Source organism: Podarcis erhardii (assembly GCF_964252035.2).
Source record: "Podarcis erhardii genome assembly, chromosome: Z".
NCBI classification, from domain to species: domain Eukaryota; kingdom Metazoa; phylum Chordata; class Lepidosauria; order Squamata; family Lacertidae; genus Podarcis; species Podarcis erhardii.
Window position 1 is genome coordinate 12,233,843 of NC_138504.1, and position 288,358 is coordinate 12,522,200.

A 288,358-nucleotide genomic window follows, 5' to 3' on the forward strand; every position below is an offset into this window, starting at 1 on the left:
TTTGGTTTCAATTAGTGTGTGAACCAGGCCTGTATCTAAGCACATAAGAAATATGCTGATTTATGACCAATCTGCATATTACAAACAAATGTAAGACAATCAGGCTGCAGTCACATGGGCCATCATGCGATGTGAAATCTGGAATACTTTCTGTCCCAAATGAAGTCTATTTAGGCTATGCCAAATCTAAAATTGAAAGGTTTCTTTTACTGGCAGTGAATTATTCAGCGTAGCTGTAAATCCCTTGAAAAAATTCATTCAGCTGCTTACCAGGCATTATTTTAGAGAAACATATTTTACAGACACTTCTTTTTAATGAAATAAGTACCTCCAAAATACAGATTAGTATGATGGTCAGCATCTCCCAATCCAAATAAATTTTTTGAGGACCACATTCTTTGGGCTTTAACATATCTTCCACATCACTTCAGTTCCTAAATGAAGTGGATCTTAAGGGTAAATACAGTTCAATATGCTTGGCTTGCGGGGGATGACGACGATTTCCTTACTACTCTTTCTTTTTGCACCATGTCAGGAAAGTAGGGGAAATGCCCGCTCTGCATTCCCCATCCCCCAACTTTAAGACAAGGCTATAGACTTCTAGAGATGCAGACTACACAGCCTTTTTATTTCAAGCACCATAAAAGGGAATAGTTTTTCAGATTATTATTATTTTTTTAAATCCACAAGAACAAGCCAACAGAAAGCTTCAAGTATGATTTGCTCACACCCCCCCCCCACAAAAAAAATAGGCCTGGGGCGCTGTGTGCAAAGAGCAAAGGCTGCACACAATTTAGCTATTCAAAGCTCTAAATAGGGGTATCTCTGCTTCCTGGATTTATTAAAACCCCCTACAAAGACAGAAAATTAAACATTTAACCTATTACGTCCCCTCTCTGCCAGAGAAATCATTACAAATTAGCTGGAGAGGAGTCTGATTTCCAGACACTTGTTTTTTTGTAGGCAGTCCATAATTTTATTTTCCAGACTGGGTCAATAAAGAACAATCTCTGTGCGCACAGCTGAATTGATTTTACTGAGTCTCAATGGCCCTTGGTTTAAGGGTGTGTGTTTCTTAAAAACCCATCCAATGCACAAGTTATGGGTTGCTCTTTTTAAAAAGCACAGTATGGGCCTCAAACACTCAGGATAATCCAGCCAGAACAATTCAACACCTGTTGTTTCTCCTGATATATCCATGGCAGTCATACACAAAGCAAAACAAGCCAGTTGTATTTTTCCAAACTTCAATTACAAATCAGCTCTGAAAGCCTTCATCGCCACCCCCCTTTCAGCAGTTCTTGTGAGTGTGCTAGTCATAAAAATGGTGGGATACACTTCTGTGGAAGCTCTTGTGTTGTACGAGAACATCATTTTAGATGCAAAACCCACATAAAACTTAACCTCGCAGCCCTTTTATGCTGCTGCAGACGTGACAATTTTCTCTTGGTGCTCTTGACTCTGCTCCCAACCCACTTCTTTCATTATAGACATAGATGTTTAAAGTCATGCTAACGAACTGGTGTTTCTATCTGCTCCTCTCCATCCTGTATTGGTCGTAAAGACAAAACTGTTTGGTTGAAATAGAGGATGGATGACACATCAGGTAAAAAGCTGGTTTCTTTTATCAAAAGGAGAGGCAGAATTTATGTAAACGATGAGAATAACAGAACTCCAGCAAGGGAGTCAGCTATACAGCTGCAAATGTGATGTTTTAAGTGCATTATAAAATGTGACACTAGATGGTAATGGTGAGCTTGTGGCAAATTTGATATATTTCCCCAAACCCTTAAAAAGCAAGCAAACATTTGCACAGTGTTTTTTGTGGCCCTGTTTTTCATTGCTTTAGGTGTAGTCCTAGCTGCACCACTGCTTGGGCTGCAATATTCCCTAAAGCTTATGAAATAAAATAATGAAATAAAATAAAATAAAAATATATTAGGTGTCAAAGTTGACTGAAGAGGACAAAAGTATACGACAGTTAGAATTACAGTACAGAACCACCTGAATAAGCAACACACACAATGATTTACGACCCATTGAGAAAACTATTGTTTATTTAGAAAAAAAGGTTACACTGGTAGAATTTCAGATAAAAAAATTGTTTTACTTTTCTTAGAAATGTCATTGTGAAACGTTTTTTTTTCCTGACTAAAGTCCAGCGATACAAAGCTCCTGTAGCTGTAATATGAAAACCTAATTCTTAAATTTCTGTTTGGAATGAAGTATTTCCCAATTTCTAGAAACATTATGACAAACATATAAGGTGTTGCAGGGAACAATAAGTGAGGGTTCCTTTTTTTTTTTCAACTGGTGAAATGCTGTGCACATAATATACAAATAATTCTTAAGCACCGCACAAAAACAATGCTCCCACTTGGTTTTAGTTATTGATATTAGAAACAATAAATAAAAACTGGATTTTAAATGAGGTAAATTCCAAAGGTTCAACAACTGTTTATTTGTTGGGTTTTCAAACACAGCAAATGTTTCAATTCCATCTGAAAAGGATTACTGAAATCAGGCAGTATTTGGGTAACCTAATGTGAAACTCTGTACACGTATAAACCTCATTTGCACGATGGCAACAATTTGCAGCACATTGTGCTAAAATATGGAACATGTAACACTTTCAGCCAGGTACTGAAAATAAATGTTTAAGAAGCTAACCAACAAAAATACAGTAATGTACAACTCAACAATCAAATCTTCAGCAATGGGAGGGAAATAAAGCAAAGAACTGAATAATTTAAGGAGATGCAGATGGGTCCTCTTCATTCGCAATCTTCTGTGCAATGTATATTCCGGAAAATACATATATGGTCACACCTCAGAATCTTCTCATTTTCAAACCTGCCTAAAAAAGAGAGAGAACATCAGGACAATTAAATCTATTTCATAAGGATCAGGAGCTGAAACTAACAGAACTAAGATTGCAGAATAGCCTGAAGTTGCTCTCACTCAGATAAACAAAGTGCATAAAAAAGATGCCCAGTTTTTACAGTGGCATGAAGCCCCAAATGGATTAGCATCACTCATAACATGATGCTATACTTCCCATAGATGAACAGGAGAGAATTCTCCTTTGAAGAGATGCAACACTGCACAAAACTAAGCACCACGTGTCCCCATTGTGCAGTTACAGCCCTAGTATCAGCCCAAGAGCAAACGTAGAAAAAGGAGTCTGTGGTAACTTAGGGGAAAATTACTTGATACAAACTGAATTTAATTTAATCTGAGAGCAACGCCATCTGTAACAAAAACCTTCTTTTGTATATAGTAAGAATGCAACTTTTATGTTAGAAGTGAAACGTGACAAGCGGTAAGATTGCCAGTGCCCTTCGGAATTCCTAAATTAGATAAATGGATTAAGAATAAAAAAAGTGAGATAGCTCCCTTCACCTCGTGAATGCCCAAAGTAAGCATTGTTTTGACACTTACAGAATACCTGGGCAGCCACTGATAGCTGAAGCAGCATGTTAAAGCTTGACATCTGAACATGTTGACTTTTAATCAGAAATGGACAAACTTTTACCATTACTATTTCAAGTATTAGCATACATAATTCTATCTTTTGACTGAAATGGAATTCATGATATACAGTAATCTCAGCATTTATCGAAATCTCCATGACATTTCTTTAAATAAGTCCTATCCCCACAAATACGTATGTGGCAATACAAGGCCATCCCATATATGGGGTAAGGTGAGACAATAACCTCAGGCAGCAGGATCCACAGGGGCAGATCTCTGCTGCTGCTGCAGCCAGAGTGGCAGCTACAGATGTGGAGTGCTCCTGGAAACCAGATCTGTTGCCTCCTCAGCATCCTCTTGGCAAACAGGAGGCACTGCTGGTTTCCTCCCACCCCTAGCAAGAAAATGGTGGGGGTTGCCCTCTGGGGTCACCTGTCCAGCATGTTTGTTAGTAGGCCCTTTCTTCCAAACAACAGCCTTTGATTCACACTTCAACCATCAGATAAGGTTGCTTTTTTGGGGGGGCGGGGTTTACCATTTTGTGGTTCACCTCAGGTAACAAAATATATTGGGCTGGCCCTGCCACAGTATGGTCATTTCTAATAATAATAATAATAATAATAATAATAATAATAATAATAATAATAATAATAATTTATTTATACCCCGCCCATCTGGCTGAGTTTCCCCAGCCACTCTGGGCGGCTCCCAATCAAATGTTAAAAACAATACAGCATTACATATTAAAATCTTCCCTAAACAGGGCTGCCTTCAGATGTCTTTTAAAAATAGGATAGCTGCTTATTTCCTTGACATCTGATGGGAGGGTGTTCCACAGGGCGAGTGCCACTACCAAGAAGGCCCTCCGCCTGGTTCCCTGTAACCTCACTTCTTGCAATGAGGGAACTGCCAGAAGGCCCTCGGCGCTGGATTTCAGTGTCCGGGCTGAACGATGGGGATGGAGACGTTCCTTCAGGTATACAGGACTAAGGCTGTTTAGGGCTTTAAAGATCAGTACCAACACTTTGCATTGTGCTCAGAAATGTACTGGGTGCCAATGCAGATCACTCAGGATCAGTATTATGTGGCCCAGGCGGCCACTCCCAGTCATCAGTCTAGCTGCCGCATTCTGGATTAATTGCAGTTTCCGGGTCACCTTCAAAGGTAGCCCCACGTAGAGCGCGTTGCAGTAGTCCAAGCGGGAGATAACTAGAGCATGCACCACTCTGGCAAGACAGTCCACGGGCAGGTAGGGTCTCAGCCTGCGTACCAGGTGGAGCTGGTAGATAGCTGCCCTGGACACAGAATTGACCTGCGCCTCCATGGACAACTGTGAGTCCAAAATGACTCCCAGGCTGCGCACCTGGTCCTTCAGGGGCACAGTTACCCCATTCAGGACCAGGGAGTCCCCCACATCCACCTGCCTCCTGTCCCCCCAAAACAGTACTTCTGTCTTGTCTGGATTCAACCTCAATCCATTAGCCACCATCCATCCTCCAACCACCTCCAGGCACGCACACAAGACGTTCACCACTTTCACTGGTTCTGATTTGAAAGAGGTAGAGCTGAGTATCATCCGCATATTGATGAACACCCAGTCCAAACCTCCTGATGATCTCTCCCAGCGGCTTCATGTGGATGTTAAAAAGCATGGGGGAGAGGATGGAACCCTGAGGCACCCCACAAGTGAGAGCCCAGACTTATCCCTCAACACTACTTTCTGGACACGGCCAAGGAGGAAGGAGCGGAACCACTGTATAACAGTGCCCCCAGCTCCCAGCCCCTCTAGACGTTCCAGAAGGATGTTATGGTCGATTGTCTCAAAGGTCACTGAGAGATCCAGCAGAACTAGGAAACAGCTTTCCCCCTTGTGCCTAGCCTGCTGGAGATCATAGACTAGCGCGACCAAGGCATTTGAAGGGATTACAGGTTAACCTGGCTACCTTGGTAGAATTTTTCTATTAACTGATCAACTTGAGAGTTCTTTTTGAAAAATGACTTATGTTAATAAAGCTAGAGTGACAAAAACTCCAGTCTGCACAGCAGTTTTTGATGGTATAGAAAGCTTTCCTTTAAAACAAGTGACAGAACGAATCCATGGGTTACTGTATGATTTTAGTCTTGGCTATAGAGAAACCTCTGAGACTACTATTTGGGATTCGGCACTATTTTTTTACACATATAATGTGGTTTGACATTATATTTGTATGCTTTTTTACAGTCATTCTCTATGAAGGAAGAGAGAGAGAGAGAGAGAGAAGGTTTGCCTTTTTTAACATCAATATGATGTTAAAAGAGCTGGATTTAGGACTGCTGAGTTTTTCAGTTGGCATTAACTTGGCTATCAGCAATTACGTCTGCCACAGATCCACAACCCCATACAGTGGTACCTCGGGTTACAGATGCTTCAGGTTACAGACTCCACTAACCCAGAAATATTACCTCAGGTTAAGAACTTTGCTTCAGGATGAGAACAGAAATCGTGCGGCAGCAGTGGGAGTCCCCATTAGCTAAGATTAGCTTCAGATTAAGCACAGTTTCAGGTTAAGAACAGACCTCCAGAATGAATTAAGTTCTTAACCCGAGGTACCACTGTATTTAACAACTCGCCTAGAAGCTATAAGCAGTCAGGAATTTCATGCAGGTGGGTAAGCAGGCCAGAAGAGGAGGAGCCGATTGCTCCATCCCTCCTCTGCCAGTCCACCTTATTTTTGTGCTAGCTGCAGAGAAAGGAAAGTATCTTCCTCCACAAGAAGCCCAGAAATGTAGCAGACTGGCAAAGGAGGGAACAGATCACTCTGTACCTCTTCCATCAATCCACTTGGCAAGGAAGATTCTTTCCCATCTCCAGTGAAGAGAGAAGATGAAGAAGTTATTCTCACCTTGGTCAGAACATTGTTCATTATCTGTGTTTGTCTGAAGACTTATGAGTAAATCAAAAGATTAAGGGAAATTTGGTTGTTTTAAATTTTTGGGAAACCAACAGACACAAAGACTAATGGCACAGTGAAAGGATATTGTTTCTTTTCTTCTTTTCCTCCAGTACTATCCCGTTTCTCTTTTTTCTCTGTTTTCTCCTTATCATGTCTGGACTCCTACACAAAACAAGTTTAAAACATGAGGAGAAATAATAACTTATACATAACACATTTGATTCTTCTTTCACAGGAGTGGGAAAGGCCAGGTTAGTGAAAGGAAAAAAAAGAACAAGGTATTTACTCTTCCTAAACAAAATTTCTGTTTGTTGTACCCTACTTCATACATTAAAATGAAAGCTTGCATTCACACATACACACACTCATTAAAAAGCTACTGATCTCAACTCTATATTCAATGCAATTATTATTATTATGAAGGACAAACTTCATATGCTACCTAAAATCCACTGAATATGACAATGATTTTACTAATGGGGGGGGGGGAGTCTGACTTGCCTTTTTGCTACCAGAGCTTTTCTCCATCTTTTCAACTTTTATTGAGTCTCCTTTCTCTTTGCCGGAAGATTTTGATTTGCTTTTGTCCTTTTCCTTCTCATTGGAGTGGGGAGAATCTGAAGGACTTTCACTCTTACTATGTTTGGAAGAACCAGCTGGAAAGACAAAAGCTACATAAATAGAGCCACTCATATCAGCACCTAGGCATTGTCAAAGAAAGAAAAAGCAGGAGAGAACGTACTTGTTCCATTTTCCTCTTTGCGACGTTTGGTTGAATCCTGAGGCACTTCCCGATCACTATTTGAATGATCCTAGTCAGATACAACATTAATAAATTTAATACACATGGATCTCCAAAACAATAGTTTAAATATTATGCTTAAAGAGAGCTGATTTGTTAAAAGCTGCTTCTTCCTTTGAAGTGCCTCCTTGCACCACAAATTGTAGTAATTTGCTTCCTGTTTTGTCTTAGTGAAATCAAGAAGCAGTCATTAAAAACTTTGCTGAAACCTGTCGTCATATTTTAAGAACCACAGTTTAAAATTGTTATGTATAAGTCACAAACCCTTTTTCGATCTTTCCTTTCCTTTTCCTCTTTCTTCTCTCTCTCTCTGGATCTTTCCCTTGACTTGTCCAAATCTTTCTTGTCCACTTCTCTCTCTTTACTCTTGGACAGTGTTGGAGTTGAGTGGTTAATGTAGTGCTGTTAAATTAAGGCAACATTACCAAGGATTAAAGCTTATCTGTCAAGACGGGTGCACTAAAATAATTCTCTTTTGCAGAAATCCAGAAATATTTATTTTTCATCTCTGGCAGTCTCTCTGCTTTTCCTTATGTACCACTCTGAAAAATTCCTTGAATATCTCGAATTCAAAGTAAAGCTGGAAAAAATATTTTCACAATTTTATTTTTTTACTCAGCATTGTGACTTACTACATACTGGAATCCTGAAATTTCAGTAACAGAAGGACAACAGACAAAAGTGGTGTTCAAGCATGCTTGCATTGTAGAACTCCAAACTTAATTGTGAATCCAGTCTATTTAAATAATGAGAAACATTAATGATGTAGACTACACTTGCTTCCTAAAAGATTTGTTATCAAGCTCATTTATAAAAGGTACATAAAACTGTATGCTACCGTTTGCCTTTATTGTTGGTGATTATATGAAATAACTAAGCTTCGGTAGCAAGAAAGAAGACAGCACATGGAAATGTTGCATGAATATAATTTTTCATTCAAGTTCGGAGATGGGTTAGCACAGAACTCATAAAATTACTTACAATAATATTGCATAGTAGCTATTTCCCTATTTTAAAAATAACTGCATAAATTACTTAGAAAAATAGAGCAAGCCGTGTTCCAAACTTAGTACGATATAGAAGATCTGTAGTTAGGATATATCAAAATTTTCAAAAATAAAATAAAAGCAGCCACACAACAGGGGCAGGTCAATCTGATCACATATTTAAACACATATTTAAATATGCTCAGTTTTTCTCTGTTTAAACTGACTGGCCTGGCATTTTCCCAGTTTATATTCCCCACATACCTATATGGTTTTTTTTTTTCCCTGCAGGGCAAATAGCTTCAGGGAATGAGGGAATTTAAATCGTAAAAAATACATGAAGAGAGTTATCAGATTTTCCATACCTGGCACCAGTCTCACTTGCTCACTTGCTCACTCACTCTCTCTCTCTCTCTCTCTCTCTCTCTCTCTCTCTCTCTCTCACACACACACACACACACACACACACCCTTCATGGCTGCTTTTAAACAAAAAAATTGTGTGATCTTGTTCAGGGATCTTCCATATCCACCTAGTTTAGTCTTCACATTCTGCATTTCCCCAACTTTTGGGTTTTTCTTGAAATAGCATTCCCCACGGGAGCCATTCAAGAACAGAAATCTTTACCCGGGCCTGCTATTTCTAACTATATGCAATTATTCCCCAAGAGAACCTATTATTTCTGGCTTTTCTGAAGTACAAAAAAACCCCCAAATAAAATATACTGGAAGCAGAGGGTTGCAAGTTTAATCGCGGATATATCCCTAAGCAAATCAGCAAGTCTCCTCCCTCACCTGTCAAAGCAACTTTGCCCCTTCCTAATGAAACCATAAATGTTGCATCCGTTATCATCTCATACTGACTGCCACACCTAAATCAGTGTACTCCCCATTCTTTCAAGAACCTAAGAGCAGCCCTGCTAGATCAGGTTGGTGTATCCTGGTTTCCCTAGAGGCCAGTCAGATGCTGCTCAGAAAACTGCAACCAGGACCAAGAGCAACAGACTTCTGCTATTGTTCCCTAGCAACTGGTATTAATTAATACAGCTATCCCCCAAGAACCTGTCTAATGCCTTTTTAAAGGCAACAGCCATCACATCTTGCAGCAGGGAACTCCATAAATTGTTTTAACATGTTTCTGAAGTGTTGTGTACTATTACTGTTGGGTGTTGGGAAGAGAGAATGGCTTACTGGATAGACTATTTAGATTAAGAGGGAAGGTACAATGTGGGAGGGAGGTCCAAATGAGATTTGTCAGTTAAAAACCAGTTGATGGGACTATCAGGAGATGGAATTGCTGGGTTCAGCACTTATCAGGAGGAGATGGAATTGCTGGGTTCGGCATTCAGAATTACAGCTTCTAGGTGATTCTGGGTCAGACAAATCTACCTGCATTTTTAATTTTTTAGGTTACAGCACTGGCCAGGTCTGCTTTTCACCCAACCCCAAAGCAATCCTAGATTTCTGATTCAGGAGATTGCTTCCAAAGCCACTAGCTGCAGTAAACTTGCCCTTTGAAGGGCAATCCTTGAAGACAACATAGAAGTTTCAGCTTGTGCACGTAGATGGAACTGTCGCTTGCACAAAGAATAAATGCTTTTTCCAACTAAAACCCAGTGAAAAATAGAATATTTTTTTAAAAAAAACCCATTTCATTCAGCATAGCTGGCAGCTGAGGAAAAGCATAGGGGGAAACACATGTAACTGCAACAATTTGGGACAGAAATGCTAGATGCTGCTTTCCTAACAAGCAAAAACTCTTTAGAAAAATATGGCACAAATACATTATAAAAGCTTAAGTGCAAACAGGGGGATTTAATGAAGTGACAGGAGGGAATAATCGTATCAAAAGTGCTGAATCATTCCAACCACCTTGGTAAAAGACAAGCCCCCCTGGTTGCTCATATGCCACAGTGGTTATCAAACTTTTTTTGCCTTCAGGGAATACTTTCAATATTGATCAGACTATTGAAGAATGTCTACCACAGAATAGTTGTAGAGGATTCCAGTGCATTTTCTAGGGCTGACTGGGGGGGGGGGGCTGACGTGCCCCAGGGATGCCCTGCTTTAACTGAAAGTGTGACCTTGAAGAAGAAGCCCCAAAAAGTTTTGTAGGGCTTCCTAGAACACAGTCCGAAAACCAGTGGGCATATTGCACTAAAGCAGTGCGGCATGTTGCGGTAGCCAGGTTTGCACAATTCATACATAGCTTGCAATGCATCTTGCGGTGCTAACGCAGGCAGGGTCTACACAGATATTAAAAATGCTATGAAAAACTCCTATATATCAATATATCCAGTGCTTTTTTTTCTAAAAATGTTTATAGATACTCTCATTTTCCTACTCATATTGAAATACTGCCCCACAATGAGGCCAAACTTAGATTCACAAAATGTTTAGGGGTATGTGTACCCCTGCATACCACCCCCCAGAAAAAAGCACTGTCTATAGAGAAAGAGAAAGAGAGATCCCAATGCAATTTACCATTGATTTTGGATTGCAGCGCTACAGCACCACCTGGTGTCATATTTTTATAATGTACCCCATGTTATAAAATTGTCACAGTTGAACCTGCAAAAACCATTGTTTTTTATTTATTTTCTGTGAGTGATTGAAAGATTCAAACCTTTGCTGAAGAGTCCTTGAGTTCGCTGAGGTTGTCCTGTAGAAAATGAATGGAGATGACACGTAAGGTCGCACAGTTCTCAGAAACTCAGGAACTTGGGGAAGCAGGGCCATACCCTTGAAACAAAAAACAGCTACTCCTTCTGGGAATAAATGAAGTATTAATACTTCTCATATGCACTTAAATAATAAGAACAACCTAGCTACAAAATAATGTGTTTGCCAATTAGTTTTTTTTAAGCACCCAAACCCGCATTATATCTTAATCTTTTTTTTTATTGAAGTGCTATATTTACAAGTAATAGCTATACAACTGGGTTGAGGTGGGGAGAGAAATTCTCTACCTTCCTGACTTAACATTAAACATGTGAATAGCATTCCCCTAAATAGCTATAAATGCAGCTATTTAAATAGATGCATAGAAAACAATACTACTATAAATGAAAACTGCAATCTTTGCCACACGTTTGCCTGGGACCAAATTCCACTGATACCGATGGGACTTACTCCCAAGCAAACATCCCGAGGATCAACATCCCAACTATCTATTATTACTCAAAAACTTTAATGAAATTGTACAACTCCATCCAGCTGCTCTACACCTCATGCCAACGTCTTAAGAGAAAGCTTTTTTTAAATGTTGGCAAGATGGCGACACACCCACATAATCCATCCCAGTTTCTCTGATGACGCATCGGTAACTTACAGTTTTAAAGCTTCAACGTACTGCAAATTCAAAGATTCCATGAGCTTAGTTGGTTTAGAAATAAAATTATAAACATGGAGCAAGGAATTGCTACCCTGAGTCTTCAAGAAGGCTACAGCCATGGTTTTGTGCTGCACTCGACTGCTGGGGGTTTTCTCTTTGCTGGGTGGAAGGTTTTGGCTGCCGCATCTGGCTTAAGCGTAACGCAGAGCTCAACAGGGTGGGAACCCACTGGAATATAAAAAACCTCGCAGGAAAGGTGCAACAGAAGCTGCCTGCTCACTGAATATACACAACTACAGGAGAACTGATCACCAAGGAGACTTTAAAACGGGGCTCCTTTTCAAGGCTCCTCCTTGGAAGGCACACCGTGGTATGAAGCTCATCAAGAAGCCTGGTGAATTCAGAGGTATCGCATATCCCACAATCCTCCAGGAACTCTTCAGTGCTACAGATTCTTCAACATTAGTGCAGGAAAAATAGGCTCCTCTCTCTGCGTGCTGCAAGACACTCGTTTGCTTGTAGCTACCACTGCACTCCAAAAATATATCTGACTGTTTAAAAACAGTGAGGCACTTTTTGTTTTTTTTAAAAAAAAATTCTTGACACTTCCAAATTCTATTTACAACATTTGTGCTAGGTCCTTGAAGCTTTTAATTTCTTTTTCTAATTTTTTTTAAAAAAATTTTTAAAAATTTTAATATGAAAAAAGAGTCCACCAAACCAAGAAAAATAACGCATTTCGTAATGCAATATAAAACCTCCAATGGCTCCAGTTGGCACAAAACTTGAAGGAAGTCGAACACTGGCATTCCAAACACCGAGAGCCTAAAATGGGCGCTGCCTTCCTCAGGCTATACTAACCTTTACTGTTGAGGAATGTGATGGAGAAGAATGGGTATCAACTTTGCGACGTTTTTGTTCTAGAAAAGAGAGAGAGGAATGAACTAATTTATTAAATCGTTAAAGTCAACGTGAGTCAGGTCATCAGTGCTTGGAGCCTCAGATATTCAAGATGGTTTACCAATTTTATGGAACTTTCCCACGAAAAACAAGTAATGGCTTAATCTGTTAACTGGCACGCAGCTTCCATTAAAAAAATCAAAATCAAAACCTTCTACCCTATTATGTGTTACAGTTAAGAGAACAGAAGACCACAAGAAAGGAGGTGAGCTTACCCCTTTCACACTCTGTTGCTTCTGATCGGGGAACAGGTGACTTCAAGGACCCAGCTACTGGAGCCTTCTCTCCTCCTCCTCCTCCTCCTCCTCCTCCTCCTCTAATGTTTTCCTTGGATTTCACATCCTTGGTTACTTCTCTCTCTCTGGACGGCTCCTTCTCTTTCTCCTTTTCTGCAGCTGACTTTGACTCAGCATTGGTCACAATGATCTTGGATTTTTCATCCTTTGACGACTTCTCTTCTCTCTTGTTCTTTTCCTTCTCTTTATCAGACTTAGGTGTCTTTTCCTTGCTATCTCTTGCTTTGTCTTCTTTGTTCACTCTTTCTTCCTTTGGTTTATCTTTCCCATCCTTCCCAGGTGTTTTGGCCTCAGGAGTGGCAGCTGGAGTTTTCTCTTTTTTCTCCTTATCTTTTTCCTTCCCACATTTCTCTTTCTCTTCTTTTTCTTTTATAACTTTGCTACATGAAATAAAAAGGAAATCAGTACTAATACGAAATGCAGTTTAATCATCCTTAATTTTAAACATCCCTCTCTATAGAGTGCAAAAACCCTTTTAAGTTCTGCTTTTCCTAAACATGTTAACAAGAGATACTCTCACTTTTTAAATTTAAGTGGTGAGTGGCATCGAATTTTTTTTCTGGAGCAGTGGTTGCTTCAGTTAGTTAAGTGGGCTATCTCTCTACCTTGTTAATCCCAAAGGACCTGGTGGTCTTGACTGCGCCAGGGATCAGCATAATTGAATTCTGTCACATCCCTACATTAGAGGCCCATAAAGTTGCATTACCCCTCCCTACATAGCCTCATGGTCATGTCCATCAATGGGAAGTCTCCATTTCATCCCAAGCAAAATGGAAACATTTACCCCAGAATTCTGCCGTCCTTTGAAGATACAGTCAAGCAGTTCCCAAATGGCTTCGTTTTGGAATGTTTTGGCTCCCAAACACCAAATACCCAGAAGTAAATGCTCCAGTTTTCAACGTTATTCAGAAGCTGAACATCCAGTGTGGCTTTCTGCTTGAGTGCAGGAAGCTCTTGAAGTCAATCAGAAGCCGCGCCTCTGTTGTCAAACATTTTGGAAGCCAAAGGGGTTTCCAGAACGGATTACATTTGACAACCGAGGTTAGACTGTACGGATCTTTTCCCAATGTAATTTGAATTCTAAAGAGAAAATGGCGGCAGTTACTCACCTGTTGGAAGCATTGCTCCCATTGCTCGTGGTCAGCTTTGGTGTTGCACTGGCAGCTTTATTAATCACTTTAACAGCACCCTGAGATTTCTCCTTTAATAATTTATCTGTTGAAAGAAAAAAAAAGATACTGACAATGAATAAACCAATAGACTCACTGAAGTATAAAGTCTTCAAAACAAATTATACTGTGCTTAACACCCAAGTAAAATCGTATTTGTTTTACAGAGAAACAGTACGCATCAATAAGTATTTGTCAGTAACAAAAAAGTTACATTGCGGATAATAATAATAATACCACTCAGATTAACCTCAGCAATTATTATTCATACAGTAGTTATATGCATAAAGAACTATTATGAACATTGATAGTACAATCCTATAAATGTCAAAAGTTAAATCTCGATGAGCTCAACAGTGCTCGCTCTTGGGTAAGTTGGTGCTTAACTTTTTCACCACAAAGAAGGCAATTTTATTTTAAAAAATCAATTCAGAATTATTTAGTGTATAGCACACATGCATCTTTCCCGTCCTGTTAATACTGAGCTAAACAAGTAGTGGGGCAGGTTCGCACATGTATGTGCATAAAGGACCAGAATTCTATCTATGAGAGCATTAACTCACTATCTCAGTCATAAAGTGTTTCAACTGAGTAATTTCTCACTCTTGCAGATCAGCAGCAGTTTAGCTGATGATACAGGTATGCATGTGTGAACTGGCCCTTATCTATTCTTGTTTTTAAACTAAGAAAACATCAGTGTGAATTCCCACAATCTATACTACTACTTTTATGGTAACTGACATACCAGTCTCCTCAGCTGTGCTTTCTTCCAGTTTAGCTGCATTTACTGTGAGTGAAGAAGTAAGCCCAGCTCCTCCGGGCCCATTTTGCACTGTTGTAGGTACTGCATTCTTGGTGGGTGGATCCTTGTGGTGGAAATCATTTTCAGGGATCATGCAATGTTTTCTACTTTTCAACTGTCCAGAATAGCTGTAAGTCGCATAAAGTGTTAAATATGCACAACAAACACAAAAAAACAAACACAAGAAGTGGATAGCCGCTTGAAAAGATAAAGCAAATGATTTAACTGTGGGTTGTTTAACTAAGCCAAGTTAAATACAAACATTTAATTTTGTAGAATCGCATAACTCTCTTCAAATCAACTGTAACACCTTAATCCTTATCGTGATCCTCAAAACCTCTGCCACCAAAATATTTTCCCCTCGTTCTGAAAAGAATAAGCAATCACTGACACTATGAATGAAATGCATTAAAAGTTTTTTCTGGAACATAGAAAGGAGGTTAGCATGTATAAGAATGTGGTACAAAATGCAAAATACATGAGGATTTAATCAAAAAAGTCTGAAAGTTCAATATGTACAGAACAACACTTTCTACCCTATCTTGATATTATACTTTTAATCAACTTGCTCTTATCTGACAACTTTGTTAAACCCTAGATGTACTATCTAAGTTCACACAAACGTTTTAAGGACAGAACTTTTGATTTTAATATGCCCAAGAAGGTTCCTGACAAATAAGCCATCTACAATAAAAACCCAAAGTTACTCTGAAACCAACTGATACACAATGTTTCAAGGTAAGGCAAAGTCAGCCTAAAGTAAAAAGCTGATCTAGAAAAAAAACCTCAGGAATGCTTTCCTTGTATTATTTAGTCATGTTTTTAAATGAAGGATTTGTTACCCCATCGCTAATGCATATAGATCAGGTCTCTTCTCTTTCTCCTCTTGGCAGATCTTATGGACTCTTCTCTCCAAAGCCTGGCCCAAGTTCAAAACTTTGGGGTACCATGGAAGGATTTTGATCAGCACTATCAGGATATTTCTGATGTGTGTATATTCGCCGGTTTCCAGGCAGTGTACAGATGCCTAGGAAAGGAAGAGAAAGATGTTGCTAAGAGGCTCTCAGCAAAACTACAAAACCAACAAGCTTCATAGTGCCGTCAGGTTACCTTGGTTAACTTATAATGCCACTTGTGTACCACATGCCGAAAATTTTCATAATCTAACTGGTCAGCTTTGTTCCCACCATCAAAACCAGTTGCCCGTAATATGGTGAGGAAGCCAGGATAGTTGCCACACTCCTGCATGTACACAAATAAGATATTTAAGCTTATTCAAGAAGCATGTTAAGATGAAAGTGGTTTATACAAAGCTATTGAAATATGAGCCTACTTGGGGGAGCAGATATTGGTATGGCTAAGGCTAGACAGGGGAAGTCAAGATCTCATGGATATATTGCTACTTAAAAAACAACAATAAGTTTTCCCCAGGCTAGGATTTAATTGCAGGCCTTCTAGAGAAGCCACTAAACATAGTTTAACACTTTACAAACAGGTATCAGTTTTTAGTTATGATACAGTCCTTCTGAATGACACCAAGCTCCTATTATCTGGGCCGGCAAAAGTTTCTACTTCCTTTAGGGGGGAAAACACCTGCAACACTGATACTTCTCTAAGTATGACAGGTTTTCAAGTGAGCATTTTGAACATTTTACATACCTTTTCATATATGGCTCTATCACTATGCCACCGAGTTACAGTATCAAGCATGCAGCAGAGAAACCTCCCATATCGACTAGCTTCATTTTCAGTACAGCTGGCTACAGTATAGATTATATCAGAGAATACCTGCAAGAAAAAAAAATTTATTGACACATTACAATGCTATGAAACCAAGTTTTTATACTTGAAACACTGGATTTTATTCCAATAATTTGTTGAAGGAAATGAAAATGAAATGGCCAATTATCCTCCCCCCTCCAGTCAGGTTTTGTTTCTTGTGTTAGTGTAACCTGATGTCAAAAAGCCTTACTATTACAAAAGTTAGAGAACAATAATTTTTTAAACACTGAAAAATTAACTTTCCTGATTTCATTAGTATCCTATGAAGGCAACAACTTTCTCAGTCTTTTAAAGCTACCAAATCATCGGATAGCTTTCTGATCCAGAAAGATTAGGATTCTTTTTTTCTTGCAACCACTCATTTCAAGTTTCCATAATATGTTTCATCTCTATTAGCAAAGGAATTGACATTATTACCTATACTCTATGAGTTACAATTCAGAGAAATACATCTTTCAGCTAGTGCATCTTTACTTCCTTGATGGAAAGGGTTCATCACTACTTCTCAAAGAATCATAATAATAAACAAGAGCTACTTACTCTGTCATAACAAAGAAGTGTTGAAAAGTTTGGTGTTTTCTGTTGATGCACCAGTTCCACAAAGCGAGCGCAGTAAACAGCATCAATAGCAGAAAAGATACACCGAGGAAATATACACAACTGCAGAAATTTTGTTATAGTCTCATTTTTGGTGGACTCTAATAAACAAATAAGAGGTCATCATTACGTCAGTAAAATTAATTTGCCACATGCACCATGCACAAAAAGGCATTTACATTTACTGATAAAGGGAAGAAATAAAGTGGGAGTACTTGGGTGCACAGCATGTCCTTGCCTGATGAAGCCATCAGATTGAGATCGATAGCCCTCAACCAGGTATCTCTATCTTCTCTCCAGAGGAAATCCCCCCTCCCCAATCTTGAAAAACTACTAAGAGATAAATGGGTACCAGTGATAAGACAGTTAAGCCTAAACCAGTAACCTACTTACTGAAGACAGGTTGAAGTTGGGCTGTAAAGGGGGATCCTATACCCAGTTAACACAGGATGAGAGAATGTGCTATAGGAAGGGCAAAAGTTGCAAGGCTGGTACTCAATCTCTTGGGCATAATTACAATTGCATCGGCATTAGATTTGCAATTGCCCTAAGATCTGTTTACAAGTAAGGGAAACTGCCACCCAAAGTGCCAAAATTCCGCCAACTTTTGGGTCTGCATTCAAGTAATGAATTTTATATACATTACAAAAAAGTAAGAATGAACAGTCACTCATTTACAAATATTTAACAAATCATTTACACAGATGCTGCCAAAGTCAGAATGCTGCAATTCTGTGTAAGTGGCTGGTGATGAAAAGGTCTATCCTACTTACTTGCAAGAAGCCAATTATCCTTTTCCAGCTTCAGTCTCTGCAGCACTCTTTGCACGTGCTCTAACTGCTTCTTTTCCTCTTCAAGAAGCTTGTCCTGAAGAGCTGTACAGCGTTCTTTTTCTTTTTTCTTTTTGTTCAGAGGCTACGGAAAAGAAATCATGTGTTCAGATTTGATAGTGTGCATACCGTCCTGCGGGTGGAGCTGTGGTCTAAACCACTGAGCCTAGGGCTTGCTGATCGGAAGGTTGGCAGTTCAAATCCCTGCGACGGTGTGAGCTCCCGTTGCTCAGTCCCTGCTCCTGCCAACCTAGCAGTTCGAAAGCACGTCAAAGTGCAAGTAGATAAATAGGTACCGCTCCGGCGGGAAGGTAAATGGTGTTTCCGTGCACTACTCTGGTTTGCCAGAAGCGGCTTAGTCATGCTGGCCACATGACCCAGAAAAACTGTCTGCGGACAAAACACCAGCTCCCTCAGCCTGTAAAGTGAGATGAATGCCGCAACTCCAGAGTCATTCGCGACTAGACTTAACTGTCAGGGGTCCTTTACCTTTTAAAATCCTGCTAAACTGCTATTTGGGGGGAAAGTGAGCAAGCACTTTATCTTGCAGCCCACTCCTTTTCCTTACAGGTGATCTGCAGAATTTTAACATTCCTAGATGGGCTCCTTGTGCTCAGTTCTGATTGTTGGATCATCTAAAGGAAGGTGTGTATGGTTGTTGCTTCTGTCTATGATTCCCCATTCAGTTAGGTAAATGGTTATGGAAGCCTACTTCTACCATAGTGCCCCTAGCCCCTAGCTGTCAGGGGTCCTTCTCTTTTACCTTATACCATCTGACCACATGGATAGATTCAAAACTGGTCTTTCACAAAGAGCTGGCTTATTCCTTATATTTCTATTCCACAAACCATATCAACACAAATCACCAGGGTTTGATAGTCTCCTATGCAAGGTCCATTTAAATGGCTGGGAGCTAGACAGGACCAACATCTGCTGGGTTATGCCCAACACTGGCACTCCTTGTAAACCTACATACCAAATTCCTCTGCCATTATTCTGCTGCTAACAGAGCCTTGTAAAGCAATTCAATGCCATTGGAAAGCTAATAGAGTCGTGCCTTGGTTGTCGAACGCCTTGGCTCCCAAACGCTACAAACCCGAAGTGAATGCTCCGGTTTGCAAACATTTTTTGGAAGCTGAACATCCAAAGCAGCTTTTGATTGAGTGCAGGAAGCTCCTGCAGCCAATCGGAAGCTGTGCCTTGGTTTTCGGATTCTGTTTGAGAACCAAGGTACGACAACTGAAAGGCACTACAACTGAAAATAGTGCTATTCTCTTGTGTCTAGTCACTGTAAAGCTTAATGGTGGAGAGGTCTAGAATGGCCCCAGAATTGCAGAAATGCAGTGCTCAGGCAGAATTCTATGGATTTTTTTTTAATTTAGAGAGAAGAGCAAGGTAACTAAAAACTTTACAGCAGAAAATGTAATTGCTTAAAAAAAAAAACCTGTTATCTAATGCTGTCAACTGTTCTTGATCAATGGTTTTCATGAACTGATAAGACTCTAAAAAACGGCAAGCGAACATACATTTAAAACGATACATACCATTTCCGGATTGTCATCAATAGCTTTCATCTGGACTTTGAGTTTGTTGACTTCCCGTTCGTAGCTACTATGTGGCACAGCAAGGTCATACATTGTCAGTGACCAGAACGTAGCATAGAACTGTGGACTGATATCATCCCAGACCTTTGGGATGTGCAAGGAGATCACCGAGTCATGAACAGGGGCCATCACAAGCTCACACGCTGTAATGTATTTGTGAACTTTCTGCTGCTGTTTGTTCCCTTTCTCAGCCTTTTTCAATTCATCATATTTTGACTAATAAAAAGAAGACACAAGTACTCAATTATCCACTTCTCAAACAGAAAACAAAATCCCTTTTTTATTAACTCTATTAGATTTAAATACAAAACTAAGTCCAAGAAATTAAGTCAGCTAGATTTTAAACCCAGTCACTGAATGAGCAGTGCTTTCAATCTCAGCGAGGCCCCTTTAAAAGATTCAGTGGAATGACAGGTTTAATTTTCAATACAACTGTGTGTTCCGGATATACAGACTGCAAGCTAACTGAACATCTGTACTTACTGAAATGTGATGTGCATACATAGGCCGTGAAAGGAAAAATGCAGCATCATGAGGGGTGTGGAAGTCATTACAGAGAACATCAATGGAAGGCACTCGCTTAATATAATCATCTGTGCTTAAATTGGAAGCCAAAAATCCACCGAATTGTACCAGAGTATCATGGCACTGAATAGAAAAATAGAGAAGTATTAGATCAGACTTTTCAATGAGATTTAAATATAATGTTAACCTTATAAAAATCACGAAAATAGCTGAGAAATCACTACCTTTTGTAATAAACATGCAGTAATACTAATGAGAAAATGTTCCTCAGTAACAAACTTTATGTATTTCTTATGAATACTCAAGGCAACTTCAGATATGACAACACCATATAGTCAACTAAATCTGTAGTGACTTCTGAATCTGGTTAGCAGTACAGTACAAGATCACACCTGAAACAGAACTTACAGAAGCTATGCAGGCTAGTGGAATCTTGTCAAACAATGTGACAGCATTATGGATGGTAACGGATTGCCATGACTGAAGCTACTTAGTTTTCCTTTTTGTAAATTTCATGAAGAACCCAAAACACAAGTAAAACAAACATCTATACCACAAAATATAAATTCAGTTTTCTGAATGCAGTATACATGGCATTTCCATGGAGGTTTGTTTAAAACAAACACAAATGTGATCATTTTACTTGCCTGATCATAGAGTTTTCCCACCAGCTTCAAATGTTTCTCTCCTCCTTCTTGAAATATCACTCCATTTCTCTGTTGAGCCATGAGAAGGCACAATGGAAGAGCAAGATCGTGGTCCAAAAGTGCATCTTTTAATCTCTGGGAAGATTTCTTAGTGTTTCTGATCTGCCCAAAATATCCACCCTGCCCAAAGAAGTAAGAAATGTAGTTAAGATACCTAAACTGAGAAAAACAGCAGAAGATGTAAATTAAGGTGTACAGTGCCAAACCCTGTCAGTAAATAGCCTTCAGGAAACCTTGAATTAGAATGTTTCTTCCTCTCCAATTCCCTAGCATGCTTAGTGAAATTTGACATTTCGTGGCTTACAGTAGGATCTGGGGTTGAGAAGCTTTTTCAGGCTGAGGGTGACGAACTTTCTCCAGTATATGCAGGCCCTGCTTTCCAAACACAATGCATTCCAAGCATTTGCATAATGAGCTGATGATTTCAATTATTTCTAATCTGTGATCTCTCTCCCCACTCCCACCATGGTTTCTTCCTAAAATGGCTGCAGCCAACCAGCAAAAGTGAGACAAAGGAAAAACTGCTTTGTTTCATCTCTCTTCACACCTCCCTCTCTTCCATGGTTTCTGACCGAAAATGCACAAACAAGTCAAGTAGTGGGCAAAGTCTGGCTGCTTGGGTATCTCAATCAGCCATGCACTTGAGGCTTGGGCATAATTCTTTATGTTTGGATAACTGAATCTGCAGATGAGCATTCTGATAGCAGCACTTGCGTGTTCTGAAACTGGAAGGCCATGTTAAACATGCACTTCTCCTCCTTTCCTATGCTATGCAATGGTCCAAATACCAATCTTAACCACCGTTGAGGCAAACAGGAAAGTTCACTGCTAGCCAGGATTTCACAACACATTTGAAGGCAGGTTTGAAATCCCTGGTTAGCAGCAACCCCCTTGTTTATTGCTTTGGTAAGAAGCAAATGTTAAAAAGGTAACTGAACAATGAATTGTTTATTTGTGATTTTGGATAGTTTTCTCTCTCTATGCCATATTTAAACTAGTCCATCGTTATACTGGTGGCAGGCTGCACATGCTCCAGGGTGGGTGAAGCATTAGAAAGGTAGTTGGTGGGGCGAGCAAGGAAGCGGCCAAGCAAGCTGGGATCACAGTTTTGGTTTAAAGTAGGTGAGTGAGCTGGGTTTGTGAACTAAATGACAGGAGCTGTGTGGGCAAGTGGAGCGGGTGAGTGAGCTGGGCTTGCAGCAGTAGCAAGCTGTGGAGGTTTGGTGAGGAGTAAGGGGAAGGGGAGCTTTGTGGAGGTGGGGTGAGCCAAGTGAGCAGGTACTTGAGCCCCAGTAAAATAATAATTTGATTTAAAACAAAGAGTTAACCATATTTAAAGATGGTACCAGTTAAGAATGCTTAAGGCCAGCAGTGAGAAACTTGTGTGTGACACAAGAGGAATAATCCTGCTAAACATTCCTGTTTAACTGCTGCTAAGAATCTGAAGTGTTACACGTAGATCAGGCACGTGAACACGCTGCTCTAGATTGCTACTAAAATTATTTCCATGGTTGTTATTGTATTAATATACCTTTCAGAGGTGTATCAATTATTCATCTACCTTAAAAAATAAATACAGTCGTACCTTGGTTTTCGAACATCTTAGTTCTTGAACGTTTTGGCTCCCAAATGCTGCAAACCAGAAGTGACTGTTCCGGTTTGCGAACTATTTTTGGAAGCCGAACGTCAGACGGGACTTCTGATTGGCGAAGCCGTGCTTTGGTTTCCAAACATTCTGGAAGTTGAACGGGCTTCCAGAATGGATTCCGTTTGACTTCCAAGGTAGGACTGTACAGCAGGTGAAACATCCTAAGCTACTATGTATGTATTTTTTGGGGACATCTATTTTTCTTTTCTCTCTAGCTTCAAACACACCTCTGCTTTCAGCTGCTCTCCACCAGTCATGGCCTCTAGCTGGTCCATTGTCATCTCTTCAGTGATTTCTATTCCAGCCATTTTTTGTACCACCTCTTTCAAAATAAGCAGGTCAAAGCTATGGAAAAGAATGAGAACAAAAATGGGCGAGGGGGCGGGGGGAAGAGAGAAAGAGTGAAACATAGGCAGGTAAAACCACTGCTCTTGAACTCTATTGAAAGTATTGTGAAAGGTCTAAGACCCCATTACAATATCTTTCTGAAATTACTTGCACATGAAGCACAAACCACCTTGTCTCCAATCCAAGTGCATCAGTGTCAAGATGTTGTAACAGCAACATGAACAGCAGACCGTATACATGAGCACTTCAATGCAGCTTCACAATGTAGTAGGCACTCTGTGCAATTTCCCTGGGAGATGTGAATGTAACCTTGCTGCTCAGTGCAAATTACCTAACTGTTTATGTCTTAGTGTATTTTGAATCCTAGGATTTTCAAAAGTTTGCAAAGTTATATTAAACACAACTTATTAAAATATGTTAAAACACTCCAATGAGGGCAACAACTACCAAACTGGCATAGTTTTTGAGATCTAAAGTAACCATGCTCTACTTACCTTTTCCCAGCCTTTAGCTGGTTTGCCACATACTGAAGTAGACCAGCTAGTTCTATAGGGTATTTTCGAAAAACGGCACCACAGAAGCTAGCTAAACCTAAAATAGATGGGAGGAAAACGAACTTGAATTACTGTCACTGAAATATAAGCTTTCCTATGTCATGCACATTCAGTAACGTCATATCAATAGACTATTTCTCATGCATCAAAAGCAAGTTACCCTTAGAACCTGTTTTTCACACTTCTTGGTGTGCAAATGACATTCTACCTGGTCCCTTCCCCCTGCCCTCTCTTCCTGTAATTAAGGAATCGTGTCTGCAACCATACATTTCCTGGCTCCAATTTTTATTCAAGTGCCGTGAATTTACAGGCAAGTGGCTCCCAAGCTGTTGCCAACAACAGAGGTTCCTGGAGGCCCTCTCTTCTACATTCCTGCTCTTTCTGAATTGTACTAGGGGCTACTCAGGCCTATGGAACTCCCATCCTAGAGTCTTGTTGATTTTCAGACAGGTGGCTAAAGCACTCTTTTTTTTTCCTGTAGCTATTTCAGAATTGTATTCCAGATGGCTCTGGAATACATTTGCTCTGTGTGTTTTTTGAAATGCTGTTCCCCCTTGATTTGTGTGTGTGCGCGCACACACACACACTCTAACAACCATTAGCCACAACATGGATTTTTTAAAAATAAAAAGGCAAGATACAAATGTTTTAATTAATAAATTAAACACGTTAGCAGGTGCTAAGTAACGAGAGGACTGCATTTCTAATTAAAAATAAATAAAACCCAAGTACTAACTTTGAAGCCAACTGGAGATTGTGGTGTCATCGTGTTTCATCCTCTCCTTCTCAGGATTAGCCAGTGCTTCAATTATGCAATCTTTGCTGAGGCTAAGGAGGAATTCTTCCCCAAACATAATTACATGCAGTATTAAGCATTTAATTATTTTGCTTTGTAAATTTAACAATATTTTGAGACACCTGGCATACACTACTACCTGTGATATTATAGCAGAAACCTAAAACAATGAACACTTCAGGAATATATCTCTGTGGTTCCGAAGTGTTTTGAGTTCTTGTTCACTCCAATTCCTTTTTCTCACACACCTTTAACCACAACTCAAACAGGATAAAGCAAAGTTACAGATGGGTAGCCGTGTTGGTCTGCCATAGTCAAAACAAAATAAAAAAAATTTCCTTCCAGTAGCACCTTAAAGACCAACTAAGTTAGTTCTAGGTATGAGCTTTCGTGTGCATGCACACTTCTTCAGATACAGATAAGTGTGCATGCACACTTCTTCAGATACAGTGTGTGTATCTGAAGAAGTGTGCATGCACACGAAAGCTCATACCTAGAACTAACTTAGTTGGTCTTTAAGGTGCTACTGGAAGGAAAAAATTTTATTTTGTTTTGAGGATAAAGCAAAGAACAAGAAACACCCTTAGGAGTATTTATTCCTCTTCTATCAAAAGCTACAACTCCCTAAATCTATGACACATGGCCAAATGAGCAGTCTTAATAATTACACTAACAGCAGTTCATGAGTCTGAATATTTAGAAATTTACAATATATGATAAATCAAATCGAAATGTTTATTCGGCTTTACGCCCATCATGAAACACAACACAACAAAACAAATCAAATAAAACAGCGAACTCGTACAAGCCACAAGTAGTATAACACAGTTTACAACTCACAATATATGATAAAGGGATTACTACTACTGTGCTACAATGGCAGGGCGATTTTTTTAAAAAAAAAATAAATGCTTTCAATTATTCAATTTGTGCAAGGAGTAGGCCTGGGCAATATGGTGATAGATTGTTGAAAACTAGCTTTAAATCCACACGTGATAACCCGTTCAAAATATTTGGTAAACCATTCAAAGCCAGAGGATGCTTTTGTCTCAGCACTCCCCTGCCTCCCGCAGAGGGCAGCAAATCACAGAGCAGGCACAGGCCAGGAACTTTCATCTGGCTAGAAAGCAGCTTGCTCAGCTGAGCTGTTTAAGAAGCACCCCTGTACAACAAAGGCATTTGCTCAGCTGAGGCAATAATTCTCATTGGAGCAGTTAAAAAAAAAACTTGCGTAAGATATAACCATTGGGTAACTAGCAGTTCTAGGAAGTTAGCAAAAGGATACATGCCAAGACATCATAGTTCAATGAAGTGAGGTATTTCAATGAGTCAACAACGGGGGTGATTAAATTATCATACTTCTGTATCTGAGACAAAATCTGAAAAAGAGCAAAAATGAGTTTCCCAAGTATAAGAAGAAGCCAGAAGTCCTTAAAAACTCTTAAAAGAAACTACTGTTATGGATTTCAATCTGAAGAAAAAACAAGTAAATAATGAAACTTAATGCACACATCTGTATTACATAGTTAATGTGTGCACTTTTCCTAACGTAATATATGAGAAGAGCCCTGCTGGATTAAGCCAACGGCCCATCTAGTCCAGCTTCCTTTTCTCAAAGTGGGCAACTGGACGCCTATGGGAATCTCACAAGCAGAACCTGAGCACAACAGCACTCTCCTCAATTGTAATTCCCTGCAGCTGGTATTCAGGGGCATACAGCCTCCAAAAGTGGAAGCAGAGCTAAGCCACCGTGGCTAGTAGGCATTTATAGCCTCATCTGCCATGAATTTGTCTCACTCCCTTTTAAATCGATCCAGGTTGACAGCCATTGCTACATACTGTGGGAGTGAATATAGGGTCTTTGAAGAAGCACCTTTTTCCCCCATCCTGACAACACAGCTTTACTGGATTGCCTCAATTTCTAGCATTTTAGAGGAAAATTATCCATTTTCTCCACACCATGCATAATACAATAATACTTCTACCACGTCCCACCCCCCCCACCCCCATATAAAACACATTTTAAAATAGTCAACTTGTTTTTCAGAATAAGGTAACTTAAATGGGGCTACTAGAAAAGCAAAGGTAGTCAATACTTATCTTGCCACATACATAATCAAATAAAATGGTTGGGTTGCTGTGGCTCAGTTTTCCTATTTGTCTTCCAGATGGCTTTACGTTTTCCTTGGTTAGACGCCTACAAGAGTACATTCACATTTTAGTTCCTCTCTTTGCAGTCTTATATTCACATTTTTTCTAGTCACAGCTTTAGATTAATCTATTTTCCTGTAAATGTAGATAGACCTTCCCAATCCCCCCAGGGAAAACTCATGTTACAGGCAACTTTCACATACGATTTCTGTATTCAGCTTGGAACAGAGGATATAAAATACAAATAGGCAAACTGTAATGAATTAACGCTCTGGGGCAGAAAAGATTCAACAAAGTTGTAAAGCTAGTGTATATTCATTTTATTTAAGCTGGCATTATTTAAAATAGCACAGTCCCAACAGCTAAATTTTCTGACACACCTACTACTCCTATGGTAACCACCAGGGCCGTAGCCATCACATTTCCTTATGGGGTGGGATAATTACTCTCTTCATGGAGCAAGCTTCCATTCATGAAAAGGGAGCTGTGTTCGTGAAAGGACCCATTCCATGAATCAAATTCTCCTTCTGTAAATGGAAACTTCTTCGTGTACAGTCATTTATCTAACCATCTAATGAAATTGATTTAATATTAAATTGCAGAAGTCTTGTCAGGCTGCCCAGCTTTCTAAGTTAAGGCAGTATTTTTTGTTAAATATGAATTATATTTTAGGAAGTTTCATTTAAAGACGATATTACTTGGTAATAGCAGGTAGCATTTCAATCCAATACTTAGGCTGCAATCCTAAGGATACTAATTGTGGGAGCCAGCTTCATGGAACCCAATGGGACTCACTGCCCTGCTACAATTTGTTCTATAGTCTCATCAACATTCCCCAGGAGAAAACAAGTTTCAACATAACTTACTTCATAATGTATTTGGCTCGGTCAATTGTCTGAGCTTTAACTCTCACCAGTAGTGGGTGACTATTGTATGTTTCATTCTTCCACTGCCCATAGAGGCGATACCTATAGGAGGTTCCAAGAAATCAAAATATGTATTTAATGCCTCTCTTAGATAATTTGATGAAGAAATTCTATTGCCATATAGTTTTTACGGGTAATCACTCACCGATACTGGTATGGAAATGTTTTAAACATCCCCCAGAGTTCCTCAGACATGCATGCATTACAATCCATCAAAGAAAGAGAAGGAAGCAAAACCTGGTCGGTAATACTCAGCAAACAGCTGAATAATAACTCCTGAAGGAAAGGAAAGGAGTTATCTTATTTGAAGGCAAAATCAAAGGGTAGACATTCTACAACTTTATGAAGCAAAGTCTATGGTTACTAGTTTTACATTTAAAAAAAGGATTAAATTCTGTCAGTTTTCTGTTATATATTTTTGAATTTAAAAGACAACATTGCTTTAAACCATTAAAATATGCCAATATACAGAAGCTGCTGTTGCAGTTCATTTCCATCGCACCTTCCCACTAGACTTGCAAAGAAAACAAAAGAGCAAAAATTAATGAAGTCACTGTGGCAACAGTGGGGTCATCTGGTTTTATTTTTTAAAGACAGGTGTTAGGTGTCTACAGTCCCATTATTCCAAGGGAGAAGGTTCACCACAGTCTTACTAGGCACTACTAAATCAGGACACATTTGTCCAAGTTGACCAATCACCTGCTTTTTCTATTCAGGCAACCAAGGTAGAAAAGCTGTATTTGGCAGCTATGACATGTGATGTACAATAGGAATAGACATTGGGGAAGGTGAGGGGGTGGAGGCAAGAAAGGTTGGTGCATATATAACATCCTCTCACATCCCCCCACCCTGTTGGCGAACTGCTCTAATAACACAAGCTCTGAAAACTTTCTGCACTGAAATGAATGGACATTGTATGTGACTATCTCAGTGCACATTAGAGGCCAGAAAAGTGTTTGGGTCTTCAACAGTACACTTGAGCCCTGGAAGCTAGAGAGGCTTTAGAAGAATTGTGCCTCTTGCATACTTTGAAATAATAGTATGCCACGCTTCAGGGTGAAGCCCATCTAAAGTATCTTACAACATTAAAAATGTTAATACAACAATTAAATTATTATTATAGAAACAAAGAAGTAAAACATATTCAACGCTTTTGAAACCTTCCTTGGCCTTCCAAGACAGCTCGAGTGGCAGGCCAAAGGATCAGCACTGAGTTGCAGCTTTTATTATAGCTGTTCCACCTTTAAGCCACATTACATAGACTATCCAGATATATGGTGGTCATTTCTGCCACACTTATAATCAAGATTGGAAGGGGAGGGAATCAAGAATACATTTTAAAACAGCTCACCATTTTCTCTTTTTCCTCTTGCTTGCCTGCATCTGCTTGGTGCTAAAAACAACAACGAACAATCAAATACTACTAAAATGCAATGGTTTCATATCAAAGACAATCTTGAGCAAGTCAGGTTATTCCCCCTTCCCAAGTACAGGGATCAGCTGAACTAGAGCGAGGTCTGAAAAATTGGATTCCTTGGTCCTCTGCTGCTGAAGAGAAAGTGGGGTACTGAATAAGGTGAATACAAAGCTGAGTAGTAAGGAGCAGCTCTCTTTACTGCTGAACACAGGAGGGGAATGGTGCTGCTCCAGCCACAACTGTCTGTAGCAGCTCTCCGGAGCATGAACAACCACAAATGTCTGGACACTCTTGTAAGTATGCTTCCCTCCCTTTAGAAGCCAATAGCCAAGTTGGGCTTAATACTAAACCAGTTTAGAATTACATGAATGGGCCTTGGGTTTGTGAATTCCCTCCTTCCCTCTGACAAGACAGCAAGAAAATTAGAAGAATCTCATTTCTGCTTTCAACTAATCATTATAAATTAACCTATGGTTAATTACTTTAAGTAAGGTCGGTTGACACACACTAGGATCAAACTGTAATTTAAGACATGACTTCTTCTTGTTAAAAAAAATATATACCGTTTAAAATAACCAGAGCCTGCAGTTTTTACATAACAAGAAAACTCTGATTAGTTGAATCCAGGAACAGATGCTTCCAATCTCCTTTTTGTGGAAGCGCACCAAAGGAGAGGTTCATCTACTCTTAAATAATGGTTGGGCCAATGTGTGAACTGCAACCTTGTCACTGTGAACTGTGCATAACTTGTTTTTTATTGAACACTTCAGACATTTTACCACCACTGGGGGGTGGAATCAAGTCTCAACAGAATGCTTGATGCTTTCTGCAAAAGATATTGTGCCATGCAAGTGATATTTACAGAGACATTTGTCAAAAACTGCCAAGGATTTAGATTTGCAAGTGCTTATCCAAGTAGTTAACAGATGCTTAAAAACTTGCAAGGGTTAGAAGACATATTTTACTGTACTTTCCATGGAAACTATTGTGAATATTAACAAGGAACTACTGTTTCACAAGGAAATTACACAGGGCACTTTTCTGTAAGAAAAGGGTTAACATTTTCTCTCAATGGATTGGCAACAGTACATTATTTGTACAAACAACTTCTTATAACATAATCCCAAAGAAACACTCACAAATGGCATAAAAGCTTCATTTTGGTACCTGTTTACGTGTTTTTTGTTTTGTTTTGTTTTTTTAGTCAGTCGGAAATAGCATTTTAAAACCATGGAAGTGTGCATTACTCACAATTTACAATTGAAAAGATGAAAATTAAAAAATGGGGTGGCAGGTTAGAGAAAGAATAAGTGTTACAAGACTTACAGACACCTTGTTAGCAAACTTCCTATATCCCAAACATCTACTAAAGTTCAATTTTTTTTAGAGCAGAGTTGCCAACATTATACATTAGCATTACTAGAGAAGAGCAGGTGTGGGCCTCTGGTTTGTAAACTCCCTTCTCCAAGCCCTTCTTTGCACATGGCAATTAAAAACTTCCAGTCATTTTCTTTGTAGCAAATCATAATTTGCTATCCAAATCTGGAAGACCAGAACATGTATACATAGCTGTGCTTCAATTACCCAGGCCCTGGTATCCTCTTATTTGGATTACTTCAATATGTTGTATATGAGGCCGTCTTTAAAACAGTATGGAAACTTTAGCTCACAATCCTGCTGCCATACTCTAAACTAACTAGGATTGGGCATTAAAAAACACATTATGCTGAAGTTTAGTCATTTCCAGCAGCTTCCATTCCGTATCTGGGCCCAATCTGAAGTGCTTGCCTATCTATCTATCAGGATCTTTGGGGTTTGATGCTAGAGTAACCAAGCAATGAAGGGCTCTAAAGGACTTCAGGGCAGTTCAAAATCACCTCTTACCGCATGTGCCAACTCAGATCCTGACATCTTCTCCAGAGAACTTTTTAAAATCCTGTTTTAAGTATTACTATTTTACTCTACACATCTTGTTTTTTAGACTGCATCTTCTATGCTACTATCATGTAATATTTAGCTAGTTGTATTTTATCTTGTAAGTTTGCCAAGGAATCTTTCGTTATAAAATAGCTTATAAAGGCTGTAAGTAATTGTTTCTTATTTGTGTTTAATAAGAAATATATTCTCCTATCGTTATTCAACTTTCAGAACGCTAACACCTTTCACTTTAAATAGGGACAAGATTAGGTCATCAACATTTTCCTTTTAAAATCTTTTCAGGAACTCTTTGATCTCCCACATATGCATGCTAATATGTACAAAGCTACAAAATATACCTCTGTAGGGCACAGAAAGAGTTCTTGGGAAATTTTGTTCATTAACTATAAGGTTACCAACCTCTTTCATAAATGCTTTTCCAAGACGCACTACTTTTGCAAACAATATGGGGTCATGAGAGAGATGAGGGCCAAGGTAACAAAGCATGTTGATCACTTCTTTTCTTAAATCTTCAAAACTTTCTACTTGCTTGGGTGCTCTCTTGTTTTGCAAAGGAAGAATTGGTGTCCCTTTGGCACCTTTGGGTACTCCAACCCTGTAAATGAGAGGCAGGTTTTACAGTTAGGAGCAGTGGAAGTTGCTGTTTACCGAGCCAGACCATTGGTCCATCTAGCTCAATATTGCTTACACTGACTGGTAGCAGCTCTCCAGGGTGTCAGGCAGGGGATATTCAGAGATTCCAGTGATTGCACCTGGGTCCTTCTGCATGCAAAGTAGCTATGGCCCTTCCACAGTTTATACAATGCACTTTAAACATATCAAAGTACTTTCTTCTACAGTTTCTGTGCATTACTTGTTACTGCCACATCAATGCACTTGTCAGATTTCCTCCATATAATGCACAACCAACCCCCAATAGAGGACCTGGTGAATATTAGGCAAAGGGATATGCATTCAGTTAACAACTTCTGCAAACGATTTCCATGTAGCACAAGAGGTGCAGGTATAGAACGAATTTTTTAAAAAATACACCAGACCAAGCAAAAATATCACAACAACAAAAAATCATACTGTGAAAAAGCTTTTCTGCCAAGACCTTTTCAGCAACACTGCTATTGTTGCCTACTAAGGGACCGAGCAGGATTTTTCTCTTTCTTTTGGATCTCTTTCCATCCACCTGCCCCTTTTATGGCTTTACACATTAGGAAAATAGAAAGTTTGAAATTAGGCCCTAACACAGACAATGCCTTCCTAGGTATTAGTACATTTGTTTTCATTTTAAGACTTGGCATCCCTAAACAAGCAGCCTCATTGGCCTCCTAGCTTTGGGCACCACGTGTGAGCTTTTAGAAAGTTCATAAACATTTCCTAACATCTCCGCAGATGAATCAAAGGTTAAGAAGAGCTCATTTCAATCAATCACAGCCAGACCTATGCATGGTTAGCTTGTACAAATATTCTCAGTGCACATATCATCTATTCAATTTCTTTACCTTCGGTAGAGAGGTTCAATCATCACATGAAGAAGCTGACAAAGAGCAACAGCAATAGGTTTGTGCGAAGTTGCATAAAATGGAGGCATCTGATCCATAATGTTTTGTGCATGTTGCCAGTCGCCAATTTTTAACATTGCTTCTAATAAGCCCAGTTTCTGGTTATCAGGTGGCTGAAAAGATAAGCAGGCATGCAAGGTTTTTTAGTGCAGAAAAACTTTTTATCCTCCCAAAGTAAGAGGAAGAACTACCGTACCCATGCTTTCTATGTACACTTGCATCTCTTACATACATGATAACTGGGAGGAAATGTTAGGGCTGTCACTTGTTTAAAGGAAATCATAGTTTATTAATAGCATATGGAAAAGTAATGAGTTTTAATCAATTAAAGCTGCAACCAGACTTCTAGCGAGACAAGATGGCGAGCATCACGGCCGCAAGGAGCTCCTAAGGACCGCCGGCACCAACTGCGCTGCCTAGCTGGTCCCCACACCACCTCCACTGGGGGGGACAGGGGTGCCCGGCTTCACAGCTAGGGAAGCTGTGAGGAACCCACAGCCCCCCCATGGCCTCGACCATGCAGGGACCAGGAGCACCCGGCTAAGGGGCCTGAAGGCCGCTGGAGTCAAGAAGAAAACAAAGCAAAGAGCAACAAGGAGCCCCACCCCCAGTCGAGCACCAGCCTCTGAGCACCGCCTCTGAATATACAAATAAAAACATCATATATCTATATACATATATCTCCCCATCAATTCTCAATAATGTGTGTGTATTCATTAATATTCTTGTCTTTTATCTCATGCTATAACTTGAGTCCACAATACACGATATTTTTTCTCTTCCTTTTCCTTCTTTTAATGACAATCCTGTTAGCCTTTATATTTTTAATTCTTCATGATGTTTACATACGTGATGATGCGTACGTAAAGACCATGAAACCACACATTGCCTTCCTAAAAGAAGTATACAATCCACCCAAAGGAAGCAAACCCCTGAGCGAACCCCGCTTCAGTCAACAATGGGTGGCACCTAACTCAGAAAAGGCCAGCAGAGTAGGCATAATACTCAGTAGAGACCTAAATTTTAAAGCCAAAACAGTGCTAAAAGACAAAAAAAGGAAGATTCATTTTTCCTAAAGCGATATGTACTAGATGGCAAAACAAAAGCAACAAATGGCTCCATATATGTCCCAAACACAAAACAACTAGAGTTCATTCAGAAAACACTAAACCAATTCCTCTCCTTCTCCAAAGGAGAAGCAATCCCCCTGGGCAACCTTCCTCAGATGGAAACCCCAAACACTTACGGACTCCTACAAATTACTGGAAATGCTAAAAAACATATGCCTTTATTGACATCTAGGGAGAAAAGAACCCGAGAGACTCCAACCACACATTCCAGTCTGGATGCCACGGCACAATGTCCAGAATGGAGAGCATTCTGCTTACACAAGGCCTGACCCCCCTAGTAGAAACAACAAACATTAGTAACATTAAAATCACAGACCACACCCCAGTAGAAGCTACCCTCAAAATAGGAGAGGAAGCACAAACTACCCCATCATGGTCTTTCAGCCCCATCCTAACCACAAACCAACTAGCTAGAGAGCCTCTTGAAAACTCTCCAAAACTACTTTAAGGACAATGATGTGGATGACATAACAACTCCCTTCCTCTGGGACACAATGAAAGCGGACATCTTCTCCTGATAGCAGAGGGACATGAAAAAGGGATGGCATTCACGGTATACAAAATACTGCTCCAAAATCCCAGAAACCCCCTTGACGCAATCAAAGAATAATATGAGCACAACTGACTATGAAATTAACCCCATCCAATCGACTAGAATGTGGTCTAAACCTCCTTTTAAGTCCATATCAGCCAAAAGAAGGGAGCTCGCTCAAACTCACCTACAGGAGATACTTAACACCACAGAAACTGGTACTGATATGCCCAAGGCCTTCCACATGTGGTGGGAATGCCCTAAAATCCAAGCTTTCAGGACAGCAGTCCTGCAAGAGGTATTCAAAATAACTAAACAAGTATTAGAACTCACCCCAGAACTGGCCCTACTGAACATCTTCCAAGATCATAATGACCACTCACATTATACAGAGCTTATAACCCTCCTACTCTTAGCAGCCAGAAGCCTCATAGTCAGACACTGGAGGGACCTGTCAGAATTAAACACGAACCAATGATATCAAATTGTATGGGAAACGGCCTTACTAGAAAAGCTAACCAATAAGCTGAAACTGACATGGGGACAAATGACAAATAGAAAAGGATGCCTTCACCCCAGTATGGCTCCCCTTTATCACATACACAGCCCAACAAGACGACAAGAATCCACCGACAGCATACAAATCATTCTGGCATACCTGACCCAACACGTCCTTCCCCACTCACAAATGCAAACAAATCCCACTGCAGCCAACTACACCCTGCCCCCCAATACCTCTCACTACCAAGAAAATGTAATAAACGAATAGACAGAACCTACCCAGATGACGCTGACACAAAACTCCACAGGCACACTATACAAAAGAATATAAGCCTCCCCACCCCACCCCTCTTCTCCCCCCTCTTCTTCCCCAACCTTATACTGTACTCAACACCAAGGTCTCATATGTAACTGATCTGTAAGACTGTAGAACCTGAAAAAAGAGGCAAGGCATGTTCTTTTGTAAACCGAGAAAATCTTTAATAAAAATGTATTTAAAATAAAAAAAGCTGCAGCCCTATGGCCACTGGGAGTATGTTTCAGACCTCCCTCTCCGAGTGTAGAGAGAAATTTGCCATCAGTGAAATCTGACCTTGTGAAGCTGCTCCCTGCTGCTATGGAAACCTTCACATCTCTTGCTTTACCAACATCAGAGCTTTAACCTCAACAGAAGTATAAAGAAGGCTTGGCTGAGGGCAGACTGGAAAAATGACCCCTGATATGGCCACAAAATGGAGGAAACATACCAGCCCTGGAGCTGGCATATTTATTCTCCCCTCCCACTGTTTCCAATGGGCGCAATACTGCTAAAGGAAAAATCAAAACCTTGGAAAGAGGATCAATAAATGCCACTTTGTTCCTGCTTTTGCTCTGCTGCCACAAACCCAGTAGTGTGTTTGGGGAAACTGGATTGTCCACCTTTGGTTCTCCCCGCCCTGCTTGTTGAATTGTTCCGTAATGCTGCGAACACCCGCACACTGGTTTTGAAGACTGTACAAAACTCTTTCCCTGCCCGCCCATCTACTCAGTATTGTCAACTATGTCTCACTGACAGCAGCTCTGTCTCAAGTCATTCCTTCCTCATTATCTGCTACCTGATCCTTTTAACTAGAAATTTGACTTTTGTCATTCTGCATGCAAAATATATGCTACGCCATACAGTCTATTTAGAAAGCATCTTCTTTTTTAAAAAAAAGATGAATATAGATAACAGATAAACAGATATAAATACTGAATTTGAACTGTTCATTCTAATCAGAGTTTGGGTTTAATGGACACGCAGCTTAACAGATTTGTCCAAGAGCTCTGAATTAGTTACAAGTGCTTTTGTTTTTCAACAGCTGCATATCCCCCCCCCCCCAATCTCTCAGCAAAATAGATTTCTGTAACTGCAAAAAATGTGCTATTTAACTAAAGTTCTGCTGAACTGAGATGTCTGGATATCTCTGCTAGATTTACAACTCTAAATATCCTTAGAACTTACTTTTTCCGTTTTCTCCTCTTCCTTTTCCTTTTCCTTCTCTTTCTCTTCAGTCTTTTCGGAAGACAATACAACCACTGTGAGCTTCCTCACAATTAGTTTGGCTTCTCCAATTTCTCGTTTATGTTCTTCAATAATAGTGTTGTCTGCTGGAAGAAGCTAAAGAGACAATTTGGAGATTCTTATAAATAAAGGTGTTTTACTTAATTGTGAATAAAGATGCCTACTGTAATCCTCAGTAAAACTCCACAAAACAGATACTTGAAATACCGGAGCTGAAGATTACGAGATTGAGAACAAGTATTTTGTCTCTGGGCTACATCCTTACCCCTCCCCCCACATGTGCCCACTTTCAAGTACATATATGGTTTATTAGTGTCAGTTCCTCATGATGTCCGTGCCAGAAACCAGTTTAAGCCAGGGTGGATAAAAATCAGTGTTTTTTAAAATAATAATAATAATAATAATAATAATAATAATAATAACAATCAGATTTTTTTATTTAAATAGGATTTTTTTTATTTATGGTGAGGCGGGGCAGATTGATGCAGAAAAATTCAATCTCATTTTATGTAACAAAAATGAGTCAAGTGATTTTTTTTGTTTTATGCATGGCATAACTAATCAATATTATAATAGCAATCAAAAGAACCATTAAAGTTAGAACATAATGAGAATATAATGACTTGAGTAAAAAAAATGGGTTTTGTATCATTCTGCCCCACCTACGGGGCACTTTGATAAAAAGCATAAATTATATGAGAATCATAATTATTTACAAAAAATTAATTAAAAAAACATTTTTTATTGTGAGAAATCATAATCAGCCTTACCATTTGTTACTTAAAACCTAAATTATGTAGCAAAACAAAGTGTTTCACACTTATCATAGACTTTACGGCAGGTTTTCTTAACAAAACATCAAAACCTCTCTTAATCTTTCCCCAAGACCCATCCATTTAAAAAAAAAACTTTGGAAAAACTTAATAAGAACTCACATTAGGTAGTCAAAAAAAATAGTAATTTAAACAAAATGCTTATAAAAAATAAGATAATAACATTTAGCTTCTATTGCACATTATATCCACTGAAGTCAATAGAAATAGTATAAAGAGATGATGTTTGAGATGTGCCCTTAGAGAAATTTGTTTTTCGCAACTGCAAAACAACATCCCTGAAATCAACGCTTGCCTTATCTTCTACAATGGAGAAGACAAACATACAAGATCCTAGTTTTCTCCTGAGATAAACTTACCATAACCAACTATATGAACAGTCCAGAATACAAATGTGCACAGAAATTAGCAATGAGATGCTGTTTTTTTTGTAAGCCACAAGTAACAATCTCAATAAAATAATTCATATGGAGCAGTTTTCACTTGAAAAATAACTTACATGGACATAAAGGTCTTCCAAATCTATCAGATTGCTTTGCAAAAGTACTGCAGCAACTCTATACAAAGAAACAGGTGTCTCTCCATTTGGCTCCTAAAAAGAAAAGGCTAGCTTTAGAAAGGCAGTTCAGAGTGTTACAGAACATTAGAGGGTCCTCCATTTTAATACAAAGGTAAAGAGGACGGAGGTTTAACAGAGAAGGCATCTCCATGCAAGAACTTGCACAGTCGTGCAATGAATCAGTTGTTATATTACCACTGCTTTTAAAAAAAGTCTAAGAGCTTAATCTTCTGACAGTTCAATTCTCCTTAATTTTCTGTAATAACTTCTATAATATGAAGTTTCTCTCAAATTAGCCTAGTGTGACTGCAAAAAAACATAGATCCATTGGAGGGGGAATCACAAGAGGGTAAGAACAGAACAAAGAAGATTACGTTCACCTCTCCCTATACCCACGTTTTTCATCTCCTCCGTAGAGCCAGTTATGGCGACAGCTGCCCCTCTGCTTGAGCCAGAAACTGGCTTCAGAGGCAAAATGGTATTGTGACGGAGATAAGAATCAGCCATCACAGGGACTTGTCAGGCTCAGAAGATAAACAACCTTCACCACAGGAGAAAGATGAGCTCATCTCCCAAGTACAAAGCACTCAAATCCTAGCAATGCCAACACTGGGGAGGGAGGAGTTTGCTTCATCTCCCTTTTGGTACTTCCAAACATATTGTGGGTTGGGGTGGGAATGTGATAAGAGAATGCACGGTATGATGTCCTCTGTGCCAATTTCACATGGTTTGATGTTTAAAACTATCCAGCACTGATTTGCAATCTTAACGCAAAAACACTCCATTAAATATGTATTAAATTTATCTCAATGTACAAATTTTCAAAACATTTTATCCTAAAATAAGCATTTTTAAATTTATTTTTGTACTGTTTAAAGGCAAGAACTGTATAAAACAATTTGAAGGAGTGGAAAACACAAAGGGTATTTATAAACTGATCTGCATAGAAGCTCATTAAGAAGCATGAACATTTAAGGCTATGAGGCTCATTAAAACCTTAAAAAGGTAAAGGGACCCCTGACCATTAGGTCCAGTCATGACCTACTCTGGGGTTGCAGCGCTCATCTCACTTTATTGGCCGAGGGAGCCAGCGTACAGCTTCTGGATCATGTGACCAGCATGACTAAGCCACTTCTGGCGAACCAGAGCAGCGCACGGAAACGCCGTTTACCTTCCCGCCGGAGCGGTACCTATTTATCTACTTGCACTTTGACGTGCTTTCAAACTGCTAGGTTGGCAGGAGCAGGGACCGAGTAATGGGAGCTCACCCGTCACGGGGATTCGAACCGCCAACCTTCTGATCGGCAAGTCCTAGGTTCTGTGGCTTAACCCACAGCGCCACCCGCATCCCTATTAAAACCTTAGGTCCAAGTAACCAAAATGTTACCCATGTTTACCTTTTCACAGTCAACTCAATGAGGCTTAAGTACAACTAACTGGATCCAACACAAAATTATTTCGACTAATGTTTCATATTAAGAAAATAAGCATCAGGTAACTGAAAAACACACTAATACCAATGAATTTTAGACTACTAACACCTGCATTACCTGATAAAACTTGAATTTGAATCCAAGGATATGGCAGAGTGTTTGAGGTTCACACATGTACATGTAAGATTCTATCAAAGGTACAAAGAATTCATCATACTCTGGCCTGCATTCATAGACTTCTAAAATAATATCCAACACTCTATTGGGATCAAGGTTGAAACACCCTACAAAAAAAGGAGATTTAAAAAGTTATCACTGCCTAAGGCAACTAAAACAACCCTTTTAGCTGTATCAGAAAATGTTTTCTATCAATGTCAAACAGAAATTTATTAACTGTATTTCATAATTAGGCACACCAATATCAGTACATTTACAGGAATATGGAATTTGCCCTATGTCTTTACAGGACTAGATATAAGAATTAAGGGTTGTTTCTGACTAACTTAAGTTACAGCGGGCCTATTCAGAGTGTGACTTAGGTCAGATACCACACTTAGAAACTATAGAGACATGCCCACAATTTCAGTTGGGCTGAATGTTCAAAACCAGGTAACATTCTTTTGGGGGGGGGGGAGCAAGTGTTTATAAATTAAAATTAGCATTGGGTTAAATCCAAAACATATCATAGCTATCCAGGAAAAATGTCAAACATGCCAGTGTATTTGCCTTACCTATTAAAGATTTGATATTTTCTAAGATCAGTTCACTAGTGATATTGCCAGATAAATCTTGGCCCAGTTCAGCAATCAGTTTCGCATAACCTTCATTCTCTTCTCTTAATAAATTGAATTTCTGTTGTTTATAACTACAGAAAGAATAAAGAACAAAAATAACATGTTGACGTTTTTAAATTAAAGCCGTCCTTACAGTAATACTGAACTGATCATATCTGCATTTATTTCTCTAGGTTTTCATATTACGTTTCCATAGATGTGAAACTGAATTCAATTTAAGAACTCATTTATATGGTCTATTTAACCCAGGTATGGAGAACCTTTGGCCCTTCAGATGTTTGCTGAACTACAATTCTCATCATCTCTGGCCCTTGGCCATGCTTGCTAGGGCTGATGGGAGTTGTAGTTCAGCAACATCTGGAGGGCATAAGGTTCCCACTCCTGATTTAACTCTACTGCGTACAAGCTACACGCTGATACAAGCTGCTTACAGTGAGGGGGGAAAGTATTTGATCCCCTGCTAAATTTGCCCATTTGCCCTCTGATGAAGTAATGACCAGTCCATAACTTTAATGGTAGGTTTACTGTAGCTGTGAGAGACAGAACAACCACAGGAAAACCCCCAGAAGACAAAAGTCAGAGATTGATGTGCATTAGAATGAGTGAAACAAGCATTTGATCCCCTATCAACCAGCCAGATGTCAGGCTACCTGGTATCTTCACTGTATGTAACAAGCTGAGATTAGAAGCACCTGCTGTAAGGAAGAGGCCTTACTTGTAATCCCAGCTCATTTCAGTATCTGTACAAAAGACACCTGTCGACAGAAGCAATCAATCCAGCAGATTCCAAAGTAGCCACCATGACCAAGACCAAAGAGCTGTCCAGGGATGTCAGGGACAAGATTGTACACCTGCACAAGGCTGGACTGGGCTACAAGACTACAGTGGTACCTCAGGTTACAGACTCCGCTAACCCAGAAATAGTACCTCGGGTTAAGAACTTTGCTTCAGGATGAGAACAGAAATCATGCTCTGGCGGCAAGGCGGCAGCAGAAGGCCCCATTAGCTACAGTGGTGCTTCAGGTTATGAACAGTTTCAGGTTAAGAACGGACCTCCGGAACAAATTAAGTTCTTAACCCGAGGTACCACTGTATTGCCAAGCAGCTTGGTGAGAAGGTGACAACAGTTGGTGCAATAATTCACAAATGCAAGAAACACAAAATAACTGTCAACCTCCCTCGGTCTGGGGCTCTATGCAAGATCTATGCAAGCAGCCCAGAACTACACGGGGGAATGATCTCAGGGCAGCAATAGTCACCATGAAAACAGTTGGTAACACACTACACTGTGAAGGACTGAGATCTTGCAGAGCCCACAAGGTCCCCTTGCTCAAGACAGCACATGTACATGCCCATCTGCAGTTTGCCAATGCACATCTGAATGACCCAGAGGAGAACTGAGTGAAAGTGTTGTGGTCAGATGACACCAAAATCGAGCTCTTTGGCATCACCTCAACTCACCGTGTTTGGAGGAGGAGGAATGCTGCCTACGACCCCAAGAACACCATCCCCACCTCCAAACATGGAGGGGAACATATTATGCTTTGGGGGCGTTTTTCTGCTAAGGGGACAGGACACCTTCACCGCATCGAAGGGACGATGGACAGGACCATGTCAAATCTTGGGTGAGCACCTCCTTCCCTCAGCCAGGGCACTGAAAATGGGTCGAGGATGGGTATTCCAGCATGACAATGACCCAAAACACATGGCCAAGGTAACAAAGGAGTTGCTCAAGAATAAGCACATTAAGGTCCTGGAGTGGCCTAGCCAGTCTCCAGACCTTAATCCCATCGAAAATCTGTGGAGGGAGCTGAAGTTTCGAGTAGCTACACATCAGCCTCAAAATCTTACTGACTTGGAGAGGATCTGCAAAGAGGAGTGGGACAAAATACCTCCTGAGATGTGTGCAAACCTGGTGGCCACCTACAAGAAACGTCTGGCCTCTGAAATTGCCAACAAGGGTTTTGCCACCAAGTACTAAGTCATCTTTTGCAAGGGGATCAAATACTTATTTCACTCATTATACTGCACATCAATCTCTAACTTTTGTCTTCTGGGTGTTTTCCTGTTGTTATTTTGTCTCTCACAGCTACAATAAACCTACCATTAAAATTATGGACTGGTCATTTCTTCGTCGGGGGGCAAACAGGCAAATTTAGCAGGGGATCAAATACTTTTCCCCCTCACTGTACATACCTGGAGCTCATTGAAAATACTGTATGCAGATAGAAGTTGCAAACTGCTTCTTCCAACTGCATTATTTTGCATCTATTAAATGCTTATACTGTATAGAGAGGTTCACCAGTCTTCAAGTAGTGGCTTTCTGTGTGGTGTCTGTGGGAGAGTGCAAAGCACTAGGGGGGGGGTGTGCGTGTGTGTGGATGAAAATCTTTTGTCATCTTTGACATGGATGTATCTCATGACTGTAGGAATACCTTGCACTGTTTCAAAAATAAGTTTCACTTTTTATTTTGTAATTAATGTTAAATGGTTCTGTGTTCGTAATATTGTACATGGGCACCAGGATTTTGTACTGCAAGATCAGGAAATTAAGTTTCTTCAAATATCTGAAAATTTCAGATATTTCATCTTGAGCATGATGTACTACTGTATGTGTCTCTCTGGCTGCATTTTAGCCAAAGACTTGAAGCATTTAGGCCAGGGGTCTGCAACCCGCGGCTCCGGCGCCGCATGTGGCTCTTTTACACCTTTGCCGCGGCGGATACTAGCGAGGGGAGGAGGCGCATTGTGCGCCCCGACACTCCCCACTGTGGCGGGCGCTGTACTGGCTGTGACGTCGCATGGGGGCGGTGCGTGCGTTAGTCACGCACCGTCCCGACGTCACCTTCCCGCCCGCTGTCAGATCGCGGCTCCGGAGATATATTTGTTTTAAATGTCGCAATGGTTTTGCGGCTCCCAGTTTTTTTCCTTCGGAAACAGGTCCAAGTGGCTCTTTTTGTCTTAAAGATTGCAAACCTCTGATTTAGGCTAATAACCTTTCTCAGCGGCCACATTCAGCATGCTGGGCTGAAGCTACAAGTTGATACATGCAGCTTAACACTTGTATTTCATTGTACTTCATTGTTGTTGTTATATTATTGTTACATTATTATTATATGCAGTGAAACAAAACATGGAGCAGCAGCAGACTTCGTGTCTGAACCAGGGTTTGTTTCTCTCCAACAAACTACATTCAGGAGCAAACCACAAATACAATTTTGGATTGCTGCTGAGACATACACTCAACTGGAACTTAGTTTTGTACTTACAAAAGTTTTGTCTTGATTTTCACAGATTTCTGATTAAACTGCTGAGACTGCTTGATGAGCCCTAATGATTCTAACGTTTCTGGGTCCAGGCGTTCTTTTAGTATAGTATCTGAAACCAAGTACTGAGTGGGAAAAGAACACAATAGACATTATCTATTGCAGCATCTGACCTTTGGTTATCTTACAATGAAAACAAAAATAATTCAAATTAAAGACATGAAGATTCAGGCCTGGTGAAAAACCTGTACTTGAAGCTGTACTGCTTCAGGCTGTGCTCATGCGACTGAACGTTACTTGGTACAAAAAAGCCTTCCTAGCAAGAAAATGGGAGGAGGTTTCTAACCTAGACTTCTCTCTATAACATGGTACTTCTGAGAGAGAGAGAGAGACGACAGAGAAACATTCAGTCACTTGGAACCCCACTTACAACCTAAAGAGGCACAGCTCAGACACAGGTCTAGCAGTGAACTGAGAACTAAGCCTAAGTCTCAGGGGGGGGGGGGAATTCTACATTTCACATGTGCAGAACTGTATATATTCCACAAGAGGGCAGCAAAATGAACTTGAGACTAACTGTCATCTTTTCACAAATGTCATGTCTCATATAAATGCATCAAATCTGGATAACGAAAATGTAGCTAAAATGTAGGGGTCAGCAAACTAATTATACCTTGCATAGAAATTTTAAAACTCAACTTTTTCCCTTTTTTAAAGCAAAAAATATACAGAAGCATAACTTACCAAACATGCTGACACCAACTGCATGAACTGATCCCTCTTGCTTTTTTCTTCTAAGCAACTAGTTTCAATGTCTTAAAAAACAACACAGGAGAGGAATTGGCATAACATAGCAACAATATTTGCCTGTTTTCTGAGTCTTCTGTTCTATGATTTTTCATTTCAGAAAATATCCTGAAAATACGCCTATCAAACAACTACCCCAGAATTTAGCGTTTCTGGAGTGGTTGTTTGATAGGTATAGTTGGCTCATAGGAATAGTTGACTATTCCAGTAATAAGGATTGATATTAGAGGTTTATTATTAAATAAATATAAAATTAGCTCATTCCCCAGGCTTAAATTAGAATGCTATTTCGTGTAGTTTTATTTTAAATAAAGCCCAGAATTATTTAATACCTCGGGTTTCAAATGTAATCTGTGAGGGAGGCATGTTCTCAACCCGCAGTGCCTCGCCTGCGCACGCAACACAATTTGGCACTTCTGCGCATGCGCAAAATGTGATTTAGTGCTTCTGCACATGTGCAAGAGCCGAAACCCAGAAGTAACCTGTTTCGGTACTTCCAGGTTCGGCACGGTCTGTAATCCGAAAACGCACAACCCACAGCGTTCACAACCCGAGGTATGACTGTAGTGCAATCTTGTGCATGCTTCTTGAGAAGAAAACATCACTGCATTCAATAAGGCTGTCCTATGTAAGTGTGCACAGGTTTGCCAACTGCAATCTAATGATACTAACACTCTTGTCTATTCACAGATCACACGATTGTGACCAAATCACAAATCTAATCATTATTTAGCTCAGGCCTTGATAAGACAGAAATAATTTCAGACATGATTTACAACCCGCCTACATCTAGATTTGTAGCATATTTTCTCTCCCCTGCAATGTTTTAACACAACTAGCAAACATCTATGCCTATAAAGAGAATCTATCAGCAGTTAAAACAGAAACTGCCAAGCTTGCAAAAGTCTAGGACTATTTTATTTTTCATACACATGCCTTCCTTTTAATAATTTTTTTAGTTTTTTCTCCTTTTTCATATTTCTAATTGGAACCATTTTTCATAAGCAACAGTTAATACATTAATTAGATTAAATTTGAAAACAGGAATAGGAAACTATTTCCCATGAACTTGCTTTGAAAACCTTTAAGGCATCAAAACTGTAAATAATAATGGCACCAAACTTAGCATATAACTAATTTCGTTTATTTATAGCATTATTACTCAGATATAAAATACAATGTGTTCATTGCTGAATAATAACCAAGCTTTAGAAATCACTAAGATAGAATGGTCCAAGATAGTCACATTAAACCTCAACAATTGTTTGGTCAGTGGATCATCATCCTCTAATTTTATAATAGCTAGGAATTTAAGCTTTAGGATAGGCAATTTATTCTATTAGTATAAGCATATACAGTACTCAGATGTTGATGCAGAAACTTGCTTTACATGTACAGTGGTACCTCTGGTTACAAATGCTTCAGGTTACGAACTCCACTAAGCCAGAAGTAGCTGCTCCTGGTTGAAAACTCTGCCCCAGGATGTGAACAGAAATCACACACCAGAGGCGTGTGCACAGTGGGAAGCCCCATTAGGAAAAACCGCGCCTTGGGATAAGAATGGTTTCAGCTTAAGAACGGACCTCCGGAACAAAGTAAGTTCGTAACCAGAGGTACCACTGTACAAGCAACAATGTAAGCTAACATATGTGATTTTTGGACTGCTTTTCTGTGCAAAATACTTATCTAAGCATAATGCATGGGTAGCAAATTTCTTTTCAATATCTGCTAAACCAAATTAAAGTAGTGTGTTTTAAGAAACTGGTTAAAAAACAGTTTGAACAACAAAAAACTTGCCACAAACACAGCAATGTAAAGTTGTCCTGTTCAAATTTCCAGCCAGACCTGTTCTCTTTTAGGACACTTTGATTCTGCATCTCTCCCCTACTGCCCTCTCACTCATCAATAGACATGCAGCGTTCCATAATCACTGATCATACTCGGTCCTCATTGGACTTGTGTGGGTGAGTTCTCCCCACCCCACCCCGTTTACTATACTCCCGCAAACCTTGAGGTTTCTCCAAGCATAATGATAGTCCCTCTTGCATGTGAATGCTCCTGTTTTGGCTACACAGTCATCAGCACTAAGCACCTGAGCTTGCTATTAGAAGAAGTGATTATTTCAAGAGAAGTTAACCTCATCCCTTCATGGTGACCTGGGTGCTACATACTAAATGTGACAGTGCTTCTGAAGGTAAAGGAGGGGTGGACTTACCTAAAATACAAAATACATCTGCCAGAATGGAAGGCATGTCATCACGAAATTCCTATTAAAAGAAAAGAGTTTGATGAGTACAGTAAATATGTTTTAACTGCATACATCACAGTGTCTCCCCAACAGCTAAGGAAAACAGATACAACTGTTAAGTCTCACATGTTTTTGGGTTTTATCCAAAGAGCAATGGCAAACTGCCTCTGCAGTATAATCCAGAGGTCATCAGCTATAAGCTATTATAAAACACAGACTATTTAAGAACAGTGACCACAGCAGTCCCTAGAAACACCATTTAAAGCACAAAGTGAAATCCCCTTCACCCTCAAACTCAAATGTAGGGCATGAAACTGGTTAAATTATATTTTCTGAAATCCCACTGATTTCAGTGGAGAAGTATGAACAAGTGTTCATCCCATAGACATCAATAGCACTTAAACATGGGCTGAATTAGCTTGGCTCAACTGTGCCCTTAGTTGTTTTAGACCGGGGTCAGCAAACTTTTTTGGGAGGGGGCTGGTTCACCATCCCCCAGACCTTGTGGCGGACCGGACCATGCACATGCAGCAGAGGAGGTCTCTCTCTCTTCCCCTCTCTCCCCCAGCCCCTCCACTCCCCCTGCCTACCATCGGCGCTGCGCTATCCCAACTGCAGCTCCTGTGCCTACCCTTGCAAGAGGTGGGCGGCGGCGGGACCAGCGGCAAGAAAGGGCTCTTTTCGGGCCACTCGTTCCTCCACTGCCCGTCTCACTCAAGTATAAGCCGAGGGGGGCTTTTTCAGCATAAAAATATACTTATACAGTGGTGCCTCGCAAGACGAAATTAATCCGTTCCGTGAGTCTCTTCGTATAGCAGTTTTTTCGTCTTGCGAAGCAAGCCCATTGACAGCTTAGCGGATTAGCGCTATTAGCGGTTTAGCGGCTTTTAGCGATCAGCTGTTAAGCGGCTTATCAGCAGATCAGCTGATAAGCGGCTTAGCTGCTTAGGAAAAGGGGGGGGAGGGAAAAAAACCCGCAGGAACTCGCAAGACATTTTCGTCTTGCGAAGCAAGCCCATAGGGAAATTCGTTTTGCGAAGCGCCTCCAAAACGGAAAACCCTTTCGTCTAGCGGGTTTTGCGTCTTGCGAGGCGTTCGTCTTGCGGGGCACCACTGTACTCGAGTGTATACGGTAAATAGTATAATTACATCAAAGTGAATCAGAAACAGATTTTGTTATTAGTAGACAGCCTGACATTCAAACCTCCTACTTAGAACATTCTGGCACAAGGAAAAGAATTGTGGCCGAAAACCATTCTCCAACTTGTTCAGTTTCATTTGGAAATTTAAAACAGCATTGAACTAAGAAGGCTAAGCAAGAAGTTTTGGTAACAGGCACCACAAAAATATACTTACTATTACATCATTAAAAACACTGGAAGCTTGATCGTGCTTTAGGTTTCCCTTGACAACATGGTATGCAAGCTCATATAAAGCCTGCTGGATACCTGCAAGACATTGGGGGGGGGAGTTGCACTGAATTATGTAATTTTAAACTCTGATGAGGGTATTTTATAGCATTCCTATACAATAATTTCACAGAATTCATTTTGTTACTTCCAATTATGTTCTAATTATGGCCGAACATTACCAAGATAGATTTCAATCCAATTCTTTTTTGCCAAAACCTGTTTTTTGCCAAAAATGATTTCAAGACAGGTTTTTGATAAAAGGTGAAAAAGTCTAATATATAGGTATCAGAGCAGTGTGCTGTTGCACAGTTCCTATTAGTTTCAAGAAGGCTTGCAAAAGGGAATGTTCCAAGTGACTGTGCAAGAGCTCTGATCCAAAAGTAAAATTTTATCTTTTACACACTCAATGATCTCTTTTCAAGTTTATCACAGTTAGTATTGCAACATGAAAATATCGCTTAAACCAAAAAGTGCAAAGAACTGTGATCTGCTCAGAGTACTAATGGATAAGTTTAATTTAACTCATTTTGAACCTTTTGCACCGTTACTATATCCTCAAGACTCTTCTGGAGGAGTGAAGGAAGCTCCTCACACTTATTAGCTGTATCCTACTTCCTTCCACCATAGAAAGAAGCAAATTAAGTAGGCATACCTCAGGTTTATTTGAATATAAAGTCTCTTCTCCAGGATAGACCCCACAGCACTACTGAGTACCTCCTGAGTAAAGTATAGGGACAAAGTATTGCCCCAGCATCCCCTCTTTTATTCATGATAAAGTTTGTCCTTTTAACAGTAATCTAGGATGAGTGATCACTATCTCAGACAGTCCAAGGGCTGGCATACAACTATTTGGACTGTATATACTTTCTTCTTTGAATAAACTTTCCCATGCATATGTTAAAATGTTTTTAGTTAGCTATGTGGTGTGGAATGGCTGCTATACAAAAATCATGTTTAAAACTAGTTTGAAGGCACAGAACTGGTTTTGAAATTTTCTAGATCCTGACCTCTATAAATAGTTAACCTCTAGTTAATGTGTAAGATTAATTTCATTATTTTTAATAAAAAAGCCTTAAATGTATTTACTTACCTCTGAAAGTTACATTTTCTGACAGATTACGGCAAAGCTGCAAGCTAAAACAAATGAAATGGATTTTTTAAGCATCTTAGTTCCCAGAAAGTTCACCTACTGAAAATTTATTATTTTTGATTGTGTGGTACAATATTCAAAATTTTGTAACTCAGTAATACATTATACTGAAAATTGATGCTAAAGACAGGATAACGGATAAACAAATACAGTAATACCTTTGTCCTATAACCCACTCACCGAGGCAGCAACTCCAATCAGTGGTGGAGGGGAGTTTGCAACCTGGCCCTCCTCCACACCCGCTTGAATTCTTCCTCTTGAGGAAGCCAGCCTTTTCCCACTTTTGGCTGGCAGAGATAGAAGTTGCCCTACTTCTCCCACTGCTGACTTATTGACAGCCCATCTGGGCTCAACCTACCAGGGGAGTGGGGACTATATAAAGTCCAGGGCTGATGCGGTAATTGGCACCCCAGAAGGGGCTGAAACCAAATGGGAGTCATCCCCTTGAGGAGAGCAACTTCATGGGGAGAACAAGAGTAAGGGCTACCTGCTTAACATCATCCTAATTGTTTTTACTGTTTCTTAATGTGTTTTGCTTTTGGAGGGAAGAAAAGATGTGTGTGGGAGCAGAGGAGCTGGGGAGAGTAGGAGGAGCCCCAATCACAAGGGAAGCCTGGTGTGTGTGGTGGGGCAGACACGGCACAGGAAGTTAGTGGCTGTGCTATGTGCCAGCACCCACACCCCACAACCTGGGGAACTGTGCTTGCCCTATCAGCTAGCCCTTAAGTCTGAAGCTGCTACTGTTGAATGCCAGGTAGACAACCATGATGCGATTGTGGACAATGGGCTGATCAGGTCTGTATTACGGAGACCTAGGTGGGTGAGAAAAGAGTTGTTTTCACCCAGATATGCCCACTTAGGTACTCAGGGCAGCATCAGTGCAAACTTGAGGGTCAGGGAGCGTGAACTGTGGTGGTTCGAGTCCTACTTGGATTGGATGCTTGGGGAGTGTTGTTCAGGATCATGGAGCCTTCAAGGCAGGGGTGATGGTCCTTAAGGTTCAATTTTATATTCTATGCTGTTTAACATCTACATGAAACTAGTCAGTAGGGTCATCCCAGGTTTGAGACTACATGGTCACACAGCTCTCCTTCTTCTTTACATTCACAGGTGTGACTGTGGATATGCAGGACCACTGTCTTGCCTCAGTAATGGACTGGTTGAGAGCCAATAAGCTGAAACTCAATCCAGCAGTTAGGGGGTGGTCCTCTAGACCAGATGGATAGGAGGTGGCCTGCTCTTGATGGGGTTAAACTGCCTCTGAAGGAGCAGTTATGTGGCTTAGGGCATTTCTGGATCTTTTTCCTGTCACTTGAGGCTCAGGTAGCCTCAGTGGCATGGAGTGCATTCCATCAACCTTGGTTGCTGGCTCAGCTGTGCCCCTACCTGGAAAGTGAAAGCCTAACTTCTATGCTCTGCTTCAGTTCAGAAACTTAAGCTGGTACAGAATGTGGTGGCCATATAACACCAATCCTGGTTTGACTACACCAGGCCCAATTCAAAGTTTTGACTTATAAAGTCTTAAATGGCTCAGGACTGCAATACCTACAAGTACCACCCTCTCCCCATATGAACTGACCCAGACCCTATAATCATCTGAGCCCCTATTTGTGTCCCCACTCCTCCGAGCACTTCAGAGGGTAGCAACACAAGAACAGGCCCTTTTTTTGTCCCCGTTTGTGGAATGCTCTTCCCAGGAATGTTTGCCTGGTGTCTTCATTGCACAGTTGGTTGCCAGGTGAAAACATTCATCATCAACAAGGACTTTGACTGCTAAAGAATCTATGGCCTTTTAAATGTGTCAGGGGTATTTATTATTATGTTTTGTGTTTTTATGTTGTAAACCATTCTGTGATCTTAGGATGGTGGTATATATATTTAGTGAACAATAATGCTTATAGGATGGAGATAAAGGTTTCTCTATGTTCACAGGGTTTTGTTTTTTAAAAAGATATTATTCTCCAGCCTCTTGAATAAATGCCTGTTTATGAAGCATCCAGTACTTTCTACATTACGTTGACTACAGGTAGGTTGTCACTGGGCACAAAGGTCTACCAAGAAAATCACAACAAATACGCCTTCAAGAAGTAGCTCAAAACACAGCGATCAATTTTTTATGAGCCAGAAAAAGGGTTCTGGAGCAGGCTCTGTACACTGATTTTGCTCAAGCAGCAAACTGAGTGAAAAATAAAATCAGTATCTGTTTACACTCATATCTACTGCTGTGATAAACACTACAGTTTAATTCTACAGAGAAATACTAAAACTGATTGATGGTAAATCTTCCATAACAATTTCACATAACAATCACACAGCCACGTCTACACAGCTGCCATCCAACTGTTTCACCAACTGACCGATAACTTAGCAAAGAGAATGGTTCAAAACATTCTAGAATATGAACCTTCAAATACAAATGTAACTGATTCTATCAATAGGAAGACCAATGGACCTTGACCAGTTTTTGTTTTTTTAAAAAGCCTGTAATTTCTTTTTTACTGCTAACCATCTAAACAGTAAATGAGTACATGCAATTACAAAGAAAAGAAACAGCAAATGGTATCTGTAAATCATGAATGGTCTCTCACATCTCACTTCAATAATGTATTTTCTTCTTTACAGTCTTAAATATGGTAATATGTTCCCTCTCTCTTTCGTTCTCTCTTTCTGTATGTATTTAAAAATCTGTTCTTTCAGCTGTTACGAGCGGAATGTATATGAAAATATAATTTTTAAACAGCATTCATTTATGTCTATTAATTAAGTGTATATGTAATGTAATAGCCCTTAGTTATGCAATTCAGAAAAACCTTCAGCATTTAGGTCATGACATAGCAGTGACATAAATGAGCTTAGGTCATGCACTCCCCTCACCTTCCACGTAGGGGGAATGGTTTGGAAGTTTTGGCTTCTGCTTTTTATCATTCTGTTTTGAGCTGATTTTTGAGCTGTTTTATCATTCTGTTTGAGCTGATAAACCAAGATAAATATTAACATGACCTAAAACCTTGTTTCAGATAAGAGTAACCAGTTTATCAATGCACATGAAGTAACAAATCATGTTTAAGCAAAAACAGAAACAAATGCTTCCAACTTCCTACTTCTGTACACTTCGGAGAAAATGTGAGCTTGAAGATCTCTGAGCTTAACTATGGCTTAGTGTAACAGCCTGATGCAGCCTTATCCAAAGGCAATGTTAGCAAGGAAAGCATTTTCGTGAGTCAACAGTCCTAGTTTTTCCTCACATCTTGAAGAAGTGAAGTTTCAACTAAGGCAGATTTTTCAATACTGCAAGAACGGCTACAAAACATGTATTTAGCGTTCTAAGGGGGAAATGGCACTGTAACTGATAATATTATTACTGTTAAAAAGCAACTGACTCACAAATATATTTCAGTCGTAAGCCTCAAGTGGTAATTCTACTTACATAAATATGGCTTATTCTCAAATCACTGTACTTTTGACTGGGGAGTAAACAACCACTGTCTGGCATTCTCAATAAAAAGAAATTAAGAGTGAGGAAAATAAAAGGAATCCAAAAGTCACCACCAGAAAAACCAAAAGAAAACTACAAGGTATGAAGAGTAAACAAAATAATGTCTTAAAGTTCATTTAATAATCATTCATTTATTTTACTGTTTCCAGTGTACATAGCATGCAACAAAGGATACAGACCTCCAGTTAAAGAAGGAAAGAGGTCTGTTAGTTTAAAACAATTGCTGAAGCAAAGTAAATATGATTTACATTAACAGTCTGCAGGCAGGCATTTGTCTAGGCATTTAAGATTAGAAGCATCTAGTCTTCGAGAGACGCCTGATAAATATGAAATAATTACTGGCAATGAGAGTGATTTTATTTTGCTCTTTGTTCCTTTTGAAAATTCTGTGCTTGATCTTTTCAACTTTTCATTCAAAGAGGAAATACTTATGGTATCAGAATCAAAGGATTCACCCAATAAATTCTGGCAGCAATCCTTTAACATTAATTCTTGAAAAATCCAACTAACAAGTTAAAGGCAACTCCCTCATACGAATCTTCATTGGCAATATCACAATCACCAGGAGATGATGCCAAATAAAATACCATTCGGCAACTCAGAATTTGTATACCACCACAAAACAACGCAAGCAACCAAACCAGCCTAATGCTATTATCTGCCCATTTTCACTCCTGGAGTTTAGATTAAAAAGGTAAAAGTAAAGGATCCCTGGACAGTTAGGTCTAGTCGTGAATGACTCCGGGGTTGCGGTGCTCATCTCACTTTACAGGCCGAGGGAGCCGGCGTTTGTCTGCAGACAGTTTTTCTGGGTCATGTGGCCAGCATGACTAAACCGCTTCTGGTGAAACCAGAGCAGCACACAGAAACACTGTTTACCTTCCCGCTGGAGCGGTACCTATTTATCTATTTGCACTTTTTGGCATGCTTTCCAACTGCTAGGTGGGCAGGAGCTGGGGCAGAGCAATGGGAGCTCACTCCGTCGCGGGGATTCGAACCGCCGACCTTCTGATCAGCAAGCCCAAGACGCTCAGTGGTTTAGACCATAGCACCATCCGCATCCGAGTTTAGATTAAGAAAACACAATTTTGTATAAACCTGCTCTGTTATTATATTTTTGTCAATGTTAACTAATCTGTTATGTTAAATATGCATTTTATGAAATAACATTTCCTATTGTATACACTAAATCTACTGCCAATCAATTTCATTGGTTGACCAAAAGTTTTAGTGCTATGAAAACTAATTCTGTCTCACCATGGGCATGCCCCATGGCTTACTGTGCAAGTCTGATCCCGTCCTTTTTTTGTGCTTGGGAAATAAAACATGATCTGTTGCCGAAGTATGTTGTTAACATACTAATCATGGTTTATTGGAAACTAAACAAACCATGATCTTTGGATTAACATAACATGAAGCCAGGAATTGTGGTTTGCTTCGTCAAAGCATGAACCAAGAGCAGCAAAACAAACTTGCTCATACACACCAAGTCCCAGTTCAAGTAAGCCATATACCACCATGGCTTAAGTCACATTCAATTGTGGTCACTGGCTATTTTATAAACTTCAACACATTTTCCCCATGTCATCTTTTTTTTAAAGGACACATAGACAGGCTTCATTACATGGTTGTTGTTTTTTCGGCAATTCAATTATATAATGTTTACCAAATTACTTGTATCTATACCAGACTTTCCCAACTAATGCCTTCTGCGTATTTCGTACTACAACTCTCATCAGCCCCGAACAGCATGCAGATGTTTGTTGAGACTAATGAGAGATGTAATTCAAACATCTGTAGGATACCAATGAAGGTAGCACTGCACTTTGGGGCTACCTTTGGGGCACCACTTTAAAAATGGTGAGAAAAGCCTTTTCTTTGCAGAGACTATTATTCTTCCTCTTCAACCTTATTATTCTATATGTTTGATAATTGCAGCTCATAGCTCAGGGAAGAACCAAAGCTCAGTGATGGAGTACTTGCCTTGTGTACAGAAGGTCCCAGATTCAATCCAGGTAGTGCTGGAAATAACCCCTATCTGAAACTCTGGACAGCTGCTGCTGGTCAGAGCAGATCATACTGAGCTAGATGGATCAATATGGACTTCATATAAGGCAACTTCCTAGGTTCCTATGTAATGCTTTTCACTCATTTGCCTGGGAGAGACTTTAGGCTTATGAGCCTGTAATTTCTTATCTTCTCTGACCCCGTGCACATTTTAGAAATTGTTGTAATATTAATACATGACTGACTGAACTTTAAGCTGGTCCTAACAACTAGTTTAGAATGTAATTTTTTTTCTAGAAGATATTTAAAGGCACAAAAATACAGTAAGCAGCAGAGCAGATAATGAGGGACCTTTGGGGAATAGCAGCAGTCATGTTTATGAACAGAGACACTACAAAAACAAGATATTTTTTAAACCAATTTAAAATTAGTTAGGAACTTCTATCATACACGAAACACACATCTAAACAGGTTTTGAACTCTATGAAGACAAGGGTTTCAGCTAATATTCATGCCTGACAGCAGGTATTTCTGGGAAGAGGTGAACACAGTCTAACCCAGGGGTTAGCAACCTTTTTCAGCTGTGGGCCGGTCCACCTTCCCTCAGACCATGTGGTGGGCAAGACAATATTTTGAAAAAACCCACCAACGAATTCCTATGCCCCACAAATAACCCAGAGATGCATTTTAAATAAAAGGACACATTCTACTCATGTAAAAACACGCTGATTACTGGACCATCCGTGGGCCGGATTGAGAAGGCAATTGGCTGCATCCAGCCCACGGACCTTAGGTTGCCTACCCCTGGTCTAACCTATGCTGGTACACTTTGAAAATGGAAATCTTCTGTGACCCAAAAAAATTAAGATGTTTTCCTCACAGGTATATATTTGTATCAAACCCACATAGTGGGCTACTGAAGTCTAAAACTGTGTGGATAATTGAACCAGCACATCAAGATGTTGCGGCTAAAATTTTATGGACCTGGAAATTTCAGGAAGAAGGAGAAGAATTTATTTATACCCAGCTCATCTGGCTGGGTTTCCCCAGTCACACTGGGTGGCTCCCAATCGAATGAGAACAGCTCTTGCCCCTGGATCTCATTTCTTTGTTAGAAAGTGTATCTCAACTAGATTGTTTGCAGTTTTGAGGTGCCCAATAGTTTCAGCAAATAAATTGGACCGACTGTACCTAACTGGATCTAAAAATTATTTTGTAGTAATATCCTAACTACACTGTCAAAAGAAATCAGAACTGGGATGGCCACTGTCATACTTAGGTACATTAATACAGAAGGATTACTTAGAATTTGTTCATTCCAAAAACAAGACTTGTACTTAATACCTACTGAACTATTACAAGTCGCATTTGCAAACCCATCTGCACATGAAGAACACTTGCAGGATTGATAATATGATGGGACCACATCATGCATATTCCAAGAAATAGACTTTCTAAGTCTCAGTTTGGTGTGTTTAGTAAGATGTCCCACCAAGATCAATGAGAATTTTTTCCAAGCAATCATATACAAAGAGTGGGATCCTTACAGTCTTCATCCCTCAAAAGTAAATTACCTGTATTGAATGCGAGTTACCTTCAAGAGAGTACTGCTCACACTGGGGTGGTCCAACATGTGGCCCTTGAGGTCTTTTTTGGCGGCCCTTCCTATGAGCCCCTCCCTGTTAATGACCACCAGCAGCAGAAGCAGCAGCAACTAAGTGTTGCACTCCATTCCCAGCTGCGGGCACACCAGGTGGTTGGACGGCACTGCTTGGGAGGACAAGAACCTGTGGTTGCACTGCTGGCTCCCTCGATCCTCCCCTGCCCCAACCCTCCTCCCTCTATTAATGCACTACAATGCTAATAATTATTGGCACATTGATCAAAGCTTAAATAGCATTCAGGTGAGGGTTGCTCTGCTTGCACCTGAGCTTGGCTGCAGCCCCATCACAGACAACGGATTCTCATTACAAAGATTGGGCAAATAATCAGCTGTGGCATTCTAAGGGGCACTTCGCATATCACATGATATGTGTGTGGTTTTATTGCTGTGTTGTAGAGCTGGGGAGGCGGTGCAAGAAGGGGGTGCCAAGAGGAAAAATACTTATATAAGAGGATAGGAAAACAGCCAAATTCGCATTCAGCTTCCCTATTTTAGTTTGCTGCTGCTGCTTCCTGTGTCCTCCTGGATAGGTTTTGATCCTGGCTGCACATAGCGCAATGAAGGTGCAGTTATTTTCCAGGCTAGTTGGCCACCCCCTCCCCACCTCCTTTCTTTCCTTCTTAAGCAAAAAGTTGGTAATCGCACAATCCTATGCATGTCTACATGCTCAACTGGACTAAATCATCCTAGAATTGTAAACATCCCTGCAAAGAGGAAGATCTGTTCTCATTTTGCTGCTTAAAATATACAAATAAATCCAGATTCCTTCATTGCACTAAAAAAAAAGTGATGCAGCAATTACTGTATTTTCTGGTCCTCTCCAGTCCTTTGGCCAATTTAAAACTACACTCCAGGATTTTTTGGGAAGGGTTGGGAAACAAGAGTTCCACCCTCCCACAATATTACATTTAAGTTCAGGTATTTATTCTTCAAGCTTTTCAAGCTTCTTCACAGGCTGCATTTATTTACTGACTTCACAAGAGCTTTGAATTGTTTTTTTATTAGAAGCCTTCTAAAATGATTTTATTTTTATACCCTGCCTGCTTATGCTGACAGGAACTCAATGTCTTCATTGTTAAAGAAAGAGACAAGTGTTTGTGTATTAAATTTTATTAAATAAATGTATTTTTATTTAATTGTGTATTCATTTATATATCCATTTGAATATATTGTATATATTAAATATAATTAACTATATTGCAAGCACTTTAATTTACAATTTGGAAATTAAATTCTGTGTGTGGCCGCATGTTCTGCATTGAAATACTCTTGTATCCCACTAAGTCTGAGAGGTTGGACCACACTAGCTCAGGCTATAGGCTGCAATCCTAAGTAAATCTGGAATTAAATTTAATTGATGTCAGTATGATTTAGATATGAATAAACATACTTGGGACTGGGCTATAAATCGTGGTCTGGGATACTGCATAGCAGCATAGCTGCTTGATTTCAATTCAATTCATTTAAGGAATTTATATTCTGTTTAGTTGTTAGCATTTGTAAGTTGATAACTGAAGTACAGTGGTACCTCAGTTTACATATGCTTCAGGTTACAGCCTCCACTAACCCAGAAATAGTACCTCAGGTTAAGAACTTTGCTTCAGGATAAGAACAGAAAACGTGCTCTGGCGGCGCGGCGGCAGCAGGAGGCCCCATTAGCTAAAGTGGTCTTCAGGTTAAGAACAGATTCAGGTTAAGAACGGACCTCCGGAATGAATTAAGTACTTAACCTGAGGTACCACTGTATCTGCTTTCTGCATAATGACAGCTCTCGATCCACAAAGTCTTCAAATCCCACTGCAGCTAAACTACAAAAGGCAACTTTTATAGCATGATCCTACTAAGCACGTTTATTCAGAAGCAAGCCTGACTGACTTCAATGGAACCCACTCTCTAGTGAGAGGGATTAGGGTTGCTGTCCAACCCCATTACACCTTCAGCAAGCGGTCCGATTTTATTAGCAGAAACACTAAGATGTACAAAACTGGAGCCAGAAAGACCATAAACCTCACTGGGGAAGGTACCAAAAGGCAGCCCCTAAGCAAGCTAAGATGGTGGGGGAAAGGCTTACACTTACAGCATCCAAGCTTCACGCTTCTCTAAAGATAGCTTTCTATTCAGATGGTTGAAAGAATAAATTGTTGAACAAACGAACAACAATGCAACTGCAGGAAGGAAGGTCCAGCTATGGTGGGGAGTGGGGAACATTACCAAAAGGCGAGGGCTGGTTAACGTAACAATAATGACAATAATAACGGGGGAGAGAAAGAAAGGAAAGAAAGGGAAGGAAGGATGGGCCCAGGATACCTAACATCACACAGCTTTTGACGAACGTCTGCCTCACGATGGAAACGGGAAAGGCGGCGATCGTAGGGGAGTGGGATGGTTGGGGGGGGGGATCCCACCGAGAGACAACCCCCCCCCCCCGTGAGCGCGCCTGTCCCGTTTTCATCGCGAGGCAGGGAAAAGATCTCAAAGCGATCTGATCTCCGAGCAGAGCGAGAGGAAGAAGGGCCGAGATCTAAAGGTCTGGGCCGGGGGGGAGGATTAGCGCAAGAAGAGATGGGGGCGGGCGCGGCGCTGAAAGGAGCGAGGGAAGCCTGGAGTCACCTCAGGGCCTAGCGCTGGGAAGGGGCGGCGGAGATCGGGGGAGGGGGATCGCGCGCGGGAAAGGGGGGATCTCGTCCCCACAGCAGGAGCCGCCGATCTGAGGGCTTGGGGGAGTGGGATCAGGCCCTCCATTGCCCACCCTCGCCGATCTTCTACCCAGCGCACCTCGCCTGCTCCCCCTCCCACCATGTCTTTACCCCCCCCTTACCACCCCCCACGCCGCTGCGCCTCCCCCCAGACCCCCACGCCTCCCCGGACTCACAATTCGATCTTGCCCGATTTGTCCCAGTTCTTGATCCACTCGGCAGGGAGCGCCGCCGCCGTGGATGCCCCCGATGTCGATGCCACCGCTGAGGCCGCCGCTCCCGCCGCCATCTTCCTGGTGTAGTGCCGAAAGCCCGGATGCGAGAACGGCGGGCCCGAGGTCAGAGGGGACGGTGGGGGCGGCCATGACGAGCATGACGGGAAAGTGGGCGGCGATGGAGGAGGAGGGCGAGGACGAGGACGACGACGGGGAGGAGGAGGAGGAGGAGGAGGATGCTTTTGAGGGCGGGAGAACCTGGGCTTCCTTGGCGGCATGGCGCGGACTAGGCGCAGGGGCAGTGCGGGGCTCCGCCGGGAGGAACGGAGAGGGCCGGCAGGCGCAGGGTAGTAGACCATGCCTTCCCTTCAGTACAACTGCAGACTTCTTGGGCCGAGGCCTGCTGTTTAAATAGTTCCCGTGCGCCGGGGTCATGTGATGGACTTTGCGCGGGGGAGGGGGCCTTACGTGGACGGCGCCCCGCCCCGCTTTTAATTCAGTTTTGCACACCTGCGCTGCTGCTCTGGGGTTAAAGTGACCCACAACAAGTTTCCGCACGCTAAGCACAAAGTCTATCTCCCCTCACCCTTTGCCCCACTCATTCCAGGCAAAGGATTGCGCTTTAACATTCCATGCCCTAACTTTATTATTATTATTATTATTATTATTATTATTATTATTATCCCAAGCTTTTCCACGAAGATCTGCTCTTTAAAACTGAATTGGAGCAAAGGTCAATTCAGATTTTCCACGGTTTTCTTTCCATTTGCTCTGATTTAGTGTTAAAAAGAGGGTTTTCACATGGAAAGCTTTGGAGCAAAAAACAACACAGGGCTCCGACACAGAGCTTTAAGAGCACAGGAGAAGTAAGTACTGTATGGATAAGCCCCCAGCGGTAAACAGCCGGTTTTCCCCAGGGAAACAATGGGTTAAACAATAAACCTCTCAGACTTGTGCTTAGGAAACATGGGGCAAGCAGAAGTGTGGCCAATGACCAAAGATTATGGGAGTTGTAGTCACATGAATTTCATATGTGTCTTGATTCCACCCATGTTAGCTATCCCAAGGCTCAGGAAATGTGCTTTAGGCACATAGCCTTAATTTTATCGTATAACAACAGAGCCATGTTGCACCTTGACTTGTCTCCGTTAGCTTGTTCGCTTTACACTTAACACCAGATACAGACTATAGATGTGCAATTGTTTGCATGAAAGAGTGTAAACTAGTTGATTTGTGAAGTTGAATGGTTGCGTAAAAAGGTAAAGGTAAAGGTACCCCTGCCCGTACGGGCCAGTCGTGACCGACTCTAGGGTTGCACGCTCATCTCGCTCAAGAGGCTGGGAGCCGGCACCGTCTGAAGACACTTCCGGGTCACGTGGCCAGCGTGACAAAGCTGCAACTGGCGAGCCAGCACCAGTGCCGCACATGGAAACGCCGTTTTACCTTCCCGCTATAAAGCAGTACCTGTTTATCTACTTGCACTTAGGGGTGCTTTCAAACTGCTAGGTGGCCAGGAGCTGGGACCGAACGATGGGAGCTCACCCCGCCGTGGGGATTCGAACCGCCGACCTTACGATCAGCAAGTCCTAGGCACTGAGGTTTTACCCACAGCGCCACCCGCGTCCCTCCGAATGGTTGCGTACACAGGTATAAAGACTGCTCACTCATAGAATATAACATGTGAATGCCGCTTTTTCTTTATAGCATTTAACAACTTTGATGTGCCTCTGCTTTGCCCTCTATGCCAGCAGGGAAAGGCTACAATATTAATTCTACTGAATTTAATTCATCTTCTGGGTATGTAGATTGCATGTAACCCACCCACCATGGCACCCCAAGGTAAAATGTGATCTAAGAATACTGTTACAGAACTGGAGGGCTCCACTTAAACACTAAAATTACCATATTTTTCCATGTACTGTATAAGACTAGGTTCTTTCCCCTAAAAAATTATGTCCAAACTTTGGAGGTGTCTTATACATGGGGGCCATCTCCCCCCGTTTTCTTAAATAGGAGTCTTAAATGGAGGTGTCTTATAGATGAAAAAAATACGGTAAACAATGCTAGGATTTGGGGTTATTTGTGATAGGAAGGGATAATATAAGGAATAAGCAAAGGAATTCCTGGGTAGCTTAATAAAGCAATAGAACTTCTTGCACCAGGTGTGACCAGTGACTGGAGATTTGGAAGGTTGCCAGTGAACTGCTCTGGGGAAGGGGAAGGGGCTTCTGGGAAGAAGAAAGAGGAAGAAAGGCTGAGATCCATCTTGTTGAGGGAGAAGGAACGGCTGCCTGCAATGCTTTGGGTCATGCAATAACATTTGAACCCTGTTCACGCAGACTGAGAGCGTAAATAGACAAATAAACCTTATTTCTTAAAACACTAGAGTCTCCACAGTGTCTTCTATTCTCCACACAGACCCTGGGGTATTTGTGACCCCATGCGCTCTGGCCACTGCTTGGCAGAGAGAGGGAGCAGACACCTGGCTTTTGTAACAATATAAACAAACATACTCCAGAATGTAATCATTTGTTGATTACAAACCAGTTTATCATTTGGAACATTAATGAGCCTTTGAAGATGTTTGCCAGAAGCAGAGAACAATCCACATCATACATTTAAAGCACATTTTCTCTGGCTAAATGTGATCTGGCAGGTGGTTGTTACAGGGCCTTTTCAGTCAATTATGGCAGAGGTTTTCAACCTTTCTGGGTCCAAGGCTGCCTTGACCAACTCCATTCACTCTGCAGCACTCCCATGGGGCTCAGGAGCCCAGCTATGTCACCCCTTGCCTGCAGAGCTGGCATCCTCTCACCCCTTTTCGAACACCCTCCCTTACAGTGTTCCCTCAGCTTCCTCTCTCCTTGGGAGTCCTCTGGGCAGCTGCTGCCGCCCCTGGCCTCTGAGCAGCACCCCCCCCCCCTTTCCAAAGGAGAGGTGTCTCTTCACACTGCTCCACAGCAGTGTTGCATAGCTGTCAACTTTTCCCTTTTCTTGTGAGGAATCCTATTCAGAATAAGAGAATTTCCCTTAAAAGGGGGAAAACGTTGACAGCTATGATGTTGGAAGGTTTTTTGGCAAATATATGAATGTTGAAAGTAAAAAAATGTACATTCATTCATTTACCACTTAACATGGGCAAAGCCAGGGGGGCGGGGAGGCAGGTGTGTCCTCTAAATCAAGTAAATAATAAAAATACTTAACTAACCAAGGGCAAAACACTGCGGGGGCTCAAGGTCCCTCCACACAAATCCACTAAGTGACCTTGAGTGATGGAAAACACGATACGTGGGATGGAAGAGTTCTGCCTGAGCATACATTTACTAATGTAGGGGTTGTCATATTTCAGAAATCAGGACATCCCGAAAGTTGTTGATATTTTCGTAGGTAATATATATTTTTAGATCGCAGCCACAATTCTTTTATTGCCATTGCTTATGGCGACGTGCCTCCTTCCTTCATTTCCCTTTTTTCTCCTTTTTCATGGAAATGCAGTCCGCAAACACACCAATAAACCAACATAGGCAAGCTGATCCTATATGACATCCTGCTCGATTTTGAGTCGCTGTCTGTTACAAAAGAGCGCAGCGCACCGCCAACCAAGGCAGGGGATGGGGACCTGACTACAATTCCCATCACCGCTGGTCACTGGCGGCGCAGCGCTTGGGGACTGACGGGAATTGTAGTCCGCCCGTGGCCTCCACCGCATTTCCCCGCGGCTACGCTTCCCGCCCTGGCATCTGAGTCCCGCCAGGTGCCGCTCTTCCGCGAGGCGCTTCGCCCGGCATCGCGGCTCCTCGCCGAGGCCGCTGGGTGGCGCATCCGCCCGCGCCCGGCCGCTCTTCTGAGGAGACGAAGGGGAGCCGCCGCCATTTTCCCCGCCCCTCTCTGAGGCAGCTGACGGTTTCTCGAGTCACAGGAGCCGCTTGGCCTCGCGAGTCCAAAGGTAAGGCCTACGTTGCGGGGCCAGGCATGGCCTTCCTCGGCGAAACGGGCGGGGTGAAGCGCCCGAGGCTAGGGTCAGTGGCTAAGCGAGGAAAGGTGGCGAACCCCTAATTTCTGGAGCGGGGCCGCCAAAGCCGCACCTCTTGCTATAATAAGCAAATGCAGAGGAGGTGGCCTTGGGGAAGACTCAAGAGGGAGTAACTTGGCCCACCCTCTCACGATTTCAGCCCCCTTTCAATAGGATTGGCGTGGGTAGGGGCGGCCCACCCCATGAAGCAAGGTGAGTCGGTTGCCTCAGGCAGCAGGATGCACAGGGGCGGCAGATGCCTATGTGGATCTTTCTTCCCACCTTCCCACCCCGCCCCCGATGCAGATTATTGCTTGCCTATCAGGAAGGAGGGGCGTTTTGAGGTTCGCCTCATGTGCCAAAATGCCATGTACTGGCCCTGTGTGCGGGTGTCCCACACACAACCCCCAATTTGGACAGTTCCCTCCTTGCTTCTCCACCTTACCCCACAGATCTGTGGGACTGTGAGTGTGTAACTTCACTTTTGCACTCCTGCAGCCTTTATCCTGTAAGACTTGAGTGTGTGCATATGTGGAGGGAGGAGAGTGTGCTATCTCGAGCACATCCCCCACCCCACCCCGCTACTTTCCTGGAAAAGGGTGTTATGAGAGCAGAGTAGCTGCAGTAATCTCGGGGTTTTTTTTATTATTATTATTCCACAATTGCTTCCCTCATGCTGAAGATGACAGGTAGCTGGGTGGTGGCACTGCCACATGCATGTCATGTTTTCTTTGGCTTCTGCTTCTTAGGTGGCTTGCTCGGTTTTGACACGTGGAATAAAAGCTGTGCAGGATAAAAGCAAGATGTTTCCTTGTAGTATGCAAAGAAACAGTGCCCCCTGGGAACCAAGATGGTTGGGTGTGGCTGCTGGACACACCTATACACATGACAAACTTCTGATGCTGAATTCTCCTTTGATAATGCAACCCGAATCCTTTTCTTCCTATAGTACAACAGGAATGTCGATTACCCGGCATGTAATTGCTCAGGTTTTTAAATAAGTTGTTTGGAAAATGCAGCTTAGCTAATTTTTCTTCACCACTCAAATTGCTCAGGTTTTTAAATAAGTTGTTTGGAAAATGCAGCTTAATTTTTCTTCACCACTCAAATCTGTCAAAGCATGGGAAAAAATAACTTCCATTCCTTTGCAGAGGGGTGGGGAACCTGTGACCAGCCATATGTTTTGTCGGCCCCAATCAGCATGGCCAGTGATCAGGAATGATAATGCTGGAGCATGACATGCTCCCATCGCTCATCAGCTGATAGCTAGTGGGAGCATGCCTAGCTCCAGGTAGGAACAGGTTTACAACATTTGGGGCTTTTTAGCTTAGGAGAAAAGGCAACTAAGAGGGCACACAATGGAAGTTATAGAATTATGCATGGTGCAAAAAAAGATTTTTCTCCTTGTCTCATAATACGAGGACCTGGGTCATCTGATGAAGCTTAATTGTAGAAGATTCAGGACAGACAGAAACACAGAATTGTAGAGTTGGAAGGGACTAAAAGGGCCATCTAGTCCAACTCCCTGCAATGCTGGAATCTTTTGCCGAACATGAACCTGTCATTAGGAGTCTCATGCTCTAGTGACTGAGCTATCTCTGTTCTTCTTCACACAGCTCTTAACCAGGAGTGGGGAACTCCTGACCTATGGGCCAGACTAGACCTACAATACTGTTTTCCCCAAAGCACACCCATCTATAATGTCTGGTCTGCTGTGGGGTGGATAAATATAATATTTAAAAGGAACAATCCAGTGCTTAAAGTGAGCTGATAATTGTTTCTTTACTTGGAGCAAGATGTAGTTCCATGGTGAGAGTGCACCTTGCTCCAGCAGCATTTTGTTAAGAGGAACTCCTACATGATGCTTCTCTACCCACACCCCCATGGGTGAGAGAAAGAAGCTCTTTGCCAGCCCTATGCCATGTGCTTCCGAAAAGTGGCTGTCAGGTCAAGTGCTTGGAAACTCCTCACAAGGGATTTTGACAGATGAGCCAGACAACCCACCTGTCAACAACCCACCTGTCAATAAGGTGATGCCATATTGATGTCATGTGATTGAGAGGTGGGTTGCGATTTTGAATCGAGGCCTAAGATACTTGACTCTTGTGACAACCGGCAACTGATGGGCATCGTACATCTTGTCAACCATGTGAAAGAGTGAATAAAGCAGCTGAAGTAATTGAGGTTGCTATTGGTGCATGCGATGTTAAATTTGATATATTGAGTGAAGGAAATAACTGGATGTCTCTGATAATGCCCACCAACAACTTTAGTATTTGAATGCTGTTTAAAATCTCTCATTTGTAACATGTCCACCATGACCAAAGCTTTTAATTTGCCGAGAAATTATGCACACACAGCTGCAGAAAAGTAAAATGCATCAGTAAACAATTTTTGAACATTTTTTCCTGTGGATGGCACATCACTGCAATATTTGAAAGACACTAATGAAAAAGTATGTGTAGTATGCTTTCTTAAAATTTTAAAACAGAGGTCAGGTGTGTATTTGTCTTTGCTCCTCTTTCTTCCAGAAATTTTGTAGACATAATGATTTCAGAAAAATCTTGTGCCATATTTGTGTTACCTGTGTAAACCAAATTATTTATTTATGTATAAAGTTTATCATTTGCTTTTCAGCTGCAAGTTGCCCAAGGCAGTGTCCAATTTATAAAACTAGACGAGCTGGAACAATAAAGCCATTAAGCTAGCACCATTGACAGGGCTATTCTATGCATGTATACCCCGAAGGAAGTCCAGTTGTGTTTAATAGGACTTTCTCACTGGTTAACCCAGTGTTTCCGAAACTTGGGTCTCCAGGTACTTTTGGAATACAGTTCCCATCATCCCTGACCACTGGTCTTGCTAACTAGGGATGATGGGAGTGATAGTTCAAAAAACAGCTGGAGACCCAGGTTTAGGAAACACCAGATTAAACTATTTAGGATCCCACATGTTTAATTAGTTAATTAATGTTTTAATTAGAAAAGTGCCCACAGGTTAAGTCAGCACCTGTACTATCTAATTTCAATGCATATGCTAGCAAAAGCTACAGCTGCTGATGGCATTTTAGAAGAATTCAAAATATTTTTATTAGAAATTTGCAGGTTAGACCTATTTATGTCAATAACAAATATTGAGGTAAGCTACCTGAAGGCTAGAAGGAGCAATTATTAACTAAGAGCTCAATCCTCTCAAAAATTAGTCCCATTAAAGTTGTTGGGATTCATTCCTACTAAGGGTGCAGGCTGAATATTTGGAAAGTATTTGGAAACCATCTTGGCTTTTCCCACCTGGCCTGAGAGTGAAGGGCCCTGATTGACTCCAGCTACAAAAGCTGAGACTGCTGAAGAGGCCAAAGGCCATCTTGGTAGTCTCTTAAGTGCAGAACCAGGCCATCAAGCCTGAGCTTCCACAGCCGCCAGTCGCCATGAGCCACCATTGGCAGCATTAGCAGCAACAGCTGCAAATATGTTCTATACATATGATAATACTTTGTTCTCTTGTTAATTATGCTGTTTTAAATACACATTTCATATTTGACTTCCTTTAGTAATATTTTCTTTTGAAAAGTTTAAGGTAACTATGCGAGACTATTATTTGTAGACTTTAGTTTTGCATTTAATACTATTCTTTTTTTAAAAAAAAGATATTTATTACTTTTAGAGCTTACAAAATTGGAAAAGAAGAGAGAGAGAAAAAACACAAGGAAGAAAAAAACAAAGGGGGGGAGCAATACAATACACAGCCTAACTAAACACATTAAAGTAAACAAAACCTTATCCCTAACCCTAACCCTAAACAAAATAAAAAAACAAAAACAATTTAAAAACATACATCACACCTTTCCCATACTCTATTTTTCATTCCCTTGTTTCATCGACCTCCTCTCACCTCCCTTTTTGTGTTCCACTTCTGTTAATTATTTTAGCAAATCCTTTTCATCTTTCTCTATTTTCTGTCATACTATAAATATCTTAACATATTTTTAACCTTATTTTCCATTAAGACTAGAATACTTATATATGCTTAACTCCTTATAACATTTCTGCTAAGGCCATAAAATTTCATTCCAACATTTTTCTATCACTCATTAATTTTACAGTGTTTCTATAAATAAACTTTACATTTTCCAATCTTCTTCCACCATCTCTTCTCCCTGGTCTCGGATTCTGCCAGTCCTTTCCGTCAATTCCATATAGTCCATCAACCTGGAGATCTTATGTCCGAGGCTCTTAACTCTTTTCCAAGTCCCTTCTGCAGGTCTTCTTCATATTCTTTAATGCTAAAGAGCAGGTCTCGGGGAGACTCCAACCTAACAATGCTTTTGTTCCTTCTCGACAGGTCATCCAAATTTCCATAATTAAAGTTAAGATCCATAAAGCATTTCAAAACATGTTTCAAGCTTCCTCCAAATCCAAAGGCCCCCAGAACTTCAATCTCCTCCTGACCCAAGTCCATATCCCAAAAGTCCATTAATCCCTGCATAGAGGGATCTTTCCAACTTTCCTTCTCCAGTCCAAGCCAGTCTCCGATCCTCAAAATCTGACTTTTTCTAGATTCAATCATAAAAGGCCTCAACTTATAGTCCTCAATTTGCTTCTGTAGGGCTAAGGATCCCACTTGTATTACTTTAGGTTCGACAACAACAGCTTTCTCCTTCTCCTCCACAGTTTGTCCTGCCAGAGTAGATTCCTGTACCAAGTCCTGAGTAATTTCTGTGTTGGTGCTCACTTTTTGACTCAAATTAATCGCTTTTTGTCCCAAGTTGTCAGTTTTAGTGGTCAAATAATTTATCTTCTTATGAAGCTGTTCCAGCGAATAGCTTATCTTACATAATGCGGTCACTATGGCTTCTCCTGTCAACATTTTTAAATGGTCCAAGGTCAATCCCTGGTTCCCACAATTTCTTATCCTACAGCTGGAGATTCCTCAGTTACACTCCTGTAACAGTTTCAAAAGCTCCCTCTAGAGGGAAACAGTTCCACTTGTATCAATCCTTTCAAGCACAACTCAAGCAATAAAGTTAGTTTCAATTTTCAGTTACTTTCCTCCTTTTTAAACGCAGAAGGGGACAATGGAAACAGTATCTTTCTCTTATTCAGCTAGCTGTCAAATACGTTCTGTTTACAGTCAATGAACTCTCCCCAAACGTCCCCCCCCTCTTTTTTTTTTGGCAGCCCGTTTCCAGGTTCAGAGCAGTGGTAATTTGATTTTTCACTCTCTCCTGCAGGCTTGCTAGGTCCAAAATCCCCCCCCTTCTCCTGCTTCCAAGGGGGGGTTTGATAATTTTAACCGATGGAAATGTAATCCTTTGCCAAAGGCTTTCCAAGACTTTAGCTTGTAACGTCTTTGCTCCAATCTATTTACAAAAGAGAAAGGCGGACTTCCTGTTTAAAATCTTCCCGTTTCGATGCCAAATTAAGGTATTTAAAGATCCATTTTTCCATTCTATTCACGGGTTGTTGTTTAAAGTCCAATTGTCCACAGGAAAAAGTCAGCGCTCTCCGGCAACAGCAATGCGGCTTCACTCCGTGAAAGAAGCAGTCGATTCAAAGCACCGCGCCGCTCACCCCACGTCGCTCCGGATCCCCAAAACAGGGTTTCCCCGCGAGTAGGGGAGGCGCAAAAGGTGCCAGCCGAATCCCAGGTTCACAAGCTTCTTCCGCCTGTGATTTCAGTGGGTCTCCGCCTTCGCCGTGGCGGTTCAGACCCTACTTTCCACGGAGCAAGTTCCTCCCGATCGGAGGAGCTCCGCCATTGCCGGAGGCGTCAACCCAGAAGCCTCATTTAATACTATTCTTCCGCATAGATTGGTGCCCAAATTATTAGGCTTGGGACTTCCACCATGCTTGTGCAGGTGGATATTAGATTTTCTATCAAACCGTTCCCAAAGGGTCAGGTTGGGTTCCCACGTCTCTGCAGATCTCATCACGAATACGGGGACGCCGCAGGGGGGCGTGTTGAGCCCACTTTTATATGCACTCTGTACAGCTGACTGTGCCCCCAAATACCCCAGTAATAAGATCATTAAGTTCGCAGATGATACAGCGGTGGTTGGTTTAATCACGGCTGGAGAGAGGGAGGCGGCCTATAGGAAGGAAGTTGAGCAGTTGAGGGAGTGGTGCAGGAAAAACAACTTACTCCTTAACTTAAAGAAAACAAAGGAGATCATCGTGGACTTTAGGAAATGTAAACTGAATATTCAGCCACTTATTATTGAGGGGAAGTGTGTGGAACAGGTCTTGGTGTTTCGATTTCTGGGAATGGAGTTGAGAGATGACCTAACCTGGGGAGAAAACAGCAAAGACCTGATGAATAGAGCACAGCAGAGGTTATATTTTCTGAGAATCCTCTGCAAAAACAATCTCTCAAAGGACCTGTTGATGGCATTTTACCATTGCACTGTGGAGAGTGTATTATGGTCTGTGTGTGTGGTTTGGGAGCTGCACGGCCAGGGAAAAAACAGTGCTGTCCAGGGTTGTGAATAATTGGGTGCACTCTTCCCACCTTAGATCAAATCTATGCTGTCAGGTGCCATAAGAAAGCGGCAGAGATAGCGCAGGATAGTGCGCACCCCAGAAATGATCTCTTTCAGCTTCTGCCTTCTGGAAGAAGGTATAGGGTTATTAAGGCCAGGACTAGCTGCCTGAGAAACAGTTTCTACGCAAATGCAATTCTGGTTCTAAACGCAGCATAAGGGGTCTCTATAGTAAAGTGTATTTTAAAATGGGGTTTCTGAGTTTTTAGGGGTTTTTGAATGCTTTATGTAGTTTTTCAATTTCATTGTTCTGCGTGGGACAGTGACAATAAAGATATCGTATATCGTAATCCCCTCATTAGGTTTGCAAGTAAAGAAGCTATGATAGACTCAGTGTTTATTTTCAAATCTCATTATGCTGGTCCAGATTTAACATTCAAATAAATCATTTTAACAAATGTATTTAACAGCTGTTTAAAGATAACACAGTGAATGGTGTGTCAGAGCCTACCTTGAATTTATAGTATCTGAATTAAGGCTTAACCAGAAGTGTCACATAAACCTAAGAAACTGTTAAGTTCTTGAAGATCAGCCCTACACTGTAACAGCAAGTGATTACTTGTTGGTGTTTTCTATTTCTTCAAGAGTGCGACAACATATATTTCTACTTCTGAGAAAGGCTTTTAGCAGTCAAGGAATCTCATCAGTTACCTAAGTACAGGTAACCCCCAATTTACGTGGGGGTTACATTTCAGTGAAATCACATATACAGTGGTACCTCGGTTTATGAACTTAATCCGTTCCGGAAGTCCATTCTTAAACCAAAGCCGTTCTTAAACTGAGGCGCGCTTTCCCTAATGAGGCCTCCCACCGCCGGTGCCCTTCCACCATTCAGCTTCCATTCGTAGACCGAGGTAAAGCTAACCAGAACACCTACTTCTGGTTCTGCGGGGTTCGTAAAACGAATTCATTAACAGGGCTGTTCATAGACCGAGGTACCACTGAATTTGAAACACCATTGAAAAAGCCTGCATAGACCCAATTCTGCCCCTTTTTGTGACATTTGCAGTTCAGTTCTGGCATGATGCAAGCAGTCACACACATACCAGACACACCTAAAACAGTCACTGCCTGTAGTCTCAACTACTCACTGAACGTTAAGGGTTCATTCACCACCTTACATTATGTTGGTATATGCCAGGCTTCCTCAGCTTTGGCCCTCCAGATGTTTTGAGACTACAGTTCCAATCATCCCTGACCACTGGTCCTGCTAGCTAGGGATCGTGGGAGTTGTAGGCCAAAAACATGTGGAGGGCCAAGGTTGAGGAAGCCTGGTATATGCTGTTATCTACAAGACATACCTTTCTACATTCTGCATAAAACAAACAGGTTAGTCCTTAGGGAAGTGAATCAACTCACACAAATCGGGCACATAGCTGTCAACTTTCAGATTTGAAAATAAGGGATCAGCAGCCTCAAAAATAAGGGATCAGCCGCCTCACCTGTCCTGGGGACAGTCTTCAGGATATCTAACAATCCGGGATAGCAGCGGGAAACGGCTCTGGAATAAGGGAATTTCCCACCAAAAAAGGGAAGGTTGACAGCTATGATAGGGCATCAGGAGTGATACTTAGCTGCAATCTCTAAAATAGAAGGTAATAATGGAGACGTTTATAGGTTTGTTTTAAGGATTACAGCTGGATCTGAGGTAGCCAGTGTGGTACCCTCCAGAGGTTATTGAACTACAACTCTCATGATCCCTGGCTATTGACCATGATGGTGGCTGGAGTCAATGGGAGTTTGAGTCCAACATCTGGAGGTCGTCATGTCTACTCTGAATATGAAGCACTTTGAACTCTCAAAAACCCATATAAAAGTTAAGTATTAAATTTCATACCTTTAGAATTCTAAACTTAAATGTCTTCTTATTTAGGAAAACGCTTGAAAACCCTTTTCTTGAAGGAGGGATGACATGTAATGGACCAGATAACTGTGAAGCTCGTGCCACTCCAGAGGATGATCCTGACCAAGATCTTGCTAAAGAATGCTCCAGACTACAAACATTTACCAATTTTCCAAGTCACTGTCCTATCTCCTCCTCAACCCTAGCCCAAGCTGGTTTCTTCTACACTGGAGAGGGAGACAAAGTAAAGTGTTTTAGTTGTCATGCAGTCATTGAAGGATGGCAAAATGGGGACTCGGCAGTTGGAAGACATAGAACTGTTTCTCCAAGCTGCAAGTTTATTAATGCTGTTAAGATTCTGAAGAATGATACACATTCTGTTTTCCCAAACTGTTCACACAGAACTGAAATCAGCCTTGCAGCTGACTCTCCCCAGCCCCCTCTTGATCCATCCTCTGATCTCTATGCAGATTATCTTTTGAGAAGTGGGCAAGTAGTAGATCTCTCTGGTTCTCTGTACCCCAGAAATCCTGCCATGTGTAGTGAAGAAGCCAGGCTGAGATCTTTTCACAACTGGCCCTCCCATACTCTTATCACTCCGAAAGAGCTGGCCCATGCTGGACTCTATTACACTGGCACTGGTGATGAAGTTGAATGTTTCTGCTGTGGAGGAAAACTGAAAAACTGGGAACCTTCTGATCGTGCTTGGTCAGAGCACAGACGCCACTTCCCTAGGTGTTTTTTTGTCCTCGGCCACGATGTGGGAAATGTTGGAAGTGTTTCAAATCAATCTGGTGATACCAGCCTGGATAGAAGTGACATACATAATGCTGACCTTCCCCAAACTCCATCTATGGCAGATTATGAGAACCGAATCAAGACATTTGCGACATGGAGGTATTTGGTTAGCAAGGAGCAACTTGCCCAAGCAGGCTTTTATAGCCTAGGTAAGCTGAATACAGAGCTTCAAAGTTTGTATTGCTATCCCTCAAGGGGGAAAACGACATTATATGATTAGTAGTGCCTAACATGGTTTCAATGAGCTCTTAATAAAATTAGCAAAATGATAGAATTAAAAGCAGTGGCCTTTTTCAGTTCTCTTACTGTTTTTTAGAGCACCAAGTTTGACTAACTCTTGTTAACATGTTAACACTAGTGTGTAATTCTAAATTTGGTGCTTTTTAAATAATTCAAACAACTGAGTCACTGTTTTTGTTTTTTGTGCTAAATAATCTTCAAATGAAATATTTGTTCAAGCGCATTATTATTATTATGTCCTTTGCATTGGAGAGGATATACTTTTCATGTACTGCATTTGATTTAGTGCAGATTCTTTTTCTTCCAACTTACTTAAAATTCACCCCATCCCAAGAACTTGGGATAGTTAAAAATATGTTAATGACAGAAATTTACAGTTGGCCTGTTCTTAGAAACCAAAAGTCAATTTGAATGTAAAAGTCTTACGCTGCATAGGAGAATTTAATAGGCTACCTTAAATGATGTGGTGGGACATAAATATGGACATGATGGTTTTTAGTGATGCACAGTTCATTTGTGCTGAACTTTGGTTCCACCCCAGAAAAATGTGAATATCTGTATGTTAATTTGTGTTGCCTAGAAAAGTGTTGCCTAGCCACTTGAAAATAAAATAGGGGGTTCTAAGAGAAAAGATAAGGAATGATAGATAAGTTTCCTTTTAAGATACAGCTTTTCTACCTCAACTTACCTGCTGCAATGGGTGCATATGTGTCTTGGGGCACACACTAGTTCATCTGAGGCAGTTGAGAGGCATGATCACCAGCACCCCACGTAAACTGAATGTGCACCCCAGACACTCCAGAGTCTGCAGCGCAAGCATGCTAGACAGATTAATGTGGAAGGTGAAGGTGAAAAGGCCTGAAAACAGTTTATTTAATTAGGGCAAAACTTGCCCCCATTTTGGATCATTTTCTCCAGGACTGCTCACCTGGCACCTGGCATAATAAGCTTTCATTCCATTCAAATAAATATTTGCAGAGGCAGATTTTATTAAGAGCTTATACATGAATATATTCCTACTTCTCCACAGGTAATGGTGATAACGTTGCATGCTTTCACTGTGGTGGTGGATTACAGGAGTGGAAGACAGATGAAGATCCTTGGGAGCAGCATGCAAAATGGTTTCCTGGGTGAGGCACTTCATTTCTCCCTATGTGTATTATCTGTTATCTGTGCTAGTGTCTATATATACATACTGTACATTGTATACTTATGTTAATAAGTACTCTTCACGTGGTTCCATTCCATTTTCAGGAGACTCTGCAAATGTAGATTACCTGTTTGTAAAGTGGTCTGTGATGTTGGAATTTAAACCAGCTGCTCTGTGACCTCCTTTGCAAGCTTCTCACCAATCTATTCTTTAATATTTCCCTTAACATTTTTTTGGGGGGAGGGGTGCGGAGACATTCCAGACAGCAGCCTGGTAGGAAAGGGAGGCCATCTCAGAAAGAGTTGTTCTGTCTGTCAGCTCGGAGGCAAAGTTATGTGGGAGATGCAGTTGGAAGAAATTGGATCTCTAGGGCTTCTGAATCCTGGGCAAGTTTTGGTGATTGCTCTCTGCACTGTCCCTCTCCCTATGATGGAATGGAAACAGACCAACAGAGACCTCACTGTTTATGTTGGTAAACAGGATCTGTGATTGATGCTCCCAAAGCCTCTTCTTTCTGGGGAAATGGTGAAAAGAGAGCTGTACTGTTAGCAAGCAAATTAAAAGATGGAATATAACATGGTAGGACGGGAGATTGTTTGTTGTTTCCAGATCAGTCACTCACTGCACCTGTCAATGATTTAAAGCAGTAATTTGGTTTTTAACTTCCATATAATCTGATCAGTGTACATTTTAAGAAATTATGTCAACTTCCACTTCCATAACATATTAAGAACATTTTTTCATAGGCTACTGTGTTCTTCCAGATTCACTATAAGTGCATTCTTCCATGTGACTGTTTTAGGTAATATCAATTTTATTTAGTTCAAATATTTTCCATCTAGGTGCAAATACCTGGTAGAAGAAAAGGGGCAAGACTTTGTGAATAACATTCATTTAACACCACAACAGGATTCTACAGTAAGTGTGTATCTTCTCCACTCTCCCTACCCTCCTGCCCCCAGGAACCATGCTTTCTGGATACCTCCATTGAAAATCTATTTTAAGATAAATGTAATTTTGAACTATAAATTCACTGAACCAGTCAAATGAATAAAAGGGCTTTGGTTACTATCTTGCCATCTTTCTCCAGCTGCCTATGTGTGAACAGATGGTGCTTCCATATGTTGTTGTAAAGGTTAATTACTATATGCTGCGTTCAAGTTACTTAATTTTATTATTATTATTATTATTATTATTATTATTATTATTATTTATTAGTTGGTTTCTTTTACCAAAAACAACTGAAAGTGATTTGCCACCAGAAAAACAAATAAACAAAAATCCACATAGATAAATGAAATGAAAAGAAAAAATCATCCCTATAAAAATGTAAAAATTAACAATGCTGTTTCGGTGTGAGATTCCAGGGGTTCCAGGTGCTTACCCAGGGTTTGTGCTCCATTTGGGAATGAGGCAAAGTGGAGACTGGAGTCTTTAGGAACTGACAACACCTCCAACTTCCACCTCCATGTCCTTAATCTTGCTCAGCTGCTGCTTCTGTTGCTGCTGCTGCTGCTGTTGTTGTTGCTTCTGGTGGTGGTTCCTGTCAGGCAGTGGCAGTGGCAGTGGAAGCAAAATGATGTTGATGATGATGATGATGATGATGATGGGGAAAACATGGATAGTAAATGAGCATAAGACTCCATTTAGAACTATTGGTCCAGAATACATGCTGTTCTCAGCAGAGTAATTTACTTGCTCAAATTTTTTTTAAAAAAATGGGCTTGTGTAAATCGCAATACTACTTTAAAATTATTGTTTTTAGGGCTTCAATGTAATATTACTAGACTATGATTATCTATGAACGTACAAAATTATTAAAAATAGCACTGGTCGTTCCTTCAGCCTGAAGATTACAATTTACAGATTGACAAATGGGGCTGCATCCAATATAGTCAGACTTTGAGTAGACCCACTGAAATTAATGGACATGACTAGCATAGGTCCATTAATTTCAGTAGGTATTCCCTGAGTTGAACTCAACCAATAGTCTATTTCATGTACCTCTACCCCCTTGGGTTGAATACAAATGTGCCCTTCTACATGCAGAAATTACCTCCTGATCACACCTTGCTTTGGATCACATCCACGCCACCTAGTGACTTCCATGGCAACACTAAGGCTCTCCCAGTTTGTTTCGGGCCCCACTCAACAAGCAGGCCACACGCTGGATCTGATCTTTGGTGCTGGCATAGATGTGATCATTCTCCACTCTGTGGAAGTGCCATGGTCTGATCACTACGCTCTGAAAGCCAAGATTGACTTCCTGCTCCTCCCCTGCTCGGGTGGCGAACCTATTTGGGCTCGCCCGCAAAGGCTGATGGATCCTGATAGATTCCGCCAGGCCTTGCGGGACCCTGTTCCACCTGGCGACTCATTAGATGACCTTGTCGAGGACTGGAATAACCGGCTCTTGGCGGCCATTGATGAGATCACGCTTAAGCGCCCTCTGCAACCCCGTCGAAACCAAGCCCCTTGGTTTACTGAGGAGCTTTGGAAAATGAAGCGGGATCTCAGACGGCTAGAGCAAGTATGGCGACGGACTCGTGACAGAGCTTCAAGAACGTCTTATAGGACGCTTATGAAAACCTATGAGATGGCTATGACAGCTGCTAAGAAATCTTACTTCGCAGCTTCCATTGCATCCACTAGCTCTCGCCCGGCACAACTTTTTAGAATAATTAGGTCAATAACATCCTTAGGAAGACAGCCAAATTTAAGCACAAATTCGACCCACAGCTGTGAGGCATTTGCAAGCTTTTTTGTGGAGAAAGTCCTGCTGTTCCGCCGTGACCTCCCTGCCAATTTAGTTACAGTGACAGAACTGGAGGCCCCTTGACTGTCTTCAGGTCCAGTGTTGGACCATTTCGATCGGATACTCCCTGCTGATGTGAATAGATTCCTCCAAGCTGGTAGGCCCACCACCTGCCTCCTTGATCCGTGCCCATCTTGGCTGATTAGGGCATGCCCAGATGTTGTGCGGAACCTCCTGGTTGAAATTATCAATTTGTCCCTTGGCATGTGGACATTCCCAGGGGAGCTGAAGGAAGCAGCGGTGTGTCCACTCTTAAAGAAAAATTCTCTAGATCCTTTAGACCTATCCAATTACCGCCCAGTTTCAAATCTTCCATATCTGGGTAAGGTAAGGTAATTGAGAGAGCGGTTGCTGAACAGCTTGGTAGGTTTCTGGAGGAAACATCGGCTTTAGATCCATTTCAGTCCGGGTTCTGTCCTGGTTTCGGGACCGAGACAGCTCTGGTTGCCCTAACAGATGATCTCTGTAGACACCTGGATCGAGGCGGGTTGGGACTGCTGATTCTTTTAGATTTGTCAGCAGCCCTTGACATGGTCGATCATGATCTTCTGGACCACCACCTCACCAACGTGGGGATACAGGGCATAGCCCGTAAATGGCTGTGCTCTTTTATCTCTGGTCGGGGACAGAGGGTGGCACTAGAGAGGGAGATGTCATTGCACCAGTCCTTGGTGTGTGGAGTGCCACAGGGCGCAATCCTCTCCCCAATGCTTTTTAACATCTTTATGCGTCCCCTTGCCCAGATTGTCCAGAGCTTTGGACTGGGTTGTTACCAATATGCTGATGACACTCAGCTCTATCTGCTGATGGATGGCCACACCGACGGCCCCAGACACAGTGACCAGATGCTTAGAGGCTGTGGCTGGATAGTTTCGTGGGAGCCGATTGAAACTAAATCCTTCGAAGGCAGAGGTCCTCTGGCTGGGTCGGGATGGTATGGGGATGAGGGACCAACTTCCTTCTCTTGTGGGGGCCCAATTAGTGCCATTGACTTCCGTTAAGAGTTTAGGTGTAATCCTTGACGCCACCCTTTCCATGGAGGCGCAGGTTACAGCAACAGCCAAGGTGACATTTTTCCACCTTCGACTCATCATGCAGTTGGTCCCTTACTTTTCCCGCCCCGACCTGGCCACTGTGATCCATGCGACAGTTACATCCAGGATTGACTACTGTAATTCGCTCTACACAGGGGCTGCCCTTGAAGCTTTCCCAGAAACTCCAGCAGGGTCAGAATGATGCAGCGAGGCTCCTCATGGGGTCTCTGCCATGGGAGCATATTCACCCAGTGCTTTTCCAGCTGCACTGGCTCCCGGTGGAGTACAGGGTCAGAGTTAAGGTGCTGGTTTTGACCTTTAAAGCCCTTCACGGCCTAGGACCCTCATACTTACGGGACCGCCTCTCCCGGTATGCCCCACGGAGGACCTTAATGTCCATAAATAGCAACACTCTAGAGGTCCCGGGCCCTAAGGAAGTTAGATTAGCCTCATCCAGAGCCAGGACTTTTTCAACATTGGCTCCGGCCTGGTGGAACGCTCTGTCTCATGAGACTAGAGCCCTGCAGGATCTGATTTCTTTCTGCAGGGCCTGTAAGAAAGAGTTGTTCCGCCTGGCCTTTGCTTGGAGTCAATTTGATTCCCTCCCCCTTCTTTCTTTTTCCTTTCTCCTCCTGTGATGAGGCTGCATTTTAATTGTTTTAATATTTTAATGTTGTATTTTAATCTTGTTTTTAAGTTGTATTCATTCAACTCATTTTTATTATTGGTTGTTAGCTGCCCTGAGCCCAATCTTGGCTGGGGACAGCAGGGTATAAATAAATATTATTACAGTGGTGCCCCGCAAGACGAATGCCTCACAAGACGGAAAACCCGCTAGATGAAAGGGTTTTCCGTTTTGGAGGCGTTTCGCAAAACGAATTTCCTATGGGCTTGCTTCGCAAGATGAAAATGTCTTGCAAGTTCCTGCGGGGGTTTCCCCCCCCCTTTTTTCTAAGCGCTAAGCCGCTTATCAGCTGATCCACTAAGCCGCTAAGCCGCTTATCAGCTGATCCGCTAAGCCACTTATCAGCTGATCTACTAAGCCGCTTATCAGCTGATCCGCTAAGCCACTAAGCCGCTTATCAGCTGATCCGTTAAGCCGCTAATAGCGCTAATCCGCTAAACCGCTAATGGGCTTGCTTCTCAAGACGAAAAAACCGCAAGACGAAGAGACTCGCGGAAGATTCTTTTCGTCTTGCGAGGCACCACTGTATTATTATTATTATTATTATTATTATTATTATTATTATTATTATTATTATTTTATCCACCCTTGGTGCAATCCACCCTTCTCCACTGTTTTTTTTTTAAAAAAACTACCATTTGACCCCTCCCTGAACCATTCCCAAACACAGTAACTTCTCAGAGGGAGAGGTGATTTCACTCTCAGTACTGAGTCCTGTAATAGCCATTCCTCCTGATCACTGTGTGACTTCCTTGCCTAACAATAGATGTAGTTGGTACTTGAATTTGCTTATTTCTCTTTCTTTCGTACCACATGTCTTAGATTGTAAGCCATGATTTTAAAACATTGAGTGCTTTGGTGGTAAGGTTGATTTAAATGTAGCAAGTAAATGGGGGGGGGGGGAGGTATTGTGTTTGTAACTGTGGTTTGTATTTTTGTGTTTTTGTATTGTAAACCAACCTGTGATCTTTGGATGAAGGGTGGTACAGAAATTTAATAAATAATAATAATAGTAATAAACTGCTCTAGCACAAGATTTTACAGAACAACACCAGCAGTTGTTTTCTGTTCTGCTCACAGTTCATTACATCCTTTCTAATGTCAGTGTTTCTGTTTAGATAGAGGAAGCAGAGAAGTTTTCACATTTTACAGGTATGGATACAATTGTTTGTAACTGTCCTGCTTAGTTTGTAAATCAGTAAGCCTAACAACGGTCACCAGGTCTTCAGTAAACTAAACTTCCTGTATTTGTTTGTGCTCTTCCTCTCCTTGGATTTGTAAGGGAGATGGCAAAACCACAGTCAACATTACCATAAAAATCTGGTTGAAGCATAGAAAGATTCTCCTCCTTGAAGAGAGACTTTACATTCCTGCAATGGAGTCTTCTCTAGTCCCAAAGGAAATCTCAAATCCATGTTGCAGGCAAGGAACACTTGGTGAAGAGGGAGGGCAGGTAGAGGCAATGAATGAGTCTTGCTCAAGTTTAAGCAGAAGATAATAGAGAGGAGCCAGCTCCTGTGTGAGTTCCTGGGAATAATACATCTGGAAAAAATAGCATAGAGCAGCCTCAGAATTTGAGTCTGAAAAGATGAACGAAATTGTGATGTGATGTGCACCTAGCAGAAGGAAAATTTAGCAGATAGCCTCACCCTGAGCTTGAAAAGTCTTTCCAACAAAGGATTTGGACCTGAGTGTCCTCACATAAAAAAAGCATAGATCGTATAGTTCTTGGGCCAGCTTGACTCATGTCAACTAAGTGTCATGCCACAGGACTAGAGCTCAGCCATTAGGGCACTCTAGGAGCTCTACCTGCACTTCAGGAAACTTTATCATTCTGGTTTTAATCTTACATGTATCTGAACAATGATAAGTTGTACTGTAAACCATGTTTTCCATTAAGTATTTTAAAGTAATTCAGTATATCAGGACACCTGCTGTATTGTTATCTCAGTTAATTTCCTTGCTTTGATTATATTTTCATCTCCTGGTTTTGCAGATGAGGAACTTTTACAGAACCAGCTGGTACAGAATGCAATGCACATGGGTTTCAGCCTGGATGAAATTAGGAGCACTGTGGAAAGGAAATGCCATCTGTCCGCAGAGGGCTACAGATCTATTGAAACATTGGTCACTGACTTAATCAGTGCCCAAAGAGATAATAACCCTAGTGCATCCTGGGAAAGCACCTTGCAAAAAGGTGAGCACAGTATATGTCCAATGCATATATGGGAGTTGAGAACAAGAAAAGTTGCTCTGGATGGGATATATTTTTGCTGGAGGGCAGAGTGTTTGCTCATGGATACACGTAGTGGGGTTTTGGTGACCAGAATTTTGGGCAGCAGCACCCTTCCAACATTTTATTACACATTACTCCATTGACTGACTACTTTGACAGCTGTTTCCTATCTCTTTTTTGGTATGCTCTTGGTGTTCACTGATTTATCATTTTTAAAATACTTGTCCTGCTATTCCATTTAACATTCCTTCTGATGTTGGTCTAGGAAGACCCAGCTGGTCTAGGAAGATCCAGCTGGGGGTCAAGATTTAATTTTAGAGATGCATTACTTTTGCTGCTATTATGCATTTTTATTTTTTATTGTTAGACCTTGTGTATTACTTGAGGATTGCTTGATTTTATTGTATATTTATCGAGATGTTTTCATCAGTTCATTGTTTTTGATATATGTATAATATGTAACTGTTAAAGGATTATACATTTCTGTTGTTTATTTTTTGCTGTTGTAAGCCACCTTAGTATGGTTTGACTATGGAAAGATGACATACAAATTGGTGATCAGTTGAATAATTCCCCTAACTTTTTGGTAATCTTTGGATAATTTTCCTTTGTTTCTACAAACATGATGGTAATCAAATATTTTTACCACTTTTGCTTTATAGTTTAAAACAAAATTTATTCATTTATTTTAAAAAACATAAATTGGCAGGTGTACAAAACATTTTGTATGCCAAATTACTTTGCATAGTCTCCAAAGAGTTAGGCTGGTAGTTTTATCCTCATAATGTGGGGGTAAATTTGTTGTTGCTTTGTTTATTTAATGTACCTTTCACTCAGTCTTCCAGAGAATTTTCAGGGTGACTTCTAAACATAGAATCAAACAATAGCTAAGGCTGCAATCCTAATTCCATTTACCTGGGAGTAAGCCCCGCTGAATTCAATTGGAGTTCCTTCTGAATAGACATGATAAGATCGTGCTGTAAATTAGCAATCTCAGTGAAAAGAACAAGGAAATAGGCAAGGAAAAAAGCTCTCAAATGGACTGTAGCAACAAAACACAAAATTATTGTTTGCTGAAAGGTTGGTCAAAAAACAGTTGACCTGGTGCTATGTTATTTTCCCTTTGATACAGGAGTCTGTCCTCCACTGATCTAAAAGCCAACTGGATCTCTGTTCTTTTTGTTAAAGAAGTGAGAAAAAGTGATTTAGGAACAGTTTATTGTCAGCAGTTCAAAACTTAAACTGAGGATGACTACTCTAGTAAAATTCCAATGGAATTTTAATAGACATCCCAAAAATAGGAAAGGCAATATACTGGGGACAGAGGCTAGAAAACCTGGTAAATGAGGACAATTGCAGCTCATTAAAGGTTCACAACTTGCACTCTTGGCCAATATGCCACATCAGCTTAATTTAAGTTGTCAGCTGTCTATTTTTTTATCAATAGTTGTCATATTTGTTTAAGGAGGGAAAACATTTCAAGAATTTTTTGTAACTTTCTGTTTCCTTCTTAGATCTCAGTGCTGAAGAGAAATTAAGAAGTTTGCAGGAAGAAAAGCTTTGCAAAATCTGTATGGATAAAACTATATCAGTAGTCCTCATTCCTTGTGGACATCTTGTTGCTTGTAAGGACTGTGCTGAAGCGGTTGACAAATGTCCTTTGTGTTGCACAGTTATTACAAAAAGGCAGAAGGTATATATGTATTAATAAAAGCATCATACTATGCAACTGGAAAACTCCTACCATTACAGAAATAGATTGACTGCATATGCAGTGTTAATATGTAAATGGTTTTAAAGGAAATTAAGCTTAAATTGAATGCACTGATTTACTCTATGAATTATGTAGCTGCTAAATTGTGTGTACTTTGACTCACTTTAGTCCTGATGGCCTGACCCCGAGAGCCACAATGTATGTAGAGGCATCAGAAAGCTGTCCTGAGATGGTATATAGGGCAATATTTAGTTATGTCACCCACCACCACCTGCAGTCTGAAGGGATACAGCTCAAGCAGAAGCTTACTTCCCCAGTAAGGTCTAGGTTAGAGTTGCCCTGAGGTCCAGCCAAAGTTTTGTCCCATGAATGGCAAAGTGTTTGAAGAATGTTTCACACCAGGGCAGAGAGAATTGGTAGATCGACATTATTTTATATCGCTTAGGATGCAGTGGCAAGCTGATTGCACTTCATGTGTCTTTGTCATAGAAATGGAAAGCACATTATATCTCTACAACATTCAGTTTTCATAATGCATGTACATAAATGATTTATGTTGTTGCTTTATGTCTAGACATTTTAGGATGTTTGGGGAGTTTCAGAACAATAGCTTTTTGTTGGTGTTTTTAACTCTAATGACTCTTTAGTCTCCAGTTGAGAGCTGAATTGCTGATGGGGAACCTCTCCTATATGTCAGAAGGCTTATTCCAGTGATTTGAAGGAAATAGTTGAAAATTAATCCTATTTTGTACAATTTGTATTTCAAAATATTTACATCTACTAGTGTTAAATGTCAGGTGGTTATGTTTCCCCTTCCACCAGCTCACTTATTATATTTGTTACTGGTGTCTCTTTCTTGTTGACTTTGCAAATGGATTTGTTGAATTTTGCCATTCTGTAGATCTATATATATCATGCTTACTATCATGGTTAGATCTGCATGAACACTAACTGAAAATATATGTGACACCTTACATGCATAAATCTATGTGATTTGGGCTTTTTCCATTAAACTGCAACATTACAGCTGCAGTTCTGCCTAAGTTCTGTATTTGGAAATGCTGTTGACTTTATTGGGAGTTACAAAAAAGCATAGGATTGCAATATTTGGGCTTGATTTAAAACACTGTTAGGACCATTCCCTTAAGTTGCTAGAAGGAGCAGCATGGTGACACAGATAAGTCTCTGAACCCCAGGGCTGGCAGCAAGTTTTTGTAGTAGCTGTAGGGCACCATGCCCTGCTGCTCTGTGGAACTGCATTGTGGAACAGGCTTTAAATGTATTTGCTAGTTGATCTGAAAACAATCCAAAGGATAAATACCTCCAAGATGTGCAATAATCAAACAGCCTTTTGTATAACATTTGGTTTTCCACTTACTTTAGAGTTATCTACAAGTCACATGTTTTGAATATGATTCACATTGGTTAAGCTCAGTCAACCTAATGCTGTTGTTTATTGTAGTTTGTGTAAGAGCACACAGTGTATCAACATTAATTAATATTGTGCAGCAGCACTGCTAGTTAAATTATACCCTTCATTGGTAATTTATCCATCCTGATGGTTATATCTTTGTAGCTTTCATTCTTATCCATTTGTGTTTGCATCATAATGAGAATATGATCTGTATCCAAAAGGGATATCCACAGCATTTATACACCTCTCCACTTCTTTCACTTTGTTTTAAAATATATTTTTTAATTTTATTACAATTGATAGCAGCTTTAAACTATGTATATTTTGTCGAAAATATTGAAACACACTTATGCAAACAAATAGGTTTGGGATCTAACTGTATAATGAGTTTTGATTGTAAATATTGTTGATCTGTAACTATAAAATAATGGTTCACCACCATCTGGATTGAGTGGAGCAAATATATGCCAATGTCTTGACAGGTGATATATTTTTTTAAAAGTAGTATAATCATGTAATATAATCTTAGTACTATTTTGCAGTTCAACTCTGACAATTTTTAATAAAGTGATTTTATATTATATATTGAAATTTATTTCTCACATTCATAAGGGACACCACAAATAAGTCCGACTCCTGTCTTTTCTCTTCCTCTTCTTATTCTTTGGATACAGTAGAGGTGAGAATATTAGTGCTTCAGTTGGAGTTACCATCTCACTTCCCATCAAAGAATTCATACAGGGGAGAACCACATCAATGCTTGGAATGTGGAAGGAGCTTCAGCTTAAAGCAAAGTCTCACTAGGCATGAAATAATTCATGATGGAATGATACTATAAAAGCAGTGATTGCTAGCAGTCACTGAATCAGAGACACCTGTGCTACAAGGTGTGAATCTACACCCATACGTGTTTCCAACACTCTTGTATATCCCTAGGCACACTCCTAACAGGTTTAGAATCTTACTGGAGTTAAAACATGCATCCACTATAAATATGTGTTTCTGTTCTTATCCTTATGCCCCATAAAGATGTTGCACACACCAGAGCAGGTACGGTATCTTCAGCCTTGTCAGACCCAGGACCCACTGTTAACCCAAACATGCATTTGGGGACTCATTTCTTAATCTTCTACCATATATTTGTATACTGGTAGTGCTCCTCTTGCACCGCACCTTGATTATACCCTTTAATCAGATTGTGACCCACTGGTCGCAACTGGTCCCAACCCACCAGTTGAAGACCACTGCCCCAGAGGAATAAAGAAAGATTGGTTTATCATAATAAATGGAAGTGACAGCATATACAGCTGCTGTTTTCAGGCAGCAAGCTTACAATGAAAGTCGGTAGCAAATCGGGCAGCATGCACACCTTGACCATGAGGGTAAAAAGAATCCCTGTACTATCCTAAAGAAAGGTGTGGAATGGGTATATCTGTCCTAAAGAAAGCAGAACCTGTTAGGGATCAGAGGTCTGTACCTTTGGTCTGGAGTTCTGCTCTTCTCAATAGACTCAACCTGCAAGACTACAGCATCCCTCTCAGCCCTTTGGTCCGTGTCCAGCAAGGCATGAAGCAGGGAATTCCACTGGAGCTTTGAACTACCCAACCCTTGAGAATCGGGGATTTAAGTATTATTTGGAGCCAACGTATCCTTATGGGGAAGGGATGAGTGAGGATTATAACAGCTTTATTTTTTAGTATCATTGTTTGTTTCCTACAAGTTCCTGTATATTTACTATTTTGAAGTTGAAAGGAGATGACCCTGGTAAGAAATGACTCGTTGGTTATATTATATTTCTCCTGTTTCATGAGTTTACCATTGGAGGAAGATTATGTAGTCTGTGGAGAATGCCATTCTTTCCCACCGGAGGTGATAATTAATTTTTGCTGGTAACACAGGATTAGTGTACTGAGGTTTACATTAAGCTTTAGGAGGTCAGGATATTTACCCATATATTCCAGAACACATCACAAGTTACAATTTCTAGCGTTGGTTCATGTCACAATAGCCATACATTACTCAGAAATACGCCCCACTGAATTCAGTAGAGATTGCTTACATGCTAGTATGACTAGGGTTGCAGCTTGAATAGGCTAGTCTTATCAGTGTCGCACAGAACTTTTAACAAGTTACTCCATCTGTTTCTAGAGCAATGGGAAATTATTTCCCCAAGGATCCAGTTTATTCATTCCTTCAACATCTTTCCAGCCATGACAGGTACTGTAACTTTCCCAGTGGTTTGACTTTACCCCCAAAGGTGCACTCCTCCATTGTCTCCTGAGAAAGACTGATGCCAACCAGTGACAGTAAAAACAACAAAGCCCCAGCCCTTTCATTAAAAGCATTCAGGTTCCCAAAAAGCTCTTGGAACAAAAAGTCTGCTGGCAGAAGGACAATAAGGAGAAAGTAAGTTCAGCTTCTCCAGGGAGGGAGTTCCAGAGTCTGGGAGCAACCACTGAGAAGGTCCTCTTCCACATCCCTATCAAGGGTGGCTGTGAGGGTGGCAGGACCAAGAGAGGGTTCTTCCCCAGATATCCCCAAACCCAAGTAGGTTCATATGAGGGAATATGGGCGTTCAGATAGCTTGGACCCAAGCCAAATAGGGCTTCATAGCTCATAACCAGCATTTTGAATTTTGCCTGGAAACAGACTGGTAGCCAGTAGAGCGATTATGAGAAGAAAGTTGAATGCTCGCTAGAACCATCCCCTTTCAAAAATCTGGCTGCAGCTCTTTGAGCAAGTTGGAATTTCTGTGCACTTTTCCAAGGTGGCTGTCACATAGAGCATGTTACAGGAATCAAGAGAGGATGTAGCCAAAGTGTGTGTGTGTCCCTGCCTATCTGCATAAGTCTTTAAAGGGCTGCTTGGCTATTGTTTGTTTCTGCTGCAAATCATTATGTGTTCACTGCCCTTTGATCCTTAGGTGCTAAGCAAAAACATTCTTCTTCTCACAGGCCTGTTATTTTATATTGTAAACTGCCCTGTGATCCTCACATGAAGGGTGGTATAGTAGTAGTAGTAGTAGTAGTAGTAGTAGTAGTAGTAGTAATAGGAGCCTAGTAAGTTTGAAATAAGCATAGATATCAGCCTTGTATTTGATGCTCTGCTGGAAGCGGAGGAGAGATACAGCACTCCACCACCAGCCTGCTCTCTATTATCTGCATATGCAATTCTTCATCACCTGTGGCTATCAGATTAGTGCTTAAATGCAAGGCTTGTTTAGTTGTTCATGGGTTGCTATATCCTTTGACTGCACCTTCAGTCTGCCAGCCTTGATAATCAGCCAAGAAAAGTTCATATAAACTTTTGACTCCCCACCCCGCCTGTTCATATGCATGAATATTAAAATGCCCTTGTTATAAATTTTAAAGAACATTCCATATGAACTTGACTTCCTTCCCCCCCACCCTCAGTGGACTGAAATGTGAAGTCAATATTAATATTTAGATTTTATGTACAGTCGGCTCTGCTTTGTAGCTCTGCTGTCATCAGCTCTTGCAATAGATTCTTATAATCTTCAAAGGCTTGGATTTCAGCTTTCATAGAAGCGGGCCTATTATTTTGCAGGCACAGTTATATGGATTCAAAATCTCAGTGTTGCAGAAATGCTTTTGATGGGTTTGAAGCTTGTATGTTATGTAAAGTTAGCTGTCTTATTCACAGCTTGAAATTGCAGGGGACAGAAAAAGGACAAATTTCTCCTAATGAAGCTCTAATGCAGCATTCCAGTAACGTAAAAAAAAAAAATCTCTCTCTTTTTACCCGATTTATATTTATGAAATAAAATATATCCTTCCTACAAAAATGCATCGCTGTTGTTTTTCTAAGTACTTTCCAAACATCTGTACCAGCACTACAACATTTACACACAATCCAATGCATGTCTACTCAGAAGTAAATCCCACAATGTTCAGTGCAGTTTACAGCTGAGTAAGTGTAAGCGACGCAGGTGGCGCTGTGGGAGCTCACCCTGTCGCGGGGATTCGAACCACCGACCTTCTGATCAGCAAGTCCTAGGCTCTGTGGTTTAACCCACAGTGCCACCTGCGTTCATATCCAACCTTCCTCTAAGGAGTTCAGACAGTACCTAGTTCAATCCCTGCCTCTTCCCTTTTATCCTCACAATAGCTCTGTGACGGAGGTTAGACTGAATGACAGTGACTGGTCCATAGCTGTCAACTCTTCCCTTTTCTTGCAAGGAATCCTATTTGGAATAAGCGAATTTCCCTTAAAAAAAAGGGAAACGTTGACAGCTATGGACTGGTCCAAGGTCTCATTGTGAACTTTTTTTCTGGGGGCGGGGGCTGAATCTGGGTTTTCTTAGTCCATAGGAACCTGTTCCAACTCCAGCTTGCATCAGCTTGGCCAATGGTCATGGTTGATAGGAGCTGCAGTTCAACACCACCTAGAGGACCACAGGCTCCTGACTGCCTCTGCAGCAATCTGCATGGTGCTGAAGAGGCAGCCTTGTGTATGGAGTCAGTATCTTGAATGACCTCTGCAAAAGGCATTGGGTCCCTTTCCTCATTCAGTGGCACCCAGTGGTGAAAGTTCTCAGCTGGGTGCTGAAGTGCCTCTAGATGTAGGGCTACTTCCAGTCAGAAGGATGATGATAACCATAGCTCTTCAGTTTGCCGACACCAGCTTGCCACATAAATTGCACCACGCCAGCCCATTCCTTTCTAGTGTTACTAGCAAGGAATAGAGCCCAAATGGGGATGGTTATTGAATCGCTCGCTAAAGGGGCAAGGAGAACCATTTTGGATTCAGAACACAGTGAACACACAAACTGGGTGAAAGCTAAATATTTCATTAAATACCCCACAGAAAGCTACAAAGCACCAGCATCAATGGGTGTGATGCCCACAGCTGGAGCTTGCTGGTACATAATGCTTTCTGGATAGCCCAGCCTGTGCAGAGCTTGTTGGAGACCCGGGGTGGCAGTCTTGTTAGAATAAAGTTATAAACTCAAACAAAAAAACAAGCATAAGATGGCAAGGGAGTTCAGATAAACCAGTTTATTGCAACATCTCCAACACAGTATATCTTACATGCTTTAGAAACTCAAAAGTTAGTACAGTGGTACCTCAGGTTACATACGCTTCAGGTTACACACTCCGCTAACCCAGAAATAGTGCTTCAGGTTAAGAACTTTGCTTCAGGATAAGAACAGAAATCGGGCTGTGGTGGCGCGGCGGCAGCAGGAGGCCCCATTAGCTAAGGTGGTGCTTCAGGTTAAGAACAGTTTCAGGTTAAGAACGGACCTCCAGAACAAATTAAGTACTTAACCCGAGGTACCACTGTAATCACTAATCAATCGTACCCAACTACTGTGCGGCTTTTGGTCACACCGTTCATCGTCTCATCAACTAGTGATCCAAATAAAAGATTGAATAGTTCAGGACTAGAAATAGAAGCACAAAGGGAACATTGGGAAGTTTGCCGTATATTAATGCACATATAAGCATAAATATAAACTCAAGATACCTGCTTTCTAGATTTCTGTTCAGCAAAACACTCTATAATGGCATTTTGGTCAATAAGATCTGGGATAGAATGTTCAATGCTGAGAATGAGAAGATCATTAAGGTGTTCATCACCCATGGTTGACTGAAGTGAGTTCCAACGCAAGATAACTCCAGCACCAGACATGTGGTTTTAACAGACTCTCAAGTCCATGAGATGCACCACCACCTAATCTGATCTGATGCTACATGCACAGGCCCTCCAAGTGTCCCTGTTTTCCAGGAACATCCCCAGATTTACAGAAGCTGCCCTGGTTTCTGATTTGATCCTGGAATGTCCCACTTTTCCTTAGCACATCCCTATTTTCATCGGAGAAATGTTGGAGGGTATGGAGTTATGCAACCCCCGAGCCAAGGAGATAAATAACTATACAACCTTTAGAAGACATCTGAAGTCAGCCCTGTATGGGGAAGTTTTTTAATGTTTAATGTTTTATTATGTTTTTCTATATGTTGGAAGCTGCCCAGAGTGGCTTAGGAAACCCAGTTGGATGGGCGGTGTATTATTATTATTATTATTATTATTATTATTATTATTATTATTAAATAGGGCATCCTTATTTTCACCAGAGAGATGTTGGAGGATATGCATGCTAGTATGCAGTAACAGAGGTCCAGATTTTACTATTGAAGCCTTGCAGCGCATATGGACAAGTATGAGCGTCTTGCTCATTAAGTCGCTGGTCGGCTGTGAGGCATGGGGAGTTCTTGGCAAGAGAGCGTAAGCCTCCAAGGCCAGTGTACTTGGCTGCCCCTCTTCTGCACAGGCTTGCTAAGTTCAGGGACTGTTTAGTCCATGGAAAATGAAAGTGTTTTAATCTGCTTTGTCAAGTTTGCTCAGATAAGGATAATATTTTCTGACAAGGATGATATCGGATGTGGTTTCTTCCTATTTTAACACCCTGATGCTTGGAAGCCCCAACCTTGAGACACTTCAGGAGCTGCTGGAAACAGAAGGTTGTTTAGGCTAACTGATAAAGCGGGAAGCCTCATAGAAAAATTTCCTCCCTTTATTTGGTGGCAGCGGAACACCGTGTTAGCTGGGGATTCCCATCTCTCAGAGGCGTGGCTGGAAGTTGGTCATGACAATCTGCTTCCCATTTTGGCCTGGTGCAAGCTGCAATTTTCCCTCCTGGCAAACTGGAACAATGGTAGTGTTGCTGTAGTTGTGATACTGCTTTATAAATGGATATAGGCTTAAAGGTGATATAAAATGATTTAAAAACAACCAAAGCGGCTTTGTGTCTTGAAATTAAAAGACCATAGAGGGTATCCTGGGCCCAAATTGTTAATTCATGAAAGAACCTTAAACCTGGTCTGGTAGTGTATGGGCAGTCAGCACAGTCTTAAGATAACTTGAACTTATTTCAGCTCAGATCCACCTTCGATATTAAACCAAAATAAATATTTAAATCAAGCTCTCTGCCTTTTATCTTATTATTATAATTATTATTATCTTATAAGTAGCGACTGACCCAAAGTGAGCTTCAGGGCTGGGTGGAAGATTTGAACCCAGGTCTCCCTGGTCCTAGTGCAACACTTAGGTAGCCTAGTCACAATCATTATGAAAGTTCATCAATACACACAGCTGCCAGTCAATGCCAATGTCACTGAGCAAGATGGACTAAGAATATGATAGTGTCCTATGTTACTATGCTGTGTGTAGCAAGCATCAGTTATTGTGTTACTAAGGGTGCAAGGTGATTTATCTGTCCAGAATGTTGGCGCTTCCTCGATATTTAAATATCAAGTAAGTGCAACAAGTGATCAAATTATCTGGTATTACCAGCTTAAAGCACTCAAAACACACAGTAGCTTTAATCACCCATGAATCATGTCAGGTCACAGTGTAATGACAGAGTAAGAGAGGTGGAGTTGCTATATTCACATGCAACTTCCTTTGAACTGTGTGGAGTTTGGAAGCAATTGTTTTCAGGTGTTAGAGAAAGCTTCCTAAAGATAGCACAATTCAGCAGTAACAGAATCAGACTCCACATGATAAAGAGAAAGCATCCTTATGAACTCATTTTCTTATGTGTGTGTGGTCTTCAGTTTGTGGGTCAGAACCCACTAGTGGGTTGTGGCCTAATCCAATGTGGGTCACAACAGGAGCACTCCCCACCGTGCAAATATATGGTGAAATATTAAGAATTTCGTCCCCAAATGCATGCTTGGGTTTAAAGTTGGTCTTGGGTCTGAAAAGGTTGAAGATATCTGCTTTAAATGAAGTGACGTGATTTACCAGAGAGACAGAGTGACATAATGTTAGTGAGCGCCGCAACCCCAGAGTCGTTCGCGACTGGACCTAATGGTCAGGGGTCCCTTTACCTTTAGGATTGGAAGGGAGACCCAATTTCAAATCCTCCACTTTGCCGTGAAATGAACCGAGTTGCCCTTAGGCCAACAAGCAGCCTAACACACATCTAGGATTGTTGTGAGGATAAGAGTAAGCATGTGTATGTAACCTAGAGCTCAAAGGAGGAAATCTGCTGATGCGAGGGAAAGAAGGAAGTAGTATAGCACAGCACAGCAGCAGCTGTGCAACCTGATCTTATTGGACTTCCTTCCATGTAAAGGTGTACGGAATTTATACAGCCAGATCTACTCAGTAAGCAAACTATACAGGACATATTAGTAAGTATTTAAAAGCATTTATAAACCGCTTAATATCTGATAAATCTCTTAAGCAGTGTTCAGTACAAAAACAAGTCATTATAAAATACTTAAAAGCATATAATAACAAGTAGAGCAGGAATTCAGGACACTCATTTGCCCCAGCGAAATGCGTATGGAATCACTGCAAATGTACAACCTAATTTTCCTCAAGCATATTTTACTCTGAAACAAGCCTTTCTACGTTCAGTGGGACTTTCTTCCACAGCAGATGTACACAGTGAAGTATCTAAGTGTCAGCCATGCATCTGCTCAAGATAGTAGTACCGCCTATTTTGCCTATTCAGACCACACCTGCAATCCTGTGTTCAGTTCTGGGCGCAGTAATTTAAGAAGGATATTATTGACAAGGTGAAACATGTGCAGAGGAGGGCAACTGAGATGATCAAGGGTCTGGAAACCAAGCCTTATGAGCAATGGTTGAGGGAGCTGGGTATTTTTAGCCTGGTCAAGAGAATACTGAGAGGAGATATTAAAGCCATCTTCAAATATCTCAAGGGCTGTCCCATAGAGGATGGGGCAAGCTTGTTTTCTGCTGCTCTGGAGGCTAGGACCTGAACCAATGGGTTCAAGTTACAAGGAAGGAGATTCCGACTAAACAACAGGAAGAACTTTCTGATGGAAAGCGCTGCTGGACAGCGAACCGGCCTCCCGCAGAAGGTGGACTCTGCTTCATTGGAGGTTTCTAGCACTGCAGAGGGTCCCCTCGAGGTCCCTTCCAACGCCACAATTTTATGATTCTGTAAGTCCAGGGGAGCCCAACAGAGCTTTTCCTAGCCTAATTTCGGGGGCACGTGCACACTCATAAGCAACCCCAGGTTATTTGCACCATGGGATTGTCGCGGAGCTGGGGTGGGGGTGGGGGCAACCTTCCTTCTCTTTCCTCTTCCCCCCGGATTGTTTTGCCCAGGGTGGGGTGGAGAGGGGTTGGGTATTGCACGGGATCCCTGGGCGCTGCGCGCGCCCCGCCTAGCTCATTATCACCATCCCTCCGCCTCTTCTGGGCGATACGTGCGGACTCGAGCCTCCCCCGCGCTCGCAGGGGAACAGCCAGGGGCGTGGTCGATGGCAGTGATGACGTAGCGAAGCGGAGGCGGAGAGAACTGGAAAGCGAGAGGAGCGGGGTGCGTGGGGAGGGGGGGGGGCGGAGAAAGAGGGCTGCACGAGTCGCGCAGGCGCAGCACCTTGTTTACCCCGTTCTTATCCAGAATGTGTCTTATATGCTGTCCTTTACCCCCCCTCCCCCTCCCTTGCATTCCCGAGTCCTCCCGGCAGATGCCGCTCTAGGCCCAGCAGCGGAGAGCGTGCTCGGTGGCCGCCAGGTGGCGCCTGCGCTCTCCATTCGCTCTCCTGCCGCCGAGCTGCGAACACCCCAAACAATCCCCAGCGCCGCCGCCACCGCCAAATTAAATAATCCGCCCGTTTCGCTCCCTTCAAACCCCCCCTCCCACAACGCCCCGCTCGAGGGCCCCCCCTTCTCGGCCTTCCTACTAGGCCCCACTTTCCACCACCCCCTCCCCCGCTGCGGGGGCCTTTGAAGGTAAGGGGTCGACCTGACCCGAGTTGTTTGGCCTTGGAAGTGAGAGCGAGGGAGGGAAAGCAGAGAGGAGAGAAGCGAACTGCAATAATTACTTGGAAGAGGAGAGCGAGACAGAGAGAGGACAGGGGGGGAAAAAGGCGCGCAGGGCCCGAGGAGCCCCGTCACCGCCAGTCCAGCCAGGCCTGCCGGGTGAGGTAAGTTCGACCGTGGCGTAGAAGCTTCTGGAAGTTTATTTTTCTGAGGAGGGAAAATCTCGAGGGGGGAAGTTGTTTGTTTGAAATCAAATCGCCGCGAGGGGAGGGGCGCGCGCGTGTGTTTGCGGGGTTTTGTTTTTTTAAAAAAAAAAATAAAAAAAATATTATTTTTTGAGCGGCGGCGGAGGGGGGTGTACGGAGAAGGAGGCAGCGGGCGGTGGTGGGGGGGGGGGGGAAAGAAAGGGAAGCGGCCAGCGGCAACAACAACAACGGCGGTGACGGCGGTGTTGTGTAATATATATAGATAGATATCTGGAAATATCGGTGTCCCTATCCATCTTTCTTTGAATGTGGAATGTAGGGCAGGCCTCGGAACAGCTCGAGTCTGAGGGGAAACTCGCAAGCGCAGGCAAGATGGAGGACGCGGGGCCGAGCGAGCGAGGAGGGAGGAGGAGATGGTGGGGGAAGAAGGCGAAGGAGCCCCACAGACGCTGCCTTGCCCTCCCGCCTCCCCTCATTCGCTCGCCCCTTTTCCCGGCGCTCCCTTGGACGCGGCGGCGGGAGGGAACGAGCCTGAAGACGGAAATAACCCCCCTATTTTTATTTTTTTTTAAAAAAATACAAATCGCACCAGTCTTAAAATTGCTGTTTTCCTTCTCTTTCTCTGACTCCATTCCCCTCTTCTCCAACCAACCTCCTTTCAACCAGAGAGGAAAAAGGCCTAGCCCGCCTCCTTCGGGCGCAAAAAAAATGGAGACTCGCCCCTATCCGTTCCTCTGCGCCCCCCTCTCCCCCGAAAAAAACCAACCCGATCCAGGGGTTATTGTGTGGGATGGGGAAGCTGCCAGGGTAGGTAAGAAGGAGAGGATGCGAGCCTGTGTTGTCTACTATTAAGAGCTACGGCTGGCAAGATGGAGGATTTCTAGCAGATTATTTTTGGAGGGGATGGAAAGGGGTGTGTAGTGTGTGTGTTTGTGTTAGAAAAGGGCACTTCGTTGGATATGTTGGGTTTTTTTTTTTAAAAAAAACACACACCACCACCGCAACACCTCTTAACGTTGTGAACCGCCCTAAGATCTGCGCATGAAGGGCGGTATACACATCGTAACAAATAATAATGATGATGATTCTCCCAACTCCCCAAGCCGGGAGAAGGCGAGTCGGACTTCTCGGTTCTCCGTGGGAGGAAGCTACGGGGGCGCTTGTAAGACACGCTTGGTGGCAGAGAAATCAGGAAGGGTGTTTTAAAAACGACTAGTGGTGTTTCTGCCTTCCGATCCTTCTCTACCCCCCCCCAGCACCCCCGTTCCCCTCCCACACCCTCCTCCACTTCAAAGCGATGAGAATGAAAATGACATACGTTTTATTATTTTTTAAATTGCTTTGCATATTGGGGAATTAAAAACTTGCGAGCGGGCGTATGCCTCGAGCTGGACGGAAAACCCTCAACTTTTCTTGTCCTCCTGTGACTTTGGCAGAGGGACAGTATATCATGGGAAAGGGATGTACTGGGAGGAGTGAACACTCCTGTCTTTCTCTCTGTTCGGGCAGGAACTTTTGCGCGAGTTGTTTCTCCACACCGATAATGATTTTTAAAGTGAGCTGTTGGGAAATCGTGGGATTTGCTTCTTGCCCACTTCCATCTCGACGCATTTTGAAAGTGTGAGGAATGTACAGCTCGGTATCCTGAACATGTTTACGTAGAAGGAATTTGCACTGTGTTCAGACAGCCTTTACTCACCAGTAAAAACCCCAAGGATTGTAACCTTAGACATGTCGTTTCCCACCCCCACCCCCCGGCCTTTTATGTTTTATGGTGGCTGCTTTGAACTGTTAGTGGTGATGGGTGGGGGAACCAAACCCCTGTTCAAAGTGACTTTTTGGTGTGCTTGTGCTGCTGGAAACCCCGCTGGGTCGCTGCCGGGTGGGAGGGGAGGAAGAGGCGGAAGGAGGCTGTTTAATAGCTTTGGGGTTTTTTTTTTATTTTGGCGCCACTTTTGTTTTAGATACAGTACTCGCTTGTCGCTCTTTTCCCGTTCTCTCCACACTCTTAGAAATTGAGCTGATTACTCTCCAGGTATGAACTGGTCCCACTTTCTTAGACGTAAACCTATCCTTCCGTCGGCGGATCTGGTATTTTTGTATCTTGGGTGTTGTGTGTGTGTTTGTGTGCGTCCGTCCGTCCCTGAAAATAGGGCGGCGGCAAAACGACCCAAAGTGGGTGAAACCTTGTGAGATTCTTCCCACTCCCGATTTTTGGTGGTGTGCGGTGTCTAGCGTGAACTTGCTGCCCTTGGATTTTGAAATGTGTTAGTTTTACCGCCTGCTTTTTCCATTTTCTGTTGACTTGTTAAGCTCCGTTTTGAACCTCTTTGTGTCCACTTTCAGCACATGTATGTATATATGGGGCAGGGTATTGATCAACTTGCCAGTCGACCTAAGCAACTGGGGGTCTCCCCGGGCGCTGCTGCCCTCGAGGCTTTCCACACCGCGGCTTGTAGCCCTTATTCGGTAGTTCCCTTCCTGCGGAGAGGGAGGAGGTGCTTTTGGCTGCCACACCCCATGTTTGTTTCATTCTAGCCGAGGCTCGGCTCGGCTCGGCTCGTCCCCTTTCCCCATGGAGATGCCGGCTTAGCTCCGTTCTCTCGACGCCGACGGGTTAAGAGGAGGAAACCTGCCGAACAAAATTATCTGTTGTTGTCCTCCTCCTCCTCTTAGGGAAGGAGGGTAGTTTTCTTTTTTCTCAGCATCATGGGGGAGGGCGGGGAGTCGGGTTACCGAAGTGCGTCACACACAGTCCTTGTTGATGGGGCCTACTCCGCAGCCGACTTGTGCTCCGCTGTTCGCAGAAATCACCCCCGCCCACCCTCTCCCTGCATTCTCGCTTTCGTCAGCCTCGCTAGAAGACACCGAATCTTCTATTCTTGGCAAGTGCGTTTAAGTGCACTTGAGGAAAGGCTGGATTTGTAAACATCTGAACACGCGTGTGTTTCTGAATGCAAATCATTTGAGTTTGTGGACAAAGTAGTGCATGATTTAAGACCTACTCCCTGAAAGTGCTAAGGCCTACTCCCTGAAAGTGCGTTGTAGAAAGAGAGGTATTTCAATCCACACCTTGGGGCTGCCATCAGAAACATCGTCTGGAGTCTTGCAGATACAGCATCTGCCCTGAATTTCAACCAAAGCTTACGCCTCTGCTTAAGGACACAACAGAAGCTTTGTAAGTTAAGACTGTTCTCAGTAGTGTACGATGCTTATAGATTTGGGGTGTTTTGCAGTGGAGATATAATACTTTCCACGTGGTGTCTCTTCAACGTGGGGTATGATATTTTGGAATAAAAGGACACTGCACTCTGCAGTGCATTGTTTACAAACAGCCTAAAGTTTCTCAGCAAGCTAGGAGGTGATGGTCAGTATTTTTACTACCATAGATTAATAATGTTTCATGGTTTCATAACCTAGAGCCTGTCTTAGCCCAACCTCAAAAGGTGACCCACTTTTAAGATTATACTGTATTCTTTTCATTTTCTCCTCTTTGGCTCTCTCTTCCAACTCAACTCCTTGCCATTCCTTTCTTATTTCCTTGTCTTAATCCTGCCCTTCACCCTAGGGTCTCAAAGTGGGCTACAGCAGTTGAAACACAATATTAAAAATAGTTCAAAACAACTTAAAATCATAAATTGCTGCTGCTCTTGCAATTCACATTCAGTTGGATATGATCTACATGTGTCACTAGCCTATTTTATGACTGCTCCCTTACCACCTCAAACCAGGGACATTTTTGACATTATGTAACACTTGGGCCGAACTGTGGTGTCAGATATGTTTGTACAAAGTGCTGAAAAGTTATTAACAGCTCTGTAATCATGGAGTGCTTAGTACTTAGTTGCTATTTTGTAAGTAAAAACAACTAAGAGTCTGGCTGGTACCTTATTGTGGCATTAGCTTTTCTGAACCAGAGCTTGCCTTTACTGTATAAGAGATCTGGCAAAGTGAGATTTAGTCCGCAAAAGCTTGTTGTTGTTGTTGTTTAGTTGTTTAGTCGTGTCCGACTCTTTGTGACCCCATGGACCAGAGCACGCCAGGCACTTCTGTCTTCCCGCAAAAGCTTATGCCACAATAAATGGGTTAGTCTGTAGAGTGCCACTATATTCTTAGTTGCTGCTAGTGGAACAGACTAACGTGGCTACCCTTTCAAATTTTGTGAGACAAAACTGTAGGGTGCCCATAGGTTGATCAAACCAATGGCATTTTTCTGAGTTTGGGGGTTGTGGAAGAACAGTTTCTTGCTAGTTTTTCTAGTTTCCATGGCTCTTGCTTTAGAACTTGGATAGGCAAATATATACATTCCTGAGACAGAGATTTTCTCTGGTGCACCCCAGGAGCAGAATTCACAGTGCAATTCAAAACAGTGCTAAGCTGAGTAGGAAAGGTTAGGGTGCATTGTATATTCCAATGCACTGAACTAGTCTTGAATTAGTATAAATAACTTATAGCAGCCAAAGCTCTCTTGGCATAAATTAAGGTGATAGAAGTTACACTGGTGTAGAGGGCAAAAAGGGTGTGTGTCAAGAATGGGAAATGGGTTTGCTGGAGTGGAGAGAGGAATAAACAAAGTAATGCTGATCCTAGCTGATTTCACTAGCAGAACTCTGCGTAAGATACACCACTAAAACTGCAGGTAAAACTAAAATCATCCCATAAGAGTCAACCAAAGGGCAGAAAATAACACTTTATGCTTCCCACCCCACACAGCCCGGCACCACATACCCTGCCTGAAGCAGCTAGAATGTAGCTTACATTGCCATATGAACATCTTGGCTGTGAGTCTGGAAGACCTGCTCCCTGTCTTTGTAACCTTTTCCTACTTTGCGTGGGTGGGCAGTGCCCTGATGGACTCTAGCTACAAAAGCTGAGGTGGCTGAGTAGACTCTTGTGTTGGGGGATTGCTTGTGGGATTTTGTTACTGTTGTTGATATAATTTTTTGGTATCATTTTAAAATCTCATTATTTATGTGGAACTTTCTCAATTTGGTTATATACTTTATTTATATGCTTTATATGTTATATGCTTTATTTATTTCTGACTATTGTTATGTCTGTAATTTTGATATTCTTTTTCTATTGTCAGGCACTTTCACCATAGTTTTATCTATGGAAAGGGAACATTCAAATAAAATGATGATCTGCTTGCTTAGGATTACTTTGCTCAAGACCGCCACTTCCCTGATACCACATTCTTCTGCCAGGCCCCCCCCCTCCATACACACAAGATCACCCTCCCTGGACCTGGAGGCTGATGATGTCAAATTTATGCTCAAATTTGTCAAATGCTTCTGACTATGAACTTTATAACAGTTGGTGCTCACTCAGTAAATTACTGTCCTTTTGTTTCTCATAATACAGTGGTACCTTGGGTTACAGATGCTTCAGGTTACAGATGCTTCAGGTTGCAGGTTAAGAACTTTGCTTCAGGATGAGAACAGAAATCGTGCAGTGGCAGCGGGAGGCCCCATTAGCTAAAGTGGTACCTCAGCCTAAGAACAGTTTCAGGTTAAGAACGGACCTCCAGAACGAATTAAGTTCTTAACCCGAGGTACCATATATAGTTGTCCTGATGGAAGATAATGTCTGATAGCCTCAATTCCTGTGCAATTCTGCTGAATTTTCAGGAAAATACACCCTATACATTTGTTGCCAGATCACATATTTACCATGTGCTGAATGTGTGTGAAGGGAAATGTATTTTTCATGTGTGAGAAGTAAAGTATAGCATTTGATGGTTTACTTGGCAATGTGAGTTTTTGAGACGTTAGTGAATAGCTCTAAGTCATGTGGATAGGTGTTTGAACCAGGTCTCCCTGGTCTAAGACCAGCACTCTAATTACTATCCAATACTGTACAGTACTGGCTTTTCATATTAGTTGTGTTTGCAAGCGGGGTGGGGAGTTGCTGATTGAGCCAGTGGTCATTCCCGATAGAGTAGAATGGTTGAAGGTTGGTAATGTTGTAGAGTGCCATTCCAGGTTATGAAAAGTTGAAATGATTACTCACATGGTTGTGAGTCTGTTCTGATTTGAACACATGGGCAGTTGCATTCATCTATAAAAAATAAAGTCAGTTTTTTGCTCAAGCAGTTTTTGGTGGTGGGACCATCTTAGGGCACACACAGATTGTATAGAAATGCCTTCCTCAGATAATATGCTTAGCTGAAGCTGTGTTTCTGGAACTGTGATATTCTGTGTCTCAAAACAATGCTATTATATATAGCAATATAAATTGTTGATTTTGTGTACCCTTTATCTTGCACCACTCAAGTTGTCATGTGAAAAAGAACTCATTTGACTAAAATAATAATCTGAATTTGTTTTAAACAAACAGCTATGGCAGAACTAGCCACATGTTTCTGTCTGTCTTGATCCTCCCAATGTAGTGGTTTATTACTGATCCCAGCAGCTGTTTGAGTCCAGGGAAGGATTTCAAAAAATACATATTTCAAAGTCAGTTTATTAGCCATCGTGCAGTTAACCACTACATTCAGGCACTAATCCAGGGATTGCACAGCCACTCCTGATTTCAGGTGCTATGAAGAAATAATCTGTATATTGTTGGTGTACTTATGACAACTCTCATCAGCCAAGGCAGACTTATCACAACCACTTTTACACCGCTTATTATTGGGTTGGAATACCATGAGAAAGGATTGTTTTAAAATTATTTCAAGCTATGTGGTAGTGTTCTAATTCCTTACTCATTTGCTTATTGAGTGCTTGTTGCTCTATAGCCCCTATTAAGCTCTGCAACTATCAAAGAGGAGGCTTATTTCTGCCCATCTTTCCCCAAGAACCAGTAATTCTGCACTGACTATTTGCACTATCCCAAATAGTCTGTTAATGCAACCAAGCACAATATACACAGAGTAGACATAAAAATGGGGAAAGAAGGAGCATAACAGCAATATGCTGTTAGAGAAATTATGTGTTATGTCTCGGGCACAGCAATGATAGGAAGAAATAATGGGAAGAAAAAAAGGGGGGAATAAATGAGCAGTTCTGTATTTGAGTTAGTTTGGGTGGATGGTGAGATTGTATATGTGAAGTGTATTCTCCCCCTATCCCATTTTTAGGGGTGTTTTCAATACTTTTAGCTGTTTGGGTTATATACGGTAATTGTGTTCCTCTTTCTATGAAAATGTTACCCATCCCAGTTTAAGGTAAACTATTGCATAGTAAAGCAAAACACAGCAAATGCATTAAGCCATTTTCAGGTAGTTTTCTTAAACTGTATGTGTGCTTTAGGGCAAGAGTAGACAAGCTTTTGCCCTCCAGATGTTCATGCACTTCAGCCTGGTTTACACATCACATTAAGCCATAGCTTATTATACATATCACTTACTGTGAACAAACAAAGGGGGAAGGGGCAAACTTTGGAAGTTGCCCTGAGCTCCTTAGAGGAAAGGCATGATGCACATTGGAGGTAACTAAATTAAATTCGCTAAAATATTGACATAAATCTAGCTAAACATTTCTATAATCAGTATACTTTGGTGCTCTGTCGTCCTTCCAAAACCTCCCCCCAACAACATCATCACCTCAGCCACCTCAACCTAGCTAGGGGCACTATGGTAGAAGTAGGCTTCCATAACCATTTACCTAACTGAATGGGGAATCACAGACAGAAACAACAACCATACACACCTTCCTTTAGATGATCCAACAATCAGAAATGGGCATCTAGGAATGTTAAAATTCTGCAGATCACCTGTAAGGAAAAGGAGTGGGCTGCAAGATAAAGTGCTTGCTCACTTTACCCCCTAATAGCAGTTTAGCAGGATTTTAAAAGGTAAAGGACCCCTGATAGTTAAGTCCAGTCGCAAATGACTTTGGAGTTGCGGCACTCATCTCACTTTACTGGCCGAGGGAGCCGATGTTTGTCCGCAGGCAGTTTTTCCGGGTCATGTGGCCAGCATGACTAAGCTGCTTCTGGTGAAACCAGAGTAGTGCACGGAAACACCGTTTACCTTCCTGCCGGAGCAGTACCTATTTATCTATTTGCACTTTGATGTGCTTTCGAACTGCTAGGTTGGCAGGAGCTGGGACTGAGCAACGGGAGCTCACCCCGTCACGGGGATTCAAACCTATTGGCAAGCCCTAGGCTCAGTGGTTTAGACCACAGCGCCATCTGTGTCCCGCAGCACAGGATTTTAGCTGCTTTCAAATAGTTCTGTATGTTCAGCCCTGGCTGCTCCACTCCGTTGGATCAGTATTTCTGTCTTTTGCCTCTCAGTGTCTTAAGTTCTAGTGCAACAGGAAGCCATGTGTTCTGCACACCTTTTTTATCAGTTGAGATCATAAATTTGCTTTCTGTCCATTAGTTGTAAGGACGAGATGGCAAGGGGAAGCTGTGCAAATTGGCTGCAACAAATTGGCTATAGAAATCATGATAATAAGTATCAGTTTAATTTTCTTCAAGTTAAATAAGATCTTCTATCAGCATACGCATATTTCTTGAGAGCCACAAGCATGGATTTTCAAGGCAAGTCTCTGCTATGCATACAATTAAATCGGACGTATATTCCATAGTAGCAATTCCTGCTTGGATGTTTCTAACTCTCAAATAGCAGAGATAGTGGCTACCAGATGCCAGCCTAAACAGAACAATTTTATGTTTTTGAAAGTCAATATCTGTTTCGACAAACCTTATAGAAAATAAGTTACAAAATTGTAGGGTAGCTATCAGGAAAACCTGTTTGTTGAACTTAAATATAGTACAGAGACAGCATTGATGTGAGAAACTTGCTTAAATTCATGTCACAGGTACAGTTTTTCTGATTAATGATGATATAGCTTTACCAAGGACAGTTTCCCATATATCTCCAATCAGGTCACAGTGTGAAATGGAAGTGGAATACATGAGTCATGAGCCAGAAAAATGACTCAACAAGTGGAAGGTAGATATAAAGAAAAGCTAGTAACAACGGACAGTGAAGTACTGTACATGGGTAGCCAGCATACTTCCCATCAACCCCTGCCAGCATGGCCATTGGTCAAGGATGGTGACAGTTTTAGTCAAATGGCTACAGATAGTTCAACATTTAACCTTCATAAAAGCCCCAATAACTGTTCCAAAATATTTATGCTTGAACATTAAGGAAGGTCCTGTAGGGGCAGAGCTATCCTGTTACTCTAGATTTTGGATAGTGCTACATGCAGGATGAGGATTAGTGTTCCTAGGTGGCAAAAAAAGAGAGAAGCACTGGATAGCATAATCCAAGATCTTGGTTCATTCCTACCACTAATTAAGTCCACAGTGGATCCTGAACCACAGAGGTCTGGTAAAGGGAAGATCTGCAGGATGGGCTATTAAACTAGTATGAGAATATCAGTAGCTCAGAACAAGTAATGTGAGAGGCACAACTTGTATATATAGAATAAATATTTCTTGATCAGACAGTGTCTAATCAGAGGAACAAGGAGGCTTAACATAGGTATACAAAAAACTGCCTATAACATTTCAGTGCATTAGTTCACTAGCTCAGGATAGGAGTCTTTCCCAACCCCACCTGGAAATGCCAGGCATTGAACCTGGGACCTGCATACAAAGCATGTGTTCTGCCATTAAATTGTGATCCTTCCTCATCTTACACTTTACTGTTGCATGCTGCAGACTTGTCTTTGCCTCAGCCAGTCACCCCCTGATCCTTGATTGAACAACATGACATGAAAATGGAGCTATCAATGTCTATTAGTTATGGTGCGTATATGACGCTCCCAGGTTCAGAGTTCATATGTTCCTATATAACAGTACTGCCTGTAAAAGAATAACAGTGGGAGATGTTTATTACCCTTGTGTTGTGCTTGAAGGCATCTGGTTGGCCATTGTGGAAAATAGGATATTGGATTAAATAGGGTTTTTATGGCTGAAACCATGGCTCTTGACAGTGAAATGGAGTGGTAGCATTCTCAGAGGAATGCAGAAACCAAGCCATTTAAGCTCCCTCCAAACAGAAAGCATATAGATATATTATGGTGAACAAAATCCAAAATTTCCATATTAAGCTAACCAAAGTAAGACAAAATAGCATTCCAAGTTGTTGAATAGCACTTCTGGCCAGATGATAAACAAAGGGACTGGGGATGGAATAAACTATTACACCCAACACCATGAGTATGTTTCCTCTTAAGAGCTGTAAGACCAGATGTGTGAGAAAATAGACTTTTAAATAAAGCTCTTTTCGATGCAATGCAGGTATGAGGCTGTACCAGCTCCATATTCCTCAACTCCAGATATATAAAAACTTTCTTTTATTCAGTTCTGCCTCAATCCTTAAGCAAAGCACTCACTTCCCTTGATAGATAGATAATATAAATTAAGAGAATCTAGGCTGTCATAATGGTAACAGAATTCAGAATTAATTTTAGGAGGTATTCTAAGCAAAAAAGTCAATAGAGGCTAGATTCAGTAATTTTACCTAGCAGTTGAAAGAACATGTTTATTCAGAGAATAACACCCCCCCCCCAATCTTAGATGATATAAATATTCCTTCTGTTTAGGTTTTCACTGTTGAACAGCTAAATTTGATCTTTTCCAAGTTTACCATCAAGATGATAAAAGTTCTAAATAAGTCAAAAGCTTAAGGTTTTGATTAACTAGAACATGTACAGCTCTAACTTGGATTTTTCATTATGGCCAACAATGCCATCTTAACTTACTTGTGAGTGGCAGACATTTAAGTCCCATTTACTGTGATGCCAACAAATAAAGGTTGAAATCTTTTCCCAATGCTATGCTTTTAAATAAGGTGAGAGGAAGTTTAGTATAAAATAGAACATTTTCTAGCACTCTTCACTAAAGAACTGAATAAAAATCTATATCAATATAAAATTTAACATTTGTCTGAGACAGACAGAGTTTGTGCAGAGTTATTCCCATTTCTTCGTCATTTGTCTAGAACTTCTTTATACAGTAACTGAGGAAGAAAGATCAGTCACAGCATGTTATCAGTGCACCTCTGCCAATGTACTGCTGCACCAAATAACTAAAGTGACACAAGTAATTCACAAAGCTGTACATGATGCTACCTCTTGGGTGTAATTAATGCATCTCTGTGTTAACTGGAGCATAGAGATAGAGGTTCCCTTTCTTCCAAGTTCTGTGAAGATGTGCTGTCCTTTGTGCAGTACAGTCTTTCCCAAAACCTTGGCTGTACTGTGTACTCCTAGAATTACAGGATAATACTACAGAAGCACAAAGGGATTTACATTTCTACACTTTCTCTTTCTGACCATCTCCAATTGGAGACCACTTCTTTCCTGAAGCCCCAACTGTGCTGAATGTGTTAACTTCTGGTCCTCTAAGACTCTATTGCTCTTCGGCAATTTTAAGTAAAAGCTACCCATTAGGTTAAAAGAAATACATAGAATGCTGACTGAGGTTGATGGGATTTGCGAGTCCAGCACCTTCAGGATACTGTGTTGACTGCCACTGACTTAGACCAACCCTTACTTACATAAAGTTGAATTTAAGCTTTGCATTTTAATGCATTTCCAGCCTTGCTCAGTAGGTCCACAGAAGTTTTTAGTTAACAGTGACGACGACGGCAGCAGCAGCAGCAAAAATAACAAATACAGTGGTGCCCCGCAAGACGAACGCCTCACAAGACGGAAAACCCGCTAGACGAAAGGGTTTTCCGTTTTGGAGGTGCTTCGCAAAACGAATTTCCCTATGGGCTTGCTTCGCAAGACGAAATGTCTTGCGAGTTCCTGCGGGTTCCCCCCCTTTCCCCCCTTTTCCTAAGCCGCTAAACCGCTTATCAGCTGATCCGCTGATAAGCCGCTTATCAGCTGATCCGCTAAAAGCCGCTAAACCGCTAATAGTGCTAATCCGCTAAGCTGTCAATGGGCTTGCTTCGCAAGACGAGAAAACCGCTATACGAAGAGCCTCACGGAACGGATTAATTTCGTCTTGCGAGGCACCACTGTACTAGCTGGAGACTGGCAGAGGAGGGAAGAAGAGGTTATTATCTTCTCCAGCAGTCTGCTGAAACCAAGGGGGCAGTTTCTGGGGTGGGTGCAGAGGACAGATGGAGTAGTCCATCCCTCTTCCAGCAGACCTCTCAAAGTCACCAGCATGTTGTTCTTTGTCACCTATGATTACAAGGTTATGCATGATCATGGCTTAAAATTCAAAACGTAATAAATGCTACTGTTTTGTGCTTCAACACATTACATTTTCAGTTAGCAATATTAATGCCTTCTTATGTAGAAAATGCAAAATGTTATGTAATGAGGTGTGTGCAAAAACATATCTTCCAGAGTTTATCATCTGAAGAAGAAAAAATTGTAATTCTTAGCTTCATAATACCAGCATACATCTATGTCATAAGAATACTTGCAGTATAGAGTAATAATCATCAGTTATTTAACTATCAGTTATTTGGATGTAGTATATCATCCAATAAGGTGAACTTTTGCATACTGTGCCAAGTTCACAAAATCAGAGTATTAGCTGCACACCTTAGACAAGCTTTTGTTTTATGAATTTACTAAATATGCAAGCACAATTGGTAAAGACTTTTTATATATTTTTGTTGGAATTATTCTAACTATAATAAGAAACCAAGAGGAAAATACCTTTATCAAAGACTGGGACTATCTGCATTTGTGGAAACATATAAGTTCTCTATCAGGATTAGTTTAAAGTCAAGCAATTAAAATTAATGTGAAAGGAAAACTAGGGATTAATTAATAATTAGAATAAAAGGATAACAAAGCAGTGTTATGAACTATATAAATATATGAAACAGCAAAAGGGGTGAGGGGAAGTCAAAATATACATGTTTATTGGGAAAATATTGGATTTGTATTTCTAGAAAATGTTTCAAAAACTGAAAAATAAAGTTTATATAATTTTACAGAAAGAACAGCAAAAATAGAAAGAAGTTCATTTCAAATTAAAGTATTACTGTATAGTTAAAATTTGACAAAAGACTAACAGTAAAATAGCAAAAATCAAAGGAGTTCATGCTTATGGTACTATTTGTACTGAAGGTTATGTTTGGAAAAGGAGGAACCAATAACCACCACTGTGAATTCCTTCTTCACTCCCAAGCAGTCCACAAAATTCAGACTTGTGCAGGTATCCACAATGCACTCATTAGCCCAACAAAAGCAATTACTCCTGGCAATCTGTCACATAGCACACAGATTTCCTCTCCAGAGCTCCCTTTTGTTCTGCAACTTGGAAGTCTTGAGAAACAACAGAAACTCTTCCAAACAGTGGGATATATTTCTGCTGGTTCTTACCTTCTCCATACATCAGTACAGTGGAAATACTTTTGCTGCCCCTCTGCATGTATCATATAACTATGGGAAGGAAGATGGCCATAAATAATGGCTGACTAGTAAGCCAAGCAAAAATATGTAGTCTACAGGGACTGAACACATGGTTTTCCTTTAGATACCCATATTCATGCAAACTCTGGGTGAAGACTGACTTTGTATAGCAAAAGAAAAACTGAAATGCCTACTGAGCATCATTTGCTCCTCCTTTAATATATGTAACATCCAAGTACAGTGGTGCCTCGCAAGACGAAAATAATCCGTTCCGCGAGTCTCTTCGTCTAGCGGTTTTTTCGTCTTGCGAAGCATCCCTATTAGCGGATTAGCGCTATTAGCGGCTTAGCGGCTTAGAAAAAGGGAAAAAAAGGAAAAAAACTCGCAAGGCTCGCAAGACGAAAACGTCTTGCGAAGCAAGCCCATAGTGAAATTCGTCTTGCGAAGCGCCTTGAAAAATGGAAAACCCTTTCGTCTAGCGGGTTTTTCGTCTTGTGAGGCATTCGTCTTGCGGGGCACCACTGTACTGTAGTTAACAAGGTTCTCCAGATCTGGTTGCCAGCAACTTAATGCTCAGTCAGTATCTCCACAATATTAAGATTTATCTAGCACAGCTTTGTCTTCCAATATCAGCCAACCAGAAAGCCCAGAGAAGTTGACAAGAACATGATAATAAAGTTAACTTACCACCACCACCCTGTATAATCATTTATTGTGATGGAGGATGTGCTTACATTGGTCATTATATTATTCTGCCATCTCCCATCAGCCCTAGCCAGCGTGACCAGTTGACACACATGACACACCACCAACATATGGAGGGCACCACATTAGCTATTCATACACTAGTGGAAGAGAACTGCAAGCAGACAACCCATATGTGAAAGGGTCAGAGGAATTATGAGGTGTAGAGTTTGGACCAGGAGTCACATTGTTTAGCTGCCGTACTTGCTACTGTATCAAGCAATAAAATTTGTTGGTAAGATGTAGCTGTGTGAATATGTCTGTAAGATAACATGGAACCTTATGATGCGGAGCTACCATCTGCAAGCTCCAAATTGCAGCTCTCACTTCCACCCCCACCTGGCATTTGATTTGTACCTATGATGGAAATATTTAAGAAAAGTGAATACATTTTTATTTGGGCATTTGGATCCCAAAGGATTTTTTTCTATGTGTATGGTTCTAGAATACGTTATAAACACTGCTGAATATTGAATGTTATTGTATTTGTTGGTTTTAAAATGACATTTTACTTATCTTCTAAGTCGCTCTGTGCACTATATTGGAGAAAGGGTCTAATGGAAACATTTAAAAATTATATAAAAAATAATATCATACTGGATAAGTCAGATAAGGTACACTAATGAATCGTTCATGCTAGCCCCATGTACTAGAGTATATTGTTCCTGTTTCCAGCTGGCAAACTGTTAAAGAGGCTTAAGCACATAGCTGTCGACTTTTACCTTTTCTTGCAAGGAATCGTATTCGAAATAAGGGAATTTCCCTTTAAAAATGGGAAACGTTGACAGCTATGCTTAAGCACTGGCGGTACTTCAGAAGGAATAATGACATGACACTGTACCAGTTCAGGGTGAACAGGTGCAAGACCAAGAAGTCATTTTCAGCTTGACAGTCAGCCCAGAGAAGCCCAAGATCTTTGTGGGCTGGAATATAAAATCCATCTGTGACAACTGAGGGAAACTTACAGTCAGGGAAGAAGCAATAAACAGCATCCAAGCACAGTCATAAAAAAGTGCTGAGTAAATAAGAAATCTCTGAGTGGATTTAGCACAACCATTAGACAGATTGCCACTCCAGTTCCATGTAACAATACTGCTGAAGATTTGAAACAAGAAACTACACCCCCAGCCTATGTATTAGGCATACATTGTTGGCTTAAGGACCATGAGAAGGGAGGGAATATTTGAGTGCAGCTTGTCTTTCCCTTCACTATCAGAGAACCCAACACCAGGTCCTTCCCTTCAGTTAGGTTAAACCCATTAATTTTGACCAGGCCAATCATTGTCCATAGACTTTGGGGACCTTGGGTCTTGGGAAAGGGCAAGGCCAGAATAAAGCTGATCACCCCAAATGCTGCTAAATGAATAGAATGTTGTTGTTGTTTGGTTGTTTAGTCGTGTCCGACTCTTCGTGACCCCATGGAACAGAGCATGCCAGCCACTCCTGTCTTCCACTGCCTCCCGCAGTTTGGTCAAACTCATGCTGGTAGCTTCGAGAACACTGTCCAGCCATCTCGTCCTCTGTCGTTCCCTTCTCCTTGTGCCCTCAATCTTTCCCAACATCAGGGTCTTTTCCAGGGAGTCTTCTCTTTTCATGAGGTGGCCAAAGTATTGGAGCCTCAGCTTCACGATCTGTCCTTCCAGTGAGTACTCAGGGCTCAGTAAATAACAGAAGAATTGCACAATATTACCTGAGCATACTCAGTTGCCTTCAGGAGCCACAAAAATATTGAGATCCAATTGGAGAAGAGAGGTAAAAATGTGTCCCTTGCAGCTTACAGAAGTCAGGGCACGGCTGACTTGTTGGAAGAGGAGCATACCTGTTAGAATAAGGATACATTACAAAATTTAGTTACAGATCCCACTTGCCAGTGCCTTAAGTCTACTTCTTTATTTTGAAGAGCCCATTCATCTCAGCCAGTTGATGCAAATCACAAACTTTAACTACTGACTGTAACAGTCAGTAACTCTTTCTAGTGTAGCAGTAAAAATGCAGTCAAGTTTGGTTGCTGTCAATTTTTGTAGACTGAATATTTGGGGACTTTTGTCTCAGTAGAGAACGCTTGAGTTAATAAATCGGTTCTTTTAACTGCCCACCAGTTTGCTATATCTTCACTTACTATAATGCCAGTTTTTGCCTTCTAGGCTAGTGTTGATTAGAATATTTCCCATGTCTGATCTGTTTTAAGGTGACACAGTCAGAATGACCTGCATTTTAAATGAGAAGGCAGTGCAGTGCTAAGACCTGGGAAACCAGGCTTTAAATTCCCACTCAGCTGTGAAGCTCACCAAGTGACCCTGGGCCACTTACAGCGCCACAGCATAACCTACCTTACAGGGGTGTAGTTGAAATTAAATGAGATGGGGATGGGAACCATGTATGCAACCTTGGGTTGCTTGGAGAAAAGGTGTGATATAAATGCAAAAACAAACAAACAACACATCTAACGTAGATAAAACTCTTCTGGTCATATAATTAATTTGCTCATACCTAACTTCCCCCCTCCCCCTCCCCTTCATTCAAAGGGTGAATTTCCTACATGGCAACTTGAGAGAGAAGTTACCTTACAGCAAAATGAAATAATTTCTTTCTTGTATCAATCAGTCAGTAAAGCTCTACTGCTGGGGAATTGTTCTTTAAAGCTTTGTATTTGGTAAAGAAAGTTGCAGAGATATTGTGCAAATCATTGGGGTTAAGTCCGGGGGGCACAGAAAGGGTTGGCAGTGTAGTAAAAGCAAGGCACAATCTATAGTGCATGTGTATAACATCTGGAGGTTCTTGTGTTTGCATACAGTACACATGCCTGGATTGCTGAGTACACATTTAATTGAGTAAACAAGTGGCCTTGCTTGCACATGAATGGATGTCTGGATTTATCCCTTGTACTCTGTACTGCACTTAAGCTAGTGTAAGTTAAAAAGGTAAAGGGACCCCTGAAAATTAAGTCGAGTTGTGAACGACTTGGGTTGCGGCGCTCATCTCACTTTACAGGCCGAGGGAGCAGGCGTTTGTCTGCTTCCGCAGACAGTTTTTCTGGGTCATGTGGCCAGCATGACTAAGCTGCTTCTGGTGAAACCAGAGCAGCGCATGGAAACGCTGTTTTCCTTCCTGCCTACCCCTATTCAAAACTTTTTGGGACATTAAAGCTTGATAGCCCACTCTTGTATTTAAGAAGTAGCCAAGTAGCCACATGTGATCAAGAATTCCACACAGGTAAGCAAGCTAGCAGAAGACAAATGAAGTGAACAATCTCTCTGTAACAAGCATAGAAATGCAATTCTAAATCCCTCCTTGTCAGCACTAAGCCAGGCTAGTAACTTCTCACAGCTTATTTACAAGGCTGTGTTAGATCTACAATTCATCTCAAAACTAAATCAATGCCTGCTGCTAAAGACATATAAAAGAGGCTTTGCTATGCAAAGGAAAAACCAATCTGAACATTTCCTAAATAGGAATATTTACATGCCACCTACAAAACATAGGCATTTCATGTTTTACCTGATGAAAGTAAATTGCTGCAGTATGTCCAATAACAACCATCCCTGTTTTGAACTATTGGTCATGGGCACTTCATTTTGGTTTCCTACTATTTTTGTGAGAGTGGGACTGTATTAAATGAAGCAGAAGGAAACACTTGAAGGAAGAATGGAAGATAGAATTTTGCAGTGCACATGTTCCTGTATTCCCATACTTAGGCTTCAGACCTGTATATAGATGCTGGTTTTAAGTCCTATGGGATTTATTAGATGGGCTCTAGTGTGATAGTGACTGGGTGGGTTCTTTACCCTTCACTAACATTGTTCTCAATTATGTCAGCTACTTTGTGGAATAATCGGTGGCAGATTTTTTTTGGTGTGCTGTTGTTGTTTGCATAATGTGTTTGGGGAAAGAGGGATGTAGGTGATGCCACCACAATTTCACTGATCATGGGTAGAAGGAGATACATCCATGGGGAGGTGACAGGTTACCATGCAAGTTGAAGATGGGGCTATTTACTCTTTCTTTCTCACCCCATCCCTTCCAGTGTTGGGTTGCTGGTTACTCATCATCTGTGCTTGCTGTTTAATGCTAGATCAGTACAGAATAAAACCACATTTATCCATGATTTGATCATATATGAGGTGGGTAGTTGAGCTGGGAAGAGTTGATCTTGTCCAGCTGTGCCCACCTGGATACTTGGTGCAGCATCAGCACAGGCTGCAGTATGGGAATGAGGAGCTGCTGTGTTCCATATAATGTCCATTTCCAGGAAAACCCTCAGTTTCAGAGCTGGTGGTGTCGGACCAAGGAGACAGTAGACTAGAGCTGCTGTTGGTGTATCATTCACCCTGCTGCCCAGTATCTTTTCTGACCGAGCTGGCAAGATGGTCTTGCGTGCGATGTTAGAATAACCCAGAATTACAGTGCTGAGGAAGCCCCATGCCAACCACGGGTCTGTCTCAAGTTGGTCCAGCACATAGGGCAAAGGACACCCTAGTTTGCATTTTTGCTCCAGATGGAGGAAGGGATGGTCTGGGGATGGTGGATGCCACCCTGCTATCATAGTTAGATCACTTCATGGTAAGCTTTGGACTTATAGCTCCAATCTTCCCACTCAGGATGGTGGACAGATTGAGATGATCTGTCTCGGGAGACTAATGGAGTCCAATGGATTCCTGAATGCTCTGGGGGAATTTCTCATAGATAGAGCAGATGATCCTGTTGCAGCCCTTGTCATGCTGTGGAACACCAAGACTTGTTGGGCTCTTGACACAGTTGTCCCTAAGTATGCTCTCAGGCATTGTTGAACCCACCATGTATCTTAGTGAAACAGGCTGAATGATGGCTAGAGCACAAGTGGAGAAAGATGTGTTGTGAAGTCAGCCTAGCACAAGTGAAACAATGGGACCATGCCTACTGTGTGACTGTGAGAGTGACAAAGGTTTCCTATGAATAATTAGATACTGAGCTAATATAAGTGCTGCTAACTGTTGCCATTTGTGTACAGGTGTACACATTTTCCACTTTAAGGGGGAGGGAGAAAAATTATATGTACAACTGGTTCAATCCCTCATAGTGTAAAAAATGCTGTCCAGCTTCTGCTTTGTGTAGGTTGCAGGCTTACACACATCAACCTCTGAAACCTTTCTTTCTCCCATATGAATTCTCATGGTTTCCTTGTCATAACCATAACACAGCAATAACCCTGAATTCGATTTTCAACCATAATTGTTTGCAAACCTCCATTAAGGTTAATCCCAGCTAGTAATGCTGTACCAGGAAGGTCAGTATCTTGAGTGCAGGTGGCTTAAAGCTTGGTATGAACCTGACAGAACCCAGGTGGGACTGCACCATTGTGCCTTCCATGTGATGACCACAAAGAAAACTTATTTCTCTGCCACCATTGTGGCAGCAAGTAGCTGTCTGGTAGAGCTTTTCTGAGTGTTGAATGGGCCTTTGTCTTTTTTTTAAAAAAATAATATTTATTAAGATTTTTAAAGGTTACAAAAAACAAAAGTAAAGGTAATCATATTAAACAAAAACAAAACAACACATCACAATAAGAAAAAAAAGAAGAAGAAAAAGAACACACAAAAACAAAAAACACAACTAATCTTCTCAACTTATCTTTCATTTGCTTGTTTCCTTGACCACCTCCCACCTCCCTTTTTTGTATTCTAATTCGATTAACTATTTCAGCAAATCCTTTCCATCTTTTCCAATTTTTGTTCTGTATTTTATCTCAATATAATGTAACTTTACTTTCCCTCCTTTCACCAATTTTTATTTAACCTTATTTTAACATTAAAACTAAAATACTTATATATGCTTAACTCCTTATAACATTTCTGCTAAGGCCATAAAATTTCATTCCAACATTTTTCTATCACTCATTAATTTTACAGTGTTTCTATAAATAAACTTTAAATTTTCCAATCTTCTTCCACCATCTCTTCTCCCTGGTCTCGGATTCTGCCAGTCCTTTCCGTCAATTCCATATAGTCCATCAACCTGGAGATCTTATGTCCGAGGCTCTTAACTCTTTTCCAAGTCCCTTCTGCAGGTCTTCTTCATATTCTTTAATGCTAAAGAGCAGGTCTCGGGGAGACTCCAACCTAACAATGCTTTTGTTCCTTCTCGACAGGTCATGCAAATTTCCATAGTTGAAGCTAGAGTCTATACAGTGTTTCAGGGCGTATTTCAAGGTTCCTCCAAATCCAAAGGCCCCCCCAAACTTCAGTCTCCTTCAAATCCAAGTCCATATCCCAAAAGTCAATTAATCCCTGGATAAAGAGATCTTTCCAACTATCCTTCTTCAGTCCAAGCCGGGATCCAATCCTCAAAATCTGGCTTTTTCTAGATTCAATCATAAAAGGCCTCAATTTATAGTCCTCAATTTGCTTCTGTAGAACTAAGGGTCCTGCTTGTGTTATTTTAGGTTCAAAAACAACGACTTTCTCCTTTTCCTCCACCATTTGTTTTTTTTTAAAGATATTTATTAAGATTTTATATAATAAAACAAGTATCACAGTCAAACAAAACAGAAGAGAAAGACAATAAAAAACAACACAGTCCAGCAAAACTAAAAAGCACAATAAAAAACATAAGAAAAGGAAAATAAGAAAAAACAGAAAATAAAGAAGATCTAGTTTTTTGATTATTATCTTTATAACCCTCTTTCCTGACTTCCTCACATCTCCCTTTTCTGTGTTCCCCTTTACACAATCAAATTCAGCAATTCCTTACCCTCTTTCAAATCTTATTCAATATTATACATTTCAACCTATTATGTCTTCGATTTTTCCTTTCCTTTTAAATCCATTTTTACATGTTCTTTATAACTTAATCCCTTATATCATTTTGTTTAATTTCGACATAATATTACTCTAGCCTTTACACCCTTTTCTTTTAAAACATTTTTGCATATTCCTTTTAGCTATGTCACTGATGCCATATTATCTTTATATCCAACATCATTTTAACATTCAAACATTTTACAATGTTTTTGGAGATTTTCTTTAAACTTCTTCCAGTCCTCTTCCACCGACTCTTCTCCCAGGTCTTGGATTCTGCCGGTCATTTCTGCCAGTCCCATATAGTCTATCACTTGCATCTGCCATTCTTCCAGAGTGGGCAAATCTTGTGTCTTCCAATATTTGTAAAACAAAAAGAAAGAAAAAACAAAAATACAAAAGTACAAAAATACAAAAATAAAAGCAATTTAAAAACACATAGAGTTTCCACTTACTTATTTTCTTTTGACTTATTTTCCAGACCTCCTCATACTTCCCTTTCTTATATTCCAATTCAAATTGTTAGTTCAGCAAATCCTCACCACTAATTCTTTTAATTATTTCAGAACCTTATTTTCAATATCTCTTAAACATTACAGCTGAACACCACTTAATTTCTATCCAACATCATTCTAACATTCCTTAATTTTACAATATTTATGCAAATAGTCTTTAAACTTCTTCCAGTCTTCTTCCGCCGCCTCTTTTCCCTGGTCTCGGATTCTGCCGGTCATTTCTGCCAGTCCCATATAGTCGATCATCTTCATCTGCCATTCTTCCAGAGTGGGTAGATCTTGTGTCTTCCAGTATTTTGCAATGAGTATTCTTGCTGCTGTTGTCGCATACATAAAAAAAGTTCTGTCCTTCTTTGGCACCAATTGGCCGACCATGCCCAGAAGAAAGTCCTCTGGTTTCTTAAGGAAGGTATATTTAAATACCTTTTTCATTTCATTATAAATCATTTCCCAGAAAGCCTTAATCCTTGGGCACGTCCACCAAAGGTGAAAGAATGTACCTTCAGTCTCTTTACATTTCCAACATTTATTATCGGGCAAATGATAAATTTTTGCAAGCTTGACTGGGGTCATGTACCACCTGTAAATCATTTTCATAATATTCTCTCTCAAGGCATTATATGCCGTAAATTTCAAACTGGTGGTCCATAACTGTTCCCAGTCAGCAAACATAATGTTCTGTCCAACATCCTGTGCGCATTTAATCATAACAGACTTCACCGTTTCATCCTGGGTGTTCCATTTCAGCAGCAAGTTATACATCTTTGACAAAATCTTGGTTTTGGGTTCTAACAATTCTGTTTCTAATTTCGATTTTTCCACCTGGAATCCAATTTTCTTGTCCAATTTATAAGCCTCCATTATCTGATAATAATGAAGCCAGTCTCGCACTTTGTTTTTTAATTTCTCAAAACTCTGCAATTTCAATTTGTCTCCCTCTTGTTCCAAAATTTCCCAATATTTTGGCCATTTGGACTCCATATTGAGTCTTTTAAAAGCTTTCGCTTCCATTGGTGACAACCACCTTGGGGTTTTATTTTCCAATAAATCTTTGTATCTTATCCAAACATTAAACAATGCTTTCCTGACAATATGGTTTTTAAATGCTTTATGTACTTTAACCTTGTCGTACCACAAATATGCATGCCACCCAAAAGCATTATTAAATCCTTCTAAGTCCAAAATGTCTGTGTTCTCAAGAAGCAGCCAGTCTTTCAACCAGCAGAATGCTGCTGATTCATAGTAAAGTTTGAGGTCTGGCAGGGCAAATCCACCCCTTTCCTTTACATCAGTTAATATCTTAAATTTTATTCTGGGCTTCTTGCCCTGCCAGACAAATCTAGAAATATCTTTCTGCCACTTCTTGAAACAGTCCATCTTGTCCACAATCTGCAGTGTTTGAAACAAAAACAACATTCTAGGCAATACATTCATCTTTATAACTGCAATTCGACCCAACAAGGAAAGTTTGAAATTTGACCATATTTCTAGATCTTTTTTCACTTCTGTCCAACATTTTTCATAATTGTCTTTAAATAAGTTCACATTTTTTGCTGTCATATTAATCCCCAAATATTTCACTTTCTTAACCATGGTCAAACCGGTCTCATTCTGAAACCTTTCTTTTTCGATTGATGTTAAGTTTTCTCTAAAACCTTAGTTTTTGACTTGTTCAATTTAAATCCTGCCTGAGGTAATTTGATCTTCCCCTCACTCCTGCAGGCTTACTAAATTCAAAATTCCAAATTTCCCCCCTCTTCACCTGCTTCCAAGGGGGGTTTTGTATTTTTAACCAATGGAGATTTAATCCTATATCAAAAAACTTTCAAAGACTTTAGCTTGTAACGTCTTTGCTTCAGTCTATTTACAAAAGCGGAAGGCGGACTTCCTGTTTAAGCCTCCCCGCTTCGGTGTCAAATTGAATCTTTTTCTCTCTCCTTTTTTCCCGATTTATCCTACTCACTGGTAGTTGCTTTTGAAGTTGAATTGTCACAGGAAAAAGCCAGCGCTCTCCCGTAACGGCTGTGCGGCTTCGCTCCGTGGAAAAAGCAGTCGATTCACAGCGCCGCTCACCCCGCTTCGCTCCGGAGCCCGTAGTCGGGTTCCCCCGCGAGTTGGGGGGGGCACAAAGGGTGCCCGCTGAATCCCACGTTCACAGGTTTCACCCACCTGTGATTTTTAAAGGGTCTCCGCCTTCGCCATGGTGGACAGACCCGATTCCCACAAAGCAAATCCCTCCTAGTCAGAGGGATTCCGCCATTACCGATGGCGCTAACCCGGAAGTTCCTTGAATGGGCATTTGTCATCTGGCCAAGAGATCATTGTTCTTGCACCCTTGAGGTCTACAGTGACAACTTTGTGAGGCACTTTGTTTCCTATGCTATTTAACATCTATATGAAGCCACTGGAAGCTGTTGCCAGGAGATTTGGAGCAAGGTGTCATCAGTACAAAGGTGACACTCAGCCATGTCTCTCTGTTCCATATGAATTAAGAGAAGCAGTTGAGGCACTTGGAGCTGATGATGAGCTGGATGTGGGTCAATAAATTGAAGCTGAATAGACAATATATGTAATGTATTTAGGAGGTGGGGAGATGGTCTGTCCTGGATGCGGTTGCCCTCCCCTGGAAGGAGCAGACTCATAGTTTAGGGGTTCTGCTGGCCTGCAATAGGACATTCTCTGTGGCAGCCCCTAACATATGGAACTCCCTGTCTACAGAAGTGTGTCCAGCAACTTTAATATATCATTTTCAGTGACCTCTTTATTCTGGCTTTTGACACCAGAGATGCATATTTTTATGACACACCTTATTTTGTGATTATATGTAGTTTCAACTGTTTATAATGTTGTGCTTATTATTGTTGTAACCCACCCTGGGACCTTAGGGTGAAGGGCAGGTGGTGGTGATGGTTGTGACCTTAGGGTGAAGGGCAGGTGGTTGTTGTTATTGTTGTTGTTGTTGTTGTTACTGAAAATTGCATTTGGTTAAAAGATTAGCAGTGCTTGGCAATGCTATACAGTATCTGCATCAGACTATAAAACATTTTTTTTTTCACCTTGGACCTTCAGGAGTGTACTTTTCTTGAACAGTAATATTTGCTCCATATGTAGGCTTCATTATCAAGCCCTCGTGGGAAATATACAATAATAATAGTTTTAAATCCAGATGGGCCTGGTTCACATAGGCTGTGGTCATATCATGTGATGAACTGCATGTGTGACTGAGCCCATCTTGGATTATTCACTGTAGCATTTTCATCTTGCTCAGTGTCAGTTCACAGTCATTCTACTTTTCAATGGGAACATTCCAAACATTTGGCTGAGAGCCACATTTTGTGTGAGGTGATATAGATATTTTTGTCCCTGAGGTTTGATCAGTTTTGGCTCATTCTATTTGCAATTCTCATTTTCAGTGGACATTTATCTGCATAATTCTTAATGGAGCAACGCTCTAAAATCAGATTGTTCATTTGTGGCAGAATCTTTAGCTTACAACTGAAAACACGCTGTCACCTAGAAAATTAACTAATATAACAAATATTCAAATATATTAATGTGATGAGTTTAATCACGATGCAAAACTCTGTAAATCACTACCTTCCTCATTGTTGCAGCAGGTTTGGGGTTTGTTTGTGTTGTTATAGTTGTTGTTGGGGTTTTTTAAGCTCTGCATGATTAAAGTGAGGGAGTACCTTATGTACGTAATTTTATTTAGCGAGCTGCAAAATATAAATTCTAACTCATTATAATATTGTTCTGCCTTAGCTGTTACAGTTTAAACTTCCTGTCAAGAAATAGCTAGGTCAACCTCTGGGTGACCTGTCTTATTTAGCTTTGGGCTAGAGCTCCACCAAGTGATCTTCCAGCATGATACATTTTTTTTTAAAGTAAGCTGATTGTGTTTTAGCATCACTTAGTGGCAGTATGAATTTTAACCTTTTATTCCTGCCAGGAAATTACATTTCAAGACTTTGGTGTAAAATTAAAAGAATATCGTGTTCAGTTGCATTTGATAATATTTAAATTTGATTAATTGGATTTAAAGCTTAGACAACTGAAATGTTTGTATATGGTCTTCAATTTTGTCATTTGTTTTCAACTTGAAACCTCGCAAGAGGCACTTGAACCATCTGGTAATTAGCTATTGCTTACAGTATTTTAAACATGTTAAAAACCACAGTCAGGAATTGGACAAGCGTGTCACCACTGATAGCAGCTTGGCTACCATAGTTGCAGTTAATGAAAATGCATTGCTGTGTCTTTGGTGAACAAGCATTTTGCTTAATACAGTGGTAATGTGTACTGTGCAACTGCAAAGTAATTCCCAGTGTGTAGCATACAGCCCCAGTCCATTCCACTTGCTACTTTGAATTGCTGTGAGAGACTGACCCTATCGGTAAACTGAAAGATTCTCAATGGCTTAAGATCTGGTCCACTTGCCACCTTTAGGTCTCTGTCTACCAACATTAAGGAGAATTCTTTTTTAAAATTTGGGAATGCTTTTGAGGTAAGAAATGCAGAGTAGAAATTTTCTCAAATAATAGGGATTGTTAGGGATGTGATGGAACATAAAATGGCCAGTATTGTATTTCCATTATATAAATCTATGGTATAGCCCAGTGGTGGTGAACCTATGGCACATGTGCCAGAGGGGGCAGTCAGAGCCCTCTCTGTGGGCACGCACGCCATCGCCCCAGCACAGAGCCGGCAGAAGGCGAGGGCAGTGTGTTGAGTTGTCAAGTGAGTAGAAGCACCTCGGCTGGGGCACCAGGGTATGTGCGCGCAAAACGGAGCCATAACCTCCAGGGCACGCGGTTTCCCTTGGGGAGCCTCTGCTGGGGGGTGGGGTGCAGCTCTGTGCACGCGCTCAGAAGTGCGTTGACGTGTTGGTGGGCTGCAGAGAGTTCCAAGCAGCCGTCTTTCTCCTGCTGCTGTGAGGTTGAGGCTTTACACACCCTCTGGCCAGGGCCAATAGGAGCGGAGTCAGAAGTGGAGTGGATGCTTCCTGCTCCCCAGCTGAGCTGCCTGCTCCCACTCCTACTTGTGTGCAAGCAGGAGCAGGGTGGAGATCTCTCAGCTGGGAAGCACGAAGCCTCAACTTCTGAGAGATCCCCTAGGAGCGGAGCTGGCAGCTCAGCTGAAGAGCACCTGGCTGCCTTCACGGGCTGCCTGCAGGGGCTCTCAGATGCAGCTTCCGGGCAGCCCCCACCGTCCCCAACCTCATCAATTATTCAGGTTGGCTGCCTTCACAGGGTTGCAGGGGATCTGATGCATAGGATCTTTAAACTTCTCCTTTGAGGGGAGTGCAGCCGCAAACTCCTCAATGGAAAGTGTGACGTAGCCTGCACCTCCCCAGCTGAGCAGCCCCGATCCAGCTCAGAGCAGCCCGATCCCACTCCTACTTGCCTGCTCACTTGCTGCCCCAGCCCAGCCTTCCCTCACTCAGCGCCTCCAGAGCTGGAAGAGGGGGTGGTTGCTGTTGTGGCTGCGATGGCGGAGGGACGAAGTGCTGGAGGGCAGCAGGTGCCTGCTCGCTTGCCGCCCAGCCCGCCTTTCCTCATTCTGAAAACGGAAGTGTGGCACTCAAAATGGAAGTTATACTCAGAATAGAGCACGTTCTGCTTCTGAAAAAAGTTCGAAAACCAGAACACTCATTTCCGGGTTTGAAGTGTTCAGGTTCCAAGTAGTTCGAGAACTAAGCCGTTCAAAAACTGAGATACCACTTTATTACTCCACTGTGTCTCCACATGGATGTGCCAACTTCCCCTTCTAAACTAAAACCTCAGTATTCAGGTTAAATTGCATTGTTGGTGTTTGCGATAAATAAGTGGGTTTTGGGTTGCAGTTTGGGCACTCAGTCTCTAAAAGGTTCTCCATCACTGATATAGCCACATTTGGAATTCTCTGTATAGTTCTGATCATCTACCTATAATAAGGTATTACAGAGCTGGAAAAGTCTGGGAAAAGGTAAACCAAAATGTTCAAGGGATTCAATGTTCAAGTAGAAATTTTCTCAAATAATAGGTATTGTTAGGAATGTGATTGAACATAAAATGGCCAGTATCGCATTGCCATTATATAAATCTATAGTATAGCCACATTTGAAATTCTCTGTATGGTTCTGATCATTCTGCCTGTAACAAGGTATTACAGAGCTGGAAAAGACTGGGAAAAGGTAAACCAAAATGTTCTAGGGATTGGAGTACCTTCATAGGAGTGAAATGATAGATACATATAAAGTATGAATGGTGTTGAGTAACTGGATGAGTGAGATAATTTTCTCTCTCATAATACAGAATTCAGGGCTACTTGTTGAAATGCATAAACATTAATAAACTTGGCGGAAACAGAAGAAAGTTCTTCTCTAAGGGCACAGTTAATCTGAAATTTGCTACTACAAGATGTAATAACTTACATGAACTTCTTACATGATCTTAAAGGGAGACTAGACAAATTTGTAGGTCTCTCACTGACTGTTAACTATGAGAGAACTAAATGGAACTTTCATGTTGGAATATGATTTTTTTCCTTTAAAGCTATTGTTTGCGGGGAAAACAGTAGGGAAGATTGCAGTTTGCCTTCTCTGTTTCTTGAAGTATCTTGTTGATTTTTTATGAAAACAGGATGCTAGATCCAGTGAACATTTGATCTGTTCTGTTCTCGAAGGCATTTATATTCCCAGGAGCACAGTGAGACAATTCTGAGATTGATATTTCACGTGCATATATATATACTAATCCCAAGTATATCTTGCTTCTTGAAAAAAAGTTAAAACTTTTATTTATTTTATCTTTGGGGGCTACTTTTAAAGAAGCAACAATATATATTTGATGAGAGCAACTAAAACCACAAGCTGCTATGTAAATTGAGTTAACCTTTTGTTTGTTTTTTAACAGGTATAGGCTACTGCAACAAGAGAATAAAGTGATAAACAATTACTTTTGCAAACTACAGCTGCTTTTTGAATGCATTTTTAACACAGTAGTGCTCCAGAAGATGATAAAGAAATGATAGCAGCTCAAGAAGCAACAACTAATTTTGCTCTGCTTCAGTAAGTACCTTAAAATAGCAATGTTAAATGATAAACCCACAAAGCATCTTCCTCCCCCCCTCAACAGCAATGATATATACTATTATATATGTGCCTTAAAATTATGGCTTATATTAAGTCAGTAGTCCTAGCATCATTTCATCATCAAAGAATTATGTGATGTTACTTAAAAAGATTGCTTGAACAATTTAGCCACTATCAAAGGGTACCTGCCATAAATATTTGTCTTGTGGCTTCTTCAGATGTAATGGCTTTTTAAACCATATAAGTTCAATGATCAAGGAGGTGTTGGAGGTGTTTCTTGCAGATTTGGGGTAGTGTATGTCAGGTGTCTTCCACCTTTTCAGACCCAAGACCCACTTTCTTAATCTTTTAGCATATAGTCACATGAAGGTAGTGCTGTTGTTGCAACTCACCTTGGATCAAGCTGCAACCCACTAGTGATTCCAGACCCACTAGTGGAAGACCAGTGGTGTAAGTAATGAACTACTTCACAACTGGCTCAAACAGGGCTGCTGAGTGTGCTCTTTTTAAGATACTACAAAAGTATTACTTGCTAAGGATGAGCAAAGAAATGAGTGTTACTCTGACTGCATTGTTTTCCCCCTTTAAATCGTGTGCTGTCTAAATTTTATTTGTTCACCTGATGTTAATTGCACACAGTCTGTTGGTTTGCTGCTTCCTGCAAATCATGCTGGGAGTTTATTCAAAGTTATGACCATTGAGCTTAGTAGGGTTTACACTGTAGTAAGTTTATTTTGAGTTGCAGCTTAAGTGAAGTATCTGCTTGCATCAGGAAGATAAACTGATATGGATGCATGCAAATTTCATTGTTATGTATGCAGTATTCTTGTCACCATTTAAATTTTTCAGATGATGGGTAGGAAATATTCTTTATCCACATATTAACTCAAGGTTTCCTAGCTTCTGCTCTCATCCTTCCACCTCTCTGAATTGGCATGGTGTGTATCATATGCTGATACCACTCCTGTACTGTCATGGACTGGCTCGCTTCTGACATGTACCTTCCTGTTTATATTGAAACCTGTTCATATTGAAACCCTGTTCAGCCAGGGCAAACTATTTTGCATCCAGGTAATAGACATGGTAAATAAAATACTTTCAAAATAAAGGCATACTTACCAAGAATATAAAATATGTCTTTTTAGGGAGTCTGAAACACATTTTTCTTCAGATACTGACTTTGAAGATATTGAAGGAAAAAATCAGAAACCAGGAAAAGGAAAGGTATGTGTATCTGGCATTCTCAGTCATATAGACTGGTGGCAATGTAATAAAGCTGGTTTATATTTTATATAATTTTTGAATGAAATTTTATCCATGCAGTAATGGTGACTTAAGTGCTTGTTTGAATCTGAATAATGTTGGTGTAATAGTGTGTGGGGAGGTTGCAGATTTCTCTTCAAGTTGAAGCTGTTCTTCTCATGAAATGTGTTCCAGAGTGTTCACACATCTTTGGGGGCAGGTTTACCAGGGATAGGTTGCTACTAGAATGGGCAGGCCAGAAAGTCACTGTGTACATGCAACCCTTTATATCTTGGTCTTTGTGTTGAAAACTTTTGTTTCAGCAAACATAAACTGGCAGAACACAACGGGTGCTAATAGTGGTTTATAGTAAATAAAGATTCCAAAATCTTAAACCTCTGGTAACACATAATAATGCCTGAAATAGTTCAATTATACTTTTACTAATAAATAGATTTGCTTTTGATATTTATACAGACCTGTAAAAAGGGGAAAAAAGGTACAGGAGAGAAGGGGAAAGTTGGAAACGGAACAGGGAAGCCTGGTGGTCCAAATCGAATGAATGGGCATCACCAGCAGAATGGTGTGGAAAACATGATGCTGTTTGAAGTTGTTAAAATGGGCAAGAGTGCTATGCAGGTAAGTCTTTTTAGGGGGTCTTAAAGTGAATATTCAAGCAGTGTAAATAAAGCACTCTATAAAATTGAAACTGTCTAAAGAGTTGGGCTCTTATGCACATCCTTGATGTTATATTTTAAAACATAATTTTTTTAACAGCGAGACAACTATGGGGAGGGGGAGAGATACTAGCATTATTCTCTTTGTTTTTGTTTGTTTGTTTGTCTAACCGTTGGAATGAACCCCTGGAAAGTTGTCCAAACTCAAATCTGTCCCTCAGTTCCCCACTCTGGCTATAAACTGAGCATGACCTCATGAAGAAATTAATAAAAGAACATATAATCATATTGGTTATGTTTGAACATAAACTAAATAATGCTTTAGCATTTTAAGTTCCAGTAAAGCCCTGGGCTCATAAAATCCTTTCTCCTTCTCCTCTGGTGCAGCTATGAGGAGGAAGGCAGAAATTTCTATTGAACAATATTAACAGCAGTTTAACACATGGGCGATTTTTGACTGTGAAGACAACTTGATAAAACTTGCTTGTTTCAGCAAACCATAGTTAAGGCTGACCACAGTTTGCCCAAATATTGATAACAAGACATGCTGTTATTAAGTGAAACTTCCAAAGTTCTCCTTCAGAGGGGGAGAACATAATCCCAAGACTCTGTGCGCCAGTAGTGGTTTAGTCATGCTGGCCACATGACCCTGAAAGCTGTCTGTGGACAAATGCCAGCTCCCTTGGCCTGAAAGCAAGCTGAGCACCACACCCCATAGTTGCCTTTGACTGGACTTCATTGTCCAGGGGTCCTTTAACTTTGCCTATTCAGAAATTAATTTATGAAGCTAATTCTACCAGTATTGGCAGAATGACGTACTTTCTAAATTCCAAATCTTAAGAGCTAGTGTGCATTATTAGTGCAGGTTTATTTAATACTTCTAAACTATTTTGGTTAATGGAATCATTTGTTTGTATCTAGATACAAACATAAAAATAGTTTGATCCAAAGGTACCCTTCTGCTCATAGGGGGCAGCATCTGAGTTGAAAGGCACCTTTGGATTAAAATCAGTGTACCTAACTCTTTTGTCTCATTGTCATCAATCTGCAAGCTATAGTTTTAACTGAGAACTGTCTTGCTTGATTAAAACATTTTACCTCTTTCTCCAGTAGAAGCTGCTTACAAGCAAAATACTTTGTTCACAACAATTTAGACTTCTCTGTTTCACATAACTGGAGCAGGGCTGGCAGAGGGGAAGGAGAAGGGAAAGTTGTTTTGTGTGAGCAGAAGAACATTCTGCTAGTGAATGCATATAGCCTAATACTTTGAGAAATGAAAGAAAGTAAAGAAATAAGCAACTTAGTTTGCTGTTTAGAAGAACTGGTTCAGGGAACTTTATGAGCTTATCATAATTTTTTGATTGGTGGCTTTTTTGGGGTGGGTGGGAGCTGCATCTTGAAAAGGTAGTTACAGTGTATTTAATGGTGGCTTTATTTATTTTTCCCTAGTCTGTGGTAGATGACTGGATAGAATCCTACAAACATGACAGGGATATAGCACTTCTTGATCTCATCAACTTCTTTATTCAATGTTCAGGCTGTAAAGGTAAGAAGTGTATTTGGAAGTAGCGTTTACTTCCTTACAGACTTAAAAAAAAAAATTCGAATCCCACCCTTTTTTCAATTAACTATTCAACTTAAATGTGGGGGCTTGGCTTGCAAATGCCTGCCACCACTCTCTCTCTTAAGCACAGCTGGCTAGACATGTTTCCATTAGACTTGCCTGTCACAGAGTAGCTCAGTTCAGACATGATGCCCAAGTATGGCTAAGGAAGCACAACTATGGTTTGTCATGGCATCTGAATTTATAACCCGAGTTTTGTTACCAGCCAGCAAATCAGAACTGGAAATCACTGTTTGAAGTAGGCTTGCAAACGATGGCTTGAGTTGATAGGATGTCTAAATTTCACAACTCAATGGTCACGTAGTGAGGAAACAATGTATTCACTCTAATGGGTTAGCTGCCTCTTCTTTAAAGATTTGAGAAATCTTCTTCAATAAACACTTAAAAAAACAAACATTGCAGTGAGTGAGGAGGTAGAAGAAATAGCATAGTTTGCAGTATTTTCAGTTCTTGTTGTTGGAGAGCAAGACTCGGTTCAGATGTCACTTTCTCAGTCTAATAAACTATGTTTTATTAGCTTGAGAACAAGCCCTGTACCATAAGGAAATAAAGGACTACATAACTTTTAAAAGGCATTTGTAGGCAGCCCTATATTGGGAAATTTTTAATGTTTCATATTTTACTATGTTTTATATGTGCTGCAAGCCGCCCAGGGTGGCTGGGGAATAAATAAAATTATTATTGTTATTATTATTATTATTATTATTATTATCTCTCTCCTCCTCCTCGGTTCTCTTGCTTGTAAAAATTGAAGACATTGTGGATTGATCTTAGGCTGCCAACTAGGATTTCATGTGTTTGTGAATCATAATATTTCAGGATTAATTTATTAACAATATTTCTGTAGTGGCTTGCCAGAGATTGAGGTGGCATACAATATAGCATATAACATGTTTTAGAAAATTCTAACAGCCAACTGTATAAAAACTTGCATGTTAGCAGCTTATAAAGCAGGCCTTGCCTGAATTTGTAATTGTTTGTATACACAAACAGTGCTTATTGTCAAAACATTAAATGACATTTCAGTTTAGTATGTTCCTGCATAACGTTTTTCCCCCCCACAGAAGTTAAGGTCTATGATACTGTATGATGTGATTTTAAATCACTATTTGTTACTTGTAGGGGTTGTAACAGCAGAGATGTTTCGACATATGCAAAACTCAGAAATTATTCGGAAAATGACTGAAGAATTTGATGAGGTAAATTTTAGACATATTTCTAGAAAATTTGTCATGCATTTATGAAATGAACTATCATGTCGCAGGATATAAATGTTTGATGTAATACATTGCATAACAAAGGATAGTGGTAGGGTGGAAAGTTAATAAGTAAAAGCAGTGGAAATGAACTTACAGTTAAAACATGCAGATAATAATGATGGCATCTCTTTTGAAGGGATGTTTTAAGCAGCGCTAGAAACTCAGATATGTAAGCTAGCCACCAAATGGCACTTTAAACCTAAGTTACGATCACCACAGTGGAATGTTTGAGTCTCCATTGGAATAAAAATCACCTCAAAAAATAAACAGCCTCACTGATTTTTAAAGGATTGGAATTCAGCATCATACTGAAGGCAATCATTCTGTCAGGGCAAGCTTTTTGACTTGCCGGATGGAACAGTCCCCTCTCTTTTGCCCCTGTGTGCTGTGGTGGCGGCTACTCCAATCCCCCCCCAAGCCAGTTTGGGGGGTGGCTTGTGGAGGAAGGGAATAAAGCCCCATTACAGAAGCAGAAATCCTTTATTTCACTTATTGTATTTATATCCCACATTTATCTTCCAAGGAGCTCAAAGTAGTGTACATGGTTCTCCTCATCTCCATTTCATCCTCACAACAACCCTGTGAGGTAGGGTATGCTAAGAGATGGTGACTGGTCCAAAGTCACCCAGTGAGCTTCATGGATGAGTGAGGATTCAAACTCTGGTCTCCCAGGTCATAGTCCAACACACTGACTGCAGGGCTTCCATTGACAGGGCTCTTTAATGGATTCCCACCCAAAGTTGGCACTGGGTGATAAATAAACTAAGGTCTTAACCCCACTTCTCTGGGGTGTAAGGCTGAAAATATGTACACCTATCTGGTAGTAAGTCCCATTGAATTCACTGGAGATTACTTCTGAATAAACTTTCATATGATTGCATTACAAAACTAACACCAAGCAAAAGTGGTGGGAACCAGGTCTACTGAGTATTCTTGGAACTGGAATGATAAAAATGAATGTGAGTACTTAGAGGAGACCTTGAGCATTGATATATGCATTTTGTGAAAAAGAAATGTAGGTCCTGTGCCATGAAGGCACAAAATGTCACGATATGGTTTAAGTTCACAAATAACTATATATTAACTATCATTTTTATAACCATTTTCCTTTTCAAAATTTTCCTGTGCTTCTAAATGGCTGATTAGCACAACCATTTTTAATGTTGCTCAAGCCATCTTTCAAACTTTCCAGAAAGTAGCATGCCACACCATGTGAGTTAAGAGGCGTTCATAAGGCTGATGGCCTTGTCTGAATTCCACACACCCCACTTCAGTGTGAAGTACTGTTGTGTCAATTGGTCCTAAAAGAAAGGATAGCAGTGATAACAGTAGAAGAGAGTCAAAGGGGAGACACACACACACACACACACACACACACACACAGAAGTAAAAGAGAGTCCAGAGAACCACTAGGGACTAAAGAGTTGTCTTAAGAGAAAAATACCTGGCCAGACAGTGGGTTGTAGCCAAATAAGTTCTGCTTAGAGTAGACCCATTGATTGTAATGACCCTGTTAGCTATGCCTCGTAACTTAAATGGATTTACTTTGAGTAGGATTAGCTTTGACTAGAACCCACAATTCTGAAATCCTATCCACTAAACGTTAGAAATCCTTCTGAGCTTCATTCTGGAGTATGAAAGTTCACTTGTTTTGCAAACATCCCTTTGCAGCCCTGAGGTTCTGTAGCTCATTAAAAAATAAACCTTGGAAACTTAGTTTATTGAGATGTTAGGTTGCATGTTTATGGAATAAAAAGATGAACACCATGCAGCTTCGGCCTCCAAGTGTCCTTGGCGGTGATATTAAATGACAAAAATAATCAGTGGTGTTTAATCCATGCAGGTGTTCAGGAAGGCAGGGTATTAACGATGTGCAGATAATTCTGTTGGGGCCACTCTCGTGTATCCTTCTGATAGGATGAACAGAGTTCAAGGAAAGTGTGTTCTTGTGTGTTCCGGACAGCTCTGTGGTTCAGCCACCATCACCCTAATAAAGCAGCTTCTGTTCTTCTCCTGGCTCCATTGTCTTAATTTCTCCCCCTCTCCACCCAGAGTTGCCAGCAACAAAAATCTCCACAGATGGGTTGTTTGGAGCATAGTGGCGTCTTTTGCTGCCATGCTACTACACGAGTTAGCTGACTTTTGTGGTAGTGTGACAGTAAAAGATGCTGCCGACTTGTGGAGATGTCAAGAGTTGCTGGTGATTCTGACATCTCTCCAGCTTGGCTGGCTGGTATGCAGCAAGAAATGCTACTGTGTGCCAGCCAGCCAGATGGTGATGTCAGTCACCAAGTAGATGGTTGTGAGTTGCGAAATGTGACTGGCGACCAGTGAATTTTGAACACTGGTTTTCAGGATAGGGTGGGGGACCTCTGGCCCAGAGGCCGAATATGACCCTCCAGGCCTCTATTGGGCCCTCAAGATTTTCTCTGTGCCACACCTGTCTCTGCTCTATGTCCTCCTTGAGTGCACAATGCCTGTTGTGTGTGGAAGTGTTTGTGTATGTAATCCTCTGCCTGGCTTTTGCATGTCTGGAATGTAGCCTACTGTACAAAAGTAAAAATCATGTGTGGCTCCGCCCACATGTCCCTGGCCCCACTCACTAGGGGCATGTAATCCACAGAGGGCTGTCCATGTGAGCCTACAGCTTTTCAGCTAAAGAAGCTTCTCCACCCCTGTTTTAAGGGGAGCGATGAAATACCAAGCATGAATAGAGATAGGTGTCCCAAAGAAGTTATTGGAAGCAAGACATTTAAAAAGAATATATATTTCCAATGTTAAATAATGGCTTTTAACAGTAATGAAGAAAACAATGGACAGTGGAGTTTTGAGAATTTTTGCGTGAGATAAATTAAAAGATATTAACCCAGGGCACTGTTAAACAGCCATATTCATATTATTGGCATTGTTAGATTTAATATTGTATTTAAGTTTAGAAACAATATGATATGTCATAAAGACGTGGAATATTTGATAAGTATTACATATGTGTGTACATGCTCCTACACAAATATCATTCTACTGTTTAAACCTTGAAATACTGTTTCAATATGTTTTTTTCAAGACTGCTTCCAACTATTCATCTAAAAGGGTTTAGCTGTATTTCTTAGCACAATGGTAATAAACTGCACAAGAGCCATACATATTCTGCTCTGAAGAGGTTATCAGTTTATGCCCTAATAAGGGAGCTCTTCTCCAGAAGTGTGTATTTTCAAGAGCTAAAAAGGACAGTTGACTTCAACAGTAAACTAGATGTCTTACAGATTGCTTATCATTGGTTTCTTTTGAAATCCCTGCGTTGTTTTGAAAACTGCTTGTTGGCATCTCAGTTTATGTAGTTTTCTTAAAATAACTTCTTTCCCCAAGGCTATTCCATAGTGATTATTATTATTCTTGCATGTTCAAATGCACCTGCTGCCTTGAGAGTTTTGGTTCTGCAAAAAATTGTTATGTTTTTGTGGTGAGCAGAAATCTTGGTTCCACTTTGGAAAGCAAAACAAAACTTAGAATATCTTATGTACTAAAGAAAACAATGATAATCCTTTTTGTGAGGAGCATTTCTTGGGTCTTGAAGAATGCTGACATTTACAGCATTTACTTCTGCTGTTTTAGTTCCTCAAGTCGTCTTATATTTTAACAAACAATAATATGAAATATCATTAACATATATTTGTTTCCTATTGTAGGATAGTGGAGATTATCCACTTACCATGGCTGGTCCTCAATGGAAGAAATTTAAGTCAAGCTTTTGTGAGTTTATTGGAGTATTGGTCCGGCAGTGTCAGTATAGTATCATATATGATGAATATATGATGGACACAGTCATTTCACTACTTACAGGACTATCAGACTCTCAAGTCAGGGCATTTCGACATACTAGCACACTGGCAGGTAAGCAGTCTTTATTAGGATGATTTTGTGTATTCTCCTTTTAAGTCTTAAAAGGCATCCTGAATAATGATTTCTCCCATATTTTATTGAATTTGCGATGACTGGTTCAGAAATCTGCAGTAAGCCAAAGAGAAAAACATAGTTTGATAAAATAGATACCTATTTGCCTTCCTTAAAGTGGGAATAATCACAGTAAAATAAAATATATTTTGGGCTATATCCAAAAACTGAGATCATCCTCACTGGACTCCCTCCTGTATTACTGAATGTTAGCATGTGGATGCTTTGTTGTCTCTGCCTTCTGAAATAAAGCAGATGCAACTGGAAAAATGTCCATGAGAATATGGCTATGGTTGAGAATATCTGCCCTGGGTTCTGCCCCTGGGAAAGCTTTTTGGTACCAGGCAAAGACATGGGATTTGATTGCTACCCATCCACAAAAAATAGGATAGTCTCTCTGAATAAAACATATGTAATGAAAAGCATTTTTGAAAAGTTTCGGGTTATTTCAAATGGTTATGGAATAAGATACTATACTGTTGTAGAAAATATATTCCTGTTATATAAATGAAGACATTTCTTATTTATGCTAGTTTTTGTTTTATAAACTTACATACAAATGCACACATACATTTCTATGTGTGCATATGTTGATTGTAATTTAATTTAGAAAAATAAAATAAATTATTCATATGTTTGTACTGTACTCATTCTAATGGGCCTGTTTTGATATCTCCTCCAATAAGAAAATAAAGATATAGAGGCAAATCAAGATAGTGGTTCATTAAGATCAATATTATCTAGGTTGCATGTAACCATCCTTTCCATTTCTGAATGAATCATTCAAATGGTGCATCCCTGTACAAGTCCACTAAGAAGTATGTCCCCTTGAGTTCAGTGGGACTTATTGCCAAGTAAGTGTGTATAAGATTGCAGCCTTGTTTACATTGAGCAGTCTAATTTAAATGTACTATAGTGGTTTTGTCTCTATGTCTTATTTGGCAGTCTTGATAATGTCTTTATTTATTTTTTAAAACACATGCACGTTAAGTGATTTTATCTTTCATACTTTTTAGCTATGAAACTGATGACTGCATTAGTGAATGTGGCATTAAATCTGAGCATTAACATGGACAATACACAACGACAGTATGAAGCAGAACGGAATAAAATAATTGTAAAACGAGCTAATGATAGACTGGAGCTCTTGCTACAAAAAAGGAAAGAGGTTAGAGCCTTTGTCATTTATTTTAATTTCTAAAGATTTTGATGCAAAATGAGGTGTGCTGTCAGTTGATTGTGAAATTTATCTTGCCATTGCTTAGTTATTGGAACATAAGAATAGCCTGCTAGATCAGGCCAATGAGCCTTCTAGTCCAGCATTCTGCTCTCATAATGGCCAACCAGATGCCTGTGGAAAACCAGGGAGCAGAACATGACTCCCACCAGCTGGATTTGTGCTGTGTGGAACATTATATACAATGGAGTTTCCTTTTTACCCCTTCTCCAAAAATTTGAGTTTTTAGTCTAGTTTACTGTGGGTCCTCAAACTTTTCTGCTAGGTGGCAGTGAGCATTAGTTTTTCTATGAAATTCTTACCTCCAGAATTTAGCTACTGTGTCATGAGTCTTCACAGGATTTGGATCCTAGCTGACAATGATCTTACTGTGCCTAAGGCACAATATAAATATAATAATAGCCTGTCCGGCTGGGTTTCCTCAGCCACTCTGGGCGGCTTCCAATAAAATATTAAAATACAATAGTGCATCAAACATTAAAAGCTTCCCTAAACAGGGCTGCCTTCAGATGTCTTCTAGTATTGAAGTATTGAAGTACAATGGCTGTAGTTTTAGTTTCAAAGTTCCTGTAGCATGAATAGTGTAAATAGTCAACATGCATGTCATCTGGGTACAAAGGATGGATGTAGAGGATATATTTCTTTTCCTATGCACTCTATCTTCTCCTTTTCCATGGATAATCTCACTTTGGCTAAAGAACTATTGGGCAGAGTCAAAGTGACTCTTCTCCCAACATGTGCACCATACCTGAGAACAAGTGGAGGCCAAGGAAGCATTTCTTTCCAAACTGGGGAGCTGGGCTCAGAGAGCCTCTTAACTGAACTTAGTGCCATTTAATCTCCCTACATTGCTCTTAAGAGAGCTTCTGCTTTCTTTTATGGGATGGTGTCTAACATTGAATCACTTCCTTCCACTCTCTGGTCTTAGATGTCTCTAGATGATTAGGTTCTCTGCAAAAGGTAAAAGTGAGTTGATTGAAAGCATGGTGGGGCAACAGTTCATCAATGCTCATAAATTGCTTTCTCTAAAAGAGACACTCCACCTCACTCCCTAATTGTGTGCACTCTTGTAAGCATATCTTCAAGCTTCATTGTTTCATTAGTATAATTTTAAACTTTTATGGATATTTTATTCATGTTGCTATCCTACTGTATGGCATGTGGGGAACATTTGACCCTCCAGCTTTTGTTGCAGCTACAACTCTCATCAGCTCCAGGAAGCCTGGCGAATGGCAATTGTAATACAGCAACATCTAGAGGGCCAAAAGTTTCCCACACCAGTATGGCATGCAGTAGTGTTCACACACTGAAAATGATTTGTTAATATGCAATTATTTAAACAAATTCACCTGTCCCGTAATCTTTTTTGAGAATTATTTCAGTTTTATAGACATGTATTGTGTCAGTATATCTCTTAAAACTACAGTTTCTTCATTTGGCACTTAATGTATTTTTCAGCTCCAAGAAAATCAGGATGAAATAGAGAATATGATGAATGCAATTTTTAAAGGTGTATTTGTTCATAGATACAGGTGAGTTCAGTTGCTCTGTGCTATAGAACGGGCTAAGCTTTGCTTGTGATTATTTTATTTATCATATTTTACTTACTTTTCAATTCTCTTCCAGGGATGCAATAGCTGAAATAAGAGCAATCTGTATTGAAGAAATTGGGATTTGGATGAAAATGTATAGTGATGCCTTTCTCAATGACAGCTATTTAAAATATGTGGGATGGACAATGCATGACAAGGTAAGATGCTGTGTACCATTTGTCCATTTTCAAGGTTTTCAGAATTGAGAATAAAACAGCAAAACTAAACAAAGTTAGTTTCAGTACAGGTACAACATTTTAAATATATATTATCTGTTGGTTTTAAGCAAAACGGAGAAGTACAAAAGTTAAGTTATATGAATTACATTCCAATAGGTCTTTGAGTCAAAAGCGTTTCACAAGTTGTTGGGTATTGCTTGGGACCAAAGTGCCTGCATGCACATGTTCATCAGGCTCTTTACACTGTGCCTTGTCAGTAGTGGTGCCATAACCCTGGAATGCTTTTTAGGAAGGCTGTTGGTGTGTGGTAAGCCATAAACTATGGTTTATTGTGAATGAGCAATATGCTAGCACACACTGTCAAATCGCTCCTTCTGCACTTCTCTCCTAGTGTGAGCAGGAGCAATCAACCAGGAACCTTAGTTTCTATCAATGTCTGAACCAGCACATGGTTTTCTTTCTCTACAAACTACAATCTGTGAAACTAAGGCTCTTTCCCAATTTGTGGTCTGTTTGGGAAACACAAAATACAAGCTCTAGTTTGGATTATAGCTTGTTGCCCTCACTCGGAAACGAGAGCAGCTGGAGCAATTTGCCAGCATGCAGTAGCGTGCTGTTCATTCACAGTAAGCCATGTTTATGGATTACCATGTTAGAATGCAGCCAGTAGTTGTTTGGATCCCAGTCACAATCATAGTGAGGAAGATTATATTGTTTTTGGGAATATTGCCTGTTTGATCAGGAGAGTGCTTGGTTATTAATATGACAGGAACAAACCAAGAACAGTAAAGACCTGCAGCATTTAACTTTGATTTAGAATAGATGTAGAGCTGTTCAATCAATGAATGCAGCATGTCATGTTGAAAAATGATATTTAAAGCCTCCATGTGTTTGATTTTTTCTTAGCAAGGGGAGGTAAGACTCAAATGTCTTACAGCTTTGCAAGGGCTTTATTATAATAAAGAACTGAATTCCAAATTGGAGCTCTTCACCAGTCGATTCAAGGTTCGTATTTTTACTCTTTCATTTAAGCTAGCATTTTCTCTCTCTTTCATTTAAGCTAGCATTCCAGACTTTCCATTTTTAACACTTGTCATTTTAAAACTTTGTCCCCCCCCCATCAGGATAGAATTGTGTCTATGACTCTAGACAAAGAATATGATGTGGCAGTGCAAGCAATAAAACTACTTACTCTTGTTTTACAGTAAGTATTTCAGGGTAATATGTGTGTAATATAAACATGTGGAGTTAATTTGTACATTTTGTTTACGTGCACTTTGACAAAGCTTTGAACATAGAATATCTGTTTTGCAGTGTCACTTTTATTATGTTGCTTATGGGGCTGAAAGATCTTTTTTTTGGGGGGGGGGGATTCAGTTTTTATCATGCTGGGATACTCTGAGCAGGTTTTTAAGTAGTTCTCAACAGCCATTTGTGCCAAAAAATGTCATGATTCCTTGATATATTTGTTTAAGAGCCCAAATTCTTTGGTGGGTTTTTTGTTCATGACCACAGTGAGCAGCAGGGCAGCCTAAACTGACTTAGTGAGGTCACCTGTTCTGCTGTGGTAATTTTAAAAGTCCACTGATTTCATGGAAGTTATTTGTAGGTGGTGTAAGAATTCCTACAGCATCTTCACCCAGTTTCCAAGCAGCTGCAGCTATCAACTACTTAGCAATCAACCGGATTCACCCTGTCTCCATTATATCATTTTATTGCCAATTACATTTCATTATACTTGAATAAAAATGTCTGAGAGAATTTGGCCCATTTCCCACAGTGCAAATAATATTACATATAAAGCTGCTGTAGTACTTGACCAGCCCTCCATTCATAACCAATTCTGGTAGCTATGGGACATGTCAACTGTTGGCGGCAAAGATAACTTAGCTGTCAGCATTTACCTCAGACCACTTACCGTTTTTTTATACAGCTGTTCACAAATTTAACAAGCAGCTAATGAAACTCAGTAAAATGAAACTAGTTATGCAATCCCTGAGCGGTTGGTGTACATGGCTTTGGACTGCAATACCTCATGGACCACCTCCCCCCATATGAACCAGTTGACCTTGCAGTCATCATCTGGGGCCTTCTTTGTGTGCCTTCTCTGTGAGAGGTCTGGAGGCCAGCAAAACCATAATGGATTTTCTGGGTTGGCTCCCTGCTTGTGGAATGCTCTCCCCTGAGATGCTCACCTGACACCTTTGTTCCATAACTTTAGGCACCAAGGAAAAACATTCCTCTTCTACCAGTCCTTTGGCTAATTAAACTATCTATGGCCTTTTAAACTGTGGGGTGCATGCATAGTGTTTTCATTTGTTACTGTGATATGTATTTTTGTGCTTTTATATTGTAAACCTAGCTCTGTTGGCTTTGTGGTTATTGTTTCTGTACTTTTATTTTTGTCTATATCGAAATATTAGTCACTTTGCTCCTTTTTTGATTTTAATGTTAACATCAACTTTGAATCTCTTCGTTCTTCCTTAAGATTTTGGGATATATATTTTTTATTTTCATTTCTAGGAGTAGTGAAGAAGTCCTGACTGCAGAAGACTGTGAAAATGTCTACCACCTGGTTTACTCTGCCCATCGTCCAGTAGCTGTAGCAGCAGGAGAATTTCTTTATAAAAAGTAAGGCAGGATAATGTTTTTGTATAAGTACCACTTATGAAATGGTTAATGTTTTCTGTAATTAGCATACTATGGATATGTTTTAAACAAAGTCTCTCCTCATGAGGGAAGCAATAATCAAATGCAGTATAGTTGCTTCAGACTGTAGGAAGTTACACACACAAATATCACAACCTAAGTTTTATTTCTCTAGTTCCACCTGAGCAGGAAATCTCAGTACTGTGCTATACACAGGCCTATGTCAGAGTCAGTTCCAACCAAATGGGACTTGATAATGTTAAAGTTTGTTTCTGGACCCCATTTGAAGTGCTTGTTTTGACCTTTAAAAGTCTCATACAGTTTAGGGAAAGTATGCCTGCTCACACTCTGTGGACATCTTGTGCCTTTCACTGCATGCCACAGCTCTAGTAAATGGACAGCCTGAAAATCCTGGTGGTTTTTGTATTTATGGTTCAGTTCAGTTAATGACTTAAGGTTTTTTGGTGTGATATCTGACTTGACAAATAACAATTTATGGTTGATTAGCAAATTGGATGATCATAAATCAGGATTTGCAAACTAGTTTCCACTAACTATGGTTAGTGGAGTGCAGGAGGTATTATGCAGACTTAAGATGAGTATAGTTTTATGGAATTCAAAGCATAATACAGTGGTGCCCCGCAAGACGAATGCCTCGCAAGACGAAAAACCCGCAAGACGAAAGGGTTTTCCGTTTTTTGAAGCACTTCGCAAGACGAATTTCCCTATGGGCTTGCTTCGCAAGAAGGAAGCCCATAGGGAAATCTCCGGGGACCTCTTTTAAATGCTGGCGGTGGGGAGCAAAGCCTTTCCCCCCCCCTCCGGCCTTCAGAAGAGGTCCAGGAAGGCCGGCGGGGGCCGAAAGGCTTTGCTCCCCACCGCCAGCATTTTAAAAGCGGTCCGGGATAGCAGGGAAGCGCTTCCTGCTATTCCGGACGGCTTTTGAAGGCAGGCGGGGGGGAGCAAAGACTTTCGCCCCCCGCCGGCCTTCAGAAGAGGTCCAGGACCTCTTCTGAAGGCCGGCGGGGGGCAAAAGTCTTTGCTCCCCCCCTGCCTGCCTTCCCGGGAGAGCGGAGAAACGCAGCGCCTTTCTCCGCTTTCCCGGATGGCTTTTGAAGGCAGGCGGGGGGAGCAAAGACTTTCGCCCCCCGCCGGCCTTCAGAAGAGGTCCAGGACCTCTTCTGAAGGCCGGCGGGGGGCAAAAGTCTTTGCTCCCCCCTGCCTGCCTTCCCGGGAGAGCGGAGAAACACAGCGCCTTTCTCCGCTTTCCCGGACGGCTTTTGAAGGCAGGCGGGGGGCGAAAGTCTTTGCTCCCCCCCCCGCCTGCCTTCCCGGGGGCTTTAAAATCGCTTTAAGTCCGCTGTCCGGGGCGATCTTTAAATGCTGGTGGGCGGCAGCGCTGCCGCCCGCCAGCATTTTAAAAAACCCCGGGACAGCGAAGAAGTCCTCTGCTGTCCCGGGGTTTTTTAAAATGCTGGGGGTGGGAAGAAAAGCCCTTGTCCCCCCCCCCAGCCTTCAGAAGAGGTCGGGGGACAGAGTGTCCCCGGACCTGGTCTGAAGGCGGTTTCCATAGGAACGCATTGATTGATTTTCAATGCATTCCTATGGGAAATCGTGCTTCGCAAGACGAAAAACTCGCAAGACGAAAAAACTTGTGGAACGAATTAATTTCGTCTTGCGAGGCACCACTGTACAATAAAATACAATGTGTAATAAACAAAAGAAGCAATTTGGGCATCATTTGGGGGAAAGGGTTGTTTCCATTTCTGATCTGGAGGCAGTGTTCTACTTGGAAGTAAATTCCAGCAGTTCAGTGGGGTTTCCTCCCAAGTAAAACATGCATGGATTGGGGACCTTAATGACTAAAGCCATTTGTGTGTGTGTAATACTGCTGCCCTGAGACGTTCCAAAGCAACTGCATAGGCCAGTGGTGTGCAAACTTTTTTTAAAGAGGGCCGGAAATGAAGGGTTTTTTTAGGGTTGAAGTTGTTGAGCTTTTTTTTAGGATTTTACCCCAAGAAGGAAACTGCCACAGGAGCCAGATAAAATCCGACAGGCCGGATTAGGCCCTGAAATGAACTTTGTACTTAGGCAGTACTGAGGTAGACAGAGCATTGAGTCAGATTTGGTATAAGGCTCCTTCCTGTGTATCTGTTTCAGCGGGACTATGGCTCAGTGCCAGGAACATCTTTGCACCCAGAAGGACCTTGGTTCAACTCCCTGCTTTGGTTAGAGCATGGTGATGATAATGCCAAGGTTGCATGTTCAGGCCCCATATGGGACAGCTGCACATTCCTGCATTGCAGGGTTGGACTAGATGATCCTCAGGGTTCCTTCTATCTCCACAATTCTATGATTCTAAGTATGCAAGTATTTGCATTCCTGCTATCCTAACCCAACACAACACACACATATTTAAACTAGGCCACTGAGTGTTTAGTCGCCAGAGGTGAATATGCAAGAAAGTTCCTCAGCGTTTGCCTGACAGAACAGAAAGTAGAAGCTGGAAAATGTGCCCCCTTTTTTGTTTTTCAAAATGTGGCAACCCTATTATAGGCAACCCTTCCATAGTGATAGAGGATGAGATCCCACATAGTGCCAGTGTACACAGTGGGAATTCCCCTTCCTCTTCTGCCCCCTACATCTCCCCCCCCCCGCCCCATCTATCTCAGAGGGTCCCTCAACCCACTGGAGCAGATTTTGGGGTGCATGGGTGACAGCAAGGAAAATGAGAAATAAAATGTATCACGTGTGCAAATGGAAGTTCACTGCATCAGTAGGGTGCAACAATTGGATATTGTCTATAAAAGAGCAAACTTTTACCTGTTAATAATAGTTAACTGTTGCTCTTGAAAACATCATCTGTCTAGTAAATGCATATACAGCAATTTTTGATATAGCAATAAATGTCTGGTGCTTGTTTTTTTGTTCCCTTGCTTTGAAAGGCTTTTTAGTCGTAGAGACCCTGAAGAGGATGGAATTCTTAAAAGACGGGGGAGACAAGGTCCAAATGCTAACCTTGTCAAGACTTTAGTATTTTTCTTTTTGGAAAGTGAGGTATGTTTATGAGTAACTTGTTCATTTTATAGAACTATAGTTAAGATAAATGCTTGATTTTTATGGTGATTTCTTCCAGAAGAGCATACCAGGCATTCAAGACTTTCTGAATAGTAAGAAGTGTCTCACCCAAGTATAGCAATTTGCTTAAAAGAGCAGTAAAATAGTTTTGCCACAGTTCATTTTATATACAGTGGTACCTTGGGTTACAAACGCTTCGGGTTGCAAACTCTGCTAACCCAGAAGTAGTTGCTCCAGGTTGCAAACTTTGCCCCAGGATGAGAACGGAAATTGCAGTGCGGTGGTGGCAGCTGGAGGCCCCATTAGTGAAAGCGTGCCTCAGGTTAAGAACGGTTTTGGGTTAAGAATGGACCTCCGGAACAAATTAAGTTTGTAGCCTGAGGTACCACTGTATCTGTTGAACATTTTTTAAAACTAGGATGTCTTTACAAATCTGTTATTAAAGGGATTATTTATTTTACTGTAGAGGTAGTTTTTGATGATTAAACAGCTGCCTAGAGTGAGGCCGAGGCCTATATTTTTTTGGCTACACTAATTAGTGGAAAATGAGTTCATGAAAAGTTTTGCTACTCTGTTAAGAGTATGAATATAAACAATATGGCCAGGAAGATTGAAGTCATAGGCCACATTTCCTTTGCTCTTCTGTGCACCTCCAAATCTCTCCCTTTATGATTATTGCTGACACTGTTTAGCATTGACAGTTTTGATAATAGAAGCATGAGGGGAGAAGAAGAGTTGTCTGATTTGAGGTTCTTTGAGTGTTTTGCTGTGATTAGATCTTTCAAATAACCATGACTGTCACTGTCAATTAAAATGCAGCACACATTTCTGAATAAGTAAACCAGTTCAGGATGCTTAAATACACTTGTTTCAAGGGGTCATCATAGTAACTGCAAACAAGTAACAAAACATTTTCCTGGTTAATTGCCCATAATTCTGTTCAATATTAACACTTCCCTTTGAAATTATAAATAACAGGAATTAGTATTAGCTCTTTCACAGCTTCAACAACAGTAGGGCTTTTCCTAACCATTGGGGTATACATATTAACTAGTTTTCCTGAGACAAAATGTTAAATACAGTTGAATCTTTTTTAGTTACATGAGCATGCTGCTTACTTGGTGGACAGCATGTGGGATTGTGCCACTGACCTCTTGAAGGACTGGGAATGTATGAATAGTCTTCTGTTGGAGGAGCCACTCAATGGAGAAGAACGTAAGATTTCACTGTATTCTTCAGCATCAAACTTTTTCATAAGAAGACTTTATAGTCTGGTTGGGAAGGGGTTTTGAGTTTGGAGAGGTTTCCTTTCTCATGGAAGAGAAAGGGAAGCTCTTTTGTGTACAGAAATCTGGGTTGCAACCATTGGTTAGCAAATAGTCCATATGTCTTGCAGTCCATAGGTCAGTTTGTTTCTATGCATATTTCCTTGGAATGTACTCTTGGATTGGACATACTCTTTATGAAGCATAGTTTGTAGCCTAAATCTGTTGAATTTTTGTTGTTGTCTTCAACTTTGGGATCAAATGAAATATGTGTATGTTTAATAAACAAGTTCTCCAGAGAACTATAGAGTGGATCTTGCAGTGATGAGGAGCGAAATCCACTTTCCCTTGGTCTCTCACCATGATTTTTTAGTATACAAAGTTAACCCCCTCCCCTATTTCATAGTCAAACCAGCAAATGTGTTTTAATAAACAAACAGATGTCTGGTTGCTCCTCAGTTTTTCTGTATAGGTATTGTGTTGTAGGAATAATGCTGTTTTGCAGATTTATACTGAAACATCATCCCTGATAATTTTATTAAACATTTGAAATCATTTTAATACTAAATCAGTACCTTAAGTTAATTCTGCAGATCAGTACCCTTGCTCCTGCTTTGTTCTTATCATGTGAATCTCCCATTTACTTTATTCTGTAAAAATAATACTGCTGTCTTCTTAAAGAAAGCATTAAAATGCAAATACAGCCTTGAATGTAGTACAAAAACTGTAAAACATTACTATTACTTCCAAACCTGAATTCAAACTCATAATTGTACACATTTGTTGTTTTCTACTTAATCTTGATGCCCCAGTTGCAAGTTTAAGCTATTAACATAATTCTAGTGGAAAACCTTTATTACTTATATATTACTTATATCTAAGGCTTCATAAGCAGGTATGTTCTTAGGAAAAATGAGTTGAAATATTTTGATATTTTTTATAATTTCAGCTTTAACAGACAAACAGGAAAGTGCACTAATTGAAATAATGCTGTGTACAATTAGACAAGCAGCTGAATGTCATCCGCCTGTAGGAAGAGGCTCAGGAAAGCGGGTATGGTTTTGTTTTTGTAAACTTATAGTATGGCAGTAGTGCTGAATTCATTCTCATATTTGATTTTAATAATAAGGCTTTCTAGCAAATGAAAAACTGTGTTGGTAATTCTTCACATATGTTGTAACAGATGGATGCAGTACAATGTCAGTAATGTTGCATTGTTAAAATACGTATCAAAAGACCCTATAGTTGTGTCCCAAAAGCCTTTTAACTTTCATTGGATTATTACATTAAATCAGAAGTAAGATGTGCTGATTGGAAGATGAACTCATGCCTAGTGTACATATTAGTGAAAGTATCTTAACTTTAACTAAATTATCTTTTGTCTCAAAGACCAGAGTAAAGCAATCCAAGTTCCAATACTGAAATTTGGTCATAGAATTGTGGCACATTTTTGTAGCATTAGCACTTATTAATTCTACGATGCAATAACTTTATGTAGTGTAAATTGTGTGGCTGTTGAAAACATGATTCTATACCCATTGCTTAACTTTGGTTGTACATTGGTTAGAGGATTCAGTTAATAAGCAACTAATAAATGTAAACAATAAATTTTAGTTTGCTCCTTTATATGAATCTGTTCATACATGTGACATCTGTACCAAATTCCCTACACATAATTGTCACTGGGCATGCATGAGCACATGGATGGGTGGGGATTCTGGCGCAGCTGCTGCACGCCTGTTCTTTATTTTATATATTAACTCCAGAAAGTAGTACAGCATAGCATGTATTTGAATAACAATTGCTGGAGAACAACAGTGGGATAGAGCTATTGTTCTTGTGTCCTGCTTTTGGGTTTCCCAGGGGCATGTGGTTTGCCACTGTTGAAAACAGGATGCTGGACTATATTGGCCTTTGGTCTGGCGCAGCAGGCTCTTGGGTCTACTATAAGTTACATTTTTATAACTTAGTAAGTTACTGGTTGCACTAAACAACTGTTGAAACTGTTGATATGATCACTTATTTAGTTATAACTATCCTCGCACTTTCAATGTAGGTACTTACGGCAAAGGAGAAAAAAGCACAGTTGGATGACAGGACAAGGATCACAGAACTTTTTGCTGTGGCACTCCCTCAGCTGTTAGCAAAAGTGAGTGATTTATTTTTCTCTCTTTTTAAGACCACAATTACATAGGAAGCTGCCTATGCAGTCTCAGACTATTGGTCAATCAATCTCAGTATTGTTTACACTGACTGGCAGCGGCTCTCCAGGATTTCAGACAGGAGTAACTTTCTCAGTCCTACCTAGGGATTGAACCTGGGACCTTTTGCATGGAAATAATGTGCTTTGCCCTTTTTGTGCAATTTTCCACTGGTTCCAGCACTTGAAGAGGCATACAGAAAGATTGCATTTGGAGAAGTTACTTGGTTAATGAAGTTAACAGTGTTGATTAATAATGAATATTTTTGATTTCCTGGTGAAACTCATGTCTGGAATTGTAGAATGCATAATTTGATAGAAAGCTCGTATTAAAATTTAACAAATACATGATTATGTGGGGCACTTTTGTTTTCTTTTAAAATATTTGAGCTTTGTTTTCTTTATCAATTTCTACAGTATTCTGTAGATGCAGAGAAAGTCACCAACTTGTTACAGTTGCCACAATATTTTGATTTGGAAATCTACACAACAGGGAGATTAGAAAAGGTAAGTAAATTTGCAAGTATAGAAGAATAAAGGGAATAAAAACTGAACAAATGCTCCTATTAAACAGATAATTGTATATTGGGGGTTAGCAGCATTCCATAGTGGGGGCTATTGCAGGCTTGGCTATGGAGCAGATAGCTTCAAGAGAATGCAACTCTTGTAACAGGTGAAGCCAATACCTACCTCTTTTGAAATAAGTAGTTTTAAAGAAATTCCTTTTGGGTTTGCTTGTTTGTTTGCTTGCTTTTGTTTGTTTGTTTGTTTGTTCTACTTGATCAAATAACCAGAAAAAATATGTATGCTGTGCTTACTTGATAATTTTGATTTGTCTTTTGTAGCATTTGGATGCCTTATTGCGACAGATCCGGGATATTGTTGAAAAGCACACCGACACAGATGTTTTGGAAGCTTGCTCTAAAACGTACCATGCACTCTGTAATGAAGAGTTCACAATATTTAACAGAGTGGACATTGCAAGAAGTCAGCTAATGGATGAACTGGCTGACAAATTCAATAGACTTCTTGAAGATTTTCTGCAAGAGGCATGTATCTTGTTTTAGTTGTGTGTTTGTTTGTTTTATTTCTTGCTTTAGCATTCAAGCTAGCGTTCTCACTGGTCATCACTCCTTGTAAGAACAAAAAACCTCAACAATTGCAAGTACTTCATATATGGCCCGAAATAGAAAGCATTGATAGTTGTTGATTTTGTGAGTGCTTTTCATTTGAGCTACTCATAAAATATTACTTTACCATTTATTGAAGATACTTACTTTTACTGCAACCGTATAATTTTTTAACAGGGTGAAGAGCCTGATGAAGATGACGCTTATCAGGTCCTATCGACATTAAAGCGAATCACTGCTTTTCATAAGTAAGTACAGGAACAGCCTGTCCGCTTCTTGCAACTCTCAACTCTTTGTTTTAATAATAAATTTAAATTCTAATCACTGAGAAGTTTTAAAAGTGCTAAAATTAAACTATTTATTTCAAAAAATAATTTTTAAAATAATTGACAGTAGTGCTGTGATCATTTTAGCAGCCATGTATTATGCAGGCATTTGACTACTTTCTGCTCAATATGCCCAACTTCTGTTCCTGCTGGTCTTTTCCCCTATTAACATTACCACATTTCATGTTTGTGTAAAGAGGCATTCACTCTTTTAATACTAGAGAGAGAGAACCACCAGTTAGTCTTCATGTTAGCTCTTTCTTTAGAACCACTTACTTAGGGAAAGCTGTGCATGAATCTGTCTTGTCTTGTTTGAAGGTGGACATTAAAAACCTGTATATGTGTCCACTACCTACGTGTCTTCTATGTACACTCCCAATATTAAGCTGAGGGAAGGTTCAGGATCTTTTTTGCTAGAGTTACAGTGTGCTTTTAAAAAAAAACTATGAATGAGTTTACCCTTATTCTTATACCCACAGGAAATTCATATGTAAGAGAATAAAGAAATATTGTCCTACTACATGAAATGAAATAGACCGAATATATGGATGCTGCTTCAGACAGCAAAATTTTAAAATAATTAGGCAACAAATCTTACACTTAACATATTTTTATCTAAAGAGTAAAAGAATCCTTAACTATTCCAAAAAGTTTCATTACTTGCTTGAAGTCAATTGTTTCCTGAGTCTTCAGGTTATCTTACTGTTGGCTATGTGGGACACATTCCTTTACAGGAGATGTTGATTAAATTTTGCTGGTGACCAGATTATTTCTGCAGTACGTTACGTAAATAGTCTTAGGAGGTTAGGATGGTTGCTAAGTGCTTTCCAGGACAAATTTGAGGTAAGAACTAGACCAAGATGTGGAAAGTTCATTTTGGAATATATTTTATATTGAATGATACCAACTGTGCTGATGCCACAATCTATTCTACAGTAAAAAGCTATTTACAGGTTGGCACCTCTGTTTCCTTCCTCTTCCAATCCAGGGGAAGGGGCAAGGAGGGAAAATCAGGCACATTGCATCCTCCATGACTTGGTGCTGTGCAAAGCACACTGGAACTCTAGCAGGAGTGGGGATATTTATTCATATCAAGACTTGTATTCCATTATGGGGAACCTTCTGGGGGCCACATGACTGTTGTGGGCAGAGTCAGAGGCAAAAGTTGGGGCTGCAATAGGTGTGGCCTAGAGAGGTATGAGGACCACTTAAGGTTTCCTCTTCTGTGGTGATAACATGTCTAGATCTGTTATAAGGAGAGTAATTCAACTAATGCCTAAGGGTAGTTGCACTGTGCTGCTTATAATAATAATAATAATAATAATTTATTATTTGTACCCCACCCATCTGGCTGGGTTTCCCCAGCCACTCTGGGCGGCTTCCATAAAAACCAGAAATACACTAAAATATCACAGATTAAAAACTTCCCTGAACATCCCTTAAGATGTCTTCTGAATGTCAGGTAGTTATTTATCGCTTTGACATCTGATGGGAGGGCGTTCCACAAGGCGGGTGCCACTACCGAGAAGGCCCTCTGCCTGGTTCCCTGTAGCTTTGCTTCTCGTAATGAGGGAACCGCCAGAAGTCCCTCGGCGCTGGACCTCAGCGTCCGGGCAGAACGATGGGGGTGGAGACGCTCCTTCAGGTATACTGGGCCGAGGCCGTTTAGGGCTTTAAAGGTCAACACCAGCACTTTGAATTGTGCTCGGAAATGTACTGGGAGCCAATGTAGGTCTTTCAAGACCGGTGTTATGTGGTCTCGGCGGCTGCCCCCAGTCACCAGTCTAGCTGCCGCATTCTGGATTAGTTGTAGTTTCCGAGTCACCTTCAAAGGTAGCCCCACGTAGAGCGCATTGCAGTAGTCCAAGCGGGAGATAACTAGAGCATGCACCACTCTGGCGAGACAGTCCGCGGGCAGGTAGGGTCTCAGCCTGCGTACCAGGTGGAGTTGGTAGACAGCTGCCCTGGATACAGAATTGACCTGCGCCTCCATGGACAGCTGTGAGTCCAAAATGACTCCCAGGCTGCGCACCTGGTCCTTCAGGGGCAAAGTTACCCCATTCAGGACCAGGGAGTCCTCCACACCAGCCCGCCCCCTGTCCCCCCAAAACAGTACTTCTGTCTTGTCAGGATTCAACCTCAATCCATTAGCCGCCATCCATCCTCCAACCGCCTCCAGGCACTCACACAGGACCTTCACCGCCTTCACTGGTTCTGATTTGAAAGAGAGGTAGAGGTGGGTATCATCTGCATATTGATGGACACCCAGTCCAAACCCCCTGATGATCTCTCCCAGCGGCTTCATATAGATGTTAAAAAGCATGGGGGAGAGGACGGAACCCTGAGGCACCCCACAAGTGAGGGCCCAGGGGTCTGAACACTCATCTCCCACCACCACTTTCTGAACACGGCCCAGGAGGAAGGAGCGAAACCACTGTATAACAGTGCCCCCAGCTCCCAGCCCCTCTAGACGGTCCAGAAGGATGTTATGGTCGATTGTATCAAAGGCCGCTGAGAGATCCAGCAGAACTAGGAAACAGCTCTCACCTTTGTCCCTAGCTCGCTGGAGATCATCAACCAGCGCGACCAAGGCAGTTTCAGTCCCATGATGAGGCCTGAATCCCGATTGGAAGGGATCCAAATGGTCCGCATCCTCCAGGCGTGCCTGGAGTTGTTCAGCAACCACGCGCTCAATCACCTTGCCCAAGAATGGAAGATTTGAGACTGGGCGATAGTTGGCCATACTGGCCGGGTCTAAAGATGGTTTTTTAAGAAGCGGTTTGATGACCGCCTCTTTCAGCGGATCTGGGAATGCTCCCTCACAGAGGGAAGCATTCACCACCCCGCAGAGCCCATCGCCCAGCCCTTCCCGGCTTGCTTTTATTAGCCAGGATGGGCAAGGATCCAGGAGACAGGTGGTTGGTTTCACGCGTCCAAGCAGCCTGTCCACATCCTCGGGGGTAATGGATTGCAAGGAATACAGTAATCAGTGCATTGCAAAGTGGGAGAGAAGGTGTGATGAAATTGAACTGTTCATTTTCTTTCTATTTCAGTGCTCATGATCTGTCAAGATGGGATTTATTTGGTTGTAACTACAAGTTATTAAAAACAGGCATTGAGAATGGAGATATGCCTGAACAGGTTTGTATATTTAAAAAAGCAGTAATAGGAAAAATACATCTAAGAAAACAAAAATCACAGTCCTTTTTTTAATAACCATTTTATCTTGTGTTTTAAACACAGATTGTTATTCATGCTCTGCAGTGTACTCACTATGTAATCCTTTGGCAGCTAGCAAAAATTACTGACAGCAGTTCTACAAAGGTAAGCCTTGTTATGATGATGGTGGCAACTTAAAGTTTCATAGAATGAAATGTGTAATAGCAGTGTGTCACCAGGTCAAGCTACTTGAAGTGCCTGTCAGTATGATGGGGGGCAGGGAGAGAAGGACAGCTGGTAACCCTTCTGACCTCTGAAGGGCAGGGTGGATTTATTGAGCTGAGGGAGGGAGGTCTCATTTAAATGACATAAATGGGACATCTCTTTTCAGCCGCTTATTTCTATCTGTAATGAGGAGAACAGAGGAATGCAATGTGTGATCCAGAAACCAGCTTGAAACTTGCACAGGGTATATAATTCCAAGGGTCAAATAAGCTGCAATTATACTACATGTTTTTTGTTTCTTTTCTTAGATCATTTCTATTTTATGACAAGTTCTTAGTTAACATACATTTTTTGTTTAACAAGCAAGTATAATTTAAAGCATTGCATATTATTTAACATTCTGTTTCAAAGGAGGATCTTCTACGCTTAAAGAAACAGATGAGGGTATTTTGTCAAATCTGCCAGCACTACCTTACCAACGTAAATACTGCTGTTAAAGAACAGGTTAGTCACTGTTTTACTACTTGGCCCCTTTGTATGTAAGTGATTGAAGAAACATACATACATACATACATATGTATGTATGTATGTATGTATGAGTATATGTGTGTGTGTGTGTGTGTACACACACACACCGTAATTTTAAGCAAATCTTGATTTTCCTCAATTGTGTAATAGTGCAAATTGTTAGGATGCTAACGTTTAGAATATTGGAAAGGCAGTATCTTTAGATTGTTTCAGCATATGGCATATGAAAACACACTTTTGTTTGATATTTTAGTTGAATAATTTCTAGCCCTGGGGTTGCCATTGCAGTGCTCAATGGCAACCTGGTACCCCAGAACACCTACATTAGTTCCACCGCCCTGCCTAACAATCAATTAAGAAAATTGATTTTTTTATTTTAAAAAAGGGCTTTCAGCTATTTTCAACCCAGAATGCTTCTAGGTGCACATGGGCCTGGATGGTAGATGGACTGGAAATTACTCAGGTACTGCCTTTAGAAAGGTGAAATATACATGCTCTCTCACTAGATTTAGTAGAGCTCCTCAGAATAAAAGGTAAGCTGGGGGAGGGGACTGTTTCATTAGGTTTTTGTTTTATTTTATTGGATGTCATTCTTTTGGTGTTTGAAAGGTTAATATTTAGATAAATGGGAAACTTAGTTGGATCCTTACTTTACAAGTTTAGCATATCATATCTCTGGTTGATGATGACTATAACTGTTTATTGGATTCCTTGCCACAATAATACAATCATACTAAAATCTGTTAATGCTTAAAATAAGGTGGGTCCTAAAACATCTCAGGTGTCAAAGGTCAGGGTCTTCATAATATGACAGACACAATGTAATGATGGTGTGGGAATTCCACATCTAACAGCCTGCAACAGAAAAATATATATATAATTATGGTTCTTATCATTATTTTTTGCAGGCCTTTACAATTTTGTGTGATGTATTAATGATCTTCAGTCATCAGATTATGTCAGGAGGTCGTGACATCTTAGAGCCGCTAGTTTATACTCCTGACTCTTCATTGCAAGCTGAAATGTTGAGTTTTATTCTCGATCATGTCTTCATTGACCAGGATGATGATAACAACAGTGCAGGTATAAGGCTGTGAAATCATCTTCTAATCATATTGACAGAATCTGAATATGACCCAAAAGACTTGGGTTCTCCCTTAATTTACTAAATCACTGGCTTCCTCAGAATAGCTTGCCTCTTTTCTTATCTTATCACATGAGTTCTCAGCTGCAGTCTGAAGTGGTACAGTGAAGACACGTGTTTATCACTTGAGTGGGAATTAGGCCCTAGCTTTCACCATATTTTCATAATTGCAGTCTAAATTGTAGTAGCTCACGTTAGCTTAAAATATGTCATTTACAACAGTTAGAACTTTGTGGCCTTGCATTGTGTCCTGCTTTCAGTTACCTTTAAAAGATAGCTCTATGATTCCATGAAATACCAGTCTAAGTGTAAATTCTTGTAAAAAAGTTGGAAAGGGATCATACAAGAAATGAATAAAGAGAACTTAAATCAACTACGAAAACTATTCTGTGCTACAGTGTACTTAAAGTTTTATTTTCTTTTTAAAGATTGCCTTGTTAATACAGTGTAGCTGGCAAAGCATTTGGTAGTCACTTCTTTTTTCCTGCTGTCATAGGTTATTTTCAACAACATTTTCAGCAGCTGTTAATAAAGGTCCAGTTGATGAGAATTGATTTTTTAATGCTGTGCACCTTATTTCATTTCTTAGATGGACAGCAGGATGATGAAGCCAGTAAGATTGAAGCTTTGCACAAAAGAAGAAATTTGCTTGCAGCTTTTTGTAAACTTATTGTATATACAGTGGTGGAAATGAATACTGCTGCAGATATTTTTAAGCAATATATGAAGGTAATTCAGCATTTCTGATCTTCTGAAAATGGTGGGGTGGGGCTTTCATGTTAACTGGTTGCTGTCAGCTAGCATGTTCTCATTTTTCAAGTATTTTATATTTCCTTTTTGGGTGTGGCTGTTAGACCATAAACAGTTCATATTTGTTTTCCTTATGTCTTGTATTGATAGAATGCATGTCTTGCCTGGGTCCTGGGAATGTCTTGTTAAATTGTAGTTAAATGAAATATTTTAAAGTCCTTTTTTAGTATCTCTTCAGTTGACTTCTTGACACTGTTAAGAAGTGACTGTTTGTTGTCAGCAAGTCAAGCTGTTTTGTGTGTTTTCTCTCCCTTGTAGTATTACAATGATTATGGAGATATAATCAAAGAAACAATGAGTAAAACAAGGCAAATAGATAAAATCCAGTGTGCAAAGACTCTGATTCTCAGTTTACAACAGGTAAGTACTTCCTCAATTAAAGTACCTGATCCCAATGGTTGCTAAAAACAGACCTTATTAAAATAAATTAGTGCAACTCAAGTTATAGGAGTAATTCTATTTATATCTGAGTCCATTGTTATGCCCATGAAGCTCTGCGATACTTAATGCTAACTTTAATAAGCATTGACAGTTAGGAAATTTCTGGGAACAAGTCACATTTCATATGTTTGTGATTTCTCTCAAAGAGAAATTCAATCACTTAAATGTATGCGAGTGTGCATGGGCCATGTGTTGGACTACCCTCACCTGAAGGAACAGGGTTTCCCCATGTGTTTCCCTCAGTCTGTAAATTAATGGGTTGAATAATATTTGTCAGCTTGCATCACCCTGCAGGCCATCAGACGATAATTCTGAAATACTTTAATAAATCCTTATTAATTAATATTAATACCCAAGTTCATAATGTCCAAATTCATTAAGCACATATCTTCTATGCTCTTCTTCACCTTGCATATATTTTAGAACTAGTACTAACACCAAATTGCAAAAGGTTTACTGAAAATAAGTTGACATATGGGTATGCACATTGTAAGCTTCAATCAAGTTTTGGGGGATGGAATTCAGCAGACAGAATGCTCTGTACACTTCATTGTATTGTTATGAGTAACACTCCCGTCTTTATAAACTTATATCTTGCTGGAGTGTAAGCAAAGTTATTATTTTATGTTGAAAGACTAGCTCTTAAGATGGTTTTGGTTAAAGTTGGTAGAAGACGCTCATTTTGTAAGATTTGGGGAAATATTCAGATTATGCATTAAATTATACAAAAGTTTATTAAGACTGAAAAATGCTTTCTTTATGCAGCTTTTCAATGAGATGATTCAAGAAAATGGGTATAACTTTGACAGATCATCACCAACTTTCAGTGGCATTAAGGAGTTAGCTCGACGTTTTGCTTTAACATTTGGACTTGATCAACTGAAAACAAGAGAAGCCATTGCTATGCTACACAAGTAATTGCTCCCATTTTTTTGTTTTTTGTTTTGTTTTGGAAAACACAAATGCATTCTGGAGTTTTGAATTACTATTTAGCTTTTTGTGAATTTTAATGTGTGATCAGTCTCACCATTTCTAGCAGGTGGAAGGTCTAAAATAAATAGTATATTCAATTCTAGCCAATTCAGTCTTTGTGGTAGGGGTAGAACCTGTGGCGCAGAGGCCAAATATAACTCTCTAGGCATATGTGAACCTCAGTTTGAAAGATTCACCACCTATGTAACTTCCTGTAATTTCAGCAATACTATCACACAAACCGCTTGGAGGTCTGTGCATTTTACTCCATCTGCTGCACAATAGCTTGCTTTCTTCTAGCCTAGCTGGGCATATCAGAAAGTAGACCATGATAATTTCTGAAGCTTTTTTATGATGATAAGGCTGTAGTTTAGTGGCAGAGAACCTGTTTTGCATGAAGAAGCTCTGAGGTTCAAGACCTAGCTTCACCTTTGTTTTTCAAAGTTGGGCATCAGGCAGTGGGTAGACTTTCATAAAGCACTTTCATATGTGCACACAACACCAAAAAGAAAAGTGTCATACTTTGAATTTCCTGTATTCCATGAGAATACAAAAACAAATAGGAAAAATCCTTTTAGCTTCATTTAAAATGTTTAATTTTAATTGAGAACAATGTTTCATTCACAGTTGTAAAATACATGATTTGCAATATTTGAAATGTAAAAAATACTGTTTACCCTTTTGAAATATTTTTCTAGCATCAATTGTTTTGGAACCTTTTCATGTCAAAGGGAAATCTTACTGTATGTTTTTCAATTTTTTGCCCTTTGTGAAAACTTATTTATAACTGCTCACTTCAATTCTTAATTGTTTTCAGGGACGGCATAGAGTTTGCTTTTAAAGAGCCTAACCCTCAAGGTGAGAGCCATCCACCATTAAATCTGGCATTTCTTGATATATTGAGTGAGTTCTCATCCAAACTTCTCAGGCAAGACAAAAAAACAGTGTAAGTACATTCTTTATATTTGGATTTTCTTACAAGCTACACAGATGTCTTTTAAGTATCATCATTTGTTCTTTTAAGAACATTTCTGTAATATATTTCTCTGAGAATAGCTGTGCTTTAATGTGGAACACTTTATCTTCAGTTTGCTTAATAATTAATTAAAATAGAATTGTTTCAGAATGTTGTGGGTGGACAAACTTTAGCACTGGGACATAGTGCCCAAGTCTTCTTGTTGCTGTTTGAGACACTAGAATTAGGACAAGATATACATGTAGGTTGTCCATGATGTATGGAACAAGAATAGCTTTTACCAAAAATTCCAGAGGAGAATTTGATAGTAGTTCCAGAGCCAACATTCCATTCCATTCCATTCTAGCTCTAGGGGTCTGTTTGCTATTACATTCCAGATTAGGGCCAACTCAACAGTCCTTTCTAACTTGATGCAGTCTGCTAGTGGGGTGCAGAATTATTATTAGAATTAATATTACAATTATTATTATTAAATTTGTATACAACCCTTGATCCAAAGATCACAGTGTGGCTCATAACATACAAATACCAAATGAGAACACAAAATACATAATAACCCAAAAACAAAATGAGCAGATGTAAGAATGGCTAGAGTTTGTGCTGACAAAAGCAATACATGGACATGGCTGCTAGCTGTTTTGTTCTTGTAGGGAGAATTGCTACTTAAATGCTGTTTCTGTCTTTAGACCTTTGAATTTAAAAGCTTTAGAGAACTGTGTCATTACTTTTGATATTTTTATGTTAAATATATATCCAGTGTGTGTTAGTAATAATTTATTGTTCCTTCTTAAAGGTACGTATATCTGGAGAAGTTCATGACTTTTCAGATGTCTCTCCGAAGAGAAGATGTGTGGCTTCCACTCATGTCTTACAGGAACTCTTTGCTAGCTGGGGGTGATGACGATACTATGTCAGTCATTAGTGGAATCAGTAATCGAGGGTCTACAGTAAGGAACAAAAAAACAAAACCAGCTACAGGGAAGCGGAAACTACCAGAAGGTTTGGATTTTTAATTTTTTCATTGCAGCATGTTTGGCTTTCAACTTGAGAAGTGCTAAAATGTAAACTGTAGTACAGTTCCTGATTTCATTTAATGGGAAGGCCTCTCTCACAAAACCTTAGCTATTTGTAGCCCACTGTTTCCAAAGATCTGACCCAGCTGTCATATATAAAATAAGAAAGCTTTCAGCTTAATTTGGCTTAGTGAAAATAACATATTTATTGTACTCCAAACCACTGACTTGTGTGATCCTGCCTCCCTTTGTGGTTTTCTGAAACCATAGTTGCTCTTCTGTGACTTCTGACAGACCTTGGGCAAACTTTTGTTAGGGCCAGAAAGGGATTTCTATGAGTTGAAGCGGTTTTGCAGATGCATGTTTTGCAGGCAAGGCTGGGTTGGCAGGAAACGACCTATCAGTGGTGGTGGGGATGAATGACTCTATGCCATATTCCTGATAACCATATAATTTCAGGGAGTGGTAATTGGAGCCATATAATTTTAGGAAGTGGTAATTGGATTTTCTGCATTGAGTCTATGCCTGTTGCTTCTTTTTTCCTGCAGTACAGGAGGGGATCATCAGGTGAGTTGCTCCAGTAGTCAGGCAGAGCTAATGTGCCTACTAAGTGGGAATGAGATGTTGTTGTTATTTGTGTTGAGGTCTACTGCCAGGTCTGTGCAACCACACTAGCTCTTTTTCTTCCTTTGACTGTCCTTTCTTGGGGTTACTGACAAGGGGGACACTTTAAAAAGAAGAAAGGAACTCAAGAAAAAGACAAAGACTTATTCTTTTGGAGGTAACCAGTACAGGCAGCACTGCCTAGCAAGTACAGTGCTTCCAGCCCAGAAGTCTTGTTGGAGGGAGGCAGGGGCAAAGGAGGGAAGCGCTCAGAGCTACAGAAAGCAAAGGGTTGAGCAGCTAATGTGGTAGACCTATTCCTGCCAATCAATCTGTCCCCTGGCATTTGTTCCTGATGACCTAAAGCCTCCTGAAATGAGGTTTCCCTGCATTCATCAGGGAAGTTGTGCCAATCCAGGATTGGACAGTGGTAGGTCAGGAGCTGGGAGTGGCTAGCACAGATTGTCTCACTCACCCATGATTAACCAGGCCTTTACTCTGAATTTGGCAGATTGTTTTGGTGAGCAGCCCTGTAGCAAACCAGCTGCAGGAAGGACCTAGACCCCATCTGCTTTCTCTACATCCTAAAGAGTGTGCTCTGGGTCCAGTGGCTTCACGCATGTCAATCACAGTGGAAGCAGCGGGGGCTCATCTGGGGAGTCCATAGCAAGCACCCAGTCACAGAAGAGTTTAAGCAGCTGTGCCTCAGGACAGTTAAGACTCAAAGACTGGGCAAGAGACTCCAAGATATATAAGATATATTAATAAGCATCCTTGAGGGAAGTACCCTGTCTGAGAAAGGTGCTCATTGAAGTGAAAGTAGTTTGCTTTGCTTTGTACAAAATGATAGTTTCTTGCCAGGGTATTTTATTAGTGCACTGTACTCTTAGAGACGTGACCTATATCACTGCAGTTTTGTTTAGTTGTTTTAGTTAAGGGTTTTGAATTCTAAAGCTGTTTTATCTCTTTAGCTGAGGAAAGCAGCAGTAGCGACAGCATGTGGATGAACAGGGAGCAGACAATGCACACACCTGTCATGATGCAGACGCCGCAGCTCACTTCCACCATCATGAGGGAGCCCAAAAGATTGCGGCCTGAAGAAAGCTACATGGGTGTCTATCCAATGCAGCCTGAACACCACCAACCTCCACTTGATTACAAGTATATACACACTTCTCTCCTTTTGCTTTGCTGCTACTACTGAAATATTTGGTCTGCCCTTCTTTTAAAATCTTGTTTATTCTTCTTTCAAGTACGCAGGTAACATGGATGTTAGCTCAAAGGCAGCAGGAAGAAGTAGCGAGACAGCAGCAGGAGAGAGCAGCCATGAACTACGTGAAGCTGAGAACCAACCTGCAGCATGCCATGTAAGCTCAAGCAACAGTTGCCTATATATAATGTTGCTTATTCTTCGCTAGTATGTTTTGTCCTTGGGTTTACATTATTTATCTCTTAATTGTAGTCCTTGTGCCTTGATACATCTGGACAAGATCTAAAGAACTCTGAAAGTAGCTTCCTTTGGGGCTTTAGTCTCAAGTTTCTCACATGAACTTTCCCAATGCCACACAGCAAAGTGCCTTTGAAATTGGTGGAGTTTCTAGTACAACAACAACAACAAAATATTATTATTAATGCCACCCATCTGACTGGGTTGCATAAAATCACAGTAAACTTCAAATGTTTAAAATGTTTCATTCTTTTGGAACAGCTGTTCTCAACCCATTCATTCTGCCCTGCGTACCTGAATGATAAGGAAGGGGTGCAGTGTTTGCCACATTGGACACAAATTTATATCAACAGTACTAGCTAGCTTGCCAGGGGATGGGGTGGGGGATAAGGAGGAATTGCAATTGCACTAGTTCCAGAGCCATAGCAGGATATAGATGGGAAGACAAATGAGAATACAATGTGGACTGCACTCAAGGAATATTTGTCTTTGGCTGGAACCCTGGACAGTCATTTCACGTGGTGCAAGCCTTTGAATGCAGCCATCATCTTAAAAGAGTTGCTGAATCCCTTCTCATAGTTAGTTAAAAATGATGCATTATGTGCCTGCATATAAGGAGGGCAAAGCACTAGCACATCTAATGCTTTCTGAAGCCGCTTACTCTTTAGAAACTGCTAGTGTTGGGTCTTGATGCAAACTGCATCTTTGAGATTGTTCTTAATTTATGTTTCAAACATACATATTGGTGAAAGGCTAGGCATTGTTCACACATTTATTTATTACATTTTTAAGTTGTTTCATTCTCTGAGTGACTTTTTTTTGGAGATAAACTTTTGAGAGCTTCCAATAGTCGAGTTTTTATTGCCAGTGCTTACTTTCTGTAAGTAACTTGATGGCAAATGCCAATGGATTTTTTATATAAGTTATATGTATTACACGACTAAATTAAAATTCTGTATTACTATTTAAATATCAGTCGACGTGGCACAAGTCTAATGGAGGATGACGAGGAGCCAATTGTGGAAGATGTGATGATGTCATCAGAAGGGCGCATTGAAGATCTCAATGAAGGCATGGATTTCGATACCATGGACATCGATTTAGTAAGAAAAATCAATTACTGCTATCTTGAAGCTTTTCCTCTGCTGTATCTGTCTTCATAAGATGGCTATAGCATTGCACTGATTCTGCCACAGCAGGTTTTAGGCTGCAATTGTTGCTTTTGCGCGAACTAAATCTGAATGCACCATTTCTTTGCCTAGTATGTCAACTAAATTAAATGTTAACAGATCTCTAGATTTTATTCACTGGCTGACACATTTTAAATAAAACTCGTAGAAGTATGTGTATTAATTTTAGATGGTCTAAGCAGATTGCATAAATAAACATCCAAATATGATGATACTTGGTTTGCTTTTCAGCCACCATCAAAGAACAGGAGAGAGAGAACAGAGCTAAAGCCAGATTTCTTTGATCCTGCTTCAATCATGGATGAATCTGTAAGTGTGATATGACAAGCTGGGTAATGTATTTAATTTCAATATTTGATGATCTACAAATTAGTTTGTCAGGGCAAACATCACTTCCTCCTTGGCAGCTGTGGTAAGGACCTTCTACTTGGCTCAGAGCTTGGAAGGTGCTAGCACATAAATTCTGCGTTCATTCCAGAAGTACTCCCAGTTGAGCCTGAAGGTTGCCATGAAATGGGCTGCCCCTTCCTCCTGAGTTTGTATCTAGTAGGGGAATTGTTCCTGACCTCTAGTTACAGTACTAGTGCCCCTGAAGCTCATGGTGAGATGAGGCACAGAACCACAAATTTTGACTACTCTAGTGAAAATGTGGACCCATTAAAAGTTACAATAAAAAATAAGAGACTAAACACCACAGAACCTTTCTCCTAGAGAGTATCTTCCCAATGTAAAAACAATTGTGTTACAGTCATAGCTCGGGATAAATACGCTTCAGGATAAGTATTTTCAGGTTACGCTCCGCAGCGACCCGGAAGTAATGGAGTGTGTTACTTCCGGGTTTCTCCGCTCGCGCATGTGCAGATGGTCAAAATGACATCGTGCACGGAAGCGGCAAAACACGGCACACGCAGACGCGCTGTCGCGTCTTATGTTCTATTTGGGATGCGAACGGGGCTCCGGAACGGATCCCATTTGCATCCCAAGGTACCACTGTAGTTATTGGGCTCTATATTTACTCTATTTGACTAGTATTTCAATCACTCATAAGTAGGCCAGGTTAAGTAATTAGGAGTTGGGAAGAGCCTTTGAAGGTGATCTGTAAACTGTTTAGTCACACAGATACCCCAGCTGCTGCTTCCTGATTGCTAAAAGGCTCTTGAACCCAATCATGGGAAAATTAATAATGAATGGCATATTTTTACAGTATTTAATCTAAACCACAATCCACTTAAAATTAGCATCCTGTTGCCCTTCCAGCTTCCTTTCTTTTCTTGCGTTTATATCCTCCTTTTCCCCCTCACGGAACCCAGGTTGTCACACTTTTGTCAAGAGTAGTCCTTTTTTGTCATGGGTGTGACCACAAAATAGCTACCAATGTGTGTTGGGGGGTGTGGTGGGGTGGCTAGTCATAAACTTTTAAGAGCACCCTCTGACTCAATGTCTTTTCTACATGTGTGATTCTTGGTCCTGTCTTTGTTTTCATTTCATTATATTCTTCCCATCCCTAGTCTCTGATCTCTCCCCACCTTCCTTTCCTGCCTTTTTCTTTCCTTGGGTTGGTGGTGATTTTTTTGTAGGCAGCTGTAATCTTGGGTCCCCCAAATGCATTGCTTAAAATCAACACCATGCATTTGAGGGGTTTAAGATAGCAGCGACCTGCTGCGTATGGCAAATAAACATCTCTCTTACAAAAGTTCCATTGCCTTCCATTCTGGGGAACATGGGGATAGGTAGGATTGAGGGAACAGCAGCAGGGGTGGATTGGTGTCACAGCGGATTGCTGCCAAAGTGGAAGGTGCACCAAGGAATGCTGGTCTAGAGTAAATCAGTCAGTTCCTTTTGCTTGAATTGGAAAAGTAGCAGCATTTTATCAATTGCACCACAAGATGGCAGTAGATACTAAATTATTTGATCAAAAAGTCTTGTGGTAGCTGTAAATACATCTTCTGAAGAAGTGTGCATGCACATGAAAGCTTATACCAAAACCAAACTTAGTTGGTCTCTAAGGTGCTACAGGACAATTTTCTTATATATTTTGACTGTGTCAGACCAACACAGCTACCTACCTGAATGTGAATACATAGTTTTTAGAAATAGACAGACTTTGGCTTTTAATTTCAGAAGGAAACAATAACCTTTACTAGACTTCTTTTAACTTTTCCCTCCAAGCCATAAGTTCTATTTCATTGTTTTTCTAGCATAGGCACCTGAAAGGGAAACAACTGGTAGATATGGAAATGTATATATAAAGAAATGCACATTGATTCAAATTTTACCCTTGGTTTCTCTACACATAAATATTTTTTAGTACAGTTCTAATAATTCTAATGTAACCACAGTTGGAAAAATGAAAAGTCTTCACTTCTAGTGACCTGCTTTCTGTATTCTACAGATTCATGTTAAATATTGTCTTGGTGTACTCAACCCAACTGAAATTATTTGCATAACATTTCTTCTGCATGTAGCTGAAATACGTTGTAGCTTAAATATGAATAAGCTGCATTACCTTCTGGATTTGCAGTTCTTTATATATTCCCACTAACCCAATTTCATCATGAGGAAAAGAGAAAAAGTTGTAATGCTCTATTTTCTACTTAGTATTTACTGGGATGTGGGACTCCCTGCTTCAGGCTAAACTCCCTCAGGGGAAAGGGGTTGGGGGCAGCATGCCCAAAGTAGGGACCAGCACCCAAAGTGTCCCAAGGCCAAAATGTACACACAGACTCAACCCCATTCTCTCTTTCCACGCTGATTGGCTTGCACTGAGAAAGAGTTCCCCAGATAGGGCAAGCAGCGATTTAGCATCTACACTTAGGGCTCCCCTTTCTCAGTGGATGTTGTATAATAAGAGGCCTGGCAGACAGCTTCACGCTGCTGGTGTATACACTAAAAGTATTTTCTGTTTATAGATATTAACTGCTGTAGACACTGGTGAAAAAAAAATTACAACCTGATCTCAACTTCATACATTTTTCCCCTCTCTTTTAGGTTCTTGGGGTATCAATGTTTTAATTCCACTACAACCGATAACACCATGCTGAAGTTGTTTTCTAATGTGGAAGAGATTTTTAAAATAAAAAACATGTGGTAGATACAGCGATATTCTAAATAAGATTTTTTCTCTAAGGAGAATGATGTGCTTACAAGATCCAGTACATTTAAGAGGCAGTTTTGTTTGCCTGAAACATAAAGGACAAGTAAACAACTTGAGGATAAGCTACAGTTTCTTTTGGCAAACCAGTATTTTATTTATGTAATATTAGTTTATTTCCAAATCATAGTAAATAATCACTTTTTTGAAATTCGTAGCTGTTGGATAGGGGCTTGGTGCATTTTCTAGCCCTCCTCTTTATGATTTTTCTGATAGAATTCAAATAATCATTACTTATTCTAGATTACTGTTGAAATTATGAGCTGAAATGATGGGATGGTTCAGAGAATCATTGAATTGTTGGAAGGGACTTGAAGCATTTTCAGCGAAATGCTATAAATTTTGGTCAACCGAAGCATTGGTTAATTTACAATAATCATAGAGAGAAATAAACTTACAAGCTGATTGTTTTACTCAAAATCTATTTTAGGACTTAAAATGCCCAAGCCTCCCAAAAGTTGCTTATTGCATATTCATGAAATATTCAGAAACCATAAACTGCCAGAAAGCACTGAGATCAATCCTGCTTACCCATTTATGACCCTGAGAGTTTGCTTGTCCTTTAAGAAAAATGTAATGTTGTGAAATTCCTTCCAGTAGTGCCACTGTATTTTGTCTCCAAATAAAGAAGCTTATTGTAGTATGTTTGCAGAAAAAAAAAATCTAAACAAAAAATATACAGCTTATTAGAGTGTGGGAATAGGGGTCTAAATTCTAAATAAAATAAATATATATATATAAATATACATACATATATATATATATATATAAATTGGTGCTGATTTTATAATTGCGCAGTTTGTTTAGTTTTTTCTTACTTTTAAATTCCAACTTAAAAATTATGAGGTTTCAGAAATATATTGAAAGTTTAACAATGTTTAAAAATAGATGAGCATGAAAACTCATGCTTTAAAAATGATTTTTAATTTTGTATTTTATATTGGTTTATCTATCTCTGTCTTTGCAAGCAGTCTTCAGGTTAATACTTCTAACAGGTTACAGTACATTTCCTCTATATGTAAATTAAATTGGATAATAGAATTCATCAATTCCCCCCATAATATTCTTTGAAAGCTAAGCTTTAAATTTCATTTCATGACTTTTTCACAATTAAATTTAACCATTCTAAATAAAAACATGGATCTATGCCATTTTGACATCAACTCACTGCAAGGCTTAGGCAGCTACACATCACTTTAAAGGAAATGTTAACTTATATTACATATGTATATTTTTTGTCAGTTGTCTCTCAGCTCTTGAGGTATATAATTTCTAATCATTCCATGCGCCTTAAAATGCTTGCAATACAATAACTTCCTCAGATAAGCAAATATTTTTAAAAAGGCCTCTTATTCATTCAAAAAATCAAATTGTGGGCTGTGGTAGCCATAAACCATAGGTTTTCTAAAGTATCGTGATGACATAATTATTTTGAAAAATCATGGGTTAATGAACACACAGAGCCAATCTGCCTAGCTTCATACTATCATGTCTAAAAACGTACTGCCTATATTTCCCCCCTTCTCCACACCACTGCATTTAAATAGAACTGCTGAAAGGACTGTATATATGATTTAAACTTAAGCTGATTTTTTTCTTACTCTTGAAGGAGTGTTTCTTTGTGAAAGCAGTTCTTACAGCTTTATGTTTTCAAACTAAAAATGTTTTATATATTTACCTTAACCTGTTGTCCTCCACATTCTATTGTCCTAATTGTACTGTTTTCTGATTTGTATTTATGTCTTGAGACAAGTAACTTTTTGAATAAAAATAAACCTACAGTATGTTGTAAGTTTGATCTTTTTGAATCAAGGGTAGAGGAGAAAATAAAAAAGAGTATGAATGGTGCAAATGTTATGTTTATAAAAATTAAAGCTTTTTCCATGTCTTTTGCGTTTTTGTCTCAGAATTGGGATAATGTATGGAAAATGCACTGTTTTATATTTGTAATAAATTGTACAAGTTTTTAAAATGTGAATAAAGCACTAATTGGGTTAATAATTTAAAGTAGAGATGTTATGCAATGATGATTGGTGTAAACATTTCTTTAACTGAAGATAAGTTTGTGTCTCCTCCCCACCCCCCATTCTCCTACCTGCCCGAATTGTAATTGTATTTATCAAGCTCATCAAGAGAAAAGAATTTTTAGGGATATAAGCTGTTCACTGGTGTTCATTAAAGTTGTTGAAAGTCCAAGCTCTGCAGAAGCCCTAGCACCTGTATTAAGTTGGTCTGATTTAAATTGTTCTGATTCTGTGTTGCTACTGTAATTGTGGGCATATGCATACAGTCTTATCAAAACTTAATAATGATCGATGTTGCATTCTGATGCACACTTATTTGAAAATAAGAACCAATAGCAAAGATTTCTAAGAATGCATAGGTACTATCTATTGAAATCAGTGGGATTTAAGTTTCCATTGTTTTCAGTGAGACCTTGTGTAGCTGACATCTATCCATAATACATGACACAAGATGAATCACATATATACACATATACGTGCATAATATTGTATGCCGCCTTTCTATAGTTCCATATTCAAGACTGCTTACAACCTGAAAAAAATACATAACTGCAACATGGCAAAAGTGGTCATAGACAATAAAAAGACATCAAAAAATACACAACCAAGCTGAACAATTTCAGCTAAATCACAAGATGTAAAATAAAGGTACAAAAAACAACAGCAACACCCCTATCCCCCAAAAAACACCCCAGCCCAAGAGTCTGTTCAGCAGCCTCAGTTTTTGTAGTTGTAGTCAGTCCTCTTCCCTCCCAGGCCAAGTCGAAAAAGCTCGGAAGACAAGATGGTCTCAGACTTGTTCCATCTGTTTTTCACCTTGGATAGCTAGCCTGAGAGCTTTCGGAGTTTGTAACAAGTTACTCTTCTATATCAAGACTGGGGGGAAACTTCTTCACACTACAGGATTTGACAGATTACAAATTTCCAAATAATTTTACTGTTTACTTGGATGGAGTCACATAAATGTACTTTCTGAATTAACGTAATCCACCTGCAGTTCTGATTTCAGTGCCAGTTTCCCAGAATTTGGTAAACACCTCATTTTTCATATATGATTTACCTGAGATTCCTGCATTGCAGCGGGTTGAACTAGATTACCCTCAGGATCACTTCCAACTCTAGAATCCTATGATTCCATTCGACACCTCAAGCAGCTTCTATACAAAACATGTCTAGTGTCCTGTCATAGCTGCCCTATTTGCAGAAAGCATATCAAAACAACTGGGTGTGATGCATATGCAGTTTTAGTGGCCCAGCTTAACATTCTGCATGTAGAAATTCTCTTCTGCAATGAAGTAATGGCAAGTTTCTCTTGATGTGCCAATTCTCAATTACACTGCCTGCACATTGTGGAGTTGGGGGTCAGCATTCCTGCAGTACGTTTTCCACTTGCATGTTACTGACAGCCTCCAGCAGGTGCAAGACATTTTACCGCTGAGGGAGAATGGTGCCTCTCCCGTTGTTACTTATGGGTGCTTTTTAATATAATGAAAACAACAGGGAAGAGTCACCTCTTCTTTGCCTCCTGCCTTCTCCACAGCCCCACCAACATACTGAGTCACTTTTGGCAAATTTGCATGGCCCTTGCAAACAAGGCAGACACAAGAATGCCACTGTGAAGAAGATTGGTACATGCCTAGAGGCAGCAGCCAGTGGAGTGGCTGGCATGGTGCAGGCAGAGCAGCAGGACCAATCCAACACTCTCGCCCCCTTGACAGTAGCACATAGCCTTCATGACTAGTATTTGATAGCCTTAACCATAGAATCTTAAAATTGTGGAGTTGGAAGGGACCGTAGGAATCTTCTGCTCAACATGGGGTTTGTACTCACAACCCTGAGATTAAGAGTCATGCTCTACCCACTGAGCTTGTCTACTCTTGAAGTCTAAGCTGGTGACCATCACTACATTCTGAGACACTGAATTCCACTGTGTCCATCCTGTTCACATCTCTGCTTAGGAAAAGGAGTCTAAAGACCAGTCTGAGACTCTGGAAAACCACTGCTTGCAATAAACTATGCTGGGTTAGATTGGTGGTGGCTAGTCTATGGCTAGTCTAATTTGCAGGTTGTCCCTCTAAAAGTGAGAGCTCGGAAATCTCCAAATCTCAGCCCTCAGCATTTAACTCAGATTTTAAGCAGCACTTGCGTTGTCTATAAATGATATAAAACCCCCCTGCCATTTATGAGTAAAACAGTAAACCAAAATCATGTTTTCATTACTTATTTCATTACTTCTAAACAGAAAACTTACAAATTCACAGCCATTATGCCCTCCCCGAATAAGTGAGTACATGACTCCTACCTTATCTACAAGCAGTCAATTTGTAAATGTTTACATGAGCACAACTCCCCATTCAAGGCCGCAGTCCTAGCCCCGCTTATGTGGAAACAAGCCCCGTTAAATTCCTTTATTTCTGGGTAGGCACGGCTAGAACTGCGTTGTTGCTTCTTTAATAAAGTCGCAAAGATACTGGTGGCATTTTAAAATTTAGCAAAAGCATTGTGCCACAGGCTTTTGTGGACCATTTCTGTAAAGCGCACTTGACAAAGCATGAAATAGTACTGTAAATAGGCTGTTATCCTAGCAATTTATCTGGGAGTAAGTCCCATTGAACTCTGCAGGAATTCTGCCTAGAGATGCATAGGAAGGTGCTGTCAAGTGACACCTGAATTCCAACCACTCCATACCACAGATAGTTAATAAAAACCATACTAAAAAGAACATTTAATCACATACCAGTTGCATGTTTCCATGCTGGATTAGAAAAGGACCAAATTGGCTGAGGAGAAAAAAAAGAAAATTCAAACTGGAACATTTTAAACAGTTCTTAGCTTTCGCTTCACAACTATGAATTCACATGGCAGATACAACCTCACGTTAAATGACACAGCCTTTGATAAACATTAAATCCTGGCTCCCAAGTCGTCAGTAATGATTTAAAAAAAGGGAATATATTTCTAACTACTGCAGGGGAGAATCGGAGAATAGTCCATAATTTTGACGCTTAGGAAAAGCAGAATGGGGAAAGCAGAAATAGATGTGTTATTTAAAATGCTGTGTGCGCGCGCAAGCTGCTTTTAGTTCAAGGCTGGGGGGGGGGGAGTGCGGATGGGGAGGAGAGATCTAGTTCTGCTGCCACAAAACTGCTCTTTGCCCACTGATTTAGCGGATCCAAAAACAAAACCCCAGGTAGCGAGGAGGCTGACTCTCCCCCAGGTTCCTCTCCCGAAGCGATCCGATGCTCAGCGTTTGTCCCCTATTTCCAATAGGGAAGTGAAACTTATTTGTGCTTTAAAAACAAAGTACGTAACCGAAACGTAGGATGTGAAGGGACTGCTATCCTCAGCAAGCACGCTGGCTAGGAAGCCCGCCTTATTGCAGCGAGGAAGTGTTGCTTCCGAGTAGACCTGGCTGGTCAGTGTTACCCAGGCAGCGAGAGCACATGCGCTTTGTAAAAAGCATCGATGGTGGCAGTTTATTTAATAGTCTGGGGTGATACGGGAAATCATCCAACCGAAACCTCCAGACATCCTGAATAGGGTAAGCCCCATATCAGGGAGCAGCGCCCCAGAATCCTTTGGAGCTCTGAAAGCCAACTTTAATGATGGTATACAAGGAGGTGTTTTTTAAACACGCCTTAGAGATTTATTTATTGCGCTTCTATCCCACCTGAGCTCAAGATGGCGCATTGCTCTCTTTTTCCTCGTTTAATCTCCACAAAGGTAGGTGGTTGGGCTGAGAGGAAATGACTAGCCTAAGGTCACCCCGTAATCTTCATGGCGGAGTGGGGATTCGAACCCTGATCCTGCTCCAACACTCTAAACCACACCACCACCACCACGCGGAAATGGTCAGTTGTTGGTCGCGGAATCGCACAGGCGGTGATTTATTTATTTTTTCAAGTGCCGTGAGTTAATAAAAACCTCCACTGAAAAGGTGTGTTCTTGGGAAATTCTGCGCAAACGCCTTGAAGGACCCGAGAACTGCCCCGTGGATCGTGCCCTCAAATCACCAATAAATGAATAGATTCGGATGCGTCTTTTCCTCCCTCCCCACAACGCTCCGCTCAGAAACTGCCACGGGTTTCTCTCTGCTTGACTGGTTCTGCGATTGACTGGTTTATGCTATTGCATAAACCTGGTTCCTTTGAAATTGCAAAGCTTTCAAACAAAGCAAAGGTCGGCGCAGCTGGGTTAGGTCGATCTTCGCCTGTCCCCATCCGCCCCTGCCCCCAGCTCCCCAGCTCCCCAACCCCACTGAGCACTGAGAGAGGCAATCAGAGCAGCGAGGAGAAGCCCACAAGCCAGGAGAGGGGGAAGAAAAAAGCAACTTTCCAAGTCAGCGAGAAAGGGAGAGTGCACATGCTTGCCCAGGTGGTGACAAATCGCCCCTTCTCCCGCATTGACGTTTGCTCTTATTCAGATTTAAGAGCGGGACTTCCTGCGCTCCGACAAGGAAGCGCAGGAAATAGGTGGTGGTGGGGAATGTGTGCATAAGCCCTAAGCTAGGGATGGCCCTACTTTTACTTCACCTGCATGCACACATACCCCCCGCGCACCTAAACGCCTACTCAGTGTTTCTCCAAGGCATTGCTGTACCGGCCACAGCCTCTTTTCCCAGGCTCCAGCAACAGGAACCCACGAGAGCACACAAGCCCCAGCCCCTTGGCGAGCTTTCTCTCGCTCACAAAAGCCCCTGGTGCTGTGCGCGCTTCAGACTCTAGCTCTCCAAAACAGCGAGTAAACCAAGAGCGCCCCGCAGTGGCTTTGGCTACAGTAGTCACTCCAACAGCAGCGCCAGTTCCGTGAGGGGTGGTGAGGCAACCCAGGAACCAAGGGACTGACTGCTGTTTGGGGCAAGAATGGGGGGGGGGGGGGCAAGCGGAGAAATATTCTCACCACCCACAGCTACCCACTCACTCCTGCTGGCCTTGCACCTGTTGAGCCTTTCACCATCAGGCAAGCCAGCCTTAGCAGCTGAGAGAAGCAGCAGTCTTGTGACCTGTACCTGCATCTCCTAGCTGCAACACCAGCTACAAAGCAAAGAAGGGGCAAATGCATTGAACGCTGCTGGGGGTTTGTGATCAAGCCTACTTAGTGGCAATGAAGGCAGCAAAGAAGACATGCTTTAGTGCCTCCATTCATGGGCATGTTGTTGTTGTTTAGTCGTTTAGTCGTGTCCGACTCTTCGTGACCCCATGGACCAGAGCACGCCAGGCACTCCTGTCTTCCACTGCCTCCCGCAGTTTGGTCAAACTCATGCTGGTAGCTTCGAGAACACTGTCCAACCATCTTGTCCTCTGTCATCCCCTTCTCCTTGTACCCTCCATCTTTCCCAACATCAGGGTCTTTTCCAGGGAGTCTTCTCTTCTCACTAGGTGGCCAAAGTATTGGAGCCTCAGCTTCACAATCTGTCCTTCCAGTGAGCACTCAGGGCTGATTTCCTTAAGAATGGATAGGTTTGATCTTCTTGCAGTCCATGGGACTCTCAAGAGTCTCCTCCAGCACCATAATTCAAAAGCATCAATTCTTCAGCGATCAGCCTTCTTTATGGTCCATATGGGCATAGCCAGGCTTTATGTTAGTGGGGGCAGAAACTCAGTTAAGTATTTCTATTGATTTACTTTATTGGGGTGGGGGCAGCTGTCCCTGCTCTGCCTTAGGCTATGCCCATGCCCTGAATCTTGAGGGACTGGGTCGTGCTAGGCCTCCCTACAGTGGTGGCAGGCCTTGCCAGGCCTTACTGCCTCCTCCTGACATTTGTGAAGTCACATGTATGTGTTGCACATGTGACATCAGGTGCATGTGATGAGCCTCCCCAATGTCTCATGGAACTCGGGCTTCTGGCCACCCTGCAGAGCTTTTCTGGGTAGAGTGGGACCATTGATGGTCTGCCCCAAAGGAGGCAGCAAAACCAATGGAAGCTCACTGTAACTTGTTTACAAAGCATTTTGAAGACCAAATCACTTGCATCTGGTGAGACCTTATCTCCGATGTTACGCAGAGGAGGCTATGTGGCACTACTTTGTCCTCTTGGATGAGTTTCAGTAAGGCCCAAGGACACAAACATAGCGCTTTGATCAGTCAGAGCGACCTGCTTGTGTTCTGAACCCTTTGCCCTCTTGGCTGATAAAAACTAGCGGGGAGGAGACAGCTGGCTGGGCCAGGGAGGTGATTAATGTTTTCTTGTGAGAGGAGGTGGTTCCTGCTTGCTTGAAGGAGACAGTGATAAGACCACTCCTTAGGAAACCCTCCCTGTATTTGGAAAATCTAAGCAATTTCTGGCAAGGTTCTTAAGCAGGTGGTCATGGACCAGATCCAGGCTCTGTTGGATGAAGCCAATTTTATAGATGCATTTCAATTGGGTTTTAGGGACAGAATGTGCTTTGGTCATTCTTTATAATGACCTCTGTCAGGAGAGACATATGCCCCTCTTAATTGTTGACTTTTGATACCATTGACCTTGATATCTTTCTGGAGTGGCTGCCTGAGTTAGGGGTAGGTAGTACCACTTTGTGGTGGTACCAGTCCTCCTTGGATGTTCACTTCCTGAGGGTAATGCTTGGGGAGTGTTCGGTCCCATGGAACTTTCAATATGGGCTTTCTCAGGGTTTGATTTTGTCCCCTATGTTCTTTAACATCTATGTGAAACTGCTGAGTAGGGACATCCAGAGTTTTTGGAGTACATTGTCAGCAATATGCCGATGACACACAGCTCTACTTCTCCTTTACATCTTCAGGTGTGGCGATGGATATGCAAGACTGTTGTCTTGCCTCAGTAATGGATTGGATGAGAGCCAACAAACCAAAGCTCAATCCATATAACACTGGGGCACTGCTGGTGGGTGGCTCCCTAGACCAGATGGGTGGTTGCCCTGCTCTTGATGAGGTTACACTCCCTCCGAAGGAGCAGGTACATAGCTTAAGAATCTTTCTGGATCATTTGCTGTCTCATGAGACTCTGGATGCCACAATAGCGTAGAATGCTTTCTATTAACTTTGGTTGGTGGCCCAGCTATGCCCCTATCTGGACAGGGAGAGCCTAACTACTGCCCTTTATGCTCTGGTAACCTCTAGGTTAGATTAGTGCAACATGTTATATGTGGAGTTGCCTTTGGAGATAGTTGGAAACTTCAGCTGGTGCAGAATTTGGCAGCCCAATTGTTCACCAAGGCAAGATGGTTTAAACATATAACACCAATCTCGGCCTGACTGCACTGGCTGCCAATTAGTGTCCATGTCCAATTCAAAGTGTTGGTTTTTACCTATAAAGCCTTAAACATTTCAGAATTGCAAAACTTCAAGGACCGCCTTTCCCCGTATGAACTACCCCATGAGAGGTCTGGAAGGTGGGAACATGAGAACGGGGCCTTTTCTGCAGTGGCTCCCTGTTTGTGTAATGCTCTCCCCAGGGAGGCTTGCCTGGCACTTTCATTACATATCTTTAGGTGCCAGGTGAAAACATTCCTTTTTCCTCCCAGGTCTTTGGCTGATTTAACAATCTGTGGTCTTTTAAACTGTGTTTGGGTCTGTGTATTTTTGTTTGTTATTATGGTATGTTTTATATTGCAAACCGCCCTGCGCTCTTTGGATGAAGAGCAGTATAGACATTTAATAAAGAAGAAGAAGAAGAAGACGACACTTCCTGGAACCCAGATCTGCCTCTGTGGATCCTGCAGCTGGACCAGCTGTGAGCAGGTGCAGGCAGACTTCCTGTGTGCGATGCCTCTATTCATGTGGTGAATGCTGCTAAATACTAAGGCTGGCAGAGGAAAACTTTCATTTTCTGTTGCAGTTTTAATAACCAGCTTATTTCCCCTGCCCCATATCTGGTACCATGTCTTTTTGAAGCAGGATCTTTGGTTTAAGGAATGGGCAAGCACATGAGTTTATTTCTTCTTCTTTTTTGTATTCAAAAGAGGGCCACTGCCAGTCAGTGTAGACCAGGGGTGAGCAACCAATGGCCCTCAAGATGCTGCAAGGCTGCAGCTCAGTTGTCAGGGGTGTTTCTTTGTTTATTAAATTTCTATCGCACCCTTCCTCCCAAAGAAGGCAAGCAATCACGCAAGCAATAAACCAAGTAAAATATCTAAAAGCAGGTCCAGTACACATGCAGTCTGAAAAAGGTCTTCAGTAGGCACACACACAAAAAAGAAAACAGATGGCAGCAGCCTAAAATTTAACAGGAGGGATTTCCAATGGGTCGGTACCAAGACACTAAATTCCTACATTGTATGGAATGGGCCTCCTCTTAACATGAGATCTGCAGGATCTTCTCACCCACAGAGCAATTGCCTGGGCAACACTCAACAGGGAGCCGCCACCAGCCTGAGGACTGCATGCTGGCTTCGTAAACACCTGATTGTTGCCCCATGTACACCTTTCCATGTTGAAGGCTAGGATCCCAAGCACACTTACTGGAGATACAATACATGTGTGTTGATGGGGTAAGGGGTTCAATATTGGACTGGTGGAAAGGACTCAGGGAATGCTAATGGCCCACACAATACTTAACTTGCCGGGCACTTGCAACCCATGCTACACCACTGTTGGTTGGTTATATAAGGGGTTATCTTTCAGGTATCCCAGTCCCAAGGATAATGGGAGTTCTGGTGCAACAACAGCTGGAGGTTTTCCAGAGGTCACTAACCCTTGCTCCATAAAGTCTGTTAAGTGTTGGTTTTCCCATCACCTGCACAGATTGTAAAGGAGTGCAACAATTAGCACACCTGTTCCATGGGACGCGGGTGGCGCTGTGGTCTAAACCACAGAGCCTAGGGCTTGCCGATCAGAAGGTTGGCAGTTCGAATCCCTGTGACGGGGTGAGCTCCCGTTGCTTGGTCCCAGCTCCTGCCAACCTAGCAGTTCGAAAGCACGTCAAAGTGCAAGTAGATAAATAGGTACCACTCCGGCGGGAAGGTAAACAGTGTTTCTGTGCACTGCTCTGGTTTTGTCAGAAGCGGCTTAGTCATGCTGGCCACATGGAAAAACTGTCTGCAGACAAATGTTGGCTCCCTTGGCCAGTAAAGCAAGATGAGCGCTGCAACCCCAGAGTCATCCGCGACTGGACTTAACGGTTAGGGGGCCCTTTACCTTTACCATTGTTCCATATAGTATTTTTTAAAATAAAAAAATCAGTTTTTGTAAGGCAGAGGGGAAAATGCTTCAGTCCTCCAGATGTTGCCTGGAATACAATTCTCTTGGTCCCTTCTGGGATCAACATCTGGAGAGCAACGTATTTTCCATTCCTGCTAGATAGAAATTGAAGATATATATTTTTTAAATGTATCTTTCTCTAGTTAACCAGCAGAGGGCATACATGAGTTAAAGAAAACCCTGAATAGTATCGATCTTAGAACCATTCTGAATGATTAGAATCTTTCAAGTATTTGTACTTTCCAGAGGAAATTTCCAGCCAGTCTTCTGCAGCAAAAACAACAAAGGGTTGTATCTAATGCTACTCCTACTCAGTAATTAAGTTAGAGATGTCCATTAACTTCAATAGGTCAACTCTGAGTAGGATTAGTATTACAAACACCCCAAAGCAGGCATGGCCAAACTTGGCCCTCCAGCTGTTTTGGGACCATCATCCCTGACCACTGGTCCTGTTAGTTAGGGATGATGGGAGTTGTAGTCCCAAACAGCTGGCAGGCCGAGTTTGGGGATGCCTACCCCAAAGGGTCTTATGGCTGGTCATTCATAGCACAGACATCCCGGCATTAGTAAGCCTATTAACATATTGAGTGTGATTAAATTAAAACAAAACAAAATCATTGCCACAGTTCAACCCACTATTAATCCCATCACAGTCATAAGTGAAAGCAACAGACCTACTGAAGGTTTCATGCTGCAGTCTCACTGTGACTGGGGTCACCAAAATCTCTTTTCCTGTTTGCCCACCCACTTTCTGTCCCCTTTAATTTTTTATTTTTTTAAATTGCCAAGCGCATAAAGCTGAATGTGCACAAGTTAAATGCGCACAAGCTGTGGGTCTACTGTAATACAACTAAAACATCTCAGACAGTATAGTTGCGACTGGACACAGAGAAAAGGTAAATCCAAACACAAGAGTTTGTATAAATGACATATTATTTCATGTGGCATATGCAATTACATATTACATTTGTAAACATTGTTCTGCCATTCAAATGCACAAGTCCATTGTCATAATCTCCATGTCTAAGGGAGGGCATGGCTCAGAGTCTTCCCCATAAGTGTCATATTTTTAAGAGCTTGAGTCATGTTAGAGCTCCTGTCAGGGAGAGGGGAGAGAACTTTCATTTCATAATGAGAAACTGATCTGATCCATGTTTACTTAGCAGTAAATGGTAGCTGTGTTAATTGAGGATTACTGCACTGTAAGTGTGCATAGAACTTTAGCACCTCAGGACCAAAATGGGGTATCTGATTGGCTTTACAGCACCACGGGACTGCTCTGCGATGACAGTAGACCATCGTGGATCAATAGGATGAAGTTTGAAACCCGTAGCCATGTGGACCAATAAGGCAAGGTTTTGAACCCTCAGCCAAACAGGGTATTCAATTGGCTTTACCAGGTCATGTGACCCCCTCTACCATGACGGTAGGCCATCATGGACCAATAGGGAAAGGTTTGGAACTCTCTAGCCAATTGGGGAAAGGGGAAGGAGGAAATGAGTCAAAACAGGGTATCTGATTGGCTTTATGGGGATCCCTCATGGGGATCCCTCTACGATGACAGTAGGCCCACTGGTGGAGGAAGGAGTGGGGGGAGAGTGCACCGCCCCCGGCAGTGCAATCCCGGTGGGGTGCCATCGTGGCTGCACCCCCGCTCACGCTGGGTGCCACGCCCCTGGGACGCGCGCCACGCCCCTGGGACGCGCGTCAGCCCCACCCCGTCTTCTCTCTCTCTCTCTCCCCAGTGCCAGAGCATGAAGCTCTGCCACTGTGCAGGCCATCATGGACAAATGCTTTGCAAATGTTCTGAACACCCTAGCCATGTGGACCCATAGACTGAGGGATAATTTTATAAGCTTCTACCATGCTGCGGGTGGCACTGTGGGGTGGCGCTGTGGGTTAAACCACAGAGCCTAGGACTTGCTGATCAGAAGATCGGCGGTTTGAATCCCCACGACGGGGTGAGCTCCCATTGCTCGGTCCCTGCTTCTGCCAACCTAGCAGTTCGAAAGCACATCAAGTGCAAGCAGATAAATAGGTACCACTCCAGCGGGAAGGTAAACAACGTTTCCGTGCGCTGCTCTGGTTCGTCAGAAGCGGCTTAGTCATGCTGGCCACATGACCCGGAAGCTGTACGCTGGCTCCCTCGGCCAATAAAGCGAGATGAGCACCACAACCCCAGAGTCAGCCACGACTGGACCTAAGGATCAGGGGCCCCTTTACTTTACCATGCTGCCTCTTCCTCATCCTTTCTTTAAACTTAAAAGCCCCAGATGCTGCGACACTTCTTCACAGGGCAGCCACTCCATCCCCTTGACTGTTTAGGTTACCCGTTTTTTGAACACTACATTATCCTTTTTTCTTCTTCACCTGAGCTTGTAGATAGGGCACTGGGTTGGGCAATGCAGAATGCAAATACTTACAGGTCCTTAGAGAAAAATGAATGAAGAACCGAACCACCAGAAATAAAATATCTCTGAGTCAAGGAAAGTAGCAACAAAAAAAGGGAAAGAAAACAGCACACTGAAATGAATAATAATTTTTATTATATGACAGCATGGTGGCATTTTTTCATCTTGGGAGGGAGGTGTTGTGTTCCCCCATTTCATACATATTTCAGACTCACATACCTCAACACGTACTTGCAGAGGAGGGACTAGATTTCATGGAACTGTAGAGGTGAAAGGGACCCTGAAAACCATCCATTCCAACCCCCCGAAATGCAGGAATATGTAGCTGTCCCATACAGGGACTGAACCTGCAACCTCAATGCAGCGCTGCAGAATGCCCAATGTTGCAATGCTAGGCCAGATGCTCTCCAGCAATGCATGGTGGGAAAGTAATGTTGAGGGGGGCAGCGGACGGGGCAGGAAAGGCTGTCTTCCTGAGTCCCTTCCAATTCCTGGCTCCAACAAGAATCCAACTTCTGGAATAGCCAGGCAAGTTTCTTGGCAGTGGCCTAAGTATGGGTTGTTAAGGTAACAAAGGAAGTGGTTCTGTGCTAGAAAGCAAATGGGTGGGCCCTGCTCCCTCAACAGTCTGGTAGTTAGAAAGACAAAAGGTCAGAGTTATATGAGAGAGCTAGAAGCTAGATACAGGCAGAAGCCACAGAGAGAGAGAGAGAGAGAGAGAGAAAGAAAGAAAGAAAGAAAGAAAGAAAGAAAGAAAGAAAGAAAGAAAGAAAGAGACAGACAGACAGACAGACAGACAGACATGCTTGATTTCTTTTGGGATCTAAGCTTGCAGCCATGGGTGAAGCAAGGCCTTCTTAGGGTGTTAATGCTGTGAGCCTCTACATCCTAGGCTCAGGTAGTATGTATATATGAGTAATGAACCTAAATACACCACAGTCTTTGCTGTCCCTCATTTTGAGGAATCTGAACTCTTGGCAAGTGCCTGGAACCCCTGGGATCTCACATTGCTTGGAGATTGGGGTGGTTTGCAATGGTAAAAATGGCAGCCTCCTGGTGCTGAGTGTTCTTTGGTTCCCATGAGATATGCCCCGTCCCCCGGAATGTTGACATCTGCCTGACTGCCAATCAGCAATTGGGGGAGTGTTGCTGCTGACTGGCAGTGCCAAAGTCCTGGTTTCAGTGGGGCCTGTCAGGATACATCTACCCTGGCACTCACCAGGTGCTGCCACAGGGTCTGGATTACAAGTAGCCTGGTTGAGACCCTGGAGAGCTAAAGCTAGCAGGGGCCAGACCAGATAGCACTTACCTCCCGGTCCAACCCAGTCACTTGCACAGAGGGGAGTGCAAGTGAGCCAGCCTCTAGAGATGAAATGCTTGCAGATAGCAATGCGTATTGGCCAAAACAGGGTGCTGATATTCTGGTGGTACTGGTGGTGGGGTTCAGGAAATTGTCCTTTTGATTGTCTCTGTGTGCAAGGCTGCATGCAGAAGTTCCATCCTGGTGGGAATGACTGTGGAGGTAGAGCTGCCCTGCTGGATTGGGGGTTAAGTTTCATGGGATGCAACGAAGAGTGGATAGATCTGAGTGAGATGGATCAGTGGGAGTATAAGGCAGTGCCATATATTTTGTTCTAGTAGCTCATCATATAACACTAGAATTCTGCACACATTGATTAGAGGAAAATTTCATGCACGTGTACAGAGGATTAAACCAGTGTTGTTTGTCTTGGCATTAAGAGTTCCATTTAACAGAAAGAGCTACTCTTATATGGTTAATATTGATTCAGACCGAAAGGGATGAATATGTAACTCATTTGAAGATGTTATGAGGTTAGTGTTTATAGGCACAGGAAGAATAATTAATTCCACGAAATGGAACATAAAAGATCAGGGATGAGTCAGGCTGCTTTGTGAAGCATACTTAGCTTTTGAGGGGATATTTGTTGAGCCCTTCCATGGAGGTAATGGCTAGCACACTAGTGTCCACTGATGTCAGCTATGTTAGCAACCCAGTCACATAAGCATAGTTTAGCGAACGAACTTCTGGCTCTCCTCTTCCCTCCTACATCACAACCACAAAGAGCAGATCAGAGGAATCAGCTTTAGTTTTCAGCTAACTACAGCTGAAAGTTTGTTAGAACCAAGACATACAGTGGTTAGTTTTAGCTCCACTTTGTAGGACAAACTTCAGATCACAGTTTTTATGATGGCTTGTATTTGTAATGCCTAATAAAGGTTTGGCGAAGTGTTTAAGATCCTGAACTGGACAAAACAACAAACTGCAGTTAGCTGAAAATTTGCAGCAGAAGCTAAGAAAGAAGGAAAGAAAGGAAAGGAAAAGAAAAAGGAAGGCAGGAAGTTTGTTTTCCAGCAACATTGGAGAAGAAGGTTGTGTGTGTGTGTGTGTGTGTTAGCATGCTCAGATGTGCATTGAATCAGGCCATTAGCTATCCAAACATTACCAATTATACGATTAAAAATGGGGAGCTAAAAAGAGCCAACAGAATCTCTTGCTGAGATGAAATAATAAAATCCTTGCAAAATCCACAAGCTGGGAAACAATAAAAATGTGTTCATAATTCATCAGAAAACCCACTGCTACACAAGTAGGGGGCCACATCTGAAAAGGCCCTGTCTGGTGTCCTTGCTCAGAAAAATTCTGAAGGTAACCACAGTGTGCAAGCAGGTTGATGTAGGTGAAAAAAAGTCTCTCAGGTAACCTGTTCACAAACTGCATGTGATAGTAAGAGCCAGTGTGGTGTAGTGGTTAGAGTGTTGGCCTGGGAGACCAGGGTTCAGATCCCTATTTACCCATGAACTCACTGGGTGACCTTGGAACAATCACCATCTCTCAGTTTAACCTACCTCACAGGGTTGGTGTGAGGAAAAATTTGGGAGGAAGAGTACCATATATATATAATATCAGCCCCAACCAGTATTGCTAGTGGTATAAGGCTTCATCAGTACTTTGAACTGGATCCAGAAATGAGCTTGCAACCAGTGTTAATGTACATGAGGCTGTGCATACTTTATCTGTGGCTTCTATTTCTTGCACTCAGCGCAGAACCAAGGTTGAACAAGTAGAAATAAAGGCTTGGCTTTTTTTTTTTAATAGAAAACTATTCTCCCATTCTGATACATTTTTATTTTTACAAGTCCAGGAATTCTGATGAACAAACTCTGTTCCACATGCATCTGAATGAACAGTGCTCATATGTGCAAAAGCTTCATGCACGCAACTGGGTTTGCATTGATTTCCTGCTCAAAATCCATATTTTCCTGCAATATGCACCAGAAATAACTAAATTAAAAACACAAAACAAACACAAAACTCAAAGACCTAGAACTTAAAGATTTAAGAGTGGATAAAGACCTGCCATGCTAAATGGTTGGCAATGGGCAGGCATGATGATTTATTAATGGTACTATGTGTTACTTAAAAAGGGAGAAGAAAAGGAAGAAGAAGAAGAAAGACCTCAGGAAACTATTGTTTAATGTAATTTGAGAGGGAAGTTCAACAGGAATTTCTGCCCCAAGAGGAAGATGTGTGTTTTATGGGGAATACAAATATGGCTCAGCACACTCAGGGCAAAAGGAAACAGGAAGCCGGCTAGAAAAAGCTCTGATACAATCTGTCACGGAGAAGTGTGAGGACATGCAATCGCTTATCAGTGATGTGCTTTTAAATTCCACAAGCCTTTGCAGACACTACTTGCACGAGACAGTAGTCTTTTGTGAAAGGAAAAGTAGGATATGAATAATTTCCCATGGTGGCTGCAAAAGGTGGGTTACTTACATTTGAGCTGATAAGAATATAATAATAAATTTTCATTTATACCCCGCCCTTCCCGTTTCAGAAAACCGGGCTCAGGGCGGCTAACAACAAATTTAAAACACTTAATTGATGCAACAAAAAACAGCATAAAATGTGAATAGCAATAAATTCAGAATTCAAAAATCAATTTAGGGGGGAAATCTATGAAAAAATCCATGAAAAAATGAAAAACTTTTTATATGCACACCTTCAACCTCAGGATGGGTGAACCTGTCAATTTCAGTTTCTCAACTTTCCACATAAGTTTGCTGTTTCATTCATTCATTCAGTTTTATTGGAAAGTCGTCATGCGGATTCATTAGCATCTTAGTACAAATTTATCCTGATATATATATATATATATATATATATATATATATATATATATACACACACACACAGACTCGAATGCAATGTTGAACAACATATATATTTTTCTGAAGCACTTTCCCCAATACAATGCATTTTTTGTATGTTATTTTCACTCATATATGCTGGGTTACAACCGTCGATAAACCATACTGTAGCTGTAGCATCTCAGTGCCTTCCTGCAACAGTATGAAGATACCAGTTCTGTTTTCCCCAACAATCATTTCAAAATAGCAAGTACAACTTGACAACACCCTGAAGGCTGCAAAATCATTTTGTTTTGGCTTCCTTTTCCTTAGTGAAAAACATCTTCTTGATTTTAGAAGTGCTGCCTCTGGCTTTGCGTATGACTATGTTTTGTGTCAATCCAAACTCTACAATTCATTTGAATCTAAAACTCTACTAAAGGGGAGAGAGGAAGTGGGAGCTTTTGGATGAGCAAAAAAAGGGGAAAGGATCAGTAATTTTTCACTGAAGCAGCGTGGGCAGCTTTTCCAGACGGTTGAATTGCACACCATGCCAGTTGCATCTGTGGGAAGGAATCATTCCTACTGTTTATGATGATGTTCAGGCTATGAGTGCTGTTGTTTATGCAGCCAAAGCAGTACCACATTTATTTGTTTATTTATATCCCACCCTTTCCACTGAGAGCCAGTGTGGTGTAGTGGTTAAGAGCGGTAGTCTCGTAATCTGGGGAACCGGGTTTGCGTCTCCGCTCCTCCACATGCAGCTGCTGGGTGACCTTGGGCCAGTCACACTTCTCTGAAGTCTCTCAGCCCCACTCACCTCACAGAGTGTTTGTTGTGGGGGAGGAAGGGAAAGGAGAATGTTAGCCGCTTTGAGACTCCTTAAAGGGAGTGAAAGGTGGGATATCAAATCCAAACTCTTCTTCTTCTTCTTCTTTCCCTCTAAGGAGCTCAAGGTGCCATGCATAGTTTTCCCTCTCCTCATTTAATCCTCACAAGAACCTTGCAAGGTAGGTTAGGCTGGGAATCAGGCACTGGCCCAAGATCACCCACCATGTTTGATGGCTGAGTGGGGATTTGAGCCCAAGTGACCTTGTCCTATTGAGATTCTCTTCCCAAAATACCACACTGGCTGTCATGGGCACAAGAGGAACTCCTTAGCACGGATGAACAAACTTCTCAGTCTCCACATCTGTTTGTTGTTGTGATGATGATGATGATTTAAGTCCTCATGAAAATTCTACAGCAGTTTTCTGTGAGTTTCTCCCAACATCCACATGTTTGCACGCAATATTGCTTAATATACATTTTCTTGCAGAGCAATTGCCCCCTAACACGATGTGTTCGGAGCCAGAGAACTGAATTGCACAAAATTCGAAGGATGGCTGTGTATTGGTTCTTGTATTGTTTGGGAAAGTGCAAATCATGTAGGTTCACCTTTAACTGCAACTGAACTGAGTTTATGAGAAGAGAAGACTCCCTGGAAAAGACCCTGATGTTGGGAAAGATTGAGGGCACAAGGAGAAGGGGACGACAGAGGATGAGGTGATTGGACAGTGTTCTCAAAGCTACCAGCATGAGTTTAATCAAACTGTGAGAGGCAGTGGAAGACAGGAGTGCCTGGCGTGCTCTGGTCCATGGAGTCATGAAGAGTCAGACACGACTAAATGACTAAACAACAACAACAACAACAACAACAACAACAACAACAACAACAGAACTGAGTTTCTCCCCCATCCCTACTCTTAACCATGGGAAAAGGGTTGTGATATTGAGCCACCATATTCACACACATCACTGCTCAGCCCAGGAGCTGGGGGAGGGAAGTAAGTAAAGGGATTGCTCTTGTAAACATGTTGAGGCATACATTGTTTTAATAAGACCACACACACACACACACACACACACACAGAGAGAGAGAGAGAGAGAGAGAGAGAGAGATTGAAGCCTCCTCACTCTCCTCCTCACAACCAGCCGCTAAACTGGTCATTGGCTATGACAGGGCTCTTCCAATGTATGTATAGGAATACCACTTTCATGGTCACATCCCTGAAATAACACAATCAAACAATGGAAGCTGGTGATCTTTGTTGACAATGGAAAGAGAACAGTGCAATGAGATTTTCCAGAACATAAAACGTTCCTAAATCGCCATCTCTGTATCATCCAAGGTCATGAGTGTGTGTGGCTGAAAGCATCTGTGTAACTGTTAAAATGAACAGAAGATGGGTTCACCTAAGGGCCAAACGACATGGTCAGCAACAGAGCTCTTCGGTAGGAACATGTGGTTTGGACCAAAGTCCCAAATTAACAGGATTGGACCTTAAGCCTACAGTCAACTGTGCAGTAGCCGCTTCAGAAGGAATAAAGCCTGCCCATTTTCAGACAAAGAGGTGCAAGGATTTTTGTGCCAGGGGCCTTTAACATAATTACTACATATGTCAATAAATATATCTATTTAACCTCTATCTATCTAATTTATAGGTGTGTGCACAGACGCATGCATACACATGCTGTAGTGTTTTTAAATGCTGTACTGCTTTTAACATATGATTGGGAACCGTCCAGAGTGGCTGGGGAAACTCAGCCACATGGGCGGGGTATAAATAATAAATTATTATTATTATTATTCATCTCTTAGTAGAATCAGATAAAATAGGCAATAACAGCTGCCCCGTCTGAAGGGATAATAATAATAATAATAATAATAATAATAATAATAATAATAATAATAATTTATACCCTGCCCATCTGGCTGGGTTTCCCAGCCACTCTGGGCAGTTTCCAACAAAATATTAAAATACAGTAGTTGGTCAAACATTAAAAGCTTCCCTAAACAGGGCTGCCTTCAGATGTCTTTTAAAAGTCTGTTAGTTGTTGTTCTGTTGTTCAGCAACCACTCGCTCAATCACCTTGCCCAAGAATGGAAGATTTGAGACTGGGCGATAGTTGGCCATAATGGCCGCATCTAAAGATGGTTTTTTAAGAAGCGGTTTGATAGCCACCTCTTTCAGTGGGTCTGGGAAGGCTCCTTCACAGAGAGAAGCAAGGATCAAGGAGACAGGTGGTCGGTTTCACTCATCCAAGCAGCCTGTCCACATCCTTATTATACAGATAAGTATACCAAGTTTTCTCAAATCATTTGTTTGTTACAAAAATAGCATAATAAATGTGGATAAATATCTACAAGGTATGTTTCATACTTTGAGACATCTCTTGAAGACCATTTCATGCTGACAGGTTTTTGTAGCTTTCTTAAAATAAAATAAAAATGAGCTGGGCACAATAACCATTTCTTGTATTGCTTTAGTGTTTTGTGCCTCTCCACTGTACACTGCCCTCTGCTTTTATGATATGGTGGTATACAAACAAACAAACAAACAAACAAAACCAAATTTCTCCTCCATCCCATCTCTAAAGCTAATTTTTCATGGTTAACCTATAGCGGCTGCCATATGTGTACTAAAGCCTTCTTCACACAGCACATGGTTCAACTATGGAACTCATTGCCACAGGATGTAGTGAGGATCACCAGCTTGGATGGCTTTAAAAGAGGATTTGCCAAATCTGCAGATGGCCAGGCTATGAGTGCCTGCCAGCCACAATGGCTATGTTCTGTCAGTAGCATTGTTGGGAATTGCAGGCAGGCAGAGGGCTGCTGCGTTTACATCCAGCTTGCAAACTTCTTATGGGCAACTGGTTGGCCACTGTGGCAATAGGAAGCTGAAGTAGATTGGCCATTGGCCTGATCCTTCAGGGCTCTTATTATGTTCTTAATGAGGAGGAAGCTGACAGCCAGTGCCACTCACTGAACAGTATGCAAGTAAGTCAGCTGGCAAGTATGGATTGGCTGAGCTTGGTAGGGTAGTGCCCCATTCATCCCAATGGAGCAACCTCCACTGAAATGCTTAAGAAAGCCTGTGCACAAACTGCTATGCATGCTCTTAAGGAGGGTGGCACTAAGCTGCACACCTGCAGTTTCCTGGACCCCAGCCCATCCATGGTTTTAAATATGTGATTTCAATTAACTTTTACTCATCTGGGAACAATAAACGTCTTCTGGTTTGCTTTAAAAATACCTCCCCCAAACCTGGCACATTAAAAGAAATGTCAGCAAAGTTACCTTTTGATAACAGACCTGCTTATTTACATAGCAGAAGTAACAATGTATTGCTCTGTAAAATGTGCTCGGCAGGGTGAATTCTCATTGTGTTTCCATGATCACCTAAACAAAATAGTTCTAACAAGGTCCTGAGAAAGAAAGGAGAGGAAGTAGGGAAAATGCCGAAAACAAGCTGGCAGGAAGCAGTCTCCGTCACTTTCTAGGGTCTGCAAGCTGGATCAACAAGGAGGGGAAGGGAAAAAGTAGTCCAGAGGTACACTGAAGCATCTTGTGTTCATATCAACAGATGCACAGATGGCACGACGGAGGACCAAACCAGATAGTCAGGAGGGGGCCTCGGTCCTTGTACATAAGGGGTGTGGAACCTCAAGCCTAGGGACAAATGAGGCCCTCCATCCCACTGTGCCTGGCCCTCAGCACCTCTCCCCTAGCACCACTCCTTGCTTTATGCCAGGCTGGAATGTGTGTTTCATACTGTGATAATGTTTACTGTGTGACCTTGGGAGGGAACCACATGCACCACCTTGACCTCATTGGAGGAAAGGTGTGGCATAAATGTAATAGATAATAAATGCAACTAAGAACCGGTGCCTGAGCTTGCATGATTTCCTCTTCCCTCCCCTTCCTTTTCCTCTTGTGTCATGTCCTTTTGGCTCATAAGGCTTTGGGCCAGGATTTTCATGTCCCCCCCCCAATCTATGCTCAGCAGTTAGTACATTTAAAACTGCTTATAAATTGTGTGGACAGGCAGAGTCCCCCCAACCCTGAGCGGCCCCCCCCCTCATGTGGAATAACGACTCAAGACAACGTGTTATGGGATTAAATTGGCCACAACTTTATTATATTTCAGATGTGGGTAGACCTTGGCTCAGGCATTGGGCGTTATCCTTCCCCAGTCCTCAGCTGGGTATCTAGGGAACATCAGGGTTATCCAGTGTGTGTGTGGGGGGGAATGGGCCGGCTCTGGAGAACATATGTTCAAGCAGAGGTAGCTGCCCCCATTACACCGCCATCGCAGGAGAGAGCAACGACGACCTCTCGGTGTACAGTCAAAGCCTTCTTTCAGAAACCCCTTTAACGGGGAACCCTGGTATCGCCACTGCAAAGAGTAAGGAGGCGTGGGTCACCGCTGCACGCCCCCCCATTCAGGAAGATAGATCCTCCCTCTATTGTGTGGGCAGGTAGTCCCTCCCCTACCTGGCCTGGTCTCCTCATGTGGGCAGGCGAGGGAAAGCCATGCAAACCATCTTGAACTCCTGGAATGAAAGAGGGGATATATAATAATAATATAATAATAATTTATTATTTATACCCCACCCGTCTGGCTGAGTTTCCCCAGCCACTCTGGGCGGCTCCCAATCGAGTGTTAAACACAATAGAGCATTAAATATTAAAAACTTCCCTAAACAGGGCTGCCTTCAGATGTCTTTTAAAGATAAGATAGCTGCTTATTTCCTTCACATCTGAAGGGAGAGCATTCCACAGGGAGGGCGCCACGACCGAGAAGGCCCTCTGTCTGGTTCCCTGTAACCTCACTTCTCGCAATGAGGGAACCGCCAGAAGGCCCTCGGCGCTGGATCTCAGTGTCCGGGCTGAACGGTGGAGTGGAGACGCTCCTTCAGGTATACAGGACCGAGGCCGTTTAGGGCTTTAAAGGTCAGCACCAACACTTTGAATTGTGCTCGGAAATATACTGGGAGCCAATGCAGATCTCTCAGGACCAGTGTTATGTGGTCTCAGCAGCCACTCCCAGTCACCAGTCTAGCTGCCACATTCTGGATTAATTGCAGTTTCCGGGTCACCTTCAAAGGTAGCCCTACGTAGAGTGTTTAAATATAAGAAGAAGTATAAATAAAATAAATATGCCATTAGGGAGAAACAAATTTGGCAGCGTATCTCTCTCTCTCTCTCTCTCTCTCTCTCTCTCTCTCTCTCTCTCTCATCTATCTATCTATCTATCTATCTATCTATCTATCTATCTATCTATCATCTATCTATCTATCTATCTATCTATCTATCTATCATCTATCTATCTAGTTTTTAATTAAAGATTTTATTGAACAAACAAATAAACAAGGAAATGATTCATGGAATCTTTTGCATAGTTCATTTACATTTGGTATGAGACACAGTTGTCATAGACATCATATGGTTGGGGGGAAAGAGAGTGGAAAAGAGGGAGCAGGAGAGAGATGGGGGGGGAATAATGATATTTCATAGTGTTTGTGCAGGAGTTTTGTGTCAGCATCATGTGGGTAGGTCCTTTATTTATATATTTACTTATTTTTTATTCTGAAGTGTTGCACAAAAGCTAGCTGCTGCTGTGCCCCCTGCCTCAAGGTCCTTGTGTTGACCTTGAGGAGGATTCTGATTTGGTTGATGCATCATCCAGCAGCTCAAGGGCAAGGCCTCAGCACCCACTTCTATACTACCCTGAATGGAAGACATGGCTCTTCCATCATCCTTGGGGCCTGAAGATGTTTCCTGAATTTTGTGATGCAGTTCTTCAGTCAGGTAATTTGTACAAAAATGCATCTATGCAGGTCAAGTGTACCTCAAAATACATGTGTCAGGGAACTGCCATCGGAACCAGAGGTGGAGGGAAGGCTCCAGAGGGATGCCGGAGAGGGTCCCAGTAGGGAGAGAGGCAGCCCATCTGCTGGGGAAGGAAATCAGCGTAACACCAGTGGAGAAGGGGGGCAGATGGGGGAATCGGAGAGGGGGCTCCAGGACTCCTCGCCGGAGACCAGCGGGGAGAGCACGGGTCCTCCGCTGCCCACACCCTCCCTGCGCAGAAGACTTCCGCGCAGGGAGAGTAGGAGGAGACTAGGCGTCAAAGAGCTTCTTTTCTGGAAGAAGTTCAAGAAACGCCCACTGATGGATTCTGCCAGCGATTGAGGCAGCCACGGATGGGTGGCTGTCCAGACAGAAAGGGTTCACCCAGGTAACCCAGCCAAGCGTGGCGCCGATTTACACAAGCAAGCAACCCCTAGAACCATTACAACATGTATTAGCAAAAATAACACAAAAATGCACTGAATTGCGTAACACAGCTTGCAAGAACGTGCATATTTGGCAACGAGCACATTAAAATGTGTCTATTAGGTGAAATTCACATTAAAATACTGATGAATTTTCATGAGGACTTAAAAAAACAACAACCACAGACTAATGTGGAGAACTGAATTGAGGAATGGGAAAATGGGAAACTTAATTTAAGATCGGAAAAACCGAAAAACCGAATATGCCGACTCTTCTCGTGGTTTCAATGCTTTGCTAAGGTCTCAGAGGGTCATTGAATTACAGGTGAAACTAAAGGAAGGAAATGGAGATGCCTACATTTCCAACAATGTAGTGAATAAAGGGGACAAGAAAGAGGATACAAATTTCCAAAGAATAATGGTGATAACGGCCATTTCCTTCCCCTCTGCTATTTAGTATTCTGAAAGGTAAGCTGCACTCCCCCACACATGCAGACAATGAATAATTAGTATACAGAATGTCTGGACAATTTTACCTTGAATGGTGGGAATGCTTACAGCACAATCTACAGATAGTTATTCAGGTAAGTAACATTCTGATGGAGCAAATTTGCAATTCATGAGAAGTGGTGTTAGTTTTGGCAGTTTGAAATGCTATATCTTGCAGAGAAAATGAAAAATGAGAACTGATGGTGCCAGTGCTAGTCAATGGCTGGACCATGAATTCAGCATAGCTATTCCTATTATTGTATGACTCATATAGCACCATCCATGTACATTATTTCATCTGAAACTTGAGCTACAATTAGGACTGAAAAGTTTAGGTGATTAATTTTTTTCAAATCCAATTAAACCTTTTGACTGATTAAAATTATGCCCCTGATTGATTGGGCAGCCATTTAAAAAATGAATTTTTAATACATGGGAGGGAGCAATAATACATCCCCAGTACTAAATTACTCTTGGGACCCATTGTTGTTGCACATTGACTCTGTGAAGGGCTCTAGCCTTTTAGGGATTTCTAGTTTGTTGGACTCTGAGTCCTCTTTGACATATAGAGTGACACCATCTTCAATCCTGTACAGTCATACTTCGGGTTACAGACACTTTAGGTTGCGTTTTTTTCAGGTTGCAGACTGCCGAAACCTGGAAGTAATGGAACGGGTTATTTCCAGGTTTCATCAGTCATGCATGCGCAGAAGTGCTAAATCGCGCTTTGCACATGCGCAGAAGCGCCGAATCGCAACCCACACGTGCGCAGGCACACCGCTGCGGGTTGCGGACACTGCGGTGTGTGAACATGCATCCCGCACGGATCACGTTCACAACCCGAGCGTCCACTGTATCAATATTGTGGTGACTTAGAACCGCAAATCCTTCTGTGTGAGATGTGCTTTTGTATATTGAGTGCATGTTCGAATAACTAACAAAAACCATTTTCTCAATAGATGGGGTGAGGTCTTGGAAGGCAAGAATGTCTTGCAAGTGAGCTTGCTCTGCCTCGTCTGCAAAAGTTGGGTGGGAGGGGTGTGACAACTGTTGGGACATCTTCATTGCTTCTGTTCAATTCTGAATCTCTTTGCCTTGCATAGGTACCTTCACATTATTGACTTCTGGACCCACACCATTATTAACCCAAATAAAGATATATTCCTTAAAAGGTAAAGGTAAAGGGACCCCTGACCATTAAGTCCAGTCATGACCGACTCCGGGGTTGCGGCGCTCATCTCGCTTTATTGGCCGAGGGAGCCGGCGTACAGCTTCTGGGTCATGTGGCCAGCATGACTAAACCGCTTCTGGTGAACCAGAGCAGCACACAGAAACGCTGTTTACTTTCCAGCCGGAGTGGTACCTATTTATCCACTTGCACTTTGACGTGCTTTCGAACTGCTAGGTTGGCAGGAGCAGGGACCGAACAATGGGAGCTCACCCTGTCACGGGGATTCGAACCGCCGACCTTCTGATCGGCAAGTCCTAGGCTCTGTGGTTTAACCCACAGCGCCACCCACGTCCCTTTTATATTCCTTACTCTCAAGTAAAAGTCACTGATGTTGCATTTTTGGATGGGAGCATGAGAGTTATGTGGAAGATGGGACAGACTTCTCCTCTGTTGCTCCAAGGGCAGGATTAGAACTAATGGATGTCAGTTACAGGGGAAGCCTTATTTTCAGGGAAACATTAGGATAAATGTCCTTTACTCTTTGAGCTACTCAACAGCTCAAAACCCCCGCAACTGGCATTCCTTAATCTTCTTATGGAGGAGAATACAGATTTGCCTAACAGAGCATTAATAGGTTAGTGAACACCGGAAAACAGGAAACTACTTTATTAGACTATTTATAGAATCATAGAATCATAGAACTGGATGGGACCCTGGGGGCCATCTGGCCCAACCCTCTGCAATGCAGGAATCTCAACTAAATCACACATGAGAAACAGTTATCCAACAATAGAGACATTCATATACAAGCATTGCCAAGGAGAAGGACCACAGCCATTAGTTTGGTAGGCAGAATACTCACAGACCAAAGCGGGGCAAAGTCCTTTCTCGGTATTGCCTACATGGACTAGTAGCAGCAATCTGGGGTTTCAGACCAGAATCCTTCCTAGGCCAAACTGAAGATGTCAAGGATTGAATCTGGGACCTTCTGCATGCAAAGCAGATGCTACTCCACAGTGATATGACCCTTCCAGAGGTGGCAAGAGTTACTAGAGCTCAGTTTGAATGCCATCTGGTTGACCACAGTGAGAACAGGAGATGCTGGACTAGATGAGCCATAGTCTTGATCTAGCAAGGATCCTCTTATCCTTTTTGGGAAGCTAAAGTTGTTTCCTGCATTGCAAGCCCTACAATGAACACAGGGGGTTTGCATCAGATGGCCTCTAAAGATATTTTCAATTCCAAATATTCTATGATGGTGAGAATGTTGTCTAGAGTCTTCTCCATTTCACTTCATCATTCATGGGCAGCAAAATCATTGGGCAGCATGAGCAGATTTTCAGGTGGTAGGGGGAGGTTATAGAAGCAAGGAGTCAGCAAGGTGACCACATTTAAAAACACAAACTGGAGTCCATCTACGAGTGACACTATGTGATGCTGTATATATGGATTCTGGATTTTTAAAATGGTGGAGGCAAGCAGGTGACCCTCAGTAAATCCTCTCCTTGTCACCACTGCCATCAATTCAAAACCAGTGTGAAACAGGAGTGGGGCACCTCAAGCCTATCAAATGTGTCCCCCCCCTCATTCCCGGTCTCTATGTATGACTCTCCCTAGGCCACACACCTTCTCTCCAGACCAACTGACCAGCCCTCCTTCATATGCACCTTGGTCACATCCATACCTTAAACACATTTTAAGCACATGGGTTCCCCCAAATAATCCTGGGATTGTAGTGTGTTTCGGGTGCTCGGAATGGTAGCTTTGGGGGATGCCGTAGCTGTAAAAGTGCTTTAAATGTACAGGTACTCCTCTGGTTGCGAACTGGATCTGTTCCGGAGGCCTGTTCACAACCTGAAAAGAATGCAACCCACATCTGCATGTCTGCGCGTGTGCGGGTCGCAATTTGCCGCTTCTGCGCATGCATGTGAAGTCATTTTGCGCATCTGTGCATGTGCGAGCGACGAAACCTGGAAGTAACCCATTCTGGTACTTCCGGATCACCGTGGGATGCAACCCTGAAGCATATGCTCAACCTGAAGCATATGTAACACGGTGTTGACATGACCCCTGAGTGTTTTTGGCTGGTCGGAATGGGTCTTTGAACTCTGGTGGTGCCTGGATGGAGGTTAGAGAGGTGTGTGTGCAGTAAGAAACCTCCTGTAAAAAGGTTAAAATGTGCATTCGTTACTTTACCTACTTTTGTCTTTTGCCCCTCTACTCTAGAATGTGGCCCCTGGAAGGGAGTTCAGGGAGTTTCCTGGACCTTGCTTTGAAGTTTATATTTCCCACTGCACTTCTGGATATTCCAATCTCATCCTATGCTGCTGAATAACAACAACAACAAGAAGAAGGGTTTGTTGAACTCTAATTACCGGTACCTTCTGAATTTGAATTACTTTTCCTAGAATCTGGAAGCGAAAACACTCTGCTGCTAGAATAATAGATAGGCTACGAAATCAGTGGGCTAGCTATTAATAACCACTGTTTATCTTCAGTAATGAGATCTCGTGATTAAACAGCCAGAGTGTGCAAAGCCACTCTGCTCACCTTCTTAGGGTGTATATTCTTTCACTGGGAACTTAACCTGGCACACAAAAAAGACAAAAAAGGACCCTTTCCCAGTCAAGTTGTGGAGAAGAGGGAGAGAAGGGGCCATGCCCCCCAGGAGCACCTGAGAAAAGGAGGTCATGTGTTTGCATATGCATTGATGGGTGCTGCTCTGAGGTGGGAAGAGAAGGAGCATGCTGCACACTATTGATGATACTAGACTGCACCTGCACACTACCCTTCAAAGCAAACATGCCATAGGCTTATGTTCATCTCTAAAGTCCAGTGCTTTTATATATACTAAAGAAGGCACCCACACTTCCCAGGAGACTACTCTCTGTTGCTACCTCAAAACACACCCACACCCACACCCACACCCACACCCACACACACCTCCCATTTATTTGGCAGCAATGGGCTGTGTCCCTTTATAAATGACACAAAGCACCCACTCTTTGGTGCAAGAGACAGGAATGGATATAATGAACAGTAGGGTTTGCCTTCTATAGCAAGAGCAGCAGTCTATCTCTAGCCCTGTTTAGGCTGCCTGAAGCTCTCCAGTTTTTCCAAGAAGAGGTTGTTCCCATGATTTTCTGTAGTCTAATTCAGACTCCATTCAGGTTTCAGTAACTAACAGGTATATTGAATGGGTATATGCAACTTACAGGTAGGGTGCTTAATAAAGGCTTGCAGCAGGGTTTATTCTAACCAAAGGGAAAAGAGTGGGGAGAGTCGAGAGGCCAGTTTGCTCTTGGGCAGGTAATTCAGATTTTAGAAGCAGATAAAAGGAGAAATTCAATAATAACAGCATCCAATCCACTGGTCACGGGAAGCCTGGGCCAAACGATCTGACTCCACAAGACATTTCATGCTCTTTTATCTGTGGCAGAGGGAAGGGAACTCTACAGTACATGAGCAATGATGGAAAATATGTGACTGGAGCAGATATAGGCTTCTCAGGTGAAAACTTTCAACTGAATTATTGGGGGGGGGGGAGAGAGAGAAAAAGACTTGAGCATCAGAAGGGTTAAAACTGCCTTCACATACCAGGTGAGAGAATCTTAAGAGTGGGGGATATAACTCACTGGCACCTCCTTTGGCTCCAGCCAGCTGCTTGAACCACTTTTTGTTCCTTCAGAATACGCCACAACATCACAATGCCCCCCAAAATTCAGCCCTACTCCACAAATCAGTCAAAATGGGGTAAAGGCCAAAGCTCAGTGGTACAGCATCTGTCTTACATGCAGGTTACAGTCCTAGGTTCAGTTTCTGGCAACTCTGGACAGAACTGGGTGTGTCTGCCGTCTGAAACCCTGGAGAGCTATTGCCAGTCATTGTGGACAATACTGAGATAGATGAACCCGTGGTCTGACTTGGTGTGAGGCAGTTTTCTATTGCAGGAAAGGGCTGTAGCTTAGTACTCAAGTGCATGCTGCTGCAGGGGTGTACAAAGTGGGGGGGTAGAGGGGGGTGGGCTGCCCTGGGTGCCATTCCGGGGGGGGGTGACAAGCTGACCCCTGCATCCCCCCAGCTGTAGAGCGGCCGAGGGCGCATGCAGTCAATACGGGCTGCTGCTCTTGCGCGCCGTCCATATGGGTGTCCATACGGGCTGCCTCTCACATGGCGACTGTACAGGCTGCCGCTCTTGTGCATGGGATGCCACACCTGCACAGTCCGTACGGATGTCGCGCGTGCGCCACTGGGAGGTTTGCCCTGCCCCTCAGCAACCTGCCCCGGGTGCCGGAGAGGGTTCCTCCACCACTGTGCTGCTGAAGATCCCAGTTTTGGTCATTGGCCTCTCCAGGTGGAGCTGGGAGAGGCTTTGTGTCTAAAACCCTGGAACTGCAACTGCTGCCAGTGATAAGTAAAGGTAAAGGGACCCCTGACCATTAGGTCCAGTCGTGGCCGACTCTGGGGTTGCGGTGCTCATCTCGCTTTATTGGCCGAGGGAGCCGGTGTACGGCTTCTGGGTCATGTGGCCAGTATGACTAAGCCGCTTCTGGCGAACCAGAGCAGCACACGGAAACGCCATTTACCTTCCCGCCAGAGCGGTACCTATTTATCTACTTGCACTTGGACGCGCTTTCGAACTGCTAGGTTGGCAGGAGCAGGGAACGAGCAACAGGAGCTCACCCTGTGGCGGGGATTCGAACCGCCGACCTTCTGATTGGCAAGTCCTAGGCTCTGTGGTTTAACCCATAGTGCCGCCAGTGATAAGTAGGAAGTGCCAATAGCCCTTTCTGTTGAGAGGGGTGTCCTGGGAAGGGCCAATATCTCTCATCTTGAGAGGAATATCCTGGAATTCCAGAAAGCATCCTGGCTTCTGATTGGATCCCAGAATGTCCTGTTTTTTGGTTTGGTACTCAGGCACAAGTCAGCTGACTCCTGCGAGAGCTTGGGACCAACCCCCCCCCCCAAGTATTATGATTTTGATCAGTAGGATGTTGGAAGGGATGCAATTGTCTGGCTAGTTATAAGGCAGCTTCCTATGTCTTTGCCATTTTCATGGCCCATGAATGGCTTATCCAAAACTGGGGCAGACTTTTTTGGTCCAGCGCAGGCCTAGATGAATCTGGCACCATCACATTTAAGTTTGGACCTCACTTCAGGACTTCTTCCTGGGGGCGTCCAAAGCACACAGCAAGTTTGTGATCTTGAGATCTGAGATGCTGGAAGCAAACTGTGTTGCAGACCTGATCTTAAAAAGTAAGAGATGGGGGGGGGGACCCCATATCTTTGATCCAACCCAAACCTTTTCATTTTCTTTTTGAGAGGAGGATATTTTTATCCATTGCTGTAGAGTGTGACATCTCTGGCAGCCTTGCACCTATTGTTCAGATTTTCAAAACCTTGTTCTCAGCTCCTTAGTGACTAATTTCGAAACTTCAGATATTGCAGCATTTCTGTACATGATGTTCTTTTCCAGAGGTTTTCAGCCTCTGCTAGAAAGAGACAAGGACATCTAAGCAAATGCCATGGAAGTTGGAGGGGAAGGCAAAAATATATATCATAAAAATGAAGTAGAGAGAAGGGGGGGGGGAGGAATATTACCCAGTTTTAGAAGACTTAGCATGCAAATTGGCCTGGGAAGCTTCAGAGCAACCATCTTGAGGGCTTTCTGTCTCCCCACTTCTCCATATTCTTAAAAATTGATGGAGCCAATTACATTTTAAAAAGTGAAAAATCTTAAGAACTGAAACAGAACAAATTTTTCCCTCTAGGAAAAAAACAGAAAACACAAGCAACGCACATCTAATGTCAAATGACAGCAATTGCTCACAGCTGTATGGACAAGGACTTTTATTTCTGAATGGTGGTGGTGTAGTCACCCGCCCCCCCAGCCTTAGGAAAGCAAACAGGATTCTATAAGTGACCAAGAGATAGACAAAAAGGTGTCAACAGTATGGGGGAGGGGAGTGTGGAAAAGGGCAGGGGAGGAGTAATACAACCCAGGAGAGAATTCAACCATATTACCATTGATCGACTTCCTGAAGTCAACTTTAGCATCCATTCAGAGAGAAGTTGATTAAGGGATGCACTAATAGCCTCAGTTGACTTCATTAGGATTAATTCAGAGTGTGTATCTTTTATGGAGGTTAAAAAAACCCAGTATAGCAAGACTCTGGGGTGTTTGCTCAGAGACAGCAACCCATTCAATATAAACACACACACACACACAAGTTGTTGCATTTAAAGCAACCAGAAAGTGGCTGCCTCTTTATTTTTGTTTGTTTGTTTGTCTGTTTGCTTCAATTGTTAAATACCACATACTTTTATTTATTCATTGCAAGCATTTATGTACCACTTTTCAGCAGGTTGGAGGGGGAGGGAACTCTCCACCCCAAATTCAGTCGCTTTGGAAGAGAGAGTAAGGATGGTGGTTCTCTTCTCCAACCTCTCTGCAGAGCAGGATGCCTCAGGGGAGGCTGGGTAATGTTCTGATCAGTCAGTGAAGGAGGCTGAACAAGTTTGAGTGATCATGACACATCCCATCATGAAAATCATGGTGAGAAGGACAGGGAAACCTATTGGGACCTCTTCATTGCTTCTGTCCAGTTCTGAACTTCTTGCCCTGTTCTTGAGCTTCTGGTTCATGACTCCTAAGCACTGTGTTTGCTGCCAAGCCTGTCCCATTGCTTCCCTGAATAAAGATCTGTGTCTTACTTCCAAGTAAGAGCACCTGTCTGCATGTCTTGGATGGAAGTCAGGACATTGTCTTGCTCAACAGTGTTCTGTTGGCACAACACATTTCATCAGCAGAACAGGTATAGTGATAAATGACTTTGAGTTAGTGCCAACCCATGGAGTTGGAAGGGACGTTGGAGGCCATCCAGTCCAAACCACATGCCTTGAGTAGGACCTTCAGTTCAGGGCACAACTACCACATCTCTGTCACGTTGACGTCTACACTCTGCTTAAATGATGCCAGTGAAAGACAGCTCACACCACTTCTCAAGGAAGTCTGCTCCACAAATCTCTATAATAGGCAATGACGAAAGGAAGCAGGAACATCTGACCTGCTATGAGAATGCCAGCTTTCAAAGGCAAAGATGTGAAAGGTCACATGTAAGTCAGGATTACCAAGAAGGCGAAGCTACAGCTTGCGGAACTTTTGAGGCAGTCAAGCTAAATGCCTTGGTTGGAGACTGGCTTTTGCACCTCATATCAGAAGATTGGCAGAAAGGAGAATGGGACTTGTTGCCAAGGTAACTCCTGGCATAACACCAGCATTAGCAAGCCCCCTGCCACTTGATCCACAGCAGAGCATTGATATGTGGATTAGAAGAGACTGCATGACCAGTCTTTAAAACAGCACAGTGTTCTCTGCTTTGCCTTTAAAAAGATTGTTGTGGCAACCTTGCCCTTGCCCCAAGTTGCTGCTCCGCTAAGCTCCCAATACATTTGAACAGCAATGATGCACCTGCAAAATTCTTCTGGGCAATCAAGAAGCCTGGCTGAGAGAGCAGGAAAGAGAAATGATTTATGTTGCAAGTGAATTTCAAGCAAGTAAGGCAGAAACAGTCGGTGTTATAAGCAGGACTGAAAATTTCAATCAATCATTCAATCACTTAGATAAGTGGTCAAAAAACCCCTTTAGGCTACATTCTTACATCTCGCAGTAGGGATGTGTGAATCTATCAATTTCAGTTTCTCATTTTTCCAATCTTATGTTCAGTTTCCATATCACATCTCACTTCTCCTCATGAGAATTCATCATTTTTGTTCAGATTTCTCCTAATACACACATTTTCAAATGCAACTTTGTCAAAACAACATTCTCAAATTCAGCATCCAGTTTTGTAAGTAATTTGCTAAAATGTTTATGCACATTTTACCCCAATATATGCCTGGTTTGTACACATTATTTCTCTGGGGAAAATGAATCGCAAAATTCAAGGATGTGTTTGGGTTCATGTGTAAATAGATAGCCTCATCTTTAAATGTGGACTGAATAGAATCCCCCCCATCAAAATGTGGATTTAGGGGAGTGTGACCAGTGGGTGATGAGACAGGGGTGCTGTAGCAGATGCCACAACTATTATACAGAATGGAGTGAGAGAAGCGGGAGACCAAATTTTGGTGTTGCATAGGGCACCACTGATTTCAGACCCCAATGTCCACCCCTGCCCCATCTATATTATAAACTATAATAGAATTAATACAATGTAAAAAGAGATCTGCTAAAACACAGTCAAAATAAATAAAAAAATTGTCCAGTAGCACCTTAGAGACCAGCTAAGTTTGTTCTGGGTATAAGCTTTCGTGTGCATGCACACTTCTTCAGATACACAGTGTGCATGCACATGAAAGCTTATACCCAGAACAAACTTAGTTGGTCTCTAAGGTGCTACTGGACAATTTATTTCGACTGCTACCTACCTAAATGCTAAAACACAGATATTAAAAAGAGCACAGCACCCCTTAAAAGTAATTTCCTTAACAGAACAGTCAGTTCCGCAAAATCAAATAGTCTTGACTTGCTGGTGGAAGGACAACAAGGAGGGAGCCAGTCTAGCTTCTCTAAGGGAGTTTGGGGAGCAGCCACCAAGAAGGCCCTCTGCTTGACTAATTGCCCAGCAGAAACCCTGGATCTTTGGACTGTGCCACACCAGAATTCAACACTGGCTGGGTGTCTCCCATCAAGTATAGTACCATTCCAGCAGCAAGGGCCCAAAATGGAATTGGTTGTAATCGCTGCATGATTGCTGTGCCAACCCTGCTTGCCTCCTCTCTATCAGTAATGTTGTGGCCTGATTTCTCTCACTAAGATTTCTCTCTCTGTGTTGTGTGTCTTTCCTACTGCATCACCTGCTGCTAACATGCACCTGTGGGAGAACTCAAATAAGTGATACTGTGTTCTGAAGGGAAATTGGGGGGGGGGGAGAGAAGGAACGGATTTTAGGGGGCAGCTAATTTGAAATGTTACACTTGAAGAGCCAAGTCACACAGGCTAATAATATATGCAGTTCTGTCCCAGGCTTGTTTACTTGGCTTTCAAAAATAGCCTGCTGAGATAGTACAGTTGGAGGAGAATTAATTTCAGTAAGAATAAGCATTTCAGTATATTAACCCCAGAACATCTCCACCCCTCGCCCCCCCCAGTTAAATATAACACAGCAATTAAAACCAAACAAAGACACTTTAATTAAACTGAACAGGCAGCTTTGGCATTTCTAAGTGTGCCTCTTCAACAGAGCTTTTTTTAAAGCAAGAGGTTAGTGGTAAGAGTAGATCAATGGACCTTTCTGCAAATGGGAGCCCATCTCTTGATGTCTGCAAGTTGAAGGATGTGCTCAGCTCCTCCTCCTGAACTGACATCCAGAAACTGAAGAGGACAGGAAGGTAACCATCTATGTTGGGGGAAAATCTGCTGTACCCTTTCAAGAGGAAGAGACTTCCTTTCCACAAACTGCTCGCACCCCTACATGAAACCATAAGAAAAAGGTTCTCTCAGTGCCAGTTTAAAGGTTGCTGTGACACCAGCAGCCAAAAGACCAATCCCTTCCCTTTGTCTGCCAACTCTACTTGCATGTTAGGAAGTTCTAGCAAAATCTAAACCTCCCTGCCAGGTATCTAGTTAGGCACTACATTTCGTTGTGCAAAATATGGAACAGGTTGGCGGGAATTGGGGGGCTGAAAATTACTTTGAAAGCAATCGATTGCAATGACTTCGAGTTGCCATCTCCAACCCCCACCTCTGCCTGCGCAAAAACGCTCCTCCTCCCCCCGTTCTCCACCAGGGCCATGCAACCCCCCCTCACTCTCCAACCCACACACCCACCCGTGCAAAACCTGAGACTCCACCATAGCAGGCCCACGCACTGCAAACCCCCCCCCCCCCGCTCTCTGCGAACTCCGCTGGCACAAAAAATCTCTCAAACTCCTCCTCTTGACCCCACCCGACTCTCTGCCCGCATCCTGTGATAACTCTCACTATTAATGGTAAGTGCACAAAAACCTTGTATTTGGGGGGGATGGGCGGTCCATATTATGACACACCAGTTTCTTGATTCTGGGGCTGACTTATCAAAGCAAAATAGTGCAACAGCCCTTTGTCTTGGTTCAATGTTGTGACTCAGCCTGATTCATGGTTCTACATCAGTACAATGAAATGCCAAGTATGCTAAAATAACTACAATGTCATTTATAACCTTTCAGCCTCATTTACTATGGTGAGTAAAATAACCATTGCTCATCGTGTTGTTTGGTGTTTTCTTTTTGTTGGCAGATGGGAGGCTGTGGCTGATGGTGTTTTCCATCGATTTTATATTTTGTTGTGCTTTATATGGAAATTGTTCTGTTTGGTTTTGTATTTTGTAATGCTTTATTTATTGTTTATGACTACTTTTGTTATGTTGCAGTAATGCATTTCGTTCATGTTATAAGCTACCTTGAGCATTGCGTGAACTGTGGAAAGGCAGCATATAGTCAGAAGCTGTGTCCAGGTGGAAATCATTGAAATGTCTGGGAAAATCAGTTTTGGTGAATTTCCTTCAACGTAGCTGAAAAACGTCCCTTTTTAATATAGATTTTGCCAAAAACAAAAAAACATCAACTTTGCAATAAAAAGGCTCAACAATTTCTGTGTCTGGATTTTTACCTTTTGAAATATGGCAACCTTACCAGAGGCCATGATGAAAACAAAGGAAAACAAAACAAAACTCAAATGTAGTTATCATTACAGCAATCTTGGCAGCAACTGACAACCAATCAATTGCCTCATCAAAGAAACATGGAATAATACAAAAGTGTAAGATGCAGGCTTGAGTCATACTTCTTGGTATTTGTTAGCTAAAAACAGTTGATTTTGAAGATCAACCAAACTTCCTTGCTTAATTGTGGCTGGGAGAGCATTTTGTTTTTGACTGATACATGAATGGGACATTTGAAAAGATAACCTCTAAGGTCCACAGTTTCTTCTGCTCCACAAAAAAAACATAAATATGAAACAGGGGTACCCAATGTGGTGCCCTCCAGGGTTGCTGGACTCCAATTCCCATCAGCCCCAGCCAGCAAAGCCAATAGTCAGGAATCATGGGGGCTGGAGTTCAACATTTGGATGGCACTTCATCAGTTACCCCTGAAATGAGCATCGACTAATCAGACATCCAGAACAAATGTTGTCACCAGATTAAACCTCAGTAAGGTAAGAAATACTCTCAATGGGTAGCAAGCAATTTGACCAAGATAATCTTGTAGTATTTGAACATGTTAAACCAGGATGTACAAGCTGCATTACCTACTAAGATCCTGTGCCAATGAACGAAAGTGTCATAGAGCCCAGAGCAGGGGTAACCCATGTGGTTCCTTCCAGATGTTGTTGGACTACAACTCTCATCATCCCCAAACATTGACCACGCTGGCTGGGGCGAATGGCAATTGTAACCCAAAACCACCTGGAGTAGCCAATGCCAACTGCTACCCCTAACCTAGGCTTATTCTGATTTGGACAAATCTGTCTCTGAGAACAGAAACACTTTGAGAGAAGTTATGGTATTTCTCCATTTGGATTATTATTCTTATTTTACCAAGCTGGTTAGTGAACTGAAAAGAGAGTGGGAAGCAATTGTTGACTATCATACTAATAAAAAATGCTACTATTTTAACAAATCAAGTTCTTTCAGTTAAGTTTTTATTTTTATCATTGTCCACCAGAATTACACAGCACAACAATAAGTGGTGCTGAATAGAACCCTGAAAACAAGAGACACTCGGGCTCACATTATGTTTGTGTGAAGTGGGGGAGGCCTCTTTTTTAAATTTCTTATCTCCAAATTTCTCTCTCCCCCTCTCCTTAAACCTTTGGACAGACATCTGTATTACTTCACTGGTAGGATCTACCGTACTTTCCAGCAATCCATGTAGCTCAGGAAACTGCCTGTTTTGCCTTTCTGTCAACTTTGTCTACTGTTTTTCAATTTAAGGCAGGAGTGAGGAACCTTCTCTGGCCAAAGGGCTGCATTTTCCTTTGGGCAGCTTTCCAAGGGCCAAATGCCAGTAGTTGTGGATGGGTCCAAAGGCAAAACTGGGTGGAGCACAAATACTGATTTTATCTTTGTACAGCAGACTAGTTTCTGCACATACACACACCTTCCTCTGCATCCTCCATCAAGAAGGATTATCAGCATTCAAGGATGCAGTCCAGCCATGCAAGGCCAGGGGGTGTGGGCTGGTGAGAGTTCTGAGGGTTGATTAAAGAGTCAGAAGGGATGCGTTTGGTTCCTGGGCGTACAGTTCCTCATCCCTGATTTAAAGCAACAGACCGCTTTATTGATCCAGTCAACAGACCTTACAGTAACCTGTTTAGATCACACAAAAGTGGCATGCATCTATACACCAAGCAAATAAGACATGAGCATCTTGCTAAAAAAACAAAAAAGGGGCACAAGTGCTGTGAAATCACAGTCCCGAAATTTGTCTCTTAAACAGGAAGAGGATCGTAAAGAAAGAAACACGGCAACACACACCATTAATTAAACATGGACGATCCTGCCATTACTAGCAATCTACGCAGCAGGGAAATTAAACCAGAGTGTAAAATTTAAAAGGAAAAAGGCGGCTGATATTATCTGGATGACATCATATTCTGAGGAAATGCAGCTTCCCATCCAAAATGTGCTACTGAGTTCCAGCAAACAGTGTTTATTTGTTCAGAACTTCTATGCCACTCAGTATATAAATATGTTTGTGGTGTAAAAATATACCTGCTCAGGATACAAAGCACAATGAGAAATAAAGCAGTACATCCCTAAGTGTGGCTCAGTAGATATTGCTCTAAATATAAGCCACAACCCCCTGCCCCCACCCCAGGCATTCCCACCCCCTTTTAATTGTTTAAAACCAAACTGTGTGGCCACTTGGAGATGATTTATCTTCAGTACAGGTGAAAACATGAGTGACTATTATAAATTCATCTACATTGTTTTTCTAAAGCATTTATCTTAATAATTTACTCTATTGGTCTGAATACCAGCTGACCCCAAATGTAGTCTGTGCCCCTAAAATGAAATCTCTTAAATGACGGCTTCTCCATCCATAAGAATCTGAGTATAGGCTGCACTCTGGCTTTATAAAAGGGAGAAAAGTATGGCCTATATTCAGAGCAATGTGGTATATAATTACCTTCATTTCTAAGCAGTGTCTAATAGGGATACAGCATGCATAATAAAAGCAGGTAGAATTAACCATGAAATCAGAAAAAAACCTTATTTGAAATGGCAGCTGAAACAAAAAGATGTCTCATCCAAGCACCAGAAATTCAACAGAGATGGGGCTTATCTGATATCAGCCCGGAGGGAGATCCAAACAATCAGTCCCACAATGCCAAATGCATGGTTGCAGATACCTTGCAAGATACCTTTCAGGAGAAGAAAAGGCTAAGAAGTAAACCCTACAAAAATCTGGATTTCCTAAAACAGTTGGGTGGAACCTTCCAGCAACTCCTGCAGCCAAGCTGGTGCCAAATGTATTGCTCTGCTTTCCTTTTGACCACATCAGTGAGGCCAGGAAGGGTCTTGTCATCTGGGCCTCCACCCAGATGCGCTCTCTCTCTCTCTCTCTCTCTCTCTCTCTCTCTCTCTCCAGATGGATGCAAACAACATCCAGCTTGATGCAAGCCATGGGTCTGAGCAATAGTGAGTCTCCTGAAGACCTCAGTGATCAGGCAGAAATGCAAGCTAAAAGAGAGTCCTTATGGTGGGGTAGCCAATGTGGTACCCTGCAGATGTTATTGTACCCTGACCACTGGCTGTGCTAGCTGAGGCTGAAGGGAGCTGAAATCCAAAAGCATCTGCAGGGTACCACATTGGCTACCCCTGTCTTAAGAGCCAAATTGATAAGTACCACTGTTCTGAAGGAACCTGGAGGCGTACCAGACCCAGTTCACACTCTGTGCTTCCAGATTCTGGTGTCTGGGCAACCTATGGTTTGTGAAACCAAAGTGTCACTAGGGTAATGGCAAATTATGGATCACCAAGAAACAGGAAGTCATTTTTAGAAATCCCTGCAATTGAAGAGAAAGGGAAGAAGGGAAGAGAGAATGGATAAGCAGTGGGTTTATTTGTAAAGTTCAGGAGGGGGGTGATCTGTATTTGTTTCTCTCTGCTTGTGCTTGCATGGGTGTGTCTGCTTGCCTGCAGTTAGTTGTGTAGTGTTTGCGTGGTGTCCACACATGTGTGTAAAAGTGTGGGGTGATCATGCCCTTTTTTGACCACACCCGCTGCTGATATGTGGCATCCAGAAGGGACACAGGTGGCGCTGTGGTCTAAACCACTCAGCCTCTTGGGCTTTCTGATAGGAAGGTTGGCGGTTCAAATACATATGACGGGGTGAGCTCCCATTGCTCTGTTCCAGCTCCTGCCAACCTCGCAGTTCGAAAGCACACTGGTGCAAGTAGATAAATAGGTACAGCTGTGGCAGGAAGGTAAACGGCATTTCTGTGCGCTCTGGCACTTGTCAAGGTGTCCTGTTGCACCAGAAGCAGTTTAGTCATGTTGGCCACATGACCTGGAAAGCTGTCTGTGGACAAACATCGGCTCCCTTGGCCTGAAAGCAGAGATGAGCGCCACACCCCATAGTCGCCTTTGACTGGACTTAATCGTCCAGGGGTCCTTTACCTTTTTTACCCAGAAGGATTGTAGTAATAAAACTATGTGGGACTTGATTTGACCAAGGTTAGCCACCCCTAGTCAATCCCCTCAATCTATGCTACATACCTTCAAGATGCTTCAGCTCTTAGTTCTTGTTCTGTGCTTTACTGTGCCTTGAAAATCCTTTCGTTCCTTGGTGGAAGTTAGCAGTGAAAAATATTCTCCTGGGGGAATTAAATTTGGAGCACAGGTTTTCCAGGTTTAAGTACGCAAAGAGGTTGCCATGGAGTTCTGTCAAGCTCCCTGGTTCATTGATGTTCCACACTGGGCAGCTCCTCCAAGAGTGCTGTGATCAGTATGGGTTGCTGACTGAATGTCTGCATGATGGTGTTTAGTATAGAGGTGGGCATTTGAGACAAACAGTGTTATCTGGAAAAGAGGTATCCTGTATTTTTCTGTTGGTAAATTGAAGATTTAAGAAGAGAACATGGGGGTGCCCTTGTTGCTACATTGTGCCTCTTGATGGAGGGGAGGGGAGGGAAGGGAAGGGAAGGGAAGGGAAGGGAAGGGAAGGGAAGGGAAGGGAAGGGAAGGGAAGGGAAGGTTGCAGCAAGGGATGTCTTTTTAGGTGAGTAAGAGGAGATAAGATAGAAGAGTGCAGAATTATGCACAGCAAGCAGGAAGTGAAGAGAGAATAATTATTATTTTGTCCCCCTCTTAACATTAGAACTCATGGGCTTCCAATGAAGCTGAACGTTGTAAGATTCAGGACAGAAAAGAAAGCAAGCACTTTTTCACACAGTACCTTGCCAAACCATGGGATATGTTCCCACAAGAGACAATGATGGCCACTAGATTGGCTTAGTTGGCCTCCTCTTGAACCATCCTCCTCCTCTTGGGTGTGTAGTTGTGGGGAAGCCACAGAGTAGGGGTGGGCAGATGACTGGTACAAACAAACAAACAAACAAGCAAGCAACAAAGCTGTCATTTGGATGGTCAGATATAAGTCAGATGTTTTCAAATAATGGTCTGATATTCCTAAAGCATTCCCATTATTAGACCAACACTACAGAACAAGGGAGAGGAGGTAAGCAGACCTATTCGATAACTTCTGCTGAGAGACTCGTGTCTCTACTGTCTCCCAGAAACAGCCTTGATCTGCCTGGTCCAAGACTCTTAACTGCTATACCACACTGGCTTTCTGTATTAATCTGGGGTATTTTGGATGCATTGAGCCATTGAGCTACATCACCTTACCCATGTTTTCTGTCCCATTAAGTGGAGAAAGGGGTAGTCTTGCTATATCCTGAAACACTCTTCCTAGAAGCCACCAGGAAACTGCACATCAGTCCTAGTCAATGCCATTTCAGAAGTGATTTTCAGGGCATTATCCAACTGGCAAACAGAGCAACCATGTCAGGAAGATATATATATATATATATCTATATATCTCGAGGACCTATCCCATCTCTGTCTCACATTCATTGATACAAACCAGTATTGACTGATCTATTTTAGACACAGTGCTGATGCCTCTTAGGACACAGGACATCATGGCTAGGTTCCTTAAAATGCAGTGTTGCAAACTGTCACTTTTTGCCTCCTAGACACTTTTGTCCTCTATTTTAGCAGCATGACTCAGAAGAAAGGGAGCGGGGAGAGGAGCGGGGGTTGTATACATGGTGACATCAAAGAGAAAAGGAACAAGAACTTTCCTGCCACTGTAGCACAAAGGTGAGAGTGGTAGGTTAGGACCAGGGAGTCAAACGTTCAAATACCTCACTGAGCCACAAAGCTTTCCGGATCATCTCACTCTTTTGCAACCAGGTCTATCTCACAGGGTTATTGCAGGATAATGACCGCTCCCCACTTAAAACGGGGGGCGCCTTTTGCGTGGACGCGTGCAGCCCTGGATCTGGAGTGGCCCCATCAGCATAGGCTTTGCCTTCCCTCAGGTGGGATACCTGGAGGTCCCCGCCTACCCCAGCAAGTTGTCCAATCCCACCTGGGGGAAGTGTTGCCAGGGAAACCAGGCCAGGTACGGGGAGGGATTACCTGCCCACACAATAGAGGGTGGATCTTAATTGTTAATCCTCACTGGGCTCCAGAGCTTCTCCCACCCTACCCACCCTCAGTTAATGTCTTCTTTTGCAGGTTAACTTTTCTTCATAGGTTTTGCAGGTTAACCTGTCTCCACAGGTATGCGGGCGCTGCTACGATAAGGTCGCTGTTAAAGGGCCGGAAAGGAATTTCCCTGCATTGGCAGGTGTTATGTACTGAGTTGAATAGGATCCAAACTGCAGCAGTCTGATTGGTCCTAGAACAATAGGCTCCAAAAGGCAGCAGTCTGATTGGTCCTAGAACAATGCAGCAGTATGATTGGTTAGCAGGAACCACCCAATCATGCTCCAGATAGAAGTGAATCCACAACCTGATTGGCCTACAGTAGAATCCTGGAATTAGCCAATCATGTGCAGCCCATTGTGTAAATAATGTATATAAAGCAGATACTTTGAGGGGACATTCATTCATTCCTCCTCACCACTATGAGCTGAATAAAGAGCATGAAATCACTTTGCGACTCTGAGTATATTTCACTGGCGACGAGGATGGGATCCCGCTGAGCTGACTGCCACACACAGCACCGCAGCACCGCCACCTGCCGCACCGCTGCCTCGCACCGTGTATCCAGGCTTCAGCTCCGGGACACAAGGAACTAAGAATGGCAACTGACAGCAGCTTCTCGCCATTCAACCCAGCATCTGGAGACTGGGAAGCGTACGCCTCCCGTTTCACCTTCCTCCTAGAAGCCAAAGGGGTCACCGATGAAGAAGACGCCAAGAAGAGGGCAATATTCTTCAGCGTCTGCGGAGAGGAGACATTTGAAATCGCCCGGGCTCTCCTTGCGCCTGAAGACGTCGCTACTGTTCCATACAAAACAATAATGGAACAGCTGAAGGGGCACTTTTCGCCACAGCCCTCAGTGGTGGCTTGTCGAAATGCCTTCTACGCAAAGCGGCAAGCCCCTGGGGGAAACCATAACTGGGTTTGTGACCTCTCTCCGCCAAGCTGCCCGGTTCTGCAACTTCTCAGAGCTGGAGAACATGCTTCGTGACCGCCTCGTCGGTGGCCTGAAGGATGAGAAGCTGCAACGACGCCTCTACGCTAAGAAGAACCTAACGTTCCAGGTCGCTCTGGAGGAGGCCCTGGCAACGGAAGCTGCTGAGAGGTCGACGCAAGAGGCACGGCTGAGCCAGCCGTCCCAACCGAGGGTCCACCACGAAGACCTCACCAACGACTCGGGATCCGACAGGGAGGAGGTGCACCGAGTACAGCAGCGCACTCAAGCAGCCCACATACCACAGCTGCCTCGACGAGAAGGAGGGAACTGCGCAAGCTGTGGAGAAAGTCACGAGAGGAGGACCTGCCGTTTCCGCAACGCAGAGTGCAGGCAGTGCAGAAAATTGGGACACATCGCCCGGGTGTGTCGGGCTCGGCCCACCCGAAGCCAGGCATCAGATGACCAATCCAAGAGCCCCAGGTCCCGGGGCCCAACGCACCAAGGCAACTCGACGGAGCTCACAGACTTCCAGGTATACCAGTTGCCCCACCCCAACGTAGAGAAAATTTATGTAGAGGTACAGATAGAGGGGGCCCCATGCCGCATGGAGCTTGACACGGGTTCAACTCTATCCATAATCTCGGCAAGGACCTTAAGGAAACTGTGTCCTACTGGGGGTCCCAAACTCAGGCCGGCCCCATTCACCCTCCGGGACTTCCAGAAACGTAAGGTCCCCACAATGGGGGTGGGGACCTTCAGGGTGCAATACCGAGGGCGGACGCGGCAACTGGACTTGCTTGTGGTCAAGGGCCCCTACATTAGCTTACTGGGGTTGGCATGGTTTGGACCACTGGGACTAGCCATCACCGGGGTGAACCACATGAGCTTACAAGTGGACGTGGACGCCATATGCAAGGAGTTTCCGGGGGTTTTCGATGGGAAATTGGGACAGTATACGGGCCCCCCCATTGCTCTACAGCTTGACCCCGCAGTACGACCAGTCAGGCTCAAGGCCCGCCGGGTCCCATTCGCCCTGAAACCCCGTATAGACGAGGAATTGGACCGACTCGTGGAGCAAGGAGTGCTGGAGCCGGTGCCTAATGCCCCCTGGGAAACCCCAATCGTCACACCCGTCAAGCCTAATGGTTCGGTCCGCATCTGCGCAGACTACAAATGTACCATAAACAAGGCCCTCATGGCCCATGCATACCCAGTGCCAGTGGTCAGCCATGTCCTTGCCACCCTGGCTGGGTCGAAAATTTTTGGCAAGCTGGACTTGGCCCAAGCATATCAACAGCTGCCAGTAGATGAGGCCACAGCAGAGGCACAGACGATTGTGACGCACAGAGGAGCGTTCAGGGTAAAGCGGCTGCAATTCGGGGTCAGCGTGGCACCAGGCATATTCCAGAATCTAATGGACTCTCTCCTTAAAGGGATTCCTGGTGTCACCCCCTTCTTTGATGATGTGTTGATTGCCGGGCCCACACCAGAGGAGTTTGAGGACCGCCTCCGCACTGTTCTGCACCGTTTCCAGATGGCGGGTCTCAAGGTGAAGCGGGAAAAATGTCTACTAGGAGTGCCTCAAGTGGACTTTCTGGGATTTATGGTGGATGCAGAAGGGGTTCACCCGACTGGGGACAAGGTACGGGCCATTTGTGATGCCCCAGCGCCCAAGAACAAGACTGAACTTCAGGCCTTCTTGGGATTATTGAACTTTTACCATTCCTTCCTTCCCCACAAGGCGGCGGTAGCGGAGCCCCTACACAGACTCCTGGACAAGCGGGCCCCTTGGGTGTGGGGCCAGCGCCAGGAGGCCGCATTCCAGGCAGTCAAGGACTTGCTTGTCTCAAACTCGGTCTTGGCACACTTCGACGAGAGGCTGCCGGTGGTGCTAGCATGCGACGCCTCGCCCTATGGCATCGGCGCTGTCCTGGGACACCAACTCCTGGATGGAAGAGAGGTACTGGTAGCATACTTTTCCCAGACACTCAACGAAACCGAGCGGAACTACTCGCAAATCGACAAGGAGGGTCTGGCAATCGTGAAGGGAGTAAAAAAATTCCATGATTTCTTGTACGGGCGGCCCTTCACCGTGGTGACTGACCACAAGCCGTTGCTTGGCTTGTTTGCCCCCGAAAAGCAGACCCCCCAAGTGCTGTCTCCTCGCGTCCTCAGGTGGTCAATTTTCCTTGCCAGCTACCAGTATGCACTGATTCACCGCCCTGGAAAGGCGATGGGCCATGCAGACGCCCTCAGCAGGCTACCACTACCGGAAACAGGCCCCGACCCAGCACCTGCACAAGAGGTTATGAGCCTGGAGCTGCTTCCTGACCGCCCCATTCAGGCACAAGAAGTTGCACACCATTCCAAGAAAGATAGGGTCATCTCCCGGGTCCTGGACTGGGTGTGGAGGGGATGGCCCAGCCGCAGCCCCGGGCCAGAATTCGCCGGCTACACAACCCGCAAACATGAACTGTCAGCCCACAAGGGGTGCCTGTTATGGGGAAGCAGGGTCGTTGTTCCCCAGCCCCTCCGCAAAAGGGTCCTCACAGCCCTACACGAGACACACCCAGGGGTAGTAAGAATGAAGGCCCTTGCCAGGAGTTATGTGTGGTGGCCGGGGATCGACGGAGAGATAGAGGCCTGGGTCAAACACTGCCAGGCCTGCCAGGAATCCCGCCCAGATCCCCCAAGGGCCCCAGTCCAGTCCTGGGAGTCCGCCCGAGCACCATGGTCACGCCTGCATGTGGACTTCGCTGGCCCCTTTCAGGGGAAAACATTCTTCATAGTGGTGGACTCCTACACCAAATGGCTGGAAGTCGCACTGGTACCGTCCACTTCTACGTCCGCAGCCATCCGGGTACTACGCAGGCTGTTTGCAACCCACGGGCTCCCTGACACTCTCGTCTCAGACAACGGGACTGCATTTACATCAGGAGAATTTCAAACCTTCACAGTGCAGAACGCCATCCGCCACATCCGTTCGGCGCCATTCCACCCTGCCACCAATGGCCAAGCAGAACGCATGGTGCGGACCACCAAGGACACCCTTCGCCGCATGACGCAAGGGGATTGGGAGTACCGCCTTGCCACATTCCTTCTAGCACAGCACAGCACCCCCAGCTCAACGACTGGCCGGAGCCCCGCTGAACTACTAATGGGTCGGCGCCTTGCAATCAGATTGGACCGCCTTCACCCCGATAGAGCTCAGGATGAGGTAGTGGTGGGGGAAGGCAGGAACCCCCGGACCTTCGAGGCCCAGGACCCAGTGTACGCAAAGAATTTTGGGGCAGGCCCTGCATGGGTACCTGCCACAGTCACCAGGGTCACGGGCCCCGTGTCGTACGAGGTGCTAACAGATGGGGGGCAATGCTGGCGCCGCCACTGCGACCAGATACGGCGACGATTCCCGGGAGAAAACCAGGAGGAGGAGGACAGGTCAGAGGAGTCCCAAGGGAACAGTGGGGCAGTGAGGCCCATAGAGCAGCAGGGGCAAGCAGGAGAGGCAGAATCAGTAAATACAGAGAGGACCCGCGAGGCCGAAAGGACACCGGAACCAGAACCACGACTGAGCGAGCCGGTTGCGCCAGACCAAACAGCCCCATCCTTGGAACACGAGCCAGAACCTGAACCCCGGACCAGGGAACACCCCAGGCCGCAACGCACATGTAGGCCACCGGCGTACCTTGAGGACTATGAATGCGACCTTCCGGGCAGGACTGGAACTTAGAGGGGAGGGGTGTTATGTACTGAGTTGAATAGGATCCAAACTGCAGCAGTCTGATTGGTCCTAGAACAATAGGCTCCAAAAGGCAGCAGTCTGATTGGTCCTAGAACAATGCAGCAGTATGATTGGTTAGCAGGAACCACCCAATCATGCTCCAGATAGAAGTGAATCCACAACCTGATTGGCCTACAGTAGAATCCTGGAATTAGCCAATCATGTGCAGCCCATTGTGTAAATAATGTATATAAAGCAGATACTTTGAGGGGACATTCATTCATTCCTCCTCACCACTATGAGCTGAATAAAGAGCATGAAATCACTTTGCGACTCTGAGTATATTTCAGCAGGTTTCGCCTTTCCCGTAGCAAAACGTCACAACTTTGGCGGTATCAGGCCTTGGGCGGAATCCTTTAGTCCATCTTCCTCTTTGCGGCGGCGATACCAGGGTTCCCTGTTAAAGGGGGTTTTGAAGGGAGGCTTTGGCCGTACGCCGAAAGGTCGTCATTGCTCTCCCCTGCGGCGGCGTAACGGGGGCGGCTATCTCTGCTTGAACATATGTTCTCCAGAGCCGGCCCATCCCCCCCCCCACACTGGATAACCCTGATGCTCCCTAGGTCCCCGGCTGGGGACTAGGGAGGGAGAACGCCCAATGCCTGAGCCAAGGTCTACCCACATTTGAAATTTAATAAAGTTGTGGCCAATTTAATCCCATAGCACGTTGTCTAGAGTCGTTATTCCACATGACGGGGGGACCACTCGGGATCTGGGGACTCCGCCTGTCCACGCAAAAGGAGAGTAAGCCCCCTAAATAAGCTTTCTTGGGAATATTTTAAAGGGTCAGAATAGGGGTATTGTCCCTGACAGGTATCTTATTGTTTATTTATTGCGAGCAGCTTGACTTGTTATAGGCTGGTTTTCTTGAACTTTTGCAGACATCCAGATTTTTTGTTTCAGTTGTTCTAGGCTAAACCACATCCTGTGCTTGAGATTGCTGAATTGAGATCAACAATTTGTTATTTATTTAACCACCCCAGTTGCACTTACAGCAGGCCTTCATGGGTGCTATCCTCTATTATTTTAATTATGGGTGTGTATTGTAGTGTTTCATATTAATTAGACAATTTATGCAAACACACGTGTTAGATAACTTATAGAAGCATAAGCACTTTCGGAATCAAACCCCCCCCCATTTCCCCCCAAATATCCCTTCATTTACAAGCTGAGGGATGTTGTAAAAGGATGCAAGGCTATTGCATACAATGAATGAGGCTTGAGGGCTACATGTTTTTTAAGAGGCCCTGGTTCAGTTTGCTTCTAGGGTAGATCAGCATATGCTGAGATCATCAGCAGAGAATGCCATTCATGCATTTCCTCCCATTATTCTACTCACACCGCCTGTCTTCATTGAGAAAAAAAGGGGGAAGAATTTATTCTGTGAGAATAAAGACAGGACAGATAAACATCCTGAATGCAGCCCCCTCTCACTTGGCCACACCCCTTCCCAGGCCACACCTCTCAATGGCCCTGCACCATGCTCTCCTTGACTGCTATTGCTTTTCCAGTTTACCTGGCTAGAGTGCATGCTTGAACTCTGATAATTTAGGGTCGCCATATATACTGGAAAATTCCAGTAATGTCTGGGGGGTGGGGGCTAAATTGGCACCCAGTGAGAATTTTCAATTTAATAGTAAATGTCCAGGATTTTGTCTGCTCCTCGGAAGAAGCAGAAGCGCTATACAGCGATTGCTTCCTTGTAGCCTCCTAGACAGCAATTTCAGAAGTCCACTTGCCACCCTGTCATCTGCCACTGCCAATCGCCCTAATAAACCTTAAAAAAAAACTATGGATTGTCCTCCCAAAAAGGACATCTTTTTGGAGCAACCGTGTCAGGATTTGTAGAGAGATGCGGCTGCAGCTGCAGACAAGTCTGACTTTGTGTGGAAGGCAGCTCACTGTCCAGAGGTTAAAAAAGAAAAGTCACACCCATTGATACACTCACCTTTTGCCTCTGGTTTCCTCTGAGAGGTAAAAAAAAGGTGTCCCTGCCCCTCCCCCCCGACACTGATCTAAACTGATGGTGAGGTCAAATCAGGCTGCCTCTGCTAAGCACTGGAAAAGCCATCAGTTACCACCTTTACATATATGGGAACAAGCAATGTGGCATTGCAGTGTTTAAACTGTTGTATTACAATAAATTATGGGTGACTCCCTGGAATGCATTTCCCCCTCAAAATTGGGAAAGCAAAACAAGTGGGGAGGTGATATTCCCAGTCATATAGAACCAGGGCCAGCCAAAGACATTTTTGCTCCTAAGGTGAATCTTAAAATGGTGCCTTCTTGCCTGGGAAGAAGGAGTGATTGAAGATTTAAATCAGGAACGAGTGGGGCGGTGGTGCGGGGTGGGAATAAAGATCTACGTTGGGAACAAGGGTGGGAATCATATCAACCTTACCTGATGGTTGAAGTAGGAATCAAAGGCTGTTACAGGGGGGAAATGGACCACCTCCATTGGGTAGGTGCATAGTCCAGGAGACTCCAGAGGGGATGGGGAAGAGGCCAACAGCGCCTCCTATTCACCGAGAGGCCACTGTGGAGACAGCATTGCCCAGTGGGCTCTCAGCAAATAGGTGCTGCTGCTACTGTTGCTGGTCTCTGCCTATCCCTAGGGATGAGATAAGACTAGCAGTGCCTCCTATTTGCCAAGAGGCCATTACAGAGGTGGGAGGCTGAGCGGCCAATAGATCTTTCTTTCAAGGAGTGTGCTGCAGCTGTCAGCAGAAGCAGCAAGGAATGCATTCCTAGGAGGTTGGATCTGCTGCCCCTGTAGATCCTGCCACCTGAAGCAGTTGTCTCATCTTGTTTCATGGGTGGACCGGTCCTTTGAGAGCCAGTGTGGTGTAGTGGTTAAGAGCGGTAGTCTCGTAATCTGGGGAACCGGGTTCGCGTCTCCGCTCCTCCACATGCAGCTGCTGGGTGACCTTGGGCCAGTCACACTTCTGTGAAGTCTCTCAGCCCCACTCACCTCACAGAGTGTTTGTTGTGGGGGAGGAAGGGAAAGGAGAATGTTAGCCGCTTTGAGACTCCTTAAAGGGAGTGAAAGGCGGGATATCAAATCCAAACTCTTCTTCTTCTTCTTCTTCTTCTTCTGTATAGAACTACTTTGCATATTAGTAAAGTGTAAAATGGCAGTAAAACATTTAATAACAAATCACTATGCTACTATGCTACTACTTTTTGTTTTTGTTTTTTAATTAATAGTTCCCTTGCTTTGTATTTTTGTTATTATAGCAAAGACGCTATGTTGGATGTTAATATGAAATGGAAAATATATGCCATTACCAGGGCGGGATTTAGGTTTGATGAGGCCCTAAGCTACTGAAGGTAATGGGGCCCTTTATATGTCCAGCTGTCCTTTGTCAACAACAAATTGTCGCTGTTTTTTGTGTTGAATATATATTTTTGGTAATTTATGGACCTAATAGGTATCTAAAGCCATTTGTGTTGCCTACACAACACAAAACACTGTTGCTGTATGTAGGTTTTATTTTATTTGTTTTTTATCTTATATGTTGGAAATGTACATCCAGTTTTTCCCCCCTTTAATTTTTTTGGGGGCCCCCAAGAGAATGGGGCCCTAAGCTATAGCTTGTTTAGCATTTACGTAAATCCAGCACTGGCCATTACTTACAAACAGACATATTTAAAGAGTCATCTTAAGTCAAGCCAAGTCAAATAGCACCCTGACTACTGACTTCACAGGCCAAGTAAGAATAAAATACACAGGTTAAACAAAACTCCAAGTGATTAAAAATTAATAAAATAGATTATTCTAGGCAGACTTACACAACCAATTATTGAAAGAGGGCTGTATCCAACCATGTTCTATGCAGAAAGAACCATGAATTTACTCTGAGTAGGACTGGGAATGGATATGACCCAGAATATAAACTAGTACACACCCATCATTGCAATACTAGTAATGCTATTAAGTATTCTGGAATTTTAATTGGCAATAATAAATGTCTCAATATGTGACCCAGAATTACTGACTTGCTGTTATGTTATCCTGATTATGTTGGGCCAGATTGGTGGTGGAGAAGAAGAAGATGCACCTGAAGCTTTAAGTCATTGTCACCTTGAATTACTGCATAACCTCTGCAAAAAGGCATTCCTCATAAAGTAATTAAGAAATAATAGATGTCTGGAATGATTTATGGATTGGGGAGCATCTACTGAAGCCTGAAATGCAACAGATTTATGACAGTGGAGAAGAATAAACTGGGGATAATACACAAGGGCTATATAAATTCCTGATTAACGAAGAATCAATGACATTAATGTTTTCACAGTTAACTCCAGAAACTGATGATAAAACTAATGTTTATAAATAAATTGCAGAACAGGTACAATGATCCCAAGAAATGAAGGGTGTAGGACCAGTGAAATAAATGAACAAAGTGGGAATGAGCAACGCTGCCTGATCTCAGAGTCCCATCAAAATATATTCCCTTTTTCATTTGGGAGAACCCTTGGGGTTGATATTGAGGATGCTGGGAAGAACATAGATGTTATTAGTTGGACCTTGCTGCTGGTAAAACACCCAGAATGTAACACAGGTTCCATCTGCGCTGTGCATTTAAAGCATGATCATACCACTTAAAATAGTCTTGACTTGCCCTAAGAACGTTGGGGGCTGTAGTTTGTTAAAGGTGCTGAGTGTTGTTAGGAGACCCCTGTTCCCCTCACTGAGAGGTTTTGCTCTTCTTGTACATAGCAGAAAGACATTTAACTAACAGATAAAGCAGAAAAACTCCCTCAAAACTTTGCAGCCAATAGAGCATGAGCTACCTCACTGAAGAACACGCCACTCTGCCTGGGTTCTAAGAAACACCTCCACTGTCCCCCTCTTGGCTAACCAACTTACTGATAAAAGGATTAACTTTTAAGTCATACACTGAATGATCTCTGCCTGTTTTATTCCCAACAAATATTTGCTAAATTGAGGTGACCCTGACCTGGGTAAATTCAAACTGCTCCAGGGCTATGGCAACAGCCACCCACACAAGGCCTGCTGACGTGAATGACAATCTCTTTATATGCCCTCTGGTTGCCAAGTTGCGCAGTCAAGAGCAATTGGGAACATACTCAACCTGTGATGAATTTAAATGACGAAAATATTTGTTTTGAAGAGAACAATTTATTTGTGCTAGAGAAATTCTAAATCCTGCACACTGAGATTAAAAAAGAAAAGGTAAGCTTGCCATCTCTTTCAGTGTAAATGGCACATTTTGCCAAAATATTATTTTTCATTATGTGCCTGATAGGTCTGAAAGCTTAAACCGGATGAGGATGAATCAGACAGAAACACCACATGAACCGTCATCCAGCAAATAAAAGATAATCCTGCAGAAGAAGAAGAAAATATTTGTTGCTGATAGGCACTGAAACTTTGGGTTCTTCCAAACAGTTTGGAAAATCTTGGGTCCTTCCATACACTTTACAGCCCCATGTGCGCTATACATTTAAAGCAGTATCACACCACTTTAAACTGGCTCCCCCCCCCCCCAATCCTGGGAACTGTAGTTTGTTGTAAGTGCTAAGAGTTCTTAGGAGACCCCTATTCTCCACACAGAGCTACATTTCCCAGAGTGGTTTAACAATAAAACTCTTTTCTCAATGAACTCTGGGAAATGTAGCTCTGTGAAGGGGACAGGTGCTGCCTGTCTCAGCACCCTTAACAAACTATGCTTCCTGGGATTCTCAGGGGTGGGGGAAAGAGCCATGGCTGTTCAGTGTGGTGTGATATTGCTTTAAATGGTAAAGTGCAGATGGGGTTATAGAGACATCTGTAGGAACATAGGAAGCTGCCTTATACCAAGTCAGATCATTGGGTCATCTACCTCAGTATTGCTGACACTGCCTAGTGCCAGCTGACACTGCCTAGTGCTAGCTGCCCAGGGTTTCAGGCAGAGAATCTTTCTCAGCCCAGTCCTACCTGGAGATGCCAGGGATTGAACCTGAGACCTTTGGCATGCAAATGAGGCACTCTGCAAGTAACTATGAGCCTTCGCCTAAAATTAAAGTGATTCCAGTCTTCATGACTCTGAGTGCCCATAGAAAACTACCATATATTGGCTCAGACCAATGTTCTACCTAGTGTTGCTTACACTGACTGGCAGCAGCTCTCAAAGGCTTCAGACAGAAGTCCTTCCCCAACCTTACCTGAGACACCAGAGATTGAACCTGGGATTTTTTGAATGCAAAGCTGGTGTTCCATCACTGAGCTAAGGTCCTTTGCATTGCAATCAACACATCTGAGTTCAAATGCTGGCATGGCAGTGGGTTACTTACTGGGCCTCATTCCTACTCAGGTTACACCAAGATTTGGAGAGAGAGAGGAGGAAAAAACCCATCTTCCATAAGCAACATCCGGAGCTGACGTTTGCTAGAGGTTGGTAATTGCTTCATCCTTTGGGTGAGGGACTTATTTAATCTGACAGTGGACTGAGCACCTCTGAGATAAAGAAAAAGAAAGACATAGCTGAGACTGACCTTAGGCACGTGCACTTATTCTGTCAGGGCTCAAAGATGCTATTTGATGAAGATCCACAGTGATGAATGCCAAGCACTATTGGTAACTCTGTTTAGGAGAATGTCAGAGCCTTTCTACATAGCTTAAAATTTACTCAATATTGTTACTAGTTTTGACAAGTTTTGAGGAAGGTCGTGGCACTGAGGCCAGGATGGAAAATGGAGGTGCCTTTTAATTGATAGGCATTTCACTAATGTCACCCCACTGTGGAAGAATATAATGCTGCAGATTATATAGACCCAGACCCAGTTTTAGAGCCCTGTTCATGCATTCCTGCCACATGTTTTCAGAAACTTCAGAGTTACATTTCTCAGATTAGTTTATTTCGCTTCTCAGGGAACTCCAGAAGATTTGGCTCTTTGAGGGGAATTGTTGTTGTGTTGTTTAGTCGTTTAGTCGTGTCCGACTCTTCGTGACCCCATGGACCAGAGCACGCCAGGCACTTCTGTCTTCCACTGCCTCCCGCAGTTTGGTCAGACTCATGCTGGTAGCTTCTACAACACTATCCAACCATCTCATCCTCTGTGGTCCCCTTCTCCTTGTGCCCTCCATCTTTTCCAACATCAGGGTCTTTTCCAGGGCGTCTTCTCTTCTCATGAGGTGGCCAAAGTATTGGAGCCTCAGCTTCATGATCTGTCCTTCCAGTGAGCACTCAGGGCTGATTTTCTTAAGAATGGATAGGTTTGATCTTCTTGCAGTACATGGGACTCTCAAGAGTCTCCTCCAGCACCATAATTCCAGCACCGTAATTTGAGGGGAATAGGGTTCTCCTAAAAACTTAACAAACAACAGCCTTAACAAACTACAGCTCCCAGGATTCCTTGGGGAAAGTTATGACTGCTCAAAGTGGTACGATACTGCTTTAATTGTATAGTGCAGATGGCACCTTAATCTGGAGTTTTGGTTGGTGGTGAGCTCTCCTTCACTGTGGGCATCTGAGAAGCTGGACAGCCATCCGTCAGGGACGCTATAGTTTCATATTGCCTTGGAGACCCTGTATCAAGTTGATCTAATTGATCTCCATGGTCCCTTCCAAATTTGATGTTTCCATAAACTTCCATGCACAGCACAAATCAGTCAGAGCAAACCTTTCAGAAATGATAATGTGATTTCTCCTTGGCATGAGAAATCTGTGTTTGTGTTAAACACTTGTCCCTATTTTCATGTATGAAATACTGGAGGATATTCCATAGGAATTAAAAAGGAGCCGAGGCTGCAAAACCAAAATGTATCATATTTGCAAGGGGATTCCCCCCCCCATCTCACCCCACTGTGCGAGGCACATTGTCTTTCTATTTTGTCATTCCACCAACTGACACCTGCAAAGTCGATTGTTGGAGACCTCCTATATGGCTGCCATTGTTACATTCTTGAAAGCAACATGTTTCATGAGCTCTGATTCAGGATATCAAACAAAAGAGAGAGTAATATGTCATTCTCTACCTAACAAGTTATTCAAGGAACTGGGGGGGGGGGCTAATTCAAAGACCGGCAACATTAGCAAACAGCCAAGATGATTTTCACAGCTCCCACGGGCTTCTCTAAAAAATATTGTTGCTGAGGAATAACGTGTTCTCTCTCCCTCTCTCTCTCTCTCTCTCTCTCTCTCTCTCTCTAAAAGAAGTCATCTCTCAAACAAAAGACAACATGGATATAGGGAATTGGCTGGAAATAGAGAAGTGGATTGTATGCACCAATCAACACCAATATTCAATCATAAATCAAGCTATGCGGACACAATATCCCCATGTAACAGGCGAATGGTGCATGAGGATAGGGAACTCATTTATGAAAAATGTAATTGCTTGCCAGAGAGGGAAGCTGACAGGGAATATGTGATGGGTGACATGGCAATTCTCAGGAAACTCAAAATGAGTCAAATATGCCGTAGGAGCATGTAATATGCTTGGGAGGCAAATTCACAGCCACATCCATTATTTAGGCACTTGACAGTTTCTGCTTTCTTGAGGCAGGAGTGAGGAACCTGTGGTCCTCCAGATGTTGCTGGACTCTAGCGATGAACACCCTTTACCACTGCCAAGGGGCTGATGGGGTCCAACAGAGCCTGGAGGGCCACAGGTCATTCATCCACAGGTCAACCCCACCTTTAAAAACAAAACAATAAACCAGGCATTTCTGGTGAATACGATGATGGTGATGGAATAATATACTTTAATCCCACTTTTTAAGTGCTTTGCATTTCCCCAGCAAGTTCATATCACTATACATAGAAAGATGGTTCAATCCCTGGAGCATCACAGTTGTTAGGGAACTTCCGTATGACCCAGAAAAGCTGAAATTTGGTGCACATGTAATTCAGGGCACCCTGATTACTAGGAAAACTGAAAATGAGACATTTGTACTTCTCTCTTTTAAAAAAAGATAATAGGGACAAAAAGTCCACTGTAAAACAGTTAAGAGACACTAGTTGTCTGAGACCTTATATAAGAGTACAGTCGTACCTTGGATCCCAAACGCCTTGCGAGTCAAACATTTTGGCTCCTGAACGCCGCAAACCCAGAAGTGACTGTTCCAGTTTGCAAACATAGTTTGGAACCTGAATGTCTGATGTGGCTTCTGCAGCTTCCGATTGGCTGCAGGAGCTTCCTGTAGAGTAGAGGAGAGGAGAGGAGACACACTGAAAACAAGGGCTCTTGACTTCTCTGGACCCTATTGACTTCTCTGGAATCTGAGTGTCAATGACATTGGATACAATCCTGTATATTTAAAGGGAGCCCGGATGTCTTTACAAGGGCATTGGACACATTTATGAGGTAGGAGTGTTGCATTCTGAGATGCTACACTACCACTGGTGGCTGGTGTCCATTGGAACTAGTTGGACAGAAAGCAGAGAGACCAACAGTAGGTGGAGCTAAAGGCAATGTTAGGCAGAGCCAATTCATTCTAGTTTTGACACCATCCCCCTCCCTGCTGAAATCTGCAAAGGCAACACTGAGACTAAGGAAGAGGGAGCTGGCAGGCAAGACCTTGTCCAGGTAGTCAGTTGAGAGAAGACTTAGGTTGGTGCCTCACTCACCCTAAAGGACCAGCCTCCACCACTGAGTAACAATTTGGTGGTGGAGAAAATGATGATAGAAGTATATTTCTTCCATGTTTGTGGGCTTCTGGGAAACATATAATGGTTTAGTGGTGGGGTTAGATCTGGGAGGGAAACCCATGAATGTAAATATTGGTGGACTTCAGCTGTCATCAACCAAAGCAAGCATGGTGAACAGTCAAAAGATTATGGGAAATGTTGCCCAGTAACTTTTGAAGGGTGACTAGATTCTTGATCCCTGGATTGTGTGAATACTTGATGTGATCCAGCAGGGTACACCTAAAAAACCAGTAACACATTAATCTGATCAAATTGTGTATATAAATATATGAGCTCACAGCAAAGATTTAAGTAATGCAAACTGAGTTCAGATAGAAAAGTCCCGATAAAACTTTACTAAGCAAACTGAACCAAAACAGTGTATAATTTGAGGAGAATGGAACAGAGAGGTACTGGCTTTCTTTGTTCAGACCTAGCACATAGTAGGGAGACATTTAACCAAATATACAGAAGAAAACTCCCTCAGACCTATACAGCCAATCAGAGCAGTGAAAATCATGCCACTCTGCCTGGTTGCTAAGTAAGATCTGCACTCATCCTCCTCTTGGTTAGTTGACTTACTGATAACCAAGGCTGGCCCAAGATATTTTGGCGAGCCACAAAATGGTGCCCGACTCCTCACAAGGGAAGAAGGGGTGAGTGAGCAGCTACATCAGGAACAAGGCTGGAATAAAGATCTACACTGGGATCTGGTGCCCCTGTGAATCCTGCCACCTGAGGCGGTTACCTCACCTTGTCCCATGGTTCGGCCAGCCCTGCTGATAGCAGAATTAACGCTTAAGTTACAGACTGAATGATCCTGCTGTTGCATTCCTAATACAGTTGTGCCTTGGAAGTCAAATAGAATTCGTTCCAGAAGTCCATTCGACTTCTGAAACGTTTGACTTCCAAAGCATCGCTTCTGTTTGGCTGCAGGAAGCTCCTGCAGCCAATCAGAAGCCGCAGAAGCCTTGTCAGACGTTCAGCTTCCAAAAGAACGTTCGAAAACTGGAAGACTCACTTCTGGTTTTCAATCATTTGGGAGCCGAAATGTTCGATTCCCAAGGCGTTTGGGAGCCGGGGTACGACTGTACTCTTTTTCAATAGCTGGATGTCAACCAGGCCCACCACATCGGTCCGCCTCAGAACGAAAAACTATGTTGAACATTTCAGGCTTTCAACAACTATAACTTATTGTGAGAGAGGGGAGGGAGGGAAAAAAAAAGAAAAAAACCAAACTAGAGCTGACAACCTGCTTATGAGGCTCTTTCCCCCCTCTGGTTCTTCCTTAACAAGCGAGTTAAGTGGCAAGTCTGCAAAAAGAAATGTGACATTTGCTCCAGCTGCAATATGATACAAGTGTCTAAATTGAATGTTCTCTTTTTCTGCCTCTCTCTCTTTTATAAAAGTCTCCAGGCTATGTATATTTATATATTCTTTCCCATTAGAAAGTACTGGAACTTCTCAATCCCTCCTAACAAAAGGCCCCTTTCTCTGCTTTTTCTCTGAAGTATTGAAATATTGTGGGCATAATGCTTAATAGTGGAAAAGCAAATGTGTGCTTCATGCTATGGGCCACCCTGCTGAGGCAGCAGTTTGCAAGATATAGGACTGAACGATACACTTTGCTGCAGACCAAGGTCTGTGAATCCTGATTGCTGCTGGAGGTGGGGAAGGAATTCAACCAAGTTTGCATTTAAAGGCGAATCTGAAATTCACACACTTCAAAACAATATGAAAACTGAAACAAAACCTTCCTTCAAAAAACCACTCTGGTCCAGATTCTACGATGCAGCTCTCCAACAAAATAATGTTTGTAAAATTGCATATATTATGTAACAGTGTGCAGGCCATGGTGCTGTATGGATGTACAAGGGGGTGCCAGTTTTGGAAACAGTGGAGGCACAGCCCTCCCCAATAAGAATATAAAGCAATTTTTAACTCCCCCACCTGCCAACCCCCCACCCCACAAACGAATAAACAAACTTCAAAGCCACACACACTTTCCTTTCTTACACACATTTTATACTTGCTTTTCAGCTCAGAGAAGTTCTTCAGTCATTTCTGCCAATCTGTTTTCTGGACAGTCCGCTCTCTGTACCACTAAACCAAAAGTATAGCTATGTCAAAGGAGGCCGTCCCTTGTGCCTCTAAGCAAAACCACCAGTGATAGGATTGCCTACTCTCCATCTGCTCTAATGAGGCCAATCTAGCAGAGGCAGGGTTTCCCAATCTTGCCAGCTGTTTTTTGGACTGCAACTCCCATTATCCCTAGCTTGCAGGACCAGTAGTCAGGGATGATGGGACTTGTAGTCCAAAAGCATCTGGAGACCCAAGTTTGGGAAACCCTGCTGTAGGAGATTAGGGAAGGGTGAGGAGGACACTGATTCAAGAACAGCCTTACGGGGTAGCCTTAGCCTAGGTCAGAATCATATAATGGTTCTGAGCATGCTCAGAGCTGAAGCCCACACCAATTCAGCTGAGCTTTAGGAGTGTGCTTGTTCCCTGAGCAGCCTTGCTGCTTCCTCCTTTTTCTTTGCTGCATATGGCGAGTCTCTTGTTTGCAAAATAAATGTTTTTGGTTATTACTCTTTTAATTTAGTGAATGAGAATATTGGGAGGACTTAAGTTATTATTCTTGTTTGTCAATCCTGCAGAAGTTAAGCTTCATTTGAAGCTGCTGGGATGAAAATTCATTATGCTGAGACTGAGATAAGGGGAGAGTTTTGGCCTGTCCCATCTTGAAAGCTTGGACCGTTGTCCAAACCTTCACTGTCTTCACTCACTGTGCCTTAACACGCAGGTTTTACAAAGTGCTTAGGCTTGGACTTAGGAGAGAGTCTGTAGCAGGAGGGAGTACCATAGGCACAACCACTAATGCCTTTCATCTAATTTCTTTCTGAATATAAAAACACAAGAAGAGCCCTGCTGGATCTGAAAAATGCCCATCTAGTCTTGCACTCTCGTCTCATAGCGGCCAATCAGATGCCTATAGGAAGCCTACTTAAGAACATAAGAGGAGCCTGCTGGATAACCATCTAGTCCAAGATCCTGTTCTCACAGTGGACACCCAGAAGCCCATGGGAGATCCACAAGCAGGATCCAAGCATGAGGTCACTCTCCCCTCTTGCAGTTTCCAGCAAATGGTTTTCTGAAGCATTTTGCCTCCAACTGTGGAAGCAGAACATAGCCATCATGACTAGTAGCCATTGATAGTGTTATCCTCCATGAATATGTCTCTTGGGGGGTGTCAATGCTGCAAACCCCTCCATTGTAGACTCAGACTCAGAGCCAGTGTGGTGTAGTGGTTAAGAGCGGTAGTCTCGTAATCTGGGGAACCGGGTTCACGTCTCCGCTCCTCCACATGCAGCTGCTGGGTGACCTTGGGCTAGTCACACTTCTCTGAAGTCTCTCAGCCCCACTCACCTCACAGAGTGTTAGTTGTGGGGGAGGAAGGGAAAGGAGAATGTTAGCCGCTTTGAGACTCCTTAAAGGGAGTGAAAGGCGGGATATCAAATCCAAACTCTTCTTCTTCTTCTTCATATGTGTGTAAATAAACCATATATCCTAAAGACACCACAGTCTCTTCTGTTTCTCATTCTGAGGAAACCGAACCCTGGGTAAGCTCCTGGAACCAGTGGCGTAGCGTGGGTTGTCAGCACCCGGGGCAAGGCAAGTAATTTGCGCCCCCTAACCCGTGGATTTGTGCCCCCTAACCCTAACCCCCAGATGTTGCGCCCGGTGCGGCCGGCCCCCCCTGCACCCCCCACACTACAACACTGCATGCAACAGCTGCTCTCTGAGGACATTGCCTTTGATGCCACAGATTTATTTATGTTTGTTTATTACATTTATATGTCACCTTTATATTCCAAGCATATCAACGTGGTGTACATGGTTCTCCTCCTCCCCATTTCATCCTCACAACAACCCTGTGAGGTAGGTTAGGCTAAGATGATAACTGGCCCAAGGTCACCCAGTGAGCTTCATGGCTGAGTGGGGATTTAAACCCTAGTCTCCCACTTCATAGTCTAGCACTCTAACCATTGCGTTCCCTTCATTGGTCATTTTGTACCTTACAGCCTTTGGCCAAAGCAATTACTATTTTGGGAAATGTAAAGCTAGGCACTGTAACATCAACATAGCTTCCTTACATTGTCATAACTTGGAGTTATTCTGACATATGCAGCAATCATATCCTGCCAGTATAACTTGAGGATAGAATTGCCCCATACATAGGAGCCAACTCCTAGGGGCTGAGGTCCCTTCCCCCCATAAAATATTTGAGGGCCCCCACAAAGTTAATGGGCATTGTCATTCAAATAGTGTGTGTGTGTGTTGCATCATGTGATCGATTATGCAGGGCTTACCTGTCCCCACCCTCATGTTTTATCCAAGTTGGCACCCCTGGTTCCATATATTAGTTAAACCATACTGGGTGCAAAACAGATTGCATATTGCACCCAGGGCTGTTGGGACAAAAAGCAAATTGTGTCTGTTCCCCCATTTAAAAATAAAAGCCAGAGTTGTTTGGGAAAGCAAGTCCCCTATGCAGCAGAGAGCAGAAGTAAAGAGATATGTGGTAGTCGTTATGTTGGCAGAGATAAATTTAGCTGTTGCCCTAGTCAAGAGAAGCCAAATTGCCTAGCGAGTCTTAGTGTTTAACCCACCTAACCTGCAGAAGCTGGATCCCCTTGCTACCCCCCCCCAAAGCATAAGAGAGGGACTCCCAAGAAGGTGAAGCGGGACTTCACCCCAGGGTATCTCGGAAGCCCTCGAGGCAGCAACGCTTCCACTGCCTGGAAACAGCAGGAAGGGAGAGCGCTCTTGTGCCCCGGTCCTGCTTCGAGTGCTTCTCATTGACGCGTCTGCTTGGCCACTCTAGGTGGGCCCTTGTGGCCTTGATCTCTGTCTGTAGAATTGGAACAGATGCGGCTGTAACGTAGTGCCTGGCTATATATGTATATATATGTATATATATGTATATAGCCAGGCACTACGTTACAGCCGCATCTGTTCCAATTCTACAGACAGAGACTCTCACCTAAGAGATCTACAGCAAACCTTTTTAGAACTAAAATACCCAACAGATGAAGTTAGACAACAGATCAACAGAGCCAGACTGATACCCAGAGAGAACTTGCTGCAAGACAGACCCAAAAAAGAAAATAACAGAACACCTCTAGTCATCACATACAGCTCCCAAGTTAAAACAGTACAACGCATCATCAGAGATCTGCAACCTCTCCTGGACAATGACAGTTCTCTTTCTCAAGCTCTGGGAGGAAGACCTTTCATTGCCTACAGACAGCCACCCAGTCTTAAACAACTCCTAACCCACAATAATACTACAACCAGACCTAACACGGACACTGGCACCAGAGCCTGCAATAAACCCAGATGCCAACTTTGCTGCCACATACACCCGGACAACACCATTACTGGCCCCAACAACATCACACATACCATCTTGGGACTATTTAATTGCTCATCGTCTAACATTGTGTATGCCATAAAATGCCAACAGTGTCCTTCAGCTCTCTGTATTGGACAAACAGGCCAGACCTTACGCCAAAGAATAAACGGACATAAATCGGACATCAGGAATCACAAGACAGAGAAACCAGTAGGAGAACACTTCAATCTCCCAGGACATTCTGTACAAGATCTCAAAGTAGCTGTTTTACTACAAAGGAATTTCAGAAATAGACTGGAAAGAGAAGCTGCTGAATTACAACTTATCACCAAACTTTAAACCATGGAGAAACCTGGTCTGAACAAAGACCTTGGATTCTTATCTCATTATACATGACAAAGCCATTTTTCACCTTTTCACCCCTTGCTTTTTCCTGTAAGACCTATTGCAGTCGTTAAGAGTCGTCAACAGGCTCATCACAGCTATCTGCCAATCACCCATTCCCACCACCCTTCTGAGTAATACCCCTCCCCACCTTCTCACTATATAGAAGGGTCTGGAAACTTCTGTTTCAGTGTATCTGAAGAAGTGTGCATGCACACGAAAGCTCATACCAAGAACTGACTTAGTTGGTCTTTAAGGTGCTACTGGAAGGAATTTGTTTTGTTTTGACTATGGCAGACCAACACGGCTACCTATCTGTAACCGAAGGATGGGCGTGTTTCGTCCCTGATCCGGATGAGATCAAGGCGCCGGCAACGCGAAGGAGGCAGGGGAGAAGCAGGAGCAGGCCAGCCGGGGCTGCTCCAGACCCCCCTCCCATCGCTGCTGGAGGGGTCATGGAGGCACTGAGCCCGGGAGGCGGGTAGCCAGCCAGGGCGCACCTACCCAACCTCGCCGCGCCCTGGCGCGCTGCTCTCTCCAGCTTCCTCCCGGCCGGGCCAGCGGCTCCACCTCTTCCTTTGCCTCTTTGAGGCGCTTAATTCCCAGCAAGCGATTAGCAGGCTCGGATCGGATCCTGCGGCAGGCGGCGCCTCCACCTCCTCCTCCTCCCGGCTTTGCTGCTGCTGCTGCTGCGCGGCTCTCTTCCCTCCACCGACGGCGCGCTGCGCCTTGGAGAGGTTCCCGCTTCCTCGAGGGGGGCCGGCCAAACGGAGACGACGACCCCCCACCCCAACCAAGCCTCGATTGCTTGTCCTTTCCCTCTGGACTCGCGCCCCCCCAGATGTTGCGCCCGGTGCGGCCGGCACCCCTGGCACCCCCCACGCTACGCCACTGCCTGGAACCCCTGGGTGGGCTATTCAGTGTGGTACTCCAGGACTCTCTGTCTGGCTCCCTCACTTGCTCTGCTTCACACCTGCCTTGAGTGTGTTTTTCCTGGCTGGAATACAGCCTAGAACTCTGATCATACCTCTTGCTTCCCTGGGTGGAACATGAGGCGGGGCCTGTGAGTGTGTGCAAACCAGTGTACTGTACAAAGATGATATTTACATCAATTGCTCCACCCATTTTTGCCTCTAGCCCCACCCACTTTTTGCACATGGGCCCTAGAAAAATGCAGAGCAGGGAATGCCGCCCTCAGAGTTCCTTGAGCTTGCCGTAAGGTGTTGTTTAGGCTAACCAAACTCTTCTGCACACTCCTTGGTTTTGATGATATCTGTGGTATATCCTTTGTGGGAAGATCATTGGTGCTGACCTTTAAAGCCCTAAACGGCCTTGGTCCAGTATATCTGAAGCAGCGTCTCCACTCCCATCATTCTACCCAGACACTGAGGTCCAGCGCTGAGGGCCTTCTGGCGGTTCCCTCACTGCGAGAAGCCAAGTTACAGGGAACCAGGCAGAGGGCCTTCTCGGTAGTGGCACCCTCCCTGTGGAATGCCCTCCCACCAGATGTCAAAGAGAAGAACAACTACCAGATTTTTAGAAGACATCTAAAGGCAGCCCTGTTTAGGGAAGCTTTTAATGTTTGATGTATTACAGTATTTTAATATTTTTTTGGAAGCCGCCCAGAGTGGCTGGGGAAGCCCAGCCAGATGGGCGGGGTATAAATAATAAATTATTATTATTATTTATTACCTGATCTTCCCACAAAGAGGGTTGCCAGTATCTTAACTGCTCCTGCTCCTGTGCAGCAGAACCTTTCTCATCAGCTGTTTCAATGCCAGGAATAAAGCCATCAGCCTGTCTGCTTGAATTCTATGTGTCAGGCTGGTGTCAGAAACATGGGAGTTTGGGGCTGTCGTTTTTTCTTAAAGTGGAAATTCCACAGACTGATCTGAGCAGCTCATAGGACTGAGTGAACAGACCTCACCAGGAGCACCCTGCAAACTTCAGGAGCAAATGTTCAAACAGGCAAGCACCTTTAGATCGTGTTCATTTTTAAAGCGTTGTTAATACCCAGATGGCACACTTTCCATCACTGTAAAACGGTGCTGAGTTGACAGAAAGCATGCTGAGCACTCCACAAAAACAGGAACACCTCCACCCAACCTCATACTTAAGCCAGATTCAGGTAATATGCTGTTAGTGTCCCGCCAGGATCAATTTAAGTCTGCTAAGCTGTGGATTCTCTGGTTCACTGTTGTTGTTGCTGTTGGTTTTAAAAAAAAAATCCTGCTGAGCAAGTGCTTGAACAAGCACACACTCAGATGCACAGCAGTAAGAAAATGAAATGAAAAGCATTGTAGATATCGCAGCAACTAGGCCCCAATGCATTAAACAGTCTTAGGAGTTTTTATATTCTTTCCCTGATTTTCAGTTTTATTTTGCATAAAATGTAAATGCTGGAGATTAGAAATGGGCAAATATGTCAGTTTTTGGTTTCTCTGTTTTCTCATTGTCACAGCCTTAAGTTCACATTTTGACATCACTTTGCTTTAAGCGCACAAGAAAAATTATCAGCAGTTTAGTGAGAATTTCTTCTAATAGGTATCATTTTTGCAAAGCAAATTTCCCCAGTATAATGTGTTTTGGATGTTATTGTACTAATGCATTTCCATGCACACTTTAACCTAATGCAGGTGTGGGGAATCTATTATGGTCCTCCAAATGTTGGTGAACTACAACTCTCATAATCCCTGGCCATTGGCCATGCTTGCTGGGGCTGATGGGAAGAACTGCATTGCAAAATTTGGAGAAATGTGAAGTTTAAGTGGTTGCTGTGTTTCCATTCTTGTATTGTTTCAGAAAAGACACATTCAGTAAATTTGCCTTGAAATGCAAACTGGACCCAATTTTCTTTCCCCTGCTGAAGATGGAGGGGAAATAAATAGATAATGGCAAAAAGCCAAAGCTACCTCTATGGAGCTCTGAAATAGAAAGGGAAAATTGGGAACCTAAGAAGATTGAGAAAGCACAGTCCAGCCAATTAAGCCCTTAGCAGTCCGCCTTATGTTGATTGAAGGCTAAACTAAAGCTTAGCTCCACCTGGACCAGGAACATAAGGAAGTGCTCTCTACCAAGTCAAACCATTGGCCCATCTCTGCAAACTGGTAGCAGCTCTTCAGGATTTTAGATCAGGGTTTCTCCCAGCCTTAGCTGGAGATTCCAGGGATTGATTCAGGGACTTATGCATGCAAAGTAGAGGCTCTCTCAGACTCATAGTGTTTTCTTAAGGTAGGCAGTCCTAGATTCCTGGGAGGGAACCCCAGGTTTGATAGGGTATATAGCCTTCTGATACCTCCCACTTATGCAAGTTTAGTGTCTTTTCAGCTACGTAAGGATTGGCACTCAGAAGATTGAGCTTGCAGTTATTATGCAGAGCCTTTGGGCCAGTGGGCACACTGGGAATTTTGAGAAAGTGTTATAGCTGCTTGTCACCAAATTGCTACTGTGAGGGAATGGCGTGGCACAAAATGGCTGCTATGAAATTGTGGCATGGGTTCAAAGTGCGTGCCATATCTAAAAGAGCGCCAGAAGAGAGAGGACCACCAGGTGCTACAGACATCACCTCCCATTAGCACCCATCAATGAAGAAATAAAAGGCAGCTATTTGATTACAGAGAGAAGTTCTTTGCACCTCTGTTCAGAATGCAAAGGAGTGTGGATGTCCAGTCCTGGCATTCAGTGAAATAGGAGCATGCTTAAGGGGACATGTTGAATTCGGGAGAGAGGCTGAGCCACTGCAACCAGCAACTGAGCCCGCAGAACAAACAGTCTGTTCTGCATTGTGGATTCTGCAGGTAATATGGGTGGGCAGACTGGGCACCATGTTGGCAGCTCCTAATATAGAGATTCCTCATTGATGCTAATGAGGAAAAGCAATGGCATTTCTGGTCATTGTTTCAACAAGGCCGACATCCTTGACCCCAGGTGCTCCAGAAATGCAGTGTGTCAGGTGTCTGTCTGTGTGCACATACTGCACCCCTCCAAATACCCCACAATAGGTAGCTTCTTCTTCCAAACACCCCACCATCATAAATGGGAGGCATGTGGATCTTTAATAAAATGACAGAGGAACTTTAAATCCATGTGCTGGTTCTCTAGCACATGGGTAGGCAAACTAAGGCCCGTGGGCTGGATTTGGCCCAATCGCCTTCTCAATCCGGCCCCAGACAGTCCGGGAATCAGTGTGTTTTAACATGAGAAGAATGTCTCCTTTTATTTAAAAATGCATCTCTGGGTTATTTGTGGGGCATAGGAATTCATTCCTTTATTTATTTTTCAAAATATAGTCTGGCCCCCCACAAGGTCTGAGGGACAGTGGACTGGCCCTCTGCTGTAAAACTTTGCTGACCCCTGTTCTAGCGTACCCCAGCTGGTTACAGACAACATAATTGCACTGATTCTTTATGCAGTGTGTGTGTGTGTGTGTGTGTGTGTGTGTGTGTGTCAGAGAGAGAAAATAGATGAGCCGGATGGCATGAGGATATTTACATGGGCACTTAGCCAGGAAACAGTGTTGTGTTTTCCATAGATAATGCTTCTTTAGGGAGGGTATCTCATCTGAATGTTTCAAGTTTCCTCTGCAGTCCTTCCTATAGGGAAGGTAAATTCCACATAATTCTATGCCTACAAACTGGGGGACCCTGGGGGAGAGAAAGAAAGTCCATTTATGCCAGACTATGCTATTGAATTTAAAACTGAATGCTGTTCATTTCGTTTACAGTAATATTGTACGATACATGAGGGCCACCTCCCTCTAGTTATTTCACTTTTAAAAAACAAAACAAAAACAAATAACGAAAAGAAGGAATACATGAAAGATATTCTTAAGAAGAAACTGAACTGCTGGAGAATCATGGCATTGAAAAACCGAGCATTAAAAACCTACATAGAAACATCCTCCCATTAATACCCCTTATAAAATCTTGTATCACATCCCTAAACCTCCTCAACTGACTTGGAAATGAACCAGATTTGATTTCACTGAGTGGCGTTTGCTTACACGTAAGAAGGCTTAAAGTTGTGCAACAAGGCATCCTGACCCTATGTGTGGGGCTTAACTTCCAGGGAAGCGTATATAGGATTGCAGCCCGAGTGTGAGGGAGAGGCATTTTGGCTTGCCTTGGGGGGTGTGTGTGTGTGTGTGTGTGTGTGTGCGCGCGCGGAATAAAGTATGAACTGCTTTCTTTTTTACATGCAGCTGAGGTTGCAGGCTAAGATCCCTTAGGATGATAGTGTAGCTCTACAGTGCTGCTTGCATGAGTGTGTGTGAGCTGAGCCACCGGGTAGTGTAATAGCAGATGCTTGCCTGCGCTAAGCTGATTTACTTGTTTAAGATCTGACCTCATCATTCTGTCAGGATGGATTCCCACCTATACAGTTAGGAAGATCTTAGCAGAACTGTCCGCGACATACAGAGGAAGCCTCAGTGAGAGAAAGGGAAGGACAAGTATTAGGAACACTAGCATTTCTTGCTTTCGTTCCTTATTTTGGAGAGGATGAAGCGGAGGCATTGAAAAACACAGGAGACGAACACAGGGTCTGTTTCCTTTCTGGAACAACAGGATTTTTTTGTAGCAGTGTTTTCCTTCTCTCTTTCTCTTTCCCCTTTCACAACTTGTGAAGATGTCAGTCTCGGGGAAGAAGGAATTTGACGTGAAGCAGATCTTGAGGCTCCGCTGGAGATGGTTCAGCCACCCCTCTCAGAGTTCCACAGGCACCGGAGGTTGCCTGCAGCAGGAAGGATATGAGCATAGAGGGACACCGGTTCAGAACAGACTGAAGAGCCACTCGCGGGACAGAAATGGGCTGAAGAAAAACAACAGCCCAGTACGACACAACATCTTGGCGCCAGTGCCTGGACCGACCCCAGTGCCCCACCGGCCGATCCAGACTTGGCCTGAGCAGCAGAACTTCATCGAGCACCTGCAAGCCACAGAGCAGGTGCCAAAAGCTGTCAGAGAGGAGGAAGGTGACAAAGAAGAGCTGGACAGAAAGGCGCAGGAGCTGCAGATGATCACAGAGGAGAGCAAGGATGAGTCCGTCGAGAGGTGGGTGATTTAGAGGGCAGCGCTGAGGAAAATCAGCTGCATGTTATTGCTGTTATTAATGGTCATTGTTTGTAGTTATTGCCAACATTGTTGTTGTTGTTATATATAAAAAGTGCCACCAATGTGCACAGCACATTGCAATGCACAAGAGAACAAGTCCCTGCCTGGAGGAACTTACAGTGTAAAATATGACATGGCGGGGGGTGGGGGGTGAGAGAGGAATGGCAGAGTAATCGAAGCAGACAGGGTATCCATGTGCATTTATTTTGGTTGCATGTACTTATATTTGGTTACAGCAGGGTAGGGAAAGGGCCTAAACTCAGTGGTAAGGCATCCACATGCAGAAGGTCCCAGGTTCCGTTCCCAGCATCTCCAGGCAGGGCTGGGAATACCCTCTGCCTAAAATTTTGGAAAACTGCTGCTAGCCAGTGTAGACAATACAGTGGTACCTCGGGTTAAGTACTTAATTTGTTCCGGAGGTCCGTTCTTAACCTGAAACTGTTCTTAACCTGAAGCACCACTTTAGCTAATGGGGCCTCCTGCTGTTGCTGCACCGCCGGAGCACAATTTCTGTTCTCATCCTGAAGCAAAGTTCTTAACCTGAATCACTATTTCTGGGTTAGCGGAGTCTGTAACCTGAAGCATATGTAACCTGAGGTACCACTGTACTGAGCCATATGGGCCAGTGGTCTGACCTGGCATATAACAGCTTCCCTTTTCCCCAGTTAAGGGTTTGTGAGCCTAAAGTTTAATGAGAAAGGTGAGCTTTGGCCTAAACTGCTTACTCTTTCTTTCTCCCCCAACTCTCTCTCTTCTTAAATAAACCTTACTCTTGCTGTTGTCTTGGAAATGAATATACTGTCCAGTTCTTAGGAAGCATGCTTTGTTTCATTTTTAAAAATTGCTGGGGCTTTTTAACCCTAAGTGAATGAAACCCCTTCCTCTAAAATTCACACACATCACACTGTGCTAAATACTGCTATTTTGTGTGTGTGTGAATGGTGTTTCCTGTTTATAAGATGCAGCCCCCACCAAGGAACAAGGTCCTTTGTGTTTCACCATGTATTCCCCCCCCTCTTCCCCCCTGACACTTCCCTGAGAATTTTCAGTAGCTTCTGTAGAGCGTGTTAATTTGTCTTCAGATAAATGAACCAGCTCAAAACCTTCCCTTTCCCGTGACTTTATCAATAAGTTCAAACTTTGATGAATGGAAAACGTTGGGACACACACAGACACTGCCACCAGGCCTCTTTGTTGCTGCTGTTTATTGCTTCATTGATGAATATAATTAACCTTGAACCATACTGGGAAGTGGCAAGGAGCTTCTTAAAGGTTTATTTTAAAATTGCAGTAATCTCACCCGCAGTTTGCTGAAGGGAGAGAACTGAGGGCAGTCATGCACACTTGCTTGGGAGTACTATTAAACTAAATGCTTGACGGCGGGGGCAGTGGGTGTGTGGGGGGACGGGACACTTGCTTGTCAGGGATTGATATGTTGGATTGACCTGTAAGTCCTAAACAAACACGGAGGCTGATCCTCTAGGAATAAGTTCCCTTGTGTTCATTTGAACTAAATACTAACCCAGTGTAGACAAGGCTGCGACCTTTCTAAGTAAAATGTCACTGAAAATGAGCAGGAAAGCGTTAGATTTCAGATTTAGGATGGGAGTCACTTTTTGTGAGAAACTGATAGCAACTAGGGCCAAAAGCAAAAAAAGGGGACGGTGATGGAAATGTGGTTCCAGAAGTAATTTGTTTTAAAAAACAGTATGTTGTAGTGGTTGGAGTGTTGGGACAAGAAACCTGAGAGGCCAGGGGTCAAATCCCTTCTCAATCCTGAAGCTCACTGGGTGACCTTGGGCCAGTCACTTTCTCTTAGCCTAACTTACCTCACAGAATTGCTGTGAGAATATTTATTTAGTTCAGTCAGGATGCAAATGTATTTGCTCCAATACAAACTGTACATGTATTGCAAAAAATATATATAATTTTAGTCTCCGGCATTTTTTCATGCCAGGGAAAAAGGAATCCTGATTGACAACCTGCATTTTTAAAAATTGCTTCTCATTTCTCCAGCTTGTTATGTGTAGCAATCCTGATTCGTTCAAATCTATGTCTGGGCAAGTTGAACAAAAGGCACGCTGGCATATTGAAATCTATAGAGGATTCATTAAGTGCCTGACACCAGTGTACTTTTTGCACTGATGCCAACAAGAATGCAACATACTCAGTAATGGAATTTTCCTTGTGAAGTCTGATTCTACACACCTTTAGTGATAAGTGTTTAATGGAGGCCAATGGGGCTTATTTCCAAGTAAGTGTATGAGAGAGCATAGCTTGAGCAGGAACTTTGAGCATGAAGAACAACAAATATGGTGGAAACAGTGGAAACTGCTATACTAAGGCAAATACAGCACTGCCCAACCAACTTTGTTGTGTCCTCAGCTTGCATGAATTCTTATTTATGGCCTTTCGAAGGGTAGCACTGCTTACTAGCTATCTACTCCTTATAACTCAGAAGAGAAGAGGATGGGGACAAACAAGAATTACTTGACTCCACCTAGCAGCCCAGATACACACCAACCACCATTGGCTTGAAAGATCCCTTCCTCTGCTCGTAGCTGACTAAAGTTGGGCTGAAATTCTCAGAAAAACAATTTTATCAGAATTTCTTTGAATTTTTCTTTTTCTGAACTGTTGGAAAAGGTTGATTCTCCCCTGGAGAATATTCAACAAAATGGCCTCCTCAATTTCTTAATCCAATAATTGGATGGAGAATTTCAGCTCCTGCTAAGCACCCCCAATTTTCATATTGTTTAATATTCAGTAATTCAGTAATATTAAATAAAGCAATGGGCGCACCTTCCTTCTCCCGGTCCTTTTCTCCTGGACAATTGCTTCCTTTCTCTATCAGAATGAATGAGCAACAGTCTCATTCAGCATTAACCTGAATCAAAATGTCTCAAAAGAGAATGTTCTGGGAATTCTTTTTGCTACCACAAAACCTGTTAGAGAATTCCACATCCCTCCCAGAGATTAATCTGAATATCCTCCTCCCCAGTCTTGCCTCCCACAATAAGGGTGGAAAATTTTGGGAGGCCACTTTTGCCCAGCAAAATCAATACAGTATAGTCATCACTGCTGGGATGCCTTCAAAATTGTGTGGAGTCTGGCCTTCCTTTGAGAGTCTCTCCATATGTCCTACAGCAGCTGTCAGGAATATTGAACAGGGACACGGAAAAGTCACTGTGTGAGAACAATTCCAGGCACTAAGGTCCAGTTGTAATGGACCTGGCATGGGGAATCATAAGAAGCTGCTTTGTACCACATTAAGCTAGTTGTCCACCCAAGTTGGATTGCCTACTTTGACTACTCAGAATGAGGTCCTCCTCATTGACTGTTTCTGGATCCTTTCAACTGGAGTCCCTGGGAATTAGGCCTTGAACCTTCAGCATGCAAAGTGTGCTCTCTTCCTCTAAGCTGTAGCCGAACTTAGAAGCCCCTCAGAGTCTGTGGAAGAGGTCCTTTACATTTCCTGCTTCCTGCTCGTTTTCGCTGGAGGTCCTGGGGAGTGAACCCAGGATCTTCTGTGTGCAAATTGATGCTGCTCTATCACTAAACTATGGTCCCGACCTGGATAGGGCAGCATCACTGTGTTTTGCAGTATCTGTGTTTTGAAACCCTAAAACGTCTTTCCTCTGGATTGGTGAAGTAAACAGCAACAGCCTTTCCAGCTAGGGGCTTCAACAATGGGATAATGAGAAGTTGTTTCCAATTACTAGGCAGGAAAGAAAACCTGTCACTAAAGCAGTGTGTTGTTGTTGTTGTCATTGGTAGTGGTGGTAGTGGTAGTGGTGAAGAAGAGGCTCCAGGTAGATACTCATATGTGTGTCATGGACTGGTTGGATGCAGAGGAATGGTGGGAGGAACTAGCTGGAGAACTTCCAGAAAAGGAAGGCTCAGAGCCCAGGGATTGGTGGTGGAATGATGATGAGTGGTCAGAGGGAGAAGAGGGAGAATACAGGGAAGAGGAGGTGTCAGATGCTGAAGAGGTAACAGGGCTGAGTGAGCTGGGAGAGTCTGTGGCAGAGAGAAGCCCAGAATCAGAGGCAGAAGCTGAAGCAGGAGAAGAGGGAGGCCAAGAGGCAGAGGTGAGTCCGGCTGGTGAAGAGTCATGGGTGTCTCCTCCTCTTGCTATGACAAGCTCCCCTTCCCCCTGGTCTCCCAGAACCAGAAGAGGCATGAAAAGGGCAGAGGAGTGGTTGGCTTCATGCAGGCGCAGTCTCTGATTGCTTGGAAAAAGCCTGAGGAGGTGGGCACTTTCAGTCTTGGCAACTGATTTTCATGGAAGAAGACCACTGAGAATGAGCTACTCTGCTCATTAAGCCTGACAGTCAAGTCTGTGGAGATCCTTCTTTTTGCTAATAAAGTTAACTGTTAAGTTGTGGGTTGACATAGCAGACGACACAGCGATTTCTCCAAGTAGCTCTTTATTTCGTAAGCTGGAATAGAACTGACTGCAAACAGCTCAGCCGGCCTCCTTTTATAGGCAGCCAGCTGTCAACATTGTAACAACAATAGCCCAGAGTTCCCGCCTAAAATAACTGACGTGGACCTGAGTGAAAACTATTTACAGACCTGAGTGAAAACTATATACAGTATCCCCCTGCTGGCCCAGGGTGAAACTTCACTACATAACACCCTTCCCCACCGAGATAAGGTGTTAGTTACAATCGTAATGGTTTCCTTATATACAGCACTACGCGTAATGGTTCAATTAGGCACAAAAGCATATCGGTTACATTTCCCATACTTAGACCAACAGTGATACATGTCCAACAACATAGTCCTTTAAATAAGTCGGGCGCTTGGAAACTCTGCCAGACCGCCGGGGACTGGTAGCCAAGTCCGAAGGGCCACACAGTTCTTGCTGAGGCTGTGGTGCGACCCTAGGTGGCGTTGGAACCAACTCCCCTGGATCCGCTGCTGTGGGTGGAGCCTCCGCAAGTGGAGTGGTCTGAGTCTGTGGTAAGTCTGGCAGACCCTCTGAAGCGGCTTGGTTCGGCTCCACGCTGGCAGTTTGCGAGGGAGGTGTAGGTGGGGCCTCGCCATCTGAACGTGTCTCTTCTGGAGCCGCAAGCGCAGTTGGGGGCACCTCGGTAGTGTCCAAGTCCCCAACCCTGCGCCTAAGCTGGTCTATGTGCCGTCGCCACAAACGTCCGTCTTCGAGTGCCACCTGGTACGAGCGAGGTCCAGTGACTCCCACTACTGTGGCTGGCACCCAAGGAATGTCCCCCACATAGTTCCGGGCAAAGACCTGGTTTCCTGGGACAAATGACCGTGGCACGTTGGCACAGCCTGGGGGTTCAGCCACGGCAAAGTCCGGGTGTAGCCGGTCGAGCGGTGACCTGAGGCGGCGGCCCATAAGCAGTTCAGCAGGACTCCCCCCTGTGGCCGCATGAGGGGTGATGTGTTGCACGAACAAGTATTTGGCGACCCGCTTATGCCAGTCTCCCCGGTCCAGGCGCGCCAGTGCCTCTTTTGCCGAGCGCACCATTCTTTCCGCTTGCCCGTTGCTGGATGGATGAAAGGGTGCCGTTAGGGCATGGCGGATGCCCAGTCCCAAAAGATACCGCTCAAACGTGCCTGACGTGAACTGCGGTCCGTTGTCAGAGACAAGGACATCAGGACACCCATGCGTTGCAAACAGGCCTCGCAGCACCCGGATGACAGCTTCGGTAGTGGTGGAGGGCATCAGGGCGACCTCCAGCCATTTGGAATAGGCGTCCACCACTACCATAAAGGTCCGGCCGTGAAAGGGGCCAGCCAGATCGATGTGCACCCTCAACCAGGGTGTCTTTGGCGTCTCCCAGGTGTGTCCCTTAGCTGCCGGTGGTGCAGGCCTCGACTCTTGGCACGCTTGACAGGCGGACACCCAGGCAGTGATGGCATCGTCCATATTAGGCCACCAGACGTAACACCGAGCCAACGCCTTCATTTTGACAATTCCCGGGTGGCCAACGTGCAGAGCCTCCAGGACGCGCTGACGGAGTCCCTGGGGAATCACGACGCGGTCTCCCCACAGCAGACAGCCGCGATGAGCTGAGAGTTCATGTTGTCTGGTTGCGAAGGGCTGGAACTCCGATGCAAAAGGCCCTTGTGGCCACCCCCTCCACACCCAGTTGAGCACCCGGCTGATGGTGCGATCCTGGGCAGACGCGGAGGCCACAGTGGCAGCCGATACAGGCGCTGCCGGAAGATCCTCAATCAGAAGGAGCGATGAAGCTGGAGCCGGGTCTTCCACAAATGCTGGAAGAGGGCAACGGCTGAGGGCGTCGGCATGGCCCATCGATTTCCCCGGGCGATGGATGAGCCGGTAGTGGTAGGCAGCCAGGAAAACAGTCCATCGCAGCATGCGTGGCGAGAGGACCGGTGGAGTTGGACGATCACCGGCGAGGAGGCCCAGGAGTGGCTTGTGGTCAGTGATGAGGTCAAAAGTCCTGCCATAGAGGTATTCATGGAACCTCTTCACTCCAGCCACAAGTGCCAATGCCTCCTTGTCGAGCTGGCTGTAATTCCGTTCCGTCGGAGATAGCGTCCTGGAAAAGTAGGCGAGCGGTGCTTCTCTTCCATCTGGAAAACGGTGACTAAGGACAGCACCGATGCCAAAAGGAGAGGCGGCGCAGGCAAGGACCAGCGGCCTGGATTCAGTGTACTGTACCAGCACACTGTCTGATGAAAGGAGAGCCTTGACCGCGTTGAAGGCCGCCGTCTCCCGATGACCCCAGGCCCAAGGCTTCTTAGTGCTAAGGAGTCGGTGAAGAGGCTCAGCCACTGTGGCTTTGTGGGGCAGGAACATGTTATAAAAGTTCAGCAGCCCCAGGAATGCCTGCAACTCCGTCTTGTTCTTTGGAGTGGGGGCCTGCTGGATAGCGCGGATCTTGGATGTGGTCGGGTGAAGGCCGGAGGCATCGATAAGATAGCCCAGGAACTCTACCTGTGGAACGGCGATCTGGCACTTCTCCCTCTTTACCTTGAGCCCGGCCTCTTGGAACCTGGTCAGCACGGCACGGAGGCGCTCGAACAGCTGCTGGTGTAAGTCTGCAGACACCAAGACGTCATCAAAATATGGTACCACGCCCGGAAGCCCTTGCAGGAGACGCTCCATAAGGCTTTGGAAGATGCCAGGAGCCATACTCACCCCGAACTGCAACCGGCGGCAACGGAATGCCCCCCGGTGGGTGACGATCGTCTGGGCTTCAGCAGTGGCATCATCGACTGGCAGTTGTTGATAGGCTTGGGCAAGGTCCAGCTTAGCGAAGACCTTACCCTCACCCAGGGAATGCAGCAGGTGTTGGACAACAGGAACCGGATAAGCGTGCTGCTGAAGTGCCTTGTTGATCGTGCACTTGTAGTCAGCGCAGATTCTCACCGACCCATCTGGCTTGACAGGCGTGACGATGGGGGTTTCCCACTTGGCGTGGTCAACCGGCTCCAAAACTCCTTGGGCGATCAGTTTGTCCAGTTGTTCGTCCACCTTAGCCTTGAGAGCAAAGGGAACCCGGCGTGGCTTTAGCTTGATGGGGGCGACTTGTGGATCAAGGCTAAAGGAGATGGGCGTACCTGTATATTGCCCCAAGGTGCCGTCGAAAACCTCGGCAAAGTCTTTGACCAGACCCTCAGTCTCTGCGTTAGAGATGCAGTTGATGCCGGTGACCTCCAGGCCGAGGGCATCAAACCAGTCTAGCCCTAGGAGGCTTGGCCGCTGACCTTCGACCACCACCAACCGGAGCAGGCCCGAAAAATCCTTGAAGGCGATCCGGAACCGGCCAACGCCTACCATGGGAATGTCGTTTCCCTGGTAGTCTCTCAGGTGTACGCGGTGAGAGTCGAGTTGCCTTTTGGACACTCTGGGTACCAGTCTTTTGATGGTGCTCCATGACACGATGGACAGGGCAGACCCGGTGTCGATCTCCATGTCACATGGAGCTCCTTCAATGAGCACCGTGACGTTCAGCTTGCGTCGCGTAGGCGAGTCGGTTTGGCCAATCGTGGTTCCAGACGGGCAGCGGCAGTTGGTGAGAGCGAAACAACTTCCCTTGGCAGACTGGAGTGAAGACTTGGACTTGCGAGTCGATGAAGGGGGGGTGTCAGACGGAGCCGATCGGCAGACCTTAGCGATGTGGCCCCTTCTGGAACACTTCCTACAGATGGCGTCTCTGAATCGACACTTGGCACGGGAATGGTTGCCTCCGCAGCCGGCACATTCCGGTTGGCCCTTGGACTTCTGTTGGAACTTCCTGCGCTCCCGCTTTGTCTGGTGCACGTCATCGTCTTCACTGGAGGATGCCTCATCACTGCTGGCCTCTTCATGATGCACTGGAACTGGCTTCCTAGCAAGACGCGGGCTGCTGGACTTGCAGATCTCCTGGGCGGAGCGTTCAGCAGCTTCTGAGGCCACAGCCTCCTCAATGGCTTTCTGTAGCGTGAGGTCTGGCTTGGCGAGGAGACGCCGTTGCAGATGGATGTCCCGGACCCCGCAGACGATTCGATCCATCAGGGCATCGTCTAAGCCTCGGAACTCACAGTGCATTGCAGCCTGTCGCAGGGCGGTGGTGTAGTTGTTGATTGACTCCCCCTCTGCCTGGTTCCGGTGGTAGAACGCATGGCGGGCAGCAATCTTGGACGGCTTTGGTGCGTAGTGGTTGCGGAGCTTCTCTTGGATCGTGTCCCATGGTGTTGCCTGGACTGCTTCAGGCGCAACCAATGCTTGGGCCGTCTCAAACACCTCAGGCCCACAGAGGCTGAGGAATAGGCCCCGCTTCCGATCCTTTGATACTGCTGTCAGCTCGTTGGCTTGGAGGTAGCAGTCGAACCGAGCGAGGTAGGAGTCCCATGATTCAGAGGCTGGCGCAAACGGCGGTAGAGGCACAAGTGAAGCCATGATTCCGATGCCGGCGTGAAGGGCGATGGATGGAACACCGTGCTCTTAGCCAGAACAGTCAGCTCTGAATTGGTTCTGTCCAGTGATTTCGCTCAGTGATTTCGCTCTGTGATTCAGCTCAGTGATTCAGCTCAGTTCAGAGGCTGGCCGCATCTGGCTGTGCTCTGATGTCCATCGATCCCATCCTCGTCGCCAGTGTTAAGTTGTGGGTTGACATAGCAGACGACACAGCGATTTCTCCAAGTAGCTCTTTATTTCGTAAGCTGGAATAGAACTGACTGCAAACAGCTCAGCCGGCCTGCTTTTATAGGCAGCCAGCTGTCAACATTGTAACAACAATAGCCCAGAGTTCCCGCCTAAAATAACTGACGTGGACCTGAGTGAAAACTATTTACAGACCTGAGTGAAAACTATATACAGTATCCCCCTGCTGGCCCAGGGTGAAACTTCACTACATAACATTAACTATCTTTGAACTGTGTGATTACAGACCAGCACACTCCTGTGACAATGTGTTAGAAAAGCCTGATCACTGAGCTATGGCCATGACCCAGCAACTGCTTTAGAACCTGAAAGTTCTAATTGGTTCCCATTAGCAGCTCAATAGGACTGGTAGGCAGGGAGACCAACAGCAGGTGAAGGCAAAGCTAAGGAAGGCAGAGAAAACTAATTTATTGTTTTGTCCCTGGCCTCCTCCATCCCGAGTTGCACAAGGGAAATGCTGAGAATGAGGAAGCACCAGAGGATAAGCAGTGACATCCCTTTGACTGGTTGTAAGCCAGGAGACAGGCAGGTAAGCAGGCTGAGGTTGGTGGGGCAGTTTGTCCTAATGGACCAGCCTCCACTGTTAAGCCACCAGCAGATCTATCCTCTGTGAAAACAGTCACTGAAAGGGCCAGTATTAAAAATGGCCAGAGGGTTAGACATGCTAGTCATGTCGCTTCTTAAACATTAACTCATTTATTATGACATATTCTTCTTCAACCAGATCCCTGCTTCATCAGATGCATGAAGTGTTATCCTCACTTGGCATATGTATGGGTGCAGAAGGGGGCAGAAAAAAAAAGGAGAGAAGTGAACACTGGTATCAAATGTCCCAAAATGCAAAAAGTACTGTCTGTGACCATCTGCTTGAAGTTTAAAAGCATGCGGTGCAAACGCAAGCTGTTTGTACATTGCATATTTTTCGACTGGGTGTTTTATTCTGTTTTGCAGTGTTAAAGTTAGTGATTGCCTGCGTTACAACCCAAGAAGGGGATGGGTGAGAAAGTGGAAGGCATAATAGTATTTAACATTCCCGCACCTAGCAATTAAGGGTCAGGGTATGGCGCTTCACATCTGCTGCCTAGCTTCCCCAAATCTTGATGACACATGTCTAGCATCTCTCATGAACTTCACCAAATGACAAATACAGGGATTGTGGACTCATCTAATGGGAACTGTTTGAATCACAACCTCTTTCTATCAAGGATTCGTGACTGTCAGGATTGACTGGGTGTTGCGTTTTTCATGTCCTTGTCAATGACTATCTTCTCATTACCATAAAATATGGTGTTCTTGCCTCTAAAATGTCTAGTGTTTTGACAGACATTCTAGGCATTTTTTTTTAACTGAGTAGCCAAATTTCCCTCCCCTGTGGTTTGGATCCAATGATGACACAATACAAGTGGAAGACTATTCTATTCATAGAAGAGCTGAAGGGGAGAGTATGATGTCCAAAATTCCCTATTACAGCTGCAACCTGCCATCCCACCCCCTATAATAATTTTGGATAACTCCCTCACCACCAGGAGAAGCTTCTAAAACAGTGTGCATGCTTGGCAGGCAGAATGTCCACAGGTTTGATCTGCAGCATCCCCAGGTAGGACTGGGAATGGCCGTTGTCTGGAGAGCCACTGCCAGTCAGTGTAGACAGTACTGAGGTAGATGGACAAATGCTCTCACTTGCCATAAAGCATCATCTTATGTTCCTAAGGAAACCCTGTTGCATAAGAGGAACTCTGCTCATTAGAAAGCAAAGCTGTGCTGGATCAGACAAGGGTATATAAATTCCAGCCTCTTGATGCACTCTTGATGGCTATCAGATCCTTTCCAGGAAGGTCACAATCCCCCAAGGTGAGAGCCTTCCATGCTGTGGCTCCCAGGAAATCATATTCAGTGGTATTCTCCTTTTGTAAATGGAGGCTCTGTTCGGCTCCCATAGCTAGCAACTTTTGCTAAACCTCGTAGTACTTAGGCTCCATTTGTGTGCCCATCTAACAAATGCTTCTCATTGCCTCTCCAAATAGTCACCATGCTCAATGTATTTATTAAATATTCCAAGACTGAAATATTCCAAGACTGAAAGTGTAGAACCTTTTCTTACCCCACGCAAGAAGGAATCAGTAGGCTTGCAAGAGGCTCAGACTTTGCAGAGGGAAGAAATGCCTAAGGGTGGAAAATCTTGACAAGCAGCTCAGTGGGGACTGAGCATGCTCAATGGGCACTGAATGCTAATTCTTGGGGAAATGGAACTCTGGGGAGGGGGAATAGTATGGAATGACACATCCAGAAAGAGGATGCGACCGACCGACCGACCGACTGGAATCAGGAACGGCAACATTTCGTTATTGCTGCTCCTGTTGTTTTTGAGTACATTATGAATGTAGATGGCACTTTAATACAGGGCTGGCAAATCTAGATATCATTGGACTACAGATCCCACCACCCCAGACCATGGCCATGGAGGTTCCCAGGTCCCCCATCTCTGCTGTAAGGGAAACATATGGCTGCGTCGAGGAGCTTACAATCCAGATTTAGACAGTTGCCTCTCTATTGCCTTTGCTGTTATTCTGAACTGACACTTTAATTCGGGAAATATACCTTGAGCACAGGGAGAAATATTCTGGCATTTAAACTTATGACCCAGACTTGGGAGTACAGCTTTTGTCTCCACGAGTATTTATTTGCTACAAGTGTGGAAGCTGTTTCTGTAGAACTGGGGCTGCTAGGTGGGCTGGAGGGCCATGACCCTGATAGAGACGAACCATACAATAAGCCCAGCGGTGGAGGAACCCTCTCTGGCACCCGGGGCGGGATGCCAAGGGGCAGGGCGAATCGCCTGGTGATGCATGCATGATGTCCGTATGGACTGCGCATGTGCGGCATCCCATACGGAGTGCGCACATTTACAAACTTTGTACGACAGTGCAGAATATTGCCAGTGAGAAGTGGCTCCAAGCAGTGAGTATGAATTACACTGGCCAATTCTGGTTTCAGGATGGTCCTTTCAGGCCATTGTGAGCCCTCCAGGATTTTGCTGCCTGCAGAATTGCCCATTTAAATTTCAGTCACATCTGCACTTTCTATGCAGATGACATTGAACCGGACCACTAACTAGCAGTGTAAGCTTATTCCAGGCTCACACAATGACTTCCAATCAGCGTCGCCTAAATAAGGTCAGGGTCGGCTATACAGAAAATCATTAAGCTGCCTCCGAGTCGGCAGACTTTGGGTGCGAGACTGACAAGGTGAGATGCACACAGCTTGCCTTCAGAAAAGGTGGTTTGGGAGCTTTGGCAGCCTTAGCTCTTTTCACCACCACTATCACCAAATCTGTAGTTTATTAATGTTTTTATCCAGAGCTATATCAATAAAAAGGAGAATAATGATAACTGAAGGCAGAATAGAGAACTGAAGCAACGGGGTGAAACTCCCATCACCCCTGAGCACTGGACAAGTTCAGTGGGAGCTGAAGTCCAACTGTATCTTGAGATTCACCATCAGACCGAGAAGCTTGAAAAAATAGCTACTGTATCTCTCGTCTCTTTTTTGGTGATACCAAATTCACAGGGGAAAAGAAAAGAGGCTTCTAATAGTTGAATTTTCTCCTTACTACTGTTTTGGACTTGTTGAATTACCAACAAATCTGATTTTAATTTTTTTAGATAAATGTGAATATAAGGAACAAAACAGAGGAGGGAAATAGGTGAGAAGGAGAGAGATGAAGAATAAAGATTTGTGTGTCAGATAGGGAAGGTGTCAGATAGAGAGCCAGGCAACAGCAGTTGCTCTTCCAGGGTAATAATGTTAGCAGAGCACCACTCTTGATAAGTCATCAGCATTTTTGTGCCAATTTTTACTGATATACACATTTTTGCAAGGCATTTCCCCCTAACACAATGCAAATTTGCACAGTATTTTCATGAACATATGTGTTTCTATGCACACTTTACCAGAATATATGCATCCCTATGCAAATTACTTGGCTGCAGAACTGCACTGTAAAATTTGGTGATGTGAGAATTTCAAAGGATGGCTGTGTTTTTTGTGCATTGTTTCGGAGAGTGCAATTTTTGTGGGTTCACCTTTAAATGCAAACATAATCACATTTCTCTTGCATCCCTACATGTGAATAGCACATTTGTTTTCCCATCATCTCTGCCTCTTTCTTGCTTCCACAGTCCCCAGTTTTTAAGCTCTTATGACCTCACTTCCTTCATTTTCCCAATGTACTCTTTGATTCTTTTCCCTAGGCAAAGAGACCATTCACTTCTCTCCCAGAAGTTGCACCGTTTGCTAACATTCCGCAGTTTCATTTTCTCTGAAACAGCCTATGGCTGTGTAGGTAGAGACCACAGGCAACAGATAATGTTTTGTTTATGATAAACATGACATTTGGTAAACCTAACACTGTTGTATGGCTGGGCAATATCACCCAGTGGAGGGACCTTTTCAATTCTACTGGGCCAAGGAAGAAAAATATTCTTTTGTGAATATACTTAATGTTTTCACCAGCTCATTATTACCTCTTTCTTTTAGTTCTCCTGTGCCTAATGTTAGACTTTTCTTGTGTAAAGCCTCTGCACTGCAACTCAGGTTTCCCATTTAATTGCATTACACTCAGTAGGGGCATTGTTTGGAAAATAGCTTAAATTATACATTATAGTTTCTCATTATAGGCAGCAAAAATTGGCTGTGGCTGTTACCTAAGGGAGCAGCAAGCACCAACTAGCAGCATGGAAGTGCCCTTTAAGTAAAGGTTATACACAATTCTGTAAAGCGTAGAGGCAATAAGTGAAGTCATTTACACTTCCACAACAGGCTTTCTATCCTCTTCTTGAAGCCAGGCACACACTTGGGGAAAATCATACAACTTTTTATGTTTGTGGCTTGATCCAAATAACTTGGAAGAATGGCACAACAATGGGCATGGACTCTGAACAGCTGCCCATGATCCTGGCAAGGTGCTCACAGCACCCTTCCCTAGCCTATGTGCTCCAGTGGTTTTTGGACCACAGCTCCCATCAGGCTCAATGGTGGGAAATGCAGTCCAAAATTATAGTCCCATGGGGTTGGTGGGAACAAAACATCTAGGGGGCACGAGGTTGGCTAAGGCTGCATTACTTTAGCAGCATTGCCCTCTTTATCATGGGAAATGAAGATAATGGAATGGTACATTTTACTCTTTCCAATTATAGTCCATAAATCTTTCAACATAGCCATTGATTATTCCTGTGAAAAATGGCATCTCAAAAAAAAAGGGGGGGGGGCCTGTGGACAGTGTATGAAATAGCAATGAAATTAGATACTTCAAGCATATTGAAGCAGTGTTTCGATTGTTTTCACAGAGAAGTTGGGGTGACACAGCTATGAAATCAACAGGAAATTGCATCACAGTGTGTGCATTCTTAGGAGGACATAAAAAACGATTGCTCGTTTTATAGAAATGCAGTCTAAAAGCACTTTAGTTAGACCTAATGGACAATTAAAGGTTATTTTACGGCTGAATCATTGACTTCCAAACTATTTATGAGGAGTTAGGCACAGGCCATTAGCGCTGTGCGCTTCATGCTTTAGACAATTGTCCATGCTGTGTTGACCACTTTACCCATCAGCTTTGGTCCTTACCAGGGATGGGAAAGAAATTTGGTTCAGTTCCCATTTAAAGGTGAACCCACATAATTGGCACATTTCACAGTGTATGAGAAATAAAGCCTTCAAAATTCTCAGAATTTTGCAATGCAATAGTCCAGCCAACTGAGACCTGTGGCTGTAGGGCTGTATACAAAATAGATAGATAGATAGATAGATAGATAGATAGATAGATAGATAGATAGATAGATATGATAAAATGAATGAAAAAATGCATAGATTCTGAAAAAGTGTGCATAAAAGTGCATATTGTTGTTAAAATAACACACAATAACACACAAAAGGCCACTACATTAGGGGAAGTTGTTCTGCAAAAATGTATATGGTAGGTGCACCCCCCCCCGAAAAACTTCACCAGGACAACCCACCTGTCTATTACATGACACCTGCCAAAATCTCTTGTGTGGGGTTCCAAAGCACCTGACAGCCAGCCAAGAAGTCTGTTCCTCACACTCTCCTGTGAGTGGAGGGTTGTGGTTGGTGACGCAGTGCACAGACCTCTCTGTGGCAGCACATCCTTTGTGTAAAGCACCCCTTCTATAGCAGAGGTGGGGAAAAGCAGGACCAGGGGCTGACTGCACCAGCCTAGGACCTGGCATACTTATTTCCCCTCCAACCTGCCACCTCCAATCTTCCATCCTGGCCAGTGTGAGACTCTCAGGGTTCTGGTTTGGATGATTCTTCTGCCAGAGACTCTCCCTCTGATACACAAGCAGAGCAAATAGATGCTCCAACTTCATTATCTCTTGCTCTTTCTCATGCACACATATTGGAGAGGGGAATGTAAGCAGCATTCCTAGAATTCCATCTCAGCTTCAAATGAGTAACCCTTTGCTCTCTCTTTCAAAACTGCCAGCTGTTTCTCTCTCTCCCACTCTCTCCCACTTTTCCCTAAGTTTGATGGGTGCAACCATGCCAAGGTGCTGAAGTATATCTCATTCAGAGACCAAGAGAGATCCCCAGCTCTCAGGGGACCATCTCCTAAGAATTAATTCCCATCAGCTGGACCTCTTGGACCTCCTAGCCATCCAGCTGTTTTACAAAGGAGTGGCTGGACAGCAGCTGCCTAAACTGCATCTATCTTCATTTGTGGCAGGAGCAGGGAGTCTGTGGGTCTTCCAGATGCCATTGAATTCCAGCTCCCCTCATCTTAAACCAGCATGGACAAAAGCCAGGAATGATGGGACAACATCTGGAGGGCCACAGTGCCCGTTCCCCTTCTCGACTACAGTATCTGTTTGCCCTCATTCTCCATGAATATTGATCTGCTCCTCTGGAAGTTTCAAAGCAAAATGCTGGTCACACCACATTATGCTTGGCTCAGCTTAGATCAGACACCCCCAAACTTGGCCCTCCAGCTGTTTTGGGATTACAGCTCCCATCATCCCTGACCACTAGTCCTGTTAGCTAGGGATGATGGGAGTTGTAGTCCCAAAACAGCTGGAGGGCTGAGTTTGGGAATGCCTGGCTTAGATCCATGCAACACAGCTGTGAGTTGTGAGTGGATGACCTACAAGAAAAAAAACACAGCAGATAAGAGCATAAACCCCTCCAATTGTCATCCAACTTACCAGAACAGCATGTCTGAGGGAGAGGAAAGGAATTTGTGCAAGGCTGACTGGTGAGCTTTGTGGCTGATACTGAACTCCACATTGGCACAGAGTAGTCAGTGCCCTCCCCTTTAGTCTCAAGTGTGCATCCGCCTCCTGTTCCTTTAGCTCCAGAATTAAATCATGCTCAGTATGGATTCCTGACATCTTAGATTAGCATTTGGGTGCTCCTCCCCCTGTTCCTCTGCACCCTTCAGCTCTATGAGCTGTCAACACCTATTAATTCTAATCAGAGCAGAAGCCTCACCACATCTTTCAGAACTGGGCCCTACACGCTTACTGCAAGCTGATGTGCAAAGTGCTAAAATGCATGAAATCCCAACTGTGGGAAAATAACAATTCTGAGGTTTTCCATATGGCTAGAAGCAGCACCTTTGCAATAAGTTTTCAGAGCAGCCCTACTTTGTTATTCCCCAGAACCACAGAATTCTACATTTTTAATTCTTTTTCTTCTCCTCCCTCCCCCCTCCCCCATATCATTTATAAATTGGTTCCCATGAGGCATCCTGAAGTGATTCACCAAATAATAAAATATATGTATAAAATAGTTTACATCGAAACCATTAAAACAATTGCATTTATAAAAAACCATGCAATGAAAAATACAGTTTATAGTTTGAAACAGATCAGAACAACAACACGTGCATGCATGAAATCAGTTCAAAACAGTACAACAGAGATATTGACTGGGATCAAGATGCCAATTTAGGAAGTTTGTTGAAAGGGGAACTTAACCTGGAGCTGGAGTTCCTTCGCCGCTTAACTCCAGAAACCCTTTTCAGATCTCATGTATGGCACGTGTATAGCAAAAGTCACAAAGGGGCAGTATTTTTCCTTCGTTTTTGCCCTTGTCTAGCTGGGGATTTGCTCCATGCTATGATAAAGACATTTCCCCTGTCATCTTTCCTGAACAGCTTTTGGTAGATTTCTCTCTTTCCACTCCCCCTCTCCCCCGTTCCAGTTGACAATCCTCTCCTCTAACCCCCTCTTGCTTTTCCGTCTTTTGACACCAAGTATAATCTTCTGCGTCATCGGAACAACAGTGTGAAAGGTATCATCAGGACAGCGGCTCAGTTTCCCAAAGATGCTGTTTCTACGGAAACGCATGTTTCTAATTATGGTGGGTCTTTCTGACAGCTTATGCAAAACTGTACATCACTTTAGAGGGGAGCTTCATGGCACACATGCTCCCAGCACCCATTAATTTAACATTCTCTGGCTCTCGGGTACTCAGTTACTTGGAAGGGGGAAGAAGGTAGAGATGTTCATCCGGTTCACATTTTAATGGAAGCTACCTTTTGGAATTCACATGTCTCTGAATTTTGTGATGCATTTTCACAGCCAAAAATTGGGCACACAAAAAGTGTCTATTAAGGTAAAAGTGTGCTCAATAGATTAATCAACTAAAGCTTTCGTGGAGGCACATTCTCACCAGTATGACTGTGAGCTAAAAGCAGTCTTGCTTATCTTCCCCCTTAGGCTACTTTTAGGCTATTTTTGTTACGATAAATTATTAAGTAATGAAAAATAACATGCTACACAACGACCTTTCCTTCTAACAAATCTTGGTAGCTTTTATCTATGAGAAAGTATGTGTAGAGAAGTTTTCCATGAGAAAATCTGTATAAAGTTTTCCCTCTCCCCAAATACTAGAACGTGTGGAATGTCTTGCCGTAAGATATGGTGATGATCGCAAACTTAGATAACTTTAGAAGGGAATTGGGCAGATATGCTATATGGAATCTTCCAGTTTAGAGTCAGTATGACCCTGTATACCAGTTACTGGGGGAACAAACCTTGGCAGAAGGCAATTGCATTCAAGCGCTTCTTGTGGGAAAGGATTTTTCTGAGCATTCTGAGCAGGAAATGAAAAATGCAAGAAACCAATTTGGAAAAAAAATCATTTCCTAATGCAAACTGCCACTTTTCTAGTCCTCATCATATCATCTATTTGGGAAGTCATTTTACTGCACTCACTGATACCTAAGTCAAATATGAAAATGTATAAGCAATTTCAAAATAAATAAGATTAATTGCAAAAGCAATTATTATAGAGCAGCAGAGTGAACAATTACCGAATCTAGCATAATTAGACTCGCTGTACACAACCACTACAAATAAATTAGGTCCATCGGCGCCAGCTCCTCTCTAAAGGATTTGTGTAGTGGCTCCCCAGTTACCATAATTCTTCCGCATTTTGTAGCCTTTGGACTTGGACAACTAATCAAGCCATAATTGGCTATTTACCTGACAAGCTGAAATGATTATTAGTATTGCAGAGCAAGGCTCATGCTTTATTACCACGTACGTGAAGGCGCATCTTCTGGGATGTTTGGGTGCATAATGAGAGTATTATTTATTAGGTCACAGTTGCCAAATGGTTTCTAATGCTTCATAAGAGTATGAATATGGAACTATATTAATAAGGTTATTGGGAAAATACATAAAGTTTAAACCAGTGAGTATTGTGCTTTATTAGACAGAGACGCTCTTGGTGTGAAACAAAGCAGTAACTTAAAGCCTCTGGAAGTTTACCTCACACATGCTAAGCTCATTGCCCTTTCAGCTTCTTCTTTGTCTGCCTGGTCATCCAAGCCTGTCTGCACAGGGCATGAAGGCAAGGATAATGCCTCTCTCTGTCATTGTTTCCAGGCACTTGTTATTCAGTGTCTTATAGCCTGGGAGGGTGTTACAAGAGTGTGCATGCTTCCTGCCTGCTCAACCTATATTATCATCATCTTACCTGTGAGTCTTGGAAGACCTGCTCCCTTGCCTTGCAGGCTTTTCCCCCACCTGGCCTGGGAGGGCAGGGCCCTGACTGACTCCAACTACAAAAGTTGAGGGAGCTCAGAGAGACCAGATACCATCATGGCTGCAGATGCATACCTAGGGTCCCTTGAACTCTTGACAAGGGGCCATATGGCTCTCCTTCCCCCTAAAATCACTTTACCACAATAACCACATTAGAAATCTTTACATTCTATGTGGCCCAAGTACTCAAAGAATCCTGAGTATGGGAAAGGTGAGGAGGAAGGATGGAAAAATTCACATGCCTTGTGTTTGATATCACCACAACAGTGGACTGACTCCAGCTTCAGAAGCTGAGGCTACTGATGAGGCCAGAGACCACCTTGGCTCCAAGTCCTGGAAGACTTACTCCCTGCCTTACAGGCATTTTCCACCTGGCCTGGCCTGGGAGGGCAGGGCTCTGACTGACTCTGACTACAGGGGATGAACAGACTTTTGGGCTGGGATATTGTTCAGAGGTTTTTGTTGGGGGTTATTGCTGCTGTTACTGATTTTTTTGTAGCTTTAATTTTAAATTGTATTATGATTTATGTCAAAATTGATTGTATAATGTGTTTAATTTATTGTTCATGACTACTTATGTTAAACCACAGAGCCTAGGACTTGCCGATCAGAAGGTCGGTGGTTCGAATCCCCGCGACGGGGTGAGCTCCCATTGCTCGGTCCCTGCTCCTGCCAACCTAGCGGTTTGAAAGCACGTCAAAGTGCAAGTAGATACCGTATTTTTCGCTCTATAACACGCACCCGACCATAACACGCACATAGTTTTTAGAGGAGGAAAATCCGTAGGCATGCCACCCGTAGGCATTCCCTCCATAACACGCACAGACATTTCCCCTTACTTTCTAGGAGGAAAAAAGTGAGTGTTATGGTGCAAAAATTATGGTAAATAGGTAACGCTCCGGCAGGAAGTTAAACGACATTTCCGTGTGCTGCTCTGGTTCTCCAGAAGCGGCTTAGTCATGCTGGCCACATGACCCGGAAGCTGTACGCTGGCTCCCTCGGCCAATAAAGCGAGATGAGCGCCTCAACCCCAGAGTTGGTCACGACTGGACCTAATGGTCAGGGGTCCCTTTACCTTTTTACTTACGTTACACTTATTATTCTGTAGTTTTTTCATGTTGTAAGCTGCCTTGAGCATGGTTTTATTTGTGGATAAAACGATGATGTGTGTAGGTTTTTACGCAATTTCCTCATGATCATGTATTAGAAAAAGGCAACACCAATCTCCAGTAATCTTTCTTTAGAAGGAAGCACTTGGGGAAAATGGGAGCAGAAAAGAATAAGTAAATCACCCACTCAATAATCTGTGGGCTTGAGCTATAGGACACAGCTATGACACCACTCTGACTCCTTGCATAAGAGATCTAATGCCCTGGCATGGAATTGAAAATTGGGAGAAAGTAGTGACATGTTTTATTGAGTTGGGAAAGGTAATCATAAGTCACTAGCTGGAAAGAAGCAGCATAGGTATAGATCTTCAAGAGAGCGATGATGGTTTTTAAGGGGTCTGTCATTGCTTTGGACAAATGCTGCTTATGTGAATGTTCTTTCTCCTCTGCTCAGTCTGTGTATTTGTACATGAATGACTCTTCCCATACTGATAAACTCCAGTTGGGCTGCTGCAATGTATTTTACATAGAGCTGCCCTTGAAGATGCTGCAGAAACTAGAATGCATCTGCTAGAAATCTGACTTGGACTTCCCATTGGGAATATATCTTGCCAATGTTGAAGTTTTACCATTGTTTGCCAACAATTGTCAAGTCCAGATCACACTGCAGGTGTTTGCCTGCCAAGCCACTCATAGTGGGAACTCACACGCTTAAAGACACTCCTGTATCAGCTCACCTGTATACTGTGGTCACCTGTTGGTACTCTTCTTCAGGTGTTTGCATTGTCAGAGTTGAGACAAGTGGAGACCAGGCAGGAGGCTGTTTTTGGCCATAGCACTGCACCTGTGGAACTCTTTTTTTTAGGGAACCTAATCTGAAATTTACCATGTTATCTTTTAAGTGCTGGGTCTTTTAAGGTACTTTCATAAAGTCTGCCTGCTGCTGCTATTACCAATATTTTATGCCACTTGATATGTTACTGTCACTTGCTGCATTTATTTTAATATGTTGCACGCTGTCTAGGGATGAACGGTGGAGGTGCAAATTCTTAAATGAAAAATAAATAGCTAGATAATTAATAAAAAAATAAATAAATAATAGAAACATAAACCAACAAAAGCAGCACAGTCTTCAGCAGTGAGCTTTTGAGAGAGTTCAAGTGGATCTGAAGCTGCCTTAAACCAAGTCAGACCTTTGGCTAGCCTAATAGAGACATTTTGGAAAGTGATTCCCCCTAATATAGTGCACTTTGTATACTGTTTTCACTAACATGTGCATTTTATAAATAAGGTTTTACCTTAGTGCATGCATTTCTGTACACATTTCTTGACTGGAGAACTGCACTGCAAAATTCAGAGGAGCACAAATTTCAAAGTATAGATGTGTTTCTGTTCGTATGTTGTTTCAGAAACTGCATGTTAGGCATGTATGCCTTTAAATGTGCTCTGGATGGAATTTGCCCTCCACCTCTAACTTTAACAGATATAGGTCTTAATATATCTTCCATTTTGAGTGTGTGGTGGCGAAGAGGTGGATGTTTAATCACTGGGTCTTCATGGTAGCTAAAAAGCTACACACTGTAATGCTGCTTGTTCTGTAAGTCTCCTGATAGTCTTACTGCCTCATAAATACAAACAAGTTCCCTGTTTTCTGAACCACATAAATACTCAACAAGAGAGCTGGGAGCAGGAAAATGGCTCATTTTAATCCCAAACTCATAAAAACAACCCAGTGGTGATAAATGAAAATGATTCTCCAGACCTAACATCATATAAGTTTCCATTAATGTTACATGAGTTTCCCATTATATTGGAGACACATCAATATCACCCGCAGAAGACATTTTCACAAGCATCAGAAATGTGTTTCTTTGGGTTCCCCGCCCCTTCAAAAAGGAAGATGCAGCCCATTCCTATCTGATGATACAATTCACTGAGACAGTTAAAACAAACATGTCTGTATCCCATCTCTTTGCTGTATGTGCAATCAGGAATGTGGGCAGAGCACTCCAATGGAGCAGGGAGAGGGAGAAATTGAGGTGGAAAAACTGCTTTTTCCTATGCCCTGGTGACTTCTATCAGTCAGGCAAAATGTATATGTAAGAGGGGGGATGGGGGAAGAATTAGATTCAGTCTGCATTTAAAGTTTGCATGCTTCCAAAGTTTGCAGTGCAGTTTTCCATATACCAGGGTGGAGGGTGCATAAAAATGCATATATTCATGAAAATAACATACAAAAACGCATTATTAGAGAGCATTGCTTTACGAAAAGGTACATAGCAGGCAAAATTTTCATTCAGATATGTGTATATTAGGAGACATTCCTGTTATTATGCTGATGAATTTTCATAGAGACTTGGTTTTTAGTTTTTAAATGGCAAACAATTGTGGAAATATGAAGAACTAAATTTAGGATTGGGGAGATGAGAGACAGCCAGCTTGATGGTTGAGTGGAGATTTAAATTCTGGTATCCTAGGAACTGTTATGATAGTTTGTAAGGTGGCCGCAGCCACCTTTCTTCAATTGGACTTCCATGCCCGTTTATCATGCTAAATTCTTTTCGTTCCATTGCTCCTAACACAGTTTCGTTGGGTTCAGGATAATGTCTGCAGCAGTTGTGGAAGTTCTTCTCTTGCAGTTTAGGAGCCTTGCTATTTTGGGTTGTAACATGCGTTGGGTGCTCAGCACACAGAGAAGACTTTCTAGTGCTGACATTATCATGAGCATCATGATGGCAAAAGTGGGGCCAGGAGCAACAGGATGACTTGGGGGGGGGGTATTAAATGCACAGTCATAAGCCCCATTTTCCACATTTCCCATCTACATGAGAGTCAAGGCTTGCTGAATTTGGGTCCTATTGAAAACATTTGGATAGGTGAGTCATACCTTCCCAATGTCTGTGATCTCAGTTACAAAACTGTGAGATGATAGATGATAGATAGATAGATGATAAATATCTTAAAACAGTGGCAAGCCACATAGTGGGAAAAGTAAGGACATAGGAATCTACCTTATATCATATCAGGTGATTGGGCCTGAGTATCGTTTGCATCAACTAGCTGTGGGCTCTTCAGGGTTTCAGACAGGGAACGTTCCCCAGCTCTTCCAGGAGATGCTGAGAATTGTCCTTGGGAACTTCTGAATGCCAAATAGATGCTGTTCTACTAAACTATGGCTCCTCCCCTAAAAATAAAGCAAGGTCCCAGTCCTCATGATTCTGGATAAAAGGCTAAAATAAATAGGAGCACAGAAAGCTGCCACTGGTTTACTTATCTCAGTACTGCAGACAGTGACTAGCAGGGGGTCTCCAGGGTTTCAGAGGGTGGATGTTCCCAGCCCTAGCTAAAGATGCTTGGGATTGAACCTAGAACCTTCTTCATGCGAAGCAGACACTCTGCCATTGAGCTACAGCCCTCTCCAAACAAGAGAATAAGCTGGCTGTTTAAACCAAGCCCCAAACCATGCTGAAAAGGTTATGCTGCCAGACAGAGTGTAGCGAGGCTGCTGATCAGAAGCTTCAAAAGAAACTCATCAGCTGGAGTGGGATCTTCATTTTTTACTCCCCCACCCCTATTTTTGAAACAATTGCACCAACAGGATTAAAGAGGCCACCTTCAGGACATTTCTGTCCTCCACGGTAATTCTGGTGCTAGCGCATCGCTGTCTTCTGCCCGAAATGCAATGCCAGCAATTCGTTGCGCTATTTACCTAATAGTTCCAATTTTTGAGCTCAGTCTCCCATATTTATCTTCTAATGCAGCAGCCGGCTCGGCGCCTCCGTTTGAAATGTATGGGCATTCCATTGGATATAATGAGTTTCCGTCAAAAGCTCTGTTAGTGGCTGGCACTGGGGATAACTCATTTTGATGGAAAATAGGAAAAGAGAGTGGAAGAGGGAGTCGCGCATTCTCAGTCAACTAGAGCAAATCCTTAAGGCTATGTACAGATTATGATTTCTGTGCTGCACCTGCACTCCCCCCGCCCCTCTGCCCAGCCACATTCCTACTGCAGCACTCAGTAACTTTACAGGTGCACAACTTAGTGGGAATGCAGGTGGGGCAAGCCTGTTCAGTCCAGTCCCCTCTTACTGGAGCCACTCCTAGCCTGATGCAAGTTAATGGCACATTGAAATTGACTAGACCAGCCTCAAACTGCTTCTGGTCTAGTCAATTTCACACAAAAAGATAAAATCCCTCTCAGTAAGAACATGTTCTTGAATGTAGACTTCCCATTGGCATCTAGCTGGCCTCTCTGGGAATAAATGCTGGGCCTTTGGTTTGATCCAACAGGGCTCTTAATTAAATAAAATAAATAGGATGCCATAAAAGCTATTTGATGGTGGCAGCATACACTGTTAGACATTGTGGTAGCCCATGAAGGATAGAACTCCCTCTCCACAGGAGGACATCTGGCATTTTCTTCATATAGCTTCCACTTCCCTGACCTCTCAACAGCTAAAGTGTGCCAAGAAGGGGCAGGGTGGAGGTGTTGATTAGCAATCACACAGGTTGGCATGAGGTATGCTGAAGGAGCATGTACCCTGATTGGCTCCGTACTTCTGAGGGAGTTCCCCCCCTGTATGTTTAGTTGAATGTGTCCCCAATATATACAAGGCCTGAAGTAAGAAAGACATAACGTTTTTGTTTCCCTCTCCCCTAATTATATATACCGTTTTTGTTCAGTTTCCTCAGTAAAGCATAATTAGGATTTCTTTTCTCTTTGAACTCTGTGTTGTTTAAGTGACTTTGCTAACAGCTATTACTGCATAACAGTGACCTCATTTTTTCTCCAAAAGGCTATCAATAAGCAGCTGCTCCTCTCCTATGGGAGGGAACAACAACAGATCAGATGAATGCTTTCATTCTGCAAACCATGCAGAGCAGACATTCCGCAAGATGGAGAATTATCTCCAGCAGAAGCAACTATGTGATGTTCTTCTCATTGCTGGAGAGCATAGGATTCCTGCCCACAGGTAACGATTTTGACCTGCTATAGGTGCCAGCCTCCCTGACTGCCCTGCTTCTTCTAATATACACATTTTTAAACGGCCTCGGCCCAGTATACCTGAAGAAGCGTCTCCACCCCTATTGTTCAGCCTGGACACTGTGGTCCAGTGCCGAGGGCCTTCTGCCGGTTTCCCCGCTGTGAGAAGCCATGTTACAGGAACCAGGCAGAGGCCCTTCTCGGTTGTGGCACCCGACCTGTGGAACGCCCTCCCACCAGATGTCAAAGAGAAGAACAACTACCAGACTTTTAGAGGACATCTGAAGGCAGCCCTGTTTAGGGAAGCTTTTAATGTTTAATAGATTATCGTATTTTAATATTCTGTTGGAAGCCACCCAGAGTGGCTGGGGAAACCCAGCCAGATGGGCGGGGTATAAATAATAAATTAATAATAATAATAATAATTTTTCTGTGCAATTTTGTCTAATATGCACACTTTTGCAGATCAATTTCCCCTAATATAATGCATTTTTGAATGCTGTTTTCCATTACATATGCAGTTATATGCACACTATTTAACCCAGTATATGGATTTTTTTGGAACACATTTTGTGGCTTGAGAACTACTATACAAGATTCAGAGAGGTGCAAATTTCAAAGGATAGCTGTGTTTCAGTCTGCACGTTTCAGAAAGTTCAAATTAGGTAAGTTCACCCTTAAATGCAAACTGAATTGAATTTCTCCCCTATTCACACCTGGGTGCAACTTCCCCTGAAAACAATGATACTTCCTTCTAAGTAGATGTGCAGAGACTTGCACTGTCAGTGTATCAAGCCAGTAAGGGGGGGATTTAATTTGTCCAGGGATGAGAAACAGCTCTCCAAGAGAATATTAAATTACTTAATCACCTTATTCTCTTCACTGCACAGATGTGTGACATTCTAGTCATAGGCCAAAATAAAATAAAATATGTTATTCCATGTGCACACAATGCATCATTTAGAGCAACCCAGGCAAAAAGCAAAACAAAACCAATGCAGCGAGGAAGGTTGATGCTTCCATCAAGATAAAGAGCTGACACAGATCCTTACCTTCTCTTCCCAGGTTGGTTCTGAGTGCTGTGTCTGACTATTTTGCTGCAATGTTTACCAACGATGTCCGTGAAGCAAAACAGGAAGAAATCAAAATGGAAGGAGTGGACCCCGACGCACTGAAAGACCTTGTGCACTATGCATACACAGGTAAACTCCCTGCCAACTCTCTTATGCACAGCAGTTTCCAAATCAACAAACTGTATTATGCTCTTTCACACAAACAGTTGTGCATATTTGGAGGCAGCTTGTGCCTGTGCTCATTGTGTTGTGCGAACAAGTCTAATATCTTGTGCAGTCACAATAACACTTTCTTTGAGTTTCCCCCACAAAAAAAGAACAATCCATTTTCATGCACCTCTCTCTCTCTCTCTCTCTCTCTCTCTCTCTCTCTCTCTGAAAATTTTAAACCACACAGGTGTCTTGGAACTCAAAGAAGAAACAATTGAAAGCTTGCTGGCCGCTGCTTGCCTTCTCCAGCTTTCACAAGTCATTGAAGTCTGCTGCAACTTTCTCGTGAAGCAGCTCCATCCATCAAACTGTTTAGGGATTCGGTCCTTCGGAGATGCTCAGGGGTGCACAGAACTCCTGCGGGTGGCGCACGTCTACACCATGGTGAGGTCAAAGGAACAAGTTTCCTGGAACTAACTGCTGGGAGGTTAAAGCTAGAGAGGAACTGGCAAGTTGTGGTTGTGGTCGCAAATGGCTACAAAAAGATTAAATGCCCAAGGAATCTGTACGGGGCACCATCAAGGCAGAACTTTGCAGCACATATCCAGGGCCCAGCTCAGCAGAATGAGTGAGATGGCCTGTAAGCAGAGCAAGGCTGGCTCACCACTTTTTAAGTATGTAAAATAGTACACAGTAGTACCTCTGGTTGTGAACGGGATCTGTTCCGGAAGCCCCTTCACAACCTGAAAAGAGCGCAACCTGAAGCGCCGTATCTGCACAGGTGTGCGGCACAATTTGGCGCTTGTGTGCATACGCAAAGCATGATTTAGCGCTTCTGCGCATGCTTGAGTGGTGAAACCCAGAAGTAACCCTTTCTGGTACTTCCGGGTCGCTGTGGGATGCAACCTGAAGCATCCGTAACATGAGGTATGACTGTACATTTGCAATCTAAAAAGAGCTACCCCCAATGTGAGAAAATGAAGAAGCAAACACTCAATTCCCCCTGCCTCTAATTTGAAATGAGAGGAGGGGCCATAGCTCATCAGCTTTGCCTGCAAGAGTTCCCCGGTTCATTTCCCAACTTTTCCAGGTGGGGCTGAAATCTTAGAGAGCTGATGCTAAGCAGCTGCCACATGGACTGTTGATATCTGACTTTGTATAAGGCAGCTTCCAATATTCCTAAATCATCCAACCTCACAACAAGTAATCATTATGTAGGCCTTCTGCTCAATCCCAACATAACTGCCGCAAAGACTGATCAACATAATGCAGCGGAATGAGGTGGTTAAAAAGTAGAATAGTCCAGAGGTGGCAAAATGGACCCTGCCATTTCAATCAGCAAACGCTAGGGGAATACTGTACCTGAAAACTTACATATATTCAACAATAACAACAACCCCAAGCACTCTACAGTTAGAAAACTAACACAGCAAGCAATGGGCTACAGCTCATGTCCCTGATGTGTCTGCTGCCTATTTGAAGGGAGGGTTGAAGGAATCTTTACAAAATAGCTTCTTCTGCCTCCCCCACATGCTTCCTAAAGAGGTACAGTTCACTCTTCCATCACACTCACTTCATTTGCATACCCGCCAAGTGTCCTGGAAAAAAATGGGGAATCCTGTTTTTTCGTGCAAGACCACAGTTGCCATTTTGGGTGCCATGATCTTGCGAGCTCTTGCACAACGCTCACACTGGGGAAAAAGCATTTTGGTTGGGGCTGCAATCCTGTGTGGCATCCCAAAATGTGTGTGTGAGATTGCACCCTGAAATAGTGGTTTTTTCAAGGTGAGATTCCGGCGCGGTTCATGTGACTCGGCCGGGAGCATGTCCAGGAAGATGCACATCCCAGTTTTTTATCTGAAAAAGTTGGCTGTTATGCATTTGTAGCTCCCTAGGTCTCATCAGAACTGGCACGTCCTCAGGTCGTGATGGAAAGGGCTTGGTACAAGAGCCCATCTGCCTGACTCAATTTAATCTGAAGAAGGTTTTTTAATTTGCAACTGAGCTAATCGATTAGATGCACCGATTAAAACCATTCAAGCCTCTTCACTTCTACATTTCATCTTTTTTCAAAGAGCAAAAGGATGCCTTCTCCCCTCTCTCCTGTTTCAAGATGATAGGGCAAACGAAGGCTAGAATCCTCTTTCAACTGTCAATAAAGACAGCAGTTCCCCAAAGAGCACATTAGCTGTGGGTGGGGTTTGATGCCTTTGGTGGCAATGAAAACACAGTGGTGCTTTTCAGAAAGGGAGCAAATGACTGGGTGTGATCGGGAGCTGGAACAAGCGGATATGTGAAAAATATCTATAATATGAGGAGCAGAGAAGAGCATATACACTGTTCCCCATACACCAGTGATTCAAAGCAGAGGAAGGAACAATTGAGACATGAGGTGAGAAAGAGGAAGCCTGCTGTGAAATAAAATCTAGGTATAAATATTGCAGAGGGGAAGAGTTAAGAGAACCTCTTCAAATGCACAAAGAGCAACAATTCCTGGGTCTAAATGTGAAATGAAAGTGATGTGAGGCTGGGCACAAGCTCAACCCAAGTTGCTGTTTGATTCAAAAGCAGCTTAAATCCCTGTGAAGCAAAATAAGAGAATTTCCATGGTTTTTGAAGCCACCAAGATGAGTTAAACTGGAGCGTACACGCTGCTGCTGAATTTTTATGACCCATTGTGGTGGTATTAAGGTGTGCAAGGCACTGGCTGCATAGACTTCTGGATGCTTACCCTAGATCAGGCTTCCTCAACCTTGGCCCTCCAGATGTTTTGAGACTATAATTCCTACCATCCCTGACCACTGGTCCTGCTAGCTAGGGATCATGGAGGTTGTAGGCCAAAAACATCTGGAGGGCCGAGGTTGAGGAAGCCTGCTCTAGATACACCAGGAATTAAGTGAATGCTGGGCCATTAGGGCAAATGTTGAAATGCCCCACCAACCTCGGTCTGCCCTCAGCCAGCCCCCCTTATTTCCCTACTTCCCTATCTCCCCGGGGAGTGGCATAGACTGCTGGATCTCCCCTCCATAGTTTCAGTGCTGCCCTTGTAGAACTCAGCAGGGAGGAGGAAAATGGGGGCAGAGAAAGAATTAGTTGTCTCTGTTGTTGGCGATGGTTCTACCTACTATCTTCCACTCTGCCAGGCCCAATGGGCAAACGCTGCCATGATTCCATCTAGCTCATCATTGTCAACAGGCATGAGAATGAAGAGAGTGACTCCCAGCAATAAACACTCAATGGATATATGAAGCAGCCTCTAAAAAGTCATGTTAGAAAAGATCATTATTATTTTAGCTTTGTTGTTACTGATGTGAACTATTTCCTACCTGGGAAACTTGCTTCGACAAGCAGGAAACTATTTACAGTCACACCTCATGTTACGGATGCTTCAGGTTATGTGTTTTCGGATTAAGGATCGCAGGAAACCTGGAAGTACCAGAACAGGTTACTTCTGGGTTTCAGTGCTTGCGCATGTGCAGAAGCGCCAAATCGCGGCAGCGCCTGCGCAGACGTGGTGCTTCAGGATGTGAACGCTGCGGGTTGCGGACGTGCCTCCATCACGGATTACGTATGCAACCTGAGGTTCCACTGTACTATAAACAACTTGTGGTATTTCTTAAGCTCATAGCATCTGAGTAGGGATTAATTCTGCATAGTTTTTAATCAGTTCATATAACTGATTAATGAAATGCTGCACTCCTACTTTATCCTAGAAATGTTAGCAAAAATATTGCATCCAGAGCTCAGAACTCCAGCTGAAGCATATTTCTCTAGAGACTTGGTTGGGGTCAGGCAAGGAAGGTATGGAGTGAGGAGTTATCTCTTTATTGTCAAAAGTGCCCTTATATGTTAGGCGAAGACCACCCTGTGTCTCTCAGCTCCTCTTAGGTATGCACCCGATGAGGCATTTGACACAAGAGAGAGGCCTTGTCCCAATCTCAGCTTAAGTATCTTCCCCACTAGAGTTGCAGGCAAGCAGGTGAAGACTCCACCTGCATATAATCTGCTTCTGCTCCTCCCACTTCAATCCTCTTCTGGTCCTGGGAGAGAGTGGAGTAGGAGAGGTGAGGGCAGGAGGAGGAAGTGAGGAAGCCCTTGACTCAATGCCCTTGACTCCTCCTGCCCTTGACTCCTCCTGCATCTGCACCTGTTCTTTACGCTCCAATCCTGCATCTTCTCCTGTCACTGACTCTCAATCTCTTGGCTGTTACAGACTCCCTCAGATCACTGACCCCTTCTTCCAAGTCAGTCTCCAACCCTCCTTCTCCCGACGCCCACTCTTCAGTATCCAGCCACCACTCCCCAGCGTTCAGCCAGGCCCTGACACTAGAGTTAGAAGAAAGAAAAGTAGGCTACTTTTAATTGCAATACTATCCTCTCTGAGCCTCTAGGCTCATACGGGATAAAAGGCAGGGTGAATGAAATTTTGGGGGGTTGGGCTAGATGATGTTCAGTGTCTACAATTCTATGAGTCTATGAACGAACAAATATGTAAAATGCAGATGCCATGCTAAGTTATGTTTTACTCCTTTCATTAGGAACACTTCACTGAGGTAATAAAGAACCAGGAATTTCTCTTGCTGCCTGCTGGTGAAATTGCTAAGCTCCTGTCAAGTGATGACATCAATGTCCCAGATGAAGAATCCATATTTAAGGCATTGATGTTGTGGGTTCGGCACGACTTGCAACCCAGGCAGCGGGAGCTCGGAATGCTTCTCTCCTACATCCGATTGCCTTTGCTGTCCCCACAGGTAGGCCTCTGGATAGAATGCCTGAGAGATTTGATTTCTATGAATCCTTATGCACACTGACCTGATCCACACCTCCAGAGTAAATGTGCGGCTTGAAACATCATTATCCTGCTGATTTTGTGCTTCCCTAGATTTTGTGATACAGTTTTCAGCTCCAAACCTCCTGTTGTTACAACTGTTATTAATTTTTATTTTGTTAAACTTATTTTGAACCTACTCTTTATTGGTCATACAATCCTGGAGCGAGCAATCACATTTCAAATAATATTTCACACACAACCATATTTGAAATTCAGACTTGCATGAATTTTGCAATGAAGGTCTCCAGCCAAGTAATGTGCAAAAATGCATATACTCACGTATATTTCAAATGCATATATATATTTATTGAAAAATGCACTGTATTAGGGGAAATTCCTTTGCAAAATGTAAAGATTGGGGGGATGTAGAAAAGTATAAAAATGTGTATATTGGAATACATTTTCAATAAAATGTTGATGAACCCCTCACAATCTAATGTGGAAATGTGGATAATAACTGAAGCTGACATATTTGTTATATCGGCCAAATGATGGCACCATTCTAACAAAAAAGTTGGGTAAATAGCCATGTTTTTACCTTTGGTATTGCTTGCACCTAGTAAAAACCTTCCACTGGCAATTAGTTCAGTTTAATGTTGGAAGGCCCCCTCCCCAAGGATGACAATGGGACTGTATTCCTTTCATTAGAAGACAATAGGGATATGTCAACAATCCTGGCACTTAGGTTGGAGCCAAAGCTGGAGGCATCAGAGAGCAGAAGCTGGCCAAGTCTGGTGGTAAATCACATGGCACCTCCTACTGGAGAGCAGGCTGTGCTTGTGTGAGAAAGTGTGAGTGGAATTGTTTCCTATAGTTCCCCCATCCAGACATCCCAATAGTATCATAGGATCATCAGACTATGGGGAAGTGCTTTGGCAATGTATTGAGGAGGTCAAATTCTGGGGATAAGAGATGGAAGACAATCTTCCAAGCTATGACAAGAAGGTCGAGGATGATAGGGAGTGGGATTTGGTTGTAGGAAGCTTGACAGCAGTTCCCCAAGCCAGGAGTTAGCATGGTTAGGCATCTACTGGAGTTCATGCACCAGCAGGGAAGTTCACTGCTGACCTGCCAACTTCATTCCCCAAAATTGCAGTTGAATTCCAACATTTTGTTTAGTCTTGTGTGTACAAACTAATATGCACAGAAGCCCATGCAACCTGAATCCTGGGTCCTGTTGGCCCACTTGCCAACCCTCTTCTCCCTTAGCCAGCTCCAGGTGTGGAAGAGGAGGAGGATCAGTAGCAGCAACACCAGCCACGAGGAGGATTTCCGATGGCTGTCTCAGGGTCCCCACTAATTATTATGATGCCCTGTGGCCCATACAATCTGGAGAAAGACTTGGCTGATATATCTAGAAATGACCTTTTGATTACATCAATATGAACACCAAGACTTTGTATGTCTCAGCTATTAGCAGATCTGGAAAACAGCCCCATGTTCACTGATGACCTTGAGTGCCAGAAACTTCTCATGGAAGCAATGAAGTATCACCTGCTACCAGAAAGGAGGTCTATGATGCAGAGTCCTCGTACTAAGCCTAGGAAGTCCACCGTGGGCTCTCTCTATGCTGTGGGGGGTATGGATGCCACTAAAGGTAAACTGACATAGTGACCTCTGGCCTATGAAAACTTAGTTCACAATAAATGTAGTTAGCATGGAAGGATGTAAGGATGGGGTAGCCAGCATGCTGCTCTCCCAATGTTTTGGACTACAACTCCCACTATCCCTAATCATTTATTATGCTGACTGGAGATGATGACAGCTATGGCCCAAAACATCTGGCAGGTACCCACTGGCTACTCCTGATACAAAGCCAGGATAGGGAATCTGGGTCTCTCCAGATGTTGGACTCCAGCCATCACTGGCCATTGGAGATTATTGATGAGGATGAGAACAACTGTGGCAACAGTTTAGATGAACTACAGAAGATCGATATTAGCAAGCTGTGCTCTGACTACTAGATCGCTCAGTCCACAATCCCTTTGCCTTTTGAGAGGCTACCAGGCACTGCCTATACAATTCCAAGTACATTTTCACGTCACAGGCATCATGGGATGGTGAAAAGAGTACTGGGCTTGGAATGGGGAGATCAATTCAGACTAGGATGGGCAGATGCAAAAGAGGACAGGGCCCCTGTATTTAAATAGTTGTGTAGGAAAGGGAATTTTAGAAAGTGTAGTGACCTCTTCTACACAACTACGAGAGGAGCCCTGCCCTCTTGCATCTTCTTTCACCAGCTTCAGCTAGGAAGACAGCTATGGCCATTCCTGGATCAGGATAGCTTCATCACAGTTGTCCATGCAAAGCTGGATTACTGCAATGTGCTCTATGCAGGACTACCCTTGAAGTGGCTCTGCGGGCTACAGCTGGTGCAAAACCTGGTGACTAGGTTGCTTGTGAGGGCAAACTACCGCTGGCAATCTGCTACTGGGTCAGGTTCAAGGTGTTGTTACTATCATAAAAGACCCTCTACAACTCCGGACCAGGTGACTTGAGAGACCAACTTATCCATTATATACTCAGCAGGCCACTGTGGTCCGTGAGGGAGCTTCTCCTTCAGGTTTCAAATATACTCTGAAGAACATCACTCCTGTCGAGATATAACAGGTGACCACTATCTGCACTTTGGGAAACAGCTGAAGACATTTTTGTTTCCCAGCTGGAAGTATGCTTATTTTTTATTGTGTTGCATTTTGTACACTGCCTTGAGACATAATGTGTGTGGAACGCCCATAATTTAATATACTCGCCATCACCACCAACCACCCCACCTTAATTAGAAGGCAACGTCCTGTGTTTACTAATCTACCTTCACATTATTATTACTATTGATTTATTAATATCCTTATAAACAACTATCTCAGAGCAATTTACACCAAATATATTTTAAAACAGATAAAAATACAAAAACATACAAAGTAGACACTCATGGTAAAGACCCATTCATCCCTATGGGAAAGCCCATCAGAGCAAGATGGTCTTAAATTGTTTCTGGAAAATGCAGATAGTTGGCACCTGTTGGATCTTGACAAGAACGATGCTCTACTGACCTGGGTAGCCACACTAAAAGCCCTGCCCCATATTACACCTTGCACCTGTTGGCACTGCCAAGCTATGACCCTGTGCCCCTTTCACCTGGTATTGCTAATTCTGCATACAGTATTTTGAATCCTCAACAGGGAATGCAGGTGTAAACTCTGGAAGATAAGGCAATTCACCTATAAACCAAAGCCTATCCGATTCCATCTGCCACTTTTAAAGTGCCACTTTTTTTTTTTTAAAAAAAAGGGAACGAATAGGTTTATATTCCGCTGCTACCTGCAGAAACTTTAACCTTACCCCCACAGCATACAACCCACAGAAAAGCAATTATTCAAAGAGATTGTAGTGTTACTTGCTACTGCAGAAATTGCTAGCAAGATTGGATGTTTGAACTAATTTCAAACACGCCGTCTTGCCACCATATTACATTTCGTTATATGGAATGAATATTAACATTATTCAGATACAGTTGCTCACACCGCTCCCAAGGTAAAAAAAGAGAGGAAAAAAGCAGCACAGCACTTTAGATCCTCAGGATGAAGGGGAGAAAATGGTTTGGATTGCATTGTGTTTCTTGTGCAATCATAATGGACACATAGGAGATTGAAGCTGAAGTCCGAGCCTTAAGATCTTTGCTTTAGTGGCTGACCTTTAGAATTGAATGGACAGGAGTGGAATGAATTAGAATTAATTGGAATTTCACAGTTGAAAATAGCAACACTGGTTGCCTTGCTTCAGAAAGGATACTGTAAAGCTGGAAAAGGTTCAGAAAAGGGCAACCAAAACCATCAAGGGATTGGTGCAACTTCCCTCTGAGGAAAGGTTACAACTTCTGGGGCATTTTAGTTTCGAGAAAAGGCAGGTAAGAGATGAAATTATAGAAGTCGGTAAAATTATGGATGTCAGGGAAAGTGGACAGAGTAAAGTTTTTTGTCCCTTTCTCATAACCCCAGAATTCAGGGACACTCAATGAAGCTGAATGTTGGAAGACAAAAGAAAATACTTCTTTACACAGTTAAACAATGGAATTGCCACCAACTAGGGTGGATTTAAAAGAGAAATTCAGGAGGATAAGAATATCAGTGCCTACTAGTTGTGATGGCTGCTGTTCTCAGGCCCTGCTTGTGGGCTTCACATAGATATCTGGTTGGCCTGATCCTGCTCTCTCTCTTTTTTTTATCCCTTTACAAAAAGATTAAAAAACACCATGCACCACTCAGTCTATGAATATACCCCTAGCTACAAGGTACAAGTCTTGGGTGTTTACCACTCTACTTTTCCAGCCTATTTCTGCATGCATGTAGTTCATTTTCCACACTCTGTTACTTGTCACTGGTACACATTGCCACACCATCATTTTAGAATTTTGACCAGTTCCTATCCTTGAAGCGAACTCTAAAAAAACTTCTTAACCATCAAATATTTAATGGTGCCTTGCACTTCCATGTATTTCAAGCACAAATACTTTCCATGTACAAATTCGCAAGATATCTTAGTTATATAAGTGGTTAAAATTGGCTGCTCATTATCTCCAAACAGTGTCAGTGATATCACTGAATGTTCATGAATATTCCATTGCCACCACTATTCTGTAAGATTCTCCTTCAAATTCACTATTCATATATTTTCAACAGGCACTACCACCATTGAGAAATACGACTTGAGGACAAACAGCTGGATCCAAATTGGAACCATGAATGGAAGGCGGTTACAGTTCGGGGTTGCTGTGATTGACAACAAGCTGTACATTGTAGGAGGAAGAGATGGCCTGAAAACATCCAATACAGTCGAATGTTTCAATCCAGTAACCAAAGCCTGGACTGTGATGCCCCCAATGTCAACCCACAGGCATGGTTTAGGTAAGAGCACTTGCAAAACTATCTTCTACTTAAACTGGCAATGACAGTTTGTCACACATTAAACATGCACTTACCGTGCAATGATTCTCCAGAGACCTCTAACTGAGAACAGGTCTACCCATACCTTGAGAACAGGTCTATGTATTCCTAGCCATCCCTTGACATTAGATGCATGTGTGAATGGACCACTGTGATTCAATGATCACAGTAAGAGCTTTCCTATCATAGCTCAAACACAACAACTTGGATCCAGCGTTGGTGGAAGTCAGAACTACGTGTGTTACTGGGCTTTCCCAGCCCTCCTCTTCACTGCAATTATTACAAAGAGAATGTTTTGAGTACACACACAGAGTTAAAAATGGGATGGAATGCACTGTATGAAACAGACATGGTAGCCAAGTGAAGACCATTCCATATGGGCCAATGGCCGTAATAAATCTAATAAATCTAAAAAAGACCATTCCACCCATCCCTACTCCATAGCCATGAAGCTTCACAGGCTGTTCACAGCCCCAGAGATTCCTTGTCCTGTATTGTTGCATGAATTTCAGTGTTGTGTTTTGTTGTGTGATTGTTGTGCCAGTTATCCACCATATGGCTCTACTGGGTGGATAGCGGGGTGTAGGTGGGGAACACGAATACGTAATTAAACAGATGTGCCTCTACATTAATATCTACTACTTTCCTCCCAACTCTGATTTTCATCCAAAGGTGTAGCAATGCTTGAAGGGCCAATGTATGCGGTGGGAGGCCACGATGGATGGAGTTACCTCAACACGGTGGAAAGATGGGACCCTCAGGCCCGGCAGTGGAATTACGTCGCTAGCATGGCAACACCAAGGAGCACTGTGGGGGTTGCAGCACTGAACAGCAAGTATGTACAACACTCAGAGATAAGCTCAATTGATTAGACCATGGGGCTGATAATGCCAAGGTTTCAGGTTTGATCCCTGTATGGGATAGCTGCATTGTAGGGGGTCAAACAAGATGACCCTCAGTGTCTCTTCCAACCATAGCTGTCAACCTTCCCCTTTTTTGCGGGAAATTCCCTTATTCCAGCGCCGTTTCCCGCTGCTTCCCGCTGCTATCTCGGATTGTTAGTGTTATGTGCTGAAGTTCTCACCCTGGGCCAGCAGGGGGATACTGTAGGTAGTTATGCAAATAAGGGATCGAAAGTGACGTTCAGTGATTGGATAGTTTTAGAAAATTGTTACAGTTACGTTGTACTGGAGCTCTATATAAGCAGGCTGACTGAACCCTTCAGTTCAGTTCTGTCCTGGCCTGTGAATAAACAAGAGCTGTTTGAAGAATCGCTGTGTCATCTGATATGTTCACCCACAACTTAACAGTTAGATATCCCGTGGACTGTCCCTGGGACAGGTGAGGCTGCTGATCCCTTATTTTTAAGGCTCCCCGGGACAGGTGAGGCTACTGATCCCTTATTTTTGAGGCTGCTGATCCCTTATTTCCAAATCTGAAAGTTGACAGCTATGCTTCCAGCTCTACTATGATTCTATGATTAACCCTGAAGAGACACTGCCAGTCAGTGTAGACCAGAGATGGAGAACCTTTGGCCTTTTGGATGTTGTTGTACTGCATCCCCCCCCCCATCACTCTTAAGCATTGGCCATGCTGGCAACACCTGATGGGAGTTCAACAACATCTGGAGGGCGTCCTTCCTTCAAAATGTGGGCAATTAGACAAGATTCCTTCATGTCTTGCTTGTCCTGCTGTTATAGGTTGTATGCTGTTGGTGGGCGAGATGGCAGCTCCTGCTTGAAATCCATGGAGTGCTTTGACCCCCACACAAACAAATGGAGCATGTGCACATCCATGTCAAAGCGGCGTGGAGGGGTTGGTGTTGCAACCTACAACGGGTTTCTCTATGCCGTGGGTGGCCATGATGCTCCTGCTTCGAATCACTGTTCTCGGCTTTCGGACTGCGTAGAAAGGTAGGGGCGTTTTTAAAAATTGTTACTGCATGTATATAAACCTCCTTTTCTTCAAGGAGGTCAAGGTGACATACAATATTCCCCAACTCCAACGTTATCCCCACAACAACCCTATGAGGTAGTTCAGGATGAGAGAAGGTGACTGGTCCAACGTCACCCCAGTGAGGTTCATGCCCAAGTGGGGGTCTGGTCACCGTCTCATGCTGTAACCATTATGCCACACCGCATAAAGGAATTAAATGATTGAAATCTTCCTTTGTGCATCGAAACAGATGTTTTAGGTTTAAACAACATGCTGCATTTATTCACCAGAGAAAGTAATTTAGAAAATTAGGGATGCAGTTGGAGGGCCTCCCAAAGAATGAAAGTTAAAATTAGGGAAGTGATCGTACTGTACCTGTGTGCCGCTTTGTAAATTTATAGATTCTTATTGGAGGTGTGGAACTTTCTGGAAGCCACATATGTGGACAGGGCCATATTAAGCATACCCAGATCAGGGCCGTCTTAAGCATATCCAGCGCCGTGGTGCAAAGATCCCTCCAGCGCCCCCCCCCTTTCCCAGAGTTGTCAACCTTTTCCCAAGCCTCTGCGGGGATCACTCTCCACCTGTGGAGGCTTGGGAGGCAAGCTGCACGCCTGCCAGCCATATGGTTGACGGGGCACAGCTGGCAGCCATGGAGGGAAAGGGGAGGCTGCCAGCAAAGCCAAGCAGCTCCCCCACTCACTGGGACGCCCCTGAGAGACCAGCGCCCTAGTGCAACGTGCCAGTAAACCCAATAGGAAAGACGGCTCTGAGGACCATAAGCAACAATGCATATAAAATCGACATTTATACAGTAGGCTAGGTCCTACACACACGCACACACTCTTCTTTATTTTCCTTCTATGGTAGCGAGAAGCATGATCCGTATTCGAGGACATATTCAAGGCAGGCAAAAACACTCAAGGAGGATGCAAAACAGAGTCAGTGGCAGATAGGGGAGAAGTCCTGAGGCCCAGGCAGAGAGGCTTGGAGGTCTGAATTTGGGCCTGAGGTTTCCCACCCCTGATTTATCTGAAGCAAATGCTGCTTCTCTTAATTCCAAATGTATGCTGTATGCACACTTTCCATCTAACAATGAATGGTAGCTTTGATTTATTAAACTGCAAAAGGCTTCTATACTAAGAATCCATCAATTTCTTCAAAAGGCAGCTTGCTGATACCTAAAATTCCTTAAAGCGTGCAGAGACTAAAACATTTCTATGAATTATTATAGCCATCCAGCAAGTAGTAATAATAATAACAACAATAAATGCTTGGCTTTTTCTGGAGACATTTGCTTGATGAGAAAGGGAGAAAAGAATGGAAAGGGAGAAAAGAATGGGTGATTGGCTGTCACTGTTGCTGCTGCATGCTTCAACTCAGTCATTTTATATTGTGACTAAGAAGAAAGGACTAGATCATAAGTCAAGAGTGCCATCTTGTGGCTGCAGGAAGCATGATTATATTTCTTCCTCATGGCTCAATATGGAGTCTTGAGAACCTTTACCAGCTCAGATTTGGGGGACCGGGTGTGGGGGAAGTTTTCCCAAAGCAGTGTCACTCCTGCCTGTTAATCTGGATGCCTTTGTTTTCTCTTTGATTAATCTTTGCTGCTGCTAGGTATACCTACTGCCCCAATGCCATCGATTCCTTCCTCCCCAGATGGCGAACGTTGCTTCCTTTTCCTGCCTCCACTCTGATTATTCTACCCTGAAGCCAAATCAGAGTGAGGGCACAAGTGGGATGTGACATGTCCTGTCTAGAGAGGAAGAAACAGAAGGAACTTTGCAGGGGTGGGGAGGGGGAAGAGAAAGTAGCATGTAGTATAAGAGATGAGGATGAATGCTACTGGGTATTTAATTCACCCTCTTCAATTTCCCACGCCCAAATCACCAAAATGGCCCCTTCCAATGGGGTACTGCAGCTGAAGGAGGCATTTAAGCTTAGTTATTTTATTTACTTATCTATTCTACTAATAACTGCAAAGATCTACATAAATACTCTAGGTATGATCCGAAAACAGACACTTGGACCACTGTAGCACCTTTGAGCGTACCCCGTGATGCTGTTGGGATCTGTCCTCTTGGAGACAGGTTGTACGCAGTGGGTGGTTACGATGGACAAACCTACCTGGATACGGTGGAATCTTATGATGCACAAAACAATGAATGGATAGAGGTAATTTGCTTGTTATTGCATTTATATCCTGCTTTCCCTCCAAGTAGCTCAAGCCTCTTTACATGGTTCTCCTAACCTCCCCTTTTTGTTCTCACAACAACCCTGTGGGATAAATTATGTCGAGAAGATGGTGGCTAGCCAAAGGTCACCTGAGGAGCTTCATGGCTGAGTGAGTCTAGCCTGCTTACAGCTACTCTACACAACACTGTCTTGCCTATTGCCACTAACCAAGGAATGCCCACCTGTCTCCATTGCTCTTCCAGATGTACCAACCCCAGCTGCTCCAGGGTCTCCCTTTCCCTCAAATGTTTACACCCATTATCCCTGGCTGCCCCTTCTGCTTAAGCCTGACTCCCAAGACATCTCAAGTGCAATTATTCTGTAAAGTCTCTGGTACAAGTCCTTACTCTGCACAGAAACTGAACTTTAGTGTGTGTAACTGTGTTTCTCCCATATTAGTTATTTTGCCCAAGTCTTCCTCCCCCACTCTGTCAAAGTTTACATTGTAAGGGTCTTGGGGCAGGGATCTACCTTTTTGTCTATGTTACTCTGCAAGGCAATTAATAGATAAGCAGCAGTTTTAAAGCAGATGTTGGATGGCCATCTTTCAGGGATTCCCCCAAAAGTACCCCTCCTTTAACACCCCAACAATAGCCCTAGCAATAGCAATATACAGTGGTACCTCTAGTTGTGGGCACTATCTGTTCCGGGGTGCCGTTTGCACCCCAAACAGTCCACAACTAGAGTGGCGCTTCTGTGCAAGCGCAGAGCACGATAGAGCAGTTCTGCGCATGTGCAAAGCGTGCAGAACGCTTCTGCGTATGTGCATGGGGTTTGCTGTGTTCGCAAGCCAAAAAGACCCAACATGAACCTAACGCAACACGAGGTATGACTGTAGTATTTAGAGGGAAATTATATGCTGTTCTTAATTAATTTAGATCATGGCTGGGGAAACTTTCACCCTCGAGGTGATGCTGGGCTCCCACCATCCTTGGCCTGGAACCCAGATGGAGTTTGGGTTTGACATCCAAAGGGCAGCAGTCCCCCTCCCACCAATTCAGAATGGCATGTTAGGTGGAGTTAACAGAGCACATTCTGGTTATTGTTTTTTAGGAAGTTCCAGTCAATATAGGAAGAGCCGGCGCCTGTGTTGTAGTCGTGAAGCTGCCATAACAGACCATTTCCAGGTGTGAAATATTAATAAGAAGCATGGCAGAAGAGGAGATGCATCCTTGAAAACAACATCAAGCGCTTCCACTACAGGAGGAGGAAAGACAAGGATGAGCCCGTGTGGAGCCTGAGCACGAAAATCACATTTTCTGCATTCCAAAGACACACTTGGCAGGTGTTTGATCATCATGGGTGATGTTAATCTCTATCTGTAGGGAGGATCTGGGTACACACTGTGCATCAATAGAGAGAGCCTCATTCTAAAGCAATTCTGTGTCAAGAACAGCTGAGTGTGCAGCTGAAAATGAAACCTGTATCTCTCCCCCGCCCCCTATAATTGCTTACACTTGCATTATAAGAACCCCTGGACAGCTTGAAATGGAGAAGGAGGGCAGGGAGCCATGTGGAGCCTTGAATCACTATTCCCTTATCAGAAAGACGCCTTGCGTAGTCTCCTCCTCATGCACAAAGATACCTCTGCAGGGTCTTTTCTGCATCACTTAGCATCCATGAACAGTTGCCAGGACCCCAGGACTTTGGCAGGGCTCATTGCTAATGCTTGCCTCTTTTGTGCTTTTTCAGGCCTTGCCCCTGGTTTTGATCACCATCGGTTAGCAGGATCTAGTTGCCCTTAAAGTTTCTCACAGTGCTCTTGACCTGGGGTCGTATTGCATGTGGAAAAATACAAGGGTAGCTAGGCACAGCTGGCCAGTGCTGTGCGGAGCACTGCTACTGCAGCAAGATGTCCACTGATGGAAGGCAGTGCTGAGAGTGCACATTGTTCAGGGCCACTTAATGCTTGAGCTGACCCTGATTCTTTGGATTCTGTGACAAATCTAGACCAGGAGTTGGCAACTTAGCACATGTTGGCACTGTGGTGGCTATGCAGCTATGGAATCTCTGAGCATCCCCTGTCACTGTCCCCATGGTCATAAGGTAGCAAGGGGGGTTACTTTCTTCTCCTTTCAAAAGTACATACGGTTGAAGGAGGAAGTTGGAAAAGTGCCACTCTTTCTCACATCCTCTTTCAACTCTAAGGTTTTTGTGTGTGTGTGATTCAGATTAATTATATTGGTTCTAACTTTGACCCAGAACCCTTGTAGAATCTCTCTCTGTGTGTGTGTGTGTGTGTGTGTGTGCGTGTGCACATGTGTTTCATCTTTTTTGGTGGGGACGTGCTGATTTGGGAGAGGGTGGGAATGCAGCCCTTGCTCAAAATGTGGCCAATGTCATAAAAAAGAGGTCAGTGGCTCCTAATATAGGCATTGCTTACGTATTACCCAATGTCTAGAAACAAGGTCTCTACCCTTCCTGAAGCATGTGCTGAGTTAAAGGGGGGGGGGGAAGCAGAAATAAAATACTTGGTAGGTTATAAGCAGCAACTCGATACGATAATCTTTATTGTCATTGTCCCATACAGAACAACGAAATTGAAAAATCTAGATAAAACATTCAAAACCTAACAAGCCTGCTATCCCAGCTATCCCAACCTAGTTAGCCCACTAAAAACTCTGATACACTATTTTAAAATACAGTATACTCCCATAGAGACTCCTTACACTGCGTTTAAAACCAAAATCGCATTTGGGTAGAAACTGTTTCTCAGGCGGCTAGTCCTAGTCTTTGTAACCCTGCACCTTCTTCCACAAGGCAGAAGCTGAAAGAGATCATTTCTGGGGTGCGCACTATCCTGCACTATCTCTGCAGCTTTCTTATGGCACCTGGAAGCATAAATTTGATCTAAGGTAGGAAGAGTGCACCCAATTATTCTCTTTGCAGTCTTTACAAACCTGGACAGCATTGTTTTTCCCCTGGCCACTCAGCTCTCAAACCATACACACAGACCATAAGTTAATGCACTCTCCACAGTACAATGGTAAAATGCAATCAACAGGTCCTTTGAGAGATTGTTTTTCTGGAGGATTCTCAGAAAATAAAACCTCTGCTGTGCTCTCCTCATTAGGCCTTTGCTGTTTTCTCCCCAGGTTAGGTCATCTCGCAACTCCATTCCCAGAAATCGAAACACCGAGACCTGTTCCACGAATTTCCCCTCAATAATAATAATAATAATAACAACAACACTCAAATACAGTGTCACACTGATGTTCCTGGAACTGCTAATGGAAAAATGATTATATGACTTAATTATTATGGAAGTGGTCTTTAGTGTTTCTGAACACAGGACTCTGCTAGCATGGGCCCAGTTTTTGTTTTGTAAATGTATTATATGCGTAACCCTGCTGCATGTAGATCTGCCCTCTTTTGTTTGCTTTCCTTCCTCCTCTGACAGAAAAAAAAGTCACTGCAGTGCTGCTTCCACCCACATGAGGTCATGTGCTTCCAGTTCTCCAGTTGAGGACCAGTGTATTGCAAACACATGATTGCAAATGCACCCAGAATCTCTCTGCTTTGTTGGGCAGAGACCTTAGCACCAAATAGAAGTCCTCAGGAGAAGGTGGTGCGATGTGGCAAACCTTGTCGGTTGGGCCATCCATGCTCCCCCTACAGTTCTCCCACCTGCGACAGATCAGCCTAGGCCCCTGCAAAGTGTTGCATGTCTTGCAAGCATCAGAGTGCTTAAAGAAGGGGTGGGGAGCCTCAGGCCCAAAAGGACCCAATGAGACCCTGCTCACTGGCATTGCATCACATCACATCTCCCTTGCTGAAATGTGCCATTGAACTCTGATAGTGCCTCTTGCTTGCTTGCCTGGATGGAGGATGCAGAGGTCTGTATGTGCGTGTATAGAAACTAACTTACTGTACAAAGCTAGCTTTCCCATTCATTGACCTGCTCACTTTTGCCCCTGGTTCTGCACAGCCCAGGTCTGTGGCTCATAGAAGGTTGCCCCAGAAATTCTTTAGCTCAAAAACATTCCTCACCCCTGGTTTAAGTAAACGCAACCAACCCCCAACCCCTTCCCTAACAAAACATCACAGACCATCAGCTTTAAGTCTTTCACTGTGGTACCTCAGGAAGGTGGCAAGGTCCCAACATTGTCTGAGGACACAGCTACATTGGCAAAGAAAAAGCGCTTTATATATCTTTGTATATGCATTATAATGCTGTGACACCAGATGGCGCTGTGGAGTTCTGCTTTTGCTAACCCGATTTGACATACAAAGTTTGCAATGCCTGGGATCTAGAATCACATAGAATTGTAAAGTTGGAAGGGACCCCAAGATAACCTAGTCAACTAATGTCAACTAAGGAATGTCAACTAAGGCATCCATGACAGGTGGCCATCCAACCTCTGTCAGAAAGAATCCTGTAGACTGTAATCTGCTAGGGGTGCTGAGAGTTGTTGGGAGACCCCTATTCCCCTCACGGAGCTACAGTTCTGGAGTGTTTTAACAAGTAATCTCTGTTCCCAGGGAACCATGGGAATTGTTATGTGAGAGGCATAGGGGTCTCCTGACAACTTTCAGCACTCTTAACAGTTCATAAGATTCTCTAGGGGGAGCCATGACTTGTTTAAAGTAGTATAATACAGATTTAATTGTATGGTGTGTTTGTGTCCTTAGTCCTACTCAGCTCAATGGGGCTTAACTTCTGAATAAACATTGGGCTGCCTAGGACATGCTACATCAGGGATAGGGAACCTCAGGCCCAGAAGCCGCATGTGCCCCCTAGGATTCTCTGTTTCACCCCCAGGGTCACCTAGGCCACACCTCCTCCAAACTCGCACTCCTTCACCTCCTTGCTTTGTTTTTGACTGGCTGGAATGTGTCCTTGAGCTCTGATCATGCCTCCTGCTCTTGTGGGTGGGGAACTGAGAGAGGTGTGTGAGTTTGTATAGAAACTAGCCTGCTGTATGAAGGTGAAATTCACATTTGCTGTTCTGGTCTGTTTTGCTTTCCCTGCCTGCCACTGGCATGTGGCCCTTGCAAGGTTGCACAACAAAATGAATAGGTCCCTCTGGCTAAATAAGGCATTCACACCGCAGCTTTGCATGTTAGAATGGCCATGGCCAGAGAAAGGAGAGTGGATTAATGTCTGTAGTCTTCTCCTAAGTGCAACCTACATATGCACCAGTCCAGTCTGGATATACTTTGCACATGAAGTCTGCACATGCTGAATAAGCGTCAAGGGCAGGGCCAATGGCTGCGGTTCTGCTCCCCTCTCTTTGTAATATGTGAAGTGTTCTTAAGATTTACTTTCTGAGGTTGTGTAGTGGGTGCAGCCTTCCAGAATCCAAAGTCTATATACCACCAAAAGTGAAACCTCTCTCTCTCTCTCTCTCTCTCTCTCTCTCTGAAGATTTCTAATGAAGATGGCACATAAAACATAAACTAAAAACCACACAGCTGCTATTATATTAGTCACCACATGCCCGATGATTCTCGGAATTGTCTTTCCTTTGCAAATCCATCTGTGAGAACCATTTTGAACCAATTTTGCTTCCTCTGGAATAATGGCTGTGGGTCGAGACCCTGTTGGCAGTGTGGCATTAATGTAATCGCATTTGCGGAATGAAACATACACAGGGGAACTATGTATATCATATTGATATGACAAGTCTGCGACCTCAGCTGTGGGGTGCAAATCTTGTGATGCATTCCGATAAATATTCTGTTAAATTCAGAACTGGTGTGCTGCAGGGAACTACAGATCATTAAAATAAGTGTGTTTACACTTTAATTCCAAAAAATGCTGAATACTAAAGAAGGTGATTTGTTGAGCACTTGCTGTGGAAAGGAAAGGGCAAAGTACATAGGAACATAGAAAGCTGCTCTCCACTGAGTCAGATCGCTAGCCCATTCCATACCAGTACTGTCCACACTGACTGGGAACAGCTGTCCAGGGTTTTAGGCAGGGTGTCTTTCACAGCCCTAATGAGATGTTGATATGTTCTTTCCAGTGGAGGCTTCTCCATCAGGGCAAATGGGGTCCTGCCCCATCAACCTCAGTCTGCCCTCACCCAGCCCCTACTTGCCTGTTTTCTTACTTGCACCCAGTCCAGGTGGTTGGCACAATTGCCTGCTTCCTCCTCCTCCTCCTCCTCCTCCTTACTCTCAGTCTTGACCCTGAAAAACTCAGTATGGAGGAGGATGAGGACAAAACCTAGAATTACAATATTTTTTGCTCTATAAGACTCACTTTTTCCCTCTTAAAAAGTTAGGGGAAATGTGTGTGCATCTTATGGAGCGAATGCAGGTTGCGCAGCTATCCCAGAAGCCAGAACAGCAAGAGTTGCTGCTTTCACTGCGCAGTGATCCCTCTTGCTGTTCTGGCTTCTGAGATTCAGAATATTTTTTTTCTTGTTTTCCTCCTCCAAAAACTAGGTGCGTCTTGTGGTCTGGTGCGTCTTATAGAGCGAAAAATACGGTAGTTGTTTCTGCCTGCCATCAGCTGTGTCTCCATCTACTTCTGGCTAACCTGCCTTTTGTCCTATTTTGCACCAACAGTCACCAGGCACATGGAAAGGTGATACTTGTGTGCTCTTCTGTTCTCTTCTTAACTTATACTGAATGGGCAGCAGATGTGTTCTTCTGAGGATATGAATGTGTAAAGGTCAGTATTTCCCACTCCAGTTGGCAGCAGCTCTTCAAGGCAAGAATCATTGTGAACAATGCTACCCTGAGGTCTATTTAACTGGAAGGGGTCATTTGTACGCCAGGCATTCTATCACTGGCCTATGACTTTTCTCCATGAGACAAGAATCCAAGAAAAATGGCAGATCTACTAAAGTGAATGCAGGGAACCTATGTATTCAGGAGTTCCCTCTGTGCATCAGAATGTTGGGGATGCTCTAACATAGGAACACAGAAAACTGCCTTAGAGCAGGTTGAACTGTTTGTCCATAAAGTTCAGGGTTGTCTACTTTGACTGGAAGCTGCTCTCCAGTGTCCTAGGCAACTAATGGTTCCCCACCCCCATACCAGCTACCCTGAAATGTATGGGGTAGGCACAGTGGTAGGTACCCCCAATCTGCCTTCAATCAGTTCCCCATTGCCTGCCATCTTTCTTGCAGCCAGTGACTTGCAGCAACCGTTCAAGATTTCAGGCTGCGTTTGTGCCTCTCATACCTACTTGGAGATGCTGAGAATTTAACCTGGGACCTTCTGCATGTAAAGCACATGCTCCACCCTGTGGAATGCCCTTGCATCAGATGTCAAGGAAATAAACAGCTGTCTGACTTTTAGAAGACATCTGAAGGCAGCCCTGTTTAGGGAAGTTTTTAATTTTTGGAGTTTTACTTTGTTTTTAATGTTCTGTTGAAAGCCGCCCAGAGTGGCTGGGGAAACCCAGCCAGATGGGCAGGGTAGAAATAATAAATTATTATTATTATTATTATTATTATTATTATTATCATCATCATCATCATCATCATCATCATCATCATCTACTAGTGAGCTATGGCCCTGCCGTAAAGTTAACAACTTAAGAGGCCAAGTGAAATTCCTCTAGTGGGTGGGATTTGCTTCAAGGTCATCTAATTGCTGATCCCTACATTAGTGCTCAACACTGCCAGCAGTTATTGCTTTGAAATGAAGATACAGTGGTACCTCAGGTTACAAACACTTCAAGTTACAAACAAAGTTGTACCTCGGGTTGGGAACTTTTCCCCAGGATGAGAACGCCAGTAGCGTGGCAGCAGCAGGAGGCCCCATTAGCAAAAGTGCGTCTAAGGTTAGGAACAGTTAAGAATGGACCTCTGGAATGAATTAAGTTCATAATCTGAGGTACCACGTAATAGTTTATCGTCAATGTAAGCACATGATGTATGTACAGTGGACGCTCGGGTTGCGAACGTGATCCGTGCAGGAAGCACGTTCGCAACCCGCAGCGTTCGCAACCCACAGCACCGCATCTGCACATGTGTGAATCATAGAATCATAGAGTTGGAAGAGACCACAAGGGCCATCGAGTCCAACCCCCTGCCAAGCAGGAAACACCATCAGAGCACTCCTGACATATGGTTGTCAAGCCTCTGCTTAAAGACCTCCAAAGAAGGAGACTCCACCACACTCCTTGGCAGCAAATTCCACTGTCGAACAGCTCTTACTGTCAGGAAGTTCTTCCTAATGTTTAGCTGGAATCTTTTTTCTTGTAGTTTGGAACCATTGCTCCGTGTCCGCTTCTCTGGAGCAGCAGAAAACAACCTTTCTCCCTCCTCTATGTGACATTCTTTTATATATTTGAACATGGCTATCATATCACCCCTTAACCTCCTCTTCTCCAGGCTAAACATGCCCAGCTCCCTTAGCCGTTCCTCATAAGGCATCGTTTCCAGGCCTTTGACCATTTTGGTTGCCCTCCTCTGGACACGTTCCAGTTTGTCAGTGTCCTTCTTGAACTATGGTGCTCAGAACTGGATTGTGTGGGTTGTGATTCGGTGATTCTGCGCACGTGCAAAGCGCGATTTAGTGGTTCTGTGCATGTGCGAGCGCCAAAACCTAGAAGTAACCCTAACCTGAAAACACACAATCTGAAGTGTCTGTAACCTGAGGTATGACTGTAATCATTCCATTATTAAGGAAAACAATGAAATCTTCCTAAAAAAAAAAAAAAGAATTTTAGAAATAATCCAGCTCCCCCAGAGAAAGAACAAAGCACATGCAGATATATTTCCTTTTATGTGCCAATCTATACACTGTGTGTGTGTGTGTGTGTTTCTGATTTTTTCACCTGTTGCCATCATACCATCATATAAGCAAGGGAATATTACACTGTATATAAGAAGCTTGGTCTGGTTTTTTGTTTGTTTGTTTTTTTAAAAAAAATACTTGGAATCATATGTGTTTACCCACATAATTTTGCAAGTTGACTTCCTCCCTTTTAAAAAGTTATTGTGACTTGGGAAAAAAGAAAAGTTTTACAAAAAAAACCAGACAATGATTTCTGAACCCTGTCGATGTGCAATTTTTTAAATAAATGATTTTAAAAATAATATTATACTATTTGCTGGACTTAGATAAGGAAAAAAACACACATGCAGAACATGGAAGTATTTAGTGGGGGTGGATAGTATATGGGAGGTGGGGAGGGAAGGGTGTGTGGTTGTTGTTGTTGTTGTTTTTTAAAAAAACACTGATCCATTCAAACATTAAAAATACCTTATATTTATAGTGCAGCAAGTACAGCATGCAGTTGAAATAAAGTCTACTTTCTCTGACAAGGAATTCATGGTGTATGTTTGGCTATGATGTGATTTTCTTTTTCATGGTATCTGTTGCTGCAAAAAATCAGATGAGAGAAGGGATGCTTTTCCAGTAGCTTTAGGTGAGCAACCAAAGGATATCAGTCACAAGTCTAGTCACAATGGGGTACTAACTTGAATAAATATTGGGGGGCCATCTAAGTGGCAGTGCCCATCAACTTGGGGGGAGGCTGTCCCCTCAAATATTTTATTGGGAGAGGCAAAGCCCCTTGCAGTTGGCTCCTGTGCTGGAGAGTCAGTGCAGCACATTGGTTCGGAAAATGAGCTGTTAGCCACAGAGTTTATATTACTGTCCAGTCCAAAGGTTGTTGCATTTCCCTTTGGCCAACCACAGTATCTCAGCCTGTTCTGTGGAAGACATTGGTTCTGGCCTACTTTAAGAGATAGTTGTGTAAGGACTACTGAAGACCAAACTAGGTGACCCAGAGCATGCCCGTGATTGTGCCTCTTGTTTCTATTTTTGTAAAGAGCATCTGTATGGCAGCTGTGTAGTTCTGATGTGGACCAAAGCTGTAGAACTGCAGGAGGGGTTCCGACCCCCGCTCTAAGTAATTTCTTCATTAAGGGCACTTTTTCCTCTCTGATGAAGTAGTTAAAAGTTTTAGATGGATGGGGTGAGGAAGGAGGGACTTTAATAAAGAAAAGGGCACCAAGGGGGAAAGATTCTTTTGACTGAACACAACATCATTTGTTGCCAACACAAATACATGTTACACACACAACCCTGGAAGGCAGGCTAGGCTGAGTCTCAGTTAGGCTGAGGTTTGGTGGTGGTTCTTGAAAGAGCAGCTGCTCCTCCACCAGGTTCCCCCTGTCATCTGAACAGTAGCAGGAAGGGATTCAATTTCTCTTCCCTATGATCTCTTTTTCTCTATGCTGCCCAGCTGCTCATGAAACAAATGAGCGGTGGGGAAAGCGTGGGAATATGTGTGTGTGAACACATTTGTTGTGATGGACATGCATGAGGCTGAATTCAGATGTGGTCTTTATGGGTTATAACCAGGCATCCCCCAAACACGGCCCTCCAGCTGTTTTGGGACTACAATTCCCACCATCCCTGGCTAACAGGACCAGTAGTCAGGGATGATTAGAACTGTAGTGCCAAAACAGCTGGAGGGCCGAGTTTGGGGATGCCTGGTTATAATGCAAGCATCCCCTGTCCTGTTTTCTAACATTCCTTTTTACACCGCAGTTCCTGTTGCATTGCGGAACTGTGGCTTTTTGATCCACCACATTCTGATTGTTATTATTATTTTAATGGTGGGGAAGAACTGTATACGCCCCAAATGTAATCATATGAGAGTGATGGTGGCATGATCAGAACTTTGTGAGGAAAACTACAACACAAAACTCCCACGATTTTCCAAGTTAGAAGGGTTGCAAATTGGTTCCCCGCAACCCGTGGAAATGATTAACAGAGAAATGAGCACGAAACACCTGCAAGATTTCACTGGATTGCCAGAGGTGTCATTTGTGTCATGCCAAAGATTACAAAAAAACAACCACACAAAGTAACAGGTAAGTTGCAGGAATACCATAGAAATGCAGCCTAAATGGGCTGCATGTGTGCAGATGTGTCTTTTGGCCCACCCAGTTTTAGATTGGGCTCCACCTCCTTTGGTATTCAGCCTCCACCTACCCCCTTGTGCAGATGAAGCCCAACTAATCACTGTGTCCTGCAAGAGAGGGCCTCCTGCAAGGACTATTTCATCACCAACCCTTTGGAACTCGCTTCCACTGTATCATTTCTCCCCAGCACCGATTGAAACCCTTCAATGGAGAAAGTGGATAGAGAAAAGTTTTTCTCCTTCTCTCATGATGCTAGAACTTGTGGACATCCCATGAAGCCGAATGTTGAACTATTCAGGAAAGACACAATAAAAGTACACAGCAAAGGAGGAGCCAGTGATGGCTACCAACCAAGCTGGCTTTAAAAGAGGATTTGACAAATCCATGGAGGACAGGGCTGTCGATGGCTACTTGCCACAAAGCCACTTCCAACCTCAGGAGGAGGTGGTGTTGTTGTGGGCTTCACACCCCCAACACGCGTGCGGAGGCTGGCTTCCAGCCCCTGCGCGATCAGGGGAATCCTCGGGCCGCGTTGTCCCCTGGCCAGCAATCGGCTGGCTCAGGGGGTGTGGCTTGCCTCATTTAAGGCAAGCGCAGCCCGGGATCTCCCTCTTTGGCCGCTCAGCTTCTTACGACTTGTTACTTCATACCTGACTAGGGCTTGTCACATTCTTTTCTTGCAGGAGATGTGGCTGTGCGCATTTGGATTATAGGCCACAGCATTGTCCGCTGGGCTAGAAACCGTGCCATCAAATCGTCACAACTTCTTTGGTTTTGGCGGTTAGGCATTGGTAGGGGTATTGTTATGTAGATGTGTTTGGGGGAGCAGCGCCATCACCTCCCCCAAATATTGAAGGGTAGTCCAGTAAAGGATTCTGGGGGGTATGGCCTCATCTGAAGCCTATGGAGGTCAGGGTCTAAAGCGCCCCCCCCCGAGCGGTGAGTCCCTAGTTGATGTGCATCAGCAGGTGTTAACCCTTCCCGATCTTCAAGCAAACAGGCTGAAACTGGATAGACGGATAGGACCAATACCTAAGCCAATACTGCTCTTTACCTGTAACCAATAAAGTTGTGGCCAATTTTAGCCCATTAACCTTAAAGATTTGTGTCATGTATCGTTATTGCTACTGGTGGGAGGAGGGAACTCGCCACGCAAGAGCTATGCTCTGCCTCTACAGTTGGAGATGCCAGCACCAGCGTGAAGAGACTGCTCAGCACCAACTCACTCTGAGGAGCATCTCTTTGCTTGCCCAGTCTGAATATTCCTCTCACTGTGCTAACACTGTGCATACCCTTATCTTTTAAAACAAAGAGCAGGGGGCGTGTTGCTCACTGGATCACCTCTTAACTTGCATAGCCATGCAGTTCACCTGAAGAGCCTTTAACCCTCACCTCCACCCATGAATCATGTTTATCTGAGCATTATAGATTTTTGCAGAAATTTTAACCTGAGTTCTTTATCAGCTGAGAGCCTGGACAAGCAACACAACTGTGCTGGTTGGACATAGTTGTGCAAGAGAAATCACATCACCAAAGACTGGTGGATTGCACAGAAGGATCAGCTGACTGGGAGGAAGGATAGGAGAGAAATTGAGTGAATTAGTGAATAAAAAGAGACTAAAAACAAGCTTCTGCAAGTGTATCTGTCACAATTGATTCATTTATGCCACCTTTTATCTTTGCTAGTGCAAGGACTCTTGTGCTAGTGAACAGAAAGTTGGATATGACACTATGCCTGCTTTGATTAAAATGAAATCTTTTAATCTTTGTTTTTGTTACGAAGGAGCATCATTTAAGTTTGTAAACAATAATTATTGATGGAAATAACTGATCAATGAACTAAAAATTGAACTAAAAAGTGCACTGGGGAAAAGAATTCTGGCCTCTCTCCCTGATATATCTCCCCGCCACCCATGCATGATTTTTATATCCATGTGTTCATGTATTGGTGGATATTCAAAGATGTTCCCACACTCCACCCACAAAACAAAATGGTAAACTCCAGCTAAGGTCTCACCATGTAGACCTACTGCCTGCCTAACTCTGTTCTAAATCACTTGGGAAGAGCTGGTTAAATTCCTTTTCGTTAGAAAGTGTTTAACATTCTTTCAGATCTTGGATACAGAACAATTAATTGAAGAGGCATCTAGATTGCACAGTGTGTCCATGAATATGATTAGTGCATTGAATTATTGAACAACATTGATAATACAGAGAGCAAACATTTGTAGTGGTGTTTGTTCTCTTCAAGTAAATAGCAGAGTTAGTCTTCTGGGCTGGAAAAAAAACCCCTATTCTTTTCTCACCCCACTCCCCTTCAAACCATTGATTGTAGGAGATGGTTTGGTAACACTAGGAAAGAATGCAGAAGTGATGATACTACTCACTGGTGTGTGATAAAACCATGGAGGTTTCCTGGTGTTTCCAAAAATGAGCAGGTAGAACTAAGATAGCTATACTGATGCTTTCCAGAGGTTGTTGAGCCATGGCTCCCATCCTGCCAGCATAAGACAACGGTCAGGGATGATGTTAGCTGTAGTTCAACAACATCTGAAGGGCACTGCCCTAGCCATCCCTGAGTGTAGATGTAAGAAATGCAGAATGGATTTCACAGGGAGGGTTTAGGTTGGGCCATCAGAATTTCTAGAAGGTTTCTGAAAATGTTTGAAATTGTACGGTTCAATTTTGCATCTGGTGAATTCGAGTAGCGGCATTTCTTCATTCGCTAAGGCTTTTCTATCCCATATTTTAATTATTTTATTTATTTATTGGAGTATCTATGGGCTGCAGTTCCATGAAAAAACACAACAATGTGGTATTCAGAATACAAAGTTGCAATAAAGGAAATAAAAGTGCAATAAAAACGATAGGGAAAAAAAATATCAGGAAAAGCATCAATAAATACTGGTTGGTGAAAATAGATTCACATTGCAAAGGCACATCTGAGTAACAGTCTTCAGAAGACATCTAAAGGAAGGCAGAAGTGATTCATGCCAAACCTCTACCATCAGAGAATTCCAAAGGGCAGGGCCTCCCATACTAGAGGCTTAGTCCCTAATAAAAGCCACCTGAGCCTCAGGGACATGGGGAACCATGAGATGTTCCCCCTCAGAGGTTCCTCAGTGATTGAGGCAGAGCATAAGGGAACCAGAACTTCCTTAATGTGGTGCGGGCCCAATTATTTAGGGCTTTCTAAATTACCACAATTAAGTAAACACAGTGGTACCTTGGTTCTTGAACTTAATCCATTCTGGGAGTCTGTTCGACTCCCAAAATGGTTCAAAAATCAAGATGTGGCTTCTGATTGGCTGCAGGAGCTTCCTGCCCTCTATTGGAAGCCATGGAAGCCACGTTGGATGTTCAGCTTCCAAAGAACGTTTACAAACCAGAACATTCACTTCCAAGTTTGCAGCATTCGGGAGCCAAGCCGTTTGAGTACCAAGGTACCACTGTACAGAAAGACTGGCGGATTGCACAACAAGAATCAGCTGCTAGGGAGGAAGGGTAGGATAGAAACTCAGTGAGCTGATGAATGAATAAATAAGGATCAAAGCAAGCTTCTGCTAGCATACCTGTTGCACTAGATTCATTTGTACCCCTTTTAATCTCTGCCATCTGCTCATGCAAGGACTCTTGTGCTAGCGAACAGAGAATGTTGGATATGACACCATGCCTGCTCTGATTAAAATGGATTATTTTAATCTTTGTTTTGCTTAAGTAGAAGCCTCGTTTTAGTTCATTAACAATGATTATGGATGGATATAACTGATCAACGAACTAAAACTTGTAGCCCTGAAGAGAATAAATGCATCTGGGAAAAGAGTCTCAGAAGCAGCATGGACAATGATCAGGGAAGATGGACCTGGTAACATCAGGAGGGCACCCTGGGTGGAAGTCCCACAATCCTTTGCTTCTAATGTCGTATGTATGAAGCAGGCGAATACTGAATATTGCACCGCACCAAGCCTCAAGTATACTTCTTGCAATAAAAATTCTGATCAGAAGATGGCACTGTATGATCGCCTTTAAGGGAAAATACACTTGTTGAATAGAACATGTTAGTGTAATAGTTTGATTAGCTGCAAGTCTATCTTCTTTTGCAACTTTATTTGGGGTTCATGCATTTTGTTGCTGTGATGTGCCTGTCCATATGTAACAGCTCATATTGTTAGGCACACAAATGCACAGAGTTCCTCTACACTCGGCTGTTTCTTCTGCCAGCTCCAAGTTCCTTCTCAAGTGTGCTTGCAGCCATTGCCAATTCTGAGCATGGGTGGTGTGCATAACGCATCCAGCATTCTCCAGCTGGTGTTTGAGTCTGATTCCTTCTATTCACCAGGCTAGCTTGCTGGATTAAAGAAATGTGACAACAGTGTAAATAGAATATAAAACAGACTGAACCGTGTGATTAGAATCTAAACTGACTTGACGGTGATTTCATTTAATCATCTTTCCCTGCAAGCACTATTTAGCATTTATTTAGAGCCACCAGGGGACTAAACACTGCAGAGAACATGTGCTGGAGGGTGGAAGTGAATGCAAGAACAGTGGACTGAATGGAGGAAACAAGTTGGAGTTTGGCATTAACTATACTACAAAGTCTTATCTGATCTGAAAGACAGTGTGTAGAATAGTGGTTAGAGTGCCAAACCAGGACCTGGAGCAGAAGGTTCAAATCCCCACTCAATCATGAAGTTGACCTTGGGCCATACACTGTCTCAATTAGGAGTGGGCAGAACTGTCCATTTTGGTTTCTCTTAGTTTTTCATTTTTCCTGTTTTAAGTTCTCCACATTAACTAATGGTGTGTGTGCTTTTTAAGTCCTCTTGAAAATCCACCCCCATTTCAGTGCGAATTTCTCCTAATATACACATTTTGCATGCCATTTATATATTTCTGCAAAGCAATTTCCCCTACCAAAATGTGGTTTTGTATGCTGTTTTCACGAATATATGCATTTGAATGCACACTTTGCTTGGTGCACAGTACTTGACTGGGAAACATTGCAAAAAACTGAATTGATTTTCTCCCCCCCACCCCCATCTCAGCCTAAACTACCTCACAGGGCTGTTGTTCAGAGAAAATGGTATGTGTGTGGGGGAGAACTATATACACAATATTAATCTCCTTGGAAGAGATATAAACACAATAAATAAATCTTGCATCACTTTATAGCACTCATGGCTTGCCTCCGAGATTGTGGGTACTTTTTTGACAAGGTGCTGAGGATTCAAATGAAAAACCCCACTTGATCAAACCAAAGGCGTATATGCAGCTCCAGTTTCCTGCTTCTTACAGTTGGTATCTGGGTGCCTTCTTAGTTTTTATTCTTAATATCTTGCATAAGCCTGATGGAATAGTTGAGTTTTCAGCAGGTGTTTAAAGGTTGAAATGGAGGACACCTGCTGAATCTACGCTGGCAGAGTGTTCCACAGGACTGGGCCAATGACACTGACAGTTCTATTTCATGTTGAGGTCAATTGAGTCTTGCCAACTCAAGGAACAACCAATGACATACCTGCTGAAGATATCGATGATAGAGCTTGGGATTTAAGCACTCAGATAAAGACATAGGGTAGCACCCAGTGGAGTGCTTCTGCTAATGAAAGGATTTCTGCTTATGCAGTGGAATTTCCCTCCTCTCTCTTCTTTCCATGCATTCCACACACCCAACCTAAATCTGCTCTGAAGAGGACCACCACCAGAACAGATTTATGGGGTCTATGGGAAAAGGAGAGGAGAGGAGAGGAATGTTCTCTTGCGCAGCCAAAATCCTTGCACTAGCAGAAGCTAGTTGGATACCAACCATGAAGTGCTTCTGCAACGGTATTGTCTGAATATTTAATTAAACATTTTTGCGCCCATTTATGGATATCTGATTATGAAATAATGATGATGATGATAGATGAAAAGTGCATTGTAAAATGCTTTAAAATTACCACTGAGACATAAGTGTGCACATGTTTACAGATTGTATCTTGAGTATTCACTGGTTGCATCCAGAAAAAAAGCTGGCATATAGCAAGAAATTACTGTTCACCTGGGCCCTCTCGTATGAGCACCAGTTTTAATTCAGAGGAACTAGTTAGATCAATACATCCTTGCACATCTGCTTCTATGCTATGCCATAACCAATTAAGCGCATTGATCTCTGAGGACCTCTGGGGCAAGCAGAGTTGTTCAGCTTGTTTTTGAGTACACTTTACCATTCATTAAACATGACTTTAAAATCCAGTAGTCTCATTACTAGGATATAATTGGATTTATTCACAATGAAGCCCGAGGTACACAGTGATAATGAAGTCTTCCCTTCACCCTCTAAAACTCGAATTCTGGACCATTTCAAAAGGAAGAGGAATGGAAAGCTCTAAGGTCAAGGGATGAAAGAAGTGGTTTGTGGGTCCAGGCACTCATCATCCCGAGATGATGAGAAGTCCTTGCTTATCTCCCAGTGTCTCCCAAAGAGAGGAAAGCAATTCTCAAAATGAAGTTTATTCAATGAATTTGCAATCCAGCACACAGCTTGTTATGCTGAAATGTATCTGAGCTTGAATTGTGAAACTGCCGCCAGGAGGTTGTCCCTGCGTTTCCTTGCTGTATGGACTTGTTGCATGGATGGTAAATCGACTCCCTTCTTCAGTTCAATTTATTTAGGACTTCTCTACATTAGAGATTAGGATGGGAATGTGGAAGCAAGAGGCTGACATACCATAAAGGGCATAAGGGACATGCCCTCTCCTGGCAGTAACTTCCACACCTCTAAGAGTGGGCTTTACATGCAGTAGTTCAACAGGTTCAGTTTTTCCACCACTGCAGGTCCATGGTGAGGGAAGCAGAAAACACAGATGCTCCTCTTGACCTTCCAAAAACAGTGAGGTTTCATTCAGGAATGTGGCATATAAGAAACTAAGAAGAGCTCCACCAGAGCGATCTAGTCCAGTATTCTCTTCCCATAGTGGCCAACCAGATGCTTATGGGAAGCCACAAGCAGTGCATGAGTGTAAATAATAATAATAATAATAATAATAATAATAATAATAATAATAATAATAATAATTTATTATTTATACCCCGCCCATCTGGCTAGGTTTCCCCAGCCACTCTGGGCAGCTTCCAACAAAACACTAAAATACAATAATCTATTAAACATTAAAAGCTTCCCTAAACAGAGCTGTCTTTAGATGTCTTCTAAAAGTTTGGTAGTTATTTTTTTCTTTGACATCTGGTGGGAGGGCGTTCCACAGGGCGGGCGCCACTACCGAGAAGGCCCTCTGCCTGGTTCCCTGTAACTTGGCTTCTCGCAGTGAGGGAACCGCCAGAAGGCCCTCAGCACTGGACCTCAGTGTCCGGGCAAAACTTTGGGGGTGGAGGTGCTTCTTCAGGTATACTGGACCAAGGCCGTTTAGGGCTTTAAAGGTCAGCACCAACACTTTGAATTGTGCTCGGTAACACACAGAGTTTGTTATAGTGAAATGCCTCTGACTCCAACATGCTGAGTTATGTTCTATGTGTAAATGAAACCCTGTTGCTCAGTTTTCAAGATTAGGATGGAAATACACAACATTTGCACTATGTAAAGGGGGCAGGTTGCCAAACCCTTTCATAATAACATGTCCCATGCCTCTAACAGAATAGAGAAAGGCCATAACTTAGTGGCAGAATATTTGCTTTGCATGTAGAAAGCCTCAAGATCAATCCCTGGCAACTCTGGGTTAAGCTGGGAGAAGACATTGCTGCCTGAGATGTGGGAGAGCCAGTGCCAGTCATTGTAGACAAGGCTGAGGTAGTTGGAGCAATGGTCCAATTCAGTAAAGGTAGCTTCCTAGTTGCTTTACAGGCAGTAATTAAACAGGGCCAGTTGCCCCATCCCTGCAGCTTCATGATGGGGAAAGTTGAAAATGCAGACTTTGTTCTTGCTAATGCATCTATTGAAAACAAATCAGTTTCATACAGGGACACGGCATATAAGAATATGGAAGAGCTCTACTGGATCAGGCCAAAGGCCTATCTAATCCTGCATTTTGTTCCCAGAGTGGCCAACCAGGTGCCCTTGGGAAGCCACAATCAGAAAATAATGTGTGCAATAGTGTAAATCCAAAATCGTGTATAGTCAAAAGGCATTGGGCTCAATGGCAGGTGGAATTGGCAAAGCCTTTTTTTTTTTTTT

At 42.8% G+C, this 288,358-nt stretch overlaps 4 protein-coding genes and 1 long non-coding RNA gene across 15 annotated transcripts; 4 read left to right on the forward strand and 1 right to left on the reverse strand.

Moving 5' to 3' along the window:
* Window positions 1-2,028: 2,028 nt before the first annotated feature.
* On the reverse strand, window positions 2,029-58,824 carry LOC309334198 (THO complex subunit 2-like). Of its 3 annotated transcripts, none has more exons than XM_081848372.1 (39): window positions 58,378-58,821; window positions 48,280-48,323; window positions 47,134-47,225; window positions 45,745-45,796; window positions 43,467-43,537; window positions 42,726-42,847; window positions 39,394-39,527; window positions 38,780-38,946; window positions 37,170-37,262; window positions 35,778-35,933; window positions 32,072-32,244; window positions 30,978-31,173; window positions 28,575-28,616; window positions 27,369-27,499; window positions 27,164-27,265; window positions 26,259-26,343; window positions 25,432-25,525; window positions 24,087-24,167; window positions 23,291-23,387; window positions 22,676-22,793; window positions 20,741-20,920; window positions 20,052-20,216; window positions 19,509-19,784; window positions 17,908-18,049; window positions 17,078-17,235; window positions 16,415-16,543; window positions 15,866-15,997; window positions 15,598-15,782; window positions 14,699-14,883; window positions 13,894-13,999; window positions 12,704-13,164; window positions 12,390-12,448; window positions 10,821-10,856; window positions 7,474-7,611; window positions 7,150-7,219; window positions 6,909-7,063; window positions 6,493-6,569; window positions 6,357-6,404; window positions 2,029-2,853 (listed from the first exon to the last, which is right to left on the reverse strand). In XM_081848372.1, the coding sequence occupies exons 1-38, from the start codon at window positions 58,773-58,775 to the stop codon at window positions 6,377-6,379; spliced, it is 5,130 nt and encodes a 1,709-aa protein (XP_081704498.1). In that variant the 5' UTR covers window positions 58,776-58,821; the 3' UTR covers window positions 2,029-2,853; window positions 6,357-6,376. The 3 variants fall into 3 exon arrangements, with proteins under 3 accessions (XP_081704498.1, XP_081704497.1, XP_081704496.1); XM_081848371.1 differs by having other exon boundaries at window positions 2,029-2,857; window positions 58,378-58,820; XM_081848370.1 differs by lacking the exons at window positions 2,029-2,853; window positions 6,357-6,404 and adding an exon at window positions 2,867-3,466 and having other exon boundaries at window positions 58,378-58,824.
* Window positions 57,884-60,798, forward strand: LOC309334199. The gene is made up of 3 exons (XR_014152942.1): window positions 57,884-58,032; window positions 58,405-58,539; window positions 60,579-60,798. It is a non-coding gene; the product is annotated as an uncharacterized lncRNA (long non-coding RNA).
* A 994-nt stretch (window positions 60,799-61,792) lies between these two features.
* Window positions 61,793-83,476, forward strand: XIAP (X-linked inhibitor of apoptosis). Of its 2 annotated transcripts, none has more exons than XM_081848552.1 (7): window positions 61,793-62,362; window positions 70,840-71,756; window positions 72,878-72,977; window positions 73,840-73,915; window positions 78,650-78,683; window positions 79,528-79,728; window positions 81,282-83,476. In XM_081848552.1, exons 2-7 carry the CDS (start codon window positions 70,874-70,876, stop codon window positions 81,473-81,475), a joined length of 1,488 nt encoding a protein of 495 aa, XP_081704678.1. In that variant the 5' UTR covers window positions 61,793-62,362; window positions 70,840-70,873; the 3' UTR covers window positions 81,476-83,476. The 2 variants fall into 2 exon arrangements, with proteins under 2 accessions (XP_081704678.1, XP_081704679.1); XM_081848553.1 differs by lacking the exon at window positions 61,793-62,362 and adding an exon at window positions 62,384-62,641.
* An 8,957-nt stretch (window positions 83,477-92,433) lies between these two features.
* STAG2 (STAG2 cohesin complex component) lies at window positions 92,434-161,543 on the forward strand. Of its 6 annotated transcripts, none has more exons than XM_081847876.1 (34): window positions 92,434-92,827; window positions 121,090-121,244; window positions 122,414-122,492; window positions 122,988-123,149; window positions 124,637-124,733; window positions 125,934-126,010; window positions 129,757-129,961; window positions 131,038-131,189; window positions 132,717-132,790; window positions 132,885-133,008; window positions 133,936-134,034; window positions 134,154-134,233; window positions 135,553-135,660; window positions 138,624-138,735; window positions 139,854-139,971; window positions 140,971-141,074; window positions 142,078-142,170; window positions 142,639-142,728; window positions 143,067-143,270; window positions 143,529-143,599; window positions 146,731-146,818; window positions 146,921-147,001; window positions 147,473-147,565; window positions 148,498-148,672; window positions 149,323-149,462; window positions 149,802-149,903; window positions 150,750-150,898; window positions 151,774-151,902; window positions 152,726-152,931; window positions 154,520-154,709; window positions 154,802-154,915; window positions 155,972-156,098; window positions 156,417-156,494; window positions 159,174-161,543. In XM_081847876.1, exons 2-34 carry the CDS (start codon window positions 121,201-121,203, stop codon window positions 159,195-159,197), a joined length of 3,789 nt encoding a protein of 1,262 aa, XP_081704002.1. In that variant the 5' UTR covers window positions 92,434-92,827; window positions 121,090-121,200; the 3' UTR covers window positions 159,198-161,543. The 6 variants fall into 6 exon arrangements, with proteins under 6 accessions (XP_081704002.1, XP_081703998.1, XP_081704001.1 ...); XM_081847872.1 differs by having other exon boundaries at window positions 154,802-154,913; window positions 155,967-156,098; XM_081847875.1 differs by having other exon boundaries at window positions 92,434-92,633; window positions 154,802-154,913; window positions 155,967-156,098.
* A 66,124-nt stretch (window positions 161,544-227,667) lies between these two features.
* Window positions 227,668-271,621, forward strand: KLHL4 (kelch like family member 4). Of its 3 annotated transcripts, XR_014152778.1 has the most exons (12): window positions 227,673-228,809; window positions 253,993-254,169; window positions 255,246-255,382; window positions 255,651-255,847; window positions 259,942-260,154; window positions 261,645-261,831; window positions 264,914-265,138; window positions 265,850-266,012; window positions 266,878-267,090; window positions 269,119-269,290; window positions 270,404-271,070; window positions 271,150-271,621. XR_014152778.1 is itself a non-coding variant. In XM_081848021.1 (11 exons), exons 1-11 carry the CDS (start codon window positions 228,385-228,387, stop codon window positions 270,461-270,463), a joined length of 2,169 nt encoding a protein of 722 aa, XP_081704147.1. In that variant the 5' UTR covers window positions 227,673-228,384; the 3' UTR covers window positions 270,464-271,621. The 3 variants fall into 3 exon arrangements, 2 of the variants coding, with proteins under 2 accessions (XP_081704148.1, XP_081704147.1); XM_081848021.1 differs by having other exon boundaries at window positions 270,404-271,621; XM_081848022.1 differs by lacking the exon at window positions 269,119-269,290 and having other exon boundaries at window positions 227,668-228,809; window positions 270,404-271,621.
* The last annotated feature ends 16,737 nt before the right edge of the window (window positions 271,622-288,358 follow it).

Bases quoted from the DNA above. Each gene is read 5' to 3' on its own strand.
- KLHL4 (XM_081848021.1), top strand. From the start codon at position 228,385: ATGTCAGTCTCGGGGAAGAAGGAATTTGACGTGAAGCAGATCTTGAGG. The intron at 265,139-265,849 runs GTAAGAGCACTT...TTTCATCCAAAG, and splicing joins AACCCACAGGCATGGTTTAG to GTGTAGCAATGCTTGAAGGG. The intron at 266,013-266,877 runs GTATGTACAACA...CTGCTGTTATAG, and splicing joins GTTGCAGCACTGAACAGCAA to GTTGTATGCTGTTGGTGGGC.
- STAG2 (XM_081847872.1), top strand. From the start codon at position 121,201: ATGATAGCAGCTCAAGAAGCAACAACTAATTTTGCTCTGCTTCA. The intron at 123,150-124,636 runs GTAAGTCTTTTT...ATTTTTCCCTAG, and splicing joins TGGGCAAGAGTGCTATGCAG to TCTGTGGTAGATGACTGGAT. The intron at 149,904-150,749 runs GTAAGTACTTCC...TTCTTTATGCAG, and splicing joins TGATTCTCAGTTTACAACAG to CTTTTCAATGAGATGATTCA.
- LOC309334198 (XM_081848370.1), bottom strand. From the start codon at position 58,775: ATGGTCTACTACCCTGCGCCTGCCGGCCCTCTCCGTTCCTCCCGGCGG. The intron at 19,785-20,051 runs GTAAGTACAGAT...TCTTTTTATTAG, and splicing joins TGTATGCACATCACATTTCA to TCAAAATATGATGAATTGAA. The intron at 7,064-7,149 runs GTACGTTCTCTC...TTGTCTTTCCAG, and splicing joins CAAAGAGGAAAATGGAACAA to CTGGTTCTTCCAAACATAGT.
- XIAP (XM_081848552.1), top strand. From the start codon at position 70,874: ATGACATGTAATGGACCAGATAACTGTGAAGCTCGTGCCACTCCAGAG. The intron at 73,916-78,649 runs GTAAGTGTGTAT...GTTTCTGTTTAG, and splicing joins CACCACAACAGGATTCTACA to ATAGAGGAAGCAGAGAAGTT. The intron at 79,729-81,281 runs GTGAGCACAGTA...TTTCCTTCTTAG, and splicing joins GGAAAGCACCTTGCAAAAAG to ATCTCAGTGCTGAAGAGAAA.